Source organism: Pogoniulus pusillus, chromosome 34, assembly GCF_015220805.1.
Source record: "Pogoniulus pusillus isolate bPogPus1 chromosome 34, bPogPus1.pri, whole genome shotgun sequence".
Classification (NCBI taxonomy): domain Eukaryota; kingdom Metazoa; phylum Chordata; class Aves; order Piciformes; family Lybiidae; genus Pogoniulus; species Pogoniulus pusillus.
The window spans coordinates 2,025,163-2,277,834 of record NC_087297.1 but is presented as its reverse complement, the minus strand read 5'-3'; the positions used below and the strand labels follow the sequence as shown (position 1 = coordinate 2,277,834).

The 252,672-nt window shown below is 55.0% G+C and overlaps 2 protein-coding genes and 1 long non-coding RNA gene across 4 annotated transcripts; 2 read left to right on the top strand and 1 right to left on the bottom strand.

Annotated features, from left to right (window-relative positions):
• Positions 1-12,333: 12,333 nt before the first annotated feature.
• On the bottom strand, positions 12,334-192,122 carry LAMA3 (laminin subunit alpha 3). The gene is made up of 70 exons (XM_064170537.1): positions 191,850-192,122; positions 181,668-181,820; positions 176,478-176,595; positions 174,647-174,765; positions 170,120-170,290; positions 165,252-165,349; positions 161,064-161,179; positions 158,357-158,475; positions 154,620-154,710; positions 150,882-150,944; positions 146,993-147,045; positions 145,580-145,685; positions 143,830-143,929; positions 141,936-142,092; positions 137,935-138,067; positions 135,345-135,487; positions 132,757-132,857; positions 132,491-132,644; positions 130,836-130,996; positions 127,253-127,361; positions 123,876-123,973; positions 116,354-116,519; positions 113,011-113,137; positions 111,523-111,662; positions 110,521-110,636; positions 109,798-110,018; positions 107,505-107,709; positions 105,710-105,854; positions 103,413-103,553; positions 100,782-100,946; positions 95,345-95,446; positions 92,794-92,877; positions 89,962-90,192; positions 82,985-83,098; positions 75,490-75,599; positions 68,633-68,713; positions 66,687-66,793; positions 62,401-62,451; positions 61,921-62,072; positions 59,569-59,679; positions 58,656-58,767; positions 56,161-56,328; positions 54,560-54,756; positions 52,000-52,116; positions 50,464-50,618; positions 47,755-47,896; positions 45,298-45,397; positions 44,870-44,986; positions 44,613-44,792; positions 43,906-44,048; positions 41,113-41,289; positions 38,988-39,139; positions 36,687-36,849; positions 35,593-35,726; positions 34,585-34,735; positions 32,834-32,953; positions 30,859-30,983; positions 29,677-29,797; positions 27,452-27,592; positions 25,615-25,745; positions 24,732-24,866; positions 22,540-22,684; positions 21,063-21,223; positions 18,902-19,091; positions 18,157-18,297; positions 16,370-16,529; positions 15,542-15,669; positions 14,421-14,514; positions 13,980-14,099; positions 12,334-12,961 (listed from the first exon to the last, which is right to left on the bottom strand). The coding sequence occupies exons 1-70, from the start codon at positions 192,120-192,122 to the stop codon at positions 12,816-12,818; spliced, it is 9,471 nt and encodes a 3,156-aa protein (XP_064026607.1). The 3' UTR covers positions 12,334-12,815.
• LOC135189758 (uncharacterized) lies at positions 88,265-89,205 on the top strand. Its single transcript, XR_010308286.1, has 2 exons — positions 88,265-88,672; positions 88,776-89,205. It is a non-coding gene; the product is annotated as an uncharacterized LOC135189758 (long non-coding RNA).
• Positions 192,123-200,071: 7,949 nt separating the features above from the next.
• On the top strand, positions 200,072-249,176 carry ANKRD29 (ankyrin repeat domain 29). Of its 2 annotated transcripts, XM_064170454.1 has the most exons (10): positions 200,072-200,144; positions 211,856-211,966; positions 216,307-216,405; positions 218,501-218,599; positions 222,341-222,439; positions 227,453-227,551; positions 237,359-237,457; positions 238,740-238,835; positions 241,303-241,401; positions 246,744-249,176. In XM_064170454.1, the coding sequence occupies exons 1-10, from the start codon at positions 200,124-200,126 to the stop codon at positions 246,825-246,827; spliced, it is 906 nt and encodes a 301-aa protein (XP_064026524.1). In that variant the 5' UTR covers positions 200,072-200,123; the 3' UTR covers positions 246,828-249,176. The 2 variants fall into 2 exon arrangements, with proteins under 2 accessions (XP_064026524.1, XP_064026525.1); XM_064170455.1 differs by lacking the exon at positions 211,856-211,966 and having other exon boundaries at positions 200,119-200,144.
• The last annotated feature ends 3,496 nt before the right edge of the window (positions 249,177-252,672 follow it).

The following is a 252,672-nucleotide window of genomic DNA, read 5'->3' as shown; positions in this document are numbered from 1 at the left end:
GGGATTATTTAAAGCTTTCCCTGTCAGCAGCCTTTGTCCTGTTTTCCTTCCTTCCCTTTGACACTTCTGGCATTAGCTGGGGTTTATTTTTGGCATCTCAGCACTTTTCTCTAGCTTATTCCCCACCCTTCCCTACCAAACTGGAGTGGGCTCTGCTGAGCTACAGAGCTTTGCTTTTGGCCATGGGTGCCCTTGCCCAGGGTAAGGGGGCTGGAACTAAATGATCCTGGAGGTCCCTTCCCAGCCCTGACAGTTCTGATTCCATGTTCAGTGCCATGTTTGCTCCTTCAGTGCTGGGCTCTGCATTCCCTATCCCTGTTCTTTTCCCTGGCCCCAGAGCAGGGAATATTTCATTTAAAACCAGTGCAGAGCCCTCTGGCAAGAGACTTCCGTGGCACAAAGCATGAGTTTACAGTGACAGATTATCCAGGGAATCATCTAGAGACTAGACAAGGTTTGGAGAGGGGCCAGGGGAGGCCACCAAGATGCTCAGAGGGCTGGAGAGCCTCTCCTGTGGGGACAGGCTGGGAGAGTTGGGGATGTTCAGCTGCAGGGAGACCTTGGAGCAGCCTTTCAGTGCCTAAAGGGAGCTACAGGAGAGCTGGGGAGGGACAAGAGCTGGGAGTGACAGGATGAGGGACAATGGCTGTGAGCTGGGAGAGCTCTTTGTGACCTCCCTTTACACTCACTGATTAGAAAGATGATCACAACAGCCTGAGCAGCAGTGGAGGTGAGCAGAGAGGAGCCCGGGAAGGAGAGAGCTGGTGGCTGCTGCTTGGGTGTCAGCTTGGGAGGCAGAGATGTGTGAAGCAGCTGTGGCAGATCTGTGGCATCAGCAAAAGCTGCCAGCAGTGCATCCTTGTGCAGGTGTCTGCTGTAGGCTTACAGATGGGAGTAGCACTTCAGGGCCTGAGAGAGGATCAGCAGCTGATGGAGTGCAGTCCTTTACCCAGTGTGCAGCAGCCAATGCCCACAGAGCCCCAGAGTGCCAGCTGGGAAGGGACCCCCAGGACCCTCTGCCCAACCTCTCCAGCTCACAGCAGAGCTGAGCTGGGCCAGCCCCCTGCCAGGCTGAGCCTTCACACTGCCCCATGCAGGGCACTCCACTGCTTCCCTTGGGAGATGATTCCAGCCTCTGACTGTTCCCAGGGGCAAACCTTTCCTCCTGCAGTCCCATGGGGATGTCCCCAGCAGTAACTTGTCCCTATTGCCCCTTGCCTTTTCCAGATGACTCTAGAAAGGGAGTCTCCATCCTGCTGGCAGCCTCCCTTCATGTCCTGGTGCATGGTGATGAGGTCTGCCCTCAGCCTTCTCCTCTCCAGGCTGCACAAGCCCAGCTCTCAGCCTCTCCTCACAGGGCAGGGCTGCCAGGCCTTTGGGCATCCTTCTGGCCTTTCTCTGGCCACTTTCCAGCCTGTGCACAACTCTTTTGTACAGCAGGGACCAAACCTGCAGGCAGTGCTCCAGGTGTGGTCTGACCAGCACTGTGTGGCACAAAGACTTCTTCATCTGTGCTGCTGATGCCTTTTTTGGCACAACCCAGCACCCTGTTGGCTTTCTGTGGTGCTGCAGCACACTGTGCACTCATCCTGTGCTTCTCTCCAGGCTCAATCCCCCCAGCTCCCTCAGCTGCTCCTCCCCAGCCCTGTCCTCCAGACCCTTCCCCAGCTTTGTTGCCCTTCTCTAGACCTGCTCCAGCCCCTCAATGTCCTTCTTGCAGTGAGGGGCCCAAAACTGAACCCAGGACTCAAGGTGTTGCCTCACCATTGCCCAGCACAGGGCACAAGCCCTGGTTCTGCTCTTGGTGGCCACACTGCTGCTGATCCAGGCCAAGCTTCTGGTGGCCTTCTTGGCTATCTGGGCACACCCTGGCTCATCTTCAGCTGCTGCCAACCTACACCCTCAGGTCATAGAATCAAGCAGGCTGGAAGAGAGCTCCAAGCTCAGTCAGCCCAACCTAGCACCCAGCCCTGGCCAATCACCCAGACCATGGCACTAAGTGCCCCAGCCAGGATTGGCTTCAACACCTCCAGGCACAGAGACTCCACCACCTCCCTGGGCAGCCCATTCCAATGCCAATCACTCTCTCTGACAACAACTTCCTCCTCACATCCAGCCTCAACCTGCCCTGCCACAGCTTCAGGCTGTGTCCCCTTGTTCTGTTGCTGGCTGCCTGGCAGCAGAGCCCAACCCCACCTGGCTACAGCCTCCCTGCAGGTAGTCGTAGCCAGCAGTGAGGTCACTTCTGAGCCTCCTCTTCTCCAGGTCCTTTTCTTCTGGGCAATTTCCAGCCCAGAGCATTCATGGGGTTGTTGTGACTCAAGTGCAGCACTTGGCCTTGTTGAACCTCATACAACTGCCCTCAATCCACTGACCCAGCCTGGCCAGGTCCCTCTGCAGAGCCTTTCTACCTTCAAGCAGATCAGCTCTGCCTGCCAGCTTTGGAGCCAGTGAGGGTGACCCTGAGGGTGCCTTCCACTCCTGAGAACACACAAGAGGCTTTCACTGAAGTGCCAGCAGGATAACAAATGTAGTAGCCTTCCTCCTCCCTGCAGTGCATTTGGGTTCTGCCTTTTCACAGCACACACTTGGCAGCTCTTCTCTGCTGCCTGCTGATTGTTGCACCAGCAGCATTTCGTGAGGCTGGGAGCTGCCTGCCAGGCAGGGATCTGAAGCTGAGTGGTGGCATTTCAGCTCTCCTGAGCTGCATGCAGCAGCAGCCAGGGCAGTGAGTGAGGAGAGCTCTGCTGCCACCGCAGGCCGTTGTGTCAGAGCTGTTGTTCCTCCTCCTGCAGGCACAGCAGAAGGAGAAATGCTTTCATCTTCTTGCTGCACTTCCCCATGTTTCATCTCCTTAGCATTTTTCTCAGGAGCCTTTTCCTACTGCACTTCATTCACCAAATGCTGCTCTCTGTTCCCTTCCATCCTCCCATTTCAGTACCTCTTGCACTTACCTGCTTCTCAGAGCTGTTCCAAGTGCACAGCAGAGGGAAATACCCATTCTAGCTCACATCCTTGGGCTTAAGAGGTGACCCCAAGCCAATCTCATGAAGTTCAACATGGCCAAGTTCAACAAGGTCCTGCACCTGGGACAAGGCAAACCCAAGCACAAATCCAGGCTGGGTGAGGAATGGCTTGAGAGCAGTTCTGAGAAGCCTTGGGGGTGTCAGCTGGTGCCAAAGTGCCCAGCAGCCAGCACTGGTCACTGGCAGCCCAGAGCCAGCTGTGTGCTGGCTGCAGCCAGAGCAGGGAGAGCAGCAGCACAGGGAGGGGATTCTGCCCCTCTGCTCTGCTCAGCCCTCACCTGCAGCACTGCCTCCAGCTCCTGGAAACACAGCACAAGAAGGACCTGCAGCTGCTGAAAAGGGTCCAGAGGAGGCCACATAGATGCTCAGAGAGCTGGAAAAGCTCCCCTGTGGGGACAGGCTGGGAGAGTTGGGGCTGTTGAGCCTGGAGAAGGCTGCAGGGAGAGCGTAGAGCAGCCTGGCAGTGCCTGCAGGGGCTGCAGGGGTGCTGGGGAGGGGACTGGTCAGTGTCACCTGCACACAACCATTCTCTTTGCTCAAAACCAAACAGGCTCACGTCGTGGTGAACCTTCCGTGGGTCTCAAGTGAGCAATGTGGAGTTCAGCTGCCTGAGTGGCAAAGGCCTTAACATTTTTGTCAGGATTTGGTGGTGGAATGTGCTGCTGCAAGCACAGCTACGCCTGAGACGCGGCATCACAGGGCTTGGTGGTGCCAGCCAGGCATGGGTTCTGCATGGCTCTTACAAGGCAAACCCCAAACCCTTCCCGCAGCATCCATTAGCATTGCCCATGGAACACAGGAGGCTTCACTTGACCTACACAAAAAGACCCCAAACTGCTCTTTTCTAATAGGGAAGCAGAGGAGTGCCCTGCATGGGGCAGTCTGAAGGCTCAGCTTGGCAGGGTGTGCCCAGCTCAGGTCAGCTCTGCTGTGAGCTGGAGAGGTTGGAGCAGATGGTCCTTGGGGTCCCTTCCAACCTGGCACTCTGGGGTTCTATGCACAGCAATGCTCCAGCAGAGATAGAATCATAGAATGGGTTAGGTTGGAAGGGACCTCAAGGATCACCCAGCTCCAATGCCCTGCCATAGGCAGGGACACCTCCCACTAGAACAGGTTGCTGAAGGACTCATCCAGCCTGGTCCTGAACACCTCCAGGGAGGTTGTGGAGCACAGAAGCACCCAATGTGATCAAAGATCACATTGGGTGCTTCTGTGCTCCACAACCTCCCTGGGAAACCTGTGCCAGTGTCTCACCACCCTCACTGCAAAAAACTTCCCCCTAACATCCACTTTCAATCTCCCCTCTGCCACTTCAAACCCATTCCTCCTCCTCCTGCCATTCCCAGACCTTGTCAATAGTCCCTCCCCAGCTCTCCTGCAGCCCCCTGCAGACCCTACAAGGCCACTCCAAGGTCTCCTCCAAGCCTTCTCTTCTCCAGCCTGCACAGCCCCAACTCTCTCAGCCTGTGCTCAGAGCAGAGCTGCTGCAGCCCTCTCAGCATCTTGGTGGCCTCCTCTGCACTGGCTCCAGCACTTCTTGTGCTGGGGGCTCCAGCACTGCACCCAGGACTGCAGAGATGGCTGTGTGGGTGTAGGATTCCCTCATCAAAAGGCTTGGTCAGGCAGCAGGGTTACAGAATGAGCAACTGCAAAGGGCCACACGGAACCATCACTGATTGTGAAGCATTTCCACTGAGCCTAGTCCCTGCTCCAGGCACAAAGGTTCCTCTGATCACTCTGCAGCCCTTTCTTCTCCAACTTGTGCCTGCCCTAGCAGAAGCCTGCACTCAGTTGTAGCACAGAGATGACTTAAAGGGTGTGATGCCAGAGGCTGAAATCTAGGACTGTGTGATGCAGACTTTGGTTTTCAGCAGGCAGAGATCCGTTGTGCTTTGGCAGTGACTCTAACCTGTGCCTGCTGGTTGCAGCCCTGAGCAACCTCTGGTTTCTACCAGAAAATTTGGCACTGTCACAGGAGAGTTCCAAAGCAGCCTGGGCAGCAGGTGGAGGGAGGGGATTCTGCTCCTCTGCTCTGCTGAGACCCCACCTGCACTGGAGCTCCCAACACAACAAGGCCATGGGATTGTTGGAGCAGGTCCAGAGGAGGGCACAAAGATGACCAAAGGGCTGGAGAACCTCTCCTGTGAAGACAGAGTTGTGCTTGTTCATCCTGGAGAGGAGAAGACTCTGGGGAGAGCATAGAGCAGCCTTCAAGCACTTGAAGTGGGCGACAGGAGAGATGGAGAAGGACATCTGGCAAAGCTATGGGGTGGCAGGATGAGGGCTGACGGCTTCATGCTGCAAAAAGCTGGATTTAGGTGAGCCATCAGGAAGCAATCCCTCCCCAAGAGAGTGGGGAGGCACTGGAAGAGATTGCCCCAAAAGTTGTGGAGGCTCCAAGCCTGGAAGTGTTGAAACCAGGTTGGATGAGGCCTTGAGCAATCTGACCTAGTGGGAGAGGTGTCCATGCCCATGGCAGGGGGTTGGAACTGGCTGAGCTTTGAGGTCCTTTCCAACCTAAACCATTCTATGTCCTTCAGAGGCCTGGGGGGGGAAGCAGAGAAGCCAGCACTTGCCTTGGGCACCTGCAGAGAGGGAAGGGTCAGCCACAGGAGAGGAGCAGCAGCCCTACCTCTCTCTCCAGAGCTCAGTCAGAGGTGAGTGCTGCAGGCTGGGCTGCAGGCACAGGCGCTCACGTCTGGTGCAGAGAGCAGCTTCTCCTGGGGACTGATCACCAGAGCAAGTTCTCACTGGTCCAAGTTGCACTGAAGGGTTTCAGCTCAGCTGTGCAGTGTCTCCACAAAAGGAAAGGTCAATGCCCAGCGCCTCAGATCCGTGTGTGAGGACCCTCTGAGGGAGCAGGGCAGGCAGGGCTGAGCAGGAGCCAGCTCCTTTCTAATTGCTGCTTGCAGCTGCAGGCAGGCTCCTGCCTCATTGTCTGCTGCCAGCATGCAGGGTGGGTTTGCTGCCACTCCAGCACAGCTGTTCCCTTCCATTGTGCTCAGTGCAGCAAACAAAAGGAAAAGAGTTGGAGCAAAAATACAAAGGCCCAGGAGTGGCAGCTCCCTGCTGGTTTCCTTCCCGTCTTGGGCTCAGCCTGGGCTCCATTCCAGGTCCAGATCCTCCCCACGAACACATCTGTGTGTTCATGGCTGAGCATGAAGAGAAGGCTCCAGAGAGACCTTACAACTGCCTCCCAGTATCTGAGGAGAGCCACAGGAGAGCTGGGGAAGGATAACCAGGGCTGGAAGTGACAGGGTAAGAGGCAATGGCTTTGAGCTGGAAGAGGAGACACTGAGACTGGAGCTGAAGAAATCCTTTGGAGTGGATGCAGTGAAATCACAGAACAGCTGTGGCTGGAAAAGCCAAACCCAGTCCAGCCATTCTCCAACTCTATCCTCTCCCAGGGTGCTAATCCCTGCCCCCCAGCACCACACCTCTGTGTCTTTCACATGCCTCCAGGGGTGGGGATTCACTACCTCCCTGGGCAGCCTCTGCCAGCCTTGGAGAACCCCTTCAGGGAAGAAGTTTCTTCTAAAATGGGCAGAGCAATCAGTGCAGCCTCAGCAGGTCTGCAGATGGCACCAAGCTGTGTGGCACAGGTGACTTGCCAGAGGACAGGGATCCATCCAGAGGGAGCTGCACAGGCTGCAGAGCTGTGCCCAGGCCAACCTCAGGGCATTCAACAAGGCCAAGTGTAAGGACCTGTGCCGGGGTCGGTGCAATCCCAAGTACAACTCCAGGCTGGGTGGGGAATGGCTGAGAGCAGCCCTGAGGAACAGGCCCTGGGGGTCTGGGGTGGTGAAAAGCTCAACAGGAGCCTGCAGTGTGAGTGCAGCCCAGACACAACCCTGTGCTGGGCTGCAGCAAGAGCAGTGTGGGCAGCAGGGCAAGGGAGGGGATTCTGCCCCTTGGCTCTGCTCTCCTCACACCCCACCTGCAGTCCTGGGGGCAGTTCTGCAGCCCCCAGCACAAGCAGGACATGGAAGTGTTGGAGCCAGTGCAGAGGAGGCCACCAAGATGCTGAGAGGGCTGCAGCAGCTCTGCTGTGAGCACAGGCTGAGAGAGTTGGGGCTGTGCAGCCTGGAGAGGAGAAGGCTTGGAGGAGACCTTGGAGGATCTGAAGAGGGCTCCAGGAGGGCTGGGGAGGGACTATTGACAAGGTCTGGGAATGGCAGGAGGAGGAGGAATGGGTTTGAAGTGGCAGAGGGGAGATTGAAAGTGGATGTTAGGCAGAAGTTGTTTGCAGTGAGGGTGGTGAGACACTGGCAGAGGTTGAGGGTGGTGAGACACTGGCACAGGTTTCCCAGGGAGGTTGTGGAGCACAGAAGCACCCAATGTGATCTTTGATCACATTGGGTGCTTCTGTGCTCCACAACCTCCGTGGAGGTGTTCAGGACCAGCCTGGATGAGGCCTTGAGCAAACTGCTCTAGTGAGAGGTGTCCCTGCCTGTGGCAGTTGGAGCTGGGTGATCCTTGAGCTCCCTTCCAACCTAAACCTTTCTATGATTCTATAAATCCAACCTAAACCTGTCCTGGTGCAGCTGGAGGCCATTTCCTCTTGTCCTATCACCTGTTATTAGGGAGGAGAGACCAACCCCGACCTGGCTTCAACCTCCTTTAGGGAGCTGCAGAGAGCCAGGTCGTCTCCCCTCAGCCTGCTCTTCTCCAGGCTGAACAATGAGACAAAAAGCCTGGAACCAATCTCATGCTTTGTGGTTTTTTGTGCTTAAAAATACCCTGAATGTTCTCACTTGGGAGACATCTGGAGAACAAAAGCCTGAGTTTTCAAGGCATGAATGGTGGACATCATTTCAGCTGCAAAGGTCCCAGGCTCTTTAGCTGCTCTGAATCCCAAATCAAGTGCACAGGGAGTGCAGATGACTTCTCTGGGCCAAACCACACTGCTCTTGCTAGGGCCAGATCTCTCTCTTGTCTCTTTAAGCACCAAAGGTGAAGGTTCTCTGGCTAGTTTGGATCACAGAAACGTTCTGGCTGGAAAAGCCCCTCAGGATCACAGAGTCCAACCCATCATCTGACTCTGCAAGGTTCACCCTCCACCATACCCCCAAGCACCAAATCCACACAACTTCTAAGCACACCCAGGCTTGGTGACTCCACCACCTGCCAGGGCAATCAGATGTAGCAGGACTGTGTTACCTGAGGAGGGTGGCACCGAGCTGCCTGAGCTCACTTTGATCACAGCTGCAGAGCACAGGCAGATGGATGGGAGCTGGAGGACAGTTTGAAAGCCTAACTCTGAGACCTGCAGGTGAATAAAATGCCACAGATGACAGGGAAGGGAGGGAAGGAGGAAGAGAGGGAGGAAGGGAGAGAGGAAGGGAGGGAGGAAGGGAGGGAGGAAGGGAGGGAGGAAGGGAGGGAGGAAGGGAGGGAGGAAGGGAGGGAAAGAGGGAAGGAGGGAAGGAGGGAGGGAGGGAGGGAAGGAGGGAAGGAGGGAGGGAAGGAGGAAGGGAAGGAGGGAAGGAGGGAAGGAGGGAGGGAAGGAGGGAGGGAAGGAGGGAGGGAAGGAGGGAGGGAAGGAGGGAGGGAAGGAGGGAGGGAAGGAGGGAGGGAAGGAGGGAGGGAAGGAGGGAGGGAAGGAGGGAGGGAAGGAGGGAGGGAAGGAAGGGAGGAAGGGAGGAAGGAAGGAAGGAAGGAATCAATCTGTGTGCTGGTAGCAGAGCCTCTGTCTACAGGAAAGCATTTTCCCTTGGCACTGCTTGTAAAGGACACTTAACTCAAGTGTATAAAAAGTCAAACTGAACTCTTCCTGTGTCTGAGCCTGAAGGTCCCTGAGGAGCTCTCATGTCAAACACAGAGCTGAGAGAGCTGACTTTGTGCAGCCTGGAGAGGAGAAGGCTTTGGGCAGACCTTATGACCATGCACCAGTACATGGAGGGAGGCTGCCAGCAGGATGGGGACTCCCTTTGTACAAAGAGTGCCATGGCAAAGCCAAGGGCAAAGCCAAGGGGTGATAGGAACAGGTTACTGCTGGGGACATTCCCATGGGACTGCAGGAAAATATGTTTGCCCCTGAGAGCAGTCAGAGGCTGGAATCATCTCCCAAGGGGAGCAGTGGAGTGCCCTGCATGGGGCAGTCTGAAAGCTCAGCCTGGCAGGAAGCTGGCCCAGTTCAGTTCAGCTCTGATGTGAGCTGGAAGGATTGGACAGAGGGTCCTGGGGGTCCCTTCCCACCTGGCACTCTCTCATTCTGTGTCAACTTCCAGTCTGTCAGCAGCCAAAGGACCTGGGCGAGTTAACTCTCTCTGGCTGTGTCACCACAACTCTGGAGTCACCTGAGAGCCATTTCCTTTTTGCTCCCCCTCCTGCCAGCAGCTTTGCCTCCTCTGCAGTCCTCTGTGAATTACCTGTGTCTTCCTTCTCCCCTCCTGCCAGCAGCTTTGCCTCCTCTGCAGTCCTCTGTGAATTACCTGTGTCTTCCTTCTCCCCCCTGCCTCCTCTCTGCCCCTCAGAAAGCAGCCTGGAGAACGTGGGCTTACTGCAAGGGCTCTAAATGTATTGTGGCTTTCTGATGGACTCCAGCCCTGCTTTCTGCCTCTTACCCTTCACTTTGTGGTTTCCTCCTCTAAAACACTTCTGCCTCTTTCCCTGGTGATGTGAGGAAATTCAGGGCACAGAGGTCCAAGCTTCTGCAAACCTGTCTGTTCTAAAAATAGACTAAGTGGATGTCCCTGGCAAAAGGAACTACTTTAGGTTAAAGGAGCCAGTGCCACGATAGAGTGTCCTGGCTGCACTGAAGGCATTAAGACTGCAGGGCACAAGCATAAACCTCCTCTGTCCTGGCCCAGACATCTCAAAGCTGCAGCAGGCTGGGCAGTGCCAGTGAAGCATGCTCTGAGGAGGGAGAACTGCAAGTGAGATGAAGCAAGGAGCATGACCAATGTTCTCTGCCAGTTGTGGAGACCCTCCCCAACCATGAAACCAGAGTGTGACCTGTTCACACCACCATGTGCCTGCTGGGTTGCAGCTGAATGCATTCAAAATCACAGAATCATGGATTCCTTGCAGCTGGAAAAGCTCTCCAAGGTGACTGAGTCCAACCATCAGCCCAGCACCAAGCTCCTTTTCCTGCTCAGCAGCAGTAAGCCAAGGAGCAAAGGCTACAAACTGGACCAGAGAAGTTTCCACCTCAACATGAGCAGAAACTTCTTTGGTGTGAGGGTGGCAGAGCCCTGGAGCAGGCTGCCCAGAGAGGTTGTGGAGTCTCCTTCCCTGGAGCCTTTCCAAACCTGCCTGGATGCCTTCCTGTGTGCCCTGCCCTGGGTGATGCTGCCTTGGCAGGGCTTTGGACTGGATGATCTCTGGAGGTCCCTTCCTACCTTTGAAGTTCTGTGATGGTCACTAAACCCTCTCCCCAGCTGCCATGGTCACAGCTCTCTGCAGCACCTCCAGCCATGGGCACTCCACCACCTCCCTGGGCAGCCTCTGCCGGTGTCTGACCACTCTGGCACCAAAGACATTTTTCCTCCTCTCCAACCTAACCCTCCCCTGGGACAATTCCAGGACATTTCCTCTCCTTTTATCACCTTCTACTAGGGAGCAGAGCCCAACCCCCACCTGCCTGCAGCCTCCTCTCAGGCAGCTGCAGAGAGCAATGAGCTCTGCCCTCAGCCTCCTCTGCTCCACACTAACCACCTCCAGCTCCCTCAGCTGCTGCTCACCAGACAGAACTGTAGCAGGTGCAGCTGCTCTGCCTGGTCCAAGCTGCCTTCAGTGAAGCAGCAAAAGAAGGAAGCCTGTGGAGAAGACTTTGTGCCTCTGGAGATGACATGCAAACAACTCTTTCTCTGAGGTTTTTGCCTAGGTTCTAATAAGCAGAGATGAAGGCCTCCTGCCTGCTCAGGCAAATCTTCTCTTTTAAAGCTAGAGGATTTAGCAGCCTGTAAAAAGCAGAGAGGAGAAAGCCCAGGTTAAAACAGCCAGAGAGGCAGGCAGGTGGGGTTAAGAACACACTGCATTTATTTGGCCCCACAGTTGTAACAACCCCCCCCAGAGTTTCACTCCTTCAGGTGCTTCAAACTCCAGTTAGATTGTTAATTATTGTAATTATTACTTTGACCATCAGTGTACATCAGTGTGTGAACAGCAATCAAAACAGAGAGATCAAAGCACCTACAGCATGGCCAAGGGATCAGGCCCAGCCAGCATGGGTTTAGGAAGGGCAGGTCCTGCCTCACCAACCTGATCTCCTTTTGTGATCAGGTTCCTGGCTGGTGAATGTGGGGCAGGCTGTGGATGGAGTCTACTTGGACTGCAGCAAAGCCTTTGACACTGTCTGCCACAAGAAGCTCCTGGCCAAGCTGGCAGCTCATGGTTTGGACAGATTCACTCTGTGCTGGATCAAGAACTGGCTGGATGGCAGAGCCCAGAGAGTGGTGGTGAATGGTGCCACATCCAGTTGGCAGCTGGCACTGGTGGTGTTCCCCAGGGATCAGTGCTGGGCCCAGTCCTGTTCAATATCTTTTTTGATGATCTGGATGAGGGGATTGAGTCCAGCATCAGTAAGTTTGCAGATGACACCAAGCCAGGAGCAGCTGTGGAGCTGTTGGAAGGTAGGAGAGCCCTGCAGAGGGACCTGGCCAGGCTGGATGGGTGGGCAGAGGCCAAGGGGATGAGACTGAACAAGGCCAAAGGCAGGGTTCTGCACTTTGGCCACAACAACCCCAAGCAGCACTACAGGCTGGGGCCAGAGTGGCTGGAGAGCAGCCAGGAGGAAAGGGACCTGGGGGTACTGATAGATAGTAAGCTGAAGATGAGCCAGCAGTGTGCCCAGGTGGGCAGCAGAGCCAATGGCATCCTGGCCTGCATCAGGAGCAGTGTGGGCAGCAGGACAAGGGAGGTTCTTCTGCCCCTGTACTCAGCACTGCTCAGGACACACCTTGAGTGCTGTGTCCAGTTCTGGGCCCCTCAATTCAAGAGAGATGTTGAGGTGCTGGAAGGTGTCCAGAGAAGGGCAACAAAGCTGGTGAGGGGCCTGGAGCACAAATCCTATGAGGAGAGGTTGAGGGAGCTGGGGTTGTTTAGCCTGGAGAAGAGGAGGCTCAGGGGTGATCTTATTACTGTCTACAACTACCTGAAGGGACATTGTAGCCAGGTGGGGTTGGCCTCTTCTGCCAGGCAACCAGCAATAGAACAAGGGGACACAGTCTCAAGTTGTGCCAGGGGAGGTCTAGGCTGGATGTTAGGAAGAAGTTCTTCACAGAGAGAGTGATTGGCATTGGAATGGGCTGCCCAGGGAGGTGGTGGAGGCACCGTCCCTGGAGGTGTTCAAGCCAAGCCTGGCTGAGGCACTTAGTGCCATGGTCTGGTTGATTGGATAGGGCAGGGGGATAGGTTGGACTGGATGATCTTGGAGGTCTCTTCCAACCTGCTTGATTCTATGATTCTATGATTCTATGATCTCTACTTGCATACAATTCCTTACAGTGGTGGATCAACTTTGCTCTCCAGACGAGCAGCACTAAGGGCAAGCCTCTGAAATGAGGACACTGGAGTGACCCAAGCCTGTGCTGCAGTGGAGGAGAGCAGAACTTGGCCCAGCAGGGTCTATACAACGATGCTTTCTGCACAGTGGATTACCTTGAACATCAGCTAACATGGCAGAGGGAGTTTATCAAAGCAAAGGCTTTTCATCTGCTCTGACACCATCCACATCCAGAGGCTGCTCCTGCTCACCCACCGGCCTGGTGACAGCGTTACCAGCCCCAGGGGACCTGAGGCAGCAGGGATGCACACAGCGCCTCAGCAGACCCTGCTGGTGCAGAGTCACTCTGCCGGGCACCCCTGCAAGCTCACTGCACCGTGAGCCTCGGAGAGCCTCCTGCTGGAGAGACGTTTGTCGTTGAGGTGAATGCTCCGCAGGCAGCCAGAGAAGGGAACTCGAACTGGGAGCCACAGGGTGTCCAAAAGGGCTACCAAAACACAGGGGAGAGAGATCAAGTGAATGAAATGAGAATGGTTTGGAAGAGCATGAATTAGTGCAAGGCTCCCAGAGGAGGGAGGATGATAGAATCAGAGTCGTTTGGGTTGGCAAAGCCCTGTCAGATCACTGAGTCCCACCCTTCTCTGCCAATCTGATGCTAAACCATGTGCCCCTCAGCACCACACCTCTGCATCTTCTAACCACGGCTGAGGATTCAACCACCTCTCTGGGCAGCCTTTTCCATGGCTTGAGAACCCTGAATATACGATGTAGGAACCCCAGGCATGAGTGAGACCTTTGTTTTGGAGAGGAAGGCAATCCAGTTAGACACCTGGAGAGGTAACAGGTAATAAGGGAGGCTGCCGGGAGGCTGGAGAGTCCCTCTGCACAGGGAGTGCCATGGCAAAGCCAAGGGGTGATGGGGGCAGGTTACTGCTGGGGAGATGCCCATGGGCCTGCAGGAGAACAGCAGGCATTATCTTGGCAAGAAGGGGCACTGCTGCTGGGCTGCAGAAAGTCAGCTGGCACTAAAGGCTCCCAACCCCCACCTCTGATGCAGGAAAGAAAGTGGAAGTGTGCCAGAAGGGGCAGGAGGGTGCTCAGAGGCCTGGCAGCCCTGCTCTGGGAGGACAGGATGAGAGCTGAGGTGGTGCAGTCTGGAGGGGAGAAGGCTCAGGGCAGACCTTGTCACCATGCACCAGGACATGAAGGGAGGCTGCCAGCAGGATGGGGACTCCTCTGTACGAGCAGTGCCATGGCACAGCCAAGGGGTGATGGGGACAGGTTACTGCTGGGGACATCCCCAAGGAACTGCAGGAGGAAATGTTTGCCCCTGGGAACAGTCAGAGCCTGGAATCATCTCCCAAGGGAAGCAGTGGAGTGCCCTGTATGGGGCAGTGTGAAGGCTCAGCCTGGCAGGGAGCTGGCCCAGCTCAGCTCTGCTGTGAGCTGGAGAGGTTGGACAGAGGGTCCTGGGGGTCCCTTCCCACCTGGGGCTCTGGGATTACCTGGGATTTTGCCAAAGTAGAGTGGCTGATGCCCACGGGCAGGAGGAGATGGCAGAGGCACAGTGGTGTAGTTGCTCTGTGTGCCCAGCTCCAGCTGCACCACGTTCCCCTTCTGAGAGACTGCAAAGAAGCAGGACAGTGAGCACACTTCACAGCTCCAGGGAGGCCCAGCTAGACAGGGCTCTGCTGTTAAGCAGCATCAGGCTGGACACTGAACCCATGGGAAAAAAAGAGGTTTTATTCAGATGGACACATCCAGGTCCTCTGGAGCTAAATACAGCCCCCCCAAAGCCCATCTTGTACAGACCCTTCCATTAACTTGAGACAGCTGCCTTGGCCTAAAGAGTGCTCCCAGAATGAACAGCAGGGAAACCCTGGAGCTGCAGAGCTGTGCCCAGCAGCCTTTCAAAGCTTCAGAAGGCCTGGCATGCCACCATGTACCTGCAATAGTATGCCACTGGCCATCAGTCAGAGGGTGCTTAGGTGCCACTGAGGTCTGGAACTCTCCAGCACCATGATTCCCAGCCACAAGGACCTGGAAAAATGTGAGATTAATTCATGTGATAGAAAAAAAAACCTCAAACAACCAACCCCAAACCCAAAGTAGCAACAGGAAACTACAGCCCTGTGAGTAACTTCCTGAGCTGGGGATGGTTGGGCTTTAGCTAAGGTGACAGTGACAGTCTTGGGATATAGAACTTAGAAGTTATCCTCTCCAAGAGGGAACTAAGTTCCCCTAATGGAATCCCAGGAGATGATATAGAATCATGGAACTGGTTCAGTTGGACAAGACCTCCAAGCTCACCCAGTCCAACCCAACCTCACCATGGCCACCAAACCCTGGCCCCAGCTGCCATGGTCACAGCTCTCTGCAGCACCTCCAGCCATGGGCACTCCACCACCTCCCTGGGCAGCCTCTGCCAGTCCCTGACCACTCTGGCACCAAAGACATTTTTCCTCCTCTCCAACCTAACCCTCCCCTGGCACAAGTTCAGGACATTTCCTCTCCTTCCATCACCTGAGCCTAGGGAGCAGAGCCCAACCCCCACCTGCCTGCAGCCTCCTCTCAGGCAGCTGCAGAGAGCAATGAGCTCTGCCCTCAGCCTCCTCTGCTCCACACTAACCCCCCCAGCTCCCTCAGCTGCTGCTCCCCAGCCCTGTTCTCCAGACCCTTCCCCAGCTTTGTTGCCCTTCTCTGGACCTGCTCCAGCCTCTCAGTGTCCTTTATGCAGTGAGGGACCCAAAACTGAAGCCAGGACTCCAGGTTCTGGCTCATCTTTGGCTATTCTCAACCAGCACCCCCAGGTCCTGGGCAGTTTGCAGCCACTTTGCTCCAGTCCTGGAGCATTCCTGGGGTTGTTGTGACCCAAGTGCAGGACCCTGCACTTGGCATTGTTGAACCTCATCCCACTGGTCTCATTCCCTGGATGCAGCCTGGCTAGGACCCTTTGCAGAGCCTTCCTGCCCTCCAGCAGATCAGCTTGAGCCCAGAGCTGAAGGTGACAATGCCTCTGGCTGAAGGAGAGCAGTGCAGCAGAAAGGGAAGCAGAGCCTGCTCTTACCTTTCCTCCTGTCATGTAAACACTCAGGTAGCTGTCCTGCTTGCTTCCAGCATGGAGGAGAGTCCCTGCTGGACTCCTGGGCCGAATGCTAAACACAACCCTAAAATCCAAACCCCAGAGCAGGTTGCCTGTGGAGAATGGGACAGTGGGTAGAGGATCTTAGTTGATAATAGGAACATCACCTGAAAAAAAGCCTTGCAGGTACACATGAAGACATCATTCACAGTCTCACAGTATCATCAGGGTTGGAAGAGACCTCACAGAGCTCAAGGCCAGACCATGGCACCAAGTGCCACGTCCAGTCCTGCCTTGAACAGCTCCAGGGACGGCGACTCCACCACCTCCCCGGGCAGCCCATTCCAGTGTCCAATGACTCTCTCAGGGAAGAACTTTCTCCTCACCTCCAGCCTAAATCTCCCCTGGCACAGCCTGAGGCTGTGTCCTCTTGTTCTGGTGCTGGCCACCTGAGAGAAGAGAGCAACCTCCTCCTGGCCACAACCACCCCTCAGGTAGTTGCAGACAGCAATAAGGTCTGCCCTGAGCCTCCTCTTCTCCAGGCTAACCAATCCCAGCTCCCTCAGCCTCTCCTCCTAGGGCTGTGCTCAAGGCCTCTCCCCAGCCTCGTTGCCCTTCTCTGGACACGCTCAAGCATCTCAATGTCCCTCCTAAACTGGGGGGCCCAGAACTGAACACAGCACTCAAGGTGTGGTCTAACCAGTGCAGAGTACAGGGGCAGAATGACCTCCCTGCTCCTGCTGGCCACACCATTCCTGATGCAGGCCAGGATGCCACTGGCTCTCTTGGCCACCTGTGCATCACACAGCTTACCAATGGTGATGTATCCTCCTTCATCAAAGAAATGAATCCCTGTGTCCATGGCAACATCCAGACATGGAAGCACACCATTTTTTTGCTGGGGTGCCTTCAGGAGTTCTCCATTCATCTTCAGATTCCTCAGGCAGCCCTTGAAACTCTTTGTTGGCATGTTCTGGAAGCGTATTTCAAGCCATGAACACAACAGCACAGTAGGCATTAATCTTGGCAAGAAGGTGCATTGCTGCTGCTGGGCTGCAGAAAGTCAGCTGGCACTAAAGGCTCCCAACCCCCACCTCTGATGCAGGAAAGAAAGTGGAAGTGTGCCAGAAGGGCCAGGAGGGTGCTCAGAGGCCTGGCAGCCCTGCTCTGGGAGGACAGGATGAGAGCTGAGGTGGTGCAGTCTGGAGGGGAGAAGGCTCAGGGCAGACCTTGTCACCATGCACCAGGACATGGAGGGAGGCTGCCAGCAGGATGGAGACTTCTCTGTACAAGCAGTGCCATGGCAAAGCTAAGGGGTGATGGGGACAAGTTACTGCTGGGGACATCCCCATGGGACTGCAGAAGAAAATGTTTGCCCCTGGGAGCAGTCAGAGGCTGGAATCATCTCCCAAGTGGAGCAGTGGAGTGCCCTGCATGGGGCAGTGTGAAGGCTCAGCCTGGCAGGGAGCTGGCCCAGCTCAGCTCTGCTGTGAGCTGGAAGGGTTGGACAGAGGGTCCTGGGGATCCCTTCCCACCTGGCACTCTGGGGTCCTCTGTCTTGCCACATCTGTGAAAACCAGCTCCAACCAGTACAGCAACAGCTGCTTCTGAGTGACCAGCACCCCTGCTTGCAGGACAGAGGCCTCCAAGGAGGTGTCACAAAGACACCTCAACAGGAGCAGGGACACCTCAAGCTCACCTTGCCCTTCCTAAGAGGTTGTTTAGTCTAACACTGTAAAATGCCAAGTTTTAGAGCAGCAGGACCCCCCCACCATCCACAGCAAGATCCAGTGCTGCATCAGGGGTTCCCTGGGAGGGGATGCCTTTGCTTCTCTACAGCTCACTGCTTAGTCCATGGAGCTCAGTGTTCTGTGGGAAGAGTGTTCCTGGAGGTCGTAGAATCACAGAATGGGTTGAGTTGGAAGGGACCTTCAGGATCATCCAGCTCCAACTCCCCTGCCAGGATGGAAGGGCAGAGACACCTCCCACCAGCCCAGCTTGCTCAGGGCCTCATTCAGCCTGGTCTTGGACACCTCCAGGGAGGGGCAATCACAACCTTCCTGAGCAACCTATGCCAGTGTCTCACCACCCTCACTGAAGTAATTTCTTCCCCATCTCCAGTCTCCATCTCCAGTCTTAGTCTCTCCTCTCCCAGTTCAAAGCCATTGTTCCTCATCCTGTCACTCCCAGTCCTTGTCAAAAGTCCTTCCCCAGCTCTCCTGTAGGCCCTTCAGGCTTCTCTGAGGTCTCCCTGCAGCCTTCTCTTCTCCAGGCTGAACAGCCCCAACTCTCCCAGTCTGTCCCCAGAGCCTTCTCTTCTCCACTTCTGCTTTCAAAAGGCTTTGTTCTTTTCCTACGTTTCTCAAGAGAAATAAAAGCAGCACATGGCTGCCCCCAGGTTCCCACCAACACCTGCTGGAAGAGCAGGACCTGCTGAGAGCAGTGTGAGCAGGTGAGCAGAGCCAGCTGGGATGGGCAGCTGCACACAGCAGGCACAGGTGGTGCTCGCTGGGCGCTTGGAAACATCCCCAGGGGCTGGCAGCAGCGAGGCTCAGAGGCACAGGGAGTGCAGCAGGGGGGGGGATGTGGGAACTATTTACCTGTCTGGGCAGCCATGGCAGCCCTCCCACGTAGACTGGAGGCCTAAAGCTGGTGGCAGGACTCGCTGGGAAGCTCCCATGCTGGGCTCTCAGGCCGTCGACAACCAGGCGCACGTTCTGCCCCTCCAGGCTGACCACCACCTGCCCAGGGGCAAACAGCAGAGCTTGTCTGACACATGGACACCTCTCCAGTGCTGCTCAGCAAAGGCTGGGGGGCAGCAGGATGGGGCCAAGCTCGTGTCAGGACAAGGGGCAACGGGCACAAACTGGAACCCAGGAGGTTCCACCTGAGCAGGAGGAGAAACTTCTTTGGGGTGAGGGTGCTGAGCCCTGGAGAGGTTATGGAGTCTCCTCTGGAGAGATTCCAAACCCACCTGGACATTGTGCTCCTGGGCAAGCTGCTGTGGGTGGCCCTGCTTCAGCAGGGGGGTTGGACTGGATGATCTCCAGACGTCACTTCCAACCCCCACCCTGCTGGGACTCTATGAGTGCAAAGCCCTAAGGTCAAAGAGAGCCCCTGGAGCTTTTTATCCCCATTCAACACCACATTGATGCAATATCTGAACTGAAAATAACAATGCTGGGGGCCTCAGCCTCTCTAAGGCCTCCTAAACCAGCTACATGAAACCTGTAGGCATCACAATCAACTTCAGATGACCAAAATCAAAGCTCCAATGCCTTAAAAACCGAGTTTGCTGCTCCTGCTGGATGTCTGCTGTGCCCCATTCCCCTGCTACATACTCACAGTGTGCCACTGCCCATCGTTGTATTTAGCACTGCTTCTGACTTTGGTTCTTCTTCCTCCAGAGCCAAGTGAGAAGACAAAACGTCCCTTTGAGATGTAGAGAGCCATGTGAGAGCCCTCAGAGCTGTTCTCCAGGAAAAGTATTGATCCTCTCGAGGACTGAGTCCGGACCTCTACAGAGAAGTGTAACCTGTGGTGAGAAAGAGGAGCATTGACAGCCTGGGCTCAGGGAGCTGCAGCCTGGCTGTGCTCCAGAGCAGAGAAATGCAGCCAGGTGTGGTGCCCCCAGCACAAGCAGGACATGGAACTGTTGGAGAGGGTCCAGAGGAGGCCACAAAGATGATCAGAGGACTGGAGAAGCTCCCCTGTGGGGACAGGCTGGGAGAGTTGGGACTCTGCAGCCTGGAGAAGTGAAGGCTTGGAGGAGACCTTGGAGTGGCCTTGCAGGATCTGAAGGGGGCTGCAGGAGGGCTGGGGAGGGACTATTGACAAGGTCTGGGAATGGCAGGAGGAGGAGGAGGAATGGGTTTGAAGTGGCAGAGGGGAGATTGAAAGTGGATGTTAGGAAGAAGCTGTTTGTAGTGAGGGTGGTGAGAGACTGGCACAGGTTGAGGGTGGTGAGACACTGGCAAGGGTTGCCCAGGGAGTTTGTGGAGCACAGAAGCACCCAATGTGATCTTTGATCACATTGGGTGCTTCTGTGCTCCACAACCTCCCTAGAGTTGTTCAAGGCCAGGTTGGATGAGGCCTTGAGCAAGCTGTGCTGGTGGGAGATGTCTCTGCCCATGGCAGGGGGTTGGAACTGGATGACTTTCAAGGTCCCTTCCAACCCAACCCATTCTATGAAGCATGGCAGTGGAAGTCCATTGTGAAAAACAGCAGAGCTTCTGGGTGCAATCAGCATCCAGTGGGGCCTGCACCTTGGAATGTGGATGGATGGTGACATACTCAGGCTCAGCACTTGGCATCAGTATGCACTGTGATTGTTCACCACATCCAAGTCACTGTGGCCAGTTTGGGTATAAGTTAGCACAGAAGGAAAATGCCTGAAGTGCTCTTCTGCCTTGTGCCAAGACAGCAGCAGTAAGGATGTCCTGACCCCTGGCACTCATCAACTCGAACAGCTTTGACAATTCTGGTATTAGAATAGAGAAGATGAATGTTTGGACTTGATCTTAAAGGTCATAGAAGGATAGAATCAAGCAGGTAGGAAGAAAGCTCCAAGCTCACCCAGCCCAACCTAGCACCCAGCCCTGCCCAGCCAACCAGACCATGGCACTAAGTGCCCCAGACAGGCTTGGCTGCAACACCTCCAGCCACAGCCACTCCACCACCTCCCTGGGCAGCCCATTCCAATGCCAATCACTCTCTCTGACAACAACTTCCTCCTCACATCCAGCCTAGACCTGCCCTGGCACAGCTCCAGGCTGTGTCCCCTTGTTCTGTTGCTGGCTGCCTGGCAGCAGAGCCCAAACCCACCTGGCTACAGCCTCCCTGCAGGCAGCTGCAGACAGCAATGAGCTCTGCCCTGAGCCTCCTCTGCTGCAGGCTGCACACCCCCAGCTCCCTCAGCCTCTCCTCACAGGGCTGTGCTCCAGGCCCCCTCCCCAGCCTTGCTGCCCTGCTCCAAACACATTCCAGCACCTCAACATCTCTCTGGAACTGAGGAGCTCAGAACTGGACACAGCACTCCAGGTGTGGCCTGAGCAGTGCTGAGCAGAGGGGCACAAGAACCTCCCTTGTCCTGCTGGCCACACTGCTCCTGAGCCAGCCCAGGATGCCATTGGCTCTGCTGCCCACCTGGGCACTGCTGTCTCCTCTTCAGCTCCTCTCTGCCAGCACCCCCAGCTCCCTCTCTGCCTGGCTGCTCTCAGCCACTCTGGCCCCAGCCTGTAGTGCTGCTTGGGGTTGTTGTGGCCAAAGTGCAGAACCCTGCACTTGGCTTTGTTCAATCTCATCCCCTTGGCCTCTGCCCACCCATCCAGCCTGGCCAGGTCCCTCTGCAGGGCTCTGCTACCCTCCAACAGCTCCACAGCTGCTTGGTGTCATCTGCAAATTACTGATGCTGGGCTCATTGCCCTTGTCCAGATCATCAATAAAGACACTGAACAGGACCTTTCCAACCAAGCCAAGTCTCTGACTGTATGAACATTTGCATCACCTGTCTGTAGCTGTAGGTGCAGAAATCATGTAGGCCATGAAGGTGCTGGGGGTGCTTCCAAGCAGATGTGCTTCACTGCTGACATGGGACTGGGCTGCTGAAGTGGAGCTGTGCTGGGTTTGCACATTAGCAGCTTTCCAATAATCAAGGAACTCTTCATCCTGTAGGACAGAATTGAAACAGTTACTGTGCATGCACACAAAAACCTCCAAGATTTCAATCTACACATTTATGAGTTCCACCTGAGGCAGGAAAGGCCTTCTCCAAAGGACTGAGCAGCTGTTGTCACCCTGGACAGGTTTAGCAGGGACTTCATCACAGCAAGAACTTGCTTCAGGTGTGAGATGGAAGGGAAATAACAACATCTGACATGGTTCTACAAACCAGGGCTGTGCAGACACAGCTTTGGTATCAAAACCAAGGATGAGAGAACTGGGACTGTTTAATGTGGAGAAGAGGAAGCTGAGGGCAGATGTCACTGCTCCCTACAAGTGCCTGAGAGGAGATTGGAGCCATGTGGTGTTGGTCTCTTCTCCCCAGTATCAGACAACACAAGGAGAAGAAATGACCTGAACTTGTGCCAGGGGAGGGTTAGGTTGGAGAGGAGGAAAAATGTCTTTGGTGCAGGAGTGGTCAGGAATTAGCAGAGGCTGCCCAGGGAGGTGATGGAGTGCCCATGGCTGGAGGTGTTCAAGAAACCTGTGGCCATGGCAGGCAGGGACATGGTTTAGTGGCCATGGTGGGTTTGGGTTGCTGGGTGGACTGAGGGATCTTAGAGAAAAGGCTGAGAGAGGATCACATCAGTGTTTCTTAATAGCTGAGGTGTGGGTGTCAAGATGAAGCTGCCAGGCAGTGGTGCCCAGTGGCAGGACAAGGACAATGTGGATAAGATAGAATCATGGAATGGTTTAGGTTGGAAGGGACCTCAAAGCTCAGCCAGTTCCAACCCTCTGCCACAGGCAGGGACACCTCCCACTAGAACAGGTTGCTCAAGGACTCAACCAACCTGGTCCTGAACACCTCCAGGGAGGTTGTGGAGCACAGAAGCACCCAATGTGATCTTTGATCACATTGGGTGCTTCTGTGCTCCACAACCTCCCTGGACAACCTGTGCCAGTGTCTCACCACTCTCAACCTGTGCCAGTGTCTCACCACCCTCAACCTGTGCCAATGTCTCACCACTCTCAACCTGTGCCAGTGTCTCACCACCCTCACTACAAACAACTTCTTCCTAACATCCACTTTCAATCTCCCCTCTGCCACTTCAAACCCATTCCCCCTTGTCCTGTCATTACAAGCCCTTGTCAATAGTCCCTCCCCAGCCCTCCTGCAACCCCCTTCAGATACTGGAAGGTCACTCCTAGGTCTCCTGGAAGCCTTCTCTTCTCCAGGCTGAAGATGGCACCCAAAGAGGCTCCACTTCAACATCAGGATTCCAGGATATAAGGAGTGCTGATGGCAGCTGGATCAAGCATACCTTGAGCATCTTAGCCCTGGGATGATGTCTGAAGTCCTTCAGCAGAAGTGGTTCCAAGCTCTGGGCTCCGCGGCAGGCTCCGAGGGACACTCCAGACTTTGCAGTGTAGTTAACAAGATTCTGAACCTCAGGGAGCTGACCTGTCCTGGAGTGATGAAAGCAGGAGGTGTTAACACAGTGCAAAACTCTCCTGGGCAAATTGGATTTCCCACTCAGCTGATGGCCAAGCTCCAATTTCTATTTTTCAGTGGAAAATGTTGGTCCAATGCTACAAAAAAAAACCCTGTTCACAGCTGTCTTGGTTCTGCCCCTTTCTTTGTGGCTGTGCAAAGGCTCTGCTGTTGTGTTCTCATCACTCCTAATCAAAGGGCTTTTGGTAGAAGCTATTGAATTAAGAAGCAAAGCAGACAAATATTGCCAGTGGAGGGGGGGGGGGGAAAGAGGACAAATTGACAGCAGCCTCAAGTGACTCAGATTTCAGCATCAGACCTCAAAAATGAACTGGTTAATTGTGCACAACCAATGGGGTTGGTCAGTCTGGGGAAGAGAAGGCTCCAGGGAGACCTTAGAGAAGCCTTCCAGTACCTGAAGGTTGATTGTGCACAACCAATGGGGTTGGTCAGTCTGGGGAAGAGAAGGCTGCAGGGAGACCTTAGAGAAGCCTTCCAGTACCTGAAGGTTAATTGTGCACAACCAATGGGGTTGGTCAGTCTGGGGAAGAGAAGGCTCCAGGGAGACCTTAGAGAAGCCTTCCAGTACCTGAAGGTTAATTGTGCACAACCAATGGGGTTGGTCAGTCTGGGGAAGAGAAGGCTGCAGGGAGACCTTAGAGAAGCCTTCCAGTACCTGAAGGTTAATTGTACACAACCAATGGGGTTGGTCAGTCTGGGGAAGAGAAGGCTGCAGGGAGACCTTAGAGAAGCCTTCCAGTACCTGAAGGTTAATTGTGCACAACCAATGGGGTTGGTCAGTCTGGGGAAGAGAAGGCTGCAGGGAGACCTTAGAGAAGCCTTCCAGTACCTGAAGGGGCTGCAGGAGAGGTGGGGAGGGAGTTCTGCAGAGGCATGGAGTGACAATGGCTTCAAACTGGCAGAAGCTGGGCACTTCAAGGCAAGGTTGGACGTGGCACTTGGTGCCATGGTCTAGCCTTGAGCTCTGTGGTAAAGGGTTGGACTTGATGATCTGTGAGGTCTCTTCCAACCCTGATGATACTGTGAGTCTGTGATACTGTGAGATCAGCCATTAGGAAGCAATTCTTGCCCATGGAGGTGGTGAGGCACTGGAGCAGGTTGCTCAGAGAAGTTGTGGAGGCTTAAATCCTGGAAGTGCTGGAAATCAGGTTGGGTGGGCCTTGAGAAAGCTGGTCCAGTAGGAAGTGTCCCTGCCCATGGCAGGAGGGGTGATCTAGATGATGCTTAAGGTCCCTTCCAACCCAGCCCAGTCTGATTCTGTGAGAACCAGGGAAAAAAGGCAACATTTTATGTCTTGCTAACTCAGGACCTAACTCAGGACCAGAGCAAAAATTCCATTACCACCTGCAGAGCAGATTTGCTTACAACTTGATCCCATCTGTTATCTGCCTGGATAGAAAAATATTTAGGTCCATGTTATGCACTCATGAAGGCTTCATAGAATCCTAGAATGGTTTGGATTGGAAGGGACCTTAAAGATCATCCAGTTCCAACCCCCCACCGTGGGCAGAAACACCTTCCATTAGGCCAAGGTTGCTCCAAGGCCTCATCCAACCTGGCTTTGAACACCTCCATAGAATCACAGAATCAAGCAGGTTGGAAGAGACCTCCAAGCTCATCCAGTCCAACCTAGCACCCAGCCCTAGCCAGTCAACCAGACCATGGCACTAAGTGCCCCAGCCAGGCTTTGCTTGAACACCTCCAGGGATGGTGACTCCACCACCTCCCTGGGCAGTCCATTCCAATGCCAATCACTCTCTGCCAACAACTTCCTCCTCACATCCAGCCTCAACCTGCCCTGCCACAGCTTGAGCCTCTGTCCCCTTGCTCTGTTGCTGGTTGTCTGGGAGAAGAGCCCAACCCCACCTGGCTACGACCTCCCTTCAGGTAGCTGTAGACAGCAATGAGGTCACCCCTGAAGAGCCATTCAGCATAAAGTGATTTTAATCTGAATGGAAGAGGCCCAAATGGACAAAACTCAAAGCTTTCTAGGCCAAGTACCTTTTGATAAAGATGTTTGAGATGCAGCCTTCAAAATCATCTCCACCAAATCTGATAGGTTCAATCAGTGCCCGTGCTCTTGGAGGGTCAGCTGCTGCTGCTGCTGCTGCTTTGTCATCAACCAGCAGATGGACTCTGAAACCAAGTGAAGACAAACAAGCTTTTAGGTCATGAACCTAAATGAAGTGTAGGCAAGGGACCACTTGCCAGAGGTGTCTGCTTGCTAGAGGGTAACTCTGCTAGAGCTTCCTTGGCTCACTCCTGGCGTGTTCACTGCTATGGAATGCTCTGCAGCATGGGGCAAGAGCTGAAGGTGATGCTTCAGTCCTACAGTGACATCCTGCTCCAGCTGGAATCAGGAAAGAACTCTCCCTGACAGCTAAGGGACAGGATTTCATCCTCTGTGTCAAAACAGTCACTGGACACCAATCACTCCAAACACTTTCCCTGCTCCACAGACATCAGGAGTTAGGAGGCCCTCAGGACATTGTCTCTTCTGGTGTCTACATCACAGACCATTTATGACAGAACAAGATGCAGTAGTGGCATCTTCCACAGGCCTTTAACCACCTGTGCTGGGTGGGTGTCTAACTTAGTGACAGATGTAAAGGCAATGGGCAGGGGAAGAGCTCCAACACTGCAGCTTGACATGCAGTCAGAGCTCAGACAACCCAGGAAGGACGCAGTGATGTGCAGCAGGAACACCTTAAAGCCTCCTCCTGCTTCATTCTTTCAGCATCCTCTGCTAGCAGAGGCCACTTTCAGCTGTGTACCTGCCAAGGTTCTGTTCTAGCTCAAACCAAGCCAGCACCCACAGAACTCAGAAATTGTCACTCTTCTTCCTCCAACAGCACAGAAGAACCCGAGGGAGGCCTGGACTCACTTGTTGTCTGCTTTGCTGACTGTCACATAATGCACTGATCCATCTTCATATGGCTGCTCCACCTTGAGTTCCTTCTCTCCCATCTTTGCAGTTACAGAGCCAGGGCTCAGGTAGATGGTGAGGAGATTTGGCTGGAAGAGAGTCCCACACCATGATCAGGCAAATGCAGATGTCTTTAGCTCTCCTTGATGTGGCCATGGATGCAGTCCTCAGTGCTCTTATGGGAAAGGCACTTCCTTACACTAGAAAACTTCCCACTCATCCAGCACCAGGTAATATAGACACCTAGAATGGGGTGGAGGGGACCTTGAAGGTCATCCAGTTCCAACCCCCTGCCACAGGCAGGGACATCTCCCACTAGAACTGGTTGCTCAAGGATTCGTCCAGCCTGGCCTTGAACACCTCCAGGGAGGTTGTGGAGCACAGCAGCACAGAATGTGAATCGAATTGAAGATCTCATTCTGTGCTCCACAGCCTCCCTGGGCAACCTGTGCCAGTGTCTCATCACCCTCAACCTGTGCCAGTGTCTCACCACCCTCAACCTGTGCCAGTGTCTCACCACCTTCAACCTGTGCCAGTCTCTCACCACCCTCAACCTGTGCCAGTGTCTCACCACCTTCAACCTGTGCCAGTCTCTCACCACCCTCACTGCAAACAACTTCTTCCTCACATCCACTTTCAGTCTCCCCTCTGCCACTTCAAACCCATTCCTCCTCCTCCTGCCATTTCCAGACCTTGTCAGTAGTCCCTCCCCAGCCCTCCTGGAGCCCCCTTCTGATCCTGCAAGGCCACTCCAAGGTCTTCTGGAAACTTTCTCCAGGCTGCACAGCCCCAACTCTCTCAGCCTGTGCTCAGAGCAGAGCTGCTGCAGCCCTCTCAGCATCTTGGTGGCCTCCTCCAACAGTTCCATGTCCTGCTTGTGTTGGGGGCTTCTAATTTGTGTACAGTTGTCAATACTTGTACATCCCCTGAAATCAGGCAGGGACACCTCCCACTCCCCCAGCTTGCTCAAGGCCTCATCCAACCTGGCATTCAACACTTGGAGCCTCCACAACTTCTCTGGGCAACCTGTGCCAGTGTCTGCCCACCCTCACTGCAAAGAATTTCTTCCTCATCTCCAGTCTCAATCTCCCTCCTTCCAGCTTCAGTCCAGTCCCACTCATCCTATAACTACAGGATCTTGTAAAGAGTCCCTTCAGCTCTCTGTTAGTCCATTCAGGTACTGGCAGGCTGCTCTAAGGTCTCCCTGCAGCCTCTTCTTCTCCAGGCTATACAACCCCAGCTGTCTCAGCCTCTCCTCATTAGACCTGTTCCTCAAACCCCTCACCAGCTTCATTGCCCTTCTCTGGACCTGTCCTAACACCTCACTGCCTTTCAGTGCCCAAAACTGAATCCATGATTCAAGGTGTGGCCTTGCCAGTGCTGAGTCCAGGGGAACAATCCCTTCCCTGCTGGCCTCTTCCCTGCATATTTGATCATGGTAACCTTCCTGGGTGGGCAGCATGCCAGTTTTCCCTGAGAAGAATGTCCAGCCAGCAGTAAGTTAACCATTCTCTTACTGGGATGGTGCTGTCACCATGCAGGAGCTACTCTGCAGAAGGCTCAAGCTCAAAGCTCAGTTCCTTGTCCAATTATCTGTTGCTTAGCTGAAGAAACTCCCAGGATGAGTTCCCCTGGCCTATGCCAAGCAAGCTGCCACTGTGAAGAGATGATTTTAAACCACAGGGATCTAGGTGGGGTTTTATGACACCAACTGAGACCAAACTGAGTCACCAGCAGCTGTGACTGGGCCAGAAAGAAAAGCAGCCACAGGTTCTAACTTGAACACGTTTCATACCCAGAGGTTGTAACTTAAGAGTGTTCCAGTCGATGCCATGGTCTGGAAGCCAAAGCCAACTTGGAAATCCTTGGGAAATGGGAATCCTTCTGCACTCAGGCTCAGTGTTCCCTTCCTGGAAAAAGCTGCAGCCCTGATGAGCTGAAAGAGAGAGAACTGTGCTGTCAGTCTGCTTCCTTCCGAGCAGCAGAAGCAGCAACATGGGACAAGTGTCCTACTCAACCTGATCGACCAGCTCCAGCCACAGCCAAGCCTGAGGCAAAGCCTGAACAACGACTTCAGTGCAGAACAGAGACCTGCAGTGGTTTCACCAGCACTAAGAATGAGCTGAGAAACTCTAAAGGGAGATGAGGCTGGGTGAGTGTCACCTGCTGTTAGTCTCCAGCTGCTCTCTGCATTGATGGCTTGGAAAGTTTTCACACCCAGGGACACAAAAGTGAGCAGCTGGAGGAATGGTTCAGCAGCCTGGAGCTGCACAGGTGAGCTACACGAGTGGAAGTGTGTGACAGCACAGAGGACACCTGGGCCTCTTTGAACCAAGCAGGCTTTGGTACAGGAGATGGAACACAGATACAAACGGAGCATGGAGGGCAGGGCCCTGCACAGCAGAATGGCCTGCAGGGAAATTCATGGCCTTTTGGAATGGGTTGGGTTGGAAGGGACCTTCAAGATGGGCAGGGACACCTCCCATTAGAATCATAGAATCATAGAATCATAGAATCAGCCAGGCTGGAAGAGACCTCCAAGATCAGCCAGTCCAACCTAGCACCCAGCCCTGCCCAACCAACCAGACCATGGCACTAAGTGCCCCAGCCAGGCTTGGCTTCAACACCTCCTGCCACAGCCACTCCACCACCTCCCTGGGCAGCCCATTCCAATGCCAATCACTCTCTCTGTGAAGAACTTCTTCCTAACATCCAGCCTAGACCTACCCTGGCACAACTTGAGACTGTGTCCCCTTGTTCTATTGCTGGTTGCCTGGGAGAAGAGACCAACCCCCACCTGGCTACAATGTCCCTTCAGGTAGTTGTAGACAGCAATGAGCTCTGCCCTGAGCCTCCTCTTCTGCAGGCTGCACACCCCCAGCTCCCTCAGCCTCTCCTCATAGGATTTGTGCTCCAGGCCCCTCACCAGCTTTGTCGCCCTTCTCTGGACACCTTCCAGCACCTCAGCATCTCTCTGCAATGGAGGAGCCCAGCACTGGACACAGCACTCAAGGTGTGGCCTGAGCAGTGCTGAGCACAGGGGCAGAAGAACCTCCCTTGTCCTGCTGCCCACACTGCTCCTGATGCAGGCCAGGATGCCATTGGCTCTCTTGGCCACCTGGGCACACTGCTGGCTCATCTTCAGCTTACTATCTATCAGTACCCCCAGGTCCCTTTCCTCCTGGCTGCTCTCAGCCACTCAGTCCCCAGCCTATAGCCATTAGCCCAGGTTGATCAAGGTCTCATCCAACCTGGCCTTTGACAGCTCTAGGGAGGAGACATCCACAGCCTCCCTGGGCAGTCTGTGCCAGTGTCTCACTACCCTCACTGCAAAGCATTTCTGCTTCATCTCCAGTCTCAATCTCCCCACATCCAGTTCCAATCCATTGTTCCTCATCCTGTCACTTCCAGACCTTGTTTTAACTCCCCAGCTCTCCTGCAGCCCCTTCAGGCACTGGCAGGCTGCTCTAAGGTTTCCCTGCAGCCTTCTCTTCTCCAGGCTGAACAGCCCCAACTCTCCCAGCCTGTCCCCACAGGGGAACTTCTCCAGCCCTCTGATCACCTCCATGGGCTCCTCTGGACCTTCCCCAGCAGCTCCAGGTCCTTCTTGTGCTGCAGGTGTTCCCAGAGCTGGAGGCAGTGCTGCAGGTGAGGTCTGAGCAGAGCAGAGGGGCAGAATCTCCTCCCTGTGCTGCTGCTCTCCCTGCTCTGGCTGCAGCCAGCACACAGCTGGCTCTGGGCTGCCAGTGACCAGTGCTGGCTGCTGGGCACTTTGGCACCAGCTGACACCCCAAGACCTTCTGCTCCAGGCTGCTCTTGAGCCATTCCTCATCCAGCCTGGATTTGTGCTTGAGTTTGCCCTGTCCCAGGTGCAGGACCTTGCAGCTTTTCTTCTTTAACAGCCATCACATGTTAACCAAATAGGATTTTTGCCCTAAGTGGAGCATAGTGGCTCACAATTATAAACCAACCAGAGCCTGTGAACTGCAGCAGAAGTTTTTAAGGCACTCTGTGAGTTACCTTCCAGTCATCTGAGCATTTCTTGCTGACTCCAACAGTCTCATCAAAAATCACAGATGCAGTGCTAGGGTTTTTCACATTCTTCATGCAGCCCCGGAATGGAGGTGTGGATATATTAAACCTGGTTTCAGAGAGTGGAAAGAGGGAATAAAAAGAGCTCAGCAGCGTGGTATTTCAGAGTGCATTCCAACAGAGGAGCTTGTAAATGGTGAGAAAGTAAGAAATGGTAAAGCAGAGCAAGGGCAACCTTCCTGCACACACATAGAATGGTCTGGGTTGCAAAGGACCTCCAAAGGTAATTTAGTCCAGTCCCCTCTGCAGCAAGGACATCTTCAACCAGATCAGGCTGTCCAGGGCAACATAGAATCAAGGTTGGAAGAGAGCTCCAAGCTCAGCCAGCCCAACCTAGCACCCAGCCCTGCCCAACCAACCAGACCATGGCACTAAGTGCCCCAGCCAGGCTTGGCTGCAACACCTCCAGCCACAGCCACTCCACCACCTCCCTGGGCAGCCCATTCCAATGCCAATCACTCTCTCTGACAACAACTTCCTCCTCACATCCAGCCTCAACCTGCCCTGGCACAGCTTCAGGCTGTGTCCCCTTCTTCTGTTGCTGGCTGCCTGGCAGCAGAGCCCAACCCCACCTGGCTACAGCCTCCCTGCAGGCAGCTGCAGACAGCAATGAGCTCTGCCCTGAGCCTCCTCTGCTGCAGGCTGCACCCCCCCAGCTCCCTCAGCCTCTCCTCACAGGGCTGTGCTCCAGGCCCCTCCCCAGCCTTGCTGCCCTTCTCTCAACACCTTCCAGCACCTCAACATCTCTCTTGAATGGAGGAGCCCAGAATTGGACACAGCACTCAAGGTGTGGCCTGAGCAGTGCTGAGTACAGGGGCAGAGTCACCTCCCTTGTCCTGCTGCCCACACTGCTCCTGAGCCAGCCCAGGATGCCATTGGCTCTGCTGCCCACCTGGGCACTGCTGCCTCCTCTGCAGCTTTCTACATACTACATACTTCATGCTGATCAAACATGCTGCATCAGGATACAGCCCAGTGACGACCCCACTGCCAGCCAATAAAGCCAAGCCAGGATGGTTTTTGAGCTGCTGGTTACTTTCACATCACACATGGTGCCCATCACAGAGCAGCACACACAGCTCTGTGTTGTGCACTGCTGCAGGTACTCACTGTGCCCGTAGAGAAGGTGGAATTCCACCCAGGTAGTACTTGGTGAAGACAAAGACATTGATGTTGGCTCTGATGTTGGGACTGATGTGAACTGTGTTCCTGCTCCGGGCCAGCACCAGGTGGATCTGAAAGAGGTCACCAATGGCAATTACTTCACTCAGCTGAAACCAAAAGTCATAGCAGAGCTGCACACAAGGTTTGGTTGGTTGGGGTTTCCCTCCTCCTTTTGTCTATTAGTGCCTTAAATTCAGAATCACAGACTGGTAGAGGTTGGAAGGGACCTCTGGAGGTCAATGAGTACAAATCTCCTGTCAAGGCAGTGTCACCTGGAGAAGGTGACACAGGAACATGTCCAGGTGGGTTTAGAGCATCTCCAGAGATGGAGAGTCCAGCACCTCTCTGGGCAGCCTGCTCCAGGGCTCCAGCACCCTTGAATTACAGAACTTCCTCCTCATGTTTAGATGGAACTTCTTACATTCAGGTGCATGGGGTCCTGGGTGCACTAAGAAGAGTGTGTCCTGCAGACCCAGGGGGGATCCTCCCCTTCTACTCTGCCCAAGTAAGGCCCCAGCTGGAATACTGCATCCAGTTCTGAGCTCCCCAGTTCAAGAGGGACAGGGATCTGCTGGAGAGAGTCCAAGGTGACAAGGATGCTGCAGGAGCTGGAGCACTGCCTTAGGAGGAGAGGATGAGAGCCCTGGGGCTGTTTGGTCTGGTGAAGAGAAGACTGAGAGGGGATCTCATCAGTCTTTATACATGTCTGAGGGCTGGGAGTCAAGAAGGAGGGGACAAACTCTGCTCACTTGTGCCCTGGGGTAGGCTAAGGAGCAAGGGATGGAAACTGCAGCACAAGAAGCTCCACCTCAGCATGAGGAAGAACTTCTTGACTGTAAGGCTGTGCCAGAGCCCTGGCACAGGCTGCCCAGAGAGGCTGTGGAGTCTCCTTCTCTGGAGCCTTTCCAGCCCTGTCTGGATGTGTTCCTGTGTGCCCTGTGCTGGATTCTCTGTTCCTGCTCTGGCAGGGGTAGGACTTGCTGACCTCTGGATGTCCCTTCCAACTCCTAACATCCTGTGAACTTCAAACTCCCACTGAAAAAGCACCTTGAAACCCTCAGGTTTTGGTGTAGATTTAGGGCAAAGTTCTCTTTATCAATACAGAACACAAAGCCTGCTGCAAGGCTGGGCTGGAGTAACCAGGCTTAGGCATAAAAAGCTTCTTACTACAAACTTGCTGGGTTTCCTCTCTGGGGTTTTATTTTATACCCCCTCCCCCCTCTTGTTTCAACATCTTATTTCATTTCACAGACAGGAGAAGAACTCTTGTCTCTCTGGATGTGAGGAGGAAGTTGTTGTCAGAGAGAGTGATTGGCATTGGAATGGGCTGCCCAGGGAGGTGGTGGAGTCACCATCCCTGGAGGTGTTCAAGCCTGGCTGAGGCACTTAGTGCCATGGTCTGGTTGCTTGGCCAGGGCTGGGTGCTAGGTTGGACTGGATGAGCTTGGAGCTCTCTCCCAACCTGCTTGATTCTATGATTCTCTTCAGGAGATGTTTCAGATGGCTAAACTAACACCCAGCAGCTTGACCTCCCCAGCACAAAAGGCCAAGGTGACAAACTGCAGCAGCAGAGGTTTGGTTTCAGGCAGAGCCTAGTTCATAGAACGGTTTAGGTTGGAAGGGAGCTCAAAGCTCAGCCATAGGCAGGGACACCTCCCACTAGAACAGGTTGCTCAAGGCATCATCCAACCTGGCCTTGAGCACCTCCAGGGAGGTTGTGGAGCACAGAAGCACCCAATGTGATCTTTGATCACATTGGGTGCTTCTGTGCTCCACAACCTCCCTGGGCAACCTGCGCCAGTGTCCCACCACCCTCAACCTGTGCCAGGGTCTCACCACCCTCAACCTGTGCCAGTGTCTCACCACCCTCAACCTGTGCCAGTGTCTCTTTTACCAACCATGCCTGTTTCTAGCCACTCACCTGGTTGTAGGTTCCATCATTCACAGTTGTGTTGCTCTCGATTTCCTTCGGAGGCTCGGAGCCGATTTTGTACCTGAACACTGGGTGCCCATCTTTGATGAGCACACTGATGAACTGGTCCTGCAGGGGAGAAACACAGCACACTCCAACTGCCAACACTGCCCAGGCAGCTCACTGCCACGTGGCTAGCTTTAACACAGATCATTTGTGGCTTCCATAAAGGTTTGGGGGGGGGGGGGGGGAAGAGAACAAAAAGGACCTTGGGAGTCACAGTGTGGCCTGACAGCCAGCTAGAGATGAGCCAGGCTGTGCCCAGCTGGCCAAGAAGGCTGCTGGTATCCTGGCTTGGATTAGCAAGTGAGGCCAGCAGGAGCAGGGCAGGGGTTGTCCCTCTGTACTCAGCACTGGTGAGTACACCTTGAGTCCTGGGTTTAGTTCTGTGCCCTGCATTCCAATGTAGGCGCTGAAGCAGGTCCAGAGAAGGGCAACAAAGCTGGGGAAGGGTCTGGAGAAGAGGGCTGGGGGAGCAGCTGAGGGAGATGGGTGGGTTGGTGTGGAGAAGAGGAGGCTGAGGGCAGAGCTCATTGCTCTCTGCAGCTCCTTGAGAGGAGTGAGGTAGGGGTTGGGCTCTTCTCACATATAACAAGGCAGAGGATGAGAGGAAATGGCCTCAAGTTGGGCCAGGGGAGATTTAAGGAGAAAATTCTTCATGGCAAGAATGATTAACCTTTGGCAGAGGCTGCCCAGGGAGGTGGTGGAGTCCCCATCCCTGGAGGTGTTGCAGAAAGCTGTGGCCATGGCATTTGGGACAGGGTTTAGTGGCCACAGTGGTGTTGAGTTGAAGGTTGGACTCAAAGGTCTCATCCAAGTGAAACAGTTCTATGACTCTGTGAAAGCAGACTACACCTTGCAGCAATCAACCATAATGGTCTGATCCAAAGAGATCTGCTGCAGCTCCAGATGTATTCTCCAATCCTCTAGAAGGCTTTGTGCCATTTCAAGATGCCTGCAGCACTGAGAACAGATCCAGACCACATCACAGTGACTTCAATCAGGGCTGTTAATACAGTAAGTAGCATCACTGCAGGTCACTGTGTCACTTCCCAAGCTCTTCCTTGCTGTTGCAGCCTTGCCTAGATGTGGGAAGAGCTCACTGCCACTTGTAGAGCATTTTCATAGATTCATAGAAAGGTTTGGGTTGAAAGGGAGCTTAAAGCACCTTTTGGCATTTCAAAAGTGGCTTGATTCAAATGCCAGCTTCCCTGCTCGCCCCCAGTTCTGACTTCCCTGCATGGCCTAATGGAGGAGCTGCTTGACCCCCCCTTGGAGGTGATCAAGGCCAGGTTGGATGAGACCTTGAGCAACCTGGGAAGATGTCCCTGCCCATGGCAGAAGAGTTTTAACTTTAAGGTTGCTCCCAACCTAAACCATTCTGTGATTCTATCATCCTTGGAATGATATTTTTAACCCCTCTAAGCCTTGCCTTACACAGCAGGAACTACAGAACCACAGAACATCTCATGTTGGAAGGGAGCCATCAGGAGCACCAAGTTCCACTCCCTGCTCCTGGCAGCACTGCCTAGGTTTAGCCACATCACATTTACCATAGGGCAGAAGCTTCTAACCTGACCCGTGGACAGAAACAACACTTTAAAAGGTAGCTCCTGGCAATTGCTACCAAACCTGGCATGTTCTCCAGTGAGTTTTGAAACTGCTCTGGGCCCAGCAGGGGGAAGCATCCCAGCCCTTACCCCATCTGCTGCAAAGAACACGATGCCTTGGTCCGCAGTGCTCTCGATGGTCTGCTCGTAGCGCACCCGGCTGTGGGTGTTTGGCTCCCTCACTGCCACGCTGGCATAGCCACTGCCTTCGAAATAGCTTTGGTCTGTCTCCTCTTTGTACCTGCAAGCATTCAGGGGCACAGCTGTGACCGTAGGAGAGCAAAGAGAGCCCTGGGGCTGCTTGTTCTGGAGAGGAGAAGGCTGAGAGGGGATCTGAGCAGTGTCTGTGCATATCTGAGGGGTGGGTGTCAAGCAGGGGCCAGGCTCTTCTCTGTCATATCCTGTGAGAGGACAGGAGCCATGGGTGCAAACTGGAGCTCAGCAAGCTCCTCCTCAACACGAGGGAGCAACTCTTTACTGTGAGGATGCAGAGCTCTGGAGCAGGCTGTCCAGAGGGGTTGTGGAGTCTTCTTCTCTGGAGACTTTCAAGCCCCTCCTAGATGTGTTCCTGTGTGACCTGCCCTGGGTGATGCTGCTCTGGCAATGGGGCTGGACTCAACGATTTCTGAAGGTCCCTCCCAACCCCTACCACTCTGTGATTCTGTGACTTGCCTGACTAGAGGGTTTAGAAGCTCTGGTTAAAGCATGTGGTGCAGGGTCACTAACAGGGCCCAACTTTGCTCTAACCCAAGGAAAGAGAAAACCTTCCCCTGGCTGAAGTCAGCCACTGGTGGTGCGTGGAGAGGAAACCATCAGTGAGTGACTTCTTTGCACTTCATATCACCTCCATAAAGGAGCTGAACACATCAGTCCATGAGGTGGCTGTGGCTGTTAGGAGATGTAATTTGCTGGCCAGTGGACTGAGGTTACTGGAGGTGTGAGTTGTGCCAGTGCTGAGGATTTTCCCTCATCAGTGGCCAAGAGCTAGAAGACAATCACCAGGCCAGGCTCAGTGCCTGTTCCTCTGGCTAGGAAAAGACAAGAATTCACCACAAGAGAATCCCAGAGGTGGGATTCACTTCTGCCTTTATCTCATACCTTCTGCAGGGCTGCACTTCAGTGGTATTGAGGTTAAAAGTCCTCTTGAAGTTGTAGAGGCTGACAATCTGCTCGTTGAGGCTGTCCAGTTCAATGCAGCCTTCATAGCAAGGGTAGTCCAGCTTAGGTGGGGGCTGCAAAAGAGGTCATCAGAGACATTCCATCAGCAGAGCAAATCTTACATTGGTGTGCTAAGGCCTACTGCAAACATCACTAAAAACCAGAAAGTGACTTTGGAAACATCACCCAATTCTTGTATCTTTGTCTGTAGCACCCAAGACAGCTGAGAGCACCCCAGGAGAACTGCAGCACACTCCAGAGCAGTCAGATGGATGGAGCAGGAACAACAGTGAGCAGGGCAAGACAACTCTGATGCTGTCCTAGGTAGGTGCAATACCAGCATGCTCCCCTCTCTGAGCTTCAGCATCCTGCAGGCCAGCTTCTGCAGGGACCAGCATCTCCTTGTGTCCTGTCTCTTCCTTCTACACAGCCTTTGGAAGATGGCTGGTCCCAGTCTCCACTGGTAAGAACAACAGGATCACAGCATGGGAGGGGTTGGAATGGACCTCTGGAGATCAGCCCAACCTCCCTGCCAAGGCAGGGGCACCTACAAAAGGTTACACAGGGATATGTCCATGCAGGAATGAGTCTGGAATGTCTCCAGAGATGGAAACTCCACTGCTCTTCTGGGCAGCCTGCTCCAGAGCTCCATCACCCTTAAATCAAAGCATGTCATGTTTATCATCCTCATGTTTAGGTGGCACTTCTGACAGCCAAGTTTGTGTCTGTTACTCCTTGTCCTGGCACTGGGCACCACTGAACAAAGCCTGGTCCCATCCTCCTGACCCCCACCCTGTAAGTATTGATCAGCATTGGTGAGATCCCCCTCAGACTGCTCTTCTCCAGGCTAGAAAGCCTCAGTCCTCTCAGGCTTTCCTCAGCACAGCTATTCCACTGCCCTCAGCATCTTTGCAGCCCTCTGCAGCAGTTCCCTGTCCTTGAACCAAGGAGCCCAGAAGTGGCCCCAGTCCTCCAGATGTGGCCTCACTGGGGCAGAGCAAAAGGTGATTAAAAGACCAAACAAATCTTTGTACCCTAAAGTCTGGTGGGTATCCTCCAACATAAAAGACAACAGTGCTGGGATCAAGCTCTAGGAGAGTGTCACTGCCTCCACTGCTTGCAGTCAGAGTTCTTTCATGGACTGGAGAAGCTGATGTTGCTGCTTTGATGTAGTTCACCTTGACATACTGGTAAATCCTACAAGCAAACCAGACAGGCCACAGGTCACATCCCTCTGACAAAAGAGCACAGAATCCCAGAACCATAAGCCCTGGCAGCCTGGTGCAGTCCCCACTGACTGGAAAAGGGGAAACACAACTCCCATTTTCAAACAGGGGAGGAAGGAGGAGCCAGGGAGCTCCAGGCCAGGCAGTCTCACCTCTGTGCCCAGTAAGATCATGGAGCAGATCCTCCTGGAGGTACTACTGAGACAGGATAATAGTGAAGAGGTGATTGGCTACAACCAGCATGGCTGCACCAAGGGCAAATCCTGCCTGGCAAACCTGGTGGCCTTCTGTGAACAGGTCACAACATGAATAGATGAGGGGCAAGCAACTGATGGCATTGACCTGGCCCTGAGCAAGGCCTTTGGCACTGTCCCACACCACATCTGCTCTCCAGGCTGGTGCCACATGGCTTTGATGGGTGGAGCACTGATGGATAAGGAACTGGCTTGATAGCTGCACCCAGAGAGTGGCTGCCAATGGCTCCATGGCCAAGTGCAGGCAGTGACAAACAGAGTCCCTCAGGGACCAGTCCTGGCACCAGACTTGTTCAACATCTCTGTAGGTGCCATGGACAGAGGCACTGAGTGCAGCCTCAGCAACTTTGCTGCCCACACCAACCTGTGTGCTGCAGCAGCCAGGCTGGAGGGCAGGATCCAGCCAGAGGGAGCTGGGCAGGCTGCAGAGGTGGGCACAAGCCAAGCTCAGGAGGTTCAACAAGACCAAGTGCAAGGTCCTGCAGCTGGGTCGGGGCAATGCCAAGCACAAATGCAGGCTGGGCAGTGCCAGGCTGGAGAGCAGCCCTGAGGAGAGGGACTTGGGGGTGCTGCTGGAGGAGAAGCTCAGCAGGAGCCAGCAGTGTGCACTTGCAGCCCAGAGAGCCAAGCAGAGCCTGGGCTGCAGCAGCAGAAGTGTGGCCAGCAGGGCCAGGGAGGGGATTCTCCCCCTCTGCTCTGCTCTGCTGAGACCCCACCTGGAGTGCTGCATCCAGCTCTGGAGCCCCTGGGACAAGAGGGATGTGGAGATGCTGGAGAGTGTCCAGAGCAGGGCCAGGAGGATGCTCAGAGGCTGCAGCAGCTCTGCTGTGAGCACAGACTGAAAGAGTTGGGGCTGTGCAGGCTGGAGCAGAGGAGGCTCCCAGGTGACCTTCCAGGATCTGCAGGGGGCTACAAAAAAGCTGGGGAGGGACTTTTCAGGATACCAGGGAGTGCCAGGACTGGGGGGGATGGAACAAAGCTGGAGATAGGTAGGTTCAGACTGAATGTGAGGAGGATGTTCTTCACCATGAGAGTGGTGAGAGGCTGGCAGGGGTTGCCCAGGGAGGTGGTTGAGGCCCCATGGCTGGAGGTGTTTGAGGCCAGGCTGGCTGAGGCTGTGTGCAGCCTGCTCTAGGGTAGGGTGTCCCTGAGCATGGCAGGGGGGTTGGCACTGCCTGATCCTTGTGGTCCCTTCCAGCCCTGACTGATTCTGTGATTCTATGGATCATCCAGTTCCAAACCCACTGCCATGGGCAAGGTCCTGAATGACCTGTTCCAGAGGGAGGTGTCCCTGCCTATGGCAGGGGGTTGGAACTGGATGAACTTTGAGGTCCCTTCCAACCTAAACCAATCTCTGACTCTGTGACATCTGAACACTAGATCAGGTTGCTCAAAGCCACATCCAGCCTAGCCATAAAGACCTCCAGGGATGAGGCTTCCACCACTTCACTGGGCAACCTGTGCCAGTGTCTCACCACCCTCATGGGGAAGAACTTCTTCCTAATGCCTAATCTAAATCTGCCCTCCTCTAGCTTGGATCCATTCCCCCAGTCCTATCACTACCCAATGCCCTAAAAAGTCCTTTCTTTCAGCTTCAATCCATTCCCTCTCATCCTGTCCTTCCCAGACCTTGTCACAAGTCCCTCCCCAGCTCTCCTGCAGCCCCTTCAGGCACTGGCAGGCTGCTCTAAGGTCTCCCTGGAGCCTTCTCTTCTCCAGGCTGAACAGCTCCCTGTCTCTCAGCCTGTCCTCACAGAGAGGAGCTCCAGCCCCCAGCATCCTTGTGACCCTTCTCTGGAGACGTTGTTCTTAACAGGCCTGGGCCAAGACTGCTGTGCTCTGTGGAACTCATTACCTTTCAAACTTAACCTGGTCCATAACAGCTTCCTCAGTTTCACTCTCAGTCACAAGTGGCTGCACATCTACCTCCACATCACCATCTCCCAGGTTGCAGACACAAGTGAGGTGCCCTCCTTTCACAGCCATCCCGATGTAGCCCTTGGAAGCCTAAGAACAGCAAAGGGGATTGTCAGTAACAAATGATTCATCCTAAGGAGGGTAAAATACAGCAGCAGTTGCTCAGAGGCATCAGCATAGTCTGCATGAGTCAGGAGAAGTCCACCCACCCACTGAGGAGAGTGGTTATTAAGTTCATCAGTTCTGGGAAGAAGAGCCTGTAGCCTGCCCTGCACCACCTGAGTCACTGCATGCAGCTGGAAGCTCACTGAAGGCACAGCTCTGGCTTTCTGCCTTCAACAACAGGAGCTCAAATCATGGTCACTCTTGTAACTCTGGAGCCATGAACATAAGACAGTGTCTGTGAGATGAAGAGAGATGTTTGGGATAAGAGTGGAGGACAATGGTTCCTGCTGAGGTGACTGGAATCATGGAATGGGAGAGCTGCAGTCCAGAGATGGTGGAGCCCAACCCCCTGCCAGAGCAGGATCATCCAGGGCAGGTCACACAGCAGCACAGCCAGGTGGGGCTTGAGAGTCTCTAGGGAAGGAGGCTGCACAACCTCTCTGGGCTGCCTGCTCCAAGTTCTGTCACCCTCACACCAAAGAATTGTCTCCTGATGTTGAGGTGGAACCTCCTGGGCTCCATCTTATCCCCATTGTTCCTTGTGCTGTCACTGGGCACTGCTGAACAGAGCCTGGCAGCTCCATCTTGACACCTACACCTCAGATACTTATAAACATTGAGGAGATCCCTCTAAGCCTTTTCTCCAGGCTCACCCAGTCCAACCTGCAACCCAGCCCCCCCATGGCCACCAAACCCTGGCCCCAGCTGCCATGGCCACAGCTCTCTGCAGCACCTCCAGCCATGGGCACTCCACCACCTCCCTGGGCAGCCTCTGCCAGTCCCTGACCACTCCTGCACCAAAGACATTTTTCCTTCTCTCCAACCTAACCCTCCCCTGGCACAAGTTCAGGACATTTCCTCTCCTTCCATCACCTGAGCCTAGGAGGCAGAGCCCAACCCCCACCTGTCTGCAGCCTCCTCCCAGGGGGCTGTAGAGAGCAATAAGCTCTGCCCTCAGCCTCCTCTGCTCCACACTAACCCCCCCAGCTCCCTCAGCTGCTGCTCCCCAGCCCTGTTCTCCAGACCCTTCCCAGCTTTGTTGCCTTTCTCTGGCCCTTCTCCAGCCCCTCAATGTCCTTCTTGCAGTGAGGGCCCATGACTCAATCTGGTACTCAAGGTGTCCAATAGAGGAGAACAATCTCTGCCCTGCTCCTGCTGGCCACACTATTGGTGATCCAGGCCAGGATATTGGTGGCTTTTTTGGCCACTTGGACACAGTCTGGCTCATCTTCAGCCACTGCCAACCACTATTCCACATATTTAGAAGAGAAAAACTCTAAGAGCTGAGGGAACACATTTCGAGCTGGAGGTGACCATTTGTTTGTAAAAGCAGAGCAGCTCCCAGGGAGCCACAGTGTGAAGAGAGGCAAAGCTCTGGGGCAGGGCTTGGGCTGAGTTTGTGCTGACTGCTGCAGAACCTCACACTGCTGCCACTGCTGTGTGGTGGTGTCTGGCTGAGACTAACCCCCAGAGGAGCACAGCAGCACAGGGCAAACAGTCACCCAACAAAGTACTTTGCTGGGGGGACAGTCTGAAGTCGTGGCAGGGCAGGTCTAGGCTGGATGTTAGGAGGAAGCTGTTGTCAGAGAGAGTGATTGGCATTGGAATGGGCTGCCCAGGGAGGTGGTGGAGTGGCTGTGGCAGGAGGTGTTGAAGCCAAGCCTGGCTGGGGCACTTAGTGCCATGGTCTGGTTGGTTGGCCAGGGCTGGGTGCTAGGTTGGGCTGGATGAGCCTGGAGCTCTGTTTCAAACTGGCTGGTTCTATGACTCTGTGACACTTCTGGCAGCCACAAGTGGCAGATGTACAGGTCTGTGCCAGGGGAGCTCTGAACTCACCCCCAGCTGTTTCTCTGTGCATGTCTCTCATCCAATCTGGTGACATCTCAAAAGGTACTTACATCTTTATCCCCCAGGTACAGCACAAACTTGTTGGATGCCCTCTGGGGAGTGTCTGATCTTGGCTGAGGTCTTTGGAGGAAGAAGGACAGAGAGGTGTAGCCTTTCAGGTCTTGGAGGTCACTCGGAGGGCGAACCTCTACCCCGGAGCTGCCATTGAACCGCATGGGAATAGCAACCTGCGAGGTGAAACAGAAGCCAGGGGGTTACAACTGCCTGTTGCTACTACTGCTACTTACCTGGCTGCAAAGCAGCCTCTGACATATCCCATCCATCAGTCAGAGCAGATTTGGACTGCAGTGACAGGACAGGTGGCAATGGCTTCAAACTAGAGCACAGCAGATTTAGGTTGATGCGAGGAACAAGTTCTGCACCATGAGGGTGGTGGAGCACTGGAACAGGTTGCCCAGGGAGGTAGGTGGTTGAGGCCACATCCCTGGAGATATTCAAGGTGAGGCTCAACAGGGCTCTGGGCAACCTGATCTCATTGAGGCTGCCCCTGCTGACTGCAGAGTGGCTTGGACTGGATGAGCTTTGGAGGTCCCATCCAATCCAGACCATTCTATGTTTCTACAGACTCCAGCCCCACCAAACCAGGTCCTCAGGAAGCAGACTGCATAGCAGAGCACTCTGTGTTATCAATCCTTATCACTTAACACAGCACTTTGTTACTCCAGACAGCAATTCATCAGCCTCACCTTGCCTTTGCCAAGAAATTGTTGCCTTCAGTGCAGGCAGGGGGAAGGATGTGCCCTGCAGCTACCAGCCTGTCAGTGATTTAGACGTCTGCATGCACATCCTGCTGCTTCCCTGTCTGCTGGAAATCACAAAGCACCTCTGGCACTAATAAAGACACATCCTGTGACAGCTCCTTACACCATGCTCCTCTCTTCACTGTGCCTGGGGGTTATTTGTGATGGCCTCAAGGACCTGAGACCACTACAACAGCTGCTTCCGAGGTGAAAGGATGTTCTTATGAGGAGATCATAGTGTCATGGAATCATAAAATGATTTGGGTTGGAAGGGACCTTTAAGATTTCCTGGAGGAAATTGATACTGCATTTATCTGAGTGGATCCAGATCAGAATTTAATGTCACAGGTTTCCTCCTGTGTGATTTCAGATTCATAGAATGGTTTAGGTTGGAAGGAACCTTAAAGGTCAACCATGTCCCAACCCTCTGCCTTGGGCAGGGACACCTCTCACCAGCCCAGCTTGCTCAAGGCCTCATCCCACCTGGGCATTCAACACCTCCAGAGACATGGCATCCACAACCTTCCTGGGCAACCTGTGCCAGTGTCACACCACCCTCGGGGGAACAATTGCTTCCTGATGTCTGATATAAATCCAGCTTCTTCCAGCTTCAATCCATTCTCCCTCATCCTGGCACTCCCAGCCCTTGTCACAAGTCCCTCCCCAGCTCTCCTGCAGCCCCTCCAGCTACTGGCAGGCTGCTCTAAGCTCTCCCTGCAGCCTTCTCTTCTCCAGACTGAACAGCCCCAACTCTTTCAGCCTGTTCCCACAGGGGAGGTTGTCCAGCCCTTGCTCATTTCTGTGGCCTCCTCTGAACCTGCTCCAAACACCGAGGAGCAGCTGGGGACAGGGCTACACAACTCTTTTGGCCTCTAAGCTGCAGAGCTAACTCTGCCCTGCTGCCTAAAGCCAACACAGGATCCCTTGGAAGGAAAGAGGCTGTTGGACAAATCAGTGTTAGAGATGATGTGGGACAGGCCCTCTGGGAGGAGGGCAGAGCAGGCTGCTGCTGCTGATCCTTAAGTACAAATGAGTGGGCACCCAGCACCATACTTAGTGTAAGTGCTGGGGGCTGCTCCTGAGCTACATCTGTGTCTGCTCTGCCACACATTTCAGCAAAGTGAATTAGCAGAGTCCCAGAGTGCCAGCTGGGAAGGGACCCTCTGTCCAACTCTTCCAGCTCACAGCAGAGCTGAGCTGGGCCAGCTCCCTGCCAGGCTGAGCCTTCACACTGCCCCATGCAGGGCACTCCACTGCTCCCCTTGAGAGATGATTCCAGCCTCTGACTGTTCCCAGGGGCAAACCTTTCCTCCTGCAGTCCCATGGGGATGTCCTCAGCAGTAACTTGTCCCTATCACTCTTTGTCTTTTCCATGGCACTGCTTGTACAAGGGAGTCACTTCTCAGCTTTTTTGCTGAGGTCATGCACAGTAGGATGATTTAGAAAGAAAGAGAATCACAGAATCATCAAATCATAGAATGGTTTAGGTTGGAAGGGACCTCAAGCATTATCCACTTCCAGCTCCCTGCCACAGGCAGGGACACCTCCCCCTAAAACAGGTCACTCAAGGCCTCATCCAACCTGGCCTTCAACACCTCCAGGGAAGGAGCATCCACAACCTCCCTGGGCAACCTGTGCCAGTGTCTCACCACCCTCACTGCAAACAACTTCTGCCTAAAATCTAGTTTAAGTCTTCCCTCTTCAAGTTTAAACCCACTACCTCTTGGCCTTGTCAATAGTCCCTCCCCAGCCCTCCTGGAGCCCCCTTCAGACCCTGCAAGGCCACTCCAAGGTCTCCTCCAAGCCTTCTCTTCTCCAGGCTGCACAGCCCCAACTCTCTCAGCCTGTGCTCAGAGCAGAGCTGCTGCAGCATCTTGGTAGCCTCCTCTGGACTTGCTTTGACAGTTCCATGTCCCTGCGTTGGGGGCTCCAAAACTGCACACAGTACTGCAAGTGGGGTCTGAGAAGAGCAGAAGCCATAGTTTGGAGCTGTGCCTGCAAAGCCCTGAGGTGAAGCAGGACTGCAGTGTGTGCAGGACTGACCTTATTTGCAGCATCTCTTGCCTGCTGGATCAGCTCTCTTATGCGGTTCAGGTTCTCAGAGATGTTGCTTATTGGCATCAGCTGCTGGTTGATGCTCTCGATCTTACTGAACAGGTCTGGAAGTTTGTTTGTCAGTTTTTGTACTGCAACAAAAGAAAAAGAGTCATTGATGGCAGAAGGGAGGAGGAAAACAGATGAAAAAAGGCATCACTGCATGGGTCTCAGAGAGGCAGTGGCCTGGGTGCTGAAAGGGCTCTTCACGTTGGTCCTACACTACTGTGAAGCCCTCACTGACACTGGAGGCTTATTGGACACTTGCAACTTGTGGACAAAGTTATTTGTGGCAGCAGACAGAAGCAGCACTTTCAAAAGATCCTGCACTTGGGTCACAACAACCCCAGGGACACTCCAGGCTTGGGGCAGAGTAGTTAGAAACTGCCCAGCAGAGAAACACTTGGAGGTGTTGGTCCACAGCTTGCTGAACATGAGCCTTTGCATGCCCAGGTGGCCAAGGAGGGCACTGGCATCCTGGCCTGGATCAGCAATGGTGTGGCCAGCTTGAGCAGGGCAAGGGTTGCCATCTGTGCTCAGCACTGGTGAGGCCACAGCTCGAGTGCTGGGTTCAGTTCTGGATGACTGAAGGTCCTGCTGCCAGTCTGAGCATGTCCACCTGGCCAAGCCTTGGCAGGCCTCAGCACCTGCAGTACCTGAGTTGTTGGCCTCCATCAGGGCTTTGCTGAAGCCAGCACTCTGTGTGCTTCCATAGGTGTTCTTCATTTCTTCCACATCCTCCTGAATTGGGAGCAGCTCCTCCAGTACATTGCTTGTGACACCCTTGGCACTTTCTACCATGTTCTTTGCATTGGTGATGATGTTGTTGATGTCATCTGAAACACACAAATGCACAGCCAGAGCCTCATGGCAGGAGATGCAAGAGGCAAGCCAGAAGTGACCAGCAACTGACCTCTACTGATGCCATTGAGGTTGTTTTGCAGAGTCACAAGATCAATTTGCAGAGAATTCTTCTTTCCATCAGCTACTTCAAGTCTTTGCTTTATGTCTTCAAGGGTTGGACCAAGAGCTGCAAAAGAGTCAATGTCCTCTGTGAATTTTAAACAGCAATGCCACCTCTGCAGGACAGGAGGTGTGGGGGCACCTCCAACACTCACACAGCTCCTGCTGCCACTGAGTTAGCTCTGCTAAACTAACACAGAGCTGAGGATGTGCTGGACAGGAGTGTTGCAGTTGAACACCCATCACACCACATCTCACTGCAGTGGAATTGGCCTCCTCTGCTCAAAGCTGGGCTGCAGAGCTTTGCTCAGCAGTGAGAAGTCAGGCTTCCAGCAAAGCTTGTGCCAACACTTCCACCACCACCTGCATTCTCACTACCTTTCAATGTCCTTTCAGTCTCCTGTGCTTGATCCAGGACTGCACTGCTCTCAGTTTTCAGCTTTGCAGCTTTTCCTGACAGATCTTCTCTCTTCACAGTCTGGCAAGAGAAGCATTAGGCTGCTTTTACACTCACATCTCAAGAGCAAAAGGCATAGTCCAATCTAGTTTAAAAACCCAACTATGCAGTAGGAAGATTTCATGTGAAGAACATCAAGATGAATTTAAACTCAGTGCAGCCTTGGTCTTTGGTAAGCTTCTGACAGAACTTTAGGGCATTCAGAAGAACTGGACCTGTGGACAGCACAGCCCTGCTGCAGATCCTGTGTGCAGTGCCAGTGCTAAGTGAAAGAGAATGCCTGAAATCAGAGAATCAGGGAACTGTTTCTGTTGGAAAAGCCCTCCAAGATGATCCTGTCCAATCATCAACCCAATAGCACCATGGCCACTAAACCACGTCCTCAGGTCCCATGGCCAAATGGAAGGTCCTGCACCTGGGTGGGCACAATCTCAAGCACAACTCCAGGCTGGGTGAGGAATGGCTGAGAGCAGCCCTGAGGACTCCCAAACTTCCAGAGTCTGTTCATGGCTGGAGAGCAGCTCTAGGGGTCTGGGCTGATGAAAAGCTCAACATGAGCCTGCAGTGAGAGTGCAGCCCAGACACAGCCCTGTGCTGGGTGCAGCAAGAGCAGTGTGGGCACAGGGCAAGGGAGGGGATTCTGCCCCTTGGCTCTGCTCTCCTCACACCCCACCTGCAGTCCTGGGGGCAGTTCTGGAGCCCCCAGCACAAGCAGGACATGGAAGTGTTGGAGCCAGGCCAGAGGAGGTCACCAAGATGCTGAGAGGGCTGCAGCAGCTCTGCTGTGAGCACAGGCTGAGAGAGTTGGGGCTGTGCAGCCTGGAGAGGAGAAGGCTTGGAGGAGACCTTGGAGTGGCCTTGCAGGGTCTGCAGGGGGCTGCAGGAGGGCTGGGGAGGGACTATTGACAAGGTCTGGGAATGGCAGGAGGAGGAGGAATGGGTTTGAAGTGGCAGAGGGGAGATTGAAAGTGGCTGTGAGGAAGAAGTTGTTTGCAGTGAGGGTGGTGAGAGACTGGCAGAGGTTGAGGGTGGTGAGACACTGGCACAGGTTTCCCAGGGAGGTTGTGGAGCACAGAAGCACCCAATGTGATCGAAGATCACATTGGGTGCTTCTGTGCTCCACAACCTCCCTGGAGGTGTTCAGGACCAGGCTGGATGAGACCTTGAGCAACCTGTTCTAGTGGGAGGTGTCCCTGCCTATGGCAGGGCTTTGGAACTGGCTGAGCTTTGAGGTCCCTTCCAACCTAAACCATTCTGTGATTCCATCTTGAACACCTGCAGGGATGGGGACTCCACCACCTCCCTGGGCAGCCTGTGCCAAGGTTAAGTACAGGTCCTAGAGTGATGAACAGGTGGTTCAGGTCGAGTTTATCATATTTTTGCCTATGTAGAAGATTCCTGGGAGGGTGAGAAAACTACAGGAAGTCTTTTCCTCACTGAACAAGTGTCTGAAGACTGTCAAGACAGAACTGCTCTGGATTATTTGCCCCAGTTCATTGACAGCCTGTGCCAACCCCTGACCACAGCACAGGAATTTTCCCTCATCTCCAACCTAAACCTCCTCTTGATTTCAGGCCATTTCCTCACGGGATGTTAGGGGTTGGGAGAGACCTCTGGACATGTTCCATTCCAACCCCCTGCCAGAGCAGGACCATATAATCCAGCACAGGTCACACAGGAACACATCCAGGCAGGGCTGGAAAAGCTCCAGTGAAGGAGACTGCACAGCCTCTCAGAGCAGCCTGTGCCAGGGACCCTTACAGTAAAGTTCTTCCTCCTGTTGAGGTCTAACTTCTGTGCTGGAATTTCTCTCACTGTCTGCTGGGCTCTTCTCGTAGGTAGTTGGAGACAGAACGAGGGGGAATGGCCTCAAGCTGAGGCTGGGGAGGTTTAGATTGGACATTAGGAACAAGTCTTTCACAGAGGGAGTGGTCAGGCACTGCAATGAGCTTCCCAGGGAGGTGGTGGAGTCACCCAGCCTCGTTGTGGTGCTTGGGGCTATAGTTTAAGGTGACTCTTGTAGAGTAGGGTTCTAGGCTGGACTTGGTGATCCTGAGGGGCTTTGCCAACCTGCCTGTCTCTGTGGTTCTGGATCACCTGATACTAGGGAGAATTCCCTGCAGTGCTTACCAGGCTCTTCTGCACTCTTCACTAGGCTGCCTCACAGGCACAGCCTCATCAGCAAGGCAGCAACCACCCTGCTTAGTCCTGAACCAAGCCTAGTTCATGGTTGAGCAGCACAGCAGCTCACAGAACTGCCCCAGACAAAAAGATGTGCCAAGACACACGGGTCTGGCCCTGGTGCCTCTCTGACAGCTAACAAACCCCAGCCCAGTTGCAGCAAGTTCCCCATCACTCAGCCCCTCCTGGGTACTCACCGATAACGCTGAGTCAGCTGCACTGCCAGCTCTGCTGGCTGCTTCCTCCGCTGCTTTGATGGCCTTGATAATATTGTCATAGGCAGTAGAAGCTTCCACAGCACAGCCTACCAACTCGTCCTTCCTGTAGCTGTTCTTTAGCCTGTAGGAAAGAGTGGGGGAAGCACAGCACCACAGACACTGAGACAAAGCCCCTCAGGAGCACCAAGTCCAACCCAGGTCCCTGCACAGCACCACAGACACTGAGACAAAGCCCCTCAGGAGCACCAAGTCCAACCCAGGTCCCTGCACAGCACCACAGACACTGAGACAAAGCCCCTCAGGAGCACCAAGCCCAACCCAGGTCCCTGCACAGCACCACAGACACTGAGACAAAGCCCCTCAGGAGCACCAAGCCCAACCCAGGTCCCTGCACAGCACCACAGACAACTGAGACAAAGCCCCTCAGGAGCACCAAGCCCAACCCAGGTCCCTGCACAGCACCACAGACACTGAGACAAAGCCCCTCAGGAGCACCAAGCCCAACCCAGGTCCCTGCACAGCACCACAGACACTGAGACAAAGCCCCTCAGGAGCACCAAGCCCAACCCAGGTCCCTGCACAGCACCACAGACACTGAGACAAAGCCCCTCAGGAGCACCAAGCCCAACCCAGGTCCCTGCACAGCACCACAGACACTGAGACAAAGCCCCTCAGGAGCACCAAGCCCAACCCAGGTCCCTGCACAGCACCACAGACACTGAGACAAAGCCTCTCAGGAGCACCAAGCCCAACCCAGGTCCCTGCACAGCACCACAGACACTGAGACAAAGCCTCTCAGGAGCACCAAGCCCAACCCAGGTCCCTGCACAGCACCACAGACACTGAGAGAAAGCCTCTCAGGAGCACCAAGCCCAACCCAGGTCCCTTTACAGCACCACAGACACTGAGACAAAGCCCCTCAGGAGCACCAAGCCCAAGCCAGGTCCCTGCACAGCACCACAGACACTGAGACAAAGCCCCTCAGGAGCACCAAGCCCAACCCAGGTCCCTGCTCTGTGAGGCTCACCCTAAGCTGTAGCCCCCAGCACCACATCCAAAGGGCTTTTAAACACCTCCAGGACTGAGGTCTCCACCACCTCCCTGAGCAGCCCATTCCCATCCCTGAGCACTCCTGCAGCTGCAGCCTGCTGCAGGGCCTGGGGCTTTGAGCAGTGCCCTGAGCTCAGGCTTTGCTCAGCAATGGTCACACAGAAAGCAGATTTCCAGCTGCACTCAGAACCTCTTTCTGCTACAAACAAATCCAAGCTGGAGGCAGACCAAACATGGAAAGAGTCCTCAGCAAATGGGGGAAGCTCAGACAGCTGCAAAGGCACAGCTGTGGGGCTGCAGAGTGGCCTTGGAATCAGGTGATAGGGAGACTTCAGCAAGGCATGAGGCTGATGAGCTGCCCCTATCAACTGCGCTTCGGAGCAGCTCAGAGAGCCGCAGGTTGCAGATCGCTTCTGGCTGCTCTCAGCATCCTGCAGCAGCAGCAGATGGAGCACAGGAGGAAGCACTGCCAGAGCTGTGCAGTGCCCAGGCAGCAGCACAGCAGCGCTGCAGGCAGAAACGACAGACAGAGCAAGGGGGGGAACAGAGGGGGGGGGGGGGGGAACAGAGTGGGGGGAAACAGGGGGGGGGAACAGAGGGGGGGAACAGAGGGGGGGAACAGAGGGGGGGAACAGAGGGGGGGGAACAGAGGGGGGGGACAGAGGGGGGGAACAGAGGGGGGGAACAGAGGGGGGGAACAGAGGGGGGGAACAGAGGGGGGCACAGAGGGGGGAACAGAGGGGGGAACAGAGGGGGGGGAACAGAGGGGGGGGAACAGAGGGGGGGAACAGAGGGGGGGGAACAGAGGGGGGGGAACAGAGGGGGGGGAACAGAGGGGGGGGAACAGAGGGAGGGGAACAGAGGGAGGGGAACAGAGGAGGGGAACAGAGGGAGGAGAACAGAGGGAGGAGAACAGAGGGAGGAGAACAGAGGGAGGGGAACAGAGGGAGGGGAACAGAGGGAGGGGAACAGAGGGGGGGAACAGAGGGGGGAACAGAGGGAGGAGAACAGAGGGAGGAGAACAGAGGGAGGGGAACAGAGGGAGGAGAACAGAGGGAGGAGAACAGAGGGAGGAGAACAGAGGGAGGAGAACAGAGGGAGGGGAACAGAGGGAGGGGAACAGAGGGGGGGAACAGAGGGGGGGAACAGAGGGGGGGAACAGAGGGGGGAACAGAGGGGGGAACAGAGGGGGGGGAACAGAGGGAGGGGAACAGAGGGAGGAGAACAGAGGGGGGGGAACAGAGGGAGGGGAACAGAGGGAGGGGAACAGAGGGAGGGGAACAGAGGGAGGGGAACAGAGGGAGGAGAACAGAGGGGGGGGAACAGGGGGGGGGAACAGAGGGAGGGGACCAGAGGGAGGAGACAGAGGGGGGAGACAGAGGGGGGGAGACAGAGGGGGGGGACAGAGGGGGGGGGACAGAGGGGGGGAGACAGAGGGGGGGAACAGAGGGGGGGGAGCAGGAGGAGAACAGAGGGGGGGACAGAGGGAAGCTCTGCAGAGCACACTGAAGCAGAAACAGGCAGGCAGGTCTCTTGCTGGCCCTGCAGAGGGTCTCCAAAGCAAGCGGAGCTGCAGGCAGAGCAGGGCAGCCGCGGGTGGCGCACGCCAGAGCTGCTGCTCCCCAGAACACAACCTACTTCTCCAGCTGCTCTGCCAAGGCTGCCAAAGCTTGGGCGTGCTCCTCGGCCCGCAGCACCAAGGGCTCTTGGCTTGCTGATAAGGAGTGGTTTGTCAGCTTGGCACTCATGTCCTTCCTCGCCCCGTCCAGCTGGGCAGCCAGGCTCTCGTACTCCTGAGGGGTTGGAAAGGAAGGGATGTTTGATCTGTGTCCAAAGGGGGTGGATTTTGGCCTCCTCTCTCTCCTTCAGTGCTACAAAAAAGGTCCCCTTGCACCTTGCTCTGCAGGTTGCTGGAAACAACTTCCACTCATGACATGATGCCTCAGACCCACCGTGTAGAAGCTGAATCAGAGCAAAGACCCTCCTGCAGCCCAGCAGCCCCTCTCTGACAGTGCCTCAAGGCAATTGGAATGGGCTGCCCAGGGAGGTGGTGGAGGCACTGTCCCTTGAGGTGTTCAAGCCAAGCCTGGATGAGGCACTCAGTGCCATGGTCTGGTTGACTGGATAGGGCTGGGTGCTAGGTTGGACTGGATGAGCTTGGAGGTCTCTTCCAACCTGGTTGATTCTATGATTCTATAAGAACAGCACCAGCACTGATGCTCTTCCTCACAGGTATTCTCCCAAACTCAGGCAGAATCACTGAGGTTGGAGATCTCTGAGTCCAACCATAACCTAACACTGCCAAGTCCACCACTAAGCCACATCCCTAAGTGCCACAGCTACACAGCTTTGATATACCTCTAAGGATGGTGACTCAATCACTTCCCTGTTCCAGCACCTGGCAATCCTTTTGTTGTCCTCAATGTATAATCCAGACTTCCCCTTCACAGAATCACAGATTCAACCAGGTTGTGAAAGACCTCAAGGGTCATCAAGTCCAACCTCTCACCTAACACCTAACCCATGGCACTAAGTGCCTCATCCAGCCTCTTTCTAAACACCTCCAGGGATGGGGACTCCACCACCTCCCCGGGCAGCCCATTCCAATGCCAATCACTCTTGCTGGGAAGAATTTCATAGAATCATAGAATCAACCAGGTTGGAAGAGACCTCCAAGCTCATCCAGTCCAACCTTGCACCCAGCCCTAGCCAGTCAACCAGACCATGGCACTAAGTGCCCCAGCCAGGCTTTTCCTGAACACCTCCAGGGACAGTGACTCCACCACCTCCCTGGGCAGCCCATTCCAATGCCAATCACTCTCTCTGTGAACAACTTCCTCCTAACATCCAGCCTATACTTTCCTCCTAACATCCAGCCTGAACCTGCCCTGGTGCAGTTTGATTCTGTGCCCTCTTGTTCTGTGACTGGGTGCCTGGCAGAAGAGACCCCTGCAGGACTGGAGGCTGTTTGCTCTCGTCCTAGAGAGCTGCAGCTCAGTGTCTGCCTCAGGCACACAAGAAGCTTGGAGCAGGCAGGAGCCTGGAGCCTCTTGCACCCACCATGGGCTGTGAGATCCTTCCCTTCTTGGGGCCTAGGCACTGAGTCGTGCTCCCCATTACAGTGACAGCAGGGTACTGAGGGGTTCAACCTTCACTCAGGAGGCTTAGCTGTACCTCTTTGCTCTTCTGCAGCAGTCCAAGCACACTGTTGGCTTGTGTGAGGGAGGATCGTGCAGAGGTCAGGATTCCCAGGATACCATTCTGCTGCACAGTGGTCTCCTCAACTCGTTTCTGAGGAGAAGTGAAAGGTTGAGTAAGATGTGAGGGGGTTAAAAATGAGAGGCAAGAGAAACCACAGCTCAGCCAGCTTGCAGTGGCATTTACCAGAGGTGCTACTGCAGCTGCCTGCAGTGTCTGGGGACTAAAGTGATGCTATTGATGAGGAGAGAAAAGTCAGGAGCCTGCAGCAGTGCAGCAGACTCCAGCAGTTCAGCTATCAGCACTCAAAAGCAGTCCAGGGCAGGAGTTGAACTGTCAGAACACAACATCTGACTGTCACAGACCCACAGAATTGTTTGGCTTGGCAAAACCCTCTAAGCTCAGCCAGTCCAACCAGCAACCCAACCCCACCATGGCCATCAAACCACGTCCCAGAGCACCATGGCCACAGGTTTCTTGAACTCCACCACCTCCCTGGGCAGCCTCTGCCAATCCCTCACCACTCTTGCAGCAAAAAACATTTTCCCTCATCTCCAACCTAACCCTCCCCTGGCACAATTTCAGGCCATTTCCTCCAGGTCTGTCACCTGATGCTAGGGAGAAGAGACCAACCTCCACCTCACTGCAAACTCCTTTCCTCTCAAACCTGGAAACTCCAAAGACAGCTTCCTGGTGGCATTCCTGATCCTTTCTTTCCATTCAAAGGCAGAAATAAAACGACTACACTCCCCCTTCCTCTGGAGATCTCCCCAGAAAGGGGCTCTGAAACCTCCCCACCTCACCCTCTGGAAAGCCCTGAAGGTAATGAAGCACTTTGGTCTAGAACAGCCCTGTGGCAATCCACAGTGCAGCTCTAGGGCTCATACCAGAGTCAGACTCTGGGTTAGCAGAGAGGGGGCACAGCAGAGTGCTAAGCAGTGACAGCAGAGTGGAGGGACAGCCTGGGTGGAGAGCAGTGCCAGCAGAGTGGGTGGCCAGCAGTGTGCTAAGCAGCATTTCAGAACCAAGACAACACATTGCAGCAATGGCCCCTGCAGCACTGTCCTATTTCCTGTCCTGTTCCACCAGCTCAGTAACCAAGCAGTGCTCAGGCCTGGCAACTGCTTCTTGCCAACTCTGTGATGAGGTCTCAGAAGCAGATCTGTAGAATAAGAGTCCCAAATAATTCCATTCCTGGCTGTTACAGCCAAGCATTTCAAGGGAGTTACTATGAAAAGCACTGCAGCAGCAGGATTTGGTCTCGACTGGGAAACAAAAGGGCAGTGACAGCTGTAGAGAAGGGCTCAGTAGAGACCTTGCTTCTCTGCTGTCACCAAAGCTATGCCTTGGTCGAGCTGTCCTGGTCACCCAGAGAGGCCACGAGCAGGAGCAGACCACACTGACATCTGTCATAGAATGGTGTGGGCTGGAAGACACCTCTAGAGGTCATCCAGCCCAGCTCCCTGCAGCCAGCAGGGACATCTCCACCAGCCCAGGTCACCCAGGGCCCCAGCTCCCTGCAGCCAGCAGGGACATCACCAGCCCAGGTCACCCAGGGCCCCAGCTCCCTGCAGCCAGCAGGGACATCTCCACCAGCCCAGGTCACCTAGGGTCCCAGCTCCCTGCAGCCAGCAGGGACATCTCCATCAGCCCAGGTCACCCAGGGCCCCAGCTCCCTGCAGCCAGCAGGGACATCATCATCCCAGGTCACCCAGGCCCCAGCTCCCTGCAGCCAGCAGGGACATCTCCACCAGCCCAGGTCACCCAGGCCCCAGCTCCCTGCAGCCAGCAGGGACATCTCCACCAGCCCAGGTCACCCAGGGCCCCAGCTCCCTGCAGCTAGCAGGGACATCACCAGCCCAGGCCACCCAGGGCCCAGCTCCCTGCAGCTAGCAGGGACATCACCAGCCCAGGCCACCCAGGGCCCAGCTCCCTGCAGCTAGCAGGGACATCACCAGCCCAGGCCACCCAGGGCCCCAGCTCCCTGCAGCCAGCAGGGACATCACCAGCCTGGGTCACCCAGGGCCCCAGCTCCCTGCAGCCAGCAGGGACATCTCCATCAGCCCAGGTCACCCAGGGCCCCAGCTCCCTGCAGCCAGCAGGGACATCACCAGCCCAGGCCACCATCTCCCTGCAGCCAGCAGGGACATCTCCGCCAGCCCAGGTCACCCAGGGCCCCAGCTCCCTGCAGCCAGCAGGGACATCACCAGCCCAGGCCACCAGCTCCCTGCAGCCAGCAGGGACATCACCAGCCCAGGTCACTCAGGGCCCCATCAAGCCCCACCTTGAATGTCTCCAGGGAAGGGGTCTCAACCACCTCCCTGAGCAACCTGTTCCAGTGCTCCACCACCCTCGTAGTAAAGAACTTGTTCCTAACATCCAATCTAAATCTGTCCATAGATACATTAAGAGATGGAAAGAGACCTTGGGGAGAAGGTAAGGAATTAGTGGTACTTGACTTTGCAAGGCCAAAAGCAGTCATCAAAATCTCTTATTCCCTGAGCTTTGAGTTCCTCCTCCCAAGCCCTGACATTACCTTGATGTCTTCTAAGAGAACTCCATTGTCTCTGTTTAAGTTTTCAGCCTGCTTGATCTGTCCTGTGGCCTGGTTCAAAGCTTCCTGCAGGTCACTGATTTTGGCCTCATACCCACTGAGTGAATCTCTCACCAGTTTAATAAGGGCTTGGTTTTCCTGGTGGTACTTCTGCAGCTGGTTCTTGATACGTGCCAGAACTGTGGTGGCAGGAGGAGGAAGAAAAGGTTTGGTCAGAGAAGGGAAGCAGAAGAAACTTCCTGCAAAAGGGGTTCATAGGATCACAGGATGTTAGGGGTTGGAAGGGACCTAAGGAGATCATCCAGTCCAACCCCCCTGCCAGAGCAGGACCACACAATCCAGCTCAGGGCACACAGGAACACATCCAGACAGGGCTGGAAAGGCTCCAGAGAAGGAGACTCCACAACCTCTCTGGGCAGCCTGTGCCAGGGCTCTGGGACCCTTCCAGGCAAGAAGTTCCCCCTTGTGCTGAGCTGGAACCTCCTGTGCTGCAGCTTCCATCCATTGCTGCTTGTCCTGTCCCAGGCAGCAGTGAGCAGAGCCTGTGCCCCCCTCCTGACCCCCAGCCCTCAGATGTTTATAAACACTGATTCAATCCCCTCTCAGTCTTCTCTTCTCCAGACTAAGCAGCCCCAGGGCCCTCAGCCCCTCCTCATCAGGCAGTGCTCCAGTCCCCTCAGCATCCTGGTGGCACTGGGATGGTAAAGCTGTGCTGGTGTGAAAAGCAGCAGCAATTCAGTGCCACCCCAGCAGGGATGCTCTTCAGCACCTCACTGGATCAGATCTGCTCACGAGTTTGCTGCTGTGGATGCAGAGCACAGAGAAACATTTGCTTGGCTACCTCTAAATTAAGTAAGGATGATCTGCAAATGCTGAAACATTTCCTGTTGTTACATGGAGCTAACAAATGGCATCAGCATTTTCATCTAAAGCACAGGCACCTAAGGTCACAGCAGTCAGCAAAGCCTCCTCTGTAATCAAGGGAGAGACACAGAATTCATCCACAGATTGGGTTGGGTTGGAAGGGACCTTAAAGCTCATCCAGTTCTGACCCCCTGCCACGGGCAGGGACACCTCCCACCAGCACAGGCTCCTCAAGGCCTCATCCAAACTGGCCTTGAACAGCTCCAGAGAGGAGACATCCACGACCTCCCTGGGCAACCTTGTTTCACTGCCTCCTCATCCTCACTCTAAAGAATTTCTTCTTCTTCTCCAGTCTCAATGTCCCCTCTCCCAGCTCAGAGTCATTCCTCCACATCCTGTCACTCCAAGTCCTTGTTGAAAGTTCCTCCTCAGCTCTCCTGCAGCCCCCCTTCAGGCACTGGAAGGCTGTTCTAAAGTCTCCCTGAGAAGGCTGCTCAGCCCCAGCTCTCCCAGCCTGCCCCACAGAGCTTCTCCAGCCCTCTGACCGTCTTGATGCCCTCCTCTGGACCTGCTCCAGCAGCTCAGTGTCCTTCTTTCCCTCCTGCTGACTAACAGCTGCGACAGACCCCAGGAGCACATTGCAAACTGTCTCTCCCAAAGAGCCAGTAAAGACTGAGCTCATCCTGGAGAGCCAGCAGCTGAGAGAACCAAGAGCTTACGCCGCTGAGCTTCTGCTCGCTCCTTCTCCGCCTCTGCTTGCGCTGGGGCCAAGTTGCGGTTCCGCATCTCCGTCAGCATCCGCTGGGCTTCGGCCAGCCTGCTGGCAGCGTCCCCCAGGGGCAGGCTGTTACCCTCTGTGCTTGCACCAGCTGCTTGTTCCAAGAGTGCTGAAAAAAAACATTGCCAGGGAGAGGATGTGCATGGGAAAGGCACAAAGGAGCAGGCTGCCGCCTGAGAAAGAGACCTGCCGCCAAAGTTCAGAGCTGTAGAATGGCTGGGGTGGGAAAGGACCAAGCTGGGGGCAGATGTGGCTGGGTTGGAGGGCAGAAGGGCTCTGCAGCGGGACCTTGACCACCTGGACAGATGAGAAGATTACAAGGGGATGGCTTCAATAGCTCCAAGTGCAGGGTGCTGCACTTTGGCCACAACAACCCCATGCAGAGATACAGGCTGGGGTCGGAGTGGCTGAGAGCAGCCAAACAGAGAGGGATCTGGGGGTGCTGATTGATACCCACCTGAACATGAGCCAGCAGTGTGCCCAGGTGGCCAAGAGAGCCAGTGGCATCCTGGCCTGCATCAGGAATGGTGTGGCCAGCAGGAGCAGGGAGGTCATTCTGCCCCTGTACTCTGCACTGGTTAGACCTCACCTTGAGTCCTGCGTTCAGTTCTGGGCCCCCCAGTTTAGGAGGGACATTGAGATGCTTGAGCATGTCCAGAGAAGGGCAACGAGGCTGGGGAGAGGCCTTGAGCACAGCCCTACGAGGAGAGGCTGAGGGAGCTGGGATTGGTTAGCCTGGAGAAGAGGAGGCTCAGGGGAGACCTCATTGCTGTCTACAGCTACCTGAGGGGAGGTTGTGGCCAGGAGGAGGTTGCTCTCTTCTCTCAGGTGGCCAGCACCAGAACGAGAGGACACCACCTCAGGCTGTGCCAGGGGAGATTTAGGCTGGAGGTGAGGAGAAAGTTCTTCCCTGAGAGAGTCATTGGACACTGGAATGGGCTGCCCGGGGAGGTGGTGGAGTCGCCGTCCCTGGGGCTGTTCAAGGCAGGACTGGACGTGGCACTTGGTGCCATGGTCTGGCCTTGAGCTCTGTGCTAAAGGGTTGGACTTGATGGTCTGTGAGGTCTCTTCCAGCTCTGATGATACTGTGACCTTCAAGATCATCCAGTTCCAAGCCTCTTCCCTTGAGGAGGGACACATTCTACTAGCCCAGGCTGCTCAAGGCCCCTCCAGCCTGGCTTCCAGCACTTCCAGAAGCTGAGCCTGAAACAGCTTCTCTGGGCAGCCTGTTCCAGTGCCTCACCACCCTCACGGACAAGAATTGCTTCCTAATGGCCAGTCTAAATCCAGCCTCTTCCAGCATGAAGCCTTTGCCTCTCATCCTCTCACTCCATGCCTTTCTCAGAAGTCCCTGTTCAGCTCTCCTCTCCTTCTCCAATTCACAGAATCATAGAACCATGCAGGCCTGAAAAGCTCTCCAAGATCACTGTGTCCAACCATCCTCTAATTCTGCCAAGTCTGCTGCTTAAACCAAGTCTACATCTTAAACACCTCCATCCAGGGGTGGGGATTCCACCACCTCCCTGGGCAGCCTTTGCCCTTTTAGTCAACAAGTTTCTTCTAATGCCCAACTTAAATCTCCCCTGGTGCTGCCTGAGATCATTTCCTCTCATCCTGCCTCTTCCTAGTGAGAAGACCCCAACCTCACAGGGAGCTGCAGAGAGCAATGAGCTCTGCCCTCAGCCTCCTCTGCTCCACACTAACCCCCCCAGCTCCCTCAGCTGCTCCTCCCCAGCCCTGTTCTCCAGACCCTGCCCCAGCTTTCTTGCCCTTTTCTGGCCCTGCTCCAGCCCCTCAATGTCCTTCTTGGAGTCAGTGACCCAAAATTGAACCCAGAACTCAAGCTGTGGCCACATTAGTGGTGAGTACAGGTGGCAATCTCTGCCCTGCTCCTGCTGGCCACACCACTGCTGATCCAGACCAGGATGCTGGTGGCTTCCTGGCCTCCTGGGCACACCTTGGCTCATCTTCAGCCAGCACCCCCAGGGCTGTCTCTGCTGGGCAGCTTTCCAGAGCCACTTTGTATGAACTGTCAAATGTCACATGGCCAGAGCTAGGGAGGTGGCATCAGGCCTGACATTTTGACCTGTATGACCAAGTTCACAGCAATCATTTTGAGTTTCTAACATAAGAATCTAGGACAGGAAGCCAAGCTGAAGTCAGGAAAGTCAGCTTGTCAGTGCTGATGTCCCTGTGGCAAAGGTCCTCTGTCCCTGTCCACTCCAGGCTCCTAACCTACCTTAGATCTTAGATTCCAAGAGGGATCTTAGATTAGATCTTAGATTTCTAATAAGCAAAGTGAATTCCACAGCTCTAAATTTGGATCTGTGAAGTTATTTTCTAAGAAAACCTCTCAGGCTCAATTAAGAATATTGGAGAGAAGCTGAAGAGAATCCATACACCCAAACATGCTCTGAAATTGGGAACTCTTTTTACCTTGTATATTGTTGACAACTATTTGTATTCTTGAAACCAAATCCTTCCCCTTCTGATGAGTTTGGCCAAAGTTACTGAATAACATCTCAGCTGCTTTGTAGTTCATCTCAGCCTAGGAGGGGGAAGCAGTAGATTAGAATCATAGAATCAAGCAGGTTGGAAGAGAGCTCCAAGCTCAGCCAGCCCAACCTAGCACCCAGCCCTGCCCAACCAACCAGACCATGGCACTAAGTGCCCCAGCCAGGCTTGGCTTCAACACCTCCAGCCACAGCCACTCCACCACCTCCCTGGGCAGCCCATTCCAGTGCCAATCACTCTCTCTGACAGCAACTCCTCCTAACATCCAGCCTAGACCTGCCCTGGCACAGCTTGAGACTGTGTCCCCTGTTGCTGGGTGGCTGGCAGAAGAATGAGCTCTGCCCTGAGCCTCCTCTGCTGCAGGCTGCACCCCCCCAGCTCCCTCAGCCTCTCCTCACAGGGCTGTGCTCCAGGCCCCTCCCCAGCCTTGATGCCCTTCACTCAACACCTTCCAGCACCTCAACATCTCTCTGCAATGGAGGAGCCCAGAACTGGACACAGCACTCAAGGTGTGTCCTGAGCAGTGCTGAGCACAGGGGCACAAGAACCTCCCTTGTCCTGCTGCCCACACTGCTCCTGAGCCAGCCCAGGATGCCATTGGCTCTGCTGCCCACCTGGGCACTGCTGCCTCCTCTGCAGCTCCTCTCTGCCAGCACCCCCAGCTCCCTCTCTGCCTGGCTGCTCTCAGCCACTCTGGCCCCAGCTGGTCGTGCTACTTGAGGCACAACCCTGCAAGGAGGAAACATTTTCATCACCAGAGCTGCCAGCAGCTCCTCTTTTCTATAGCTGGATACAGCAGGAGATGTGCAGTTTGAGGTTGATTTGGTTCAGTCACCTTTTCCTGGAGAGCATTTACATCATGGGTCAGGTTGATGAGTTCTGCCTCCAGCTGATCCACCTTGGAAGCCTGGTTATGAACCCCAGCACGGTAACCGTCCAGAGACACCTGGAGAGAAGGCAAAGATGAACAAATCAACCACCCACAGCTGGGAGGCAGAAGGCAAATCTTCACTGGGTTAGCTCTTTACCCAAGGTAAATAAAAGCAGCAGCATGAAGGTTGACCAATTGCTGCCCAAACCCTGGTGAGCAGAGGAATCTTTGGGGGGGGTGAGTCTTGGAACTGGCAGAAGGAATGTTGGGGGTTTGGGGTAATGTGGAGCCAGGAAGTGCTAGAAAAGAGAAGTACAGGGAGACCTCAGAGGCAGAGGTCTCACACAATGGTGGTGGGGGTCACAGGATGTTAGGAGTTGGAAGGGACCCAAGGAGGTCATTGAGTCCAACCCCCCTGCCAGAGCAGGACCACACAATCCAGCTCAGGGCACACAGGAACACATCCAGACAGGGCTGGGAAGGCTCCAGAGAAGGAGACTCCACAGCCTCTTTGAGGCAGGCTCCCAGTGCTCTGGGACCCTTCCAGGCAAGAAGTTCCCCCTTGTGTTGAGCTGGAACCTCCTGTGCTGCAGCTTCCATCCATTGCTGCTTGTTCTATCTCAGGGAGCAGTGAGCAGAGCCTGTCCCCCCCTCCTGACCCCCAGCCCTCAGATGTTTATAAACATAAGGGACAGAGGTCAGAAGGGACCTCTGCAGATCATCCAGCTCAGCCCCACTGCTAAGGCAGGGTCACCCCTGAGAAGGTTGCCCAGATGGCAGTGTCCAGGTGGGTTTGGAATCTCTCCAGTGAAGAAGACTCCAAAACCTCTCTGAGAAGTGCCTGCTCCAGGACTCCAGCACCCCCACACCAAAGAAGTTTCTCCTCAATTTTAGAAGGAATTTCCTGTGTTCTGGTTTCTGCCCACTGCCCTCTGCTGTAAAATCAGAGTGGTTTGGGCTGGAGAAGCCCTCTGAGATCATCCAGTCCAACCATCAACCCAACTCCCCCAAGGCCATCAAAACATGGCCCCAAGTGCCACAGCTTTCTTGGACACCTCCAGGCATGGGCACTCCACCTTCTCCCTGGGCAGCCTCTGCCAATCCCTGACCACTCTTGCAGCAAATAGAATTTTCCTCATCTCCAATCTAACCCTCCCCTGGCACAATTTCAGGCCATTTCCTCTTGTCCTATTGCCTTACACTATGGAGAAGTGACCAACCCTCTCCTCCCTGCAACCTCCTTTCAGGTTTCCCATCCTGCCACTGGACCCCACTGAAAAGGGTGAGCAGGGGAGCAGAGCTCAGGAAAAGCAGAGGTCCTGATTGGCTTCCAGAGCATGACATGTGGCACCCCCATTTTAATGGGATGTTTAGCAACTTAGTGCCATGGTCTGGTTGACTGGACAGGGCTGGGGGCTAGGTTGCACTAGATAAGCTTGGAGGTCTCTTCCAAGCTGCTGGATTCTCTGATTCTATGGTCCAGTGGTGGTGTTAGCAGTGCTGGATTAAGAGCTGGAATTGATCAACTTAAGGGTCCAACCTCAAGGACTCTGATTGTGTGGTAACTAAAGCTGTCCTCCAGCAGGTGAAGCCCATGCTGCCAGCACCTGGCACTGGAGATCAAAACTTGCTGTATGTTCCTTTCCAAGCTGACTAAAAGATGGCCTAAGTACTCAGGGTCAGCTCTTCTCCATTCAAGATCCCAGGCTCACAGGATGTTAGGGGTTGGAAAGGACCTTCTGGAGAGCTTCCAGACCAAGCCCTGCCAGAGCAGGATCAGAGAATCTAGGTCACCCAGGAACACAACCAGATGGGTCCTGAAAGTCTCTGAGCAGCCTGTGCCAGGGCTCTGGGACCTTTACAGTCAAGAAGTTCTTCCTCATGCTGAGGTGGAGCTTCCTGTGCTGCAGTTTCCATCCACTGCTCCTTGTCCTATCCCAGGGCACAAGAGAGCAGAGCCTGTCCCTGTCCCTTCCTTCCTGTCCCCCAGCCCTCAGAGATTTGCAGCCATTGCTCAGATCCCCTCTTGGCCTTCTCCTCTCCACACTAAGCAGCCCCAGGGCTCTCAGCCTCTCCTCCTCTGGCAGTGCTCTAGTCCCTGCAGCATCCTTGTAGCCCTCTGTTGGGCTCTCTCCAGTAGATGCCTGTCCCTCCTGAGCTGGAGAGTCCAGAGCTGGATGCAGTATTCCAGGTGGGCTCTCACTAGGGCAGTGTAGAGGGGAAAGAGAACCTCCCTGGATCTGCTGGCTGCACTGCTCCTAATGCCCCCAGGGTGCCACTGGCCCTCTTGCCAGGAGGGATGCAGTGGATGCCTACCTTCAGGTCCCTGATGCGTGTTTCCAGGTGTCTCATCTGCTCCAGGGTGTGGCTGCTCATGTGGACGTTCTGCAGTTGAGACTTGATCAGCTGCATCTCATCACCTATCGTGCCCAGGTCCTTCAGCAGTGTCATCACACAGCTGTCACAGGCTGCAGGCAGCAGGAGCAGAGGAACACAGCACATAGAGAGAACATGCCAGTGACTAAGCTCAAACCCTTTGATGCTTGTCACCTGGGGCTGCCTGAAGAACAGAGGCAACAACAGAGCCCAGAGTGTTGAGGAAAGGGACCAGAGCCAGAAGTTGGCCAGCTGACCACCTCTTCAATCACTTCTCCAGGGCTCTGGCTGAACGTTTGTGTTTGAGTGATTCATTGCAGGACACCTCCAGCCCTGTCTAAGGACTCCCACCCTCAGGAGGGTCACCAGCAGCTGCCCAGAGCCAGCAGGAGGCAATGCAAGCTAAGAGCCCTCACTTACGGTCACAGTCTTCATTGGGATCCACATCCATGGGTTGGTTATGGAAGCACTCTGAAATCACAAGGGTGGCATCAGTGACCAGAGCTGCCTGCTGCAAGTGCCACTGCTGCATTTTGCCCTCCCTTTCACAGTTGGCATCACAACAGAGTGGTGCCTGTTCACGACTCCATACCTGCTGTGAATGAGCTGCCATGTGCAGAGGGCTTGAGCATGGAAAAGCCCTCAAAGCTCATCCAGTCCAACCAGCAACCAGCACCACCATGGCCACTGAACCCTGGCCCCAGCTGCCATGGCCACACCTCCAGCCATGGGCACTCCACCACCTCCCTGGGCAGCCTCTGCCAATCCCTGACCACTCCTGCACCAAAGAAATTTTTCCTCCTCTCCAACCTAACCCTCCCCTGGCACAAGTTCAGGACATTTCCTCTCCTTCTATCAGCTGAGACTAGAGAGCAGAGCCCAACCCCCACCTGCCTGCAGCCTCCTCTCAGGCAGCTGCAGAGAGCAATGAGCTCTGCCCTCAGCCTCCTCTGCTCCACACTAACCCCCCCAGCTCCCTCAGCTGCTCCTTACCAGGCCCTTCAGCAGCTTTGTTGCCCATCTCTAGACATGCTCCTTTACCATCCCTCAAAGGAGACTGAAGTGTGCTGAATGCAGGACTAGAATTTGCCTAGGATGACCCCACCAGGACAAGAGCCAAGGCTATACTGCTAAAGATTTTACCCAGGGCAGAGGTACAACCTCAGCATCCAGATGGATGGCATCCAGAGGGACTGGAGAGGGGCCCAAGCCAGCCTCATCAAGTTCAGCAAACACAAGTGCAAGGTCCTGCACCAGGGTGAGGAGTGGTTTGAGAGCAGTTCTGGGAAGGCCTTGGGGGTGTCAGGTGGTGCCAAAGTGCCCAGCAGCCAACACTGGTCACTGGCAGCCCAGAGCCAGCTGTGTGCTGGCTGCAGCCAGAGCAGGGAGAGCAGCAGCACAGGGAGGGGATTCTGCCCCTCTGCTCAGCCCTCACCTGCAGCACTGCAGTTCTGGGGCCTCCAGCAAAAGGTCATGGAACTGCTGGAGAGGGTCCAGAGGCAATCAGAGGGCTGGAGAAGCTCCCCTGTGGGGACAGGCTGGGAGAGTTGGAGCTGTTCAGCCTGCAGAAGAGAAGGCTGCAGGGAGAGCTTAGAGCAGCCTTGCAGTGCCTGAAGGGGCTGCAGGGTTGCTGGGGAGGGACTTGTGACAAGGGCTGGGAGGGACAGGATGAGAAGCAATGCCATGAAGGTGGGAGAGAGGAGATTGAGACTGGAGATGAGGAAGAAACTCTTTGCAGTGAGGCTGGTGAGACACTGGCACAGGCTGCCCAGGAGGCTGTGGCTGTCCCCTCCCTGGGGACAGCCAGGCTGGCTGAGGCTTTGAGCAAGCTGTGCTGGTGGGAGGTGTCCCTGCCCATGGCAGGGGGCTGGAATTGGATGATCCTAGAGGTCCCTTCCAACCCAACCCATTCCACGAATCTGTGAGTCTACCAAATTGCAGTCCTGGTGCAGTTGTGCTGTTGTGGAATGCAGCCAACAGCAGCCACATTTCAGCAGCCTCAGTCAGGTCCCAGTCAAGCACAACTCTTCCTCCAGCTTGTGCACAACCAGCAGCAGCCAAGAGATGGTGGAATGGGAAAGCCTGGCCAAGTGCCCAACATCAGGCAGAGGGAACCTGCTAGAACATGCTGTGCTGATGATCACAGGGAGCTTAGCTCCTTGTGCAGAGAAAAGGGTGATCAGGACACAGAGCTGCAGACAAGCTGGGCACAAGCAGGCTCGTTGAATTTTGCCCTGCAGGTGAGTTTGTCCCAGCAAACTCCTGCTTCAAAAAGGAAAGGAATGACAAAACATGAAACACTGCCTGGCTCTGGGCCACACAGGCTATGGATAGGAGAAAGGTGCATTACTTCAGGGATGAAATATGAAATGAGAACAAGGGCTGATGGCTTCACACTGGAAGAAGGTGGGTTGAGATGAGCCAGCAGGAAGCAATTCGTCCCCATGAGGGTGGTGAGGCACAGGAGCAGATTGACCAGAGAAGCTGTGGAGCCTTCAAGCCAGGTTAGATGTGGCCTTGAGCAAGCTGGGCTAGTGGAAGATATCCCTGCCCATGGAAGGGGGGGATTGGAACTGGATGATCTTTAAGGTCTCTTCCAAGCTAAACCACTCTGAGGTTCTGTGAAGCAGCCGTTGGAAAGTTGCCCCAGCAGCTCACATCAGCTGATGGCTTTCTGCCTGCTCTGCCCCCTGGCAGCTGTGTGAATGCAGCCTGCAGAGCAGTGCAGGGAAATGAAGAGCTCTGGAGACATCAGGAGATACTCTTTTGAGATCTCACTAACATCTGAGCAGGAAAAGCTCTCTGCAGGGAAAGGAAAATGCAATTTTTTGGGGGGAATGGAACTATGGGATAGTAAAGGTCCTTTTCAGACACAGTGGCCTTTGTGTTTCTGAGTAGGACTGAAATGAACTGAGCTAAAGAGAGCCTGAGGCATGAAGGCTCAGGCCCTTAGAAATGCAACCGAATAGGCTGGGTTGGGAGGAACCCTGCACAGATGGGCAGAGTCCAAGGGGATGGCTTCAATAGCTCCAAGTGCAGGGTGCTGCACTTTGGCCACAGCAACCCCATGCAGAGATACAGGCTGGGGTCGGAGTGGCTGAGAGCAGCCAGACAGAGAGGGATCTGGGGGTGCTGATTGATACCCACCTGAACATGAGCCAGCAGTGTGCCCAGGTGGCCAAGAGAGCCAGTGGCATCCTGGCCTGCATCAGGAATGGTGTGGCCAGCAGCAGCAGGGAGGTCATTCTGCCCCTGTACTCTGCACTGCTTAGACCACACCTTGAGTGCTGTGTTCAGTTCTGGGCCCCCCAGTTTAGGAGGGACATTGAGATGCTTGAGCGTGTCCAGAGAAGGGCAACGAGGCTGGGGAGAGGCCTTGAGCACAGCCCTACGAGGAGAGGCTGAGGGAGCTGGGATTGGTTAGCCTGGAGAAGAGGAGGCTCAGGGGAGACCTCATTGCTGTCTGCAACTACCTGAGGGGTGGTTGTGGCCAGGAGGAGGTTGCTCTCTTCCCTCAGGTGGCCAGCACCAGAAGGAGAGGACACAGCCTCAGGCTGTGCCAGGGGAGATTTAGGCTGGAGGTGAGGAGAAAGTTCTTCCCTGAGAGAGTCATTGGACACTGGAATGGGCTGCCCGGGGAGGTGGTGGAGTCGCCGTCCCTGGAGCTGTTCAAGGCAGGACTGGACGTGGCACTTGGTGCCATGGTCTGGCCTTGAGCTCTGTGCTAAAGGGTTGGACTTGATGATCTGTGAGGTCTCTTCCAACCTTGCTGATACTGTGAGACTGTGTGAATCTGTGCCAGCTCCAGCCCACCCACCTCACCGGGAAGAATTGCTGCCTCATCTCCACTCTCACTCTCCCCTCTTCCAGCTTCAACCCATTGCCCCCCATCCTGGCACTCCCAGCCCTTGTCACAAGTCCCTCCCCAGCTCTCCTGCAGCCCCTTCAGGCACTGCCAGGCTGCTCTAAGCTCTCCCTGCAGCCTTCTCTTCTCCAGGCTGCACAGCCCCAACTCCCCAGCCTGTCCCCACAGGGTCAGACCTGACCATCTTAATGGTCAGGTCTGACCCTGTGGGGACAGCCCAGGGAGACTGTGGATGTCCTGTACCTGGAGGTGTTCAAGACCAGGTTGGCTGAGGCCTTGAGCAAGCTGTGCTGGTGGGAGGTGTCCCTGCCCATGGCAGGAGGCTGGAACTGGGTGAGCTTTAAGGTCCCTTCCAACCCAAACCCATTCAATGATTCTATTTATGAAAGGAACCACAGGACCAAATAGGTAACAGGTTGAACCTGATGGCTCAGGACAGCCCCCATGGTGTTCTGCTGCAGGGCACCTTACTTTTTGTCACAGCTGCCCTGCACTTCCTGCAAGGCTGCATCCTCCCTTCAGCTCAGGGAGCTAAGCAGCTGCATCCTCCCTTCAGCTCAGGGAGCTAAGCAGCTGCATCCTCCCTTCAGCTCAGGGAGCTAAGCAGCTGCATCCTCCCTTCAGCTCAGGGAGCTAAGCAGCTGCATCCTCCCTTCAGCTCAGGGAGCTAAGCAGCTGCATCCTCCCTTCAGCCCAGGGAGCTAAGCAGCTGCATCCTCCCTTCAGCCCAGGGAGCTAAGCAGCTGCATCCTCCCTTCAGCTCAGGGAGCTGAGCAGCCTCCCTCCCTGCTTGCCAGAGAGAAAGCAATGCTGCCTGCCCTGTGCCCAGCTCCTCTCCTACCTCCTGTCAGGTGGTCACAGCTGCCCAGCTGCCCATTGCTGGCACAGTTACACTTCTGACAGTAGCCTCCATATTTCTGTGGGTTTCCAAAGTACCCTGGAGCACAGCTAAAGAGAGAGAGAGAGACATTTTTCATTAAACATCTGAAGCTACTGTTGTGAAATGCACTTTCCCTTGACAGAAACACCCCAGGAGCAAACAAACAAAACCCCAAACAGCTTAAAACCCCTTCCCAAACCCCTAAACCCAACAAGAAACAAACAACCAAACCCACCCCACAGTCATTCTCCTGAAGAAACTTCCAAGGGCTTTTGGTTCCATGGCCTGGCTCAGGCAAAATTGGGCTCTTTTTCCTTCACAGCATCCCTGCACCACACTGAAAATACCTTCCCAAGGGCAGCAGAAATGTTTTCCACAAATCAAAGACCTCCCACAATGCTGGGAGAGGAATAACTCCCTCAGGTTCAAACAAACAGAGACAGACATAGAGAACTTGATGAGGCTTAACCCAGCAACCCAACTCCTTCTGCTGTGTGACCCCACCAGAGAACACCTCCTGAGCAGGAGCACCCTGCAAGCCCATGCTGAGACTTCAGACAGCAGTGGCACTGAGTGCCAATGTCACCCTTGCTGGGTGGCACCTCCTCTTGCCATCTGCCAGCAGGCTGCTGAGTGTGGGAGCACCAAGGTGGTTATAAGGAAAATAGGTTGTCCAGAGTGGTTAACTAAGGAAGCTGGAAGTCATAGGCTGGTCTGGGTTGGAAGAGACCTCCAGGCTGCACACAGTATCACAGTCTCACAGTATCATCAGGGTTGGAAGAGACCTCACAGCTCATCAAGTCCAACCCTTTACCACAGAGCTCAAGGCCAGACCATGGCACCAAGTGCCACGTCCAGTCCTGCCTTGAACAGCTCCAGGGACGGCGACTCCACCACCTCCCCGGGCAGCCCATTCCAGTGTCCAATGACTCTCTCAGGGAAGAACTTTCTCCTCACCTCCAGCCTAAATTTCCCCTGGCACAGCTTGAGGCTGTGTCCTCTTGTTCTGGTGCTGGCCACCTGAGAGAAGAGAGCAACCTCCTCCTGGCCACAACCTCCCCTCAGGTAGTTGCAGACAGCAATGAGGTCTCCCCTGAGCCTCCTCTTCTCCAGGCTAACCAATCCCAGCTCCCTCAGCCTCTCCTCGTAGGGCTGTGCTCAAGGCCTCTCCCCAGCCTCGTTGCCCTTCTCTGGACACGCTCAAGCATCTCAATGTCCCTCCTAAACTGGGGGGCCCAGAACTGAACACAGCACTCAAGGTGAGGTCTAAGCAGTGCAGAGTACAGGGGCAGAATGACCTCCCTGCCCCTGCTGGCCACACCATTCCTGATGCAGGCCAGGATGCCACTGGCTCTCTTGGCCACCTGGGCACACTGCACTCTCCTCACAGGGCTGTGCTCCAGGCCCCTCCCCAGCCTTGCTGCCCTTCTCCAAACACCTTCCAGCACCTCAACATCTCTCCTGAATGGAGGAGCCCAGCACTGGACACAGCACCCAACTCCCCTGCCAGAGCAGGACCATACAATCTAGCTCAGGTCACAGAGGAACACATCCATACAGGCCATGAAAGTCTCCAGAGAAGGAGACTCCACAGCCTTCCTGGGGAGCCCTCCCAGTTAAGAAATTCTTCCCAACATCCCATCTGTCTCTCAAAAAGCTTAGAGAAATTTAGACTGGAGATTAGGAAGAAATTCTTTAGAGTGATGGTGGAGAGACACTGGAAGGGGTTGCCCAGGGAGGTTGTGGCTGCCCCTGCCTGGAAAGCCAGGATGGCTGAGGCCTTGAGCAAGCTGGGCTAGGAGGAGGTACCCCTGGCCAGGCAGGGGGTTGGAACTGGATGCTCTTTAAGACCCCTTCCAAGCAAACCATTCCATGAATCCCTGAGCCTCCCAGCCCAAGGCACCTACCGCTCACAGCGCACTCCAGCGTAGCCTTCTTTGCAGAGACACTGAATGTCTTCACCATTTGCCACACAGCCAGTTGCAAACCTTAGAGAAGCAGCAAAAAGGCAGCTGTGAGCAGATCATCAAACAGGTTGGACACTCCAGAAGGCTAAGCTCAGTGAAATGACTTTCAGATGAAAATGTTTTTATACTACCCAGCTCCTTCCCAGCTATGTTGCTGCTGCCACATCAGTTGCTGTGACTAACTCTGCTTTTCCTACAAACTCTTTCCTTACACTGAAAGAAAATTGAAGTCCTGCATCTGGGTGGGTGCAGTCCCAAGCACAGCTCCAGGCTGGGTGGGGAATGGCTGAGAGCAGCCCTGAGGAACAGGACCTGGGGGTCTGGGGTGATGAAAAGCTCAACAGGAGCCTGCAGTGTGAGTGCAGCCCAGACACAACCCTGTGCTGGGCTGCAGCCAGAGCAGTGTGGGCACAGGGCAAGGGAGGGGATTCTGCCCCTTGGCTCTGCTCTCCTCACACCCCACCTGCAGTCCTGGGGGCAGTTCTGCAGCCCCCAGCACAAGCAGGACATGGAAGTGTTGGAGGCAGTGCAGAGGAGGCCACCAAGATGCTGAGAGGGCTGCAGCAGCTCTGCTCTGAGCACAGGCTGAGAGAGTTGGGGCTGTGCAGCCTGGAGAGGAGAAGGCTTGGAGGAGACCTTGGAGTGGCCTTGCAGGGTCTGAAGGGGGCTCCAGGAGAGCTGGGAATGGCAGGAGGAGGAGGAATGGGTTTGAAGTGGCAGAGGGGAGATTGAAAGTGGATGTGAGGAAGAAGTTGTTTGCAGTGAGGGTGGTGAGAGACTGGCACAGGTTGAGGGTGGTGAGACACTGGCACAGGTTTCCCAGGGAGGTTGTGGAGCACAGAAGCACCCAATGTGATCAAAGATCACATTGGGTGCTTCTGTGCTCCACAACCTCCCTGGAGGTGCTCAGGACCAGCCTGGATGAGACCTTGAACAACCTGCTCTAGTGGGAGGTGTCCCTGCCCATGGCAGGGGGTTGGAACTGGCTGAGCTTTGAGCTCCCTTCTGATCTAAACCATCCCATGATTTCCTGCCCCTCAGCACTGAGTACAATCGTTCACAACCCAAAGGAATGCCTAAAATAAACCCTGATTGTGATGTTCTGAAAGAAGCTAAGTCTGAGGAGCTATTTTCTCTTAGCAGGCAAGACTCAACAGCCTGTGCTAGACAACACTTCCTCCTCCAGGCAGTTTGGGTTCTCTTTTCTATGGCTGCAAACATTAGAAGATACTTCCCTGTAGCTAATACTGTTTGGGGCTGGTTTTAACTCAAGGCAGGACAGAGTTGTGTAGCACCTGAGAGAGCCCTAGAGTATATCTGGTGAACACAAGGAACCTTTTTTGTGTGTGCTCTGTCTAAGCAGGCTTGCCCAGATGGAAATGCATTTGGAGGCCAATGTTTGGGCAGGGGAAGGCAGGAGGTGGAGCAGGGATAGGTCATGTTTGCTGTGTCTATTTTTTAACCTAGTTGGATAAAGCAGGTCTGTGTGTCCAGGAGGTGCCTGCACTGATAATTTGACCAGGTGGAAAGCTGTCACCTCCAATCATGCAGGTGGGATGCATTTCCACGTCAGGGATCAACCTCCTGGATGAGTGCACTGAGTGCACCCTCAGCAAGGGGCTGTGCAGGCTGGAGCAGAGGAGGCTCCCAGGTGTCCCTCTTGTGGCCTTCCAGGACCTGAAGGGGGCTAAAAGAGAGCTGGGGAGGGACTTTTCAGGATATCAAGGAGTGGCAGGAGTGGGGGGAATGGAGCAAAGCTGGAGGTGGGGAGAGTGAGGCTGGAGGTGAGGAGGAAGTTGTTGAGCATGAGAGTGGTGAGAGGCTGGAATGGGTTGCCCAGGGAGGGGGTTGAGGCCCCATGGCTGGAGGTGTTTAAGGCCAGGCTGGCTGAGGCTGTGTGCAGCCTGCTCTAGGGTAGGGTGTCCCTGGGCATGGCAGGGGGGTTGGCACTGCCTGCTCCTTGTGGTGCCTTCCAACCCTGACTGATTCTGTGATTCTGAGTTCCCTGATGATGCAGAACTGGGGGGGGGAGGGGGGTGGCTGACACCCCTCAGGCTGTGCTACCATCCAGCAAGATCCAGAAAGCTGGACAAAGGCTAACCACAATAAGGACAAGTGCAGGGGCCTGCAGCTGGGCAGGAATAGCAGCAGGAACCAGTACAGGTTGGGGCTGCCCTGCTGGAAAGCAGCTCTATGGGGAAAGACCTCAGAGTTCTGCTGGGCAGCAAGTGCTGCATGGGCAACAATGTGCCCTTGTGGCCAGGAGAGCCAAGGGCACCCTGGGGGGCATCAGGAAAAGTGTGGCTAGCAGGGCTAGGGAGGTTCTTCTCCCCCTCTGCTCTTCCCTGCTGAGACCACAGCTGCAATATTGTGTCCAGTTTGGGGCTCCCCAGTTCAGGAGAGAGTCCAGCAGAGAGCCACGAGGATGATTTGGGGACTTGAGCATCTCCCTGTGGAGAGAGACTGAGAGCCCTGGGGCTGGTTAGTGTGGAGAAGAGAAGACTGAGAGGAGATCTGATCAGTGTGTGCAAATATCTGAGGGGTGGGGGCAAGTGGCTGGGGCTAAGCTCTTTTGAGTGGTGTATGTAATAAGGATCAATGGAGACAAACTGGACCAGAGAAGGTTCAACCTCAACAGGAGGAGAAACTTCTTTAGAGTGAGGGTGGCAGAGCCCTGGAGCAGGCTGCCCAGAGAGGCTGTGGAGTCTCCTGCTCTGGAGACTTTCCAAACCTGCCTGGATGCCTTCCTGTGTGCCCTGCCCTGGGTGGTGCTGCCTTGGCCTGGATGATCTCTGGAGGTCCCTTCCAACCTCTAATGCTCTGAGATTCTGTGGATGGTCTGTACCACCAGATAGCTGATGTGCAGCTCTGAAGCTGCACAGGTTTATGGTCTCCTTAGGTATTTCAGTGCTTTTAGAGCAAAAGATGAATAAAAATCTGTGCAGCCAGCCTCAGGCAAGCACCTGCAGTATGATAGTGAGAGGCCAAGGCTGTCAAAACCAGAACCATCAGAGAGTTCTCTGATAGATGAAAAACCTGCCTAGTGTCTGCTCCTGTAAACCTCCTGCTTAAGGCTCCCTGGTGCTTGCCAAAGCACCTGGCAAAGGCTGTGTGGTGCCTTCAGCAATTCATAAGTTAGCTTTAAAAGGAATGATTTGATTTTATTTAGCACAGAATCACAGCATGGCTCAGGCTGGAAGGGAGCTCAAAGATCATCTGCTCCAACCCCACCACCACAAGCAGGGACACCTCTCAACTGGACTCAGCTGCTCAAGGCTTCATCCAACCTGGCCTTGGACACCCCCACAAAGGGGGCAGCCACAACCTCCTCGGGCAGCCTGTGCCAGAGTCTCAGCACCCTCACACTGAACAACTTCTTCCTCTGCTCCACTCTAACCCTGTTCTCCCTCAGCTCCAAACCATTCCCCCTTGGCCTGGCTCAGACACCCTCAGCAGAAGTCTCTCTGCAGCCTTCCTGCAGGATCCCTTCAGGCACTGGCAGCAGCTCTGAGGCCCCCCTGGAGCCTTCTCTCCAGACTGCACACCCCCAGCTCCCTCAGCAGTGCTCACAGCAGAGCTGCTCCAGCCCTGGCAGCATCTCTGTGCCCTCCTCTGCCCTCACTCCAGCAGCTCTGTGTCCTCCTGCTGGGGACAGCAGCACTGGAGGCAGGATTGGAGGTAAGGTCTGAGCAGAGCCAAGGGGCACAATCCCCTCTGCTGCCCTGCTGCCCACACTGCTCTGGCTGCAGCCAGCACACAGCTGCCTGCTGGGCTGCAGGAGGCGCTGCTGGCTCCTGGGGAGCTGCTCAACACCCCCAGGGCTCTTTCTTCAGGGCTGCTCTCAACCCTCTCTGCACCCAGCCTGGATTTGTGCCCAGCCCAGCCTCAGGACCTAGCATTGTGACTCACTGAACCTCCTGCAGCTGGCACTGACCACTTCTCAAGCCTGTCAAAATCCTCCTGGATGCCAGTCCTGCCCTCAGGTGAGTCCAGCACCACACAGCTTGGTGCCATCAGCTAACTTGCTGAGGGTGCCTCAATGCCACTGCCCATGTCAGTGACAAAGATGTTAAACAGCACTGGACCCAGCAGAGTTCCCTGAGGAGCTCCACTTGTCCCTGCTCTCCAGATAGCTCACAAGCATGACAAACAGTGTGGCTAAAATACAGGCTACTGCCTGCTTAGAAAGTCTGGGATCATGACTGGATCCAAGGAAATATGTGGGCAGCAGGACAAGGGAGGTTCTTCTGCCCCTGTGCTCAGCACTGCTCAGGACACACCTTGAGTGCTGTGTCCAGTTCTGGGCTCCTCAGTTCTCAGGAGAGATGTTGAGGTGCTGGAAGGTGTTGAGAGAAGGGCAGCAAGGCTGGGGAGGGGCCTGGAGCACAGCCCTGTGAGGAGAGGCTGAGGGAGCTGGGGGGGTGCAGCCTGCAGCAGAGGAGGCTCAGGGCAGAGCTCATTGCTGCCTGCAGCTGCCTGCAGGGAGGCTGTAGCCAGGTGGGGTTGGGCTCTGCTGCCAGGCAAGCAGTAACAGATCAAGGGGACACAGCCTCAAGTTGTGCCAGGGCAGGTCTCAGCTGGATGTGAGGAGGAAGTTGTTGTCAGAGAGAGTGATTGGCATTGGAATGGGCTGCCCAGGGAGGTGGTGGAGTGGCTGTGGCTGGAGGTGTTGAAGCCAATCCTGGCTGGGGCACTTAGTGCCATGGTCTGGTTGGCTGGGCAGGGCTGGGGGCTAGGTCTTGGAGTTTTTTTCCAACCTGCTTGATTCTATGAATTTTGTTGCTATGAGGGTGATGGGGAATGGCTTTGAGCTGGGAGAGGGAACATTGAGACTGGAGAACAGGAAGAAATTCTCTCCAGTGAGGCTGGTGAGACACAGGCAGCCCAGGGAGGTTGTGGATGCATCATCCCTGGAGGTGTTCAAGACCAGGCTGGATGAGGCCTTGAGCAAGCTGTGCTGGTGGTAGGTGTCCCTGCCCATGGCAGGGGGTTGGAAGTGGATGAGCTTTGGGGCCCCTTCCAACACAAGGGATTCCATGACTCAGAATTCACACAAAGGGCACACTCCATCATCATCACTCTGCTAGCCAGAGTAATGCTGCTAAAGATGAGCCTAAAGATCACTTACATCTTGCATCTCAGTGAAACAAGAAAAGCTCTGGACATGCCCACCAAGGGACAAGACCTTCACCCCATCTTCCTGACCATGGAGTAACTGCTGAGTTTGTATGAGCCCAGTACAACCCTCTGGGGCTCCCCCAGGGCCATGAGCAGTGTGCTTGTGGGTCAGGGAATGAGGCACAATGGGGATCCTAAAAACCACACAGCTGGGACCAAGCACCTGCTGGTCTGACATGCCTGACACAGGTCTGACATGCCTGACACAGGTCTGACATGCCTGACACAGGTCTGATGTGTGGCCAGCAGGAACAGGCAGGGATTGTGCCCCTGTGCTGGGCACTGGGGAGGCCACACCTTGAGTCCTGGCTTCAGTTTTGGGCCCCTCACTGCCAGAAGGACATCGAGGGGCTGGAGCAGGTCCAGAGAAGGGCAACAAAACTGGGGAAGGGTCTGGAGAACAGAGCTGGGGAGCTGGGAGGCTTAGTGTGGAGAAGAGGAGGCTGAGGGTGTTCAGGACCAGGTTGGATGAGGCTTTGAGTGACCCCCTTAGGCAGGGGATTGGAGCTGAATGAGCTTTGAGGTCCCTTCCAACCTCCCTAAGATGAGGCTGCAGGCAGGTGGGGGTTGGGCTCTGCTCCCTGGGCTCAGGTGATAGAAGGAGAAGAAATGTCCTGAACTTGTGCCAGGGGAGGGTTAGGTTGGAGAGGAGGAAAAATGTCTTTGGTGCAGGAGTGGTCAGGGATTTGTAGAGGCTGCCCAGGGAGGTGGGGGAGTGCCCATGGCTGGAGGTGTAGTAGAAGGGTGTGGCCATGGCACTTGAGGCCAGGGTTTGGCAGCCATGGTGGGGCTGGGTTGATGTTTGGACTGGATGAGCTTAGGGAGTTTTTCCAATTGAACCAATTCTGTGATTCTATGTTGGGTGATGTGTACAGTTCTGGAGCCCCCAGCACAAGCAGGACATGGAAGTGTTGGAGCCAGGCCAGAGGAGGCCACCAAGATGCTGAGAGGGCTGCAGCAGCTCTGCTCTGAGCACAGGCTGAGAGAGTTGGGGCTGTGCAGCCTGGAGAGGAGAAGGCTTGGAGGAGACCTTGGTGTGGCCTTGCAGGATCTGAAGGGGGCTGCAGGAGGGCTGGGGAGGGACTATTGACAAGGTCTGGGAATGGCAGGAGGAGGAGGAGGAGGAATGGGTTTGAAGTGGCAGAGGGGAGATTGAAAGTGGATGTGAGGAAGAAGTTGTTTGCAGTGAGGGTGGTGAGACACTGGCACAGGTTGAGGGTGGTGAGACACTGGCACAGGTTGAGGGTGGTGAGACACTGGCACAGGTTTCCCAGGGAGGTTGTGGAGCACAGAAGCACCCAATGTGATCAAAGATCACATTGGGTGCTTCTGTGCTCCACAACCTCCCTGGAGGTGTTCAAGGCCAGGTTGAATGAGGCCTTGAGCAACCTGTTCTAGTGGGAGCTGTCCCTGTCTATGGCAGGGGTTGGAACTGGCTGAGCTTTGAGCTCCCTTCCAACCCAAACCATTCTATGACTCCATATGAGAACACAGGACCAAACCATTATCCTCCTGTGGTGCCAGGGCTGTTGGGAGCTTTACTTTGCTTTGCTGTTTGGTTGGGTCTGTGTTTCTCCCCTTTCCCCTCTGCTCAAGCTACTCACCACCTCTCACTGTACCTGTTAGTGTAAGGGCAAGGACACACCCGGCAGGACCCTTGAGTGGCATCTCCAAAGTACCCATCCTGGCAGCGCTCACATCTCTCCCCAGCAGTGTTGTGCTGACAGCTCTTCAGAAGGAAACAAGCCAGACAGTTAGCAGTGCTTCACCACCCACTCTGCCCTCACTCTTCACCCCCAACACACCCAAGCCAGGCTGCTCAGAGGAGAGCTTTTTTCCCTTCCACATAGCTCAGCATTTGCTGCCCAACTGCCCTCAGCACCAGCACAGATTGATCCCAGGCAGTCTTCAATTATAAAAAGCAGAAGTTGCTCACAGGTGTGGAAAAGCAACAGAGAAGTGAGCAGAACAAACCAGATTTTCACAGACACTCAATCAGAGGCTGAGGGAGCTGGGGGGGTGCAGCCTGCAGCAGAGGAGGCTCAGGGCAGAGCTCACTGCTGCCTGCAGGGAGGCTGTAGCCAGGTGGGGTTGGGCTCTGCTGCCAGGCAGCCAGGGACAAAACAAGGGGACACAGCCTCATGCTGTGCCAGGGCAGGTTCAGGCTGGATTTGAGGAGGAAGTTGTTGTCAGAGAGAGTGATTGGCACTGGAATGGGCTGCCCAGGGAGGAGGTGGAGTCGCTGCCCCTGGAGGTGCTCAAGCAGAGCCTGGATGGGCCACTTGGTCTGGTTGATTGGATAGGGCTGGGTGCTAGGTTGGGCTGAATGAGCTTGGAGGTCTCTTCCAACCTGCTTGGTTCTATGATTCTATGTGGAGCTTGCTGAGGAACATTCCCTGGATGCACTGCCCTGTGCATTGACATTCCAATTAGAACCACTGCAATGGGACTGGAAATGTGGCATCTCAGCACTGGTTAGAGGGCAGATACCTTTCAAAAGCAATTCACTGGGACCAAGAACAGTCTGGGAAACCCAAGGCAAGGAAAGTAATACTACATTTCTCTTAGTAGATTCAGATCAACACTGGATGCTAAGGACTCCCTCCTGTCTTTCATAGAGTCACAGAATGGGCTGGAAGGGACCTTAAGGCTCATCCAGGTCCAGCCCCTCCATGGGCAGGGACACCTCCCACCAGAGGTACAGTCAATATCTGCAGGTGACCTACAGGCAGGCTGGGCAGGGACTGCTCAGAGGGGCCTGTGGGGAGAGGTCAAGGATTTGGTTTGAAACTGGAGCAGGGGAGATTTTGGTTGGACATTAGGAGGAAGCTCTGCACAATGAGAGTGGGAAAACACTGGCACAGGCTGCCCAGAGATGGGGTTGAGGCCTCATCCCTGGAGATATTCAAGATTAGCCTTGATGAGGCCCTGGGCAGCCTGCTCTAGTTGGACATGTCCCTGCTGAATGCAGGGGGTTTAGAATCAGAGAATCAAGCAGGCTGGAAGAGAGCTCCAAGCTCTTCTAGTCCAACCTAGCACCCAGCCCTATCCAGTCAACCAGACCATGGCACTAAGTGCCCCAGCCAGGCTTGGCTGCAACACCTCCAGCCACAGCCACTCCACCACCTCCCTGGGCAGCCCATTCCAATGCCAATCACTCTCTCTGACAACAACTTCCTCCTCACATCCAGCCTAGACCTGCCCTGGCACAGCTTGAGGCTGTGTCCCCTTGTTCTGTTGCTGGTTGCCTGGCAGCAGAGCCCAACCCCACCTGGCTACAGCCTCCCTGCAGGTAGTTGGACAAGATGACCTCTGAGCCTCACTTCCAACCCAATGCAACCTGTGAGCTGCTTTGCAGCAGAGGGACATCATTCCCTACCAATGGAACAGGATCCTGTCTCTCCCATCTCCTCTCACACTCCTTGTCCACCTTTCTTCACACTCAGACTCCCTCAGCCACATCAGCAGCTCCTGCCTCACACCCTGCACAGGGGAGCCATAACTTCCCTTTTGGTTGAAGAGCTACATTTGTGCTCCACTTGTGAGAAAGAAGAGGAAAAGCTCCAGCTCACACAGGGGCCACTTAACAAGGGGAAGCTAAAGGGACATGAAGCCACTGTTTGGGTAAGGATCTCTTTCCAAATGCAGCCTCTAGAAAAGCTGCCAAAAGCTCATGGCAACTGCAGACTGTTCCTGAGTAATTACTGTGAATTCTGATAGCCCTGAAGGATAAATTGGATTTCAAGGACAGTAAAAAAGAGAGGAAAGGAAGAATGTTGCTGTTGGTTTGATCTTGGAGCGATCTCTTGCCATGCCCCAAGATTTCATGGAGTGGTTTAGGTTGGAAAGGACGTTAAAGCTCATCCAGTTCCAACCCCTGCCATGGGCACCTCTCACCAGCTCAAGGCCTCATCCAAGCTGCCCTTGAACACCTCTAGAGAGTGGTCATCCACAGCCTCCCTGGACAGCCTGTGCCAGTGTCTCACCAGCCTCACTGCAAAGAATTTCTTCCTAATCTCCAGTCTCAATCTCTCTTCCACCCTCAATCCACTGCCCCTCATCCTATCTCTAAGCCCTTGTGAAATGTCCTTCTCCAGATTTCTTACAGGCCCCTGAAAAGCTGCTGAAAGGTCCTCAAGATATATCAGACCAGAGATACTCTGAGTGTGCCACTGGTAACATGGCACAGGAGGACTGGAGAGCATAAAACACTGCTCCCAAGGCATGGTGGAAAGAAGCCAGAGATGCAACTCCCTCCTGGGTCTTCCTTCAAGTATCACTGGGACAGAGACTCCCCTGAGCCACAGCATTTCCAAACCAGAAAGTACTGCAAACTCTGACAGGAGCACTTAGATGAGGTAGGTTGAGAGCTGGCTGAAGGATAGCCTGGAGAAGAGGAGGCTCAGGGGTGACCTCATTGCTGTCTACAGCTACCTGAGGGGTGGTTGTGGCCAGGAGGAGGTTGCTCTCTTCTCTCAGGTGGCCAGCACCAGAACGAGAGGACACAGCCTCAGGCTGTGCCAGGGGAGATTTAGGCTGGAGGTGAGGAGAAAGTTCTTCCCTGAGAGAGTCATTGGACACTGGAATGGGCTGCCCGGGGAGGTGGTGGAGTCGCCGTCCCTGGAGCTGTTCAAGGCAGGACTGGACGTGGCACTTGGTGCCATGGTCTGGCCTTGAGCTCTGTGCTAAAGGGTTGGACTTGATGAGCTGTGAGGTCTCTTCCAACCTTGCTGATACTGTGATACTGTGATACAGAGCACAGAGGGCTGTGATCAGTGGCACAGGACCTAGCTGGGGGTCTGTAGCTTGTGATGCTCCCCAGAGACTGGTACTGGGCCCAGTCTTGGTCAAGATTCTCATCAACCACCTGGATGAAGGAGCAGAGTGGACCCTCAGCCAGCTTGCTGATAGTACCAAAGTGGAAGGGGTGCAGACAGCCTGCCACAGTGTGCTGCCATCCAGCCAGACCTGGGCAGGCTGTGGAGCCTGTGGAGAGGAGAGCCTCATGAAGTGCAGCCAGGGCAAGTGTAGAGTCTTGCACCAGCACAGGTGAGGGGGCACCTGCTGGGGAGCAGCTCTGCAGTGCTGCTGGACAAGTTCCCCATGAGCCAGCAATGTGCCCTTGTGGCCAAGAAGCTCCTGGGGTGCATTAAGAAGAGTGTGGCCAGCAGGATAAGGGAGGTCCTCCTTGCCCTCTCAACTGCTCTACTGAAGCCATACCTGGAGTACTGTGTCCAGTTCTGCACTCCTCAGTTCAAGACACAGGAAGCTGCTGGAGAGAGTCCCACAGAGGCTATGAAAGTGCCAAGGGGGCAGCAGCATCTCTGTGAGGAGCAAAGGCTGAGAGCCCCGGGGCTGTTTAGCATGGAGAAGAGCAGCCTGAGAGGAGATCTGATCAATACCCAGCAAGACCTAAAGGGTGGGGACAAGAGGATGGGGCCAGACTCTTGTCAGAAGAGAACAGGACAAGGGGAAATGGGCACAAACTGGTGCCCAGTGTTCCCAGGTGGGCAGCAGAGCCAATGGCATCCTGGCCTGCATCAGGAGCAGTGTGGGCAGCAGGACAAGGGAGGTTCTTCTGCCCCTGTACTCAGCACTGCTCAGGCCACACCTTGAGTGCTGTGTCCAGTTCTGGGCTCCTCAATTCAAGAGAGATGTTGAGGTGCTGGAAGGTGTTGAGAGAAGGGCAGCAAGGCTGGGGAGGAGCCTGGAGCACAAATCCTATGAGGAGAGGCTGAGGGAGCTGGGGGTGTGCAGCCTGCAGCAGAGGAGGCTCAGGGCAGAGCTCATTGCTGTCTATAACTACCTGAAGGGAGGCTGTAGCCAGGTGGGGTTGGGCTCTGCTGCCAGGCAGCCAGGGACAGAAGAAGGGGACACAGCCTCAAGCTGTGCCAGGGCAGGTCTAGGCTGGATGTGAGGAGGAAGTTGTTGTCAGAGAGAGTGATTGGCATTGGAATGGGCTGCCCAGGGAGGTGGTGGAGTCACCATCCCTTGAGGTGCTCAAGAAAAGCCTGGCTGGGGCACTTAGTGCCATGGTCTGGTTGACTGGCTAGGGCTGGGTGCTAGGTTGGACTGGATGATCTTGGAGGTCTCTTCCAACCTGGCTGATTCTATGAGGAGAAACTTCTTTACTGTGAGGATGCTGGACCCCTGGAGCAGGCTGTCCAGAGAGGCTGTGGAGCCTCCTTCTCTGGAGAGAGTCAGACCCTGCCTGGACACTTTCCCGTGCAAACCTGCTCCAGCAGGGGGTCAGACTGGATGATCTGCTGAGGTCTCTTCCAACCCCACCTTGCTGGTATGCTGTGACTCCTCCTGCACCCCCAGGGTACAAGGAAGCCAGAGCACAGTGCCAGAGCCACACCAGAAATACCTGCCAGGGGTTAGAGGACATGCTCCAACATGGCATGGGATGGGCAAGCCTCATCCCCACGCTGCTGTTGAGGGAACCTGCTGAGGGCTTTCAGGAGGCAGGGACCACAAGGACACAAGGCCTGATGGATGGCAGAGGGCTGGCTTTGCCCTACACATCAGAAGCAGTTCTGTCTGCTGCACCTCTTCCTGTACTCTTGCTTTTCTCCATTCCCCAGCTCTGCATCCCTCTCCTTCCACCAGCACGCAGTGGGCCAGCTGAGCCTGAGCTGGGGAGGACAGCACTGCTGCTGGGAGGGAAGAGCTGCCACTGGGGAGCTTTAGACTAGATCCTAGGAAAACCTTATACCCAGCAAGGGCGCTCAGGCACCTGAATGAGCTGTCCAGGGAGGTGGAGTCAACACCCCTGGGTGTGTTTAAAAGTGGCTTGGATGTGGTGCCTGAGGCTATGGCTCAGGGGGCACCTTGCAGAGCAGGGGTATGGCTCGGGCTTGGTGATCCCGAGGGGCTTTGCCAGCCTGAATGCTGCTGTGGTTCTGTGAAGAAGCAACCTCGGCTTAGCCTCACAAAGCCTGCACTGGAGAGGTGCTGACATGGGAAGGTACCAGTGGGAAGGGTCCAGTGCTCCAGGAGAGAAGCAAGAAGGAGGCCAAGTGAGCAAGCTTTGCACTCTGGATATGACACTTGATTGACACATTGCAGCCTCTTGTTTTCTCTGCACCACTGCAGCTCTTTGCCCCAAAGCTCCTCTACATAGAGACAAACTTCACAGTCTCACAGTATCACCAAGGTTGGAAGAGACCTCACAGCTCATCAAGTCCAACCCTTTAGCACAGAGCTCAAGGCCAGACCATGGCACCAAGTGCCACGTCCAGTCCTGCCTTGAACAGCTCCAGGGACGGCGACTCCACCACCTCCCCGGGCAGCCCATTCCAGTGTCCAATGACTCTCTCAGGGAAGAACTTTCTCCTCACCTCCAGCCTAAATCTCCCCTGGCACAGCCTGAGGCTGTGTCCTCTTGTTCTGGTGCTGGCCACCTGAGAGAAGAGAGCAACCTCCTCCTGGCCACAACCACCCCTCAGGTAGTTGCAGACAGCAATAAGGTCTCCCCTGAGCCTCCTCTTCTCCAGGCTAACCAATCCCAGCTCCCTCAGCCTCTCCTCGTAGGGCTGTGCTCAAGGCCTCTCCCCAGCCTCGTCGCCCTTCTCTGGACATGCTCAAGCATCTCAATGTCCCTCCTAAACTGGGGGGCCCAGAACTGAACACAGCACTCCAGGTGTGGTCTAACCAGTGCAGAGTACAGGGGCAGAATGACCTCCCTGCTCCTGCTGGCCACACCATTCCTGATGCAGGCCAGGATGCCACTGGCTCTCTTGGCCACCTGGGCACACTGCTGGCTCATGTTCAGGTGGGTATCAATCAGCACCCCCAGATCCCTCTCTGTCTGGCTGCTCTCAGCCACTCCGACCCCAGCCTGTATCTCTGCATGGGGTTGTTGTGGCCAAAGTGCAGCACCCTGCACTTGGAGCTATTGAATGCCTCCACCATATTAGGTGGAGGCTCCTGATGGAAATACAGGAGCCCTCTGGGCATTCATTTGTCACCTCATTATCCTGGATGACTTGGCTTGCCCTGGATTTTGTCCCAGGGCCAAGTGTTGCTTTAGCTCTATCTATTTGAAGGTGAATCCAGCTGTGAGAGGGAAAGGATAAAGAGAAAGATAAATCATATTCTTCAGAAGGCAAAAGTGAAATCCACTTTTTCTTCCCCTTTGTCATTTTTGGCTGAAGTAAAACTTCCTCATCTTTATAGCTCTGCAGCAGCACTTTCCTGTTGTGGCTTGCCCTGCCTCTCCAAGGGAGCAGCCTCCAAGTTCTACCCCAGAAGGTGCTGAATTGGTTTATAGTCTTGGCTGAGGTGGAGCTGGGGGGATGACAGAGCACACAGGAATGCACCTCAGGCAGAAAAGACCCAGCACCAACTAGGGAGAATAAACAGAAACACCAGACCATGAAAGGTGCTGGCAGGGCTCCTGTCTGCAGCAGTGAGGAGTCAGTGAAAAGGTTTAGAGGGAGCCTTTTCCAGAGCAAACTCTGCAAACACATCAGGGACTGAGCTCTGGAGCTCATATCTGCTCTGCTGGCTGAGACTCCACTCGTAGCCCTGCGCCCAGGCCTGGGGTCCCCAGCACAAGAAGCACATGGAACTGTTGGAGAGGGTCCAGAGAAGACCCCAAAACTGGTTAGAGGGCTGGAGAACCTCCTCTGAGGGGATAGGCAGAGAGTTGAGGCTGTTGAGCCTGGAGAAGAGAAGGCTGAAGGGAGACCTTAAAGCAGCCTGCCAGTGCCTGAAGGGGCACAGGATAGCTGGGGAGGGACTTTTGGCAAGGGCTGGGAGTGACAGGATGAGGGACAATGGATTGAAGCTGAAGGAGAGGAGAGTGAGACTGAAGATGAGGAAGAAGTTGTTTGCTGTGAGGCTGGTGAGACACTGGCACAGGCTGCCCAGGGAGGCTGTGGCTGTCCCCTTCCTGGAGGTGTTCAAGGCCAGGCTGGATGAGGCCCTGAGCAAGCTGTGCTGGTGGGAGGTGTCCCTGCCCAGGGCAGGGGTTGGAACTGGAGGAGCTTTAAAGCCCTTTCCAACCCAACCCATTCTCTGATTCTGTGCTTTCCCTTGCTTGAAAAGTACCAGATGTAACCAGCAATGCTCAGCTGCTTGCAATGGAACCTGCCAGCAGGTACTTACAATGCATCTCCCAGTGCCATCCTGACACCTGGCTGAGTTGCCATGGCAGTCACAGGGCACACAGCGGCCAGTCAGTGATCCTGGGTCCTCACGGTAAAAGCCAAGGCCACAGTCCTAGAGAGCAAACAGAGAGAGAGAAAACAAGCATCAGTGGTGGCAGAAAGTAAGGTCCAGCTTATGGGAAGTGTATTTTCACAGGATCATAGAACCAAGCAGGCTGGAAGAGAGCTCCAAGCTCATCCAGCCCAGCCTAGCACCCAGCCCTGCCCAACCAACCAGACCATGGCACTCAGTGCCCCAGCCAGGCTTGGCTGCAACACCTCCTGCCACAGCCACTCCACCACCTCCCTGGGCAGCCCATTCCAATGCCAATCACTCTCTCTGACAACAACTTCCTCCTCACATCCAGCCTAGACCTGCCCTGGCACAGCTTGAGCCTCTGTGCCCTTCTTCTGTTGCTGGCTGCCTGGCAGCAGAGCCCAACCCCACCTGGCTACAGCCTCCCTGCAGGCAGCTGCAGGCAGCAATCAGCTCTGCCCTCAGCCTCCTCTGCTGCAGGCTGCACACCCCCAGCTCCCTCAGCCTCTCCTCACAGGGCTGTGCTCCAGGCCCCTCCCCAGCCTTGCTGCCCTTCTCTCAACACCTTCCAGCACCTCAACATCTCTCTGCAATTCAGGAGCCCAGAACTGGACACAGCACTCAAGGTGTGTCCTGAGCAGTGCTGAGCACAGGGGCAGAAGAACCTCCCTTGTCCTGCTGCCCACACTGCTCCTGAGCCAGCCCAGGATGCCATTGGCTCTGCTGCCCACCTGGGCACTGCTGCCTCCTCTGCAGCTCCTCTCTCCCAGCACCCCCAGCTCCCTCTCTGCCTGGCTGCTCTCAGCCACTCTGGCCCCAGCCTGTAGTGCTGCTGGGGGTTGCTGTGGCCAAAGTGCAGAACCCTGCCCTTGGCCTTGTTCAATGTAGTTTGCAGTGACTTGCCCTTTGCAGGCAGCAGAGGAGGTGCACATGTCCTTGCAAGCTCTCCTAAGCCCATGGTGCTGTTTAACCTCAAGCTATTTCCACACAGCAAAGGGCAATGAATGGAGCTGAAGAACATCCAGCTGAACTCTGTGCCCTACAGTGTGTGGCAATGGGGATTTCATCATGTTGTAACTCCAGCCTCTGGCAAAAACACATTTCCTGTGGCTATGTCCAAAGGTGTGGAATATGGCTTTCCATCCACAAAAAGATCTGGATACAGATCCACACTGCAGTGTTCTCAAAGAGCTACCTAGGGAAAGCTCACATTTGGGCTAGACTATGAAGCTTTGCTATCAAATTCACCATGGTGCCTTCCTTGGAAGAGGCTTCTAATGACTGATCTTTTACATGGATTCACCACTGCCTCCACAGTAAGCCTACCTAGAGCTGCACAGAGCCAGGCTTAGACAGGGTGAGATGACAGAAACAAACAGCCAGTGGTCTGATTTCTAAGGACTTCCTTGCCCTGGAGAGCCAGAAACTAAGAGGAGAAACAAAGGCTGGGCCAGGAGTGGCTCAAGAGCAGCCTGGAGCAGAAGGCTTTGGGGGTGTCAGGTGGTGATCCACTCCCCAGCAGCCAGCACTGGTCACTGGCAGCCCAGAGCCAGCTGTGTGCTGGCTGCAGGCAGAGCAGGGAGAGCAGCAGAACAGGGAGGGGATTCTGCCCCTCTGCTCTGCTCAGCCCTCACCTGCAGCACTGCCTCCAGCTCTGGGAAACACAGCACAAGGACATGGAGCTGTGTGAGAAGGTCCAGAGGAGGCCATGAAGATGATCCTAGGGCTGAAGAAGCTCCCCTGTGGGGACAGGCTGGGAGAGTTGGAGCTGTTCAGCCTGCAGAAGAGAAGGCTGCAGGGAGAGCTTAGAGCAGCCTGGCAGTGCCTGCAGGGGCTGCAGGGTTGCTGGGGAGGGACTTGTGACAAGGGCTGGCAGTGACAGGATGAAGGGCAGTGGATAGAAGCTGGAAGATGAGAGATTCAGACTGGAGATGAGGAAGAAATTCTTTCCAGTAAGGGCGGGGAGACCCTGGCACAGGTTGCCCAGGAGGCTGTGGATGTCCTATACCTGGAGGTGTTCAAGGCCAGGTTGGGTGAGGCCTGGAGCAGCCTGGGCTGGTGAGAGGTGTCCCTGTCCCTGGCGGGGGGTCTGGAACTGGATGAGGTCCCTTTGAAGCCAAAGCATTCTGTGAACCTATGAATGTGCAGCTGCTGAGGGCACAGGAGCAGGAGCACCCTGGCACTTGAGTGTTGGGGTTACCCAGGGAGCTGAATGACAAGATCATTATGAATAAAGTTTGTCAGCCTACACCAGAAAGGTGGCAACAGATATGTTAAAACCATGCTCTGGCTTGGCATGGGCAGGGAAAGCACAGTGGTAGGGAAAGTACAGGGGATTCCTCCTGGGCATGGAGCTGCCTGTGCACAGACCAACTCAAATTCATGCTCATCTCGAGTGTTCAGCATCCTCCTGGCACACCAACCACACCAAAACTGACCAGACAAAGTGCATCCCTTCTCTTCCCTACCTGTTTTTCACAGAATCATAGAAGGACCTCTGGAGATCAAGTCCAACCCTCCTGCCATAGCAGGATCACTCAGGGCAGGTCACACAGGAACACATTCAGATGGGGCTTGAAAGTCTCCAGAAAAGGAGACTCCACAACCTCTCTGGGCAGCCTGCTCCAGGGCTCTGCACCCTCACAGCAAAGAGGTTTTTCCTCACGTTGAGGTGGAACTTCCTGGGTTTTAATTTGTGTCCATCACAGGACATCACTAAAAAGAGCCTGACCCCTTTCTGCCCCCCACCCTTCAGACCTTTATAAACATTAAGATCTCCTCTCAGCCTTCTCTCCTCCAGGCTAACCAGACCCTCTCAGCCCTTAGAATCAACCATTTTGAAAGAGACCTCCAAGCTCAGACAGTCCAACTTATCCCCCAGCCCTATCCAGTCAACCAGACCATGGCACTAAGTGCCCCAGCCAGGCTTGGCTTCAACACCTCCAGGCACAGCCACTCCACCACCTCCCTGGGCAGCCCATTCCAATGCCAATCACTCTCTCTGACAACAACTTCCTCCTTACATCCAGCCTAGACCTTCCTTGGCACAGCTTGAGGCTGTGTCCCCTTCTTCTGTTGCTGGCTGCCTGGCAGCAGAGCCCAACCCCATCTGGCTACAGCCTCCCTGCAGGCAGCTGCAGGCAGCAATGAGCTCTGCCCTGAGCCTCCTCTGCTGCAGGCTGCACCCCCCCAGCTCCCTCAGCCTCTCCTCACAGGCTGTGCTCCAGGCCCCTCCCCAGCCTTGCTGCCCTTCTCCAAACACCTTCCAGCACCTCAACATCTCTCTTGAATTGAGGGGCCCAGAACTGGACACAGCACTCCAGGGGTGGCCTGAGCAGTGCTGAGCACAGGGGCAGAAGAACCTCCCTTGTCCTGCTGCCCACACTGCTCCTGAGCCAGCCCAGGATGCCATTGGCTCTCTTGGCCACCTGGGCACACTGCTGCCTCATCTTTAGCCTACTATCTATCAGTACCCCCAGGTCCCTTTCCTCACCACACAGATGCTCCTGTCCTTTCATCAGCCTCATAGCCTCCTTTGGACTCTCTCCAGCAGTTCCCTGTCCCTCTTGAACCAGGGAGCGCAGAACTGGACACAATACTGCAGCTGTGGTCTCAGCGGAGCAAAGGGGAGGAGTAACCACGCTGGTGTGGTGCAAGGGAGAGTAGAGGCTGCAGAGAAGCAAGCAGCAAACTCTGCTCCCCACGAAGCCAGCACCTCCCAGGTTCCTGCCCCTGGCCGTGTAATTCTGCACTGTAGCTGCACCTCGCCTCTGCCTCAGGGTAGGGGCTGGCCTCAGCTACACTCAGAACACAAGCAGCAGTTGAACATTAAAGCCATAAATCTTCTCTCACAGCAATTGCACCACCAAGACCGAAGGGACTGATCCCAAGAGCAGAGCACTTGTGGAATGGTGTCTCGGGTCGTGTTGCAGTAGTCTGAGGTGTGAGTATTTGTGCAGGGGTAGGATTAATCAGGGCATTTATCAACCATGTCACTCTTGGAGGACAATGATAAATCACCTCTCCCAGAGCAGATCCCCGAAGGAATATTGAGTTACTGCTGTTTAAACAGCAGCTGCTGGGGGCAGCTTTGCCTTCTTTACAACTGAGATGCAGTTGAAAAGGGTTTAAAAAGAACCAGGCAGACTACTAAGATCATCAACAACTTCTAATACTGACTTCAGGGTGAGCAAGGACTGAAGTTAGTCACTGGTCTAGTGGGAGGTGTCCCTGCCCGTGGCAGGGGGGGTTGGAACTAGAGGATCCTCAAAGTGCCTTCCAACCCAAACCATTCCATGGCTCTATGAAATATTTCAGATGCATTTTGAAGAGGCTGAATAGGTTCCCTGGAGAGCAGGGAGCCAATGCCCACAGCTGCTGAAGGCTGCATGGCAGCGTGACTCAGGCAAACACCGACTCCAACACAGAGCAACTTCATTTACTCAGAGTCTCCTTTTGGGGAGCAAACCCAACCACTCCGTTTGAAAACACACCCAGGTGCATTGGGAGAAAGGAATCGACACAGCTTGTTGTTTTACTGGCTGTGCTGTCTTTAAGCCAAGCCCTTTGGAGAGGGTGAGCACTTGGGGCTGGAAGCAGCTTCGGTGATCTGGAGAAAGTGACTCCGTGCAGAGAGGAAGCTCTGAGCGCTCCGAAGTGCTCGGGAGTTGCAAGCTGGCTGCGGGCAAACAGCATTTAAAACCGAACTGGCTGCACAGGCTTGGTTAGCAAAGTGCTTTGAGCCAGAAGGAAACCAGCCCTCTTAGTCCTCTTCTCTTAAGTAATGGATAAGCTGTTATCAAACGAGTGCAATTAAACAGAGAAAGGAGCAAGCAAAACAAACACATTACCTGTCTCGGGTAAAAATCCCTCTGAGTTTGCTGCTGCTGCTGCTGACTCCCCTGCTGGAGGTGAGGATACCACAGCCTCTGCTGCATACCTCGGGCTGAAGAGCAGCCCAAGGCTGCTAAGGTGACAATCACCCATCCCACGTTCCTCTGTCCCTGCGCTTGGACCATCGCTGCCGTTCAGCTCCGCTGCAAGCACAGGCTGCTGTCCTCTCGGCGCTTGCCCCTTCTCTTCTGCTTTCCCTTCTTCTGCAGCTTCTGACTCAGATAATGAGGCTCTGTGCTGTGATGGGCCCCACCTTTAAACTTCATAAGTGAGTCAAGCAGTACAGCACAGGTACTGCTCCTGGGGTTAACAAGTAACCCTGCGCGGTTCCTGCTGCTCCGGAGCCGGGGTGGGGCAGGCATCACCTCCTCCCCACCTCAGGCAGCCCGAGCCAGGTGACTACAGCAGTAAATCACTGCCTGAGTAACGCTGCATAAACACTCGGCGCTCCCCAGCTCCCCAGGTGAGTGTCCTCACCACTTCCTTTGGCTCTGTACATCCAGCAGCTCCCGGGAAACACCCCAGCGGCTTCTGCTGGGCAGGCGGTGTGCTGAAAGCAATGGGATGGCAGCAGGAATGTCAGTCCTGAATAGCTGCCCTGAGGAGGGGAGGCACACACCAGGCGTGCCAGCCGCAAACGCTGGTTTGTTCAGGCTCTCTGCAGCTGCTCCGGTCTAGATGTCATTCTTCCATCCTCGTTTCAGAGGCGTTTGCCAGGTGAGTTCAGCAACTGCTGCCTGGCAGCAAAGCTCAGCTGTTCTTCTGAGGGAATAAGCCCTCAAATTTCATGCACTTTGTACACTGCTTATCTCTCCTGCAGGTTATTCTGCTGCTTTGGGTGCTCACACGTGGGAGCAGTCAAGCTCTAAGCTATGAAAAGTGACAACCAAAAAGAACTACAGCTGCAGGGACAGAATATACAACTACAGCTAGGAGGCCACCACTGCTCAGCTAAGAGCATTCCTTCCTCTGTCAGTAACACAGCTCCATGTTTATTTACTTCTCTCAAACCTGTTAACCTCAGCTTTCAAACTGGCCTATAAAACCAAGAAAGCATCCAGGATGATCTAGGCCAGGTTATGTCCCTTGAACCCTGCTAAAAATCATAGACTTGAGTTGGAAGGGACCCTTAAAGGTCATCTAGCCAAAGCTCCCTGCAGTCAGCAGTGGTATCTGCAACTAGATCAGGTTGCTCCAAGCCCACTCCAAACTGACTTTGAGTAACTCCAAGAATGGGGCATCTCCCTCCTCTCTGGGAAAGCTGGGCCAGTGTTTCACCACCCTCAGTGTGAATCTTCACTGTGTTGTGTCTCTCAAACTTTGATCAAAGTCGGTTTTGACCTCCCCTCCATTGAAGTGTCAATGAGATTATTCAGCCTCTCAGAGGGCATCACAGAAGAACCCTTCACTGTAGTACCTTACACACATCAAATAACATCCATGGCTCTACTCAAGTGCCTTACACCAACCAAATGACATCCACAGCTTCACCAGAGTGCCTTGCACACACCAAATGGCATCCACAGCTTCACCAGAGTGCCTTGCACAAACCAAATGACATCCACAGCTTCACCAGAGTGCCTTGCACAAACCAAATGACATCCACAGCTCCACTCAAGCACCTTGCACACATCAAACGACAACCACAGCTTCACCAGAGTGCCTTGCACACACCAAATGACATCCACAGCTTCACCAGAGTGCCTTGCACAAACCAAATGGCATCCACAGCTCCACTCAAGCACCTTACACACATCAAACGACATCCACAGCTCCATTCAAGTGCCTTGCATATGTCAAAGGACACCCACAGCTCCACTCAAGCAATCCTGAGCAATCCTGCAGTGCTTAGCCAGTTCAAGTACCAGAGCCACCTCCAGTGCACACACTCACAAGAGGCAGGTTTAATTACTCTAATAACCAGGCCCTTTCTCTGACTGAACCAGTATGTGTAGCTGCAGGCAAGACAGAAGATGATGGCACAGCAGGGAGGCAGAGCTTCCTACCTGACATGAGTCACCAGAGTACCCCGGAGGGCAGGAGCAGCTCTCCACACTGTACGCAATGCTGCCGCTCCCCGTGCTGGTGGCTTCCTCCAGCCCCACCTCAGCCAGGCTTAATCGCTGAGTCTCAGTGAAGTAGAGGCCTCTGATGTGTAAACCTTCCAGTCTAGACAGGATTAGCATCAGCTCTTCTCTGGATACAAGGTCATAGCTGTTGGCATGCCTAAAGTTTCCCTGCACAGTAAAAGGGCACAAAATGAGTACAGCAAAGACCTGTTGCTTCTTAAGCAGAGGATGAGCAAAGCAGATGGGGGAAGAGAAGAAAGAGAAGAGAGAGAAGAGAGAAGGGCAGACATAAATTCATAGATTTGCAGAGTGGTTTGGGTTAAAGGAGACCTCAAAGATCAGTTCCAGCCCCCCCTGCCATGGGCAGGGACACCTTTCCCCAGCCCAGATAGCTCAAGGTCTCATCCAGCCTGGCCTTCAACACCTCCAGGGAAAAAGCATCCACAGCCTCCCTGGGCAACCTGTGCCAGTGTCTTTCCATCCCCACTTGAAAGAATTTCTTCCTGATCTTCAGTCTCAGTCTCCCCTCTGCCAGCTTCAATCCATTGTCCCTCGTTCTATCACTCCCAGCCCTTGTCAGAAGTCCTTCCCCAGCTCTCCTGTAGCTCCCTTCAGGTACTGCAAGGCTGCTCCAAGGTTTCCCTGGAGCCTTCTCTCCTGCAGGCTTAGCAGCCCCAACTCTCTCAGCCTGTCCCCATAGCAGAGGTGCTGCAGCTCTTTGGTCATCTTTGTGACACATCTACATCACCAGTGGTGTGGGGTGAAACAGAGGTCAGGAACACACAGGTGGAAAAAGGAGCAATGAGCATAGGAAGGGAGGAACCCTCTGCTTTGCAAGGTACATAGGGCTTTGAGGTATCAGAAAGTGAGGAAGCATCTAAGTTCTTCTTCAGTCCTCCACATTTCTTTGAGGTCTCATCCACCAAACCATAAAAAGGTGGAGAAAAAAAATCCTTTTATATTTAAGACTAAGCAAAGTCCCAGAAATTCAGTCCTTGAGGGCTGCCTTCTTGCTGCAAGCAGACTCAGTGTTACCGACCATGGAATCTGCCTTGCAGAGACATCTTTTCTGCCTAGGGATGAGACAGAAACAAGTAACCCAGTGTGACATTCTGAGCACAGGTTTAAGGTAAGAATAATCCTTGCTAACTTCACCTGCCTGAATTTTGGACAGCCAATCTAACCCAGGCAGTGAGACACCAAGGAAAACAGAGACGAGTTCATTCCTGCCCTGTTAAGTACAGTCTGGAGCTGTGATGAATCATCTCCCACTGATTTCACAGGCTCACAGGATGTTAAGTGTTAGAAGGGACCTCTGGAGATCTTCCAGTCCAACCCCTGCCAGAGCAGGACCAGAGAATCCAGCACAGGTCACACAGGAACACATCCAGACAGGGCTTGAAAGGCTCCAGAGGAGACTCCACAGCCTCTCTGGGCAGCCTGTGCCAGGGCTCTGGGACCCTTCCAGTCAAGAAGTTCTTCCTCATGCTGAGGTGAAACTTCCTCTGCTGCAGCTTCCATCCATTGCTCCTTGTTCTATCCCAAGGCACAAGTGAGCAGAGGCTGTCCCTGTCCCTTCCTTCCTGAACCCCACCCCTCAGATACTTCTGGACACAGATGTCTGACTCAGCATTACTCCACTGACCCTGAAGGAGGGAGTGCTAAGGACTCAAGTGGTTGAGATGCCTAAATTAGAAGTCCCAAGGTGAACCTAGAATCAATGTGGCAGTGAAGAGAGAAAAAATGTTTCTAGTAAAGGCTGTGATATTCTATATTCTATACTGCAGATGGCACCAAGCCAGGAGCAGCTGTGGAGCTGTTGGAGGACAGGAGAGCCCTGCAGAAGGACCTGGCCAGGCTGCATGGGTGGGCAGAGGCCAAGGGGATGAGACTGAACAAGGCCAAGGGCAGGGTTCTGCACTTTGGCCACAACAACCCCAAGCAGCACTGCAGGCTGGGGCCAGAGTGGCTGAGAGCAGCCAGGCAGAGAGGGAGCTGGGGGTGCTGGGAGAGAGGAGCTGCAGAGGAGGCAGCAGTGCCCAGGTGGGCAGCAGAGCCAATGGCATCCTGGGCTGGCTCAGGAGCAGTGTGGGCAGCAGAACAAGGGAGGTTCTTGTGCCCCTGTGCTCAGCACTGCTCAGGACACACCTTGGGTGCTGTGTCCAGTTCTGGGCTCCTCCATTGCAGAGAGATGTTGAGGTGCTGGAAGGTGTTTGGAGAAGGGTGACAAAGCTGCCCTGGAAGGCCTGGAACACAAACCCTGTGAGGAGAGGCTGAGGGAGCTGGGGGTGTGCAGCCTGCAGCAGAGGAGGCTCAGGGCAGAGCTCATTGCTGCCTGCAGCTGCCTGCAGGGAGGCTGTAGCCAGGTGGGGTTGGGCTCTGCTGCCAGGCAGCCAGGGACAGAACAAGGGGACACAGTCTCAAGCTGTGCCAGGGCAGGTCTAGGCTGGATGTTAGGAGGAAGTTGTTGTCAGAGAGAGTGATTGGCATTGGAATGGGCTGCCCAGGGAGGTGGTGGAGTGGCTGTGGCAGGAGGTGTTGCAGCCAAGCCTGGCTGGGGCACTTAGTGCCATGGTCTGGTTGGTTGGGCAGGGCTGGGTGCTAGGTTGGGCTGGATGAGCTTGGAGCTCTCTTCCTACCTGCTTGATTCTATGATTCTATGATCAAGTATTGGCTGTTTCTGCAGACATTGCCTGTGCACTTTCCAGGTGCTAAGGGAAGCAAAGGTGCTGTGCTTTAAGGCTTAGCAGGTCACTGCTCACTCCTTACCTCCAGCAGCTGCAGGCGGCCATGGTAGTGACGGTCAGGCAGGGGGCTGTTGGGATCCACATAGACAACTCTCATCTGCTGTCCCTGTGTGAGGAGGAGGAGAGAGCATTGCTGTTTGATTGCTGCTTCTGGGAGAGAGTTCAGATGCAATCAGCTCTGATGGAGGACATTAATCCTCTTCTTTCATGGGAGATAGTCAAGACCTGCCTGGATGTGTTCCTGTGTGTCCTGCTCTGGGTGGCCCTGCTCTGGCAGGGAGGTTGGACTGGATGAGCTTTCAATGTCCCTTCCAGCCCCTGACACTCTGTGATTCTGGATTTCTGTGAAGGACCTTAGAGATGACCCAGTTCCAACCCCTGCCAGGGGCAGGGACACCTCCCTCTAGCCCAGGTTGCTGCAAGGCATTGTTAGTTTTTTCCCACAGACTCAAGAACAGAGGTAATACAGGTTTGTACTTCTAAGGCCTAGTCCAGGATCCTGTACCAGGGTCATGGCAATCCCAGGCACAAATGGAGGCTGCATGAGGAGAGGCTCAAGAGCAGTTCTGAGAGTAGGTCTTAGGGGTGTCAGCTGGTGACAAATTCCCCAGCAGCCAGCACTGGTCACTGGCAGCCCACAGCAGGGAGAGCAGCAGCACAGGGAGGGGATTCTGCCCCTCTGCTCTGCTCAGCCCTCACCTGCAGCTCTGCCTCCAGTTTTGAGGACTGCAGCACAAGAAGAACCTGGAGCTGCTGGATAGGGTCCAGAGGAGGCCACGGAGGAGATTAGAGGGCTGGAGAACCTCCCCTGTGGGGAAGAGCTAAGGGAGTTGAGGCTGCTGAGCCTGGAGAAGAGAAGGCTGCAGGGAGACCTTAGAGCAGCCTTCCAGTGCCTGAAGGGGCTGCAGGAGAGTTGGGGAGGGACTTTTGACAAGGGCTGGGAGTGACAGGACGAGGGACAATGGCTTTGAACTGGCAGAGGGGAGAGTGAGAGTGGAGCTGAGGAAGACATTCTTTGCAGTGAGGCTGGTGAAACACTGGCACAGGTTGCCCAGGGAGGTTGTGGATGTCCTGTACCTGGAGGTGTTCAAGACCAGATTGGGTGAAGCCTTAAGCAAACTGTGCTAGTGGGAGATGTGGGGGTTGGAATGGGATGGTCTTTGAGGTCCCTTCCAACACAAAGTATTCCTTGATGCTTATTACAAGTCATTTATGTTCAGTATTTTGTTACTTTGGCAGGAGACAGAAGTGTTGATCACTGTGAGCACAGAGCAGCAAGTGGCTATGAAAGTTAAGGACACTGTAGGTAAGAACTACGTTAAGGAGATTGTAGGTAAGAGGTAGGTTAGGGAGACTGTAGGCAAGAGGTAGGTTAAGGAGACTGTAGGTAAGAGTTTGGGTAAGGAGACTGTAGACAAGAGGTAGGTAAAGGAGACTGTAGGTAAGAACTACATTAAGGAAATTGTAGGTAAGAGTTTGGTTAAGGAGACTGCAGGCAAGAGGTAGGTTAAGGAGACTGTAGGCAAGAGGTAGGTAAGAGGTAGGTTAAGGAGACTGTAGCCAAGAGGTAGGTTAAGGAGACTGTAGGCAAGAGGTAGGTTAAGGAGACTGTAGGTAAGAGTTTGGGTAAGGAGACTGTAGGCAAGAGGTAGGTTAAGGAGACTGTAGGTAAGAGTTTGGGTAAGGAGACTGTAGGCAAGAGGTAGGTTAAGGAGACTGTAGGCAAGAGGTAGGTTAAGGAGACTGTAGGCAAGAGTTTGGGTAAGGAGACTGTAGGCAAGAGTTTGGGTAAGGAGACTGTAGGCAAGAGGTAGGTTAAGGAGACTGTAGGCAAGAGGTAGGTTAAGGAGACTGTAGGCAAGAGGTAGGTTAAGGAGATTGTAGGTAAGAGTTTGGGTAAGGAGACTGTAGGCAAGAGGTAGGTTAAGGAGACTGTAGGTAAGAGGTAGGTTAAGGAGACTGTAGGCAAGAGTTTGGGTAAGGAGACTGTAGGCAAGAGTTTGGGTAAGGAGACTGTAGGCAAGAGGTAGGTTAAGGAGACTGTAGGCAAGAGGTAGGTTAAGGAGACTGTAGGCAAGAGGTAGGTTAAGGAGACTGTAGGTAAGAGTTTGGGTAAGGAGACTGTAGGCAAGAGGTAGGTTAAGGAGACTGTAGGCAAGAGTTTGGGTAAGGAGACTGTAGGCAAGAGTTTGGGTAAGGAGACTGTAGGCAAGAGGTAGGTTAAGGAGACTGTAGGCAAGAGGTAGGTTAAGGAGACTGTAGGCAAGAGGTAGGTTAAGGAGATTGTAGGTAAGAGGTAGGTTAGGGAGACTGTAGGCAAGAGGTAGGTTAAGGAGACTGTAGGTAAGAGGTAGGTTAAGGAGACTGTAGACAAGAGGTAGGTTAAGGAGACTGTAGACAAGAGGTAGGTTAAGGAGACTGTAGACAAGAGGTAGGTTAAGGAGACTGTAGGCAAGAGGTAGGTTAAGGAGACTGTAGGTTGCAGGCAGGTTCAGGAGACTGTAGGTTGCAGTTAGCAGGAGAATCAGAGCATGGATACTGCTTGAAAAAAGCAGTAGTATTTCCAGACTTACTGTCAGCTGTATGTCAGGTCTCTTGTCCAGCAGAACCATGCCCTCACTAGGTAAGCCAAAGGACTTCACCTGGTAACTCAGGAAGCCACCATAGGAAGAGAGCTGGAACGAAATGCACAAGCCCAGAGATCTTGCTTTATGTTAACAGAACTTTGTATTCAAGCTCCCCCCATCTTCCAGCACTGTAAAGAGTACATTTACTCCTCCTCCTCTAGGCCAAATATGAAAACAGATTGCCTGGCAGAAATTACTTCCTATTTTGTTTACTTTGTGTATCTGACATCACTTTCTGAGAGGTTCCTGTTCTCTGAGCTTACCTGCATTGGCCTTTTCACACTGATCATGGAGAAATCCAGTGGTCATCTGAATGTTCTTCTTCTGATCCTACAGAACAGCTTTGGCTCATAAAGAGCAGATGCCAGACTGACAAGGGAAGTGTGGTGAAGCCCACAAACAGCCAAGGGTGAAAAGGAGAAGTCAGACTAAAGGGGCTTTGATAGGGCAGCATTTTCTAGACTTACTGCAAAGAATGGGTTGGGTTGGAAGGGGCCTTCAAAGCTCATCTAGTCCAACTGCTCTGCAGTGAGCAGGGGCATCCTCAACTAGAGCAGGTTGCCCAGAGCCTTGTTGAGACTCATCTTGAATATCTCCAGGGATAGGACCTCAACCACCTCCACGGGCAACTTGTTGCTGGGTTCCAGATTCTCTCAGTGCAGAACTTGTTCATAACAGCAGTGTAAATCTGCTCTAATTTGAAACCAGTGTCCCTTTCCCAGGCCCTTGTAAACAGTTTTGCTGCAGTCTTCTTGTAGCTCCCTTCAGGTTGCTGTTAGGTGTCCCTGGAGCCTTCTCTTCTCTGGGCTTGAACACTCCCAGCTCCCTCAGCCTGCCCTCATAGCAGAGCCACTTCAGCTCCCTGATCATTTTCATGGCCTCCTCTGGACCCTCTCCATCAGGCCCTTATCCTTCCTGTGTTGAGGGCTCCAGAGCTGGACAGAGCATGAATCTAATCAGGAAATCTTTGCTCCACCCTCTGGATGCCAGGACTCTTACTGGTATCAGCTGTGCTGAAAATAGACTGTTGCTGTAGGCTGGGCTGAAACCACACATCCTTTGACTCAACTACAGGTGAGCACAGGCAGCCTCAAACCCAACCAAACACATCTAGAATCATAGAATTGTTTTGGTTTTGCTGCTGCCCAGAGCAAAGACTGAGGCAAGTATGTCTGAACCATCTGAAAGCTGCCTTGCACTGATAGAAGGAGAGGAAATGGCCTGAACTTGTGCCAGGGGAGGGTTAGGTTGGAGAGGAGGAAAAATGTCTTTGGTGCCAGAGTGGTCAGGGATTGGCAGAGGCTGCCCAGGGAGGTGGTGGAGTGCCCATGGCTGGAGGTGCTGCAGAGAGCTGTGGCCATGGCAGCTGGGGCCAGGGTTTGGTGGCCATGGTGGGGTTGGGTTGAGGGTTGTCCTTGATCTTGGAGGGCTTTTCCAACCCAAACAATTCTATGATCAATTAATGCTATTTTCTTTAGCCAACTACATTGTCAAAAGCATCATTTGGAACTTTGGGTGTATTTTGCCAACACAATCAAAACAAACCTGTGTAAATTGTATTTTATTTTCTGTTCAGAAGACAAGAAAATTCAAATTGCAGCTGGCTGCCTCTTGAAGACACATTTTAGGACTGCACCATGCAAAGGCTGTGACTTTACTGCTTTTGGAATGTCTTTTTTTCCCTACAATAGGAATGGTGCTATAAACTACCCTCTGTACTCTGTATGCACAGTGTTTACTCTCTAACACAAATATTGATCTGTTAAATAGCTGTTAAAACACAAAAGAGCAGAAAATGGAGGTGAAGTGAGCTGAAGTTCTCAGTGACTGTTGGTTCTGCACTGATGTGGGTCTGACATTTTATTCCCTTTCACCTTTGTAAAGAAAAGACAGAGGAAAGAAAATACACTCTGCAAAATACAAATCAGGATATGCTCTGCTAAATATGAATCCAAATATACTCTGCTAGTTCACAGGCTGAAAGGGTGTCAGGGGTTGGAAGGGACCTGTGGACATCTTCCAGTCCAACTCCCTGCCAGAGTAGGACCAGAGAATCTAGCACAGGTCACACAGGAACACATCCAGACAGGGCTGGGAAGGCTCCAGAGAAGGAGACTCCACAGCCTCTCTGAGCAGCCTGTGCCAGGGCTCTGGGACCCTTCCAGTCAAGAAGTTCTTTCTCATGTTGAGGTGGAGCTTCCTGTGCTGCAGTTTCCATCCCTTACTCCTTGTCCTGTTCCAGGGCACAAGTAAGGAAAGCCTGTCCCTGTCCTTTCCTTCCTGGCCCCCAGCCCTTATACATTGCTCAGATCCCCTCTCAGCCTTCTCCTCTCCACACTAACCAGCCCCAGGGCTCTCAGTCTCTCCTCAGCATGCAGTGCTCCAGGTTCTGCAGCATCCTTGTAGCCCTCTGTTGGACTCCCTGTCCCTCTTGAACTGGGGAGTCCAGCACTGGCTGCAATATTCCAGCAGGGTCCTCTCTAGGGCAGGGTAGAGAGGGAGGAGAGCCTCCCTGGATCAGCTGGACACACTCTTCTCTATACACCCCAGGTTTAAGATAATTGAGCCCAGTATTTGTACTCTCATCACACTGCATAATGCCTGGAGAGATCTTGTTCCCATCTTCTGAGAGGTGCCATCACTGGAAGTAGACCCAAACCTGATCTTTTCAATGCCATGAAGAATTAGTAAATGGATGATCTCATAGAAGTAGCAGCAAGATTTTGGGGGAGACTTTCTTCACTGCCTGTGCTAAAATATACACTGACACAGAGTGCACAGCAGAGCAGAGCTATTTACAGAGCTGTGGTGGCCAAGAAAAGCAAGTTGTGGAGTGCCTGCTTAGGTGCTGTGGCATGCAACAGAAAACCCAAAGCTCAGTGTCCAAAGGGTCATTGCCTGATGTGGGTTGTTATGGGAACAACAAAAGCCCTTTTGGTTTCCCACTGCAGTGGATAAGAACTGCTTGAACATGGAACTCCTTTGAAAAATAACTTGCAGAAATTGGAACAAGAACATCTGGAAGATGTGCAAAAGGAACCCTAAGTGTGCTCCTCACAGAGTCACAGCTTGCATTGAGTTGGAAGAGACTCTCTAAGGTCATCTTGTCCAACCCCTCTGCACCTCCAACCAGAGCAGACTGCACAGGGACACATCAAGTCTGACCTTGAATGTCTCCAGGGATGATACACACATCCCTGTGCAGCCTGTCCCAGTGTCTCACCACCCTCACTGTGCAGAACTTTCTCCTGATGTCCAGCCTAACTCTGCCTTGCTCCAGTTTCAAACCATTGCCTTCATCCTATCCCCACAGGCCTTGCTGAACAGTCCCTCCCCTACTCTCTGTAGGCTCCCTTCAGATATTCAAACACAGCTCTATGGGCTACCTGGAGCCTTCTCTTCTCCAGGCTGAACAGCTCCACTTCTTTTCAGCCCCTCTTCGTAGGAGAGGTGCTCCAGCCCTCTGCTCTTCAGCTGAAAGATGTGAGCCTCTAAGCACAGGAGAGCAGGGTGGAAAGCACAGCTCTTGTCTTTAAAGTGGAGACTAAGAGGAACTTAGAACACTTAGCACCGTTACTGCTCTGGAGTCCATCTCATTTGTTGCCTCTTGTGTGACAGCAGGATTGCAGTCGAGAAGCTTGTGTTCTGCAACTGACCAACACTGCCAGAGCTCCAAACAGGGAGAACCTGAGGCTCTGAGCCTGCAAGCCATCAGCAGGAAAAGTCCCTCTGGTCAGCGTGATCCTCAGGCTGAAATGCTAACAGGCACTACAACCCCATGCAGAGATACAGGCTGGGGTTGGAGTGGCTGAGAGCAGCCAGACAGAGAGGGATCTGGGGGTGCTGATTGATACCTGCCTGAACATGAGCCAGCAGTGTGCCCAGGTGGCCAAGAGAGCCAGTGGCATCCTGGCCTGCATCAGGAGTGGTGTGGCCAGCAGGAGCAGGGAGGTCATTCTGCCCCTGTACTCTGCACTGGTTAGACCACACCTTGAGTGCTGTGTTCAGTTTTGGGCCCCCCAGTTTAGGAGGGACATTGAGATGCTTGAGTGTGTCCAGAGAAGGGCAACGAGGCTGGGGAGAGGCCTTGAGCACAGCCCTAGGAGGAGAGGCTGAGGGAGCTGGGATTGGTTAGCCTGGAGAAGAGGAGGCTCAGGGCAGACCTTATTGCTGTCTGCAACTACCTGAGGGGAGGTTGTGGCCAGGAGGAGGTTGCTCTCTTCTCTCAGGTGGCCAGCACCAGAACAAGAGGACACAGCCTCAGGCTGTGCCAGGGGAGATTTAGGCTGGAGGTGAGGAGAAAGTTCTTCCCTGAGAGAGTCATTGGACACTGGAATGGGCTGCCCGGGGAGGTGGTGGAGTCGCCGTCCCTGGAGCTGTTCAAGGCAGGACTGGACGTGGCACTTGGTGCCATGGTCTGGCCTTGAGCTCTGTGCTAAAGGGTTGGACTTGATGATCTGTGAGGTCTCTTCCAGCCCTGATGATACTGTGTGATACTGTGTGATACTGTGTGATACTGTGTGATGCTGTGTGATGCTGTGTGATACTGTGTGATGCTGTGTGATACTGTGTGATACTGTGTGATACTGTGTGATACTGTGTGATACTGTGTGATACTGTGTGATGCTGTGTGATACTGTGTGATGCTGTGTGATGCTGTGTGATGCTGTGTGATGCTGTGTGATACTGTGTGATGCTGTGTGATACTGTGTGATGCTGTGTGATACTGTGTGATACTGTGTGATGCTGTGTGATACTGTGTGATACTGTGTGATGCTGTGTGATGCTGTGTGATACTGTGTGATGCTGTGTGATGCTGTGTGATACTGTGTGATACTGTGTGATACTGTGTGATACTGTGTGATACTGTGTGATACTGTGTGATACTGTGTGATACTAGCTGCCTTCTCCTTTGCAAGAGCAGCAAGAGCAGGAAGCAGTTGAAAGAACACAAAGGTTAGCAAAACAGGCGTGGCCCCCCTGGAGCAACGTATCGAAAGCAAAAGGCTGAGGGTTTCCACCTTTTCTTCTTTGGCAGTGTGCCCAGGAGACACTCCCGGGAGCCTAGGGGACGCTGGGGCACACTGGCAAGCTCAGCGTGCGCTGGGTTCCAGAACGGCAGCTGAGGGTACCGGCTCACTGCACCACGGCTCCTCAGCAGGCTGCTCTCACAAAGACCTCCCTGGCACCCAGCAAGGTGATTAATTCTGTGCTGCTGGTTAGAACTTTAACGCTGCACTCAGAAACCAAATGTAACTCCTGGCAGGACAAGTGAGAGAGACCAGAGTCTTCTGAGGGAAGAGAGAAGAACAGAGAGGCTCTTTATCAAGGATGCTGGCAAAAGAAAGGAGCTACTAAGCCAGCTGAGCTGGGTGTCACTTACCTTCTGTCCCAGGTAAGCAGGTGGTGCTTTCCAGTACAAGCTCTGCACTGAAGCAGGCAATTCTTGCACATCAGCCACTACACTGTTGCTGACTGGATTGAAGCTGACTGCGATGTCCATGCCTTCATCCACTGCCTCCAAGCGCCAGTTCCTCATGTCCACAAACTAACAGAAACCCAGAAAAGAAAGAAAATGTTACTAAACTTTCCCAGCAGAAAGCAAAGCCTCTACAACTCCCTCAGCATGAAATGCAGCCCCTTCAAAGCCAGCCTAAAGCCTCTGTGCAATGGATGCTGGATGGACCTCTAAAGAGAGAGGAAGTGGGACAGATTTGCCAGAGCTGCTTGGGATGTCAGCTGCAGACTAAATTGTGTCTTGAGTCACACAATGACATAACCCTTGTGGAGGTGAGTAGGGACTGTGTACACAAACCCAAGGAGACTGAGAGCTGACCTCATTAATGTTTATAAAGACATAAAAGTGAGTACCAAGAGGCTGAAGCCAGGGTGTGCTGAGTGATGCTCAATGACAGGACAAGAGGCAATGGTGGAAGCTGAGGCAGAGGAAGTGCCATGGAAACATGAGGGAAAATTCCTTCACTGTGAGGGTGACAGAGCCCTGGCACAGGCTGCCCAGGAGGGTTGTGGAGTCTCCCTCTCTGGAGATGTTCTAAACCTGCCTGGATGTGTTCCTGTGTGATCTGCTCTGGGTGGTCCTGCTCTGGCAGGGGGGCTGGACTGGATGAACTTTCAAGGTCTCTTCTAGCCTGACATTCTGTGATATCATTTGGGGGTGACTTTCAAAGGCCATTCCCAAATCAAAACAGGGACACTAGCCTAAGAGAGAGTGCAGACCTGTTGTGGAGGGGACATGGCAGGCAATGTTGGCCTCATACCTTGTCTCTTTAATGCACCTTTTATGTTCATGGCAGCTGTCTCATTTGTCACAATGCTGGGGGAAAGACAGTGCCAAATGTATGTACCACAACAGCCCAGTGGTTGGTTGCCCTTGCCTGGCCAGAACAGTAAAGCTGAAAGACAGACATGCTCTGAAAACCAGTCCTTGAGGGCAAACTGTCCTAAAGCTGAGGCAAGTTTGCTGCTGACAGCCTTGGGGACAGATTTTCATCCTTTGCTTGTAAACAGTGGAGTGCCACAATCTGGATTGCATCTGGTCTGTGTCTAGGCTTAAACTAAACTCCTCATCCTTCACTCTAGGACTCTGATTCTCACTTTTCTTTCTCTTATTCATAGATTCACAGAATGGTTTGAGTTGGAAGGGACCTTGAAGGTCATCCAGATCTGGAAGGTCATCCAGATCAAATCCCCTTGCCATGGGCAGGGACACCATCCACCAGCCCATGTTGCTCAAAGTCTCATCCAGCCTGGCCTGGTACACATCCAGGGATCCAGAGCCTCCCTGGGAAACCTCTTCCAGTGCATAGCTTTGGGCAGTTGTTGCTTCTTTTTTCAGTCTTCATCTTTCCACTCATTTATGCTACTAAAAATCTGTATTCTTCTCTCACTCTTGATGTCACTTATACAAAAGAGAGAGAAGAAAGATAATTTCTACACTCTCTAAAGCATCTGTCATGTCTCTGAGGTTTCAAAATGCATCTGTGATGTAGATGTACTCACAAGATGTTATGGGTTGGAAGGCACCTCTGGAGATCTTCCAGTCCAACCCCCTGCCAGAGCAGGAATCTTGTGCAGGCCACACAGGAACACATCCAGACAGGGCTTGAAAGGCTCCAGAGAAAGAGACTCCACAACCTCTCTGGGAAGCCTGTGCCAGGGCTCTGGGACCCTTACAGTGAGAAAGTTCTTCCTCACACTGAGGTGGAGCCTCCTGTGCTGCAGCTTCCATCCCCTGCTCTTTAGCCTATCCCAGGACACAAGTGAGCAAAGGCTGTCCCTGTCCTTTCCTTCCTGACCCCCAGCCCTCATGTATATCATAGAATCAACCAGGTTGGAAGAGACCTCCAAGCTCATCCAGTCCAACCTAGCACCCAGCCCTATCCAATCAACCAGACCATGGCACTAAGTGCCTCAGCCAGGCTTTTCTTGAAGACCCCCAGGGACGGTGCCTCCACCACCTCCCTGGGCAGCCCATTCCAATGCCAATCACTCTCTCTGTGAAGAACTTCTTCCTAACATCCAGCCTAGACCTACCCTGGCACAACTTGAGACTGTGTCCCCTTGTTCTATTGCTGGTTGCCTGACAGAAGAGGCCACCCCCCACCTGGCTACAATGTCCCTTCAGGTAGTTGTAGACAGTAATAAGATCACCCCTGAGCCTCCTCTTCTCCAGGCTAATATGTATGAAATGCCACACAAGCACCCTGAAGGAGACTGCTGACTTTAGTGGACTAGTGCCTGGAGACAAAGCTCACCTTCAGCCCAGCTTGTGATGAATAAACATCTGAAAACTACCAGTTCTGCTGAAACCCACTTTCAGACTACACTCAAGCCTTAACACGGCTGCACTAACTCTGCACTGTTGCTTGCAGAACATTTCTCATCTTTTGAAACTGAAAAGATATCCTTTCAATTTTGGAAGGCATTAGGCATTTCCTCAGGGGCACAGATGCAGATTCCTGCCAGCAAAGCAAAGAGACTCCTCTTGACACACCTTGGCTCTGCGACGATCGGTGCTGCGGCAGGCGCTGGTTGCCCCGAAACAAAAGCAGGAGATGCATCCCTTGGGATTAGATGGATCCAAGTAAAAGGATCCTGGTCTGCAGGCATCACATTTTGCACCTTCAACATTCTCCTGTTAAGATACAGTTGAAAAACATCTCAGCACTTTCATTCTGGCTTTTATGAAGTTGTTTCAAAACTTCCTGCACACAACCCAAAATCTTCCCAAAGAATCTTCATTTAGAATCACAGACTCACACAACTGTCAGGGCTGGAAGGGACCTCAAGGATCAGCCAGATCCAACTCCCCTGCCATGGACAAGGACACCTCACACTAGATCAGGTTGTCCAGAGCTTCATCCAGCCTGGCCTTAAACGCCTCCAGAGATGAGGCTTCCACCACCTCCCTGGGCAGCTTGTTCCAGTGTCTCACCAAATGAATGTATGGAAGCATGGATGAAAATGTGTGGTGAGCTGGATACACCACAGTCCTGAGCACAGAATGGAAGGGCTGGAGATCATCCAATCCAACCCCCCTGCCAAGCCAGGGTCACCTACTGAAGTCACACAGGAAAACATCCAGGCAGGTTTGGAATGTCCCCAGAGATGGAGACTCCAGCACCATTCTGGGCAGTCTGCTCTAGGGCCCCAGCACCCTTAGGTTAAACAAGTTCCTATTTATGTTTAGATGGAACTTCTGATGGTCAAGGTTGTGCCCATTACCCCTTGTCCTGGCACTGGACATCACTGAAACAAGGCTGGTCCCATCCTCCTGACATCCACCCCTTATGTATTGAGCAGTATTGATGAGATCCTCCTCAGGCTGCTCTTTCCCAGACTAAAGAGCCCCAAGCTCCCTCAGCCTGTTCTCACAGGGAGATCTTCCACTGCTCTCACAGGAAGATGTTCCACTGCCCTCACCATCTTTCTGGCTCTGTGCTGGACTCTCTCAAGCAGTTCCCTGAGGTTCTTTTTAAACTGGGGAGCTCAGAACTGCAAACAATATCCTAAATGTGGTCTCATCAGGGCAAAGTAGAGGGAAGGAGAACCTCCCTCTCCACCTGCTGTCCACATTCCTCTTGATGCCCACCAGGATGCCATTGATCCTCTTGCCCACAAGGACACATTGCTGGCTCATGGTTACCCTACTTTTATCCCAGAGCTGCTCTCCAACTGCTCAGCCCCCAACCTGCCCTGATCTTTACACTTGCAAACATAACCAATGCAAATGCAGCTGACTTCTTGGGGCCTATCTTAGTTATGAGCTGTCTTTCTGGGTTGCAAAGTGAAGCACAGAGTAATAAATATTACTCAGAGGCAGCTGGTACAGTCCCTGCCAAACCCCTCCTGCTGGCTTTTCCAAAGCTACAATAGAAAAGGTCACTTGTGAAAGTTCCCATTTCTCACATTTAATTATGCAGATAAGAACAAAAGAAGATTTCCTGCCTGTAATCATGTGGTGAAAATGTCAACTGACACAATGTGGCTAAAAGAAGCATGGGAGCTGGTTACCATCCAAAACCAGAGCTGCAGATGCACAAAGCAGGTCTGTGCAGGGTACAGGCTGCTGCAGAGCCAAGGGACACTTCCTCTGCAGCTCTGCAGTGTCATGCAAAGCCCCAGGCTGCTTGTACCACTGCCACTGAGCTGCTGAAACAGTGGCATTTAACTGCTGCCATGATGATCTGGGCACACACTGCAAGGTGGGATGGCTCTGTGCAGCTGCATTTAACTGTCACTGAAAACTCAGAGCATCCTGGAATGGTTTGGTTCACATTGCTGACATTAGGTCTCTTAAGGAAGGGACTTTACAGAACATCTACTTCCAACCCCCCTGCCGTGGGCACAGACACCTCCCACCAGCCCAGCTTGCTCAAGACCTCATCTGGCCTGGCCTTGGACAGCTCCAGGAAAAGGGCATCCACAGCCTCCCTGGGCAACCTGTGCCAATGTCTCACCACCCTCACTGCAAAGAATTTCTTCCTCATCTCCACTCTCACTCTCCCCTCTTCCAGCTTCAATCCATTTTCCTTCATCCAGGCACTCCCAGCCTTGTCAAAAGTCCCCCCCAGCTTTCCTGTAGCCCCTTCAGGTACTGGAAGGCTGCTCTAAGGTCTCCCTGGAGCCTTCTCTTCTGCAGGCTGAACAGCCCCAACTCTCCCAGCCTGTCCCTTATAGGTGAGCTGCTCCAGCTCTGATGATAAACTTCACTCAGTCCATGAAACACAAACAAGTCACTGATGTGCAAAACAATGCTTGTGAATGCAGAAGTAATTTGATGTAGCTGACCTTGCAGAGACAAATTCCTGTCTGGGGATCACAAACATCTGGTTCTGTTCCATCCCTGTTGCAGCTACATGGTGTGCAGGTTGGGAAGCCATAAGTACCAGGAGCACAACGGTCACACTGCCGACCTGTAATCCCTGCTCTGCACCTTGAGCAACAGAGAAGAGGGAGGCAGACACTGAGTTGTAGGAGCAGGTCCAGAGAAGGGCAACAAAGCTGGGGAAGGGTCTGAAGAACAGGGCTGAGGAGGAGCAGCTGAGGGAGCTGGGGGGGTTAGTGTGGAGAAGAGGAGGTTGAGGGCAGAGCTCATTGCTCTCTGCAGCTCCCTGAGAGGAGGCTGCAGTGAGGTGGGGGTTGGGCTCTGCTCCCAGGGAACAAGTAACAGAGGAAATAACCTCAAGTCACAGCAGGAAAGGTTTGGGTTGAACATTAGAAGAAACTTCTTTCCTGAAAGGTTTTCAAGCCCTGTAAGAGGCTGCTCAGGGAGTGGTTAAATCTCCATCCCTGGAGGTGTTTCAAAGAGGCAGAGCTGTGGTGCTGAGGGCCATCATTTAGCCCCAGCTTGGCAGAGTCAGAAAATGCTTGGGTAATCTTTAAAGGCTTTTCTTACCAATGCAATTCCAACTTTTCCAACCTAATCCTGGCCTTACACAACCTACTGGCTCTTAGGTATTGCTGTTGAAGGATTTGATCTCTCCATGGAAACAACAGAAATGTTTAACCACAGTAATGTGACAGCTTCTGGATTTAAGGCTGTGCCCAGTGGCTGTGGCTGTGTGCTGGACCTGGTTTAGAGGATGTAAATAAAGCAATAAACCTGAAGAATTTATGCTCATCTCAGCATCTTGAGTTGAGGAAATAGGCAAAACTCCTACAGAAGGAATCATTTTAAGGACAATTGTCACTCATGGCTCCAGTTGAAGAGCATTTTTCGTACATCCAGCATCCATATTCACAACTCAATATCCATTGCAGACATTTGAGCTTTACAGTACTTAAAAGCATGATTAGATACACCCAGAGTGTGGAAAGCCAACTGCAGAGTTTTAAGGATCTGGGCAATAACATGCAGAAGCCAGGAGCTCTGACCTGAGGTTTGCTAGGAGCTGCCATTGGGCAAGTCCTGTGGGCTGGACAGAGCTCTGGCATGGCACTGGGGAACAGAATGCAAGCCCAGGAATTCCAAACCCCACACAATGGTAGGGGATGGAAGTCACCTCTGGAGACCATCAAGTCCAACCTCCCTGACAATGCAGGGTCACCTAAGGTAGGTCACACAGGAACACATCCACAGAGGGCTTGAGAGTCCCCAGAGAAGGAGATTCCACAACGTCTTTGGGCAGCCTGCTCCAGGGCTCCAGCACCCTCACAGTAAAGAGGTTTCTCCTCATGCTGAGGTAGAACCTCCTGGGTTCCAGCTCATACCTATTGTTCCTTGTCCTATCACTGGTGAGCACCACACAGAGCCTGGCACCTTCATCTCGACACCCACCCCCAATGTTTATAGACATTGATCAGATCAGATCAGATCCCCTCTCAGCCTTCTCTTCTCCACACTAAACAGACCAGGGCTCTCAGCCTTTCTTCACAGCAGAGATGTTCAAGTCCCTTCATAATCCTCACAGCTCTCTGTTGGACAATCTCCATCAGGTCCTTGTCTATCTTGAACTGGGGAGCCCAAAATTGGACACAGTATTCCAGATGTGGTCTCATCAGGGCAGAGCAGAGGGGGAGAAGAATCTCCCTAGAGAGATCTCCTTGGTGCGCCCCAGGAGACCCTTTAGATACCCAAACTCACCTGCACTGCCCACTGGTTTTCTCACACCTTGGGCTTGCCACGTCGAGCACTCCTCTTTCTGAGCAGTTGCAGCTCTCACAGCCAGTCACAGGGTGGTAGCCAAAGGAGTGCTCCTCACACAGCTCACACCTGGGTTTCACAGTTCGTGGAGGGCAGAGGCACTCCCCGGTCCCATCGGCGCAGAGACGCTGCCCGCACTCGCATGCTAGGTCACAGAAGGGGTCCCAGAGAAGCACATCTCAGCTGGTCACACAACACACAGCCTTCACAGCACACACAGCACAGCTCTTTAACTTGCTCTCTAGTTACAGAGCACAGGGCTCTGGAAACGCTGACACTGAAGAACGTGGAATGGCTGGAGGAGGTCCAGAGGAGGCCACCAAGATGCTTAGAGGGCTGGAGAACCTTCTCTGTGGGCATGGGTTGGGAGAGTTGGGGCTGTTGAGCCTGGAGAAGAGAAGGCTGCAGGGAGACCTTAGAGCAGCCTGCCAGTGCCTGAAGGGAGCTACAGGGAAGGTGGGGATGGACTTTTGACAAGGGCTGGGAGTGACAGGACGAGAGACAATGGCACAGGGGAGATTGAGACTGGAGATGAGGACAGTGAGGGTGGTGAGACACTGGCACAGGTTGCCCAGGGAGATTGTGGCTGCCCTCTCCCTGGAGGTGTTCAAGGCCAGGTTGGATGAGGCGAGGCCTTGAGCAAGCTGGCATGGTGGGAGGTGTCCCTGCCCACAGCAAGGGTCTGGAACTGGATGACCTCTAAGGTCCCTTCCAACCCAAACCATTCTATGCAAACCAACTGTATGATTGCAACAGTTTCAAAGGGAAGCCTTAGTGCCCAGCTCTTGACCACAGCTTGGTTGCTTCCCTTCACCACAGGCATTATTAATCACCTCCCCAAACTGGCAATCATTAAACAATCAATAGTTTTGGGGTTAAGGGCATCACTTTCCCAGAGCAACATGCATAGACATCAGGTACAATGCCTGGGAAGGCAGCTGAGGGCTGTTGATACAATCTTGAAGTCTGCTGCTGTCACTGGGCAGACTGGAATGTCACAGAATCAGGGAATGGCAGGGGTTGGAAAGGACCTCTGGAGATCACTGCTGTGCAGCCTGCCCCCTTGGCATGGGGGTTGGACTCAGTGATCTCTGGAAATCCAACCCCTAACATTCTGTGATCATCCAGCCCAATGCAGAGCAGGGTCACCTACAGCAGGTGGCACAGGAAGGCATCGAGGCAGGCTTTGAATGACTCCAGAGATGGAGACTCCATCACCCCTCTGGGCAACATGCTCCAGTGCTCCACTACCCTCAATATGAGGAATTAAGCATGTTCTGTCTCTGACAGTCTATGGGAAGAGGTGACCTGGGATACAGCAGGAATAACTCAGAAATTCCAGGGGCTGGAGCACCTCTGCTATAAGGGTAGGCTGAGGGAGCTAAAGGTGTCTAGCCTGGAAAAGACTCCAGGGGGACCTTATAATTGCCTTCCAATACCTGAAGGGAGCCTGCAGGAGGGCTGCAGAGGGACTTCTTACAACAGTGTCCACTGATAGGACAAGGGAAAATGCATTGAAATTGAAGGGTAATAGGTTTAGATTGGATCTTAGGAAGAAATCTTCACAATACAAGGGTAGCTTCTCCAATGGATTGTCCAGAGAGGTTGTGGATGCCCCCTCCCTGGAACTGTTCAAGACCAGGTTGGATAGGGCCTTGAGCAAGCTGGGCTAGCTGAGAGTTGTCCCTCCCTATGGTGGAGAGGTTGTATTAGGTGATCTGTGAGGTCTCTTCCAGCCTAAGCTGTTCCATGAATCTGTGATTTAGCAGTCAGGGCAGTAAAATATTCTGTCCAAAAGCATGGCAATCTGGATTTCAGCCAGTTTGACTGCCAGCCTGCCACACCTGATCAGGGAGCACCTGCAAAGGCAGGCTTCACTGTGAGCTAGGTGTGCTTGAAGAAAAGGGGGTTACTTCTGCCTTCAGCTGAAGCTCTGGTACACTACATCTAAGCTAGCTCAACCAGCCCCTGCCAGGTCAAGCCCTGTAGAGGAAAGCAAGGCTGGTACCTGTTGTTGGTAAGGCTGCCCGGGGGAGGTGGTGGAATCCTCACCCCTGGAGGCATTTCTAAGAGGCAGAGCTGTGGCGCTGAGGGCCATGGCTTAGCCCCAGCCTTGGCAGAGTTAGAGAATGGCTGGGCCTGATGACATTAAAGGTCTTTCCCAGCCTACACAACTCTGTGATTTGTGATTCTAAGCTGCCAGCTCAACTGCTGCCCCTGAGCATGCCCTTACCCTTGCAGAAGGGGAATCCGTAGTAGCCGCTTTGGCATCGGCTGCACTGGCGCCCGATGACGTGGGGTCTGCACAGGCACTGCCCCCCCAGGGGGCTGCACGTAGGGCTCATGGCACCGGAGCTGTGGCAGTTGCAGGGCAGGGCTCCATTGTTGTAGAAAGCCACTAGGGACTTTACAGAGTCCTTGCAGAAGGTTGATGATCCTTCTGGGCTGTTGAAACTGAAACACAAACCGTGGAAGCATCAGCACTTGGTGACTGCTGCAAGCAGGCTTTACAGGGGGGTCAGTAAATCAGGGTCCTGTCTTGCAAAGAGTTCTTTGGCAGGAGGCTGGCATCAGTGCACATGCAAGGTGTACTTTGATTGAATTAGTGCTGAAGGTTTGAGCATGCAGGTAAGATTTGGTCCAGAGAAAGAGTGCACATTAGTCACACCAGTTCAGACATGCCAAGTGAAACACCAAATATGAACAGGCCAGAGGCAGACAAATTAGCAGAGATTTCCCTTCTCTGGACTGTAAGCAATGAAGCTCTGCCTTTACATTTCCTTTACAATAGGAATTCATGGCCAAATGACTCATGGAAATGTACTGGGCCAGCAAAAGGCACAGAAAAGCACAAGGACAGGGGTTGTATACAAAGGTCTTTAATACAGAGTGAAAGTTATTAACATTCATTCCCAGCTTGTTGGCCCAGCTCAGGTTTTCAGAAAGCAATGCTTACTCAATGTAAAAACTGTTTCCTCCACACTGGCTGATAAAATCAAGTGACTTGTCCACTGTCTTTGTGTCAAGAATTTTGTGACTGTAGGTGTCTGCTGGAACAACTAAGACCTTTTCCTTAAAACAACAAGAAAGCTAAGTTGTACATTTCAGAGAAAGCAAAAGACACAAGCCAAGGCATTTATATAGTTAAATGTTGCTTCATTATGTGTTCAGGGTTTTCTTTAAGGCCATAACATCTAATAGGAATCATAGAATCAAGCAGGTTGGAAGAGACCTCCAAGCTCAGCCAGTCCAACCTAGCACCCAGCCCTATCCAACCAACCAGACCATGGCACTAAGTGCCCCAGCCAGGCTTGGCTTCAACACCTCCAGGGACAGCAACTCCACCACCTCCCTGGGCAGCCCATTCCAATGGCAAATTACTCTCTCAACAATACACTTCTTATCTTTGGGATGAGGGGAAGTGGCCTCAAGCTGTACCAGGGGAGGTTTAGGTTGGATATTAGAAGAAATTTTTCCACTGAAAGAGTTATCAAATATAGGAACAGACTGCCCAGGGAGGTGGTTGAATCCCCATCCCTGGAGGTGTTTCAAAGAGGCAGAGATGTGGTGCTGAGGGATATGGTTTAGCCTAAGCCTTGGCAAAGACAGAGAACGCTTGGGCTTGATGATCTTTAAAGGCTTTTCCAAGCAAAAATGACTCCCATTCTATGGTTCTTACTTCCACAGTTGTGATGCTACCATCACAAAATATATCTGGTTGGAAAAGACCTCTAAGACCATCCAGGCTATCCCACAACCCATCAGTGTACAATAAAAACCATGTAGAGTATTTTAATAATGTAAAACAAAACAGGAGCTGTGCAAAAGAGCCTAAAAATCTGAAACACAGCACTAAAAGACAAATTCTTTAGTCCTGATTTTGGCCTCCACATGCATCTCTAGGTGAATGGTGAAGCTGAGAGAAACATTTCCAAGTGCATTTAGGTAATAAACCTACCAGGAGCAGCATCTTTCCATCAGGTATCAGCACTGTAACAGAGACCTCAGGTTCAGAAATGTCAAACTCTATTTGATTTTCTGCAGTCACCTGATCCCGACAGCCAGAGGTGTGAGGGCAGAAGGAAGCACTGAAGGAACCTAATAAAAAAGAAACAGTCTCACAGTCTCACAGTATCATCAGGGTTGGAAGAGACCTCACAGATCATCAAGTCCAACCCTTTAGCACAGAGCTCAAGGCCAGACCATGGCACCAAGTGCCACGTCCAGTCCTGCCTTGAACAGCTCCAGGGACGGCGACTCCACCACCTCCCCGGGCAGCCCATTCCAGTGCCCAATGACTCTCTCAGGGAAGAACTTTCTCCTCACCTCCAGCCTAAATCTCCCCTGGCACAGCCTGAGGCTGTGTCCTCTTGTTCTGGTGCTGGCCACCTGAGAGAAGAGAGCAACCTCCTCCTGGCCACAACCTCCCCTCAGGTAGTTGCAGACAGCAATGAGGTCTGCCCTGAGCCTCCTCTTCTCCAGGCTAACCAATCCCAGCTCCCTCAGCCTCTCCTCGTAGGGCTGTGCTCAAGGCCTCTCCCCAGCCTCGTTGCCCTTCTCTGGACACGCTCAAGCATCTCAATGTCTCTCCTAAACTGGGGGGCCCAGAACTGAACACAGCACTCAAGGTGAGGTCTAACCAGTGCAGAGTACAGGGGCAGAATGACCTCCCTGCTCCTGCTGGCCACACCATTCCTGATGCAGGCCAGGATGCCACTGGCTCTCTTGGCCACCTGGGCACACTGCTGGCTCATGCTCAGGCAGGTATCAATCAGCACCCCCAGATCCCTCTCTGTCTGGCTGCTCTCAGCCACTCCGACCCCAGCCTGTATCTCTGCATGGGGTTGCTGTGGCCAAAGTGCAGCACCCTGCACTTGGAGCTATTGAAGCCATCCCCTTGGACTCTGCCCATCTGTGCAGGTGGTCAAGGTCCTGCTGCAGAGCCCTTCTGCCCTCCAACCCAGCCACATCTGCCCCCAGCTTGGTGTCATCTGCACACTTGCTGATGTCTGACTCCATGCCCTCATCCAGATCATCTATGAAGATGTTAAAGAGGATGGGGCCCAGCACTGATCCCTGAGGGACACCACTAGTGACAGCTGCCAGCTGAATGTGGCACCATTCACCACCACTCTCTGGGTCTGGCCCTCCAGCCAGTTCCTAACCCAGCACAGGGTGTTACCATCCAAGCCATGGGCTGACAGCTTAGCCAGCAGTGTGCTGGGGGGGACAGTGTCAAAGGCCTTGCTGAAGTCCAGACAGACCACATCCACAGGCCTCCCCACATGCACCAAGCAGTCACCTGATCATAGAAGGAGATCAGGTTAGAAAGGCAGGATCTGCCCTTCCTAAACCCATGCTGGCTGGAAACACAACAACCAAAAGAATGCTGCAGGTGCCAAAACGGTGAGAAGGGGCAAGACTGAGCTCAGATCCATTTGCTTACCAGACCACACACGTCCTGCATCCACACGCACCCCCACGGGGAAGGTTGGGTGTGCTGGCTGAGAAAAGTGCACCACAAACACATAGCTGCCTGAGTGGGGCACTCTGCCCCTCCAGGTCATCTGCTTCTGCAGAAACAAGAGCAGCTCTGAGAGTATCTGCAAGCCATGAAACATTCTCAGATCTGTGAGCTGTGCTCTGTGCTACCTACCTGCAAGGAAAGAGAGGAGCATTAGCATCTCACAGCAAGTCAAACAGCTTCAACGAATCACAGAATCACAGAATGGTTTGGGCTGGAGGGGACCTTAAAGCTCAGCCAGTTCCAAACCCCTGCCATAGGCAGGGACACCTCCCACTAGAATAGGTTGCTCGAGGCCTCATCCAACCTGGTCCTGAACACCTCTAGGGAGGTTGTGGAGCACAGAAGCACCCAATGTGATCTTTGATCACATTGGGTGCTTCTGTGCTCCACAACCTCCCTGGGCAACCTGTGCCAGTCTCTCACCACCCTCAACCTGTGCCAGTCTCTCACCACCCTCAGCCTGTGCCAGTGTCTCACCACCCTCACTGCAAACAACTTCTTCCTCACAGCCACTTTCAATCTCCCCTCTGCCACTTCAAACCCATTCCTCCTCCTCCTCCTGCCATTCCCAGACCTTGTCAATAGTCCCTCCCCAGCCCTCCTGTAGCCCCCTTCAGACCCTGCAAGGCCACTCCAAGGTCTCCTCCAAGCCTTCTCTTCTCCAGGCTGCACAGCCCCAACTCTCTCAGCCTGTGCTCACAGCAGAGCTGCTGCAGCCCTCTCAGCATCTTGGTGGCCTTCTCTGGACTGGCTCCAACACTTCCACGTCCTGCTTGTGTTGGGGGCTCCAGAACTGCACCCAGGACTCCAGGGGCAGGAGAGTGTCTCAGGAGAGCAGAGCCAAGGGGCAGAATCCCCTCTCTTGTGTTTAAGCTTCCCACAACTCATCCTCAATGTGGAACCTCTAGTTTGGGTAGTAGAGTTTCTCTCTTAATTATATTTTTCCCTCCATTTCCTTTTGGGGAAGAATCTTTAAAGCTCTCTGGTTGCTGTTTGTAGCCCTTTGATCTGGTAGCTCAGCTTCTCCAGGCTGCAGAGTCCCAACTCTCAGCCTGCAATTCTGTGATCCACAACCTCCCTGGGCAACCTGTGCCAGTGTCTCCCCACCCTCACTGAAAAGAATTTCTTCCTAATCTCCAGTCTAAATCCACCTTCCTCAACCTTCAATCCATTCCCTCTCATCCCTTGTAAAAAGTCCCTGCCCAGGTTTTTGCAGGCCCTCTATAGGTTCTGGAAGCTGCTCTATGGCAAACACAGCAGGGCAACTGCATGCTCCTACCTGTGTGCATGCCAAGCACATGCACGTTCCCCTGCAGCCCAGGAGGCTGCTGCATTGCTTAGCAAGAACCTGGGGGTTGTGTTTCTCTTTCTGCAGCTGTCTCTGTGGGTTACTCAGACTGCAATTTTTTGACTGATGCATCCAGATCCTTTATGATGACTTCATTAAGTGCAAAGAAGTCACTCACTGATGGTTTCCTCTCCACGCACCACCAGTGGCTGACTTCAGCCAGGGGAAGGTTTTCTCTTTCCTTGGGTTAGAGCAAAGTTGGGCCCTGTTAGTGACCCTGCACCACATGCTTTAACCAGAGCTTCTAAACCCTCTAGTCAGGCAAGTCACAGAATCACAGAGTGGAAGGGGTTGGGAGGGACCTTCAGAAATCGTTGAGTCCAGCCCCATTGCCAGAGCAGCATCACCCAGGGCAGGTCACACAGGAACACATCTAGGAGGGGCTTGAAAGTCTCCAGAGAAGAAGACTCCACAACCTCTCTGGACAGCCTGCTCCAGAGCTCTGCATCCCCACAGTAAAGAATTGCTCCCTCGTGTTGAGGAGGAGCTTGCTGAGCTCCAGTTTGCACCCATGGCTCCTGTCCTCTCACAGGATATGACAGAGAAGAGCCTGGCCCCTGCTTGACACCCACCCCTCAGATATGCACAGACACTGCTCAGATCCCCTCTCAGCCTTCTCCTCTCCAGAACAAGCAGCCCCAGGGCTCTCTTTGCTCTCCTACGGTCACAGCTGTGCCCCTGAATGCTTGCAGGTACAGAGAGGAGACAGACCAAAGCTATTTCGAAGGCAGTGGCTATGCCAGCGTGGCAGTGAGGGAGCCAAACACCCACAGCCGGGTGCGCTACGAGCAGACCATCGAGAGCACTGCGGACCAAGGCATCGTGTTCTTTGCAGCAGATGGGGTAAGGGCTGGGATGCTTCCCCCTGCTGGGCCCAGAGCAGTTTCAAAACTCACTGGAGAACATGCCAGGTTTGGTAGTAATTGTCAGGAGCTACCTTTTAGAGTGTTGTTTCTGTCCACGGGTCAGGTTAGAAGCTTCTGCCCTATGGTAAATGTGATGTGGCTAAACCTAGGCAGTGCTGCCAGGAGCAGGGAGTGGAACTTGGTGCTCACAGTCTCACAGTATCAGCAAGGTTGGAAGAGACCTCACAGCTCATCAAGCCCAACCCTTTAGCACAGAGCTCAAGGCCAGACCATGGCACCAAGTGCCACGTCCAGTCCTGCCTTGAACAGCTCCAGGGACGGCGACTCCACCACCTCCCCGGGCAGCCCATTCCAGTGTCCAATGACTCTCTCAGGGAAGAACTTTCTCCTCACCTCCAGCCTAAATCTCCCCTGGCACAGCCTGAGGCTGTGTCCTCTTGTTCTGGTGCTGGCCACCTGAGAGAAGAGAGCAACCTCCTCCTGGCCACAACCTCCCCTCAGGTAGTTGCAGACAGCAATAAGGTCTGCCCTGAGCCTCCTCTTCTCCAGGCTAACCAATCCCAGCTCCCTCAGCCTCTCCTCGTAGGGCTGTGCTCAAGGCCTCTCCCCAGCCTCGTTGCCCTTCTCTGGACACGCTCAAGCATCTCAATGTCCCTCCTAAACTGGGGGGCCCAGAACTGAACACAGCACTCAAGGTGTGGTCTAACCAGTGCAGAGTACAGGGGCAGAATGACCTCCCTGCTCCTGCTGGCCACACCATTCCTGATGCAGGCCAGGATGCCACTGGCTCTCTTGGCCACCTGGGCACACTGCTGGCTCATGTTCAGGCAGGTATCAATCAGCACCCCCAGATCACTCTCTGTCTGGCTGCTCTCAGCCACTCTGACCCCAGCCTGTATCTCCTCATGGCTCCCTTCCAACGTGATCTGTTCTGTGATTCTGTGATCATATCACATCATTCAGTTTTGATTCTCAAATCTTTGATAATTTTACCTTCATTAAGGACACACTTGGTGACTTAAGAAACACTTTTCCAAAGCTGAGATACCTGTAAGGGTGTCAGGGTGACTCCATGGACTGAGCCAGAAGGTAACGAGGCACTCTGTGCATCATGGAAGGTATTTCTCTGTGCTTCAGAATCTTCCCCATCCTTGAATGCATCCAAAACCAAAGCTGCTGATGGAGTGTCGTACCCTGAGGGTATGCATGTTGCACTAAACACAGTAAGTACAGTGGGGTCAGGAACATTTCTTAAGCACCATGAAAGGAAAAGCAGCTGAGTCACAGCAGCTCTTGCATGACACAGACCTGCAGCGAGCAATGCAACAGAGAGCCTCTGATGGTTTGGGCTGTAAGCAAACCAGCAAGGAAACGAAAAGCAGAGGCACAGGTTTAACCCCAAAGGGGAACACGTACAGTAGTTCATTTTATTCACTCCAAATGTCCAATATCTACAGAATCAAAGCATTGTCTCAGTTGGAAGAGACCTCCAAGGTCATCCAGTCCAACCCTTGGAATGGGCTGCCGAGGGAGGTGGAGAGGCACTGTCCCTGGGGGTGTTCAAGAAGAGACTGAACGAGGCACTTAGTGCCATGGTCTGGTTCACTGGCCAGGGCTGGGTGCTAGGTTGGACTGGATGAGCTTGGAGCTCTCTTCCAACCTGCTTGATTCTATGATCAACCCAACCCCACCATGGCCACCAAACCCTGGCCCCAGGTGTCCTGGCTACACCTTTCTGGAGCACCTCCAGCCATGGGCACTCCACCACCTCCCTGGGCAGCCTCTGCCAATCTCTGACCACTCCTGCACCAAAGACATTTTTCCTCCTCTCCAACCTAACCCTCCCCTGGCACAAGTTCAGGACATTTCCTCTCCTTCTGTCACCTGCTCCTAGGGAGCAGAGCCCAACCCCCACCTGCCTGCAGCCTCCTTTCAGGGAGCTGCTGCCCAAGTTTAGAGCCATGATCTGCCCAGGGCAAAAGGACAGGAAAGTTCTTACCCCCTAGAGGAGTAAACTAAAGACACTAAAAGCACATAAGGAATGGGAGGCTAAACATGAGAGCCATTTACACACACAGGAACACAAAAGGCATCCAGGGAAAAGGAACATCTACACAAACCAATCTGCCTCAGCCCTGGGCTCCATCTGGGCTGACCCAGCCAAAACCTTCCAGAGCCTTCCAAAACTTCCTCCTGCACTCAGCCTCAGCAGGCCCAGAAGAAGGCTGAATAGCCCCCAGCTAGACCCAGACCTACCAGGCTGAACTGCCCCTGCTAGACCCAGACCTACCAGGCTGAACTGACCCCAGCTAGACCCAGACCTACCAGGCTGAACTGCCCCTGCTAGACCCAGACCTACCAGGCTGAACTGCCCCTGCTAGACCCAGACCTGCCAGGCTGAACTGCCCCTGCTAGACCCAGACCTGCCAGGCTGAACTGCCCCTGCTAGACCCAGACCTGCCAGGCTGAACTGCCCCTGCTAGACCCAGACCTGCCAGGCTGAACTGACCCCAGCTAGACCCAGACCTACCAGGCTGAACTGCCCCTGCTAGACCCAGACCTACCAGGCTGAACTGACCCCTGCTAGACCCAGACCTACCAGGCTGAACTGCCCCTGCTAGACCCAGACCTGCCAGGCTGAACTGCCCCTGCTAGACCCAGACCTGCCAGGCTGAACTGACCCCAGCTAGACCCAGACCTACCAGGCTGAACTGCCCCTGCTAGACCCAGACCTACCAGGCTGAACTGCCCCTGCTAGACCCAGACCTGCCAGGCTGAACTGCCCCTGCTAGACCCAGACCTGCCAGGCTGAACTGCCCCTGCTAGACCCAGACCTGCCAGGCTGAACTGCCCCTGCTAGACCCAGACCTGCCAGGCTGAACTGCCCCTGCTAGACCCAGACCTGCCAGGCTGAACTGACCCCAGCTAGACCCAGACCTACCAGGCTGAACTGCCCCTGCTAGACCCAGACCTACCAGGCTGAACTGACCCCTGCTAGACCCAGACCTACCAGGCTGAACTGCCCCTGCTAGACCCAGACCTGCCAGGCTGAACTGCCCCTGCTAGACCCAGACCTGCCAGGCTGAACTGACCCCAGCTAGACCCAGACCTACCAGGCTGAACTGCCCCTGCTAGACCCAGACCTACCAGGCTGAACTGCCCCTGCTAGACCCAGACCTGCCAGGCTGAACTGCCCCTGCTAGACCCAGACCTGCCAGGCTGAACTGCCCCAGCTAGACCCAGACCTACCAGGCTGAACTGCCCCTGCTAGACCCAGACCTACCAGGCTGAACTGCCCCTGCTAGACCCAGACCTGCCAGGCTGAACTGCCCCTGCTAGACCCAGACCTGCCAGGCTGAACTGCCCCTGCTAGACCCAGACCTGCCAGGCTGAACTGCCCCTGCTAGACCCAGACCTGCCAGGCTGAACTGCCCCTGCTAGACCCAGACCTGCCAGGCTGAACTGCCCCTGCTAGACCCAGACCTACCAGGCTGAACTGCCCCTGCTAGACCCAGACCTACCAGGCTGAACTGCCCCTGCTAGACCCAGACCTGCCAGGCTGAACTGCCCCTGCTAGACCCAGACCTGCCAGGCTGAACTGCCCCTGCTAGACCCAGACCTGCCAGGCTGAACTGCCCCTGCTAGACCCAGACCTGCCAGGCTGAACTGCCCCCAGCTAGACCCAGACCTGCCAGGCTGAACTGCCCCTGCTAGACCCAGACCTGCCAGGCTGAACTGCCCCTGCTAGACCCAGACCTGCCAGGCTGAACTGCCCCTGCTAGACCCAGACCTGCCAGGCTGAACTGCCCCCCCTGCCCAGTGCCTCAATGTCCCCCAGAGTCCTGCACAGGCCCAGAGGCAGGGGCAGGAAGGAGCCTGCCAGGCAAGGCCTGGAGAAGGCCTCTGCCCCCCTGACCAACCTCCCCCAGAGAGCAGGGAGAGACAAGCCTGGCCCTGAGCTGCCTCCCGCAGGGGGCACAGGAGCACAGAGCAGGTTACAGCTCCTTGGGCCTCCTCCTGGTGCAGCTGCCCTGCCCTGGGTCCCTGCAGGACCTTCCCTGTGGCTGTACCAAGTGACTAACTCTGCTTAGCCTGCAGAGAGCAATGAGCTCTGCCCTCAGCCTCCTCTGCCCCACACCAACCCCCCAGCCCCCGCAGCTGTTCCTTCCCAGCCCTCTGGACCCTTCCCCAGCTCGGGTGCCCTTCTCTGGCCCTGCTCCAGCCTCTCAGTGTCCTTCTTGGAGTGAGGAGCCCAAAACTGAGCCCAGGGCTCAAGCTGAGGCCTCAGCAGTGCTGAGCAGAGAGGCAGGAGTGCAGCTGCCATGGGAAGGGATTGCTGGGGATGGAGAGGCTGAGGGAGCTGGGGGGGTGCAGCCTGCAGCAGAGGAGGCTCAGGGCAGAGCTCATTGCTGCCTGCAGCTGCCTGCAGGGAGGCTGTAGCCAGGTGGGGTTGGGCTCTGCTGCCAGGCAGCCAGGGACAGAAGAAGGGGACACAGCCTCAAGCTGTGCCAAGGCAGGTACAGGCTGGCTGTGAGGAGGAAGTTGTTGTCAGAGAGAGTGATTGGCACTGGAATGGGCTGCCCAGGGAGGTGGTGGAGTGGCTGTGCCTGGAGGTGTTGCAGCCAAGCCTGGCTGGGGCACTTAGTGCCATGGTCTGGTTGGTTGGGCAGGGCTGGGTGCTAGGTTGGGCTGGGTGAGCTTGGAGCTCTCTTCCAGCCTGCCTGATTCTATGATTCTCTATGATTCTATGAAGCAGGAGTGCCCAAAGTTAAATTAATTGCCCCTACTCCAGCCAGCCTCATTCACCAGAACCTGTGCTCATGTTGAGTTCCCAGTGCCACAGGTGTGTCTGGAGCTGTATCCTTGCATCCAGGTTTGCCCCCTGAAGTCCATGGCACTGCTGAAGCACTTAGAAGCTAAAGATACACTCAGGCATTTGTAGAGTTAGAGCCCAAACCAGTAAGAGAGCTCCCTGAGAGAATCAGAGTCATGGACTCAAGCAGGCTGGAAGAGAGCTCCAAGCTCACCCAGCCCAACCTAGCACCCAGCCCTGCCCAACCAACCAGACCATGGCACTAAGTGCCCCAGCCAGGCTTGGCTGCAACACCTCCAGCCACAGCCACTCCACCACCTCCCTGGGCAGCCCATTCCAGTGCCAATCACTCTCTCTGACAACAACTTCCTAACAACATCCAGCCTAGACCTGCCCTGGCACAGCTTCAGGCTGTGTCCCCTTCTTCTGTCCCTGGCTGCCTGGCAGCAGAGCCCAACCCCACCTGGCTACAGCCTCCCTGCAGGCAGCTGCAGACAGCAATGAGTTCTGCCCTGAGCCTCCTCTGCTGCAGGCTGCACACCCCCAGCTCCCTCAGCCTCTCCTCACAGGGCTGTGCTCCAGGCCCCTCCCCAGCCTTGCTGCCCTTCTCCAAACACCTTCCAGCACCTCAGCATCTCTCTGCAATGGAGGAGCCCAGAACTGGACACAGCACTCCAGGGGTGGCCTGAGCAGTGCTGAGCACAGGGGCACAAGAACCTCCCTTGTCCTGCTGCCCACACTGCTCCTGAGCCAGCCCAGGATGCCATTGGCTCTGCTGCCCACCTGGGCACTGCTGCCTCCTCTGCAGCTCCTCTCTGCCAGCACCCCCAGCTCCCTCTCTGCCTGGCTGCTCTCAGCCACTCTGCCCCCAGCCTGTAGTGCTGCTTGGGGTTGTTGTGGCCAAAGTGTAGAACCTGCCCTTGGCCTTGTCAAAGTAAAGTATTACAAGAGATTAAAAACAGGAGACCAAAGTACAAGGAAGCAATTTCCACATTAGCTTGAGGTGAATTCATGCTTTTTAACCAGCCTTTCCCCCTCCTTTTTCTCAGCACCTAAATGCCCAAGAGATACTTCCTCTTGGTGAGAGAAGTACCTGCAGTATCTCAGAAAGCTGCTCCCAGTTGTAAAACTCTGAGCAGGACAACTCAAGCTGTGCCCCAAAGCTGTGCATGCTTGCAAGCCAAGGACACTCAGGTGCTGCTGCCCAATTTAGCAGCCAGAGTTTGCTGCTTTCTGTTTCAATCCAACCCATTACATGAGAAGCTTCAGTCTGAAAAACTGTCACACCTGCTCACCAGCTCTCTCTGCCTCTCAACTCCTGCAAAGGACATTGGCTTTTACTCTCAGCTCCTTCCCACTGCCAAACTGGTAGGAATAAGCCTTAGGAAAGGTTTCCATGGAGCAAAACTAGAAATGGGTAGATTCAGTTTGGATGTTAAGAAGAAATTCTTCGCCATGAGGGTGCTGAGGTTGCCCAGGGAGGTGGTGGAAGCCTTATCTCTGGAGGTGTTTAAGGCCAGGCTGGATGAGGCTCTGAGCAATCTGCTCTAGAGTGAGGTGTCCTTGCCCAAGGCAGAGGGGTTGGAACTGGATGATCCTTGGGGTCTCTTCCACCCCAGACTGATTCAACTTGGCATTTCAACTTAGTATTTCAACTTGGCAATGAAGGCTTTTAACTCAAAGTGCTTCCAACTGCTACTGAGTGCACTGATCCCCTGCATCCTGAAAGAGACCCAGGAAACTCCCACATGGCTTTGGAAGGAAAGGAGTCTTGCCCTGCCAAGGGGCTACGAACCCACCACACTCCTGCATCTCTCACAGGCTGTGAGTCACTCAGAGAATCAGGGTGCTTGGAAAAGACCTTTAAGGTCATCAAGTCCAACACCTCCACGAGCACTAAACCATGTCCCCAAGTGCCACATCTACTCCTTTGTGTTTATTAGAAACACTTAACTGCAGCTACCCAGGGAAAGGTTCTTGGCTGCTGGAGCCACTTTGCCCTTTTCCTGGCAACTTCTGTCCTGTAGCTGGGCCCAGGCAACCCCAAACACCAATCCAGGCTGAGCAGGGACTGGCTGGAGAGCAGCACTGAGGAGAGGGACTTGGGGGTGCTGGGGGATGAGAAGCTCAGCAGGAGCCAGCAGTGTGCACTTGCAGCCCAGAGAGCAACCAGAGCCTGGGCTGCAGCAGCAGCAGTGTGGGCAGCAGGGCCAGGGAGGGGATCCTGCCCCTCTGCTCTGCTCTGCTGAGACCCCACCTGGAGTCCTGCATCCAGTTCTGGAGCCCCTGGGACAGGAGGGATGTGGAGGTGCTGGAAGGTGTCCAGAGCAGGGCCAGGAGGATGAGCAGAGGGCTGGAGCTGCTCTGCTGTGAGGACAGGCAGAGAGAGTTGGGGCTCTGCAGGCTGGAGAGGAGAAGGCTCCCAGGTGACCTTCTTGTGGCCTTCCAGTATCTGAAGTGGGCTACAAGAAAGCTGGGGAGGGACTTTTTAGGCTGTCAGGTAGTGATAGGACTGGGGGGAATGGAACAGAGCTGGAAATGGGCAGAGTCAGCCTGGATGTTAGGAAGAAATTGTTCAGCATGAGAGTGGTGAGAGACTGGCAGGGTTTGCCCAGGGAGGTGGTTGAGGCCCCATCCCTGGAGGTGTTTAAGGCCAGGCTGGATGAGGCTCTGAGCAACCTGATCTAGTGTGAGGTGTCCCTGGGCATGGCAGGGGGGTTGGAACTGGCTGAACTTTGTGGTCTCTTCCAGCCCTGCCTGATTCTGTGCTTCTAGGAAAGATAAGGAGAAAAAACATTGAGCATAAAATCTACCAAAAGGTTTTTCATTTAAAGCAGAAGAGAGAGGGGAACTGAAACAAAGCACAGGAGAAGTGGAAGTGTTTAAGGCCAGGCTGGATTAGACTCTGAGCAACCTGATCTAATTTAAGGTCCACAGAAGCTGGATGATCCTTGGGGTCCTTCCAACCCTGACAATTCTCTGGTCCTAGGCAGTGTAACAGAACTGAAATGGGGCACAGCTTGGAAGCTGCAGTGTTGGATTCTCTTTGGAAAGCACTCAGCTAATGCTCTGCAGAACCCACACCTGACCCCTTGGCAAGCAGAAGCTCAGGTGCAAGAGATCAACCAGCAGCCTGGGTCAACCAAGCCACATGTGAGTGGACTCTGGTCCTGCTCAGGTATCATGGAGGTGAAAGATCTCCTGCCATGGCTGTGCAGGGTGAATGCTGAGGGCACATCTACCACACAGCCCCCATGTTGAGATGGGCAAGAAAGGGCTTAGTTGTCGAGTGGGGGTTTACATGTTGAGTACTTTGGTGCTGTTAGGTTGAGCAGGTGGATTTGTGCCTGGAAGGGCAGCCACAGCCTCCACTTGGGGACAAATTAAAGCCATTTTGGAGCAGCTGAAGCAGTAACGAGCAGAAAGAGCTCCAGATGGAGCAGCAAGCACCTCAGGCCTCCAAAGTGGCAACATTTCTCCAGCTTCAACACCCATCACAGTGGATGGCCAGGGGAAGATGAGCCTTTTCTATCTCATCAGTGCTCAGCTGTCCAGATGGGTGAGGAAGAGACTAATGTGCACAAAATCCTGGGCAGGACTGTCTAGATTCACCTAACACTGCAGCTTCTTTACAAGTACCACTTGGCACAAGTGGCCTACAAACCACCACTGAGCATTCAGAAGACTTCAAACCCCATTTAGTTTGTCTTTCAAGGCCTTCTTCTGACAATACAAAGGATAAAAGCAAACAAGTTACCTTCCAGCATGGCTCCTGCTGTAGGCAGCTGTGCACTGCACTTTAGGATCCACATACTCTGGAGAAAAGTCTTCAGCTGGTATAACACAGACCTTGTGCTGAAAAAGGACAAGGCACAATTAACAATTAATGTCTCTTCCCCCCACTGACAGGTGATGGAAGGAGAGGAAATGTCCTGAACTTGTGCCAGGGGAGGGTTAGGTTGGAGAGAAGGAAAAATGTCTTTGGTGCCAGAGTGGTCAGGGACTGGCAGAGGCTGCCCAGGGAGGTGGTGGAGTGCCCATGGCTGGAGGTGCTGCAGAGAGCTGTGGCCATGGCACTTCAAAGAGTCTGCCTTGAGCCACAACATAAAGGACATGGATCTGTTGGACAGGTTCCTGATGGGGACCACAAAGATGATCAGAGGGCTGGAGAGCCTCTCCTTTGAGGGCAGGCTGAGAGAGTTGGAGCTGTTCAGCCTGAAGAGAAGGCTCCAGAGAGACCTTAGAGCAGCCTCCAGTACCTGAAGGGGGCTACAGGAGAGCTGGGGAGGGACTTGCATAAGGGCTTGCAGTGACAGGACAAGAGGCCATGGTGTTAGACTGGAGCTGGGTAGGTTCAGATTGGACATGAAGAAGTTTTTGACTATGAGAATGGTGAAACACTGGAATGGGTTTCTCAGAGCAGTGTTTGACACCTCCTCCTTGGAAGTGCTCAAGGCCAGGGTGGAGGAGGCCTTGAGCAACCTGGGCCAGTGGAAGGTGTCCTTGCCCATGGCAGGGAGGCTGCAACTTTAATGTCCAGAATGGTCACAGAATGGTAGGGGTTGGGAGGGACCTCCAGAGATCATCAAGTCCAACTCCCCTGACAGAGCAGGGTCACTCAGGACAGGACCCAGCCTCTTGCCCCCACAGCTCCTTTAGCTCTTGCTGAGCATTGCTCAGATCCCCTCTGGAGCTGCCCTTCTGCAGGCTCTCAGCCCCAGGGCTCTCAGCCTTTGCTCCTCACAGAGCTGCTCCAGGCCCCTCAGCAGCTTTGCAGCCTCCCCTGGACTGCCCCCAGCACTTCCCTGTCTCTCTGGAACTGGGGAGCCCAGAACTGGTCTCAGAACTCCAGATGTGACCTCAGTAGAGTTGAAGAGAGTATGAGGAGAATGCTGCTTGACCTGCTGCCTGCACCCTTCCTCATGCACTGCAGGACACCTCTGACCTTCTTGGCCCTGGGGCTGTGTTTGAGGCTCATGGGGAACTCGACCACCAACACCCTCAGGTCCTTTCCCACAGAGCTGCTTCCCAGCAGGCCAGCCCTCACCTCCTCCTGGTGAACAGCACTCTTGGAGCACAACATGCAAGTGCAGCTGCTCACCAGCTGCAGGCAAGCTCTTCCAACTCATAGAATAGAATAGAATCATAGAATCAATCAGGTTGGAAGAGACCTCCAAGATCATCCAGTCCAACCTATCCCCCAGCGTGCACAATTGTGCTTGCACACAAATTCCTCTATCAACATGCTGCTGACTACAATGTCATAAAGAAACAGATGAAAACAGGTGGCTAAAAGCCACTGACTCACTGCAATTAAGTCTGTTCTCCTTCTGACACAATTACTTTGCAGGTTTGAATGTCAGTTGAGAAAATGCTGTTGCACAACTTCTTCTAACAGGCTAACAGGATAACAACTCACACCTTCCCTTCCAACCATGACTCCATGAAGGCTGTCCTCAAGAACCCTATTTCCCCTTTATTTAGGCCAGACTTCTGAATTCCAGTGTTGGAGGTGGTTCCCTTTGCCACTCTGCTTCATATGACAGAGGGTCAAAGCAGGATCTTTAACTCCAGAGCTGCCTCCATTGGCTCCATGACTAGCACCCATCTGGCAGAAGCAATTCCTTCTCCCCTTCTTCCTATCTTTAGGTGCAGTCTTTACACTTAGCACAGAGGAATGTTTCCTGTTGGCATTGATCTTGCAGCATTTGATTCAGAAAAGGAGAAATCAGAAATAAAAGCAGAGATTCTTAGCACAGGAAACTTCCAGGTGTGGGGATGCAGACTAATATCTCTTGCATTTGGATCTGGATTAGCACAGGAACTGATGCTGTGAGTTGCAAAGGTCTCTGCTCACACTGCTGTACACTGCCTCATGAAAGGAAGGCAGCAGGTACCAGCTGCCAACAGTGCCAGGAAACTGCTCTGCCTTTGTAGCTGAGTTTCAGCTCTGGATTTGACTCAGTTTATAGCTGAGCTTCAGCTCTGGATTTTAACCAATTGTGTAACTCACTTCCTAAAGTAGAGAACACAAATAACAGGAGAAAACTGGTGTGCAGAAAGCTCTATTCCTGGGGTGGCCCAGAGAGGGCAGTGAAGGATTTTAATTCCAAGTACTTCAACTTGGCGATGAAGGCTTTTAACTCAAAGTGCTTCCAACTGATCCTGAATTCTGAAAGAGACCCAGGAAACTCCCACATGGCTTTGGAAGAAAAGGAGTCTGCTCTGGCAGCCCAGAGAGCAACCAGAGCCTGGGCTGCAGCAGCAGCAGTGTGGGCAGCAGGGCCAGGGAGGTGATCCTGCCCTTCTGCTCTGCTCTGCTGAGACCACACCTGGAGTGCTGCATCCAGCTCTGGAGCCTCTGGGGCAGGAGGGATGTGGAGGTGCTGGAAGGTGTCCAGAGCAGGGCCAGGAGGATGAGCAAAGGGCTGGAGCTGCTCTGCTGTGAGGAGAGACTGAGGGAGTTGGCACTGTGCAGTCTGAAGAGGAGAAGGCTCCCAGGTGACCTTCTTGTGGCCTTTCAGTGTCTGAAGTGGGCTACAAGAAAGCTGGGGAGGGACTTTTTAGGTTGTCAGGGAGTGACAGGACTGGGGGCAATGGAACAGAGCTGGAAATGGGTAGAGTCAGCCTGGATGTGAGGAAAAAATTGTTCAGCATGAGGGTAGTGAGAGCCTGGCAGGGGTTGCCCAGGGAGGTGGTGGAAGCCTCATCCCTGGAGGTGTTTAAGGCCAGGCTGGATGAGGCTCTGAGCAACCTGATCTAGCGTGAGGTGTCCCTGCCCATGGCAGGGGGGTTGGAGCTGGCTGAACTTTGTGGTCCCTTCCAGCCCTGACTGATTCTGTGCTTCTAGGAAAGATAAGGAGAAAAAACATTGAGCATAAAATCTACCAAAAGGTTTTTCACTTAAAGCAGAAGAGAGAGGGGAACTGAAACAAAGCCCAAGTGGAACAAGCTTTGCCAGGAAAGGCAAAGTCCTGCTGGCCTTTGAAACTGAGCAAGTTTGCCTCAGCTCTATAAAGCAACACCTTCAAGCAGCTGACAGGCACTTCCCACATTACCACACAGCATGTGAGCACAGGCTGATTGTGTCAAGGACCAAGAATGACAAGAGGGAAAGGAGAGATGGGAACTCACCAGAAGCAAATGCAGTGCTGCTGCTGTGAGGTGCATCTTGGTGTCTGCTAGAAGGTCATAGGCTGCAATGCGGTTCCCATCGTCAACGACAGCGCTGCGACAGAGGAAGCTGGGACAGGAGGCAGGGTTACATCTGAGCCTGCTGCCACTGCCATGCTCTTCAGGCTGCTAGCTCAGCTGCCTGCCTTGCCTGGCCTCACTGCTGGTGCCCAGTCACCCTGCTGGATGCCAAGAGCCCTTAGGAGATGGGTGAATGTGCAGTAGGAGGAGCAGTGTGGGCAGCAGGACAGGGGAGGTTCTTGTGCCCCTGTGCTCAGCACTGCTCAGGACACACCTGGAGTGCTGTGTCCAGTTCTGGGCTCCTCAGTTCAAGAGAGATGCTGAGGTGCTGGAAGGTGTTGAGAGCAGGGCAGCAAGGCTGGGGAGGGGCCTGGAGCACAGCCCTGTGAGGAGAGGCTGAGGGAGCTGGGGGGGTGCAGCCTGCAGCAGAGGAGGCTCAGGGCAGAGCTCATTGCTGCCTGCAGCTGCCTGCAGGGAGGCTGTAGCCAGGTGGGGTTGGGCTCTGCTGCCAGGCAGCCAGCAACAGAAGAAGGGGACAGAGCCTCAAGCTGTGTCAGGGCAGGTCTAGGCTGGATGTGAGGAGGAAGTTGTTGTCAGAGAGAGTGATTGGCATTGGAATGGGCTGCCCAGGGAGGTGGTGGAGTGTGGCCTAACCAGTGCTGAGTACAGGGGAAAGAGCCTTGCTAATGCCTTTGATCTTTGCCTCCTTCAGTCAGAATGACCTCTGAAACTTGCCAAAAGTAGCACCAGTTCCCTTTTGCTACAGAGAAGTCATTTTAAGGCTCTGATTTCTTCTGCACTTCTGCTCAGCTAGGGCAGCCAGCATGCCATGGGTGCCAGGGCAGCCAGCATGCCATGGGTGAGAAGCTGGAGCCACCATCACAGCTGCTTTGTTTCTCCTCTAGGAACCAGAAATTGGGGAATTTTCACTCTTGTTTAGGGCACAGCTGAGGAACAAGCTCAGCTCAGACCTAATGACACTGAGAGCAAAGAAATTCAGGTTCCTTATTTGCAGTCTGCTGGAAGCTTGCAACGTTCTGCTCTGTTATGAAGCTCTGTTGGGAATAACCAAGCTCACAGAGCTGTGAGCAGGCCTGGCACAAGATACTCCTTGATCTTACCTGTATGTGCCTCACTCTGGCATTCATAGAATCACAGAATCAAGCAGGTTGGAAGAGACCTCCAAGATCATCCAGTCCAACCTATCCCCCAGCCCTATCCAGTCAACCAGACCATGGCACTAAGTGCCTCATCCAGGCTTTGCTTGAACACCTCCAGGCACAGCCACTCCACCACCTCCCTGGGCAGCCCATTCCAATGCCAATCACTCTCTCTGTGAAGAACTTCCTCTAACATCCAGCCTAGACTTTCCCTGGCACAACTTGAGGCTGTGTCCCCTTGTTCTGTTGCTGGCTGCCTGGCAGCAGAGCCCAACCCCACCTGGCTACAGCCTCCCTGCAGGCAGCTGCAGACAGCAATGAGCTCTGCCCTGAGCCTCCTCTGCTGCAGGCTGCACACCCCCAGCTCCCTCAGCCTCTCCTCATAGGGTTTGTGTTCCAGGCCCCTCCCCAGCCTTGCTGCCCTTCTCCAAACACCTTCCAGCACCTCAACATCTCTCTTGAATTGAGGGGCCCAGAACTGGACACAGCACTCAAGGGGTGGCCTGAGCAGTGCTGAGTACAGGGGCAGAAGAACCTCCCTTGTCCTGCTGCCCACACTGCTCCTGAGCCAGCCCAGGATGCCATTGGCTCTGCTGCCCACCTGGGCACTCTGCTGGTTCATCTTCAGCTTACTATCTATCAGCACCCCCAGCTCCCTCTCTGCCTGGCTGCTCTCAGCCACTCTGGCCCCAGCCTGTAGTCCTGCTTGGGGTTGTTGTGGCCCAAGTGTAGAACCCTGCACTTGGCCTTGTTCAGTCTCATCCCCTTGGCCTCTGCCCACCCATCCAGCCTGGCCAGGTCCCTCTGCAGGACTTATTTTTCAGCAGCAGAGACTCGCAGCTCCCTGCTTAGGGAAGATGACACAGCAGCTTCCTTGCAGTGTGACCATTAGCTTCATGCAGAATGGCTGCAGAAGGGCTTTGCTGCAGTGCCACGTTAAAGAGGCAAGGGCTTGCTTTGTGTTGTCATCAGCAGGGTCTTAACGTGTCACATCACCAAACAGCTATGTCCCAAGAGCCCATAAAAGGTGTTGGGGAGTTAAAAACAAAGCCATCAAGTGGAAGGCTGACATCAAGTAGTTTGGGGCTCAGAGTGTCACATAAAAGCTTCTCCCAGCACCAGCCTGACAGGGTCCCTGCTCCACGAGGCTCTGCTCTGGATCACAAAGGTGCTGATGAAAAGGATTTTTCTTACTGTCAAACTGCCAGCTGAAGACTTGGCTCACAGCAAAGACAGAGGCATGTCTGTAGTGCCCTGGCACTGGCTGGGCTCTCCCAAGGGTGCCAACATCTGCAGGATCACAACTCTAGTTTGAGTCATCAACATACTCAAAGACCATCTCACTCAGGACAGACCAAACCCCTTGGGCAGAAACATCTGCACTAACCTCAGCAGTCAGCATTGGGCTGAAGAGCTGCCCACAGCCTAGCAGCCAGAGCACAGCTACACCCAGCACTTCCAAGGCCTTTATCCTTCTGCTTCAGCACATCTGGCTAGAAATGGTGGCAGTGCTCTTGTAAGCCTGGCAGCTATGGGTTTTACAGCCAAAGCCCTTGGACATGCTTTCAACTGAACAAAACCAGTGCAGGCATCTGCAGCCAGCAGTGATGCTCCTCCACTGGATTCACAGAAGGATAAGCTGCTGGTGAGAGTCCAACAGAGCTCCAAAGATGCTGAAGGGACTGCAGCATCTCTGAGGAGGACAGGCTGAGAGCCCTGAGGCTGTCGAGCCTGGTGAAGAGCAGCCCCAGAGGGGATCTGATCAATGCTCAGCAAGAGCTAAAGGGTGGGGATCAGGAGGGTGGAGTGAGACTCCTGTCAGTGGTACTCAGTGACAGGACAAGGGGCAATGGGCACAAACTGGAACCCACTGCAAGCCCTGGAGCAGGCTGCCCAGAGAGGTTGTGGAGTCTCCTCCTCTGCAGAGATTCCAAACCCTCCTGGACATTGTGATCCTGGGCAAGCTGCTGTGGGTGACTTTGCTTTAGCCAGGGGGATGGACTGGCTGACCTCCAGAGCTGCCTTCTAAGCTCACCATGCTGGGATTCTGTGTGCTGCATGAATGCTCATGAAAACACCAATCCTTTGTATAGGAAACGTTCACTGTTCCTCTAGTGAAACTCAGCAGCTGCAGTGAACTTTCAGAGTGACTGAAGCAGTATCAGTCCTGGCTGCACAGAGACAGTTAAAGTCTGTCCAACACCCACAGACCCATGCAGGTACTTGCAAATCACCCCAAACCTGAACCATCTACATAGTTCCCAATATATATTCCAACACCTACATAGATTACAATGTACAAAACCAGAATCAGAGCCCATCTGCTGGTTTAGTTGTTCAGTGGTTCCACCAGGCACTCTTACCTGTATTTACAGCTGTATATTCTCACTCTGCCTCTGGTGGCAGACCCAGGGCTCTGTATTTCTACCTGGGCAGTGTACAGCTGATCCTCTTCATTGGCATATTCAAACACCAGAGCATAGCGACCCACCTGAGGAACCTTTAAGGTCATCTCTACGTGGACCTAGGTCAAGATCATTGAAAAGGAAAAAGCATGAGTCCAGGGCCAGCTCTCACGGAGTCACAGACTGCACTGAGTTGGAAAGGGCCCTCAAAGGTCATCTTGTACAGCCCTCTGCACTCAGCAGGGACACCTCCAAACACATCTCAAGCTGTGCCAGGGCAGGTTGAGGCTGGATGTGAGGAGGAAGTTGTTGGCAGAGAGAGTGATTGGCATTGGAATGGGCTGCCCAGGGAGGTGGTGGAGTGGCCGTGGCTGGAGGTGTTGCAGCCAAGCCTGGCTGGGGCACTTAGTGCCATGGTCTGGTTGGTTGGGCAGGGCTGGGTGCTCGGTTGGGCTGGGGGAGCTTGGAGCTCTCTTCCAACCTGCTTGGTTCTATGATACATCAGTCTGCCCAGGGCAAATCAAATCTGACCTTGAATACTTTCAGGGATGGGGCCTTAACCACATCCATGGGCAGCCTGTGCCAGTGCTTTACCACTCTCACTGTGCCACTCTTCCTCCTAATGTCCAACCCAAATCTCCCCTGCTCCAGTTTCAAACCATTGCCCTTGTCCTATCACTATCACTATCCATGGGCAGCCTGTGCCAGTGCTTTACCACTCTCACTGTGCCACTCTTCCTCCTAATGTCCAACCCAAATCTCCCCTGCTCCAGTTTCAAACCATTGCCCTTGTCCTATCACTACAGGCCCTTCTAAACAGTCCCTCCCCAGCCTGCCTGTAGGTCCCCTTCAGTTAGTGAAATGCTGCTCTAAGGTCTCCCTGGAGCCTTCTCTTCTCCAGGCTGAACAACCCCAATCCTTTCAGCCAGTCTCCACAGGAGATGTGCTCCAGCCCTCTGATCATCTCTGTAGCCTCCTCTGGACCCACTCCACCAGGTTCACGTCTCTCTTGTGGTGGAGGTTCCAAAACTGGGCAGAGTACTCCAGGTGAGGTCCCAGCAGAGCAGAGGGGCAGAATCATCCCTCCCCATCTGCTGGCTACACTTCTGATGCAGCCCAGGCTGCCATTGCTCTGCTGGGCTGCAAGTTCTGAAAGACTCCTGGAAGGATGACAGCAATTCTTAGCATTCTGTCCACTAATAAGAGTCAGACAAGGATCAGGAGAGGAAATGTCCTGAAATTGTGCCAGGGGAGGGTTAGGTTGGAGAGCAGGGGAAATTTCTTTGCAGCAAGAGTGGTCAGGGACTGGCAGAGGCTGCCCAGGGAGGTGGTGGAGTGCCCACGGCTGGAGGTGCTCAAGAAACCTGTGGCCATGGCACTTGGGGACAGGGTGGTGTTAGATTGATGGTTGGACTGAGTGATCTTAGAGGCCTTTTCCAACCCAAACAATTCTGTGATTCCATTGATCACAGTGCTGCAGAACTTGGTGCAGAGTCTCCCTTGGGCTTGCATTACAGATCTGCAAACCCTCAGCTGGAAACCTGCAACCATTGAAGTGCAGCAGATTTACAGTCAGCAGCGCAGATGGGACTGCAATTAGGCAGGGACCTGACCTCTCTTCCACTGATCTGGGCCAGCACTGGTCGATGAGGAGTTGGCTGTTGCAGAGGTATTCCTCTGAAGTCTCTCCCAGCTCTGAAATGTGATGCCTCTGACCCAAGGACACAGGAAAATCTGTCCAGGGGCAAATGCTGATAGAGCAGGCAGCTTGCAGAGGAACAAAAGAGCAGAGAGAACAGGGGATTATTGCTGCTTGCAAGTGCAGCAGGAGAACAACAACAACACAACAAGTGGTTTACTCTGGAGCACATATACTGACTGCCCTCTTGAAGTGTCCCCTGAAGGGCTGCAAGGCTCTGTCACTTGGATCTGCAAGATGGATGCTTCGTAGTAATCACTGGGTAGCAGCACCAGGTAATCCTGGGAAGAGAGGACAGAGCAAGTGCAAGGCATGCAGGAATGGGGAGAGGAACATCTCACAGCTTTCACAAGGCAGCCCTGAGCAAACCCAAGCCCATAGGTAAATGTTACAGAGCCTGGCTGCAAGCTGTGGGTTTACTTTGTCGTGGCACAGGCCAACAACATCATTGCCTTTGGAATGGGCTGCCCAGGGAGGTGGTGGAGTCAGCATCCCTGGAGGTGTTCAAGCAAAGACTGGATGAGGCACTTGGTGCCATGGTCTGGTTGATTGGATAGGGCTGGGGGATAGGTTGGGCTGGATGAGCTTGGAGCTCTCTTCCAACCTGCTTGATTCTATGACTGTGACTTCTGTAACTTGTCTCCCTATCTCTGTTTATACCTCACAGAGGTGGTGTGATGGTTTGGGAGTTCCCTGCCCCCCCACACTTAAGAAACTCACCCAGCCTAGATTCAGCTGGCTGGAAGTTAAGGGATGAAGCAGTATTTGCAGCTTAGCAGACCATACCAGCAGATATACACAGATATATACAGGTCAAAGTAACACACAAGCACAATGCCCCTCCCAGAAACAGAGCCCCCAGGAGGGCTCCTGGCCCAATCCCCCCTTCCCCCTCCCTCTTTCCCACCCTTCAGAAATAACCAGAGCAACCCACGGACATCTCACACTATAAATCTGGGGAGATCTGAAGTGAGATGTCAAAAGGACCACAAGGAGGTTAGAGGAAAAAGGGTCAGGTTGGATTAGAGTTAAGGCAGAGACAGCCACAGAGAGCAGAGCACCAGAGAGAAGGCACAGGCAGAGGTGAGAGCTGAGCAGTGTGAGCAGGAGTGAGTGAGCTCTGGTTTGCCTGGTTGCACTTCTCAGCAGAAGAGTGGGTGACACAGGCTGCTGTTGTTTTCTTGCCTCTCACAGCTAAGGGTTTGGGTTCTCTCAGTAAATACATTCCAGTGAGGTTCAAACCAGCACAGAAAGGAGCCTCCCCAGGTCTGGTAACACACAGCCAGCTGCTTGCAGTTGGACCCATCAGTGCCATCCACCTGCACACAGCTCAGCTGTGGGTGACTTGCTCCAGGCATTTCACCTCAGCTGTTAAGCCATGCTTCAAAAGCTGCTCTGGTTTTGCTCTGCTGTACCTCAACGAGAGCCTCTGTATAGAACCTGTGACTGCAAGAGCCTGCTGAGCTAAGAGCACTCAGAAAGTACTTCTCAAAGCTATGGGTAAAATCCCCACCAGGCACAATAACCATGAGCTGAGTCGTTCAGCAAGAAACACTTCTGCAGGCTCTCTAAGCAAGTGAGTCCCCCCTGAGCTCAGCACTGGTGAGGCCACAGCAGCAGCACTCCTCCAGTTGTGGACACTGCAATGTAAGAAGGACATTGAGGGGCTGGGGCAGGTCCAGAGAAGGGCAATGAAGCTGGCGAGGGGTCTGGAGAGCAGAGCTGGTGAGGAGAGGCTGAGGGAGCTGGGATTGTTCAGCCTGGAGAAGAGGAGGCTGAAAGGTACCTCACTGCTCTCTACAGCTCCCTGAAGGGAGGCTGCAGTGAGGCTGGGGTTGGTCTCTTCTCACACACAAAGGCACGGAAAGAGGAAATGGCCTCAGGCTGTGCCAGGGGAGGGTTAGGTTGGAGAGGAGGAAAAAATGTCTTTGATGCAAGAGTGGTCAGGGATTGGTAGAGGCTGCCCAGGGAGGTGGTGGAGTGCCCATGGCTGGAGGTGTTCAAGAAACAAGTGGATGTGGCACTTGGGGATGTGGTCTGGCAGTCATGGGAATGCTGAGTAGAAGTTTGGGCTTGATCTTCGAGCTCTTGTCCAACCTTGCTGACTCTGTGATTCTACATGATCCTAGCACCGTTTTTATGTGGTATCCCAGGAGTTCCAGAGTGCTCCAAGCTTTACAGCTGGAGACACTGGCTCCTAGTTAACCCTGTGTGAGGTGGGGCTGAAACTTGCTCACCCAGCTGAGCCCCAGCATGCTGCCTTGGTGCCCACACAGCTTTAAGGTGTCTCCTGGGTGATCACCTCAAGCACTGCTGCCAGAACGATGCTGAGTTTCAGTGAGTGAAAGGAGATGAATGCTGGGAAGACAAAACCTCCAGACATTGCCCATGCAGCCCATCCTGCAACACTTCTCCCCAGAAGCTAAGGCCTTGGGCATCTGTGGCTGAGCCAAGCTTCAGACTCGACACCTGATGTGTAGAAGGATGAATTTCCACCAGCTCAGCCCACTCTGCTGTGTTTTAATGCTCTTCTACCCTTTGAAAGCACAGATTCCAGATAGCCTTAAAGCCCTGCAAGCCCAGGAGAAACTGGAGCAGCTGAAAGACAGAGGTGGAAAACAGGAAAGGAGAGGCAGAGCTGTGAATTTCCACACTTCCATTCTGCTGCTGCACTTCAGTTGCTTGCAGGGTCCTCCCTGGCCAGCAGCTGCAGAGCAGTGCTATCATGACAGCCCTCAAACACTTGTTTTCCTCAATTGTTTTCTTACCAAGAGGACTTCCTCTGCCATTATACTGGCAGTCCACGTGCCTGGAACCAGAGAGAAAGGCTCTGCAGAGCTTTTTCCTGGGATTGTGATAAAAGCTGGCTCCTTACTGGGTGGGAAGACAAACTCTTGGCTCTGAGCAGCCCCTGCCAGCCAAAAAGAAAAAGGTAAAAATCAAAATCAGGTCAAAAACAAGAGACTGTGTAACAGGGCTCTGCCTGCTTAGTGGGCTGGGCTGATGCCTTCATCCATCACACCTGGCCCAACAGGAGCTGGTCAATGTCCTTCTGTCACTGTGTATTAACACATAGAGCAAGAGCTAGGCTGTGCTTGGGTCTGTGCTTATTAGTCTTGACCAAACTGGGTCAGCCAAGCACAGCTCACCCCTGTGGTGCCCACATCTGCAGTGTTCTGCACTGCATCCTGGCCTGGCTCAGGGACACTGTGGCCAATAGGACAAGGGAGGTTCTTCTGCCCCTGTGCTCAGCACTGCTCAGGACACACCTCAAGTGCTGTGTCCACTTCTGGGCTCCTCAGTTCAAGAGAGATGTTGAGGTGCTGGAAGGTATTTGGAGCAGGGCAGCAAGGCTGGGGAGGGGCCTGGAGCACAGCCCTGTGAGGAGAGGCTGAGGGAGCTGGGGGGGTGCAGCCTGCAGCAGAGGAGGCTCAGGGCAGAGCTCATTGCTGCCTGCAGCTGCCTACAGGGAGGCTGTAGCCAGGTGGGGTTGGGCTCTGCTGCCAGGCAGCCAGGGACAGAAGAAAGGGATAGAGTCTCAAGCTGTGGCAGGGCAGGTTCAGGCTAGATGTGAGGAGGAAGTTGTTGTCAGAGAGAGTGATTGGCATTGGAATGGGCTGTCCAGGGAGGTGGTGGAGTGGCTGTGCCTGGAGGTGTTGAAGCCAAGCCTGGCTGGGGCACTTAGTGCCATGGTCTGGTTGGTTGGGCAGGGCTGGGTGCTAGGTTGGGCTGGCTGAGCTTGGAGCTCTCTTCCAGCCTGCTTGATTCTGTGATTCTGTGTCCCTGCACTGCCTCACAGCAGGTTCAGCTGACACAAAGGCTGTTTCTGTGCAACCCTCTGCCAAATATCACAGATACTGGAGGTTCTCAGTGGCACCTTTTAGTTACAGACAGTCACTGAAGGTTAACTTCTGGGCAGGGTGGTTTAGAAGGGAAAGGCAGCAGTGGTGTCCTTTATCAAAAAGAAGCCTTCCTATCTATATTAAAGGTTTCCTCTTTGAAGCCCCAAAGGCACAGACAAAAGCTGTTCCCTTTGTGCCAGGCAATATAAACCAGGCATGACCATGAACTGCTGACAGCCTGCCAAGTGATATCAGTGAAGTCCAGTTTTGTCTCCTCTGAAAGGACAACTAACAGGACCTGTGACTAAAATCCCATCACTCTGCTGAGGTTAGGCAGAACAAGAGATAACTGCATACAGACTTGATATGCCTCCAGCATGCCAAGGCTATGAAGCACTTCTCTGTTACCCAGGCCCAAAAGCCATCACATGCTGCTGGGGGCTGGAGCTAACTGCCTACCAGGAACAATTTCTTGGCTGCAAGAGTGATTGGAGCAAGGAGGTGCTGGAGTCCCCACCCCTGGAGGTGTTCAAGAAACCTGTGGCCATGGCACCTGGGGACATGGTTTAATGGCCATGGTGGTCTTAGGTTGATGGTTGGACTGGATGATCTTAGAGGGCTTTTCCAACCAAAACAATTGCCTGATTCTATAACTTAGTAAGGCTGGATTCATGCTTAGGTAAATGCTATTCACTGGATGAATGACAGAATCAACCAGGCTGGAACAGACCTCCAAGGTCATTGAGTTGGAAAAGACCTCTAAGATGATTGAGTCCAACCTGAAGGCAGAAGGCACTTTTAAACTGAAACACTAAAGACAACTAAACCAAATTATATGTTGTTATCCCTTCTTTAAGTGCCTCCTAAACCACAAATCTCAGAGCTTCCAAGTGCAGAAAGTGCTGAGCTTGGCAAACATTTGGAAATGGGGGGAGCTGGGGGTGTGCAGCCTGCAACAGAGGAGGCTCAGGGCAGAGCTCATTGCTGCCTGCAGCTGCCTGCAGGGAGGCTGTAGCCAGGTGGGGTTGGGCTCTGCTGCCAGGCAGCCAGCAACAGAACAAAGGGATAGAGTCTCAAGCTGTGCCAGGGCAGGTTGAGGCTGGATGTTAGGAGGAAGTTCCTGGCAGAGAGAGTGATTGGCATTGGAATGGGCTGCCCAGGGAGGTGGTGGAGTGGCTGTGGCAGGAGGTGTTGCAGCCAAGCCTGGCTGGGGCACTTAGTGCCATGGTCTGGTTGGTTGGGCAGGGCTGGGTGCTAGGTTGGGCTGGCTGAGCTTGGAGCTCCCTTCCAACCTGCTTGATTCTGTGATTCTATGAAGAGTTGATTCCTGTAAGAGGCAGAGGTCCCATGCAAACAGAGCCATAGCAGAAGTGCAGCAGAATACACTGACAAAGCACCAACACTGGTACAAGTGACTCATTGCAAGTGCCATTGCAACTCTGACCTAGGAGCAGCCTGAACAGGCTCCTGTGACCTAAAAGTCCTCAGCTCTCTTGTGCCATTGAGTTGCACCTACCTGTTGCAGGCTGAGACTGCCAAACCGACACGCGCCCAGATAGGGTCTGCCCTCCAGGGTTAAGGTACCTCAGGACAAGGCGAAATAAGGAGAGCCTGGATCTGTCCACATTCAAAGTTATCCTCACTTCATTCTGCAAAAACAAAGTTAATAACCAAAACAAGCCTTGAGGTGCTGAAAAAAGGGCCAGGCAGAAGCCATGCATGCAGCATCCTAGGAGGAGAAGGCATCTGCAGGCTGGTGTGTGTGCTGGAGTGGCAGTGCTGGCATACAACAGAGGACAGGTCAGCCTGGTGGGAAGATTAATTCACTTACAAGGATAATTAGTGCCAGAATGTTTCCCCTCAGCAACTGACATCTTCCCTTTGGAGCTTTTTGAGCCCAGGTTGACATAGCAGAGGAGAAGGTAGAAGAGCTTAGGGGAAGTCACAGCGATAGGCACAACCACCTCTGGCTGGGGAAAGTAAGAAAGGAAGGGGAAAAGGAGGACAGGAAAAGATATTATTAGTTACTAACATCCAGAGAGAGAGAAACCATTTGGCAAAGACAAAGCCCCTGAGAGAACAGAAAGGCTCAGGCAGCTCACAAAAGAACACAGAACAAAACTTCCTGTTAAGTGAAACTCTTGGCCAGCAGCTTCCCCAGGCAGACCCAGCTGTGTGGATACATGCACAGGAGTTCATCCTTTTTCTTCCCTGCCATGCCATAAAGGAGGCATTTGGTATCAAGGCCACATTCCTGGCTTCCTAAGGAACAGGCCAGAATCACTGATCCTAGCCTGAGACCACTCACAACACTCCCCAGCATGCAGACATCTCAGAATGCCACTGAAATTCTGCTCCTCCACCAGATCCTGCAGCAACTGTGCCCATGTGGGACTGCCCTGGGGCTGAGCTGGCACCTCTGGAGCCACACAGCCCCCACTGTTTAACACACAGAGCAACAGACCCAGCAGAGTCTTCACCTACACAGGGTGGTAGTGGGTTAGGCAAAAGCAGGACTGGTGCAGCCTCAAGGATTTGGCTCCCTTCTTTCCATCCTAAATATAAAGCTCCCCTCATAATCCAGCTCCCACCAGTTCACCCATCACAACCTTCTAACAGGGCACAGTGAGCTCCCCACCACTGTGGTACATTCTGCTTCCCCAGCTCCCTCTCTGGAGATAGTCCAAACCTGCCTGGATGTGTTCCTGTGTGATCTGCTCTGGGTGATCCTGCTCTGGCAGGGGGCTTGGACTGGATCATCTCCAGAGGTCCCTTCCAGCCCCTGACATTCTCTGAACTGCACATAGGTTTTCTCTGCTCCACACAGTGAGAAGGGAGCACAAAGCCTCATTTCCTCCTACCCCTGCAAGCTCCCAGAAAAGCAAGACTGCAGCTCTCAGGCACTGCTCTGAGTGTGTAGCCCTCATTGGTGCTCAGCACTGCAGAGACCTTCACTTTCTTAACAGAACTGTAAAGCACAAAGCAAAGGCAGACCCACAACAGTGTCAGAGCTGAGAGAGCTTGCAGAGCCTGGAGAGCTACAACCTAGGTGACTGCAGAAGGGCAGCAGACCAGTGTGGAGAGTCTTGACAAGCAGGAGAAGGTTTTACAAGCATTGGTTGACATGGAAAGGGAGAAGGATACCTCAAGGATCAGCCAGCTCCAACCCCCTGCCATAGGCAGGGACACCTCCTACTAGAACAGGTCACTCAAGGTCTCATCCAACCTGGTCCTGAACACCTCCAGGGAGGTTGTGGAGCACAGAAGCACCCAATGTGATCTTTGATCACATTGGGTGCTTCTGTGCTCCACAACCTCCCTGGGAAACCTGTGCCAGTGTCTCACCACCCTCAACCTGTGCCAGTGTCTCACCACCCTCAACCTGTGCCAGTCTCTCACCACCCTCATTGCAAACAACTTCTTAACATCCACTTTCAATCTCCCCTCTGCCACTTCAAACCCATTCCTCCTCCTCCTGCCATTCCCAGACCTTGTCAATAGTCCCTCCTCAGCCCTCCTGAAGCCACCTTCAGATCCTGTAAGACAACTCCAAGGTCTCCTGGAAGCCTTCTCCAGGCTGCACAGCCCCAACTCTCTCAGCCTGTCCCCATAGCAGAGCTGCTGCAGCTCTCTCAGCATCTTGATGGCTTCCTGCAAGGAATTATGCAAGGATCTAACCCAGGAGGGCTTGGAGCTGACAATGACACGAGTGAAAAGTCATATCCAAGTAAGCAAATGAATGCAGGCTTTGAGCAAGATGAGAGGCTCAGCCCTTCCACCACCTGCTTGCAAAATGCCACTGGGTAGCAAGTGCCAAAAGCAGCTGTGACAGAAAACAGGACCTAAGAAATCACAGCTACTGGAGAGTTGCCTTCATTTGTGACTGTGGAGCAGTTCTGATGATCCAGCAAATATGAGCTCTGGGATTAGAATAAACCCCAACAAACCACCAAAAAAAAAACCAACCCAAAGCAACCCAAACCACCCAAACAAAAACCCCACAGAGGGAAAGAGGAAAGGGGGGAAATAACAAACAGGCAATCACTGTGCTTGTGTGATGGGTATGAGCTTGTGTCTCAGTCTGTGGTGATCCTCTAGGGCTAGCACAGCCTCTGGAGGCTGGACACAGCTCCACCAGAGACATTTTCACCAAGGGCAAGCAAATCCCAGTTACTGCTCAACTCTACTGGGCTAAAATCCTGCCACTGCAGGCCAAACTCAGGCAGGTTCCTTCTCACACAATTAAATCATGGTGAGAGGGTTGAGAGCAGCCCTGAAGAAAGAGCCTTGGGGGTGTTGGGTGCTGAGCAGCTCCCCAGCAGCCCAGCAGGCAGCTGTGTGCTGGCTGCAGCCAGAGCAGTGTGGGCAGCAGGGCAGGAGAGGGCATTGTGCCCCTTGGCTCTGCTCAGACCTCACCTCCAATCCTGCCTCCACTGCTGCTGTCCCCAGCAGGAGGACACAGAGCTGCTGGAGTGAGGCTAGAGGAGGGCACAGAGATGCTGCAAGGGCTGGAGCAGCTCTGCTGTGAGCACTGCTGAGGGAGCTGGGGGGGTGCAGCCTGCAGAGCAGAAGGCTCCAGGGGGGCATCAGAGCTGCTGCCAGTGCCTGAAGGGATCCTGCAGGAAGGCTGCAGAGAGACTTTTGCTGAGGGTGTCTGAGCCAGGCCAAGGGGGAATGGTTTGGAGCTGAGGCAGAAGTTCTCCAGTGTGAGGGTGCTGAGACTCTGGCACAGGCTGCCCAGGGAGGCTGTGGCTGCCTCCTGCCTGGAGGTGTTCAAGGCCAGATTGGATGAGCCCTTGAGCAGCAAAGTCTAGCTGAGAGTTGTCCCTGCCCATGGCAGGGGCTTGGAGTAGATGATCTCTGAGGCCACTTCCAGCCTGAGCCATTCCATGATTCTGTGACCTTCTTTGTGTGAATCATAGAATCATGGAATCAACCAGGTTGGAAGAGACCAGTCCAGTCCAGTGTGGTTTACTTATTCCTTCAGCTGCTGTTAGTTTAGCCAAGAGACTAAACCAGCTGCTGCTGAGGTGTTCCTACTCCCAGCTTCTTTCACTGCACCACACACCCTCCTGCTTGCTGCAGCGTGGAGGTGACAGATGGAGCCTCTCCCTGCTCTGCAAGGGTGAGAAGACTTCAGTGGCAGCACTGCCATGGCACCTGAAAATCTTATGGACAGGGACTGCCACAGCATTGTGAGATCCAAGTTACTTAGCCAAGCATCCACCTTCTGCTGTTCTGGTGCCCTCGGCAGGACAACAGCTCCCACCCTCAGCAGTGGATTTTAAAGGTCTGAGTTCTTTTCTGTGCACCTACTGCTCACCAAAAAGAGCAAAAACATTTCTGAAGAGCACAAATTTGCACAGGCAACGACCCTACAGCAGCAGCAGTGCCAAAGAGCTTGGGTTAGTGAGAGCCTCTCCTTTGCTCTGCTCTCTCCCTGGCTCTGCACCCAGACAGCAGCACCCTGGGCACACACACAGCACACACAAAGCCTTGGGTGAAGGAGCAGCTTACTTGTATGGAGCTCATCTGGGCATATCCTCTCCAACTGAATCCTGGAAATTCCTGAGGATCAAAGCCAAAGGCAATGCCCATGCCCTTGGCACTAGTGCCATCCTCAGCCTCGAACTTCATCTGGTGCAGATCAGGGAAGAAGTAGTTCTTTTCAGGCCTGCCAAGGAGATAAAGGAACAAGAAAGAATCAGCTGCTGCTGTGTGGTCAGGACACACCTCCAGTGCTGTGTCCAGCTCTGGGCCCCTCCATTGCAGAGACATGCTGAGGTGCTGGAAGGTGCCCAGAGAAGGGCAGCAAGGCTGGGGAGGGGCCTGGAGCACAGCCCTGTGAGGAGAGGCTGAGGGAGCTGGGGGTGTGCAGCCTGCAGCAGAGGAGGCTCAGGGCAGAGCTCATTGCTGCCTGCAGCTGCCTGCAGGGAGGCTGTAGCCAGGTGGGGTTGGGCTCTGCTGCCAGGCAGCCAGCAGCAGAAGAAGGGGACACAGCCTGAAGCTGAGGCAGGGCAGGTCTAGGCTGGATGTGAGGAGGAAGTTGTTGTCAGAGAGAGTGATTGGCATTGGAATGGGCTGCCCAGGGAGGTGGTGGAGGCACTGTGGCTGGGGGTGTTTAAGAGGGGCCTGGCTGGGGTGCTCAGTGCCAGGGGTTAGCTCATTGGCAGGTGTTAGATGCTAGGTTGGGCTCAATGATCTTGAAGATCATTTCTAACCTGGTTCATTCTGTGATTCTGTGATCTGCACCTAACAGCACAGAGCAAAGGGCATGAGGTGGCTTACTGTTGGCTGAGGAATCCTGATGGCAGCTGACAAGTCCAAGATATAAGATGGATGCAGTCAACCCTATGATTGCATTGCTCAGGCACTGGAACAGGCTGCCCAGGGAGGTGGTGGAGTCCCCATGCCTGGAGGTGTTGCAGAAAGCTGTGGCCATGCCAACTGGGGCCAGGGTTTAATGGCCATGGTGGGGTTGTGATACTGGTTGGACTCAATGACCTTAGAGGGCTTTTCCAGCCCAAGCAATTCTGTGTTTCTAATGAGAATTCTCTTCCCAAAAGATTTCACAGCTTACTTATTTCTCCTGTACAACAACTCTTGACAGCACAGAGCTACACAGGCCACAGCACTGCTGCAAAGCAGGGACTGGGATTTTAGGGGGCAAGTTTAAAAGATCTTATTAAAACCCCAGGAGGAAACTGCCCAGCAAAAGTGGTATCAATAATAGCATGAGCAGGACCTGGGAAGTGATCATCCTCCTTGTACTGGCACTGCTGAGGCCACACCTTGAGTGCTGGGTTCAGTTTGGGGTCTTCACTCCAAGAAGGACATTGAGGAGCTGGAGCAGGGCCAGAGAAGGGCAACAAAGCTGAGGAAGGGTCTGGAGAACAAGGCTGGGGAGGAGCAGCTGAGGGAGCTGGGGGGGTTAGTGTGGAGCAGAGGAGAATGAGGGCAGAGCTCATTGCTCTCTGCAGCTGCCTGAGAGGAGGCTGGAGCAGGGTTGGTGTTGGTTCCTTCTCCCAAAGAAGGAGTGAGAGGATGAGAGGAAATGGCCTCAAGCTATATGAAGGGAGACTCAGGCTGGACATCAGAAGAAACTTCTTCCCTGCATGGGCTCTCAAAGCCTGGCACAGGCTGCCCAGGCAGGGGGCTGAATCCCCACGCCTGGAACTGTTTCCAAGAGGCAGAGCTGTGGTGCTGAGGGCCATGGCTTAGCCCCAGCCTTGGCAGAGTCAGAGAAGGGATGGACTGAAGGAGCTGAAAACCATTCTATGGTTCTAACACAAGTCAGCTGTTCAGCAGCAAACCCAGCATCCCCCAGGAGAGGACAGCAGGGGCCTGTGGAAGGGCAGTGTCAGAAGCACCAAGCTGAAGCACAGGCTCAGAGCAGCTGCAGCAGACTCACTCCTGGCAGGAGGTGCCCACGACGTGTGCCCGGCACCGGCAGCCCCCGGAGGGTGCAGCACACACCGGGCTGAGAGATCCTCCAGCATCACACCAGCAGCCTGTGGGGCAAAGAGCAGAAGCCAAATGCCTCATCAGAGAACAGACTGACAGCAGCCAGCACAGCCCCCACCTTGCCTGCACAAGTTAGGCACCAGCACTGATGCACTTCCTCCTCCTAGGGCCCCTCAGCCTCTTCCCCACCCAGGGAGGAGCTGCATTATTCCTGCTTCCCATCTGGAGGGTTCTTCTCTTTATTTCTCCTTGGAATGTGACACGAGGCACTTTTCCAAACCCAGGAGCACTGAGCCTTGTCCCTGGGGATCTGCCAGGACCTGCAGCCACACAGCCAAACCCTGCAACCTGCCCTGCAGGCTGCTGGCAACCAGTCAGCTGCAGCCCCCACTTTGTAGCCCATAACTCCCCAAAACCAGGAGGCTGTGCTGGTGCTCAGCCAGGCTGGGACAGGCTGAGGGGTGGGCAGGGAGAAACTGAATGGAATTCAGCAAGGGCAAGGGCAGAGTCTGGCACCTGGGAAAGAACAACCCCAGGGAGCAGCACAGGTTGGGGACTGAGCTGTTGGAAGGCAGCAAAGGGGAAAAGGCCCTGGGGATCCTGGTGGATGGGAGGGTGAGCATGAGCCAGCAGTGTGCCAGGAGGGGCAATGCCAGTCTGGGGTGGGTCAGAAGGGCTGTGGTGAGTAGGTGCAGAGAGGTTCTCCTGCCCCTCTGCTCTGCCCTGCTGAGGCCACATCTGCAGTGCTGTGCCCAGTGCTGGGCCCCCAGTTCAAGAGGGACACAGAACTGCTGGAGAGAGCCCAGCACAGAGCCACAAAGCTGCTGAAGGCAATGGAAGAGCTCTGCTAGGAGGAGAGCCTGAGGGAGCTGGGGCTGTGCTGCTGGGAGAGGAGGGGACTGAGAGGGGACCTCAGCAGTGGTTAGCAATGTGCAAAGGTGAGTGGCAGGAGGCTGGAGCCAGGCTCTGCTGGGGGATGCCCACTGACAGCACAGGAGGCAGTGGTGGGAGCTGAGGCAGAGGAAGTGCCATGGGAACAGGAGGAGGAATTTTTCCCCTGTGAGGGTGCCAGAGCCTGGCACAGGCTTCCCAGGGGGGCTGTGGAGTCTCCCTCTTTGGAGGTATTCAATGTCTGCCTGGATGTGTTCTGTGTGACCTGTGCTGGGTGATGCAGGGGGCTTGGACAGATTCACTCTGATATGGGTCAAGAATTGGCTGGAGGCTGGGCCCAGAGAGTGGGGGTGAATGGTGGCACCAGTGGTGTGCACCAGGGATCAGTGCTGGGCACACTCCTGTTCTTCAATGATGATCTGGAACAGGAGATTTTGTCCAGCAGCAGTGAGTTTGCAGATGACACCAAGCCAGGAGCAGCTGTGGAGCTGTTGGAGGTAGCAGAGCCCTGCAGAGGGACCTGGCCAGGCTGGATGGGTGGGCAGAGGCCAAGGGGATGAGACTGAACAAGGCCAAGTGCAGGGTTCTACACTTTGGCCACAACAACCCAAAGCAGCACTACAGGCTGGGGCCAGAGTGGCTGAGAGCAGCCAGGCAGAGAGGGAGCTGGGGGTGCTCTTAAGGACAAGCTTCAGCAGCAGAGCTGCCAGTGCTGGATTCATGGTTGGGCTCAGTGATCTCCAAGGTCTTTTCCAACCTTAATGATTCTGCAATTCTCTGCTCAGCAAGCCCAGCATCTTAATTACCTTGGCAGCCCAAATAGTTCTTGTTTTGCAGAGCATGATGTCCAGCTTCACAGGTGTCACAGGCAGCCCCCCACACGTTAGCCTTGCAGTAGCAGTGCCCATTCTCCTGGGAGGAAAGCAATTGCATCAGACAGGGACTGCAGACCTTGACTCTTTCCATCCCCTCTCGTTCTACAGAGGCAAAGCATTCAGATCTGAACAGACCACAACAGGCTGCCCAGGGAAGGTGTGGAGGCCAACAAAAGGTGTGTTGAAAGCCAGGCTGGCTGAGGCCTTCAGGGAGTTAAGGCTGAAGAGAGAGGCTGGTGAGAGGTCTGGAGCTCTGTGAGGAGCTGGAGGTGTTCAGCCTGGAAAAGTGGAGGCTCAGGGCAGAGCTCATTGCTCTCCACAGCTGCCTGAAGGGAGGCTGCAGCCAGGCAGACAGGGACCTGGGGGTGGTGGTTGGCTGCTGAACAGGAGGCAGCAGTGCCCGGGTGGGCAGCAGAGCCAATGGCAGCCTGGGCTGGCTCAGGAGCAGTGTGGGCAGCAGGACAAGGGAGGTTCTTCTGCCCCTGTGCTCAGCACTGCTCAGGCCACACCTTGAGTGCTGTGTCCAGCTCTGGGCCCCTCAATTGCAGAGAGATGTTGAGGTGCTGGAAGGTGTCCAGAGCAGGGCAGCAAGGCTGGGGAGGGGCCTGGAGCAGAGCCCTGTGAGGAGAGGCTGAGGGAGCTGGGGGGGTGCAGCCTGCAGCAGAGGAGGCTCAGGGCAGAGCTCATTGCTGCCTGCAGCTGCCTGCAGGGAGGCTGTAGCCAGGTGGGGTTGGGCTCTGCTGCCAGGCACCCAGCAACAGAACAAGGGGACACAGCCTGAAGCTGTGCCAGGGCAGGTATAGGCTGGATGTGAGGAGGAAGTTCTTCACAGAGAGAGTGATTGGCACTGGAATGGGCTGCCCAGGGAGGTGGTGGAGTGGCTGTGGCTGGAGGTGTTGAAGGAATGAGTGGAGGTCACCCTTAGAAATCTGGACATGGTCCAGTGTCATGGAGCTGCTGGACTTGATCTTAGAGGCTTTTCCCAGCTTAATGATTCCATGACTCTAAAAGCTAAATGAAGCTGGACTGCTGCTCAGGAGGGTTTGAGAAGAGAGTGCATGTGGCACTTGATGCCCTGCTTTAGTTGGTTAGATAATGCTGGGTGAGAGGTTGGCCTTAAAAGGTCTTTTCCAACTTGATTGATTCTGTGGAGTTGGTCTTGGAGGAGCTGTCAGAGGAAGGAAGAGTGGTCAGAACTCTTAGGCATGTCCAGGATGCATAAAACCTTTCCCTTGCTGCATCAAACCAGCCAAGCTGTGTGCAAAAGCAATGAGCAGTACAAGGATCTCTACCTTGCCAACAACTGATCACATGAAAATCAATTTGACTGATGTATGTCCTTACCTGCTGGCACTCCCCAACTCCACTCAGTGTTCCTCTCACATCACACTGGCAGGCTGCAGGGGCAGAAAAGGGACAAGCTGCATTTTGCCTTTCCAAAACACTGCAGCAAACTCAGCCCAACACCTTCAGCATCAGGGTCCAGCCACTGTATAAGGCTGGGATGCATAGAATCAGTCAGGGCTGGAAGGGACCTCAAGGATCAGCCAGTTCCAACCCTCCTGCCATGCCCAGGGACACCCTACCCTAGAGCAGGCTGCACACAGCCTCAGCCAGCCTGGCCTCAAACACCTCCAGCCATGGGGCCTCAACCACCTCCCTGGGCAACCCATTCCAGCCTCTCACCACTCTCCTGCTCAACAACTTCCTCCAGTTTACTTCTGGAAGGTTCAGATTAGCAGATGGATACTGAGAAAGGTGAGAAGAAAAATCAAAGGAGAAAGAATGTCCACAGCTAAGCAGCTGCCCAGGAGCCAGCAGTGCCTCCTGCAGCCCAGCAGGCAGCTGTGTGCTGGCTGCAGCCAGAGCAGTGTGGGCAGCAGGGAAGCAGAGGGCATTGTGCCCCTTGGCTCTGCTCTGCTCAGACCTCACCTCCAATCCTGCCTCCAGTTCTGTGTCCCCAACAGAAGGGCACAGAGCTGCTGGAGTGAGGCCAGAGGAGGGCACAGAGAGACTTCTGCCAGGGCTGGAGCAGCTCTGCTGTGAGCACAGGCTGAGGGAGCTGGAGGTGTGCAGCCTGCAGAGCAGAAGGCTCCAGGGGGGGCTCAGAGCTGCTGCCAGGGCCTGAAGGGATCCTGCAGGAAGGCTGCAGAGAGACTTCTGCTGAGGGTGTCTGAGCCAGGCCAAGGAGAAATGGTGTGAGGCTAAGGGGTAGCAGGGTTAGAGTGAAGCCACAGACATGTTCCTGTACTGAAACGATGCTGGGTGCCACACAGGGACCACGAATGGGAGCCCAGCTGGGACTCTGATCTGCCCCAGCACAGCCCCAGTGCTGCAGATAGGAGCCCAGCTGGGACTCTGAACTGCCCCAGCACAGCCCCAGTGCTGCAGATGGGAGCCCAGCTGGGACTCTGATCTGCCCCAGCACAGCCCCAGTGCTGCAGATGGGAGCTCAGCTGGGACTCTGAACTGCCCCAGCACAGCCCCAGTGCTGCAGATGGGAGCCCAGCTGGGACTCTGATCTGCCCCAGCACAGCCCCAGTGCTGCAGATGGGAGCTCAGCTGGGACTCTGATCTGCCCCAGCACAGCCCCAGTGCTGCAGGTGGGAGCCCAGCTGGGACTCTGATCTGCCCCAGCACAGCCCCAGTGCTGCAGGTGGGAGCTCAGCTGGGACTCTGAACTGCCCCAGCACAGCCCCAGTGCTGCAGATGGGAGCCCAGCTGGGACTCTGAACTGCCCCAGCACAGCCCCAGTGCTGCAGATGGGAGCTCAGCTGGGACTCTGAACTGCCCCAGCACAGCCCCAGTGCTGCAGATGGGAGCTCAGCTGGGACTCTGATCTGCCCCAGCACAGCCCCAGTGCTGCAGGTGGGAGCTCAGCTGGGACTCTGATCTGCCCCAGCACAGCCCCAGTGCTGCAGGTGGGAGCTCAGCTGGGACTCTGATCTGCCCCAGCACAGCCCCAGTGCTGCAGGTGGGAGCTCAGCTGGGACTGATCTGCCCCAGCACAGCCCCAGTGCTGCAGATGGGAGCTCAGCTGGGACTCTGATCTGCCCCAGCACAGCCCCAGTGCTGCAGGTGGGAGCTCAGCTGGGACTCTGATCTGCCCCAGCACAGCCCCAGTGCTGCATTTCATCACTTGGGTTTTAAGCTGACAGAAAGAGCTGCCTGAGAGGGATGTCAAACAGACACTCTCCTTCCTCCCCCCTCTGGCTCCTCCTCCTGCTTCAGCCAGGACTTTGCTGTGTTTATTTCAAAGACGCCTGGAAAAAATGTGGGGCTTGCTGGGAAGTTAGTGCCAGAGGCATGGAAAGCCTGGAGCTGCCAAACCCAGCACACTGCAGCACACTGCAGCACACTGCAGCACACTGCAGCACACTGCAGCACACTGCAGCACACTGCAGCACACTGCAGCACACTGCAGCACACTGCAGCACACTGCAGCACCCTGCACTCTCCCCTCGCTTAACACTGCTCTGTTCACAGGCTCCTGAGTGAAGCTTCCCTTTCCAGGAGCAGAGAGATGAGTTCTGGCTGCAGCAGCAGCAAACGAGTTGCAGATGTGCTGCCTTCTGAAGGTGAGAGCTCCAAAGAGCAGAGCTGCTGCTCCCCTCCCAGCAGGGTGTGCAGCAGGCTGCACTCACAGCCTCACAGGATGCGAGGGGTTGGAAGGGACTTCTGGGGATCATCAGTCCAACCCCCAGCCACAGCAGGGCCATAGGATCCAGCACAGGACACACAGGTTGGGAAGGCTCCAGAGAAGGAGACTCCACAAGCTCTCTGGGCAGCCTGTGCCAGGCTCTGGGACCCTTACAGGAAAGAAGTTCTTCCTCATGCTGAGCTGGAACCTCCTGTGCTGCAGCTTCCATCCATTGCTCCTTGTCCTATCCCAGGGCACAAATGAGCAGAGCCTGTCCCTGTCCCTTCCTTCCTGACCCCCAGCCCTCAGATCCTCTCTCAGCCTTCTCCTGTCCAGACTCAGGCCCAGGCCACAGAATCACAGAAAGAATCAGGTTGGAAAAGACCTCTGAGATCACCGAGTCCAACCTAGCACCTAACACCTCCTCCTTAGCTAACCCATGGCACTCAGTGCCCCAGCCAGGCTTGGCTTCAACACCTCCTGCCACGGCCACTCCACCACCTCCCTGGGCAGCCCATTCCAATGCCAATCACTCTCTCTGACAACTTCCTCCTCACATCCAGCCTCAACCTGTCCTGGCACAGCTTGAGGCTGTGTCCTCACTGGGTAATGAGGAGCAGAGCCCAACCCCACCTGGCTACAGCCTCCCTGCAGGCAGCTGCAGGCAGCAATGAGCTCTGCCCTGAGCCTCCTCTGCTGCAGGCTGCACACCCCCAGCTCCCTCAGCCTCTCCTCACAGGGCTCTGCTCCAGGCCCCTCCCCAGCCTTGCTGCCCTTCTCTGGACACCTTCCAGCAACTCAGCATCTCTCTTGAACTGAGGAGCTCAGCACTGGACACAGCACTCAGCCTCTCCTCACCAGGCAGTGCTCCAGCTCTCTCATCACCTTCTTAGCCCTGTGTTGGACTCTCCCCAGTAGATCCCTGTCCCTCTCCAACTGGGGAGCCCAAAACTGAACACAACATTGCAGGTGAGGTCTGACCAGGGCAGAGCAGAGGGGGAGGTTCACTTTTGAAGAGCAGCTGATTAAGCAGAACAAGCTGTGAGCTGCAGCAGCTTTCAGCAGCTCCCCTGCCTGCCTCTGATGGCTTTCACCTGTCATTGGCAATTTGTTTTTCCCATGCTCTTTTAAGCTTTCCTGTCTCTCTTCAGCCTTTGAAGGTAGAAGTTCAAACACATTCAACACAGGCTTGGTCTGCTTCAGATTGCTCCCTGATTCAGCTCTACAGAAAAAAAGTGATGCTTAGAGTGCTGTGCTCCTGCAGCCCAGAACACAAAGCACAGCCTGGGCTGCAGCCAGAGCAGTGTGGGCAGCAGGGCAGGAGAGGGGATTCTGCCCCTTGGCTCTGCTCAGACCTCACCTCCAATCCTGCCTCCAGTTCTGTGTCCCCAGCAGGACACAGAGCTGCTGGAGTGAGGCCAGAAGGGCTACAAAGATGATTCCAGGGCTGGAGCAGCTCTGCTGTGAGCACAGGCTGAGGGAGCTGGGGGTGTGCAGCCTGGAGAGGAGAAGGCTCCCAGAGGAGGGAAGAAGGGGGGAAAAGGGATGGAGTGGGAGAGAGAGGAAGAGTGACAAAACACAGCAAGAACTTGCCTGTTATGTCTCCAGCCATAGCATCTCCTGGGTTTGGGGAAGTAAAAGGATACACAGGAATAGCTTTAAAACAAAAGAAGCAGAGAGGTGTATTGGAAACAGACACATTGGGCTCATGAGCAGCCAAGAGACCTCCAGCCAGCACAGGAAGAGTGATGCTCACACGACTCAACTAACCACTTCCAGCTTCATTTCATTCCACTCAGAATCACAGAATGGCTCAGGAGAGAAAAGACCTCAGAGATCATCTACTCCTACCCCCCTGCCACAGGCAGGGACAACTCTCAACTAGACTTTGCTGCTCAAGATCTCATCCAACCTGGCCTGGAATGCCTCCAGGCAGGAGGCAGCCACAGCCTCCCTGGGCAGCCTGTGCCAGACTCTCAGCACCTTTGTACTGCAGAGCTTCTTCCTCAGCTCCACTCTAACCCTCCTCTGCCTCAGCTCCAAACCATTCCCCCTCGGCCTGGCTCAGACACCCTCAGCAAAAGTCTCTCTGTAGCCTTCCTGCAGGATCCCTTCAGGCACTGGCAGCAGCTCTGATGCCCCCCTGGAGCCTTCTGCTCTGCAGACTGCACACCCCCAGCTCCCTCAGCCTGTGCTCACAGCAGAGCTGCTCCAGCCCTGGCAGCATCTCTGTGCCCTCCTCTGGCCTCACTCCAGCAGCTCTGTGCCCTTCTTCTGGGGACAGCAGCACTGGAGGCAGGATTGGAGGTGAGGTCTGAGCAGAGCAGAGCCAAGGGGCACAATGCCCTCTCCTGCCCTGCTGCCCACACTGCTCTGGCTGCAGCCAGCACACAGCTGCCTGCTGGGCTGCAGGAAGCACTGCTGGCTCCTGGGGAGCTGCTCAGCACCCAACACCCCCAAGGCTCCTTCTTCAGGGCTGCTCTCAACCCTCTCTGCTCCCAGCCTGGATCTGTGCCTAACTGTTGCAGTTAGGGACAGGATAAGAGATATTCCAGTTTTGCCCTCCAGCTCAGACCTCCCTTCCTAAAAGGGCAGTAGGAAAGGCCAAGTGGAAATGCTACCAGGTTGCTTCTGCTTCCCTGCTCCCTACCAATGTCTGCAGCAGCTTTTGTTGTGCTGGACAGTGTCAGGAGGGCTCCCTAGGGAGCTCCATCCATATTTCTTCCACATTTGTTTTCTGCCTTCAGCTGAAGGTGCACCTCCTGCTATGTGGCATTATCACTCACCACCTGCCCTGCCAGAGCTCACTGCACCTGTGGGACAGCTTGGGAGCTTCCTATCTGAGTGCCCTCCAGGGTAGGGCTGGGAATGACATCCCAACAAACAATCCTCCACTAAGGTAGTATCCAAAGTTGATGAGCTATGAACATCAGTGGGGATTAGATCAGTGTCTGCCTGAGCTGAACCTCAAACTGCTGTGCTACAAAGATGATGATAGATGAGATGTGATTGTGCCCCTGTGCTCTGCACTGGTGAGGCCACACCTGGGCAACTGGGGGCAGATTCGAGTCCCTTGTTGCAAGAAGGACATTGAGGAGCTGGAGCAGATCCAGAGAAGGGCAACCAAGATGGGGAAGGGTCTGGAGAACAGGGCTGGGGAGGAGCAGCTGAGGGAGCTGGGGGGGTTAGTGTGGAGCAGAGGAGGCTGAGGGCAGAGCTCATTGCTCTCTATGGAATGGGATGCCCAGGGAGGTGGTGGAATGGCTGTGGCTGGAGGTGTTGAAGCCAAGCCTGGCTGGGGCACTTAGTGCCATGGTCTGGTTGGTTGGGCAGGGCTGGGTGCTAGGTTGGGCTGGATGAACTTGGAGCTCTCTTCCAACCTGCTTGGTTCTGTGATTGTACAGCTCCCTGAGAGGAGGCTGCAGGCAGGTGGGGGTTGGGTTCTGCTCCCTAGCACCAGGAGAGGAAATGTCCTGAGCTTGTGCCAGGGGAGGGTTAGGTTGGAGAGGAGGAAAAATGTCTTTGGTGCCAGAGTGGTCAGGGACTGGCAGAGGCTGCCCAGGGAGGTGGTGGAGTGCCCATGGCTGGAGGTGTTGCAGAGAGCTGTGGCCATGGCAGCTGGGGCCAGGGTTCAGTGGCCATGGTGGGGCTGGGTTGCTGCTTGGACTGGATCACCTTAGAGATCCTTCCCAACCCAGACAATTCCATGATTCTATGTCCAAGTGGTCATGATTCCTACTCCAAGTGGTCTCTATACCTAAACAACCCAAGCCTTTGTGAAACCATTTCCCCAGGGCTTTAGGAGTGGAGTGCTGAGGGCCAGGCTGTAGCCTCCATATCACAACTGACCCCAGAGCTGTGAGGCTGCAGCAGTGCCTCTGATTTTCAAGCACCCACTGCTTTGTACCACAAGCCAGGCTGCCTCCAGCCTTGTCAGGATTTATCAGCCTGTGCCAACAGGTGAAGCTGCAAAGCCAGATGCTGTAACCAAGGGAATGGCAATGGGAACTGTCAGCTCTTTAATGCACATCAAAGAGCTGGGGAAGGAGGCAGTTTGAGTTGTGTGCTTACAGACACTAAAGGGGTAAGCACAGAATCCACCAGCACAACCTTCACACCCTTCTCCCTGGAAATTCAGCTTGCAGAAGCAGCAGCCAGAGCCTTCCTCACAGCCCCCTGCATGCTCCCAGTGACAGCTGCAGGCTGAGGAAGGGTCAGCAATTAGCACTCCGGAGGAGAACTCATTTGCCCTTTGCAGCAGAGCAGAGGAGCATTCTAACAGCAGATCTGCACTTGTGGGCATCTCATGATTCCCACAAGCAGCACTTTCATGTTTTCTCCTCTGCCCACGGCAGGGGGCTGGAACTAGAAGAGTGGTCTTGGTGACCTCTGCAGCTACAGAAGGAAGTTTTCAAGTGACCAAGAGCCAAAGGATACCTCACATATACACCAGAGAGATCAGAGATGCAAGGGCAGGAGGTGAGAGTGGCTGCCCAGGGGCTGTGCCTCCTGCCTGTGAGCTGTGCAGTAGCACATCTCATCCCTTCTCCTCAGCAGCCTTCTCTGGCTTGCTTTGTCTTCTTGCTCTTGCTGCTGGTCTGAACCTTTAGGTTCATATGACACAGAAGTGAGGAGAACATCAGTGACACCTCCCACTAGGGACCTGTTCTGGTGGGAGGTGTCCCTGCCTATGGCAGGGGGTTGGAACTAGATGAGCTCTGAGGTCCCTTCCAACCTAAACCCTTCTATGATTCTGTGCTCATGAAAAGGGTCTAAATCAACACAAAAAGTCAAGAGCTCCAAGATCTTTTGGCCACTCTTTCATAGAATCAAGCAGGTTGGAAGAGACCTCCAAGCTCATCCAGTCCAACCTATCCCCCAGCCCTAGCCAATCAACCAGACCATTCATTTTGCCTCCCTCAAAAATCATGGATTAGTAGAGGCTGGGAGCATCCTCCAGAGATCAAGTCCAACCCCCCTGCCAGAGCAGGATCACCCAGGGCAGGCCACACAGGAACACATCCAGATGGAGCTTGAAAGGCTCCAGAGAAGGAGACACTCCACAACCTCTCTGGGCATCCTGCTCCAGGGCTCTGCATCCTCCCAGCAAAGAAGTTTTCTCTCGTGTTGAGGTGGAACCTCCTGGGTTCCAGTTTGTGTTCATTGCTCTTTGTCCTATCACAGGACAACAATGAAGAAAGACCAGCACCTTCATCTTGACACCCACCCAAGAGTGGGTGCAAAAGATGCCTCCCATGCCTTAACCACAGCCACAAGCCCCCGTGACAGCAGCCAGGAGCAGGAGGAGACGCTGCAGAGAGAAGCACTCACGTCTGCAGCCGTCGGCAGCAGTGGCTGGGACGCCCTGGGGCCGGTAGTAACCTCGGGCACACTTCTCACAGTTAATGCCAGCTGTGTTGTGCTGTGTGAAACGAAACAAAAGGGGAAAGTGAGCTAAAAAGGGGAACTGGCATGAGCCAAGAAACAGCAACATCCTTTGCCCTGCTCCGTGTGCAGCTGAGCAAGGATCAGCAGAGGACACAAGCGGAGCGTGGCTGCAGTACAGGCAGCATCCATCACCTGCCCTCCACAGCTGGCAGCCAGGGAGCTCACACACACAGCAACTCAGGTTGGCCTCTCAAGCACCACAGGCCAGAGGCATTTTACAAGCACACCTTGGGGAAACCTCCTCTTTCCCCTACCTCAGAGTCACAGATTGCACTGGGTTGGAAGGGACTCTCCAAGGTCATCTCGTCCAACTCCCTGCAGGCAGCAGGGACACCTCCAACTAGAGCAGGCTGCCCAGAGCCACATAGCTGATCCTGAAAGTGTCCAGGGATGGGGGCTCAAGCACCACTCTGGGCAACCTGCTCCAGTATCTCACCACCCTCTTTGTGCAGAGCTTCCTCCTGATGCCCAACCTAAATCATAGAATCATAGAATCAACCAGGTTGGAAGAGACCTCCAAGCTCAGCCAGTCCAACCTAGCACCCAGCCCTATCCAGTCAGCCAGACCATGGCACTAAGTGCCTCATCCAGGCTTTGCTTGAACACCTCCAGGGACAGTGCCTCCACCACCTCCCTGGGCAGCCCATTCCAATGCCAATCACTCTCTCTGACAACAACTTCCTCCTCACAGCCAGCCTAGACCTACCCCGGCACAACTTGAGACTGTGTCCCCTTCTTCTGTCCCTGCCTGCCTGGCAGCAGAGCCCAACCCCACCTGGCTACAGCCTCCCTGCAGGCAGCTGCAGGCAGCAATGATCTCTGCCCTGAGCCTCCTCTGCTGCAGGCTGCACACCCCCAGCTCCCTCAGCCTCTCCTCATAGGGTTTGTGTTCTAGGCCCTTCACCAGCTTTGTTGCCCTTCTTTGGACACCTTCCAGCACCTCAACATCTCTCTTGAATTGTTTCAACAAGGCCAAGTGCCAAGTCCTGCACTTGGGCCACAACAACCCCAAGCAGTGCTCCAGGCATGGGGCAGTGTGGCTGGAAAGCTGCTGGCAGGAAGGGATCTGAGGGTTGCAATAGGCAGGAGCTGAACATGAGCCAGCAGTGCCCAGGTGGCACAGAAAGGCAAAGGCATCCTGGCTGGGGTCAGAAGTGCTGTGCCCAGCAGCAGCAGGGAGGGGATTGTGGACTCTGCTCTGGGGAGGCCACAGCTGCAGTGCTGTGTTCAGTCTGGGGCAGCTCAGTGCAAGAGGGATGTGGAGGTGCTGGAGCCAGTGCAGAGGAGGGCAGGGAAGCTGTGAGGGGCCTGGAGAGTGAATCTGCTGAGGAGAGACTGAAGGAGCTGGGGATGGTTGGTGTGAAACAGAGGAGGCTGAGGGCAGAGCTCAGCACTGTCTGCAGCTGCCTGAGAGGAGGCTGTGGAGAGGCTGCTGCTGGGCTCTGCTCACAGGGAATCAGAGACAGAAGGAGGAGGAATGGCCTCAAGCTGAGGCTGGGGAGGTTTAGACTGGACAGTAGAAAAATGTTTTTCACAGAGAGAGTGGTCAGGGACTGGAATGAGCTGCCCAGGGAGGTGGTGGAGTGCCCAACCCTGGCTGTGTTTCAGGGTGGTTTGGCTGTGGTGCTTGGGGCTCTGGTTTAGGGTGACTCTTCCAGAGTAGGGATCTGGGTTGGGGTTGGTGCTCCTGAGGGGCTCTGCCAGCCTGAATGCTGCTGTGGTGCTGTAAATCTCTCCTGCTCCAGTTTCAAACCACTGCCCCTTTTTCCATGCTGTTCCCTTCCCATAGCCTATCTATCATCCAGCCAAGTCCACCACTAATTTTAACTCCTCCTATACATTTCTTTTTGGGATACTCTAAGGCCAGCAAGACCAAAGCACAGCCAAAGCCTGATCAGCCAGGCCAGCACAAACCAGTGCACATCTCTGTGCAGGTGTTTTGGGCACACAGGAAAGATGTGTCAGTAACTGAAGCTCCAGCACAGACTGCCTGGGGCACAGTGCTGAGGTATCCCAGCCTGGGCAGCAGAGCTGTTCCCTGCAGGAGGGCAGCAGGAGCAGTGGCAGGCATCAGCTGATGCCATCATGGTCATGAGGCATCCTGCAGAGCTCTTCTGGAGAGGGAAGCAGAAGGGGAAGCTTTGCCCTGCTGCAAGCAGAGCAGCACTCCCCAGCTCCCACTCACTGTTCAGTTGCTCCTCAGGGAGTGCAGCAGGTCAGGGCTGAGCAGGGACCAAGGTGAACCTCATGAGGGTCTATAAGCTGAAATGCAAGCTCCTGCCCCTGGGTCAGGGCAATGCTCCTTATCAGCACAGTCTGGGGGTGATGAGATTGAGAGCAGCCCTGCAGAAAAGAGCATGGGGGTGCTGCTGGACAGGAGCCAGCAGTCACAGAGCCACAGCAGCATTCAGGCTGGCAAAGCCCCTCGGAGCACCAAGCCCAGCCCAGATCCCTACTCTGCAAGGCTCACCCTAAACCAGAGCCCCAAGCACCACAGCCAAATGACTTCTAAACACAGCCAGGGTTGGGCACTCCACCACCTCCCTGGGCAGCTCATTCCACTTCCTGGCCACTCCTGCTGGGAAAAATGTTTCCTACTGCCCAGTCTAAACCTACCCAGTGGCAGCTTGAGTCCATTCCCTCTGCTTCTGCCACTAATTCCCTGTGAGCAGAGCCCAGCAGCAGCCTCTCCACTATGTCCTTTCAGGCAGCTGCAGACAGAGGGCCCTGCCAGCCCAGAAGATAAACCATGTTCTGGGCTGCATCGGAAGAAGTGTGGCCAGCAGGTTGAGAGGAGGCTCTGCCACTTTGCTCTGCCCTGGTGAGACCTCACCTGCAGTGCTGTGCCCAGCTATGGAGTCCTCAACATAGGAAGGGCATGGACCTGCTGGAGCCCTCCAGAGGAGGACACAAAAGTAAGCAGAGGGCTGGAGCAACACTGCTACAAGGACAGGCTGGGAGACGTGGGGTTGTTCAGTCTGGAGAAGAGAAGGCTCTGGGGACACCTTAGAGCTGCCTTCCAGTACCTGAAGGGGGCTACAGGAGAGCTGAGGCAGGCCTGTGGGGATAGGACAAGGGGCAATGGCTTGAAACTGGAGCAGGGCAGAGTTAGGTTGGACATCAGGAGGGAGTTCTGCACAATGAAGGTTGTGAAACACTGAAGGAGGTTGCCCAGAGTTGCAGACCTCCAAGTCAGGCTTGCTGGGGCTCTCAGCAACCTGCTCTAGTTGGGGATATCCTTGCTTACTGCAGGGGGGTTGGACCAGATGACCTCTCAAGGTGCCTCCCAAAACAGTGCAGTGTAGGAGTGTATGATCTAATGGAGGAGCAGTTCCTGAGCAGGGCACCCAGGAGGCTGCTGGGGCTGCTGCTCCATCTCTGTGCTCCCAGTCTGAGCAGCAGATTGGGCTCTGCTGCCAGCAGAAACGTTCAAAAGCAATGCAAAAAAAAGCAGACTCACTTCAGATACCTTTCCCCCTTTACCCCTGCCTTGAGCACAAGTAACAACAGCAGAGAAAGGCAGCTCCCTGCCCCAGGCAGCCTCCAAGCTACTCTTGCAGTCCCAGCTCTGCAGTCCTCCCTCACATCTCCTCCAAGCTGACCAAAATGACCTGTTTTACCTGGCAGTTGATGCAGACTCCTCCACCCTCATAATGCCCATGGATGTTCAAGCTTTCTCCACGCCGATCCACACCAGCATCGTAGTAGCAATCAGTGGCATGGCCATGGCAGTTGCAGGCTGGAAAAGTAACGTTCCAGGTCAGCTTTCTTCCTGCTGTTGGGTTGCAGTAAGGTAGCAGAGGAGGTAAAGCAGCTCAGACTGTTGTGTGAGGGGTGTTGCAGAGTGCTCAGAGGCACAGCTCAGCTACCAGCCGCTGGGTTTCATAGACACAGAATGGCTCAGGTTGGAAGGGACCTCAGAGGTCATCTGCTCCAAACCCCTGCCACAGGCAGGGACACCTCTCTGCTAGACTTTGCTGCTCAAGGGCTCATCCAACCTGGCCTGGAATGCCTCCAGGCAGGAGGCAGCCACAGCCTCCCTGGGCAGCCTGTGCCAGACTCTCAGCACCTTTGTACTGCAGAGCTTCTTCCTCAGCTCCACTCTAACCCTGCTCTGCCTCAGCTCCAAACCATTCCCCCTTGGCCTATCTCAGACACCCTCAGCAAAAGTCTCTCTGTAGCCTTCCTGCAGGATCCCTTCAGGCACTGGCAGCAGCTCTGAGGTTCCCCTGGAGCCTTCTGCTCTGCAGGCTGCACCCCCCCAGCTCCCTCAGCCTCTCCTCACAGGGCTCTGCTCCAGGCCCCTCCCCAGCCTTGCTGCCCTTCTCTCAACACCTTCCAGCACCTCAACATCTCTCTTGAATTCAGGAGCCCAGAACTGAACACAGCACTGCAGGGGTGGCCTGAGCAGTGCTGAGCACAGGGGCACAAGAACCTCCCTTGCCCTGCTGCCCACACTGCTCCTGAGCCAGCCCAGGATGCCATTGGCTCTGCTGCCCACCTGGGCACTGCTGCCTCCTCTGCAGGTCCTCTCTACCAGCACCCCCAGCTCCCTCTCTGCCTGGCTGCTCTCAGCCACTCAGTCCCCAGCCTGCAGTGCTGCTTGGGGTTGTTGTGGCCCAAGTGCAGAACCCTGCCCTTGGCCTTGTTCAGTCTCATTCCTCCCCTGTAAGCATCTGTGAGCTCCCAGCCATTTCTTCTAACAGCATCAGGCAATGCTTTGCTCTGATTCCAGTAACAGCACTGCCTCTCAGAAGGCAACAGAAACCTCTTTGACCTCACCAAGCATCTTCTTACCACTCTGCCTGAGCCATTTGCTGAGCCAGTGCACTATTGGGAAACTCATAGCAGAAGGTTGGGTTTATCCTTACAAGTTCTCACCAATCACTTCCAATCAGTTTCTCTTCTGGGTCCTTTGGGGAGCTCAGTGAGGTTGCTTTCATTCCTGCACTGCTGGCTGCCAGCAAAAGAGCTCTGCACCTGGGAAATGCTCTCAGCAGATCACCTGAAACTGCTGGGAGCAACCCATACTACAAAGGAAGGAGTTTGAAGTGAAGTTGTTTTGGCTCAGGACCCTGTAGATGATCCTTTATGGCCTCAACCATGACATGATTTGTGCTCTTTGCCTGCCTCTTTCCTGGCAGAAAACCTTTCCCTTTCAAAGAGGGGAATTTCAAGGAGGTTTCAAGCACTGCCCAAAAGCTGTGTCCCAACAAGTCTGTCTCCTATCAACTGCTTTAATCACCTTCCAGCCCAACAGGCACCGCAGTGTTGACTCCTCATTCCTCACAGTAATCCCAGAGGCACAACTCTGAGCCTTTCAAAGCAGCTTCCCCTGCTAAGGGTTTGCACTCAGTGCTTTGCTTGGGAGAGGAGGAAAACAAACCAGGCCAGACACAAAGGGAAGTGCTCCAAGTGGACCAGGGATGGGGAGGAGGGCACTGTCTGCACCACACTCAGCAGGTACCTGGCCAGAAGGATGCTCAACTGAATCAAATGAACACCCAGAAACCTCAGCATGTGCCTGGGGCTATGAACTGTCTGCTCCACACAAAGCACAGATGAAAACTGTTAGCCTCAACATTCATCCCCAGTCAGACAGCAGAGACAGCATCCAAAGACCTAAAGCTCCAGACCCCAGCTGCAGTTCTGGGGGCAGCTCTGGAGCCCCCAGCACAAGCAGGACATGGAAGTGTTGGAGCCAGGCCAGAGGAGGCCACCAAGATGCTGAGAGGGCTGCAGCAGCTCTGCTCTGAGCACAGGCTGAGAGAGTTGGGGTTGTGCAGCCTGGAGAAGAGAAGGCTTGGAGGAGACCTTGGAGTGGCCTTGCAGGATCTGCAGGGGGCTGCAGGAGGGCTGGGGAGGGACTATTGACAAGGTCTGGGAATGGCAGGAGGAGGAGGAGGAATGGGTTTGAAGTGGCAGAGGGGAGATTGAAAGGGGCTGTGAGGAAGAAGTTGTTTGCAGTGAGGGTGGTGAGAGACTGGCACAGGTTGAGGGTGGTGAGACACTGGTACAGGTTGCCCAGGGAGGCTGTGGAGCACATTGGGTGCTTCTGTGCTCCACAACCTCCCTGGAGGTGTTCAGGACCAGGTTGGATGAGGTTTTGAGCAACCTGTTCTAGCAGGAGATGTCCCTGCCTGTGGCAAGAGGGTTGGAACTGGCTGAGCTTTAAGGTCCCTTCCAACCCAAACCATTCTGTGACCCAATGAAAGACTTCTCTCAGTGCTCAAACACAGAGTGCCAGCTGTGCTGCCTCAACGGGAGTGCTGCTTCCCACCCCCTTGTCCCTGTCCCTGCTACCCCAGCCCCTCTCAGGCTACTCACGTTCACAGCCGTGTGTGCTGCTGGCTGTCGCAGGGCGCCACTGCTTCTGATGGTAGCCAGGGCAGCAGTGCTCACAGCTCTGCCCACAGGTGTTGTGCTGGCACTCACACTGAAACCTGCAGAAAGCAGAGCCTTCAATGCTACTGAAAATTAACTGTGCATTCATTTGCTTCGTTTCAGCCCAGCCCAAGACTTCCACAGGCTGAGGAAAGGACAGAGCATGAGCTTAGAGGGATCACAGTAACATCAGGGTTGGAAGAGACCTCACAGACCATCAAGTCCAACCCTTTAGCACAGAGCTCAAGGCCAGACCATGGCACCAAGTGCCACGTCCAGTCCTGCCTTGAACAGCTCCAGGGACGGCGACTCCACCACCTCCCCGGGCAGCCCATTCCAGTGTCCAATGACTCTCTCAGGGAAGAACTTTCTCCTCACCTCCAGCCTAAATCTCCCCTGGCACAGCCTGAGGCTGTGTCCTCTTGTTCTGGTGCTGGCCACCTGAGAGAAGAGAGCAACCTCCTCCTGGCCACAACCTCCCCTCAGGTAGTTGCAGACAGCAATGAGGTCTGCCCTGAGCCTCCTCTTCTCCAGGCTAACCAATCCCAGCTCCCTCAGCCTCTCCTCGTAGGGCTGTGCTCAAGGCCTCTCCCCAGCCTCGTTGCCCTTCTCTGGACACGCTCAAGCATCTCAATGTCCCTCCTAAACTGGGGGGCCCAGAACTGAACACAGCACTCAAGGTGTGGTCTAACCAGTGCAGAGTACAGGGGCAGAATAACCTCCCTGCTCCTGCTGGCCACACCATTCCTGATGCAGGCCAGGATGCTACTGGCTCTCTTGGCCACCTGGGCACACTGCTGGCTCATGTTCAGGCAGGTAAAGAGGTAAAGAGGTCTGTGATGGTTTGGGAGTTGCCCACCCCCCATCTCTTAGGAAATCACCCAGATTAGACTCAGCTGGCTGGAAGTTAAGGGGCTTTATACTCACAGCTTAGCACAAGATACAGGCAGAGGGTTACAGTGTCTCACAAATGTTTACAGTTGTATACAGCAATATACAGGTTAAAAGACACTGTCCCCCCCAGCACACTGCTGGCTAAGCTGTCAGCCCATGGCTTGGATGGCAACACTCTGTGCTGGGTTAGGAACTGGCTGGAGGGCTGAGCCCAGAGAGTGGTGGTGAATGGTGCCACATCCAGCTGGCAGCTGTCACTAGTGGTGTCCCTCAGGGATCAGTGCTGGGCCCCATCCTCTTTAACATCTTCATAGATGATCTGGATGAGGGCATGGAGTCAGTCATCAGCAAGTGTGCAGATGACACCAAGCTGGGGGCAGATGTGGCTGGGTTGGAGGGCAGAAGGGCTCTGCAGCAGGACCTTGACCGCCTGCACAGATGGGCAGAGTCCAAGGGGATGGCTTCAATAGCTCCAAGTGCAGGGTGCTGCACTTTGGCCACAGCAACCCCATGCAGAGATACAGGCTGGGGTCAGAGTGGCTGAGAGCAGCCAGACAGAAAGGGATCTGGGGGTGCTGATTGATACCCACCTGAACATGAGCCAGCAGTGTGCCCAGGTGGCCAAGAGAGCCAGTGGCATCCTGGCCTGCATCAGGAATGGTGTGGCCAGCAGGAGCAGGGAGGTCATTCTGCCCCTGTACTCTGCACTGGTTAGACCTCACCTTGAGTGCTGTGTTCAGTTCTGGGCCCCCCAGTTTAGGAGGGACATTGAGATGCTTGAGCGTGTCCAGAGAAGGGCAACGAGGCTGGGGAGAGGCCTTGAGCACAGCCCTACGAGGAGAGGCTGAGGGAGCTGGGATTGGTTAGCCTGGAGAAGAGGAGGCTCAGGGCAGACCTTATTGCTGTCTACAACTACCTGAGGGGAGGTTGTGGCCAGGAGGAGGTTGCTCTCTTCTCTCAGGTGGCCAGCGCCAGAACGAGAGGACACAGCCTCAGGCTGCACCAGGGGAGATTTAGGCTGGAGGTGAGGAGAAAGTTCTTCCCTGAGAGAGTCATTGGACACTGGAATGGGCTGCCCGGGGAGGTGGTGGAGTCGCCGTCCCTGGAGCTGTTCAAGGCAGGACTGGACGTGGCACTTGGTGCCATGGTCTGGCCTTGAGCTCTGTGCTAAAGGGTTGGACTTGATGAGCTGTGAGGTCTCTTCCAGCCTTGGTGATACTGTGAGACTGTGAAAAGTAACACAGAAGCACAACAGCCCTCTCAGAAACCAGAGTGCCCAGCAGGGGCTCCCAACCACCCTTCTACCTCCTTTCCACCCCTCTACCTTTTCCCAGGGTCTGCCTTACATGCAAGGTGAGTTGGGAGGTTCAGCCAGGGGGGTTAGGAGGAGAAGGAAACGTTACACAGATCCAAGCAGAAGGGAAACACAGACTCCCAGAGACAGAAACACACTCTGTCTTATCTCTGTTTGTGTTCTTGCTCTTACACATCCCAGCAAGCCTGTGAGTGCAGCAGACACCACCAATGTCTTCTTCTCACAGCCTGTCATCTGATTGCTCTCATTAAAATATTCCAGTCAGCCTCAAACCAGCATAAGGCCAAACAGTGCCAATAGGACATCTCAGCACTCTCCTGATGGAGCAGTCTGTCTGATTAGGAGTTTATCAGCACACATTACTGGCAGAGAGTACTTAGAATTGGATTCTGTGCTGGACTATGAACCCTTATGCTAGACTCTTACATTAAGATGTTCCAGTTCTGGAGCCCCTGTTACAAGATAGACCTGGATAAGCTGGAAGGTGTCCAGAGCAGGGCCAGGAGGATGAGCAGAGGGCTGGAGCTGCTCTGCTGTGGGGACAGGCTGAGAGAGTTGGGGCTGTGCAGGCTGGAGAGGAGAAGGCTCCAGGGAGTCCTTACTGTGACCTTCCAGTATCCAAAGGGGGCTACACAAAAGCTGGGGAGGGACTTTTTAGGCTGTCAGGGGACTGGGGGGGGGATGGATCCAAGCTAGAGTAGGGCAGATTGAGATTAGACATTAGGAAGAAGTTCTTCCCAATGAGGGTGGTGAGAGCCTGGCACAGGTTGCCCAGGGAGGTGGTGGAAGCCTCACCCCTGGAGGTGTTTAAGGCCAGGCTGGATGTGGCTCTGAGCATCCTGCTCTAGTGTGAGGTGTCCCTGCCCATGGCAGGGGGTTGGAATGGATGGTCCTTGAGGTTCCTTCCAGCCCTGACAATGCTGTGATTCTGTGAATTTAGGATGCCCTATTTTAGCCTCACCTTGAGGCTGAAGCTTGTTAACCTACAATCACTCAGTATCTTTATCATCTTCCTTTGCAGGCCTTCATCATTTTTTCATTATGCTGTGTTTGTGATTTCAATAAATCAGGGTTGAAACTTCATCTGCTTGGGTTTAAAGTGGTGCACACTACTCATCAGGAAAATGCAGCTCATGTTTGTTTACACAGAGCTGAAGAACCTACTTATTATAGAGTTGTTTGGACTGGAAAAGCCCTCCAAGGTCATCCAGACCAACCAGCAGCCCAACCCCACCATGGCCACTAAACCATGTCCCCATGGACTCTGTCTGGAACAGGCTGCACAGAGAGGTTGTGCAGTCTACTTCTCTGGAGCCTTTCCAGCCCTGCCTGATGAGAAGAGGCTGAGGGACCTGGGGCTGTTTGGTCTGGTGAAGAGAAGACTTAGAGGGGATCTGATCACTGCTTATAAATATCTGAGGGCTGGGGGCCAAGAGGGAGGGGACAAACTCTGCTCAGTTGCAAAAGCAGCAATGGATGGAAACTGCAGCACAGGAAGCTCCACCTCAACATGAGAAAGAACTTCTTGAGTGTAAGGGTCCCAGAGCCCTGGCACAGGCTGCCTAGAGAGGTTGTGCAGTCTCCTCTGGAGCCTTCCCAGCCCTGTCTGGATGTGTTGCTGTGTGACCTGTGCTAGATTCTCTGCTCCTGATCTTTTAGGGGGGTTGGACCTAAAGATCTTCTGAGGTCCCTTCCAACCCTTAACATCCTGTGAGCCTGTAAAGACTTTTGGTCATTGCATTCACAGCCAAGGCTGACTTGTTAGCAGTCACTGCATCAGAATGCTCACAATCATTAGCAGTCTATTTGGGGTTTAATAGCATGACAAATCCTCTAAGCCTACATCTCTCCAATCCAAAAGGTCCTTTGGAAACACTCCTGTGCTGTGTTTCTCAGCCTGGTGTCACACTCAGGGTACTCACTGGTAGTGGTGATCAGCACTCTTGGCATTGCACACTTCAGCATGGCCATGGCAGACACATCGACCCCCAATGCTGATGTCCTTGATGCTGTAGTAATACTGGGGAAGAAGCACAGGAAGAACTTTCAGGTCTGTCCTTGTACTGGGTCAGAAATACCAACACCAGACTGTGAAGCCTTCCCCAGCAGAGTTTTAAGGGCATTGCTTCAGACAAGGCCACAGTCAGGGAGTCAAACCTCTGCTAACGTCCATAGAATCATGGAATGCTTTCAGTTGGAAAAGCTCTCCAAGCTCACCCAGTCCAACCCTCAGCTCAACCCCACCATGGCCACCAAACCCTGGCCCCAGCTGCCATGGCCACAGCTCTCTGCAGCACCTCCAGCCATGGGCACTCCACCACCTCCCTGGGCAGCCTCTGCCAGTCCCTGACCACTCTTGCTGCAAAGACATTTTTCCTTCTCTCCAACCTAACCCTCCCCTGGCACAAGTTCAGGACATTTCCTCTCCTTCCATCACCTGATGCTAGGGAGCAGAGCCCAACCCCCACCTGCCTGCAGCCTCCTCTCAGGCAGCTGCAGAGAGCAGTGAATCATAGAAGCACAGAATCACACAGGTTGGAAGAGACCTCCAAGCTCATCCAGCCCAATCTAGCACCCAGCCCTATCCAGTCAACCAGACCAGAAATGGTGTGGCCAGCACCAGGACAGAAGAGATCATGCCCCTCTGCTCAGCTCTGCTGAGACCACACCTTGAGTGCTGTGTCCATTTTGGGCACTGTAGTACAAGAAAGACATTGAGGTGCTGGAGTGGGTACAGAGAAGGGCAATGAGGGCTTTGAGGAGCAAGCCCCATGAGGAGAGGCTGAGGGAGCTGGGGGGGTGCAGCCTGCAGAAGAGGAGGCTCAGGGCAGAGCTCATTGCTGCCTGCAGCTGCCTGCAGGGAGGCTGTAGCCAGGTGAGGTTGGGCTCTGCTGCCAGGCAGGCAGCAACAGAACAAGGAGACACAGCCTCAAGCTGTGCCAGGGCAGGTTCAGGCTGGATGTTAGGAGGAAGTTGTTGGCAGAGAGAGTGATTGGCATTGGAATGGGCTGCCCAGGGAGGTGGTGGAGTGGCTGTGGCTGGAGGTGTTGCAGCCAAGTCTGGCTGGGGCACTTAGTGCCATGGTCTGGTTGGTTGGGCAGGGCTGGGTGCTAGGTTGGGCTGGCTGAGCTTGGAGCTCTCTTCCAGCCTGCTTGGTTCTATGATTCTACAATTCCAAATCAAACTACGTAAGTCTATAGACTGAACTGCTACAGTGTAGACACAAAACATCCTCTCAGTGTGGCACTGAGTCAGACCCCTGCCAGAGGAAGCCAGGCAGCTACCTGAAGACAAGACCAGAACTGGTCTGGTTTTCATCTGCTTCATTCAAAGCTTTTCCTTAAGAATATTAACTACTGCCTAGACTTGGAAGGTCTCTGCCATGAGAATCAGCAACCTCTTCTGCCAATCTGGTAAAGCATTTGACAGCTCATTCAGAGCATCACAGGATTGCCTGGGTTGGAAAAGACCTCCAAGATCATCAAGTCCAACCATCAACTCTACATCCCATGGCTGTGCCAGCACCAGATGTGCCTTACACTCAGGCTGTGCTTCTTGCCAAGCCAACTCATTTACACCTGCTTGCATGCAGCAGCTTCAAAGTGGCTTAAGACACTCAAGGTACTTCATGTCTTTGCTGTCAAGTAACTGCAGTGCAGGACTCTTCACACAGCTTTGTGCAGTGCCTTAGAATCATAGAATCAACCAGGTTGGAAGAGACCTCCAAGATCATCCAGTCCAACCTAGCACCCAGCCCTAGCCAGTCAACCAGACCATGGCACTAAGTGCCTCAGCCAGGCTTTGCTTGAAGACCCCCAGGGACAGTGCCTCCACCACCTCCCTGGGCAGCCCATTCCAATGCCAATCATTCTCTCTGCCAACAACTTCCTCCTAACATCCAGCCTATACCTACCCTGGCACAACTTGAGGCTGTGTCCCCTTGTTCTATTGCTGGTTGCCTGGGAGAAGAGGCCACCCCCCACCTGGCTACAATGTCCCTTCAGGTAGTTGTAGACAGTAATAAGATCACCCCTGAGCCTCCTCTTCTGCAGGCTGCACACCCCCAGCTCCCTCAGCCTCTCCTCATAGGATTTGTGCTCCAGGCCCCTCACAGCTTTGTTGCCCTTCTCTGGACACCTTCCAGCACCTCAACATCCTTCTTGAATTGAGGGGCCCAGAACTGGACACAGTACTCAAGATGTGTCCTGAGCAGTGCTGAGTACAGGGTCAGAAGAACCTCCCTTGTCCTGCTGGCCACACTGCTCCTGATGCAGCCCAGGATGCCATTGGCTCTCTTGGCCACCTGGGCACACTGCTGGCTCATCTTCAGCTTACTATCTATCAGTACCCCCAGCCTTGCCCCAGGGTTTCCTCCAATTGTTCCCAGCTCCTCATTTGGAATCAAAAGCTTGAACCCAACCACACAAGGTGAAGTCTGCAGCATCTCCAAGTGCATGGATTTCTGTCTGGTGTTCCCTCAGGGAAGATGAAATTCCTTCCTCACCTTTCCCCACTGGAGTGGAACTTTGGCTTTCCAGCTTTTGGATAGCCCAAAATGCACCAAAATGGCTAAGAAGTGTGGAAAGGTTGTAGCTCTGGAGCATGCCCTCTGAGTGCTGCTCCTTCAGACACTCAGGCACTGTGTCCTGAAACTCTTCCCTTGAATTCACAAGGGAAAGCAGTGCCTTACAAAACTGGAGAGAGAGATTTAGCTTCTCAGTTCTAAGACAGTTAGAAAGCTGCCACCCTGATAAACAGTACCTGAATATGAGCCAGCACTGCCCAGGTGGCCAAGCAGGCCCATGGCAGCCTGGCTTGGGTCACAACAGCCCCAAGGGGAGCTACAGACCTGGGCATGTGTGGTTGGAAAGCTGCAACCTGGAGAGGAGCCTGGGGGTGTTGGTTGGCAGTCACTGGGCATGAGCCAGCAGTGCCCAGGTGGCCAAGCAGGCCAAGGGCATCCTGGCCTGGATCAGCAGCAGGGACAGGAGGTGCCCATCCCCTGTGCTCAGCACTGCTGAGGCCACAGCTCGAGTGCTGTGCTCAGCTCTGGGCCCCTCACTGCAGGGAGGACACTGAGGGGCTGCAGCCTGTCCAGAGCAGGGCAGTGAGGCTGGAGAAGGGCCTGGAGCAGCTGGGGGTGAGGAGGGGCTGAGGCAGCTGGGGGAGTGCAGGTGCAGAAGAGGAGGCTGAGGGCAGAGCTCATTGCTCTCTGCAGCTCCCTGCAGGGAGGTTGCAGCAAGGAGGGGGCAGCCTCTGCTGCTTGGGGGCAAGGGACAGGAGCAGAGGAAATGGTTCCAAGCTGCCCCAGGGGAGGCTCAGGCTGGAGCTCAGGAGATATTTCTGCCCTGGAAGGTTCTCAGCCATTGGCACAGGCTGCCCAGGGCAGTGCTGTGCCCTGGGGTGTTCCAGCAGCCTGTGGAGCTGTGCTTAGGGACATGGTTTGGGGCTGACCCTGCAGTGCTGGGTGGAGGCTTGGACTTGAGTGGGCTTGGAGGTCTCTCCCAACTGGATACATTCTATGTGAAGCTTTCCTCTGGCTCCTTACAGCTGCCAGGATGCACTCAGCTTCCTTTCAAACTCAGAAGCACAGAAGGCAGAAGCCTGTTGCAAGCCATGAAGCACTGCTGGAATTCCTTGCTGAGGCAGCTACCTTCTTGTCCCAGGTTCCCTGGGGAAAGCATGGGCATGTAAGGGTGGGGCACTGGGAGTTCCAGTGGGTAGGATGTTGCATAGTTTAAACAGTCAGATCCTTTGTTGGTCTCTAAGACTCTGCCCTAGTGAGGAATATTGCATCCAGCTCTGGGCTTCCCAGGTCAGGAGGGACAGGGAGCTGCTGGAGATAGTCCAAGGAAGGGCTACAAGGATGCTATAGGGGCTGGAGCTCTGCCTGATGAAGAGAGGCTGAGAGCCCTGAGGCTGAGAGTCTGAAGAGGAGAAGGCTGAGAGGGGATCTGAGCAATGCCTGTAAATATCTGAGGGCTGGGGGCCAGGAAGGAAGGGACAGGGACAGGCTCTGCTCTCCTGTACCCTGGGATAGGCTAAGGAGCAGTGGATGGAAACTGCAGCACAGGAAGCTCCACCTGAGGAAGAACTTCTTTACTGTTAGGGGTCCCAGAGCCCTGGCACAGGCTGTCCAGAGAGGCTGTGGAGTCTCCTCTGGAGCCTTTCCAGCCCTGTCTGGATGTGTTCCTGTGTGCCCTGTGCTGGACTCTCTGCTCCTGCTCTGGCAGGGGTTGGACTGGAATCATAGAATCAGTCAGGGTTGGAAGGCACCACAAGGATCATCCAGCCTGAAGCCCCCTGCCTTGGGCAAGGACACCTCACACTGGATCAGGCTGTCCGGAGCCTCACCCAGCCTGGCCTTAAACACCTCCAGGGATGAGGCTTCCACCACCTCTCTGGACAGCCTGTGCCTGTGTGTCACCACCCTCACGGTGAAGAACTTGCTAACATCCAGGCTGACTCTACCCATTGCCAGCTTTGCTCCACTCCTGTCACTCCCTGACAGCCTAGAAAGTCCTCCCCAGCTTTCCTGTAGACACTGAAAGGCCACAAGAAGGTCACCTGGGAGCCTTCTCCTCCTCAGCCTGCACAGCCCCAACTGCCTCAGTCTCTCCTCACAGCAGAGCAGCTCCAGCCCTGCGCTCATCCTGCTGGACACCATCCAGCACCTCCACATCCCTCCTGTCCCAGGGGCTCCAGAGCTGGACGCAGAGCTCCCTTGCAAGCCCCACCAGGCTGTGAGGCCGTGCGGTGAGGAGCCAAGGTGCGCGCAGCGAGGACTCACCCTGCGGGTCACAGTGGGGTCCCGCTGAGCTTTGGCGATCAGGTGTCCCAGCAGGGTGCTGGTCCTGAGCAGCCGCAGGCGGACGTTGGTTGCCTTGGTGAAGTCGCGCAGGTGAGGAGCGGCAGCGAAGTTGCGAGCTCCGGGGCGGCCGTTTACCAGAGACACCACCACCTGCGCGGGGAGAGCCGCACTGCGGTTAGCGGCAGCAGCGGCCGGCGGCACCGCGAGCAGCGCTCGGCGGAGGACAGCATTTACTGCCGGCTCCGGGCGTGCTGCAGGGACCCCGGGCGGGGAGCAGCGGGGCGGGGAGGGGAGGGCGGAGAGAGGCGGGGCAGGGAGGGGCGGGGCGAGGCGGGGCGGGGCAGGGAGGTGCGGGGCGGGGCAGGGAGGGGCAGGGAGGCGCGGGGCGAGGCGAGGCGGGGTAGGGAGGGGCAGGAAGGCACGGGGCGAGGCGGGGCAGGGCGGGGCAGGGAGGGGCGGGGCGGGGCAGGGAGGCGCGGGGCGAGGCGGGGCGGGGCAGGGAGGGGCAGGGAGGCACGGGGCGAGGCGGGGCGGGGTAGGGAGGGGCAGGAAGGCGCGGGGCGAGGCGGGGCAAGGAGGGGCAGGGAGGAGCGAGGCGGGGCGGGGCAAGGAGGGGCGGGGCGAGGCAGGGCAGGGAGGCACAGGGCTGGGAGGCGCGGGGCGAGGCGGGACGGGGTAGAGAGGGGCAGGGAGGCGCGGGGCGAGGCGGGGCAGGGAGGGGCAGGGAGGCGCAGGGCGAGTCAGGGCGGGGCAGGGAGGCGTGGGGCGAGACGGGGCAGGGAGGGGCAGGGAGGCGCAGGATAGTAGGGGTTGGAAAGGACCTGCAGAGAACATTGAGTCCAACAAGAGGGAACGCATTTAACCTCGAGGGGAGCAGAGTTAGAGTGGATATTAGGAAGACATTTTTGACACCGAAGGGGGTGAGTAGGTTGCCCAGGGAGGCTGTGGATGCCCCCACCCTGGGGGTGTTGAAGCTGGTGCGAGGCGTCCCTGGCAGTGCCAGGGCAGGTGGAACTAGATGACCTCCAAGGTCCCTTCCAAACCAAACCGTTCTATGAATTTCCCTCCCAGAGCAGCATCACCCAGGGCAGGTCACAGAGGAGCACATTCAGATGGGGCTTGAAAGTCTCCAGAGGAGGAGACTCCACAACCTCTCTGGGCAGCCTGCTCCAAGGCTCTGCCCCTCACAGCAAAGTTTTATCTCATGCCGAGGTGGAACCCCTGGGTTCCAGTTTGCATCCATTGCCCCTTGTCCTAAAGGGACAGTACCTCTAAAGGGACATTTCCTCCCAAAGCCAGGACAGTGGGGAAAATGCTGCTCACCACCACCCCTCATCTGCCCCAGGCAGCTCCTGCTCCCCTCCTCCTTCACTCTGCCTAAACAGCTCCTGCTCCACCACCACCATTTTTACACCCACCCCAAAGCCAGGGGCAAGACCCTCAACCAGCTAAAACACAGTATCACAGTGTCACAGTATCACAGTGTCACCAAGGTTGGAAGAGACCTCACAGATCATCAAGCCCAACCCTTTACCACAGAGCTCAAGGCCAGACCATGGCACCAAGTGCCACGTCCAGTCCTGCCTTGAACAGCTCCAGGGACGGCGACTCCACCACCTCCCCGGGCAGCCCATTCCAGTGTCCAATGACTCTCTCAGGGAAGAACTTTCTCCTCACCTCCAGCCTAAATCTCCCCTGGCGTAGCTTGAGGCTACACCCAGCACCCAAGTTGGAGAGGCTACCAACTCTCTTCCTACCCAAGCGTGGGGCTGCCACCCCTGGCCCTTGTCGCCTTCGCCTGGCACACACCACAGGGGCTCAGCAGTGATGATGGGAGGAGATCTCTCTGCCCAGTGGGGGCAGCTTGCAGCTTCTGCCTGTCTGGGAGAGGCTTAAAAAGGGGAGTGGGTAGAGAGGTCAAAGTGGCCACACCTGAGGAGAGTCCAACAGATCCCAGGTGCTCTGGGTTTGGGGGGAAAAGGGAGGAAAATGGGGCAGGTGGGGTGGAAAAGGAGGGGGGGGGTGAGGTGATCTGGTCTAGATGATCCTGCTCTGGCAGGGGGGTTGGACTAGATGATGTTCTCATGTCTCTTCCAGCCCCTAACAATCTGTGATTCTGTGTTGGTCTTGGCCTTGCCTGGATTCTCACTACCTTTATAGCACACTGGGGAGGAAAAAAAGTGCCTCTGCTTAGAAAAGAGTAAGTATAAGACACATAAAGGGCACCTTGGACCGAGGGAAAAACAAGAGCAGCAGCTACAAAGAGTTCTAGTAACAGCTGACAGTGTCAATGGGAGGTTTGCCTGGGCAAAAACATCAGGGTTTGGCTCTGTCCCAAAGTACATTTATTTTTGGGTTAAGGCACAAACATTCCTGGAAACTGTTATTGTTAGCAGGTCCAGTGCCGGGCAGCACTGAAGGGCCCCCTGGAAGCGAGCACTGAGCTGCTGCTGCTGCTTCAGGAAACGCCCTCGGAGGAGAGCAGCTTCAGCTGAGTGTCCCAGCAGCAGCCCCGGGGCTGCTTTGCTCTAGCCAGAGACAGGTCAGCAGCCTCCAGCAGGTCAGCAACCCAGCCTGCACCTAGAGGACTGAGAGGCTCCCTCCACAACTGGCCAGGTAGCAGATTGCTGCTTTCAGGTGGCTCCTGCACAGCCAAGCACAAGGCAAGGCAGCAGTGCCCTTGGCTGCAGCACAGGTCCCTTAGGAGAGGTCACCCAGCACACGAGTGGCACAGCCCCAGCAGTGCTGCTCTGTGCACACTGTCCTTGGCAGGATTTCACCAGGGGAAAATGCCCACATCTGTTACTGGGCAAATGCTGCTCTCAGAACCACACAACTGCTTCACTTGGAGAGGCCCTTCCAGCTCAGCCAACTCTGCCCAGGCTGGGGCTGAGCCATGGCCCTCAGCACCACAGCTCTGCCTCTCGGAACCAGCCCCAGGGATGACACTCAACCAGCTCCCTGGGCAGCCTCTGCCAGGGCTGCAGAACCCTTTCAGGGAAGAAGTTTCTCCTAACATCCAACCTAAACCTGCCTCAGTGCAACTTGAGTCCATTTGCTATCATCCTGGAGATGCTCTCTGCTTCAGCCCCACACCTTGGCCTCCTCACAGCACTCAGAGATGCTCTTTGCTTCAGCCTCACACCTTGGCCTCCTCACAGCACTCAGAGATGCTCTTTGCTTCCAGACCCACACCTTGGCCTCCTCACAGCACTCAGAGATGCTCTTTGCTTCAGCCTCACACCTTGGCCTCCTCACAGCACTCAGAGATGCTCTTTGCTTCCAGACCCACACCTTGGCCTCCTCACAGCACTCAGAGATGCTCTTTGCTTCCAGCCCCACACCTTGGCCTCCTCACAGCACTCAGAGATGCTCTTTGCTTCCAGCCCCACACCTTGGCCTCCTCACAGCACTCAGAGATGCTCTTTGCTTCCAGTCCCACACCTTGGCCTCCTCACAGCACTCAGAGATGCTCTTTGCTTCCAGCCCCACACCTTGGCCTCCTCACAGCACTCAGAGATGCTCTTTGCTTCCAGCCCCACACCTTGGCCTCCTCTCATCATTTGTTCCTAGGAATAGGAAATTTCAATCCCAGAGCCTTATGCTCATGACTCCTGAGGAGTTCAGAGCTGGATTCCAGCCAGCTCAGACGTGACAGGAGAACGTCAGCAGGAGCCACCAGCACAGCCAGGAGCTTAACATCCATTCAAATAACACAAGCCACAGCTCTGCCTAGCAAGAAACAACAGCTAAAATCAGAGCAACCTTGTCCAAACACATGGATTCGATTATAAACAGAGAGCATTTGCTGTATCCTTCTCAAATATCTTCTTGCTCCTAGTGGGGAATGTCTGCTCCCCCAGCCCTTGCTGCCATGAGCTGTTGTGAGGCAGTTCAGGCTGCAGTGCTCATGGAGGTGTTCAGGGAACCTTCACAGGCACTGAGGTACCTGAACCGTGGTAAAAGCCCACACAGGTGGTTCTGAGCAGCCCCACTCCCCCCCAGGGAATGGTGAAAGTTAGGAGGAAGCAGCTCCTCCCCCTCCAAACGTCTCCCAGCTACTTAAATGCCTGCTTGTGGACTTCGGAATGTAGATTCCAGCAGTCATGGCTGGAAACTTGCTCCCAGCTCTGGGGCTTAGTGAGAGCAAACTTCTGACACAGATGCTCTTTGCTTCCAGCATCTCTATGGTCCTTCTCTCAGCACTCAGAGATGCTCTTTGCTTCAGCCTCACACCTTGGCCTCCTCACAGCACTCAGAGATGCTCTTTGCTTCCAGACCCACACCTTGGCCTCCTCACAGCACTCAGAGATGCTCTTTGCTTCCAGTATCTCTATGGTCCTCCTCACAGCACTCAGAGATGCTCTTTGCTTCCAGCCCCACACCTTGGCCTCCTCACAGCACTCAGAGATGCTCTTTGCTTCAGCCTCACACCTTGGCCTCCTCTCAGCACTCAGAGATGCTCTTTTCTTCAGCCTCACACCTTGGCCTCCTCTCAGCACTTACCTCTCCATTCTCAAGGGGCAGAATGCGAGAGTACTCCGTGGTGCAGAGGACATCATTGTCCTTCCTCACTGGAACATTTGCTTCCTTTCCAAACAGCTCCAAGCAATCTGCCTTTGAGTCTAGACAAAGAAGCACAAAGTTATTATTCAATGTGAAAAGAAACATCATCATCATCATTGTTATTGGTATTAACATCATCATCATCATTGTTGTTGGTATCATCATCATCATCATCACCATCACAGAATTGCCTCCTGTGTTTTCAGGTGAAGTCTGCTCTCTAATTGAGTTAATGATTGTGTCACTCACCACAGAAAATTGGAAATTCACAGCTTCATAACATGGTTTCTGTTGGAAGGGACCTTCCAGATCATCTAATTGCAGCCTCCCTGCCTTGGGAAGGGACACCTCCTTCCAGCCCAACTTGCTCAAGGTCCCACACAACCTGGCCTTCAGTACTTCCACAACCCCTCTGGGCAACCAGTTCCAGTGCTTCAACACCCTCATGGGGAAAAATTGCTTCCTAAATCCAGCTACATTGCTTCCTAAAGTGATCTCAATGCAGCTTCTCCAGTTTGAAGCCATCACCTCCCATTCTGTCACTCCACACTGTTGTTGGAAGTCCCTCTCCAGATATCTGTAGCCCCCTTCAAATACTGCTCTAAGGTCTCCCTGGAGCCTTTTCTTCTGTATGTGAAACAACCTCTCAACCTGTCTTCATATCATAGAATCACTGAATCAACCAGGCTGGAAGAGAGCTCCAAGCTCAGCCAGCCCAACCTAGCACCCAGCCCTGCCCAACCAACCAGACCATGGCACTAAGTGCCCCAGCCAGGCTTGGCTTCAACACCTCCAGCCACAGCCACTCCACCACCTCCCTGGGCAGCCCATTCCAATGCCAATCACTCTCTCTGACAACAACTTCCTCCTCACATCCAGCCTAGACCTGCCCTGGCACAGCCTGAGGCTGTGTCCCCTTCTTCTGGCCCTGCCTGCCTGGCAGCAGAGCCCAACCCCACCTGGCTACAGCCTCCCTGCAGGCAGCTGCAGGCAGCAATGAGCTCTGCCCTGAGCCTCCTCTGCTGCAGGCTGCACACCCCCAGCTCCCTCAGCCTCTCCTCACAGGGCTGTGCTCCAGGCCCCTCCCCAGCCTTGCTGCCCTTTTCTCTTCACCTTCCAGCACCTCAACAGCTCTCTTCAATTCAGGAGCCCAGAACTGGACACAGCACTGCAGGGGTGTCCTGAGCAGTGCTGAGCACAGGGGCACAAGAACCTCCCTTGTCCTGCTGCCCACACTGCTCCTGAGCCAGCCCAGGATGCCATTGGCTCTGCTGCCCACCTGGCACTGCTGCCTCCTCTGCAGCTCCTCTCTCCCAGCACCCCCAGGTCCCTCTCTGCCTGGCTGCTCTCAGCCACTCTGGCCCCAGCCTGTAGTGCTGCTTGGGGTTGTTGTGGCCAAAGTGTAGAACCCTGCCCTTGGCCTTGTTCAATCTCATCCCAATGGCCTCTGCCCACCCATCCAGCCTGGCCAGGTCCCTCTGCAGGGCTCTCCTACCCTCCAACAGCTCCACAGCTGCTCCTGGCTTGGTGTCATCTGCAGACTTACTGCTGCTGGACTCAATCTGGTTCTGGTCCAGATCCTCACTAAAGATATTGAACAGGACTGTGCCCAGCACTGATCCCTGGGGCACACCACTGGTGCCAGCTGCCAGCTGGATGTGGCACCATTCACCACCACTCCCTGGGCCCAGCCTCCAGCCACTTCTTCACCCATTCCAGAGTGACTCTGTCCAAGCCAGGAGCTGCCAGCTGGGCCACGATGGATACTCACGAGCGAAATACTGCCAGGGGGTGTAGGTCCCTCCAAAGTCCACTGATCTTTCCAGGACCCAGAGATCTGGACGAGGGGAATTTGCAAACTTGATGAGGACATAGGCAACATGGAAGAGCTGGGAAGAGAACACAGAGACCTCAGCAGCAGCTTCTGCAGCTCTGTAGTAAAGGACGAGACATTCACAGGTTGCATTGGGTTGGAAGGGATCCTCAAAGGGCTTCTTGTCCAACCCCCCTGCACTCAGCAGGGACACCTTCAGCTGGAGGAGGCTTCTCAGGGACACAGCAAGCTTGACCTTGAATGTCTCCAGGGATGGAGCCTCAATCACATCCCTGGGCAGCCTGTGCCAGTGTCTCATCACTCTCACTGTGCAGAGCTTCCTCCTGGTGTCCAACCTGAACCTGCCCTGCTCTAGTTCCAAACCACTGTCCTCATCCTATCCCCACAGGCCCTTCTGAACAGTCCCTCCCCAGCCTGCCTGCAGGTCTCCTTCAGATATTGAAACATAGCTCTAAGGTCTCCCTGGAGCCTTTTCTTCTCCAGGCTGTAGAGCCCCAACTCTCCCAGTCTGTCCCCAGAGCAGAGGTTCTCCAGCCCTCTGAGCATCTTTGTGGCTCCTCTGGACCCACTCCTGCAGGTCCATATCCCACTTGTGCTGGAGGTCCAACCCACAGTACTCCAGGTGAGGTCTCAGCAGAGCAGAGCAGAGCTAAATCATCTCTCTCCATCTCTGGCCCCACTTCTTTCAGGGCAGCCCAGGCTGCCATTGGCCTGCTGGGCTCCAGGTGTCCATCGCTGGCTCATTACCAATGAAGAGCTCTCCTTTAGTGCAGTGAGGTTGAGCTCTGCAGCTTCAGCCATGCCCACTGAAATCACAGACCAGATCCTCAGCTGGCTGCCTCCACAGACACACAGGCTCACAGGATGTCAGGGGTTGGAAGGGACCCAAAGAGATCATTGAGTCTGACCCCCCCCTGCCAGAGCAGGACCAGACAAGAGAGCTCAGAGCACACAGGAACACATCCAGATGCATCCACCACAAGAAGATTGTGTTAAATGCCATCTCCTGCATTTCAAGCAGCTCTGGTGTGCACAGGACTGACTGCTGGGATGTGTTCAGGGCATAATACTTAACCTTGCAAAGTTAGCAGCTCAACTTCATCGAGCTAAGACACTTCTGGAGCCTCCTGGTACCTGTGTGCTGCATTTCACTGATCCAAGTGTGCTTGTAGTGAAGGAAAATCACAATGGTGGAAGGGAAAATGCTCACCCCTTTTACCCCAGGGCTCCTTTGGTTGTGCTTGGAGCAATCTCAGCCACCTGTGCCCTCACCTCAGTCCATAGATCCTAGACATGGTTGGGTCAGAAGGGACCTTAAAGCTCATCCAGTTCCAAACCTCACTGTAAAGAATTTCCTTCCAGTGTCTCCAGATGATTTTGCCACCAGACTCTCCAAGTAACAGCAGGAAGCCAGCCCAGAGTTGTGTGGGTATCAAACAAGAGAGGAGAGATTCTTGTGACTGGTAGCTCACTCATTGTCTGAAACAGCTCAAAGAGCTTCCTCAGCTCAAGGTTCACAGCATCACAGAGTGTCAGGGACTGGAAGGGACCCTCAAAGCTCAGCCAGCCCAACCCCCCTGCCAGGGCAGCAGGTCACACAGAACACACCCAGGCAGGTCTTGAATATCTCCAGAGAGGGAGACTCCACAGCCCCCCTGGGCAGCCTGTGCCAGGCTCTGGCACCCTCACAGGGAAAAAAATCCTCCTCATGTTCCCATGGCACTTCCTCTGCCTCAGCTTTCACCACTGCCTCCTGTGCTGTCAGTGGGCATCCCCCAGCAGAGGCCAGGATGCTGGTGCCCTTCTTGGCCACCTGGGCACACCCTGGTTCATCTTCAGCCAGCTCTCAATCAGCACCCCCAGCTCCTCTGCCAGGCAGCTTGCAAGCCAGTGAAAGTTCCCAGTAGTACCACAAGCCTCCCATGCTGTGCATCCCCTGCTTGGGTGCTGCAGGGACAATGCTGCACTTCCCCCAGGGGTAAGAGCCCTTTTCCTCCCCAGTGTGCAGCACACCAGCAGGAATCATTGCTGCTGCAGACAGAGCTGGGCAGGGCTCTAGAGGAAAGGCTTTGTCCTGCTGCTGGAGCCCTTCTGCAGTGGTGCCCTAATTTGGTGTTGAAGAGGTTGTGCAGTTCCACACCAGTCCTGGACCTAGTTTCAGGGTCAGAGGTAGCAACTCTCCAACAGGGAAGCAGAATGAGTGCTTGGAAGAGCAATTCAATGCAGCTTGAGATAACTCTCCAAGCACCTTGAGCACCTCCTTCCTACAGGAGAAAGACCTCCAGGCCAGTTCACAGTGCACAGAACAAGAGTTCAACTTCAGACACATCTTAAGAATGATTGCCCTAATTGCTTGAGTTAAGAAGAGGGATTTGATGAATCACAATTAGCCAAAGATGATCAACAGTCCCAGCAACAAGCTGTGTAAAGCTGTGGCCATGCAGGACTGCTCTCAAAGGCAAACTTGAAGCCCATGAGAATGCCTCTAAATACCTGAGGGGTGGGTGCCAAGATGAAGGTGCCAGGCTTCTTTTCAGTGGTGCCCAGGGGTAGGGCAAGGAGCCAGAACACAGAAGATTCTCACCTCAACACGAGGAGAAACTTCTTTATTGTGAAGGTGGCAGAGCCCTGGAGCAGAGAGGTTGTGGAGTCTTCTTCCCTGGAGACTTTCTAGACTCATCTGGATGCGTTCCGGTGTGCCCTGCCCTGGCTGATGCTGCTCTGGCAGGGGGGGTTGGGCTGGATGATCCCCAGAGGTTCCTCCCAACCCCTTCCATTCCATGGTTCCATCACAAGGAAACACCAAGCAGCCTGAATCAGCTCAGAAGGTCTCCCAAACCGTGAGGCTCTTGTACAAAATGTTCACCTGCTTGAACTGGCAGGCACCAGAAGAGCCCTCCTCAGGCCACCCCACTTCCCTCCAGCGTGTGGGACCCCAGAATCACAGAGTCAGTTGGGCAGGGAAAGGCCTTTCAGCTCACCCAGCCCAACTCTTCTTTAGCTCTGCCAAGGCTGGGGCTAAAGCCATGGCCCTCAGCTCCTCAGCTCTGCCTCTCAAACACCGCCAGGGCTGGGGACACAACCACCTCCCTGGGCAGCCTGTGCCAGGCTTTGAGAGCCCTTTCAGGGAAGAAGTTTCTTCTGATGTCTAACCTGAACCTGCCCTGGTGCAGCTCGAGGCCATTTCCTCTCACCCTGTCACTTGTTCCTTGGGAGAAGAGCCCCAGCCCCACCTCACTCCAGCCTTCTTTCAGGGAGCTGCAGAGAGATGTTGGCTTTCCCTCTCCCCTACCTAAATACCCACTTGGACATGACATTGCCTTCAGCTTACAGCAGTGACTGATATCATCACCCAAAACCACTCAGCACATTAGTGCCAACACTTCACCAAGCCCTCAGCCTTTCTTGCTCTACCTATTGCTGTCTACAACTACCTGAGGGGAGGTTGTGGCCAGGAGGAGGTTGCTCTCTTCTCTCAGGTGGCCAGCACCAGAACAAGAGGACACAGCCTCAGGCTGTGCCAGGGGAGATTTAGGCTGGAGGTGAGGAGAAAGTTCTTCCCTGAGAGAGTCATTGGACACTGGAATGGGCTGCCCGGGGAGGTGGTGGAGTCGCCGTCCCTGGAGCTGTTCAAGGCAGGACTGGACGTGGCACTTGGTGCCATGGTCTGGCCTTGAGCTCTGTGCTAAAGGGTTGGACTTGATGAGCTGTGAGGTCTCTTCCAACCTTGGTGATACTGTGATACTGTGACTCCTTTTTTCAAGTGCTAACACTCAGACATGTCCATTTCATCACACACTTCATCATGCTTCACCTTCCTCTGAAGTCAGAGCTCAGAGAAACACCTGAGGGGGTCTGACTGATAGCTGCTGAGCATCCAGCAAGCCAAAGCTGAGGGCACACCTGCTGGAATCAGGCAATCCAAAGAGTCCTGGGAAGGGCAATCGACTTTAGGCAGATATTCTGGGCTCAGAAGTTGCAAACCTGTTGAAAACTTCATTGGGAAAAATCAGGACCAATTAGAGGGATGAATGAGAGTTCATCTGATCCAAAGAGTTGTCACCAAGTCAGGAACAGCTGGAATGTCAGCAGCACTGGGAGCAGGATGGAGAGGCTGCCTCAGGCATCAACAGCACAGCCTTTATGCAGGGCTGGGATGGACTAGAAACAGAGCTGCAGCCCAGAGATCAGACTGGGAAGTGCAGCAGGGACCTTACAGATGCACAGACTTCAGCCAGTTGCAAGGGGCCCTCAGAAGTCATCAAGTTTGCTGCCCACACCAAGCTGTGTGGTGCAGCAGCCAGGCTGGAGGGCAGGATCCATGCAGAGGGAGCTGGGCAGGCTGCAGAGGTGGGCACAAGCCAAGTTCAGGAGGTTCAACAAGACCAAGTGCAAGGTCCTGCAGCTGGGTCAGGGCAATGCCAAGCACCAATCCAGGCTGGGCAGTGCCAGGCTGCAATGTGTGTGCAGGACAGCACAGAGCCATCGAGCCTGTGTGATGCCAGTGGCAAGAACTCACACCATCAAAATGCCTGACAGGAAACAATCACTTCAACTCACCCAGTAAAACCCAGCCAGAACATAAGCCAGACAAAGCATGGCAGGGCTGGAAGCTAAAGTCAGCTCAAACCTTGCAAAGCTTGCACAGGAGGGCCACAAGGATGCTCAGAGGGCTGGAGCACCTCTCCCGTGAGGACAGGCTGAGAGAGTTGGGGCTGTTCAGCCTGGAGAAGAGAAGGCTCCAAAGAGTCCTTCTTGTGGCCTTCCAGTATCTGTAGGGGGCTACAAGAAAGCTGGGGAGGGACTTGTTAGGGTGCCAGGTAGTGACAGGACTGGGGGGAATGGAGGCAAGCTAGAGGAGGGGAGACTGAGATTGGATGTTAGGAAGAAGTTCTTCCCTAAGAGGTTGGTGAGAGCCTGGCACAGGTTGCCCAGGGAGGTGGTGGAAGCCTCACCCCTGGATGTTTCAAGGCCAGGCTGGATGAGGCTCTGGCCAAGCTGCTCTCGTGTGCAGTGTCCCTGCCCCGGCAGGGGGCTTGGTGCTGGATCCTCCTTGAGCTCCTTTCCAGCCCTGGCAATTCAGTGACTGCGAAATGCAGGAGCTGACCACGCAGCTGCTGCTCTTACCTGTCCCAGCTCTAAGGTGACATTGACCTCGTTGTACTGCAAGCCTCTGGAAAGAGGAGGACTCTGCCACCAGCTCTCGGTGCCGTCGATCGCGTTGGTCGCTGGGTGAGCCCTGCTGGGGTCGGCAGCGTCGCAGTAGTCACAGAACTGTCCCTGGAACACAGCACAGGGACAAAGCTGGTCTGAGCTGCAAGCTGGGCGCTGCAGGGGCCTCCTGCTGATCACTGAGGTGCTGAACTAGAGCACTGACTGCAAGTGGAGTGAATTTGTGCTGCCCTCTTAGTTTTGAATGCAGAAATGATTCATCAGCTCCAGAAGGACAGGGACTGCCTGGAGAGGGCTACAAAGGTGCTGAGGGGGCTGCAACATCTCTGTGATGAGGAAAGGCTGAGAGGATTGGGGCTTGTTAGTGTGGAGAAGAGCAGCCTGAGGGAGATCTCATCGATGCTGATCAATACTTAAAGGGTGGGTGCCAGGAGGATGGTGCCAGGAGGATGGGACCAGGCTTTGTTCAGTGGTGCCCAGTGCCAGGACAAACTTGAACATCAGGAGCTCCATCTAAGCACGAGAAGGAACTTCTTTAATTGGAGAGTGACAGAGGACTGGAGAGCTGGGGAGGGATTTTTTAACAAGGTTTGTAGTGATAGGAAAAGGGAAATGGATTGAAGCTGGAGGAGGGGACACTGAGACTGGAGATCAGGCAGAAATTCTTTGCAGTGAGGGGGGTGAGACTCTGGCACAGGTTGAGGGTGGTGAGACACTGGCACAGGTTGAGGGTGGTGAGACACTGGCACAGGTTGCCCAGGGAGGTTGTGGAGCACAGAAGCACCCAATGTGATCAAAGATCACATTGGGTGCTTCTGTGCTCCACAACCTCCCTGAAGGTGTTCAAGGTCAGGTTCAGGACCTATTCTAGTGGGATGTGTCCCTGCCTATGGCAGAGGGTTGGAACTGGATGATCCTTGAGGTCCCTTCCAACCCAACCCACTCTGTGACTCCACCCCAGGATGCTGCTGGACTCAGATGCACTTTGCTGCAGCAGAAGCCACAGCAGCTCTTGGCAGCTATAGGCAGCACTGCCAGTGAGGACAAAGAGCATCATCTCACTGCCTGCAAAGTCAGTACCCTGAGACATCAATCTCTGCACCAGCAGCCACAGTTACAGACCTCAGAGCACCTTCTCACTGCAGGTTTTGCTGGCAGGTCCATGCCCAGAGCTCTGCTGCAGCCCTTACAACAGCACAAGCTCCCCTGCAGAGTTTGACAGCTTGCAGCAAGCAGCCTTTGGATCTAAATTCGTGTTCACACTGACTGTGATGGAAATCCAGGGGACAAAACCGCTGCCTTGACAGCTTCAGCTCATAGAAGCTTGTAGAATCAACCAGGTTGGAAGAGAGCTCAAAGATCATCCAGTCCAACCTATCCCCTAGCCCTGCCCAACCAACCAGACCATGGCACTAAGTGCCTCATCCAGGCTTGGCTGCAACACCTCCACCCACAGAGACTCCACCACCTCCCTGGGCAGCCCATTCCAATGCCAATCACTCTCTCTGACAACAACTTCCTAACAACATCCAGCCTAGACCTCCCCTGGCACAGCTTGAGACTGTGTCCCCTTGTTCTGTCCTTGGCTGCCTGGCAGCAGAGCCCAACCCCACCTGGCTACAGCCTCCCTGCAGGCAGCTGCAGGCAGCAATGAGCTCTGCCCTGAGCCTCCTCTGCTGCAGGCTGCACACCCCCAGCTCCCTCAGCCTCTCCTCACAGGGCTCTGCTCCAGGCCCCTCCCCAGCCTTGCTGCCCTTCTCCAAACACCTTCCAGCACCTCAACATCTCTCTACAATGGAGGAGCCCAGAACTGGACACAGCACTCCAGGGGTGGCCTGAGCAGTGCTGAGCACAGGGGCAGAAGAAGCTCCCTTGTCCTGCTGCCCACACTGCTCCTGAGCCAGCCCAGGATGCCATTGGCTCTGCTGCCCACTTGGGCACTGCTGCCTCATCTTCAGCTCCTCTCTCCCAGCACCCCCAGGTCCCTTTCCTCCTGGCTGCTCTCAGCCACTCTGGCCCCAGCCTGTAGCTGCTTGGGGTTGTTGTGGCCAAAGTGCAGAACCTGCCCTTGGCCTTATTCAGTCTCATCCCCTTGGCCTCTGCCCACCCATCCAGCCTGGCCAGGTCCCTCTGCAGGGCTCTGCTACCTTCCAAGCCAGCTCCGACCTGGCACCAGCCTCGAGGGGAGGCTGAATGAAGAGCCAAGAAGATGAAGCACCGAGCACAAGCTGCACACTGACACCCTCCTCTGTGACTGCAGCGTGGCAGGGCTGGACCCCAGGCACCATCTCTGCCCGGGTTGGGCACACAGCTGCAAGAGTTCAGCGCAGCAGCTGCAGTTTCACTTACTCAAAGCACACTCCAGCAGCTTTGCCAGCGAGGCAGTGCACCAAAAAGCGAAAGGAAAGAAGTCATTGGCCAGAGCAGCCTGCCCTGCTGGCCACTGGCAGGACCTCAGCACACCCTGGTCACAGGTCTGCTCCAGGACACGTCTCCAGCCCAGGACAGAGCCCCTTGAGATGCAGTTTGATTCTGGCTGCAGCTCAGCAGGCAGGGAAGTGTGCATTTGCTTCTGCTCTGCTCTGCTGAGGCCACAGCTGCAGTGCTGTGTGCAGTTTGGGGCAGCTCAGTGCAAGAGGGATGTGGAGGTGCAGAGGAGGGCAGGGAAGCTGTGAGGGGCCTGGAGACTGAATCTGCTGAGGAGAGACTGAAGGAGCTGGGGATGGTTGGTGTGAAACAGAGGAGGCTGAGGGCAGAGCTCAGCACTGTCTGCAGCTGCCTGAGAGGAGGCTGTGGAGAGGCTGCTGCTGGGCTCTGCTCACAGGGAACTGGAGACAGCAGAAAGGGGAATGGCCTCAAGCTGAGGCTGGGGAGGTTTAGACTGGACATGAGGAAACATTTTGCCCATCAGGAGTGGTCAGGGACTGGAATGAGCTGCCCAGGGAGGTGGTGGAGTGCCCAAACCTGGCTGTGTTTCAGGGTGGTTTGGCTGTGGTGCTTGTGGCTCTGGTTTAGGGTGAGCCTTGCAGAGCAGGGATCTGGGCTGGGCTTGGTGCTCCTGAGGGGCTCTGCCAGCCTGAATGCTGCTGTGGTGCTGTGACTCTGTCACCTTCCTTTCCCACTCCTGACATAGGATTAATGTTCTTGTGGGGTACAGTCACAGAGTCACAGAACGTTTGGGGCTGGAAGGGACCTCCAGAGCTCGAGTCCAACCCCCCTGTCAGGGCAGGCTCACCTAAAAAAGTCTTCTCTTTTCCAGACTAAAAAGCCCCAATTCTCCCTGTCTTTTCCTCACAGGAGAGCTCTTCCATTTCCCTCATCACCTCTGCAGCCCTTTGCTGTACCCTCTCCAGCAGCTCCCTCTTCTTGAATTGGGGAGCCCAGACCTGGACACAATACTCCAGATGTGACCTCATCAGGACAGAGCAGATGGGGAGGAAAACCTCCCTCCACCTGCTGCCCACACTCTTCTTGATGCCTCCCAAGCTGCCATTGGCCTTCCTGGCCACGAGGGCACATTGCTGGCCCATGGGCATCCTGCTGCCCACCAGCACTCCCAAGCCCTGCTGCCTAGAGCTGCTTCAAGTCCTGCAGGAAGGAGTTCAGTGAACCACACCTATGTGGACCAGAGAGGGCCTGGATGAAAAGGTCTGGCCTCTGGGATACAGAAAGTGCCCACAGTGAAGGAATTGTTGAGTCCTTAGCAGGCAGCAGCTCTGCAGCCCCTGGCAGGGTAGGACAGGCATGCAGCTAAACTTTAGCTGCCACCCACACAGCCTGGCAGAGAGAGCCAGGCATGCCCCTAGCTACCAGCTGCTGAAATGCTTCACGGTGCAGAGCATCTCTTCACTCAACACTCTTCTTATTACCCACAGCAAGGGCAGCATGCAGCCTGCCTCAGCACCAGGGCTGCTCAGGGAGGGACTGTCCACCCCACCCAGCACCTCCAGCAAGAGCCTGAAATGACCTCCAAATGCTCCTTTGGCTTCCACAGAAGCACAGCATGGCAGGGGTTGGAAGGGACCTCTGGAGATCATTGAGTCCAGCCCCCCTGCCAAGGGAAGGTCACCTAAAGGTGGTCACACAGGAACACATCTGGGTGGGTTTTGAAAGTCTCTCGAGATGGGAGACTCCAGAACCTCTCTGGGCAGCTTGCTCCAGGGCTCTGCCAGCCTTAAGTTAGAGAAGGTCCTCCTCACATTTAGATGGAACTTCTGATGGTCAAGGTTGTGCCCATGACCCCTCTTCCTGGCACTGGGCACCACTGAACCAAGCCTGGTTCCATCTTTCTGACACCCACCCTTTAAGTATTGATCAGCACTGATGAGATCTTAGAATTAGAATCAAGCAGGTTGGAAGAGAGCTCCAAGCTCAGCCAGCCCAACCTAGCACCCAGCCCTGCCCAACCAACCAGACCATGGCACTAAGTGCCCCAGCCAGGCTTGGCTGCAACACCTCCAGGCACAGCCACTCCACCACCTCCCTGGGCAGCCCATTCCAATGCCAATCACTCTCTCTGACAACAACTTCCTCCTCACATCCAGCCTAGACCTGCCCTGGCACAGCTTGAGACTCTGTCCCTTTGTTCTGTCCCTGGCTGCCTGGCAGCAGAGCCCAACCCCACCTGGCTACAGCCTCCCTGCAGGCAGCTGCAGGCAGCAATCAGCTCTGCCCTGAGCCTCCTCTGCTGCAGGCTGCACCCCCCCAGCTCCCTCAGCCTCTCCTCACAGGGTTTGTGCTCCAGACCTTTCACCAGCCTTGTTGCCCTAACAAAACACAATCCCTCTCTCTTGTCTCACTTCCAGACTAAAAAGCTCCAATTCTCAGGCCTCCCTTGCAAGAGAGGTGTCCCCAGCCCCCCTCACCATCTTTCCAGCCCTTTGCTGTACCCTCTCCAGCAAGTCCCTGTCCTTCCTGAGCTGGGGATCCCAGAACTGGGTACAATACTCCAGATGTGGCCTCACCAGGGCAGAGTAGAATCATAGAATCATAGAATCAACCAGGTTGGAAGAGACCTCCAAGCTCATCCAGTCCAACCTAGCACCCAGCCCTAGCCAGTCAACTAGGCCATGGCACTAAGTGCCTCATCCAGGCTTTGCTTGAAGACCCCCAGGGACGGTGCCTCCACCACCTCCCTGGGCAGCCCATTCCAATGCCAATCACTCTCTCTGTGAAGAACTTCCTCCTAATATCCAGCCTATACCTACCCTGGCACAACTTGAGACAGAACCTCCCTTAACCTGCTGGCCACACTCTTCTTCGTGGCCCCAGGATGCCATTGACCTTCTTGCTGGCAAGGACACATTGCTGGCTCATGGTCAGCCTGTTGTCCACCAGGACTGCCAGCTCCTTCTCCCCAGAGCTGCTCTCCAACAGAGCAGCCCCCAGCCTGCATGGGGTTGCTCTTCCCTAGATGCAGGACTGTTGAATTTCTCCCTGCTCGGCTCTCCAGCCTGTCCAGGTGACACTGGGTGCCAGCCTGGATTTGCTGGGTACTACAGGCTGCAGTAAAAGGCACCTCCAAAGGACAGGCTGGCTGAGAGGGGCCAATGGCAGAGCAGTAGAAATGAAGCTGGGGCTGCTCTCCCTCTGTTTGCCCTGCTCTCAGTGCTTGGGGCCACACTGGCAGCAGAGCTGTCTGCTCCCTTCATCAGGACAAGGATCCTCCTCTGCACTTCCTTTCCTTGTGTCCATGTGCAGAGCAACAGCCACAACACAGCCTTGGAGAGACCAAAGTGAGGGACTCAGGGGTAGGGAGGTGCTCTAACCTGGCCTGGCACAGTGGCTGTCACACCTGTCCCTGTGCAAGAACTCCACCAGCTTCCCTCAGGCTCTGCAGACACATGGGAACACTTCCAGGGATCTGAAATCCTTCTGTGTGAGCTCAGCTCTGGGAAGAAGAGATTCTCTTCTTTAATGTCTTTGAAGCTGTGAGCTGCAGTGGCTTCCTAACACCAACACTGTGCTGTCACCACCTTTGCCATGGCTGGAGGGTCCTGGCCTTTTGAAAGGCTTCCCAACCCTTCTTGAACCCAAACATCCACTGGAAACCCACCTAAGTATTCATGGTTTCTCTCTCAGCAGCCCCTGGTTGATGCTGGAGGGAGATGCTGCTGTATCTAGGCATACTCAGATGCTGTAAGGGGCACAATGTACTTCCTTGTGCCAGGGCTGAGCCATCAGTAGACCTTCTGGGAGCTTGAATCAGGCATGAACCATGGCTGCCCTCCAACCTAGGGCCTGCAAGGCAGATGTTAAACAAGAAGAACTCTCCCTTTCTAGACTCTCATTTCCACTTGGGTGCTAATGACATCAATGGCAATGTACATAGAGACATGGAATGCTCTGGGTTGGAAGGGACTTTAAAGGTCATATAGTCCAAGAGGTCAAGGGAGGGTCTCCTGCCCCTCTATTCTGCCCTGTTGAGACCATATCTGCAGTATTGTGTCCAGCTCTGGGCTACCCAGTTCAAGTGGGGCAGGGATACACTAAAGATTGTCCAACAGAAGCCATGAGGATGGTGGAGAGATTGGAGAATGTGTGGTGAGGAGAGGCTGAGAGCCCTGGGGATGGTTAGTCTGGAGAGGAGAAGGCTGAGAGGGGACTTGAGCAATGGTTATACACATCTGAGGTGACCTCATTGCTGTCTACAACTACCTGAAGGGAGGCTGTAGCCAGGTGGGGTTGGGCTCTGCTGCCAGGCAAACAGCAACAGAAGAAGGGGACAGTGTCTGAAGCTGTGCCAGGGCAGGTTCAGGCTGCATGTGAGGATGAAGTTGTTGTCAGAGAGAGTGATTGGCACTGGAATGGGCTGCCCAGGGAGGTGGTGGAGTGGCTGTGGGTGGAGGTGTTGCAGCCAAGCCTGGCTGGGGCACTTAGTGCCATGGTCTGGTTGGTTGGGCAGGGCTGGGTGCTAGGTTGGGCTGGCTGAGCCTGGAGCTCTCTTCCAGCCTGCTTGGTTCTATGAGGGATGGGTGTCAAGAAGAAGGGGCCAGGCTCTTTTTCATGGTGTGCTGTGACAGGACCAGGGGCAATGGACACAAAGTGGATATAGGAAGTTCCACCACAACATGAGGAGAAACTTCTTTGCTGTGAGGGTGCTGCCCAGAGCAGCCAGAGCTTAGCAGGCTGCCCAGAGAGGCTGTGGAGTCTCCTTCTCTGGAGACTTTCAAGACCCATCTGGATGAGTTCCTGTTCCTAGGTGATGCTGCTTTGGCAAGCAGCTTAGACTCAGTGATCTGAGGAGGTCCCTTCCAACCCCTACCATTCAATGGCCTCCCAGCACACTTTGTTCTGTTTGCTGGCCATGTTTAGCTGCTGCTTCCTTTGGTTGTACTGTGATTTCTGACATGCCAAGGAGGGCCAGCATGAGATTCCACTCCAGCAGTGGGCTACCCCGAGCTGCTGAGAGATTATTTGGCTTGCTCTTCACCTGGTGGCACCTTTAAACACAAGTGCTGTGTTCAGTGTGGAAGGATGAATCCCTAAACTTCAGAGGTGCATTAGAAACAGACTGCCAAGCAGCTTCCTCATCATCACAACCTTTCTGTGTAACCTTAGTTCAGGCATGTGACACCCATGACCCAGTTTTCGTCCCAGTAAAACTGGAAGCAAGCAAACCCCAGGCTGCAATCGTGCCCAAAGCACACCAAGGTTTTTATGACAGGGCAGCACACAGAGGTCATCTGAGATTTCATGGTGAGGCAGGAAGGGATGGCAAGGAAAAGTCCAGGGCACAGCCCACAGCTGGCTGTGGCTGCCTAACAAGCTGAGGGCAAGGCTGTGTGTTGGGCTGTTCTCCCTCCTGGCACATGACAAGGAGTACCTAAGCTGCACCTTCTAACTTCTCTCTCCCTCTCTTGAGCATCTGTCCCCATTAAACAGTGAGAAGAAAACTCTTAGCCATTGCAACCTCTTCTGAAAGCAGAGACTGAGCTTATTCCACTAGTGAACCACACAAACACCTCCTAAAACCCTGAAACACCTGGAGAGCTGCATCCAGTTCTGGAGCCCCTGGGACAAGAAGGATGTGGAGATGCTGCAGCATGTCCAGAGAAGGGCCACTGGGTTGATCAGAGGCTGCAGCAGCTCTGCTGTGAGCACAGAGTGAAAGAGTTGGGGCTGTGCAGGCTGCAGAAGAGGAGGCTCCCAGGCGACCTTTTGTAGCCTGCCAGGATCTGAAGTGGGCTACAAAAAGGCTGGGGAGGGACTTTTTAGGGTACCAGAGAGTGCCAGGACTGAAGGAATGGAGCAAAGCTGGAGGTGGGGAGAGTCAGGCTGGAGGTGAGGAGGAAGTTGTTGAGCAGGAGAGTGGTGAGAGGCTGGAATGGGTTGCCCAGGGAGGTGGTTGAGGCCCCATGGCTGGAGGTGTTTGAGGCCAGGCTGGCTGAGGCTGTGGGCAGCCTGCTCTAGGGTAGGATGTCCCTGGGCATGGCAGGGGGGTTGGAACTGGCTGCTCCTTGTGCTCCCTTCCAACCCTGACTGGCTTCGTGAAGATGCAAAACCTAACTCACAGGCATTCTTTCTGTATCACCCAGTGCCAGAAAACAGACATCAGAGCTTTTGAAACCTCTTTCAAGCTGCAGTTTCACTCTGACTCCTCTCCTCCCACCAAGATAAAATACAACTAAAATAACTTTGGAAGCTCTGAGGCTTTAAGAAAGTCATTCCCCCCCCCCCCCCCCCCCCCATAGGCCTTTAACAAAGCCCTGATGCTGCTGATAGCAAACATCCATCACAGAGTTTGGTGCAGTGGCTGCTTGCTGCTTCCCCTCTCCCAGACATGTTCCTACAAGTCTCCACCAAAGCAGATTTCCATTAACTCTCGCCAGGAGTTGTGCTGTTTATTGCTCTCTATCTTGTGACCGGCACAAAGCATGTGCAAGACCCTCATGGTGTGCTAGGAGAGAACATCATCATCATCATCCTCACTGCCCTGTGTGCTTACACTGCCTGTCAGTCCTGTCTCAGTTTTGCTGGAACAGAATCCCAAGCCAGCCACAGGCTGTGTGACAGGAGCAGCGTGGAGTCCCCCGGCTAAGTGTGTCCCAGACAATGAGCATCACACTCAGTACAAAGAGGGAAGTTTGAGGAGAGTGCAGCCTCCTGTTTGGGCTTTCTCCTTGGGCTCTTCCTTCTCCTGCTCTCCAGGACTACATTCCCTTTCAGTTTGCCTGCTGTGCCACCGCTGCCCTGTGTTAGACTTCATATACTTTGATACTGACATCGGGATCTGTTGGGCTGCTTCACTCAGTCCATTTCCATTTCAACCCTTGGGTCTCCCCTCCTTTTCCCGATCCCCCTTCCTGGCTGGGGAGAGGCCATCAGGCGACAGAGCAGCTGCTGAGTTTAGCCCCAGGTCCCGGCTAAAGGGAGCCGAGCCCCAGCGAGTCTCTGGCTCCCTCCTCGCAATGCAGGGGACCGACGCAAGCCTCACCTTTGCTGCTTGTAATACATCAGCAAGCCACCTGCCCAACACCAGACCTCTTCCCACCGCTCCCGGGAACACCCTAGCTCCAGCAAGAGGTTAGCGGCGCGGCTCGTCCCCATCCATCGCCCCGGCCCCCTTCCTCATCTCCTACGCTCACTCCTTTCCTCCCAGGGGCGTCTCGCTGCTCTCCGCGGTCCATGGCCAAGCGCGGAGGCCGCCGAACACCTCCTGGGGACTCCCCAAGCCACCCCCAGCGCCGGCCGGGACGAGCGTCCCCAGGCAGCCCCGGCAGCAGGGCGCAGTCCCGGCGGCAGGGGGGGCGCGGCCCCGGCGGCAGGGGGGGAGCAGCCCCGGCGGCAGGGGGACGCGGCCCCGGCGGCAGGGGGACGCGGCCCCGCGGGCACGGGCGCGGGGAGCGGAGCGGCAGCGGAGGGCAGCGGCTGCCCGCGGCGTGCCGGCGTCTCCAGGAGGTGCCGGGACACCTCCGTCCTGCCCAGCGCTTCCCTGCCCGGGGTCCCGCTGGCCCACGCTGCCCTCCGCCGCCGGCGGCACAGCCCCGCCGGCAGCAAGCGCTGGAGGAAATGAGGCTACGGCCCCCGGGGTAACGGCAGCATCCCCGGAGGGGCCGGGACGCCCCAGCAGCGCCCCCGCACCCCGGCGCGGAGCGGGTCCCGGCCCCCCGCAGCCCCCCGCGCCGGGCCCGTTACCTGGATGGCGCGACCCAGGGGGGCGGCGGCCGGGCCCCCCACCAGCTTGCAGTACAGCTCCGGCCGCCCGCCGCCCGCCGCCGCCTCCCCGCAGGTGGCCGTGGCCGAGATGCGGGCTGCCGCCGCCAGGTTGAAGTAGGGCGGGTGGAGGCTGAGCCCCACGCCGCGGGAGCCGGCGGGGCAGAGGCTGAGGAGCGGCGGCAGCAGCGCCCAGAGCAGCCGGGAGCCGAGCAGCCGGGAGCCGAGCCGCCGGGAGCCCAGCGCCGCGGCCATCCTGCGCCGGGCTCTGCCTTCGCCCGCCCGGGGCCGCCCTATAGCCGCGGTGGGCGGGCGGGCCGGGCCGGGAGGAGGCAGGGGGCTGGCAGCGAGCTGCCTGCGGGGCTGGGCGGCACCAGCCCCGGCGCCGGGCGCGGCTCTCGGGGCCGGGGCTCGGGCTCCGCGCTGGCGGAGATGCCCCAGGTGTGTGCCCTCAGCGCCGCGGGCTGCTGCGAGGTGCCAGCTGCGCCCCGCGGCTCGCCCGCAGCTTTCCGCTTCCTCCGCACTGGGCCGCGGGTAGGTGTTTCTAACGAGCCCTGGAGCGATCCCTGAGCATCCATCCCCGTAAGCACTGACCTGTCCTACAGGCACTGACCTGTCCTACAGGCACAGCAGAGTTCGGGTTGGAAAAGCCCTTTGAGATCGTCCACTCCAACCATTCATCAGGAGCAGTGTGGGCAGCAGGACAAGGGAGGTGACTCTGCCTCTGTGCTCAGCACTGCTCAGGCCACACCTGGAGTGCTGTGTCCAGTTCTGAGCCCCTCAATTCAAGAGGGATGTTGAGGTGCTGGAACATGTCCAGAGAAGGGCAACAAAGCTGGTGAGGGGCCTGGAGCACAAACCCTGTGAGGAGAGGCTGAGGGAGCTGGGGGTGTGCAGCCTGCAGCAGAGGAGGCTCAGGGCAGAGCTCATTGCTGCCTGCAACTACCTGAAGGGACATTGTAGCCAGGTGGGGTTGGCCTCTTCTCCCAGGCAACCAGCAATAGAACAAAGGGACTCAGCCTCAAGTTGTGCCAGGGAAAGTCTAGGCTGGATGTTAGGAAGAAGTTCTTCACAGAGAGAGTGATTGGCATTGGAATGGGCTGCCCAGGGAGGTGGTGGAGTGGCCGTGGCTGGAGGTGTTGCAGCCAGGCCTGGCTGGGGCACTTAGTGCCATGGTCTGGTTGGTTGGATAGGGCTGGGGGATAGGTTGGACTGGATGATCTTGGAGCTCTCTTCCAACCTGCTTGATTTTATGACTCTATGACTCTATGATTCTCTAACTGTGCCAAGGCTGGGGCTGAACCATGGCCCACGGTGCCACAGCTCTGCCTCTTCCAAACGCCTCCAGAGATGGGGATCCAGCCAGCTCCCCGGGCAGCCTGTGCCAGCCTTTGAGAATCCTTTCAGGGAAGAAGTTTCATCACACGTGGGCAGTAAAATTAAGGCTGCTCAGATTTTTCCACACAAGGCATTACCTTGCTTGCATCTGCAGGTCCAGAACTCACAGCACCCTTTGCCACTTTCCACGCTCTTGGGGCTGCTGGAAGCCCTGCAGCCCAGGCCACCCCTCTGCAATGCCCAGCCAGTGCCCTGGGCTCCCGGTGAAGATGAGTGTTCCTGCTCGTCCAGGGCAGGCAATGAACCTCCTGTCTTTGTGAAGGCTTTTGGCACAGGCTTTGGGTAACACAGAAGCTGGAGGGGAGGTTTGGGAGGGAGAAGGAGTCCCAATGCTTAGTGGCATTGCTGCCAGAAGTTTCACAGCCATTCCCAGCCCCACACAGGCTCACAGCACTCAGTCCCCTGCATAAAATCTGCCAGATCCAGACACAAAGAGATGGTTAGCTCCACATACCTCTAATATTTTGATAGTGATTCATGTGAGCAGCAAACTATTTCATAACTTTACGAGGTCTTTGCTGCATGCCACACAGCAGCAGTGAGAGACATCCCTGTTACACTGCTTTGGGAAGCACCAGCCACAGGCTGTGGGTTCTGCCTGCAAGAAAACGTCACCACCCTTGGCTCTGTGCCACTATGGCTTTAGCACATCACAGAGACATGTCTGTAGCAGGCAATTTCTGTGTTCTCCATGGAAAAGCTGGCTTTCATACATGCAGCATGCTGCTAGCTTAAATATATCAGATCTGGCTATTCCAGCCACAAATTCTTTCAATTCCAGCTTAAAAATACTCCCTTCTGTCTGCTCTGGCCTCTTGGAAAGGAACTTATTGCACCTGTCCATCATGCTACTGCCTACAACAGCTGGTGCTTCATGAAAGCTCTGAGAGGCTTTAATCCAAACAAGCAGCACTACCTTCAGGTGTCCCATCAGATGAAATGCCACTGTCCCAGGCAGGATATCCACTGGTCCTTCCAACCTGTTTCTTGGAAACCTGTTCAGTCCCAAGTATAACCTGGAGTATATCAGTTTTAACAAGTGGGGATCTGGAAGTGTCAGATGTAACTTCAGTTCAGAGCAAGCAAGCCCTTACAGAGGCCACCATTAACCTCCTGAGCATCCTTGGCCTCTCTAGAGCTAGAGGCATTAGAGCACACTGAATAAAAGCTGAGCAGAGTGTGTTCCTGGTGGAAATGTTTGGGTACTTTAAGGGAAATGATAGAATCATGGAATAGATTGGGTTGGAAGGGACCTTCAAGGTCATAGAATCACAGAATGGTTTAGGTTGGAAGGGACCTCAAAGCTTATCCAGTTCCAACCCCCTGCCCTGAGGCAGGGACACCTAAAATAGAATCATAGAGTCATAGAATCAAGAAGGTTGGAAGAGATCTCCAAGATCATCCAGTCCAACCTAGCACCCAGCCCTATCCAGTCAACCAGATCATGGCACTGAGTGCCTCATCCAGGCTTTTCTTGAACACCTCCAGGCACAGAGACTCCTCCACCTCCCTGGGCAGCCCATTCCAATGCCAATCACTCTCTCTGACAACAACTTCCTCCTAACATCCAGCCTCAACCTGCCCTGCCACAGCTTGAGACTGTGTCCCCTTCTTCTGTCCCTGGCTGCCTGGCAGCAGAGCCCAACCCCACCTGGCTACAGCCTCCCTGCAGGCAGCTGCAGACAGCAATGAGCTCTGCCCTGAGCCTCCTCTGCTGCAGGCTGCACACCCCCAGCTCCCTCGGCCTCTCCTCACAGGGCAGTGCTCCAGGCCCCTCCCCAGCCTTGCTGCCCTTCTCCAAACACCTTCCAGCACCTCAACATCTCTCTTGAACTGAGGGGCCCAGAACTGGACACCTCATCCAGTCTTTTCTTGAACACCTCCAGGGATGGTGACTCCACCACCTCCCTGGGCAGCCCATTCCAATGCCAATCACTCTCTCTCTGAAGAGAGTTGCATAAACTATTTCTATAATTAGATGAACTTTTCCTTTTTCAGGCCCAGGTTTGTAAATTCTCCCTTCTCTTCCCAAAAGGTTTACAGAACAGGTAAACCCTTGGTAGTTTTCCCTGCAGGATTTGTTTCTAAAGTAATTTATTCATTTTCTCTTCTTAGCACTACTCATTCCTAAGAGTACCTCCCAAAGCAAAAATGGAGCTCCAAGTACATTCTTCATACCCTGTGCTTTTCAGCCATTACAGAGAGAAGCAGCAGCACACATGGCTGGTTCTTCATGGACTGGGCTGGGTTGGAAGGGACCCCAAAACTCATCCAGCTCCAATCCTCTGCCCTGGGCAGGGACACCTCCCACCAGCACAGCTTGCTCAAGGCCTCATCCAGCCTGGCCTTGAACACCTTTAGGGAGAGCACATCCACAGCCTCCCTTAGCAGCCTGTGCCAGAGTCTCTCCACCCTCACTGGAAAGAATTTCTTCCTCATCTCCTGTCTCAGTCTCCCTTCTCCCAGCTTCTATCCATCACCCCTCAGCCCAGCACTACAGGCTCTTGTAAAAAGTCTGCCCCCAAATTTATTGTACCTCCCTTCAGGTACTGGAGGGGTGCTCTAAGACAGAGAAAGGGCTGTGGCTGCTGGTTGACAGCTGGCTGAAGATGAGCCACTATGTGCCCAGGTGGCCAAGGAGGCCACCAATATCCTGGCCTGGATCAGCACCGGTGTGGCCAGCAGGAGCAGGGCACTGTACCCAGCACTGCCAAGGCATAGGTCTAGTACTTGGTCTGCAGCCCAACCCTTGGTGCTAGCTCTGCCCATCAGGTTCTCACCGCTGGCAGCAGCCCCTGGCTGTGCAAACCTGCCCTGAGCTGCAGGAGGTGCTGGCCCTGGGCAGAGAGAGCAGGCAGCAGAAGCAGCTCTGGTTCAAGCAGCAGACTCTGGCACAGAGTTCTTGCATTCCTGTGACTTGTAGCTGTGCAAGCACTGAGCAGAAGCAGCTCTGCTCCAGCTCACACCAGGACAACTGTGCAACTGGATCAGAGCAGGGATGACTCTGAGCCATGAGTGGTTTTGGTGTAAAACCCAGCCTGCTCCTCTCCGTCGGCCTGACCTCAGGAACTAAGCTGATGTTCACACCAGGCCATAGATTCTGAGATGAGTCTATGCTCGCAGCAGCTTTCATCTGCTTGCCTCCAGTTTGTCTTACAGCATGGGATTGGACCCCTCAATTCAAGAGAGATGTTGAGGTGCTGGAAGGTGTCCAGAGAAGGGTGACAAAGCTGGTGAGGGGCCTGGAACACAAACCCTATGAGGAGAGGCTGAGGGAGCTGGGGGTGTGCAGCCTGGAGAGGAGGAGGCTCAGGTCAGAGCTCATTGCTGTCTGCAACTACCTGAAGGGACATTGTAGCCTCTTCTCCCAGGCAACCAGCAATAGAACAAGGGGACACAGTCTCAAGTTGTGCCAGGGGAGGTATAGGCTGGATGTTAGGAGGAAGTTCTTCACAGAGAGAGTGATTGGCATTGGAATGGGCTGCCCAGGGAGGTGGTGGAGTCACCATCCCTGGAGGTGTTGAAGCCAAGCCTGTCTGGGGCATTTAGTGCCATGGTCTGATTGACTGGATAGGGCTAGGGGATAGGTTGGACTGGATGATCTTGGAGGTCTCTTCCAACCTGCTTGATTCTATGATCCTATGATTCTATGCACAGCTGAACACTGCCTCAGGACAAAATCATCTGCAGACCACCCTCCACTTGCACATTGGCAGAATGAACTCTTCTGGCTCTTTGTGTGAGTGCCTTCCCTCAATGCACAGTCACAATTTCCTTGTGAACAGGATTTATATGTGAACAGGATTTATATGTGAACATCAAAAGGAAAACAACCCCTCAGGGCTGAGTTAAAACCAACAACAGCAAAGAAACACAGGCATCTCCCACCAGAGCCTGCACTGCTTTGCCTGCTTTGGATCACTCAGGCTTTGGATGAAGGCTGCAGCAGGCAGGCAAAGCAGGACAGGCACTGGCTTTGGACTTGTGATCAGGTTCCTGCCTGGTGAATGTGGGGCAGGCTGTGGATGGAGTCTACCTGGACTTCAGCAAAGCCTTTGACACAGTCTGCCACAAGAAGCTCCTGGCCAAGCTGGCAGCTCATGGTTTGGACAGATTCACTCTGTGCTGGATCAAGAACTGGCTGGATGGCAGAGCCCAGAGAGTGGTGGTGAATGGTGCCACATCCAGTTGCTGTCACTGGTGGTGTTCCCCAGGGATCAGTGCTGGGCCCAGTCCTGTTCAATATCTTTACTGATGATCTGGATGAGGGGATTGAGTCCAGCATCAGTAAGTTTGCAGATGACACCAAGCTAGGAGCAGGTGTGGAGCTATTGGAAGGTAGGAGAGCCCTGCAGAGGGACCTGGACAGGCTGCATGGGTGGGCAGAGGCCAAGGGGATGAGATTGAACAAGGCCAAGTGCAGGGTTCTGCACTTTGGCCACAACAACCCCAAGCAGCACTACAGGCTGGGGACAGAGTGGCTGAGAGCAGCCAGGAGGAAAGGGACCTGGGGGTACTGATAGATAGTAAGCTGAAGATGAGCCAGCAGAGTGCCCAGGTGGCCAAGAGAGCCAATGGCATCCTGGGCTGGCTCAGGAGCAGTGTGGCCAGTAGGACAAGGGAGGTTATTCTGCCCCTGTACTCAGCACTGCTCAGGACACATCTTGAGTGCTGTGTCCAGTTCTGGGCTCCTCAATTCAAGAGAGATGTTGAGGTGCTGGAGCATGTCCAGAGAAGGGCAACAAGACTGGTGAGGGGCCTGGAACACAAACCCTATGAGGAGAGGCTGAGGGAGCTGGGGGTGTGCAGCCTGGAGAAGAGGAGGCTCAGGGGTGATCTTATTACTGTCTACAACTACCTGAAAGCACATTGTAGCCAGGTGGGGTTGGTCTCTTCTGCCAGGCAACCAGCAATAGAACAAGGGGACAGAGTCTCAAGTTGTGCTGGGGTAGGTCTAGGCTGGATGTTAGGAGGAAGTGGTTCACAGAGAGAGTGATTGGCATTGGAATGGGCTGCCCAGGGAGGTGGTGGAGGTACTGTCCCTGGAGGTGTTCAAGCAAAGCCTGGATAAGGCACTTAGTGCCATGGTCTACTTGACTGGATAGGGCTGGGTGATAGGTTGGATTGGATGATCTTGGAGGTCTTTTCCAACCTGGTTGATTCTAGTCTATTCTATTCTAAAATGCAGACCTTCACAGCTCACTGCCTTCCTGCAGAGAGCTTGGCCCATGGCAGATAGGGTTACACGGAATCACAGCGTGACAGGGGTTGGGAAGGACCTCTGGGGATCATTTAGTTCAACCACCCCAACCACAGCAGGGTCACCCACGGCAGGTTGCCCAGGGTGACAGTGTCCAGGTGGGTTTGAAAGTCTCTGACTGACTGCACAACCTCTCTGGGCAGGCTGCTCCAGGCTCCAGCACCCTCACAGTAAAGAAGCTTTTCCTTATGTTCAAGTGACACCTGCTGAGTTCTAGTTTGTCCCTGTTGGCCCTCGTCCTGCCACTGGGCACACTGAAGAGTCTGCTCCTATCTTCTTTATCTCCACCCCTTAAATGCTTACGTGCATTGCAAGGTCCCCTCTCAGGCTGCTCTCCTCCAGGCTCAGCAGCCCCAGGGCTCTCAGCTCTTCCTCCTCACAGAGATGCTCCAGGCCCCTCATCATCTTTGCACTGGACTGTCTCCAGTAGAACCCTGTCCCTCTTGAACTGGAGAGCCCAGAACTGGAACCATAATCCAGTAGAGGAGGAGAATAACCTCCCTTGACCTGCTGGCAGGTCCTTTTGACAGTTAGTGAAAGGAAAAGTCAGTGAAATACAAAAGAGGTGCAGTGGAGGTGGCATTAGTGCTGTGATGAGAGCTCAGGGTGGAAGTGTCTGGACTTTAGGATGTTCCTGACCTGATCTACAGGTCTGAGACAGTGGTGAAGTATGGGTCCCTGCTGTGCTTTTTTGCTTCTCAGCAGCACCCTGCTGCTGGTGCTCAAGGGTGGCTGTGTCCACATAATGCCACTAACAATCATAGGACCATAGAACTGTTCAGGTTGGAAAAGCTCTCCAAGCTCACCCAGTCCAACCAGCAACCCAACCCCACCACGGCCACCAAACCCTGGCCCCAGCTGCCATGGCCACAGCTCTCTGCAGCACCTCCAGCCATGGGCACTCCACCACCTCCCTGGGCAGCCTCTGCCAATCCCTCACCACTCTGGCACCAAAGACATTTTTCCTCCTCTCCAACCTAACCCTCCCCTGGCACAAGCTCAGGACATTTCCTCTCCTTCCATCACCTGAGCCTAGGGAGCAGAGCCCAACCCCCACCTGCCTGCAGCCTCCTCTCAGGCAGCTGCAGAGAGCAATGAGCTCTGCCCTCAGCATCCTCTGCTCCACACTAACCCCCCCAGCTCCCTCAGCTGCTGCTCCCCAGCCCTGCTCTCCAGACCCTTCCCCAGCTTTGCTGCCCTTCTCCGGACCTGCCCCAGCCCCTCAATGTCCTTCTTCTGGCAGCGAGGGGCACAAAACTGAACCCGGGACCTGAGGTGCTGGGGGCAGCGCTGGGTGCGGGGGGCAGTCCCTGCCGGGCCGCTGCTGGCCGCAGCGCTGCTGCTCCGGGCCGGGCTGCCGGAGCCCCCTGCAGCACCGCCGCTGCGTACTCTACCCACCGCCGAGGCTCTCCTGCTCCCGAAGCCGCCGCTGCCCCCAGCCCTTCCGAGCAGACCCTGCCCAGCCCCCGTGCGCACGGAGCGGGCGGGGGGCAGGGGGGGCGGTGCCGGCCTTTGCCCCGCCCCGGCCCCGCTCGGCCGCGGTCGCGGAGCGGCTCGGAGCGGCTCGGAGCGGCTCGGAGCGCGGCGGCGGCGCTGCCATGTGCACGATGTCGTTCAAGGTGAGCGGGCGGCGGGGGGGATGCTCCGCGGCCGCCTTCGCTTTCTCTCTTTATTTAGTGAGGGAAAAACGAAGGGATCTGGGGAGGGGGCAGGGGGGGGACAGGAGAGGCCTTCCCGGGCTGGGGGTGTCCCGGGGGTGCTTCAGCGGAGCTGCTGCCGCAGCCGGTGGAGCTGTGGCGCGGCCGGCGGCAGCCCGAGGGATGCGGCGCTCAGCCTTACATAAACCGCCGGGCTCGGAGCAGCTCTGTGCTGGCCTTTGGGCGGCCCCGGGCTCAGAGCCGGGGGGTGGGGGTGCAGTCTGCAGCCTCCTCTTGACTCTCCCGGTGGCCTCTGCCAGCGCCGGTTGTGTAATGGTTAGGCAGCAGAGCTTGTCCCTGCTCTTCAGGCTGGGTGCCGCCGAAGCCAGGCTGGTTCCTTCCTTCAGCTGCCTGGGGGTCCTGCCGCTTTTCTGCTTCTTCACCCCAACCCATGCAGGGGCAGTCGCTTTCCAGAGAATCATAGAATCATAGAATCAACCAGGTTGGAAGAGACCTCCAAGATCATCCAGTCCAACCTAGCACCCAGCCCTATCCAATCAACCAGACCATGGCACTAAGTGCCTCATCCAGGCTTTGCTTGAGCACCTCCAGGGACAGTGACTCCACCACCTCCCTGGGCAGCCCATTCCAATGCCAATCACTCTCTCTGCCAACAACTTCCTCCTCACATCCAGCCTAGACCTCCCCTGGCACAACTTGAGCCTGTGTCCCCTTGTTCTATTGCTGGTTGCCTGGGAGAAGAGGCCACCCCCCCACCTGGCTACAATGTCCCTTCAGGTAGTTGTAGACAGTAATAAGATCACCCCTGAGCCTCCTCTTCTCCAGGCTAAACACTCCCAGCTCCCTCAGCCTCTCCTCATAGGGTTTATGTTCCAGGCCCCTCCCCAGCCTTGCTGCCCTTCTCCAAACACCTTCCAGCACCTCAACATCTCTCTTGAATTGAGGAGCCCAGAACTGGACACAGCACTCCAGGGGTGTCCTGAGCAGTGCTGAGCACAGGGTCAGAAGAGCTTCCCTTGCCCTGCTGCCCACACTGCTCCTGATGCAGGTCAGGATGCCATTGGCTCTCTTGGCCACCTGGGCACACTGCTGCCTCATCTTCAGCTTACTCTCTATCAGTACCCCCAGGTCCCTTTCCTCCTGGCTGCTCTCAGCCACTCAGTCCCCAGCCTGTAGTGCTGCTTGGGGTTGTTGTGGCCAAAGTGCAGAACCCTGCACTTGGCCTTGTTCAATCTCATCCCCTTGGCCTCTGCCCACCCATGCAGCCTGTCCAGGTCCCTCTGCAGGGCTCTCCTACCTTCCAACCTTTTGCAGCCTGAGCAGAGGGTTAATAACTGTGCCTCGGCATTCAGAGTCGCACACCTGCAGCGCTCCGGAGGAGCCCATCAGTAGGGGTGGCAATCGAAATGAAAGAGGGGACAGAAGCAACAGAAACTGACAGTGGTTGGACTCGATGATCTAAAAGGTCTTTCCCAACCAAAACGATCCTGTAATTCTAAGACCACTTTGCAAGCAGCAGTTTCCCCATGCTCACAGCTACTCTTTGTACCAGAGGGACATCTGCCTCTCGGTTGTGCACTCTCTGGCTGCTGTGCTTCCCCTTCTCTTATTGATCACCAGCCCTGTGCCAGTTCTTTGCTCAGCAGAGGGACCTGACCAGGCTGGATCAATGAGCTGATGTCAGCTCCATGAGGTTTAACAAAGCCAAGTGCTGTGTGTTGCACTTGAGTCACAACTGCAGGAGCACTCCAGGCTCGGGGCAGAGTGGCTGGAAACTGCCCAGCAGAAAAGGACCTGGGAGTGCTGGTTGACAGCAGCTGAAGATGAGCTAAAGTGTGCCCAAGTGGCCAAGAAGTGCACCAGCAGCCTGGACTGGATCAGCAGTGATGTGGCCTGCAGGAGCAGAGCAGGGATTGTGCTCCTTTGCTGGGCACTGCTGAGGCCACAGCTTGAGTGCTGGGTCCAGTCTGGGTCCCTCACTGCAAGAAGGACACTGAGGGGCTGGGGCAGACCCAGAGAAGGGCAACAAAGCTGGGGAAGGGTCTGGAGAACAGGGCTGAGGAGGAGCAGCTGAGGGAGCTGGGGGGGTTAGTGTGGAGCAGAGGAGGCTGAGGGCAGAGCTCATTGCTCTCTGCAGCTCCCTGAGAGGAGGCTGCAGGCAGGTGGGGGTTGGGCTCTGCTCCCTAGCATCAGGTGATGGAAGGAGAGGAAATGTCCTGAACTTGTGCCAGGGGAGGGTTAGGTTGGAGAGGAAGAAAAATGTCTTTGGTGCCAGAGTGGTGAGGGACTGGCAGAGGCTGCCCAGGGAGGTGGTGGAGTGCCCATGGCTGGAGGTGCTGCAGAGAGCTGTGGCCATGGCAGCTGGGGCCAGGGTTTGGTGGCCATGGGTTGCTGGTTGGATTGGGTGACCTTAAAGGGCTTTTTTAACAGAAACAGTTCTGTGATTCAGCTCTATGATTCTATCTTGTTTCTGTTGCATGGCTGTACTGGAGGGGTTGCTCTCTGCCATCGCCTGTGGGTGCTCTGGTGGCAGTGTTGCCACGTGATGGTCCCACAGGTGGTTTCCACCTGCAGTTGAGGGTGGCAGGGAGCAGGGTACTTTGGCTCTCAGTGCAGCTCAGCATTACAATGGGTGGGGAAATCTCTGTGGGGTCTGCATTGGTCTCACACCTGCTCTGTCTGCCTCAGTCTTGTCCCTCCATTCTGTCTCTGAGGTTTTCCCCACCTTCACTTCTCACAAGCATCCACCCTGAGCGATGCTAGTCCCATGCCCATGGTAGTGCCAACCACTTCTTGCCACCTTCCTCTTTTTAGGCCTCCTTTATCTTTTACCTTGTCCTTCAGCTCTTCTTTTGTATTCTGGCCTTATCAGCTCCTTTTCTGTGCCCAGTTTCTCACTTTCTGTTTGATCAGGTACCTCAGCCCCTGCCTCCCTCTGCTTTCCCCTCAGTCCCTGCCTGCCTCTGCTTTCCCCTCAGTCCCTGCCTCCCTCTGCTTTCCCCTCAGCCCCTGCCTCCCTCTGCTTTCCCCTCAGTCCCTGCCTCCCTCTGCTTTCCCCTCAGCCCCTGCCTCCCTCTGCTTTCCCCTCAGCCCCTGCCTGCCTCTGCTTTCCCCTCAGCCCCTGCCTCCCTCTGCTTTCTGCTCAGCCCCTGCCTCCCTCTGCTTTCCCCTCAGCCCCTGCCTCCCTCTGCTTTCTGCTCAGCCCCTGCCTCCCTCTGCTTTCTGCTCAGCCCCTGCCTCCCTCTGCTTTCCCCTCAGCCCCTGCCTCCCTCTGCTTTCTGCTCAGCCCCTGCCTGCCTCTGCTTTCTCCTCAGTCCCTGCCTCCCTCTGCTTTCCCCTCAGCCCCTGCCTCCCTCTGCTTTCTGCTCAGCCCCTGCCTCCCTCTGCTTTCCCCTCAGCCCCTGCCTGCCTCTGCTTTCCCCTCAGCCCCTGCCTGCCTCTGCTTTCTCCTCAGTCCCTGCCTCCCTCTGCTTTCCCCTCAGCCCCTGCCTCCCTCTGCTTTCTCCTCAGCTCCTGCCTCCCTCTGCTTTCCCCTCAGCCCCTGCCTCCCTCTGCTTTCCCCTCAGCCCCTGCCTCCCTCTGCTTTCTGCTCAGCCCCTGCCTCCCTCTGCTTTCTGCTCAGCCCCTGCCTCCCTCTGCTTTCTGCTCAGCCCCTGCCTCCCTCTGCTTTCCCCTCAGCCCCTGCCTCCCTCTGCTTTCCCCTCAGCCCCTGCCTCCCTCTGCTTTCTGCTCAGCCCCTGCCTCCCTCTGCTTTCCCCTCAGCCCCTGCCTCCCTCTGCTTTCTGCTCAGCCCCTGCCTCCCTCTGCTTTCTCTCTCCTTTCTGTAGCTTCTTTTGCCTGGCACTTTTCTCTCAGAACTCTGTGGGCTTACCCTGGGCTCCTGCTGTCTGTTTGCTGTGTCTGTTCCTGTAGTCCATCTTATTGTCCTACCTGCCCATGAGGTATCCTCTCATCTTTCTCACTGCCTAGACACATGAATCTCCTCTTTGTCTGCCTGCTTCTGCCTGTCTAAACTTATATTTACATCTTCCACTGCCTTTCTTCCTCAGCTGAGATCCTTTTTGCAGGATGCATTGCTACCCAATGAGGTCCTCTCACTCTGCTCCCAGGTCCCACTAACATTCTCTGTTCTATCATGCTCCATCCTCACTGCCAGTTCTTAGAATTCTTAATCCTTTCACATCCTGCCTGTGCTGTTCATTTCAGCTGCTGATTTAGAGCTGGTTTGGTTGGAAGAGACCTTTAAGATCATTAAACCTAACCATTAGCCTACCCCAACCAGCCACCACTAAATTGTGTCCCTCAGCACCACTGCCAGTTCTTAGAATTCTTAATCCTTTCCCCCTTCTTGGGGGCTTGGAACTGGAGAAAGAGAAGGGGATTTGGTTGGGGTTTAACAGTACAAGGAGCAAGCCACCAGGGCAGTGTTCTCTTTCTCCCCTCTTTGCTGCCTATTGCCTCTTTCCTTTCATCCTATCATAGAATCATAGAATGGGTTGGGTTGGAAGGGACCTTCAAGCTCATCCAGTTCCAACCCCCTGCCATGGGCAAGGACACCTCCCACCAGCACAGCTTGCTCAAGGCCTCATCCAACCTGGCCTTGAACACCTCCAGGGAGGTTGTGGAGCACAGAAGCACAGAATGGGATCTTTGATCCCATTCTGTGCTTCTGTGCTCCACAACCTCCCTGAGCAACCTGTGCCAGTGTGGAACAGGTGGAACACTGGAAGTGGTTGCCCAGGGTGGTGCTTGGGGCCACATCCCTGCAGATACTCAGAGTGAGACTGGACAAGGCTCTGGGCAACCTGATCTAGTTGAGGATGTCTCTGCTGATTGCAGATGGAGTTAGACTGGATGACCTTTGGGGCTCCCTTCCAACCCAAACCATTCTATGGAGAACCTGCTCCATGATCTTCAAGATGAATGCTTCAGAACTTCACTCTTCCTCCTGGGTGGTTACCCAGCTGTGACCTGCTTCTTCCCTGCACATTACAAGTCCAAGGTAGGGCAGGGAGGAGGAGCTGCTGATCACAGCATTTAGATGACACTTTACCCCTTAGTGCTTCTAAGAGGACAAATGCAGCCAGCTTAGCAGCTTCTATTTTTTCCTGTCCTCCTGCAGGGAAATGATCTTGCTGTGTTTGGAACATCTCTTTTCCTCTGGGCCATTTCTCAGTCAAGTATTTTTGCTTGAGGTCCATACAGCTTAAATAGAACATCAACTTTTCCTCTTTGGGCTCTTGTAGAAGCAAATCAGAGCTAGCTTGAGATCACAGGATCACAGGATTGCAGGATGTTAGGGGCTGGAAGGGACCCAAGGAGATCATCCAGTCCAACTCCCCTGCCAGAGCAGGACAATCCTATCTAACACAGATCACACAGGAACACATCCAGACAGGCCTTGGAAGGCTCCAGAGAAGGAGACTCCACAACCTCTCTGGGCAGCCTGTGCCAGGCTCTGGGACCCTTCCAGGCAAGAAGTTCCTCCCTGTGTTGAGATGGAACCTCCTGTGCTGCAGCTTCCATCCATTGCTGCTTGTCCTACCCCAGGGAGCAGTGAGCAGAGCCTGTCCCCCCCTCCTGGCAAACCTTCAGATACTTACAAACATTTATCAGATCCCCTCTCAGTCTTCTCTTCTCCAGACTAAGCAGCCCCAGGGCCCTCAGCCTCTCCTCATCAGCCATGCCCTCCAGTCCCCTCATCATCCTCCTAGCCCTCTGCTGGACCCTCTCCAGCAGATCCCTGTCCCTCTGCAACTGGGGAGCCCCAAACTGAACACAGTATTCAAGATGAGGTCTCAGCAGGGCAGAGTAGAGGGGGAGGAGAACCTCCCTTGGTCTGCTGGACACACTCTGCTTAATACACCCCAGGCTCCCATTGGCCTTCTTGGTCACAAGGGCACATTGCTGTGCCATGGGAACTTGTTAGCCACCAGCACCCCCAGGTCCCTCTCCACAGGGCTGCTCTCCAGCAGATCACCTCCCAGTCTTGTACTGCTGCAGTTTATTACTCCTCCCTGGATGCAGGACTGCACAAGAAGATGAGTTCTTCTTATGTGCACTGACTGGGTAATATCCAACACTCTCTTACTGCCTTCAGCCCTTTCCTTGCTGCTGTTTATGGCATGTTGCTATCCCACTGCACCACGGGGATGCCACCCTTTGTGCTGCCAGATCTGCAACACAAACAACCTGGCTGTGGAATTAACATGCAGAGAGACCAGACAATGGACTCCCATGGACATACAGCACAGATTTGTCCTTCTGCCAGTGCCTGTCAAACCCTTTGCACAGGGTTTGGACATCCCTCAGGCTGATGAGGAATAACTCTGTGGATTTGCTTTGGTCCCATTCCTTCCTCAGTGTTGCTAAGATTCTATGATTCTACTTGCTCTGACCCAAAGAGTGTTGGTTTTAACAGCCAGGTTAAGAGGCTTAGGAGCTCTGGAAGTGAATTTTGGAAAGCATTCAGATACAAGTCAGCATTCACCAGGGTTTAGTGAAAGGAAGGGTTACTGGAACTCTGTAAAGGCTTGTAAAACACTGCAGCTGGCTGCCCAGGGAAGCTGTAGAGTCACCATCTCTGGAGGCATTTAGAAGACATAGAGATGAGGGACACAATTTAGTGGGGGTTGGGGTAGGCTAATGGTTAGGTTTAATGATCTTAAAGGTCTCTTCCAACCAAACCAACTCTAAATCACCAACTGAAATGAACAGCACAGCCAGGATGTGAAATGATGCTTTAGAGTGAAGGAAATTGTTGGCTGCCAGTTGCTGATGCTGGAGCAAATGGCAGAGCAAAGCAGTTCCAGCAGAGCCATTAGCTAATCACCCTTCCAAACGTCCAGTAAGTCCTGTTCCCAGCCTGCCAGTGCTGAGCATCAGCTGTTCAGGTCAAGCAGGCTTTATGGGCAGACTAAGTTCTTAATCAGAGTTACATGGGAATTGTATCACGGAAGCACAGGATGCTTTGGCTTGGAAAAGACCTCCAGGGCCATCCAGCCCAACCAACCCCACCACAGCCACTAAGCCCTGTTCCCAGGTGCCATGGACACAGGTTTCATGAACACCTCCCGGGATGGGGACTCTACCACCTTCCTGGGCAGCCTCTGCCACTCCCTGACCACTCCTGCAGCAAAGACTTTTGTTCTGAGATCATTTTACTGAAGTTTTCCCCAAACTCGGCAGAGGATTGCAAAGAAAATCCCCAGCTGCAAGGTGCAGGCTCCTTAGCTTCTCTGCTGATCTCTTGAAGATTACCCCTCTCTGAGAAGGGGCTGATGAGCCAGGATCGAATTCACCACAACAAGCAGGCAAGGCTCATGTCACACCCTGCAGTTTAAGCCCATTTATTGCTCACGAAGAGCTCAGTGAGTCGCATTGTACATCCCAAAGTAGCGCCTTACATGTCCCTTGGCAGCGATGTCAGCCCAGGGCAAAGCAATCACACAGTATCACAGTCTCACAGTATCATCAGGGCTGGAAGAGACCTCACAGATCATCAAGTCCAACCCTTTAGCACAGAGCTCAAGGCCAGACCATGGCACCAAGTGCCACGTCCAGTCCTGCCTTGAACAGCTCCAGGGACGGCGACTCCACCACCTCCCCGGGCAGCCCATTCCAGTGTCCAATGACTCTCTCAGGGAAGAACTTTCTCCTCACCTCCAGCCTAAATCTCCCCTGGTGCAGCCTGAGGCTGTGTCCTCTCGTTCTGGTGCTGGCCACCTGAGAGAAGAGAGCAACCTCCTCCTGGCCACAACCACCCCTCAGGTAGTTGCAGACAGCAATGAGGTCTGCCCTGAGCCTCCTCTTCTCCAGGCTAACCAATCCCAGCTCCCTCAGCCTCTCCTCGTAGGGCTGTGCTCAAGGCCGGAGAGGGATTGCCACATGCCCCCCCGAGGCTGCCCTTGCAGGGACACTGTCGCGATGACTTTGCACATTGCATCCACCAGCTCAGCTCTGCCTTTGCTGCTGTTACCTAATCGCCGCCTGCCTGATGGGCTGCGAGCGCTGCAAGCTCCCGTCCGAGGAGTCCCCGGCACGGGAGGGGAAGCGCAGGCACTGAGGGCAGCCGTTGCACGGCCAGCAGCCTGGCTTTGTGTCACACACAGCCGTGGGGGCTGGAAGGGACCTCTGAAAATCACCCAGTCCAACCCCCACCCCTGCCAGAGCAGGGACACCTCACGCAGGGCTCGCAGGAACACATCCAGCTGAGCCTCCCTGGGCAGCCTGCTCCACTGAAGAAGTTTCTCCTCACGTTAGATGGAGCTTGCTATGGTCAAGTCTATGCCCATTGCCTCTTGACCTGTCACTGGAGACCACTGAGGAGAGTCTGGCCCCATTGTCCTGCCCCCCACCCCTTAGCTATGTGCAAGCATTGCTCGGATGCCCTCAGCCTCCTCCTCTCCAGGCTACCCAGCCCCAGCTCGCTCATCCTCTGCTCCCATCAGAGCTGTTCAGTGCCCTTGGGCTGGACTCTGCCGCAGTTCTTTGCCCTGAGAAGAGTCTTGATGTCCTTGCAGGCATCAAGTGTCTTTGATGCACTGGAGAATTCTTTCATTCCTTAAGTCTGATCCAAAGTATGAGGACAACTTTGCTGGAGAGCTACTGTAGGAATTATTGGGGGGGGGGGGGGGGAGGAAGAGGTAGGAACTTCTGAGACTTTGGACCTCTGCTTCCAGAGCAGGGTACCACTGGCAACTTAGCTCCCTCCTCTCCTGTAAACTGATGAAAGCAGGTAAAGAGCTGCTGGATATTGGTTCCAGTTGCTGCCTGCCAGACCCATAAAAGTGTTGGTTTAGCAGTGACATTGCTACTGTGCCCTCGTGGTGAAAACCAAGCTGGGTGAAAAAGGTCTTTCCCTCTATGTGCATTTTGTGCCAGCTCAGCTTTGCAGACCTTGGAGGGGGAGAGTGAGTTATTAAAAGGTCAGAACTGGACTTCAGCAAGGCCTTTGACACTGTCCCCCACAGCAAACTGCTGGCTAAGCTGCCAGCCCATGGCTTGGATGGCAACACTCTGTGCTGGGTTAGGAACTGGCTGGAGGGCTGAGCCCAGAGAGTGGTGGTGAATGGTGCCACATCCAGCTGGCAGCTGTCACTAGTGGTGTCCCTCAGGGATCAGTGCTGGGCCCCATCCTCTTTAACATCTTCATAGATGATCTGGGTGAGGGCATGGAGTCAGTCATCAGCAAGTGTGCAGATGACACCAAGCTGGGGGTAGATGTGGCTGGGTTGGAGGGCAGAAGGGCTCTGCAGCAGGACCTTGACTGCCTGGACAGATGGGCAGAGTCCAAGGGGATGGCTTCAATAGCTCCAAGTGCAGGGTGCTGCACTTTGGCCACAACAACCCCATGCAGAGATACAGGCTGGGGTCAGAGTGGCTGGAGAGCAGCCAGACAGAGAGGGATCTGGGGGTGCTGACTGATACCCACCTGAACATGAGCCAGCAGTGCGCCCAGGTGGCCAAGAGAGCCAGTGGCATCCTGGCCTGCATCAGGAATGGTGTGGCCAGCAGGAGCAGGGAGGTCATTCTGCCCCTGTACTCTGCACTGCTTAGACCTCACCTTGAGTGCTGTGTTCAGTTCTGGGCCCCCCAGTTTAGGAGGGACATTGAGATGCTTGAGCGTGTCCAGAGAAGGGCAACGAGGCTGGGGAGAGGCCTTGAGCACAGCCCTACGAGGAGAGGCTGAGGGAGCTGGGATTGGTTAGCCTGGAGAAGAGGAGGCTCAGGGCAGACCTTATTGCTGTCTGCAACTACCTGAGGGGAGGTTGTGGCCAGGAGGAGGTTGCTCTCTTCTCTCAGGTGGCCAGCACCAGAACAAGAGGACACAGCCTCAGGCTGTGCCAGGGGAGATTTAGGCTGGAGGTGAGGAGAAAGTTCTTCCCTGAGAGAGTCATTGGACACTGGAATGGGCTGCCCGGGGAGGTGGTGGAGTCGCCATCCCTGGAGCTGTTCAAGGCAGGACTGGACGTGGCACTTGGTGCCATGGTCTGGCCTTGAGCTCTGTGGTAAAGGGTTGGACTTGATGAGCTGTGAGGTCTCTTCCAACCCTGATGATACTGTGATACTGTGAGAAATCTGATTTCCCATTTCATCAGGTCTAAACAGCCTTTTGCAGTAGCTCTCCACTGGCTCCCATGGTAATAAAGGCTACAAAGGCAGTAACTACCAGCTCCACAATGAAATACCTGCCTCATAAATCAGGGCTAAAAGGGCAGCATTGGGCCCCTGGAAGTTGGGGTCAGCTGTTGGCTTCTACATAAAATGTCAGTGGTGGTGAGGGTAAAAGAGTGAGCAGCAAGGAGGTGTGAGCTGCTGGCTGTGCTCTGGTGGGCATCACAGAATGAGAGATCTGTTTGGGATGGAAAAGCTCTCCAGGCTCATCCAGTCCAACCAGCAACCCAGCCCCACCATGCCCACTGAACCCTGGCCCCAGGTGCCATGGCCACAGCTCTCTGCAGCACCTCCAGGCATGGGCATGCCACCTTCTCCCTGGGCAGCCTCTGCCAGTCCCTGACCACTCTGGCACCAAAGACATTTTTCCTCCTCTCCAACCTCCAGCCCTCTTGAGTTGCACAAAGCAGTTCAGGTAGCTTCAGCTGCTTCCCTCCCCTGCACACACAGCTGGAACCTGCCTGGCTTGAGCACAGAATGTGCAGAATCAGTCACAGAATTGGTTCTCTTGGAAGGACCTTTAAGATCATTGAGTCCAGCTTTCAACCCAGCACCACCCTGTCCCAGCCCAGCACCACCTCATCACAACCCAACACCACCTTGTCCCAACCCAACCCCACCTTGTCCTAACCCAGGACCACCTTGTCCCAACCCAGCACCACCATGTCCCAACCCAACTCCACCTCATCACAACCCAACACCACCTCATCACAACCCAAAACCACCATGTCCCAACCCAGCACCACCTTGTCCCAACCCAGCACCACCCTGTCCCAACCCAGCACCACCTTGTCCCAACCCAGCACCACCTCATCACAACCCAACACCACCTTGTCCCAACCCAATACCACCCTGTCCCAACCCAACACCACCATGTCCCAACCCAGCACCACCTCATCACAACCCAACACCACCTTGTCCCAACCCAATACCACCCTGTCCCAACCCAACACCACCATGTCCCAACCCAGCACCACCTCATCACAACCCAACACCACCTTGTCCCAACCCAATACCACCCTGTCCCAACCCAACACCACCATGTCCCAACCCAGCACCACCTCATCACAACCCAACACCACCCTGTCCCAACCCAGCACCACCTCATCACAACCCAACACCACCCTGTCCCAACCCAGCACCACCTCATCACAACCCAACACCACCATGTCCCAACCCAACACCACCTTGTTCCAACCATCCACCACCCTGTCCCAACCCAACACCACCATGTCCCAACCCAACACCACCGTGTTCCAACCATCCACCACCCTGTCCCAACCCAACACCACCATGTCCCAACCCAACACCACCGTGTTCCAACCATCCACCACCATGTCCCAACCCAGCACCACCATGTCCCAAGCCAACACCACCATGTTCCAACCATCCACCACCCTGTCCCATCCCTGCCCCCCCTTGTCCCGAAGCGCTCCACCTGTGTTTGTTCAGTGTGTCTTACAAAGTGTTTTGTTTCTGCTCTGTTTGCTCCCCAGAAGGAGACCCCCCTGGCCAACGCTGCCTTTTGGGCTGCAAGGAAGGGCAACCTGGCTCTGCTGCAGCTGCTGCTGAACAGCGGGCGAGTAGATGTGGACTGCAAGGACAGCGTATGCACCGCACGCACGCCACTGCCTCTGCGCCCCTCCCCGCAGCCTGCCCCCCCAGGGGGTGGCTGCCACCTCACACCAGCCAGCTGGGAGTCTTGTGGCACTTAGGGGTGATTTACAACCTTCTCTTGGCAGGAAGCAAGTCTGAAGCTGGAGATAAAGCAGCTGAGAGGAGTGGTGAGGGGGGTAGGAATTTGCCGGCACTCAGGAGGGTGCCTGGCAGAGCTCTTTCTGGCCCTGACAGTAACAGCACAGACCCCAGCGCCTCTCAGGCTTCTCTTTGCAAGGAAATGCCCATGTGGAGTGCCACATGGTGAAAGGCAACCTCAGCCAAGCCCAGGTGGCAGTGATTCTGTCAGCTAGCAGAGCTGCAGGCCTCCCAGCTCCTCCCTCCCCCACCCCAGCGTCTCCTGGGCTTGGCACCAAGCGGAAGGCTCAATCAGAATGCCAAGCAAGGGGAAGCCCAGAGGTGTGCCAGGTGGATTCCGTGGGCATTTCTCTCCTGCAGCTGACGTGGGTTGAAGCTAGGTGTGAGGTTAGACGTGGGTTGAAAGCACAGTGGATGTGTGAAGGGAGGCTGTGGCCAGGTGGGGTTGGGCTCTGCTGCCAGGCAGCCAGCAACAGAACAAGGGGACACAGCCTCAAGCTGTGTCAGGGCAGGTTGAGGCTGGATGCTAGGAGGAAGTTGTTGTCAGAGAGAGTGATTGGCATTGGAATGGGCTGCCCAGGGAGGTGGTGGAGTGGCTGTGCCTGGAGGTGTTGAAGCCAAGCCTGGCTGGGGCACTTAGTGCCATGGTCTGGTTGGTTGGGCAGGGCTGGGTGCTAGGTTGGGCTGGCTGAGCTTGGAACTCTCTTCCAACCTGCTTGATTCTATGATTCTGTGCTGCCTACAGCTTATGGAGAGATGCTTGAGGGTACCAAGTGCTGGCACACAGAGGAGGACAACGAGGCTGGGAAGTTCCCAGGCTTCTTTGGTTGGGCACTGAGGACCTACTGAGAGCCATGCCTGTGTTGTGCAGGACTAGTGCCACTTCCAGCCTGACACACCAACCTGCCACAGCTTCTCTCACTTTGGCTACCTCCAAAGTGCAAGAGATCTTCCCAGCCCGTGGACTCTATCCTGTCTCCTCATTTGCACTTCAGTTTTGCCCTGTGGGTATTTGTCCTGCAGCTCTCCTGGAGCTGATGCTGCGACTGTCACTGTGACAGGGAGGGAAGGGTTGCATGATAGGGGCATGAAGTTGACAGATGGAACAAAATGAGCTCCACTACTGCTCTCATTTTCACAGTCTCACAGTCTCACAGTATCAGCAAGGTTGGAAGAGACCTCACAGCTCATCAAGTCCAACCCTTTAGCACAGAGCTCAAGGCCAGACCATGGCACCAAGTGCCACGTCCAGTCCTGCCTTGAACAGCTCCAGGGACGGCGACTCCACCACCTCCCCGGGCAGCCCATTCCAGTGTCCAATGACTCTCTCAGGGAAGAACTTTCTCCTCACCTCCAGCCTAAATCTCCCCTGGCACAGCCTGAGGCTGTGTCCTCTTGTTCTGGTGCTGGCCACCTGAGAGAAGAGAGCAACCTCCTCCTGGCCACAACCACCCCTCAGGTAGTTGCAGACAGCAATGAGGTCTGCCCTGAGCCTCCTCTTCTCCAGGCTAACCAATCCCAGCTCCCTCAGCCTCTCCTCGTAGGGCTGTGCTCAAGGCCTCTCCCCAGCCTCGTTGCCCTTCTCTGGACATGCTCAAGCATCAAAATGTCCCTCCTAAACTGGGGGGCCCAGAACTGAACACAGCACTCAAGGTGAGGTCTAACATGTGCAGAGTACAGGGGCAGAATGACCTCCCTGCTCCTGCTGGCCACACCATTCCTGATGCAGGCCAGGATGCCACTGGCTCTCTTGGCCACCTGGGCACACTGCTGGCTCATGTTCAGGCAGGTATCAATCAGCACCCCCAGATCCCTCTCTGTCTGGCTGCTCTCAGCCACTCCGACCCCAGCCTGTATCTCTGCATGGGGTTGTTGTGGCCAAAGTGCAGCACCCTGCACTTGGAGCTATTGAAGCCATCCCCTTGGACTCTGCCCATCTGTGCAGGTGGTCAAGGTCCTGCTGCAGAGCCCTTCTGCCCTCCAACCCAGCCACATCTGCCCCCAGCTTGGTGTCATCTGCACACTTGCTGATGACTGACTCCATGCCCTCATCCAGGTCATCTATGAAGATGTTAAAGAGGATGGGGCCCAGCACAGATCCCTGAGGGGCACCACTAGTGACAGCTGCCAGCTGGATGTGGCACCATTCACCACCACTCTCTGGGCTCTGCCCTCCAGCCAGTTCCTAACCCAGCTGAAAAGAAGGCCAGGTTTGGTCAGAATGTTTGCAGCACAGTTCAGAGTGCCCTGCCATGAGTTGCAGCAGGCCATGCTCCATGGCTGGGCTGTACTGCTTTTGTGTGATGAAGGCTGCAGGCTCTTCCTGGTAGGGTCACACATTCCTCCTTTCAGCTGAGCTGGGGGTGTGGCTGGTTTGGAAAGATGAGTTTCATCCTCTTGCCAGTGGCTTCTGCACATTGTCCACACACCACAGAGGTGTAGCCTGAAGCTTCTTTGGTTCACTGGAGCAGTGAGCTTGTGGTTGTTGCTCCCAGCACAAGAAGGACCTGGAGCTGCTGGAGAGGGTCCAGAGGAGGCCATGGAGATGATGCTCAGAGGGCTGAAGAACCTCCCCTATGGGGACAGGCTGGGAGAGTTGGGGCTATTCAGCCTGGAGAATAGAAGGCTGCAGGGAGACCTTAGAGCAACCTGGCAGTGCCTGAAGGGGCTGCAGGAGAGCTGGGGAAGGACTTTTGCCAAGAGCTGGGAGTGCCAGGCTGAGAGACAATGGCTTTGAGCTGGGAGAGAGAAGGTTTGAGGCTGGAGGTGAGGAAGAAATTGTTTGCAGTGAGGGTGGTGGCACAGGTTGAGGGTGGTGAGACACTGGCACAGGTTGAGGGTGGTGAGACACTGGCACAGGTTGCCCAGGGAGGTTGTGGAGCACAGAAGCACCCAATGTGATCAAAGATCACATTGGGTGCTTCTGTGCTCCACAACCTCCCTGGAGGTGTCCAAGACCAGGTTCAGGACCTATTCTAATGTGAGAGGTCCCTGCCTATGGCAGGGGGTTGGAGCTGGATGACCTTCAAGGTCCCTTCCAACCCATTCTGTGATTCTCTGGTTTCCTGAGGCAGCTTTAATGTCTAACTCTGGCATGGAGAATTCTGTCATGCAGTGTGAGAGGTCACTGAGAGAGTTTTTCTCTCACTGCTTGGAATGGAAATTAGCATTCAGATTGTCCAGACCTTGCTCCTGAGTGTGACTCAGAGTGAAGTGACTCAGCAAACTCACTCTGCCTGAGGTTAGCCTGCTGTGAATGCTGCAGGGGGCTTTAGGACTCTCTCCCAAGGAGATGCTGCTTCTTGTGTGCCATGGACTCAGAATGCTCTGGGTTGGAAGAGACCTCCAAAGCTCATCCAGTCCAGAGCTCACCCAGCCCAGCCCCCTGCACTCAGCAGGGACATCCTCCACTAGAGCAGGTTGCTCACAGCCCTGTCCAGCCTCACCTGGAATATCTCCAGGGATGTGACCCCCCCCCAGCCACCTCCCTGGGCAACCTGTTGCAGTGTTCCAGCAGCCTCCTGGTGCAGAACTTGTTCCTCACACCCAACCTCAACCTGTCCTGCTCTAGTTTGGAGCCATTGCCCCTTGCCCTGTTCTGTTTATTCATGTTGCACATACCTGGGGCCAATAAGGCATTAATCAGTGTCTGTAACTCTCTGAGGGCTGGGGGTCAGGAGGGGGGGACAGGCTCTGCTCACTGCTCCCTGGGCTAGGACAAGCAGCAGTGGATGGAAGCTGCAGCACAGGAGGTTCCAGCTCAACACAAGGGGGAACTTCTTGACTGTGAGGGTCCCAGAGCCCTGGCACAGGCTGCCCAGAGAGGCTGTGGAGTCTCCTTCTCTGGAGCCTTTCCAGCCCTGTCTGGATGTGCTCCTGTGTGCCCTGATCTAGACTGTGTGGTCCTGCTCTGGCAGGGAGGGTGGATCTCTTTGGGTCCCTTCCCACCCCTGGCATGCTGTGAGCCTGTGGCCTGTGCTGGGCAGCCTTAGCACTGCAGGCAGCTCTGCAGCAGCTCTGTTTTGGCAGCTGCTCACTGCACATCTGCAAAGGCTCCTGGGCAGCAAGTTTGCAATGCCAACACTTTTGCAGTGCTCTGGAGCTTCCTTCAGCTTTGCAGGAGAGCTGCTGCCTCTCCTGGGCAGCTGGAGGTGTCTGCTGGAGGTACTGACTTGTTTTTCCTTACTCCCAGCTTGGCACAACAGCCCTGATGGTAGCATCTTACTATGGCCACATAGACTGTGTACGAGAATTGGTCTTGCAAGGAGCAGATATCAACCTGCAGAGAGAGGTAGGAGAAGCTCTGCCTTCCCCCAGGCCTTGAGTGAGTGTCTGTGGGCTTGTTCCCAGTGAGAGGTGCTGGCTGTTGCTTTCTGCCAGTGCCTTGTTGCTGCTGGCTGTGCAGTGTGTGTGTGTGCACAGGGTCTGCTCTCCTGAGCACATCAAGGAATCGGATGTCTGGAGGCTCTAACAGAACATGGGATGCCAGAGGGGGGGTTGGGATTGCTTCATCAGACGTTTGCAGCACATCTTGCTTGGTGGGGGGCAGCTGTGTCTGAGCTGCAGCTCCTAAGATGACATTAATGCATCTGTACTCCTCCTTACTGGCACTGCCACAGCTGCCTGGATGGGATAAGTGCTGAGGAGAAGGCCTTTACCTCTTGGGTTGCAGAGCCTGGTCAGAAAAAGCTGCAATGGATGCCATTGCTGGCCTGGAGAGTGTTTTGGCTGGAGAAGCTTTGGAGTTTCTGCCAACTCATTTCTACCAATTCCCTGCACCCCTCCTGCATCTCTGCTCTGCGTTCAAGCCCTCACTGGCACCATGACAGCCTTCCCTGCTTGTAGGAAAGGCACCAGTGGCTGCACTGGGAGAAGTTCCCTCCCCTCACGCTCCACACAGATGAGAATCTCCTCCACTCCAGTCTGTGTGCTGCCCACACAGAGGGCAGAGCTGCTCTGGGGCAAGGGCAGGGGCACTGGTCTTGAGAGAAGAGCAGGATAAGGCAGTCTGGCAGCACCCTGGGTGCTTTAAGAGCAGGTTAAGGCAGGGCTGCAGTGGCAAAAGGAGCAGGGGCTGCCTGGGGTGCGGTGCCAGGTGGGCTGCAGTGGCAGGTGGATCAGGGGCTGATGGGCTGCAGTGGCAGGTGGAGCAGTGGTTGCAGTGGCAGGAGGAGCAGGAGCTGCCTGGGATGCAGTGGCAGGTGGAGCAGGGTCTGGTGGGCTGCAGTGGCAGGTGGAGCAGTGGTTGCCTGAGGTGCAGTGGCAGGTGGAGCAGGGGCTGCAGTGGTTGCCTGAGGTGCAGTGGCAGGTGGAGCAGGGGCTGCCTAGGGTGCAGTGCCAGGTGGGCTGCAGTGGCAGGTGGAGCAGGGGCTGCTGGGGTGCAGTGCCAGGTGAAGCAGGGGCTGCAGTGGCTGCCTAGGGTGCAGTGGCAGGTGGAGCAGGGGCTGCCTGAGGTGCAGTGGCAGGTGGAGCAGTGGTTGCCTGAGGTGCAGTGGCAGGTGGAGCAGGGGCTGCAGTGGCTGCCTGAGGTGCAGTGGCAGGTGGAGCAGTGGTTGCCTGAGGTGCAGTGGCAGGTGGAGCAGGGGCTGCCTAGGGTGCAGTGCCAGGTGGGCTGCAGTGGCAGGTGGAACAGAGGCTGCAGTGGCTGCCTAGGGTGCAGTGGCAGGTGGAGCAGGGGCTGCCTGAGGTGCAGTGGCAGGTGAAGCAGGGGCTGCAGTGGTTGCCTGAGGTGCAGTGGCAGGTGGAGCAGGGGCTGCAGTGGTTGCCTGAGGTGCAGTGGCAGGTGGAGCAGGGGCTGCCTAGGGTGCAGTGCCAGGTGGGCTGCAGTGGCAGGTGGAGCAGGGGCTGCAGTGGTTGCCTGAGGTGCAGTGGCAGGTGGAGCAGGGGCTGCAGTGGTTGCAGTGGCAGGTGGAGCAGGGGCTGCAGTGGTTGCCTGAGGTGCAGTGGCAGGTGGAGCAGGGGCTGCAGTGGTTGCCTGAGGTGCAGTGGCAGGTGGAGCAGGGGCTGCAGTGGTTGCCTGAGGTGCAGTGGCAGGTGGAGCAGGGGCTGCAGTGGTTGCAGTGGCAGGTGGAGCAGGGGCTGCTTTCCTCTGGCTGCTCCTGCACCAGGCAGGACTCTCCCCTGGGCTTGGCTTCCCCCTGCTGACTGGGCAGAGCTGAGTGGCTCCTGAGAGTCCTGCCAGAAGCCTGTGCAGGAGCCTCCTGTGCAGCTTGGGCTTTACTCAGAGCTGTGCTGCTGGGCTGAGCTGGCAGTGCAGTGGGAAGGAGACCTGCTGTGCCCCCAGCGGTGTGCTCTGGAGCCCTCGCAGTCATCACCCCCTCCCAGCTGACTGATCTGTGCTCTGCCCCACGTCCTGGGGGGGCTTCATCTCTCTTTCTGCCTTGCAGACAGGTGCAACTCCTCTCTTCTTTGCTGCACAGCAAGGCCACAACGAGGTGGTGAAGTTTCTCTTTCAGTTTGGAGCCTCCACTGAATTTAAGAACAAGGTAAGCTGATGGGTCTGGGTCTGCATGCTGAGGAGGTGTGGGAATTGTGGCTCTTGGTCCTGCTCACAGAGCAGCACAGAGTCACAGAGCTTTAGAGCTTGGAAGCTCCATCTGGGGAACACAGAATCATAGAATGGGTTGAGTTGGAAAGGACCTCAAGGATCAGCCAGTTCCAACCCCCTGCCATAGGCAGGCACCTCTCCCACTAGAACAGGTCCTGAACCTGGTCCTGAACACCTCCAGGGAGGCTGTGGAGCACAGAAGCACCCAATGTGATCAAAGATCACATTGGGTGCTTCTGTGCTCCACAACCTCCCTGGGCAACCTGTGCCAGTGTCTCACCACCCTCAACCTGTGCCAGTGTCTTACCACCTCACTCACAACTTCTTCCTAACATCCAGCTTCAGTCTCCCCTCTGCCACTTCATACCCATTCCTCCTCCTCCTGCCATTCCCAGACCTTGTCAATAGTCCCTCCCCAGCCCTCCTGCAGCCCCCTGCAGATCCTGCAAGGCCACTCCAAGGTCTCCTCCAAGCCTTCTCTTCTCCAGGCTGCACAGCCCCAACTCTCTCAGCCTGTGCTCAGAGCAGAGCTGCTGCAGCCCTCTCAGCATCTTGGTGGCCTCCTCTGGTCTGGCTCCACCACTTCCATGTCCTTCTTGTACTGGGGGCTGTAGAACTGCCCCCAGGACTGCAGGTGGGGTGTGAGGAGAGCAGAGCCAAGGGGCACAATCCCCTCTCTAGGGTTTAAGCTTCCTACATCTCCTCCTCAATTTGGAGGCTCCAGTTTGGATAGCAGAGTTTCTCTCTTAGCTCAGTGACCTTTCTCCCTCCATTTCCTTTGGGTAAGGAGTCTTTAAAGCTCTCTGGTTGCTGTTTGTAGCCCTTTGATCTGGTAGCTAAGTACTGGAGCAGGAGAGCTGTCAGCTGGTTGGAGGCAGGAAACAGGTCTGATGATGCTGTTAGCTTTTGCCATTGTCTGAAGTGTGTGCGAGGTGCGGTTTGATCCAGGACCCATTGTGGTTGCCTTTGTGTTCTGTGCCAGCAGCTCCTACTAAATGAGGGTAGGCTAATTGGACAGGAAGGCCTCATGACTCAGTGTAGCTACAGAGGAGCTGAATTCCTTTGCCCTGATTACCCACAAATAGCTCAGGATTAGCATGCAGGGCTGGGACTGTCCCCTAACAGCTGCAGCTCTGCTGGTACTTCACCTGGTCTAGTGGGAGGTGTCCCTGCCCATGGCTGGGGGGTTGGAGCTAGATGATCTCCAAGGTCCTTTCCAACCTAAACCACTCTGTGATTCTATGAATCTATGGACCAAGCCCTGTTTGCTTTTCAGTGTCACAGGGAGGAAGGGTGACTGTCCTGTTCAGTGTCGTTATTGGTGAGCTGGAGCAGGGGATTGAGTCCAGCAGCAGTGAGTTTGCAGATGACACCAAGCTAGGAGCAGCTGTGGAGCTGTTGGAGGGGAGGAGAGCCCTGCAGAGGGACCTGGCCAGGCTGGATGGGTGGGCAGAGGCCAAGGGGATGAGATTGAACAAGGCCAAGTGCAGGGTTCTGCACTTGGGCCACAACAACCCCAAGCAGCACTACAGGCTGGGGACAGAGTGGCTGAGAGCAGCCAGGCAGAGAGGCACCTGGGGGTGCTGGCAGAGAGGAGCTGCAGAGGAGGCAGCAGTGCCCAGGTGGGCAGCAGAGCCAATGGCATCCTGGGCTGGCTCAGGAGCAGTGTGGGCAGCAGGACAAGGGAGGTTCTTCTACCCCTGTGCTCAGCACTGCTCAGGCCACCCCTGGAGTGCTGTGTCCAGTTCTGGGCTCCTCCATTGCAGAGAGATGTTGAGGTGCTGGAAGGTGTTTGGAGAAGGGCAGCAAGGCTGGGGAGGGGCCTGGAGCACAGCCCTGTGAGGAGAGGCTGAGGGAGCTGGGGGTGTGCAGCCTGCAGCAGAGGAAGCTCAGGGCAGAGCTCATTGCTGCCTGCAGCTGCCTGCAGGGAGGCTGTAGCCAGGTGGGGTTGGGCTCTGCTGCCAGGCAGCCAGGGACAGAACAAGGGGACACAGCCTGAAGCTGTGGCAGGGCAGGTCTAGGCTGGATGTTAGGGGGAAGTTGTTGTCAGAGAGAGTGATTGGCATTGGAATGGGCTGCCCAGGGAGGTGGTGGAGTGGCTGTGGCAGGAGGTGTTGCAGCCAAGCCTGGCTGGGGCACTTAGTGCCATGGTCTGGTTGGTTGGGCAGGGCTGGGTGCTAGGTTGGGCTGGCTGAGCTTGGAGCTCTCTTCCAGCCTGGCTGATTCTATTCTATGATTCTATGACCTTTTGGGGGCAGCTCCAGAGAGTGCCTGTGGCTTAGCTCAGCCATGCCAGAGCTGGGATTCTCCTGAGGTTGTTGTAGTGATAACAGCTCATAAAAGATCCCTGTGGCCCTTCAGGCCATCACTTCTCTCACGGAGATCTGTTTGCCTGCAATATTGGTGGTGCCCACTGACAGCACAGGAGGCAGTGGTGGGAGCTGAGGCAGAGGAAGTGCCATGGGAACAGGAGGAGGAATTTTTCCCTGTGAGGGTGCCAGAGCCCTGGCACAGGCTGCCCAGGGGGGCTGTGGAGTCTCCCTCTCTGGAGATACTCAATGTCTGCCTGGCTGTGTTCTGTGTGCCCTGCTCTGGGTGATGCTGCCCTGGCAGGGGGGTTGGACTGGCTGAGCTTCGGAGCCCTTCCAGCCCCTGGCACTCTGTGAGGCTGTGATTTCAGACACAGCTTTGGAGCTGTTTCAGAGAGCAAGGCTGAGGGCAAGCAGAGTCCTCTGCCCACGTTAATGCCAGCTCTAGGAAGCCTGTGTCTGGCTTACTTCAGACAGCTTATCTTGTGGAGCATGGGCCTGGGGCAGCTCAGAGAGGGGGAGAGAGGAGCTCTGGCACGGGTGGCCTCGGGTCAGGTCGTGCCTGCAGGGTGGCATGGTGCCACCCCAGGCTGCAGATAAGGACTTCCCCTGCTTATCAGTGTCAGCAGTAACAGTGAGTGCTGAGTGGGGCACGGTGGCCTACTTTAGCTATCTCAGCTGGCTCCAAAGGCAACTGGCAGTGACTCTGAGGTGTTTCCCTTCTCGAGTGGCTCTGCAGGGAGCACCTCCAGCAGCAGGAGCTGGCACATGTGCCCAGGCCTCCTCTCAGTGCTGGTATGCAGCAGCTGCAACTGTCTGGGACTGCTCCTGCCTGCAGGGATTGCTTCTGCAGCAGCAGCAGTGGGGCCTTTCAGTGATGGCCATGGGCTTGCTCTGATCCACACTTCCACAGCTACCTCACAGCTCTCAACATGCATTCTCCCTGCTCATCTGTAGGCAGCAGCCAAGAGGTGAGAGGCAGAATGCAGCAGGGCACAAGGTTCTGGCCAAAGAAGAAGTGGCTGCTTTGGCACAGGGGAGAGGTGTGCTGACCTTCAGCAGGTGAAGAGCTTGGCAGGGAGAGGGCATTTGGCTCTAAGGGGAAGAGCCACAGAGGAGCTTGGAGTCAGGGAAGGAAAAAACCTTCTACTGGGAAGGCAGAGGATGAGGAACAAAAAGCAGAGATTTCTGTCCCTCACTGAAAGCTGCTCAGAGAAGAAGGTTTCTAGTGACAGAGCCAACGTTCAGGACCTGATGCTAAAGCCATGGCAGATGCAGCAGGCACTCACCACAGAGCAGCTTTCGAGTGAGCTTTGGTGGTGGTGTTCAGCCCAGCCCCTGCCCTCTCACCTGCCTCTGCTTTTCCACAGGATGGAGGCACTGCTCTCCTGGCTGCTTCTCAGTACGGGCATGCAAAGGTGGTGGAAACCCTCCTGAAGCACGGTGCCAACATCCACGACCAGCTCTATGTGAGTGCCTCCACACAGCTCCTACCCACAGCACTGCTGCTGGCACAGACCTGCTGGTGCCTGGCAGCAGCAGATCCCCTGGCTCCAGCACACAGCAGCCTCTGCCAGGCTCTGTGGCTTTGTAGTACTCTGCTCTTCTGAGGCAAGACCTTGGTTAACTCTCTGCTCCTTGTGGTCCTGGGAGGAGTAGCACAAAGTCAGAGATGTTTTGGCTGCCTTTGGCTTCAGTGTGAAGGATGTGTACCGAATCTGGATCAGATTGGTGCTACTCATCAGCCTTGGAACAAAGACTACTGCCAGCTCATATCTCTGAGCAGCTCCCCAGGAGCCAGCAGTGCCTCCTGCAGCCCAGCAGGCAGCTGTGTGCTGGCTGCAGCCAGAGCAGTGTGGGCAGCAGGGCAGGAGAGGGCATTGTGCCCCTTGGCTCTGCTCTGCTCAGACCTCACCTCCAATCCTGCCTCCAGTGCTGCTGTCCCCAGCAGAAGGGCACAGAGCTGCTGGAGTGAGGGCAGAGGAGGGCACAGAGATGCTGCCAGGGCTGGAGCAGCTCTGCTGTGAGCACAGGCTGAGGGAGCTGGAGGTGTGCAGCCTGGAGAAGAGAAGGCTCCAGGGGGACCTCAGAGCTGCTGCCAGTGCCTGAAGGGATCCTGCAGGAAGGCTGCAGAGAGACTTTTGCTGAGGGTGTCTGAGCCAGGCCAAGGGGGAATGGTTTGGAGCTGAGACAGAGCAGGGTGAGAGTGGAGCTGCCATGATCTGCACTGCAGACAAAAGAGTGAAGAGCAGCAGAGCCCCAGGGGTACCTAAGGGTCAGCTCAGCAGTTTTCTGCCAGAAAGAGCAGCAAATGATCTCATTTAGCATTTCTGCTCCTCACCTTGTCAGTATTTTGGGCAGATGATGGTTAAAAGGCTGAGCTGCTGTTGTCCAGTTGGCTTCCCAGCACCCTGGAGCAAGCCACTGCAGCTCTGGTTTCAATTTACTCCAGCAGAGACACAAATAAGTTGAACTTCTCAGCAGCCACCAGAAATGAGTGGCAGATTTTCCCTCCACTTCCCACCACTCTTTCCCACACCATGGCACTTAAAACTGACAAGGAGGAGGTGGTTCCCCAGGGATGTAGGATTCTTGTTCTGCCACCTCCGAAGGCTTTGGGTCTGCAGGATGCTGCTGCCCTCCCCAGCGCGTGTGGGAGCCAAGGCAGAGTGGCTGCAGAAGCCACCAGCCCTGGGGGCTGTGCTCTGGAGAGGCTGCACCTTGAGTACTGTGCTCAGTTTTGGGTCCTCCACTGCAAGAAGGACATTGAGGGCCTGGGGCAGGTCCAGAGAAGGGCAACAGAGCTGGGGAAGGGTCTGGAGAACAGGGCTGGGGAGGAGCAGCTGAGGGAGCTGGGGGGGTTAGTGTGGAGCAGAGGAGGCTGAGGGCAGAGCTCATTGCTCTCTGCAGCTGCCTGAGAGGAGGCTGCAGGCAGGTGGGGGTTGGGCTCTGCTCCCTGGGCTCAGGTGATGGAAGGAGAGGAAATGTCCTGAACGTGTGCCAGGGGAGGGTTAGGTTGGAGAGGAGGAAAAATGTCTTTGGTGCCAGAGTGGTGAGGGACTGGCAGAGGCTGCCCAGGGAGGTGGTGGAGTACCCATGACTGGAGGTGTTGCAGGAAGCTGTGGCCATGGCAGCTGGGGCCAGGGTTTGGTGGCCATGGTGGGGTTGAGTTGCTGCTTGGACTGGGTGATCTCAGAGAGCTTTTCCAACCAAAGCACTTCTATGATTCTATGAAGGTCCTCAGCTCTGTGCTGTCCTCAGCCTGCGTTTATCTAGAAGGGTGTCCAGTGTGGCTGCTGTGCAAGCAGCCTGTGCCTGTCTGCCCTGCAGGCAGTGATTCCTCTCTCTGCAGGCTCATCCTGGGGCTTAGCAGGCTTTAAAACCATCCTTGCTGCACACCTCAGGCACCTACCTGCGACTGGAGGCAGCAGAAGCACTTCCTTGCTGTGTGCCCTGGAAATGAGCAGTGTCTGCAGTGGGATTTAGAGATGGAGTTTGATTGCTCACAGCCATAAAGCAAACCCAGTCAGCAGCAACCTCTGGCTGAAAGGGGAAGAGGGACACCTGAAAAACACAGGCTGGCTTGGCTCCTTCTGTGGGACATAGAATCATAGAACCAAGAATGGGTTGGGTTGGAAGGGACCTCAAAGCTCAGCCAGTTCCAACCCTCTGCCATAGGCAGGGACACCTCCCACTGGAACAGGTCACTCAAGGCCTCATCCAGCCTGGTCCTGAACACCTCCAGGGAGGTTGTGGAGCACAGAAGCACCCAATGTGATCTTTGATCACATTGGGTGCTTCTGTGCTCCACAACCTCCCTGGGCAACCTGTGCCAGTGTCTCACCACCCTCAACCCGTGCCAGTCTCTCACCACCCTCACTGCAAACAACTTCTTCCTCACAGCCACTTTCAATCTCCCCTCTGCCACTTCAAACCCATTCCTCCTCCTCCTCCTGCCATTCCCAGACCTTGTCAATAGTCCCTCCCCAGCCCTCCTGCAGCCCCCTGCAGATCCTGCAAGGCCACTCCAAGGTCTCCTCCAAGCCTTCTCTTCTCCAGGCTGCACAGCCCCAACTCTCTCAGCCTGTGCTCAGAGCAGAGCTGCTGCAGCCCTCTCAGCATCTTGGTGGCCTCCTCTGGCCTGGCTCCAACACTTCCATGTCCTGCTTGTGCTGGGGGCTCCATAACTGCCCCCAGGACTGCAGATGGGGTGTGAGGAGAGCAGAGCCAAGGGGCAGAATCCCCTCCCTTGCCCTGTGCCCACACTGCTCTTGCTGCACCCAGCACAGGGTTGTGTCTGGGCTGCACTCACACTGCAGGCTCCTGTTGAGCTTTGCATCAGCCCAGACCCCCAGGGCCTGTTCCTCAGGGCTGCTCTCCAGCTCCTGTGGAGCTTTTCATCAGCCCAGACCCCCAGGTGCTTTTCCTCAGGGAAGCTTCCTCACCAAGCTGTGTCTGGCTGCAGTTTCCCTGGCAGGCAGCCAAGCAAGAGAGGTTTCAGGCATAGTCCTGCCTGAAACATCAAGTTAGATGTTCTGATCTTGGAGTGACTCATGGGAGGGGGAGAGGAGAAGACAAAGGACTCCCAACTCAACCTCCCTGCCTGCAGAAATGTCTTCTCTCCTCCAGGCTGCTTCCTGACTGCAGCAGCCTCTCCAACCAGGCAGGAAACCCCAATCATGTTAGAGGTGGTAGGTGATAGGGAGCTGGAGGTTCTGCATCTTGGCTCAGCTCTGCAAGAGCTCCTTTGCCATTACACAGCCCTGGTTACTTTCTAAATGCAGGTGTTGTGGCTCTGCCTGCTCTGGGAGGAAGCCTGCAGAGGACCTGATCCATCAGCCTGCTTCATCCACTCTCACAGCAACCAGAGCAGAGCTCCCCTCAGAGGGTGCAGGGCTGTGCACTTGTGGTGACAGCAGACAGCTCCCCTGCTCACCAGGACCTTGGTCTTCAAACCAAGGTCAAACATCCAGCACCCAATCCCTGGGGCACTGCTTCCAGCTCATGCTTCACTAAGCCTGTGCTGAGCTCTGCAGGAAGAGGAGCTGCTAAGCCCTGGCAGCAGACAGCAGCTCTCAGGCCCAATGCACAGGGCTCAGTTTGGGGCCACTTACTACAAGAAAGACCTGCAGAAGCCACCAGCCCTGAGGGTTGTGTTCTGGTGAGGCTGCACCTTGAATACTGTGCTCAGTTTTGGGTCCCCCAAGACTCCAATACCCAAGACTCCAAGAAGGACATTGAGGGGTTGGAGCAGGTCCAGGGAAGGGCAACAAAGCTGGGGAAGGGTCTGGAGAACAGGGCTGGGGAGGAGCAGCTGAGGGAGCTGGGGGGGTTAGTGTGGAGCAGAGGAGGCTGAGGGCAGAGCTCATTGCTCTCTGCAGCTGCCTGAGAGGAGGCTGCAGGCAGGTGGGGGTTGGGCTCTGCTCCCTAGGCTCAGGTGATGGAAGGAGAGGAAACGTCCTGAACTTGTGCCAGGGGAGGGTTAGGTTGGAGAGAAGGAAAAATGTCTTTGGTGCAGGAGTGGTGAGGGACTGGCAGAGGCTGCCCAGGGAGGTGGTGGAGTGCCCATGGCTGGAGGTGCTCAGGAAATGAGTAGATGCCACACTTGGCACTTTGAGCCGTGGTCAGGGAGGTGTTGGGTAGAAGGTTGAACTTGCCCTTAGAGGGCCCTTCCCACCTTAATGACTCCATGACTCTGCAGAAGCTCGGTGAGCCTCGGCTGCTGCTCAGCAGGGACCTTCCAGAGGCACAGATCCAAGCTGCGCAGCAGCAGCCCCTCAGCAGCCCGGGGCCAGGCTGAACTGCTTGCTGGGGTGCACAGTGGGGGCCAGGGGCAGTGCCCCGGGGTGACAAAGGTCACCACCCTTTGTGAGCAAGCAGGCTTTGGATGTGGGGGATTCTTCTGGAGCAGGGCTGTGTATCTGCTGCTGCACTGCAGAAGGGGCTCCAGAAGGAGGATGTCACAGAACCACAGCATCAGTCAGGGCTGGAAGGGACCTCAAGGACCATCCAGTTGCAGCCCCTCTGCCACGGGCAGGGACACCTCACACTGGATCAGGCTGGCCAGAGACACATCCAGCCTGGCCTTAAACACCTCCAGGGGTGAGGCTTCCAACACCTCCCTGGGCAGCCCCTGCCACGCTCTCACCACCCTCATGCTCAACAACTTCTTCCTAACATCCAGGCTGACTCTGCCCATTTCCAGCCTCGTTCCATTCCCCCCAGGTCCTGTCACTCCCTGACAGCCTAAAAAGTCCCTCCTCAGCTCTCTTGTAGTCCCCTTCAGATACTGAAAGGCCACAAGAAGGTCACCTGGGAGCCTCCTCCTCCCCAGACTGCACAGCCCCAACTGCCTCAGTCTCTCCTCTCAGCAGAGCAGCTCCAGCCCTCTGCTCATCCTCGTTTGCTTCAGCTGGGTCTGGCTCTGTGCTGAGCAGTGGCATCACCTCCACACGGTGCCAGCTGTGTGCATCTGTTCTCAGGATGGAGCTTCTGCAATCTTCCTGGCAGCGCAAGGAGGCTACCTGGACGTGATCCGCCTGCTGCTGTCCTCGGGAGCCAAGGTCAACCAGCCGCGGCAGGTAAGCTGCACACTGCCGGGCACAGCTGCACACTGCACAGCTGCACACTGCACAGCTGCACACTGCGGGGCACAGCTGCACACTGCACAGCTGCACACTGCGGGGCACACCTGCACGCCGCGGGGCACAGCTGCACACCGCAGGGCAGAGCTGCACACTGCACAGCTGCACACTGCAGGGCACAGCTGCACGCCGTGGGGCGCAGCTGCACACTGCAGGGCACAGCTGCACACCGCGGGGCACAGCTGCACACCGCGGGGCGCAGCTGCACACTGCAGGGCACAGCTGCACACCGCGGGGCACAGCTGCACACTGCACAGCTGCACACTGCGGGGCACAGCCGCACACTGCAGGGCACAGCTGCACACCGCGGGGCACAGCCGCACACCGTGGGGCACAGCCGTACACCGTAGGGCACAGCCGTACACCGTAGGGCACAGCCGCACACCGCGGGGCACAGCTGCACACTGCGGGGCACAGCTGCACACCGTGGGGCACAGCTGCACACCGCAGGGCACAGCTGCACACCGTGGGGCACAGCTGCACACTGCAGGGCACAGCTGCACACCGCGGGGCACAGCCGCACACTGCAGGGCACAGCTGCACACCGCGGGGCACAGCTGCACACTGCACAGCTGCACACTGCAGGGCACAGCTGCACACCGCGGGGCACAGCCGCACACCGTGGGGCACAGCTGCACACCGTAGGGCACAGCCACACACTGCGGGGCACAGCTGCACACCGTGGGGCACAGCCGCACACCGCGGGGCACAGCTGCACACCGCAGGGCACAGCTGCAAACCGCGGGGCACAGCTGCACACTGCACAGCTGCACACTGCAGTGCTCCCTGGGCATCAGAGTGCCATGGCCATGCTTCCCTAGGGGGCAGATTGTGGCTCTGCCTTTCCCACTAAAGCTGGGGAAGGGTCTGGAGAACAGGGCTGGGGAGGAGCAGCTGAGGGAGCTGGGGGGGTTAGTGTGGAGCAGAGGAGGCTGAGGGCAGAGCTCATTGCTCTCTGCAGCTGCCTGAGAGGAGGCTGCAGGCAGGTGGGGGTTGGGCTCTGCTCCCTAGGCTCAGGTGATGGAAGGAAAGGAAATGTCCTGAACTTGTGCCAGGGGAGGGTTAGGTTGGAGAGAAGGAAAAATGTCTTTGGTGCCAGAGTGGTGAGGGACTGGCAGAGGCTGCCCAGGGAGGTGGTGGAGTGCCCATGGCTGGAGGTGTTCCAGAGAGCTGTGGCCGTGGCAGCTGGGGCCAGGGTTTGGTGGCCATGGTGGGGCTGGGCTGAAGGTTGGACTGGGTGAGCTTGGAGGGCTTCTCCAAGCCAAACAGTTCCATGGTTCTGTAAGAAATGCTCAGCTGATAGCACAGTCTCAGAGCTGAGTGCAGAAGGCCAGGCCAAGGTGTGCATTGCTGCCTCCTGAGCCAGTGAGGTGAAGTCAGGAAGCCTCAGCCCGAGCTGCACCATGGCTCAGCCCCTCCTTGGGGCACAGCAGCTTGTGCTTGCTGACAGCAACTTGCAGCTCTCAGATCCAGGTCCACAACATCTCCTGGGACGTTTTTCCATCCCAGCTGAGGCACAGAGCTGGCTGTGTGCAAGTCCCTTCTGGCTGTGCTTCATGGGCAGCAGAAAGGGCTGAGTTGCTGCAGGGCACCTCCCGTCCCTGCCAAGCCTCTGCCTGGCTCAGTCTGTGCCATTTGTCTCTGGGCTCACTGCAGCCCAACCACTTCCTTAACAAATAGGACATCTTAACTGATTAATTGGCACAGTAATGGCTGAGTGGACTTCAGCCTCTTTCCTGCTGACAACCCACTCTGTACTTTGTTCCAAGGTGCTGTGTTGGTCATGAGGAATGCAGCTGTAGGTGGGGCAGTGTCTGTGCCAGGTGACTGTCACAACCCACACTGCCCTCACTGCTGCAGGCAGCTCCTCTGAGCCACACAGCAGTGAGCACAGGGCTGCAGAGTGCCAGCTGCTCAGATCATGCTTTCCCTTCCTCATGGGCTCCAGCTGCTCCTCTCCACCCAGTGACTCTGGGGGGCTTAACTCACTTGCCTGAGCACATGGATCCCACCTTGTGTGCCTCCTCTTGCTGCTGCACTGGGTGCTGCTTCCCCTTTGGTCTCATGCCCCATCTGCCAGTCCACAGCAGTGCCTCTCACACCAGGGAGCATCTCAGATGCTGCTGCCTGTCCATACAACCACGGAATCATAGAATGGTCTGGGTTGAAAGGGACCTCCAAAGCTCATCAAGTCCAACCAGAGGCCAAGAGGATGAGACTGAACAAGGCCAAGGGCAGGGTTCTGCACTTTGGCCACAACAACCCCAAGCAGCACTGCAGGCTGGGGCCAGAGTGGCTGAGAGCAGCCAGGCAGAGAGGGCCCTGGTAGAGGGGAGCTGCAGAGGAGGCAGCAGTGTGCCCAGGTGGGCTGCTGGATGCCAATGGCATCCTGGGCTGGCTCAGGAGCAGTGTGGGCAGCAGGACAAGGGAGGTTCTTGTGCCCCTGTGCTCAGCACTGCTCAGGCCACCCCTTGAGTGCTGTGTCCAATTCTGGGCTCCTCAGTTCAAGAGAGATGTTGAGGTGCTGGAAGGTGTTTGCAGAAGGTCAGCAAGGCTGGGGAGGGGCCTGGAGCACAGCCCTGTGAGGAGAGGCTGAGGGAGCTGGGGGGGTGCAGCCTGCAGCAGAGGAGGCTCAGGGCAGAGCTCATTGCTGTCTGCAGCTGCCTGCAGGGAGGCTGTAGCCAGGTGGGGTTGGGCTCTGCTGCCAGGCAGCTAGGGGCAGAAGAAGGACACAGCCTGAAGCTGTGGCAGGGCAGGTCTAGGCTGGATGTTGTTAGGAAGTTGTTGTCAGAGAGAGTGATTGGCATTGGAATGGGCTGCCCAGGGAGGTGGTGGAGTGGCTGTGGCTGGAGGTGTTGAAGCCAAGCCTGGCTGGGGCACTTAGTGCCATGGTCTGGTTGGTTGGGCAGGGCTGGGTGCTAGGTTGGGCTGGCTGAGCTTGGAGCTCTCTTCCAGCCTGGTTGATTCTATGATTCTGTGATCCCCCTGCACTCAGCAGGGACATCCTCTGCTAGAGCAGGTTGCCCACAGCCCTGTCCAGCCTGACCTTGACTATCTCCAGGGTTGGGGCCTCAACCACCTCCCTGGGCAATCTGCCCAACCACCTCCTGGTGCAGGACTTGCTCCTCACATCCAATCTCAGTCTGCTCTTCTCTCATGCCAAACCATTGTCCCTCATCCTGTCCCTGCAGGCTGCTGGGGACAGTCCCTCTGCGTCCTTCTCGTAGCCTCTTTCAGGTACTGGAGGGCTGCTCTTTGGTCTCCCCACAGCCTCCTCTTCTCCAGTGTGAGTCCTTTCAACTCAGCTCTCAGAAGACTGAACAGCAAAGCATCCTGGCAGATTTCTTCCTTGGCAATGTCATTTTTCTTGGACTTCAGCCCACTTCTTTCCTCTCTGACACTGTGCAGCCAAGAACATTTGTCCTCATCTTTTTGTCTAGACAGAGCTGGGGGCAGTGTCTGCAGCACGGTGCAGGAGCCATTTCTTTGCTGCTACGGCTCACAAACAAAGCAAGAAGAGGATTTGCCAATCAATTTTACACCCTGCTTGGGCAGGTTGTGTCCCAGCAGGCTTTAGCTTGGCTGAGCAGACTCAAAATGCTCTCCAGATCACTGTGTTCTGCCTTTCCACATGCTATGGAGTCACACCTGGAGTGCTGTGTCCAGTGCTGGGCTCCTCCATTCAAGAGAGATGTTGAGGTGTTGGAAGGTGCCCAGAGAAGGGCAGCAAGGCTGGGGAGGGGCCTGGGGCACAGCCCTGTGAGGAGAGGCTGAGGGAGCTGGAGGGGTGCAGCCTGCAGCAGAGGAGGCTCAGGGCAGAGCTCATTGCTGTCTGCAGCTGCCTGCAGGGAGGCTGTAGCCAGGTGGGGTTGGGCTCTGCTGCCAGGCAGCCAGGGCCAGAAGAAGGGGACAGAAGCTGAAGCTGTGGCAGGGCAGGCTGAGGCTGGATGTGAGGAGGAAGTTGTTGTCAGAGAGAGTGATTGGCATTGGAATGGGCTGCCCAGGGAGGTGGTGGAGTGGCTGTGGCAGGAGGTGTTGCAGCCAAGCCTGGCTGGGGCACTTAGTGCCATGGTCTGGTTGGTTGGGCAGGGCTGGGTGCTAGGTTGGGCTGGCTGAGCTTGGAGCTCTCTTCCAGCCTGCTTGATTCTGTGGTTCTGTGCTGTCCAAGAGCAGTGCTGTTAAGGGCAGTTAATGTATCAGTGGTGTCAGCCAATGCTTGCACTCCCCTCTGCTCCTTGTCGTTTATACCTGAAAGTCCTGGGCTCATTTTTCCCTTGAGTCCTGGGCTCAGATTTGGGCACCTGACTCCAAGGACATTGAGGGGCTGGAGCCAGCCCAGAGAAGGGCAACAAAGCTGAAGAAGGCTCTGGAGAACAGGACTGGGGAGCAGCAGCTGAGGAGCTGGGTGGGGGTTAGTGTGGAGCAGAGGAGGCTGAGGGCAGAGCTCATTGCTGTCTGCAGCTGCCTGAGAGGAGGCTGCAGGCAGGTGGGGGTTGGACTCTGCTCCCTAGTAACAAGGTATGAGAGGAAATGGCCTCAAGTTGCACCAGAGGAGCTTTAGGTTGAACACAAGAAGAAATTTCTGGACTGGAAGGGTTCTCAAACCCTGGAAGAGTTTGCCCAGCGAGGAGGCTGTATCCCCATCCCTGGAGGTGTCTAACAGGTAGAGAGATGTGGTGCTGAGGGACATGGTTTGGCAGCAGACTTGTGGTTGGAGTCAATGATGTCCAAGGCCTTTCCCAGCCAAAAGCATTCTCTGATTCTACAGGAGTGGTTCTTACATCCCTCTCTGGGGGTGAGGGGAAGCTGCTGTGTGCAACAGAAGCACACAGCACAGGGGCTCGGTGCAGATTCCATCCTCTTGGCTGCTCTCAGGTTTCTCCAAGTCTTCTGGAGCATGTCCAGAGCAGGGCCACGAGGATGAGCAGAGGACTGGAGCTGCTCTGCATGAGGACAGGCTGAGAGAATCAGGGCTCTGCAGTCTGGAGCGGAGAAGGTTCCCAGGTGACCTTCTTGTGGCCTTCCAGTGCCTGATGAGGGCTACAGGAGAGCTGGGGAGGGACTTGTTAGGCTGTCAGGCAGTGATAGGGCTGGGGGGAATGGAACAGAGCTGGAGGAGGGGAGATTGCGATTAGATGTTGAGTCTGGGTCGAGGCAATGCCAAGCACCAATGCAGGCTGGGCAGGGACTGGCTGGAGAGCAGCCCTGAGGAGAGGGACTTGGGGGTGCTGGGGGAGGAGAAGCTCAGCAGGAGCCAGCAGTGAGCACTTGCAGCCCAGAGAGCAACCAGACCTGGGCTGCAGCAGCAGCAGTGTGGGCAGCAGGCTGAGGGCAGTGATCCTGCCCCTCTGCTCTGTTCTGCTGAGACCACACCTGGAGTGCTGCATCCAGTGCTGGAGCCTCTGGGACAAGAGGGATCTGGAAGTGCTGGAAGGGATCCAAGGAAGGGCTACAAGGATGAGCAGAGGGCTGGAACTGCTCTGCTGTGAGGGGAGACTGGGGGAGTTGGGGCTGTGCAGCCTGGGAAGGAGAAGGCTCCCAGGTGACCTTCTTGTGGCCTTTCAGTGTCTGTAGGGGGCTACAAGAGAGCTGGGGAGGGACTTGTTGGGCTGTGAGGTAGTGATAGGACTGAGGGGAATGGAACAGAGCTGGAGATGGGCACAGTCAGCCTGGATGTTAGGAAGAAGTTGTTGAGCATGAGGGTGGTGAGAGCCTGGAATGTGTTGCCCAGGGAGGTGTTGGAAGCCTCATCCCTGGAGGTGTTTAAGGGCCAGGCTGGATGTGGCTTTGGGCAACCTGTGAGAGGTGTCCCTGCCCCTGGCAAGGGGCTTGGAAGTGGCTGATCTTTGAAGTGCCTTCCAGCCCTGACAGTCTGTGATGCAGCTCCCCTGCTGCTGTTTCCTGCAGCCCTCTGGTGGGGGGAAACCAGGCACAAACGAAGTGTCAGCTGGGGCTGGGGCAGGACAGGCTTGGCCATCACATACACTGCGTGCAAGAGAGCCTCGGTTCGTGCTGGTCCACAAGGAACCCTCGTTTTGCTAACAGGATGTGTGCTGGAGTGAGGCCAGTGCCTGGTTCCAGCCAGTTGGTTACAGAGAAATGATGCAAGGGAGGGCAGGGATCCTGTTCCTTACCATGTGAGAGGCTGAAGAGCTCAGGCTGTGCCTTTGGTCTGACAGAAGCACAGCAGCACCCAGGCTGGCACAGCCCCTCAGGAGCACCAAGTCCAACCCAGAACCCTGCTCTACAACATTCACCTTAAACCACAGCCCCAAGCACCACATCCACACCACTCTGAAACACACCCAGGGTTGGGGACTCCACCACCTCCCTGGGCAGCTCATTCCAGTCCCTGACCACTCTCTCCATGAAAAAAACTTTTCCTAGTGTCCAATCTAAACCTCCCCAGCCTCACCTTGAGGCCATTCCCCTTTGTTCTGTTTGCAGTCACCTGTGAGCAGAGCCCAGCAGCAGCCTCTCCATGGTGTCCTTTCAGGTAGCTGTTGGTCTCCCCTCCATGAGATCTCCCCCCAATGAAGTCTGCCCTCAATGACATCTGCCCTCAGCCTCCTCTTCCTCATACTCCCCTCAGAGTCAGGAATAGGCAAGCCCAGAGGATGGTATCCAAGGGAGAAGGAACTTACCTGTGTCTTCTGAAGGGTTAAGTCAGTGGCCCACAGAAAGCAGAGAACTGCTCCCGAGGTGGCTTTCTGGATGGCATCAGCAGGTCATATGAGCCTGCAGCTGGCAGCAGGGAGAGAGGCTGCTGCTTTGATCAAGGTGGAAATCTCCTGTTTAGAGTTAAAAGGGAACTTCTCATTAAGGCTCTTTTGGGAGCCAGAGGATATTTGGTGTCCTTTGTGCTGCCAGCTCCTCATGCTGCTGAGGAGGGTGAGGGGAGCTGCCAAGCGCCGCGGGCACCCTGCTAGCTGAGCTCTGGCTTCTGTTAAAGCTCAGCCAGGCAAAGCCTTTGCTGAAGGACCACAGCAATCAGTCTGGCACCACACAACTGCTGGGGTCCTCTGCAGGCTGGAGAGAACCTGGGCTGGTTAGGAGCAGAGGCAAGAAAAGAGGAGAGGCTGAGAGCTGGGCTGGTGCAGCCTGGAGAGGAGGAGGCTCGGGGCAGACCTTGTCACCATGCACCAGGACATGAAGGGAGGCTGCCAGCAGGATGGAGACTCCCTTTGTACAAGGAGTGCCATGGCAAAGCCAAGGGGTGATAGAGGCCAGCAGCATGCTCAGAGGGCTGGAGCCCTGCCCTGTGAGGGGAGGCTGAGAGCTGGGTTTGGCCAGCAGAGGGGCAGGACTCAGTGCTGGCCTTACTGGCACAGAGGTCAGTAGGAAGTGTTGGTTTGTGTTAGCCTTGGAAGCTGCATGGGCTGAGCCTGTCAGGATCTCACTTTGCCACAGTCTCAGAGGTGGTCCTTGGTGCTGAGGTCTGCCCTGAGCCTTCTCTTCCCAAGGCAGAGCTGGGCTGGTGCAGCCTGGAGAGGAGAAGGCTCAGGGCAGACCCTAGCACCATGCATCAGCACATGGAGGGAGGCTGCCAGGGGCCTGGAGACTCCTCTGCACAAGCAGTGCCATGGCAAAGCCAAGGGGTGATGAGGACAAGTTACTGCTGGGGACATCCCCATGGGACTGCAGGAGGAAAGGTTTGCCCCTGGGAGCAGTCAGAGCCTGAAATCATCTCCCAAGGGAAGCAGTGGAGTGCCCTGCATGGGGCAGTGTGAAGGCTCAGCCTGGCAGGGAGCTGGCCCAGCTCAGCTCAGCTGTGAGCTGGAAGGGTTGGGCAGAGGGTCCTGGGGGTCCCTTCCCAGCTGGCACTCTGGGGCTCTGTGAAGATCCAGGCCAAGCTCAGCTTCTGCAGCTGAGTCTCTGCAGGTTAGGAGTGCACACTGTCTGCAGGAGCTGAGGAGCAGTGCAAGGTGATCCTCAGCTTTCACTGTGAAGTTACACTGCCCACCCTCAGGGACTGTGGAAAGATCACCCTGGCCTTCAGTGCTGGGCAGCAGCTCACAGAGCTTTGTCTCCAAGAATCCCCCCAGAAAAGAAGGCAATGACCAAGAAATTCAGCAGGAAAGAATCTGGTTTGGAAAACCTGTCCTGTGCAGGCACTGTTTGAGCAGGAAATCCAGAGGAGAAAGTGCAGGTTCTGAAGCAGCTGAGCCTGGAGAAGAGAAGGCTGCAGGGAGACCTTAGAGCAGCCTGCCAGTGCCTGAAGAGGGCTACAAGAAAGCTGGGGAAAGACTTCTGACAAGGGCTGGGAGTGATGGGATGAGGGGGATGGATTGGAGATGGCAGAGACACTGACACAGGTTGAGGGTGGTGAGAAACTGGCACAGGTTGAGGGTGGTGAGACACTGGCACAGGTTGAGGGTGGTGAGACACTGGCACAGGTTGCCCAGGGAGGCTGTGGAGCACAGAAGCACCCAATGTGATCAAAGATCACATTGGGTGCTTCTGTGCTCCACAACCTCCCTGGAGGTGTTCAGGACCAGGTTCAGGACCTATTCTAGTGGGAGGTGTCCCTGCCTATGGCAGGAGGTTGGCACTGGCTGAGCTTTGAGGTCTCTTCCAACCCAAACCATTCTATGGTTCTATATTCACAGGGACAGACTGCATGGGATTGGAAGGGACCCTCCAAGGGCATCTTGTCCAGCCCCTTGCAGGCAGCAGGGACACCTCCAACCACAGCAGGCTGTCCAGGGGCACAGCAAGGCTGAGCTTGAATGTCTCCAGGGACAGGACCTCAACCATCTCCCTGGGTAGCCTGGGCCAGTGTCACAGAATCGTAGAACCAAGCAGGCTGGAAGAGAGCTCCAAGCTCACCCAGCCCAACCTAGCACCCAGCCCTGCCCAACCAACCAGACCATGGCACTAAGTGCCCCAGCCAGGCTTGGCTTCAACACCTCCAGCCACAGCCACTCCACCACCTCCCTGGGCAGCCCATTCCAGTGCCAATCACTCTCTCTGACAACAACTTCCTTCTAACATCCAGCCTAGACCTGCCCTGACACAGCTTCAGGCTGTGTCCCCATGTTCTGTTGCTGGCTGCCTGGCAGCAGAGCCCAACCCCACCTGGCTACAGCCTCCCTGCAGGCAGCTGCAGGCAGCAATGAGCTCTGCCCTGAGCCTCCTCTGCTGCAGGCTGCACCCCCCCAGCTCCCTCAGCCTCTCCTCACAGGGCTCTGCTCCAGGCCCCTCCCCAGCCTTGCTGCCCTTCTCCAAACACCTTCCAGCACCTCAACATCTCTCTGCAATGGAGGAGCCCAGAACTGGACACAGCACTCCAGGTGTGGCCTGAGCAGTGCTGAGCACAGGGGCAGAAGAACCTCCCTTGTCCTGCTGCCCACACTGCTCCTGAGCCAGCCCAGGATGCCATTGGCTCTGCTGCCCACCTGGGCACTGCTGCCTCCTCTGCAGCTCCTCTCTGCCAGCACCCCCAGCTCCCTCTGTGCCTGGCTGCTCTCAGCCACTCTGGCCCCAGCCTGTAGTGCTGCTTGGGGTTGTTGTGGCCCAAGTGGCACTTGGCCTTGTTCAGTCTCACCACTCTCCCTGTGCAGAACTCTCTCCTGATGCCCAACCTTGACCTGCTCTGCTGCGGTTCCAAACCACCGCCGCGGGCATTGCAATCCTGTCTGCGACTCAGGTTTGAACGGGGCAATGGAAGAGTGCCTGTGGCAGGGGTTGGGTGCCAGGACAGCAGGGAGCACAGAGAGCAGCAGCAGCTTTCTCTGCCTGCAGGACGGGACAGCTCCCCTCTGGATCGCCTCCCAGATGGGCCACAGCGAGGTGGTGCGAGTGATGCTGCTGCGGGGAGCCGAGCGAGACGCCGCAAGGGACGTGAGTAGCTCTTCCTCCTCCTCTGTCTGCAGCCTCCTTGCTCCTGCCGAGGCTGCAGGCATGCTCGGAAGCACCCCTGGCGACAGCACAGCCTGTCCTGGCTGATGAGTTGTGAAGCCCTTTATGCTCCTGTGTCTGGGACAGCTTCCTGGAGGGACCATCTGCCACCAGCAGCTCCTGGCCCAGCTGGCAGCTCCTGGCTTGGACAGAGTCACTCTGGAATGGGTGAAGAAGTGGCTGGAGGCTGGGCCCAGGGAGTGGTGGTGAATGGTGCCACATCCAGCTGGCAGCTGGCACCAGTGGTGTGCCCCAGGGACCAGTGCTGGGCACAGTCCTGTTCAATGTCTTCATTGATGATCTGGACCAGGAAATTGAGTCCAGCCCCAGTGAGTTTGCAGATGACACCAAGCTAGGAGCAGCTGTGGAGCTGTTGGAGGGTAGCAGAGCCCTGCAGAGGGACCTGGCCAGGCTGGATGGGTGGGAAGAGGCCAAGGGGATGAGATTGAACAAGGCCAAGGGCAGGGTTCTGCACTTTGGCCACAACAACCCCAAGCAGCACTACAGGCTGGGGCCAGAGTGGCTGAGAGCAGCCAGGCAGAGAGGGACCTTGGGGTGCTGGGAGAGAGGAGCTGCAAAGGAGGCAGCAGTGCCCAGGTGGGCAGCAGAGCCAATGGCATCCTGGGCTGGCTCAGGAGCAGTGTGGGCAGCAGGACAAGGGAGGTTCTTGTGCCCCTGTGCTCAGCACTGCTCAGGCCACACCTTGAGTGCTGTGTCCAGTTCTGGGCTCCTCCATTGCAGAGAGATGTTGAGGTGCTGGAAGGTGTTTGGAGAAGGGCAGCAAGGCTGGGGAGGGGCCTGGAGCAGAGCCCTGTGAGGAGAGGCTGAGGGAGCTGGGGGGGTGCAGCCTGCAGCAGAGGAGGCTGAGGGCAGAGCTCATTGCTGTCTGCAGCTGCCTGCAGGGAGGCTGTAGCCAGGTGGGGTTGGGCTCTGCTGCCAGGCAGCCAGGGACAGAACAAGGGGACACAGCCTCAAGCTGTGTCTGGGCAGGTCTAAGCTGGATGTTAGGGGGAAGTTGTTGTCAGAGAGAGTGATTGGCATTGGAATGGGCTGCCCAGGGAGGTGGTGGAGTGGCTGTGGCAGGAGGTGTTGAAGCCAAGCCTGGCTGGGGCACTTAGTGCCATGGTCTGGTTGGTTGGGCAGGGCTGGGTGCTAGGTTGGGCTGGCTGAGCTTGGAGCTCTCTTCCATCCTGGCTGATTCTATGACTCTGTGATTCTCCTGAAGGATGGAACCACTGCCCTGCTGAAGGCTGCCATTAAAGGCTACAACAATGTCATAGAGGAGCTGCTGAAATTCTCTCCCACACTTGGGCTGCTGAAGGTGAGCAGCAAGGCACAGGTTGGTAGGCACAAACTCAAGAAGGCAAAGGCTCTGATGGCAGACCTGATGTCTGTGACTATGCCAGGGGAAGAGAGTAAGGAGCAGGAGCCCAAAGTATTCAGGAGAAGAGGGAAATTGTCCTATTTAGCCTTTAACTGCAGAAACTAATCAATCTTTTCCAATGAAATCATGGCTCTGTGTTTGGAGTGATGAGGCACATGGTGGCCCTGAAGGCATTTTGCTGCCTTTCAGCAGCTGATTTTATTTCTGCTGTGCATGGATTGCTCTCAGCAGTGCAGGTTCCAGCATTCTGCCCTGTCCTCTCTTGCACTGAGTTGGCAAAGCAGAATCCTAAAAGTGTGAGCAGCAACACAGGGAGGGGATTCTGCCTCTGCTCTGCTCTGCTGAGACCCCACCTGAAGCACTGCCTCTGGTTCTGGGGACCCCAGCACAAGAGGGACATGGAAATGCTGGAGAGAGTCCAGAGGAGACCCTGTTCAATACCTCTATTGGTGATCTGAACCAGAACCAGATTGAGTCCAGCATCAGTGAGTTTGCAGATGACACCAAGCTAGCAGCAGCTGTGGAGCTGCTGGAGGGCAGGAGAGCCCTGCAGAGGGACCTGGCCAGGCTGGATGGGTGGGCAGAGGCCAAGGGGATGAGACTGAACAAGGCTAAGGGCAGGGTTCTGCACTTTGGCCACAACAGCCCCAAGCAGCACTGCAGACTGGGGCCAGAGTGGCTGAGAGCAGCCAGGCAGAGAGGGAGCTGGGGGTGCTGGCAGAGAGGAGCTGCAAAGGAGGCAGCAGTGCCCAGGTGGGCAGCAGAGCCAATGGCATCCTGGGCTGGCTCAGGAGCAGTGTGGGCAGCAGGACAAGGGAGGTTATCACATTCTGGGTTTGAACTGGGGAGACTGAAACTGGATGTTAGGAAAGGGTTCACTGCAGTGAGGGTGGTGAGACACTGGCACAGGTTGCCCTGGGAGGTTGTGGAGCACAGAAGCACCCAATGTGATCTTTGATCACATTGGGTGCTTCTGTGCTCCACAACCTCCCTGGAGGTGTTCAAGACCAGGTTCAGGACCTATTCTAATGGGAGAGGTCCCTGCCTGTGTCAGGGGGTTGGAGCTGGATGATCTGTCAGGTCCCTTCCAACCCAGCCCATTCTATGACTCTATCATCTGTTGTGAGCAGAGTCTCTACTTGAGTTTGTTCTCCTCTGAATTCCAGTGGCAGCTGCTTTTTGCCAGCTGATCTAAAGCTGCATGCCCATAAATCCCATCCTTTGGTAGCCTCTCTGCATCCAACCAGCTGATGGGTTTGAGGCACCTAAAAATCCAGGGGGTACTAAGTGGGGAGTTAAGTGCAGGTATGAAGCTGTGTTCACACTGCTCTGAGCTGAGGCTTTGCAGCCACAAGCAGAAGGCCAGACACAAAAAGGTCACCCTTCAGCTGTCTGCCACCCAGACCATTAATCATCAGAGGGAGCAGATTAAGTGCACAGATTAAGTGCCACTGCTTGGCCTTCTGTTTCACTTGCTAATGGCTGCTTCTGCCAGGCCATGTCAGATGTGTTGGTTTCACCTCCAATCCATCACCAAGGGCAGTTGTTAAGAGGAATAGCTGCTGCTGAAGGGAGCCTGGCAGCCTGGCTCTCACTGCTAGCAAAGCCCTTGTGGCCAAGAGGGCCAATGACATCTCGGGGGGCATCAGGAAAAGTGTGGCCAGCAGGGCTAGGGAGGTTCTTCTCCCCCTCCAATCTGCCCCAGTGAGAGCACAGCTGCAATACAGTGTCCAGTTTGGGGCTCCCCAGTTCAGCAGAGGCAGAGATCTGCTGGAGAGAGTCCAGCAGAGAGCCACGAGAATGAGTGGGGACCTGAGCATCTCCCTGTGGAGAGAGACTGAGAGCCCTGGGGCTGGTTAGTGTGGAGAAGAGAGGAGAGAGGAGATCTGATCAGTGTGTACAAACATCTGAGGGGTGGGGGTCAGTGCCTGGGGCCAGGCTCTTTTGGGTGCTCAGCAGCAATAAGCCAAGGAGCAAAGGCTACAAACTGCACCAGAAAAGTTTCCACCTCAACATGAGCAGAAACTTCATGGTGTGAGGGTGGCAGAGCCCTGGAGCAGGCTGCCCAGAGAGGTTGTGGAGTCTCCTTCTCTGGAGACTTTCCAAACCCTGCTGGATGCATTCCTGTGTGCCAAGGCAGTGCAGCCTTGGCAGGAGGTTGGACTGGATGACCTCTGGAGGTCCCTTCCAACCTGTAAGGTTCTGTGTTCCTGTGATCTGGAATCCCCTCCCTCATTCACAGCCCCCCAGCCCCTTGTCCGAAGCAGACCCTGTACCTCTGATGACCTAACCTCTTCCATGTTGCCCCTTTCTGGGCAGGTTTGCTCCTTGCAAGCCTTTGTGCTTCACTGCCTCTTGCTTTCTTCTGGTGCACACTGCAAACCTCTGCCCTGCTGTCTTCTAGAACGGGACCTCTGCTCTGCACGCAGCTGTGCTGAGCGGCAACGCGAGGACGGTGGCACTGCTCCTTGAGGCAGGAGCTGACCCCTGCCTGAGGAACAAGGTATGGCCTGGCACAACAGAGGGGGCAAAGTCAATAACCTGTGTTCATTTTGCTATCCAGGCAATGGTTGTTAAGAGGTATGAAACTGTTCCTTAACATTCAGACTCGCCAGAAAGCTTCTTCGCGGGTTCAGCCTCTCCCAGGGTGGAAATTGACCCCCCCAGGGAGCAGGCAGAACCTGAGCACTCTAAGAAATAAGTGGCAAATGCAAATGTTATCCTGGAAGAGGCTTTTAAGTATTTCCTCACCAAGTGTAACTCAGACAGTACCCAAAGCACGTGGCACTCTTGTCTTGTTGGCTGCTGAGACTTGATTCTTCCCAGGCTTCTGGGGGAAGGAGGCAGACAGTCTCTGCCCTTCTCTCCTGGCTCCTCTGCATGATCTGTGTATCTCCAGGACTTCCAGTCTTGGCAGCAGCCTCTCAGGTGCAGGCAGGATGTCTGCCACCTGCAGTCTCAGCACAGTGTCATGCTGGCTGTGCAGGCATTTAGAGCCTGCCCCTGGTAAGCTCTCCAGGCAAATTCAGGATGCAAGTGAGGCAGCAGCAGCAGCCCTGTGCCACCTGCTTAGCCCTTTTGTCAATATCCAGCCCAAGACTAATGGGGCCCTGGGCACAGCTTAGCCACTCAGAGTGGCACTGTGCCAGGCCTCACCATATTAGGTGAAGCCAGAGCTCCTGCTCTCCCCTCCCACAGCTGCCTCCCCCCAGCACAGAAGGAGGGGGAGCAGGGGACCATGTCTGGGCAAGCCCACATGGGTAAGCCCATGTTTGCCCTATCAGGCCTACCACCACAACAACCACAACTGTCTGGCTTGGGAAAGACCTCTTGAGGCCAACTGTCAGCCTAAGACCACCATGTGCCCAGGTGTCATGTCCAGAGGTTTCTTCAACACCTCCAGGGATGGGGAACTCCCCCAGCTCCCTGGGCAGCCTCTTCTCTCACTCAGGAAAGAAGCAGGTGAGCAGCACTGGGCAGTGGAGCCATGCATGCCACAGAGGTGGTGGCAGCCCACATTATGTGTTGGTCCCCGGTTGCCTCTTGATGCTCTCCTGAAGCACCACAGCTTGGTCCATGCATTTCTCTACATCTCTATGGGTCCTGGGCAGTGCCCCTGGTGGTGCTGGGTCTTGTCAAGTAACTTCAGGCTGAGAAAAAACAAACCATGCAGAAACAAGACACTAAATTGTTAACTGGAACTTGTTGTCAAGGGTCAGGGCTGGGCTGGGCACTAAATGAGTGCCAGAGGCTCTCCAGGAAACCCTCTGCATTCCCAAAGGGAAGACAGAGGGAGTAAGGCAGAGAGGCTGATGGGGTGGGAGAGAAACTGAACCAGCTGGGATGGAGATGACAATAAAATGAAATAGACACAAATGGGCACAAAAGTGACATTGAGCCCAACCCCTGATGGCAGTGATGTCACTGTCACCACTCTTGCTGTGTCAAAAGGCCCAGAGTGGACTCAGAAACAGACAAGAGCTGGGTTCTGGAACTGGATTCAGGATCTCATGGGTCAGCACTGAAAGCAGAACAGAGAGAGTCCTGCTCAGACAGCAGCCCCTGGAGAAGAGGCCTGACCCTGGGCTCCCTCAGCTGTGTAAGGAGCAAGACCTCCATGGGCTGCAATGCCTTGGTGGTCACTTCAGGGTCACCTCTCCTGCCTGCTCCTCCCTGTAAGTGCCACCTCTGACTTCCTGCAGCCCAAGGTGGCACACAAGCTGTGGCAGTGCCCTTGGTCTGCAGCCCAACCCTTGGTGCTAGCTCTGCCCTTCAGGTTCTCACTGCTGGCAGCAGCCCCTGGCTGTGCAAACCTGCCCTGAGCTGCAGGAGGTGCTGGCCCTGGGCAGAGAGAGCAGCCAGCAGAAGCAGCTCTGGCCCAAGCAGCAGACTCTGGCACAGAGTTCTTGCATTCCTTTGACTTGTAGCTGTGCAAGCACTGAGCAGAAGCAGCTCTGCTCCAGCTCACACCAGGGCATTAGCCATGGGCTGTCGAGGTTGCATTTTAGGGGCCCATCAATCCATTACTGCTTTGATAAGTCCTAAGTTGTGTTCATATCTCCAAACAGATGTGCAAGGAGCATATTTCCCCAGCAAGAGAGATGTGTGCCTGGGTGCCTTAGATAAGAAACCTTGGCTAGAGTTCAGCAGGTGGCTGATAGAAAAAGAACCCCACATTCCATGCCCCTTCCCCACACCTCACTGCAGACCTGTTCACTTGTTGAAACAGGTTCACATTCTCCTTGTGACAGCAGCACTCCTGCAGGAAACTTGTCTGGGTCCTGTTCTGCAAAGCAAAGTTTGATACATCCATTCAGATGTCTTGCTCTGAGCTGTGCTTCCAAGCTGTTGGCATTTGATGTCTTGCTGGGTTCGTTAAGCTGAGTCTGGTCCTCACTTCTGCTTTATGGCTGTGAGCTCCAGGAAGCAGCACACACCTGGAAGTGTTTTAGACATTTCACTGAGTAAAGTACAGGAGGGCAACCAAGCTGGGGAAGGGACTGAAGAACAGGGCTGGGGAGCAGCAGCTGAGGGAGCTGGGGGGGTTAGTGTGGAGCAGAGGAGGCTGAGGGCAGAGCTCATTGCTCTCTGCAGCTGCCTGAGAGGAGGCTGCAGGCAGGTGTGGGTTGGGCTCTGCTCCCTAGGCTCAGGTGATGGAAGGAGAGGAAATGTCCTGAGCTTGTGCCAGGGGAGGTTCAGGTTGGAGAGGAGGAAAAATGTCTTTGGTGCAGAAGTGGTCAGGGACTGGCAGAGGCTGCCCAGGGAGGTGGTGCCCATCCCCAGAGGTGTGTCAAAGAGGCAGAGATGTGGTGCTGAGGGGCATGGTTTAGCCCCAGCCCTGGTAGAGTTAGACTCTGTAAGTTAGGCTTAGGCTGAGGGGAGACCTCATTGCTCTCTCCAGCTCCCTGAAAGGAGGCTGCAGTGAGGTGAGGGCTGGGCTCTGCTCCTTAGGATCGAGTGACAGGATGGTTGGACTTCATGATCTGTGAGGTCTCTTCCAACCCTGATGATGATGATACTGTGATGAGAGGAAATGGCCTCAAGCTGTGTCAGGAGAGGTTAAGGTTAAACATTAGGGGAAATGTCTTCACTGAGAGAGTGATTAAGGCTCGGAAGAGGCTGCCCAGGGGGGTGGTGGAGTCCCCATCTCCGGAGGAGTTCAGGAGGCTGTAGGTGTGGCGCCTGACGCTGCCGTTCAGCGCTGATGGCAGCTGGGCTGCTGCTGGGCTCGCTGCTGCGAAAGGTCTCCTCCAGCCTCGGCTCGGCGCTTGCCCTGCCCCTGTCATTTCGCAGCAGGCCAGAGGGGGGCAGCAGAGCTGCGGCACAGCGCCCCGGGCAGCGCGGGCGGCTCCGGCGGTGCGCACCGGGACCGGGACCGGGACCGGGACCGGGACGGGCGAGTGAGCTCCTGCGGCTGCCGCCTCTGCCCCGCTGCGGCTGGAGAGCAGCCAGACAGAGAGGGATCTGGGGGTGCTGATTGATACCTGCCTGAACATGAGCCAGCAGTGTGCCCAGGTGGCCAAGAGAGCCAGTGGCATCCTGGCCTGCATCAGCAATGGTGTGGCCAGCAGGAGCAGGGAGGTCATTCTGCCCCTGTACTCTGCACTGGTTAGACCACACCTTGAGTGCTGTGTTCAGTTCTGGGCCCCCCAGTTTAGGAGGGACATTGAGATGCTTGAGCGTGTCCAGAGAAGGGCAACGAGGCTGGGGAGAGGCCTTGAGCACAGCCCTACGAGGAGAGGCTGAGGGAGCTGGGATTGGTTAGCCTGGAGAAGAGGAGGCTCAGGGGAGACCTTATTGCTGTCTGCAACTACCTGAGGGGTGGTTGTGGCCAGGAGGAGGTTGCTCTCTTCTCTCAGGTGGCCAGCACCAGAACAAGAGGACACAGCCTCAGGCTGTGCCAGGGGAGATTTAGGCTGGAGGTGAGGAGAAAGTTCTTCCCTGAGAGAGTCATTGGACACTGGAATGGGCTGCCCGGGGAGGTGGTGGAGTCGCCGTCCCTGGAGCTGTTCAAGGCAGGACTGGACGTGGCACTTGGTGCCATGGTCTGGCCTTGAGCTCTGTGCTAAAGGGTTGGACTTGATGATCTGTGAGGTCTCTTCCAACCCTGATGATGCTGTGATGCTGTGAGTGCACAGTGCATGTGCTGCCCGGCACCGCACCCCCGCAGGCTTGTGTCCCCAGCCCTGTGTCACTGAACACAGAGCAGACTCTGCCGTTCCGGCAGCAGCCCTGCAGAGCAGCGCTGACTGCTTCAGAGCAGCTTAAAAGCCTTCCCTGGCATCTGTATAGACTTCGGTGCTTCGCTAGCTGAAGATGAGCCAGTGTGGCCCAGAAGCCACCAGCAGCCTGGCCTGGAGCAGCAGTGCTGTGGCCAGCAGCAGCAGGGCAGGAGTGTGCCCTGGACTCAGCACTGCTGAGGCCACAGCTTCAGTGCTGGGTTCAGGTTCAGGCTTCTCACTCCAAGAAGGACAATGAGGAGCTGGGGCAGACCCAGAGGAGGGCAACCAAGCTGGGGAAGGGCCTGGAGAACAGGGCTGGGGAGCAGCAGCTGAGGGAGCTGGGGGAGTTAGTGTGGAGCAGAGGAGGCTGAGGGCAGAGCTCATTGCTCTCTGCAGCTGCCTGAGAGGAGGTTGGAGTCAGGTAGGGGTTGAGCTCTGCTCTTTAGGAGCAGGTGACAGGATGAGAGGAAATGAGGGAGGTTCAGGTTGGACATTAGAAGAAAATTCTTCCCTGCAAGGGTTCTCAAAGCCTGGCACAGGCTGCCCAGGGAGGTGGTTGTGTCCCCATCCCTGAAGCTGTTTCGAAGAGGCAGAGCTGTGCTGCTGAGGGCCATGGTTTAGCCCCAGCCTTGGCAGAGTCAGAGCACAACTGGACTGGATGAGCTGAAAGGGCTTTGCCAACCAAAGCAATCTGTGATTCAAGCCCTGCCTCCTCTCCCCCAGAACCTAATAGAATCACAGACTCGCTGAATTAAGCAGGCTGGAAAAGACCTCTGAGATCACTGAGTCCAACTCTCACCTAACCCATGGCACTGAGTGCCCCATCCAGCCTCCTTTGAAACACCTCCAGGGATGGTGAACTCATCAGCTTTGCTCTCTGTTACTCCTGTGGCCAAAGCATGGGGAGCCAAGGAGAGTCCATCTAGCCTGGACAGCCAGTGCAGGACCAACTGACCTCTGGAATCTCATCCTGGGCTTGCTGTGAAGGCTTACCTGAGACTTGCATGGAAAACTCTTTGATGAGGTGTCTCCAGGAATAGCGATGGCAATGCCCAGCACCCCCCTTAGACTTGTTTTGGGGTTGCCTGTTCACTTCTGCTAACCTCCAGGGGTTTCCTTGCAGGCAAACGAGCTGCCCGAAGAGCTCACCAAGAACGAACGCATCCTGCGCCTGCTCCGCACCAAGGAGAAGCAGAGGAAGAGTTAATGCAGCCCTGCAGCAGCTCGACAGACGTGCACCCTGCCCACAGTAGCCTGACAGTAACCCTTGGTGCCCACCAAGGGCTGGCTGGACCAGTTAGCAGAACTGATAGCCCCTCCAGTAGCTCCCTGAAGGCGCCAGGCCCTGGCCGCGGGGCATGGCAGCCACGGGACTGCGACAGCAGGGCTGGCCTGGGAGCTGCTCTGCACTGCAGCCCAACCTGCACTCCTGGACCCGAGGCACCACACTGGCTCCTCCATGCCTGCAGGGTGCCCCTGCCCCTGCTCCTGCCCGCCAGACACGTGTCCCTGTGCTGGCACAGCTGCACACCCTGACGGGTGCCGTGCGGTGCAGGTCTGGGGCAGGAGGACCAAAGGACACCCAGACCTCACAGCTGCTTGGATGGGAGTGGTCCTGGAGCAGCCCCACATGCCCCTGCCCTCCCCTTGCTGGCACTGCTGGCTCAGACCATTCCTCTCCGTCTCCAAGTGCCACATGGGGCTAGAGGTGAGATCCCAGCTGTGACACCCCAGCAGGAAGATTCCTCCTGCCAGCCCAGGGCTTTGGTAACGTTTTGGCTGCTACATGAAGCTCCACCAAAAAAAAATGATCCAAAGCACCACAAAGTGTGCCAAAAGCTGCCAACCAAACCATAAGGAAGGAGGTGTCCTCCTCAGCATCTTGACCAGTCAATCTGTCCAGCAGCAGGATCACAGCAGAGCAGCTGACAATGGAAGAGGAGGATCCACCTCCAGCCCTACGCTCCAGCACTGCTGTGGGCAGGGGAGGACCAGCTGCTGAGCAAACCACCCAGGGCATATCATTCACTGGAGCAACTAGACCCAAAATTCAGCTGCTGGGTGCCACAGCAGAGGAGCTGCACCAATGGTGTGTGCCTGCTGTGCACACCTGTGTGGCTCCATGGTTTAGTACCCACAGCTACTATGCAATGCACTTGTTCCTCAGGTCTGCAACGGGGTCAGGGGAGAAGTGCTCACAGTCCAAGGGGTACAATAGGTGCTGAGAGAGTTACAGGTAGCCACCCTCCAGCAGGCCACTAATTAATGCAGGCATGGAAAATGAAGGGGCAATGGTGGAAGCTGAGGCAGAGGAAGTGTCATGGAAACATCAGGAGGAATTTTTACCCTGTGAGGGTGACAGAGCCCTGGAACAGGCTGCCCAGGGGGCTGTGGAGCCTCCCTCTCTGGAGGTATTCAAACCTGCCTCCTCTCTGGAGATGTTCAAAACCTGCCTGTGTGATCTGGGCTAGGTGATCCTGCACTGCAGGGGGCTGGACTGGCTGAACGTTGAAGGTCCCCTCCAGCCCCTGACATTCTGTGATTCTGTCATGCCTCTTGTCCTGTCACTGGGGTGCCCTGGGGAGAGCCTGGACCCATCTTCCTGACACCCATCCCTTAGATATTGGTAAGCATTGATAAGATCCCACTCAGGCTCCTCCAAGCTAAACAGCCCCAGCTCTCTCAACCTTCCACATGAGAGATGCTCCAGTCCCCTCATCATCTCGGTGCCATGGTCTAGTTGATTGGATAGGGCTGGGTGCTAGGTTGGACTGGGTGATCTTGGAGGTCTCTTCCAACCTGCTTGATTCTATCTTAGTGGTCCTGTGCTGGACTCTCTCCTTCTTGAGCTGTAGTGCTCAGAACTGGACACAGTACTGCAGGTAGGGCCACACTGATGCAGAGCAAAGGGGGAGGAGAACCTTCTTTGTCCTACTGGCCATACTCTTCTTAACAGGTCTCAGAATGCCATTGGCCTTCTTGGCTGTGAGGTCATTCTGTCCTCTCCCAGGACTCTCAGATCCTCTCTGTCAGCGCTGCTCTCACAGCAGTTTGCTTCAGCAAACTGTCACAGGAGATGTGAGGGTGAAATGGTGCTGAGGAGTGGGCTCCAGCCTGTCTGGAGCTGTGCCTTGTCCCAGAACATGTGCAGAGCTGCATTTCTGGCAGGCCTGGGTTGCATCTCTGGCTGGACTCTGCTCTTCCCTACAAACCCATTCCCAGAAACACAACACGGAGTTGGAGTCTCCCTCTCTGGAGGTACTCAAGACCTGCCTGGATGTGTTCCTGTGTGACCTGCTCTGGGTGATCCTGCTCTCACTGGGTAAGCTGTGGAGGTCCCTTCCAGCCCCTGACATTCTGTGATTCTGTGAGCTAATTTTGACCACTCTTATGGTGAGGATGCTTAGAGCAGTGTCTGGGAAGGTGGTGCTGACTGCAGATGGTTTGTGAAGAGCTCTGCTGCAGGACACCCCCTGAATGCTCAGTCCCCAGGCTGCCCAGGGAGGTGGTGGAGTCCCCACCACTGGAGCTATGCAAGAAACCAGTTGCCATGGCACTGGGTTTAGTGGCCATGGTGGTGTTGGGTTGATGTTTGGACTGGATGACCTTAGAGGGTTTCCCCAACCAAAGCCATTCGGAGGCTCTCTGCAGGGTGTATCCCAAGCCCTTGGTAGCCACAAACCCACCAGAGGTTATTTCCTGGTGAGCTGAGCTTTAAAGTTAGTTCAGTGCATAAACCCAGGCACTTCCCCTGCCTTCAAGCCTTGGCAGACAATGGGGAAACTGCTTGCAGAGTTGAAGAGAGAGAAGATGGAAATGGAAAGATGCAATCCCTGCTTTAATAATGCCTGCCTGGGGTTCAGCTGAGAGCTGGCACTTGGGCTGCAGTCACTGAAACCTCCTCCTTTCAGACAGCTAGCACAAAGGAGTGCACTTCATCTAGTGCCAGTGAGGTATGCACTGCCAAAGGAGGGTGTCTGTGGCCAAGGTAAGGCATGTCTTGCCAAGTTAAGGGTCTCTCTTGCCAAAGTCAGGGTATCATCCAAATTAAGGGTATGTGTAGCCAAATTAAGGGATGTATAGCCAAAGTAGGATATGTATTGCCAAATTAAGGGTGTCTGTTATCCAAATTAAGGGATGTATAGCCAATTTAAGGTATAGATTGCCAAATTAAGGGATGTATAGCCAATTTAAGGTATAGATTGCCAAATTAAGGGTGTCTGTTATCCAAATTAAGGGATGTATAGCCAATTTAAGGTATAGATTGCCAAATTAAGGGTGTCTGTTTCCAAATTAAGGGTATGTATAGCCAATTTAAGGTATGTATTGCCAAATTAAGGGTATGTATAGCCAATTTAAGGTATAGATTGCCAAATTAAGGGTGTCTGTTATCCAAATTAAAGGTATGTATAACCAATTTAAGGTATAGATTGCCAAATTAAGGGTGTCTGTTATCCAAATTAAAGGTATGTATAACCAATTTAAGGTATAGATTGCCAAATTAAGGGTGTCTGTTAACCAAATTAAGGGTATGTATAGCCAATTTAAGGTATAGATTGCCAAATTAAGGGTGTCTGTTAACCAAATTAAGGGTATGTATAGCCAATTTAAGGTATAGATAGCCAAATTAAGGGATGTATAGCCAAATTAAGGTATGTATTGCCAAATTAAGGGTGTCTGTTATCCAAATTAAGGGTATGTATAGCCAAATTAAGGTATATATTGCCAAATTAAGGGTGTCTGATATCCAAATTAAGGGTATGTATAGCCAATTTAAGGTATAGATTGCCAAATTAAGATATGTATAGCCAAATTAAGGGTATCTCTTGCCAAATTAAGGGTTACCTATTATCCCAATTAAGGGTATGTATAGCCAAATTAAGGTATGTATAGCCAAATTAAGGGTATATATTGCCAAATTAAGGGTATCTATAGCCAAATTAAGGGTATGTATTGTCAAATTAAGAGTGTGTGTTATCCAAATTAAGGGCATGTGTAGCCAATTTAAGGTATATATTGCCAAATTAAGGGTATCAATAGCCAAATTAAGGTATGTATAGCCAAATTAAGGGTATATATTGCCAAATTGGGGTATGTATAGCCAAATTGGGGGGTGTATTACCAAATTAAAGCATGTATTGCCAAATTAAGGGTATGTGTTGCCAAATTAAGGTATGTATTGCCAAATTAGGGTATGTATTGCCCAATTAAGGGTATGTGTTGCCAAACTGGGGTATGTATTGCCAAATTAAGGGTATGTATTGCCAAACTGGGGTATGTATGGCCAAATTAAGGGTATGTATTGCCAAATCAGGGTATGTATGGCTAAATTAGGGTGTGTATGGTCAAACTGGGGTATGTATAGCCAAATTAAGGTATGTATAGCCCAATTAAGGTATATATAGCCAAATTAAGGTATGTATAGCCAAATTAGGGTATGTATAGCCAAATTAGGGTATGTATTGCCAAACTGAGGTATGCATGGTCAAATTGGAGTATGTTTAGCCAAGTTGGGGGTATGTATGGCCAAATTAGGGTACATATAGCCAAATTGGGGTATGTATAGCCAAATGAAGGTATATATTGCCAAACTGGGACATGTATGGCCAAATGAAGGTATGTATTGCCAAATTAGGGTGTGTATAGCCAAATGAAGGTATGTATAGCCAAATTAAGGTATGTTTTGCCAAATTAAGGTATGTATAGCCAAATTAAGGTATGTATTGCCAAATTAGGATGTGTATAGCCAAATTAAGGCATGTTTTGCCAAATTATGTTGTCAAATTAAGACATATATTGTCACATTAAGGTCTGTATTGCCACATCAAGGTATGCATTTGCCCAGTTAAGGTACATCTTGCCAGATCATGAAGTGCTTCTTTTTGTAAGGTAGGGCAGAAGTCAGGGTTGTGGTGAAAGGGACAGAAGTGGCCATGCCCCTCCTTGCAACTGGAATTGCTCTTCAGTTTCTATTCAGCATCAGAAAAGGAAGCTGCCAGCTTTCCAACAGTACAAGGAGGCAAGCAGAGGGATCTGCTCATTTAGGTGACTCATGCTGCTGTGGCTTTAAGTGAAAATAATGCTGTGCCTACCAGAAACTGGCAGATGAACTGGTACAGGACCAAAGAACTCTGCATGATGCTTAGAGGATGACTGTATCCAGGGTTAAGGTCTGCAAAAGAGCATCCAGAGGTCTCCAGAGCCTGACTGGGAACTTCAGTTGCATGGCACTACATGGGAGTGGACTCTTAACTTCTTAACAAGCAGCACTAGAGGGGACAGGTTTTATCTGGAGGACCCAGTGGGATGAAGATGAAGCATTTTGGAGAACACCAGAGGAACTCCAGGCAAGCTGGCCTCAATATTGATCTTCCTCCCTGAATTTCTTCAGACCAGCAGCTGTGGACAGCCACACTCTCAAGATAAAAAGGCCTTTCACACTTGTAGAAGAGGAGGGCAATCATTAGAAGGCTTTCAGCAGTCATTCAATAAAAGCTCTTAATATTGGACAGGCCATAATGGTCAGCCAGGCTTCCTAAAGAATGTGGCAGCACCCACTGGTGGTGAGGGTCTCCTGGTGTTAACTGCTAGCAGGGCATAGGAGAGAGGACAGGGCAAGCCAGCAGTGGCAGCTGAAGTTAGCAAACTCAAACAGCAACAGGCAGGTGTCCAAGAGGGTCATAAAGAGGCTTGGAGCAGCTCTGCTATGGGGACAGGCTGGGAGAGTTGGGGCTGTTCAGGCTGCAGAAGAGGAGGCTGCAGGGAGAGCTTAGAGCATCCTTCGAGTACCTGCAGGGGGCTTCCAGGGCAGCTAGAAAGGGACTTGGACAGGGGTTAACGACTTTAACCTAGAAGATTGGCCTTTAGGAAGCAATTCTGCCCCATGAGGGTGGTGAGGCACTGGAACAGGTTTCCCAGAGTGGTTGGGGATGTCCCCTCCCTGGAGGTGTTCAAAGGCCAGGTTGGATGAGACCTTGAGCAAGCTGGGCTGGTGGGAGATGTCCCTGCCTGTGGCAGGGAGGTTGGCACTGGATAGCCTTTAAGTGCCCTTC

Bases quoted from the DNA above. Each gene is read 5' to 3' on its own strand.
- LAMA3 (XM_064170537.1), bottom strand. From the start codon at position 192,122: ATGGCCGCGGCGCTGGGCTCCCGGCGGCTCGGCTCCCGGCTGCTCGGC. The intron at 174,766-176,477 runs GTGAGTATCCAT...TTCTTTGTCTAG, and splicing joins CCCCTGGCAGTATTTCGCTC to ACTCAAAGGCAGATTGCTTG. The intron at 107,710-109,797 runs GTAAGGGCATGC...TCTGTGACCTAG, and splicing joins CGGATTCCCCTTCTGCAAGG to CATGCGAGTGCGGGCAGCGT.
- ANKRD29 (XM_064170454.1), top strand. From the start codon at position 200,124: ATGTGCACGATGTCGTTCAAG. The intron at 227,552-237,358 runs GTAAGCTGCACA...CTCTGCCTGCAG, and splicing joins AGGTCAACCAGCCGCGGCAG to GACGGGACAGCTCCCCTCTG. The intron at 241,402-246,743 runs GTATGGCCTGGC...GTTTCCTTGCAG, and splicing joins ACCCCTGCCTGAGGAACAAG to GCAAACGAGCTGCCCGAAGA.